At 49.0% G+C, this 286,960-nt stretch overlaps 8 protein-coding genes and 1 long non-coding RNA gene across 9 annotated transcripts; 4 read left to right on the top strand and 5 right to left on the bottom strand.

Annotated features, from left to right (window-relative positions):
- Positions 1-124,589: 124,589 nt before the first annotated feature.
- LOC137847083 (uncharacterized) lies at positions 124,590-215,160 on the bottom strand. The gene is made up of 4 exons (XR_011090785.1): positions 214,831-215,160; positions 139,087-139,128; positions 131,111-131,174; positions 124,590-124,897 (listed from the first exon to the last, which is right to left on the bottom strand). It is a non-coding gene; the product is annotated as an uncharacterized lncRNA (long non-coding RNA).
- Positions 151,225-152,283, bottom strand: LOC137847394 (olfactory receptor 14A16-like). Its single transcript, XM_068665672.1, has one exon. It carries the CDS (start codon positions 152,215-152,217, stop codon positions 151,225-151,227), a length of 993 nt encoding a protein of 330 aa, XP_068521773.1. The 5' UTR covers positions 152,218-152,283.
- Positions 163,665-164,606, top strand: LOC137847393 (olfactory receptor 14A16-like). Its single transcript, XM_068665671.1, has one exon. The coding sequence runs from the start codon at positions 163,665-163,667 to the stop codon at positions 164,604-164,606; it is 942 nt and encodes a 313-aa protein (XP_068521772.1).
- Positions 177,994-178,692, top strand: LOC137847392 (olfactory receptor 14J1-like). Its single transcript, XM_068665670.1, has one exon. It carries the CDS (start codon positions 177,994-177,996, stop codon positions 178,690-178,692), a length of 699 nt encoding a protein of 232 aa, XP_068521771.1.
- On the bottom strand, positions 187,549-188,490 carry LOC137847391 (olfactory receptor 14J1-like). Its single transcript, XM_068665669.1, has one exon. It carries the CDS (start codon positions 188,479-188,481, stop codon positions 187,549-187,551), a length of 933 nt encoding a protein of 310 aa, XP_068521770.1. The 5' UTR covers positions 188,482-188,490.
- Positions 215,161-226,150: 10,990 nt separating the features above from the next.
- Positions 226,151-227,086, bottom strand: LOC137846900 (olfactory receptor 14C36-like). The gene has a single exon (XM_068665006.1). It carries the CDS (start codon positions 227,084-227,086, stop codon positions 226,151-226,153), a length of 936 nt encoding a protein of 311 aa, XP_068521107.1.
- A 3,273-nt stretch (positions 227,087-230,359) lies between these two features.
- Positions 230,360-231,295, top strand: LOC137846899 (olfactory receptor 14A16-like). The gene has a single exon (XM_068665005.1). The coding sequence runs from the start codon at positions 230,360-230,362 to the stop codon at positions 231,293-231,295; it is 936 nt and encodes a 311-aa protein (XP_068521106.1).
- Positions 231,296-238,163: 6,868 nt separating this feature from the next.
- LOC137846898 (olfactory receptor 14J1-like) lies at positions 238,164-239,090 on the top strand. Its single transcript, XM_068665004.1, has one exon. The coding sequence runs from the start codon at positions 238,164-238,166 to the stop codon at positions 239,088-239,090; it is 927 nt and encodes a 308-aa protein (XP_068521105.1).
- Positions 239,091-246,364: 7,274 nt separating this feature from the next.
- LOC137846897 (olfactory receptor 14C36-like) lies at positions 246,365-263,263 on the bottom strand. Its single transcript, XM_068665003.1, has 3 exons — positions 262,350-263,263; positions 246,890-247,322; positions 246,365-246,646 (listed from the first exon to the last, which is right to left on the bottom strand). Exons 1-3 carry the CDS (start codon positions 263,261-263,263, stop codon positions 246,365-246,367), a joined length of 1,629 nt encoding a protein of 542 aa, XP_068521104.1.
- Positions 263,264-286,960: the final 23,697 nt, after the last annotated feature.

Below are 286,960 nucleotides of genomic sequence, written 5' to 3'. Positions count from 1 at the left end.
TATTGCTGAGGTCACAATGCTGAGGTCACAAAGCTGAGGTCCTCTTGCTGAGGTCCTAATGCTGAGGTCACAATGCTGAGGTCACAATGCTGAGGTCCTATTGCTGAGGTCCTATTGCTGAGGTCACAATGCTGAGGTCACAATGCTGAGGTCCTATTGCTGAGGTCCTATTTCTGAGGTCACAATGCTGAAGTCCTATTGCTGAGGTCCGATTGCTGAGGTCACAATGATGAGGCCACAATGCTGAGGTCACAATGCTGAGGTCCTCTTGCTGAGGTCCTAATGCTGAGGTCACAATGCTGAGGTCACAATGCTGAGGTCCTATTGCTGAGGTCCTATTGCTGAGGTCCTATTGCTGAGGTCACAATGCTGAGGTCCTATTGCTGAGGTCCTATTTCTGAGGTCACAATGCTGAAGTCCTATTGCTGAGGTCCGATTGCTGAGGTCACAATGCTGAGGTCCTATTGCTGAGGTCACAATGCTGAGGTCACAATGCTGAGGTCCTATTTCTGAGGTCCTATTGCTGAGGTCCTATTGCTGAGGTCACAATGCTAAGGTCACAATGCTGAGGTCACAATGCTGAGGTCCTATTGCTGAGGTCCTATTGCTGAGGTCCTATTGCTGAGGTCAAAATGCTGAGGTCACAATGCTGAAGTCCTATTGCTGAGGTCCTATTGCTGAGGTCCTATTGCTGAGGTCCTATTGCTGATGTCACAATGCTGAGGTCCTCTTGCTGAGGTCCTATTGCTGAGGTCACAATGCTGAGGTCTCTGTGCTGAGGTCACAATGCTGAGGTCACAATGCTGAGGTAACAATGCTGAGGTCCTATTGCTGAGGTCATAATGCTGAGGTCCTATTGCTGAGGTTCTATTGATGAGGTCACAATGCTGAGGTCGTATTTCAGAGGTCCTATTACTTAGATCCTATTTCTCAGGTCCTATTGCTGAGGTCCTATTGCTGGGGTCACAATGCTGAGGTCCTAGGGCTGAGGTCACAATGCTGAGGTCCTATTGCTGAGGTCCTATTGCTGAGGTCCTATTGCTGAGGTCACAATGCTGAGGTCACAATGCTGAGGTCCTATCGCTGAGGTCCCAATGCTGAGGTCACAATGCTGAGGTCACAATGCTGAGGTCCTATTGCTGAGGTCCTATTGCTGAAGTCACAATGCTGAGGTCACAATGCTGATGTCCTATTGCTGAGGTACTATTGCTGAGGTCACAATGCTGAGATCACAATGCTGAGGTGCTATTGCTGAGGTCCTATTGTTGAGATCACAATGCTGAGGTCCTATTGCTGAGGTGCTATTGCTGAGGTCACAATGCTGAGGTCACAGTGCTGAGGTCCTATTGCTGTGGTCACAATGCTTTGGTCCTGTTGCTGAGGTCCTATTGCTGAGGTCACAATGCTGAGGTCCTATTGCTGAGGTCACAATGCTGAGGTCACAATGCTGAGGTCACAATGCTGAGGTCCTAATGCTGAGGTCACAATGCTGAGGTCCTATTGCTGAGGTCACAATGTTGAGGTCCTATTGCTGAGGTCCTATTGCTGAGATCTCAATACTGAGGTCACAATGCTGCGGTTCTATTGCTGAGGTCACAATGTTGAGGGCATATTGCAGAGGTCCTATTTCTGAGGTCCTATTTCTGAGGTCCTATTGCTGAGGTCCTATTGCTGAGGTCCTATTGCTGAGGTCACAATGCTGAGGTCACAATGCTGAGGTCCTATTGCTGAGGTCACAATGCTGAGGTCACAAAGCTGAGGTCAAAATACTGAGGTCCTATTGCTGAGGTCCTATTGCTGATGTCACAATGCTGAGGTCACAATGTTGAGGTCACAATGCTGAGGTCCTCTTTCTGAGGTCCTATTGCTGAGGTCACAATGTTGAGGTCCTATTGCTGAGGTCCTGTTGCCGAGGTCCTATTGTTGAGGTCCTATTGCTGAGGTAACAATGCTGAGGTCACAATGCTGAGGTCCTATTGCTGAGGTCCTATTGTTGAGGTCACAATGCTGAGGTCCTATTGCTGAGGTCCTATTGCTGAGGTCACAATGCTGAGGTCACAATGCTGAGTTCACAATGCTGAGGTCCTCTTGCTGAGGTCACAATGCTGAGGACCTATTTCTTAGGTCCTATTGCTGAGGTCCGATTTCTGAGATCCTATTTCTGAGGTCCTATTGCTGTGGTCACAATGCTGAGGTCACAATGCTGAGGTCCTATTGCTGAGGTCCTGTTGCTGAGGTCACAATGCTGAGGTAGTATTGCTGAGGTCCTATTGCTGAGGTCCTATTGCTGAGGTCACAGTGCTGCGGTCACAGTGCTGAGGTCCTATTGCTGAGGTCCTATTGCTGAGGTCACAATGCTGAGGTCACAAAGCTGTGGTCATAATTCTGAGGTCTTATTGCTGAGGTCACAAGGCTGAGGTCCTATTGCTGAGGTCACAATTCTGAGGTCCTATTGCTGAGGTCACAATGCTGAGGTCACTATGCTGAGGTCCTATTGCTGAGGTCACAATGCTGAGGTCACAATGCTGAGGTCTTATTGCTGAGGTCCTATTGCTGAGGTCACAATGCTGAGGTCAAGATGTTGATGTCACAAAGCTAAGATCCTATTGCTGAGGTCCTATTGCTGAGGTCCTATTTCCGAGGTCCTATTGCAGAGGTCCTACTGCTGAGGTCACAATGATGAGGTCACAAGGCTGAGGTCACAATGCTGAGGTCCTATTGCTGAGGTCACAATGCTGAGGTCCTACTGCTGAGGTCACAATGCTGAGGTCGTATAGCTGAGGTCCTATTGCTGAGGTCCTATTGCTGAGGTCCTATTGCTGAGGTCACAATGCTGAGGTCACAAAACTGAGGTCACAATTCTGAGGTCTTATTGCTGAGGGAACAATGCTGAGGTCCTATTGCTAGGGTCCTATTGCTGAGGTCACAATGCTGAGGTCCTTTTGCTGAGGTCCTATTGCTGAGGTCCTATTGCTGAGGTCACAATGCTGAGGTCCTATTGCTGAGGTCTTATTGCTGAGGTCCTATTGCTGAGGTCACAATGCTGAGGTCACAATGTTGAAGTCCTATTGCTGAGGTCCTATTGCTGATGTCACAATGCTGAGGTCCTATTGAAGAGGTCACAATGCTGAGGTCACAATGCTGAGGTCACAATGCTGAGATCCTACTGCTGAGGTCCTATTGCTGAGGTCACAATGCTCAGGTCTTATTGCTGAGGTCACAATGCTGAGGTCACAATGCTGAGGTCACAATGCTGAGGTCCTTTTGCTGAGGTCCTATTGCTAAGGTCCTATTGCTGAGGTCACAATGCTGAGGTTACAATGTTGAGGTCCTTTTGCTGAGGTCCTATTGCTGAGGTCCTATTGCTGAGGTCCTATTGCTGAGGTCACAATGCTGAGGTCACCATGCTGAGGTCCTATTCCTGAGGTCACATTGCTGAGGTCCTATTGCTGAGGTCACAATGCTGAGGTCACAACGCTGAGGTCCTATTGCTGAGGTAACAATGCTGAGGTCACAATGCTGAGGTCCTATTGCTGACGTCACAATGCTGAGGTCACAATGCTGAGGTCCTATTGCTGAGGTCCTATTGCTGAGGTCACAATGCTGAGGTTCTATTGCTGAGGTACTATTGTTGAGGTCCTATTGCTGAGGTCCGATTTCTGAGATCCTATTTCTGAGGTCCTATTGCTGAGGTCACAATGCTGAGGTCACAATGCTGAGGTCCTATTGCAGAGGTCACAATGTTGAGGTCCTATTCCTGAGGTCCTATTGCTGAGGTCCTATTGCTGCGGTCACAATGCTGAGGTCCTATTGCTGAGGTCACAATGCTGAGGTCACAATGCTGAGGTCCTTTTGCAGAGGTCACAATGTTGAGGTCCTATTGCTGAGGTCCTATTGCTGAGGTCCTATTGCTGAGGTCCTATTCCTGAGGTCACAATGCTGAGGTCACTATGCTGAAGTCCTATTGCTGAGGTCACAATGCTGAGGTCACAATGCTGAAGCCACAACGCTGAGTTCACAATGCTGAGGTCCTATTGCTTAGGTCCTATTGCTGAGGTCACAATGCTGAGGTCACAATGTTGAGGTCCTATAGCTGAGGTCCTATTGCTGAGGTCTCAATACTGATTTCACAATGCTGAGGTTCTATTGCTGAAGTCACAATGCTGAGGTCGTATTGCAGAGGTCCTATTGCTGAGATCCTATTTCTCAGGTCCTATTGCTGAGGTCCTATTGCTGGGGTCACAATGCTGAGGTCCTATTTCTGAGGTCACAATGCAGAGGTCCTATTGCTGAGGTCACAATGCTGAAGTCACAATGCTGAGGTCACTGTGCTGAGGTCACCATGCTGAGGTCACAATGCTGAGGTCCTATTCTGAGGTCCTATTGCTGAGGTCCTATTGCTGAGGTCACAATGCTGAGGTCCTATTGCTGAGGTCCTATTTCTGAGGTCACAATGCTGAAGTCCTATTGCTGAGGTCCGATTGCTGAGGTCACAATGATGAGGCCACAATGCTGAGGTCACAATGCTGAGGTCCTCTTGCTGAGGTCCTAATGCTGAGGTCACAATGCTGCGGTCACAATGCTGAGGTCCTCTTGCTGAGGTCACAATGCTGAGGTCACAATGCTGAGGTCCTATTTCTGAGGTCCTATTGCTGAGGTCCTATTGCTGAGGTCACAATGCTGAGGTCACAATGCTGAGGTCCTATTGCTGAGGTCCTATTTCTGAGGTCACAATGCTGAAGTCCTATTGCTGAGGTCCGATTGCTGAGGTCACAATGATGAGGCCACAATGCTGAGGTCACAATGCTGAGGTCTTCTTGCTGAGGTCCTAATGCTGAGGTCACAATGCTGAGGTAGTATTGCTGAGGTCCTATTGCTGAGGTCCTATTGCTGAGGTCACAGTGCTGCGGTCACAGTGCTGAGGTCCTATTGCTCAGGTCACAATGCTGAGGTCACAATGTTGAGGTCCTATTGCTGAGGTCACAATGCTGAGGTCACAATGCTGAGGTCTTATTGCTGAGGTCCTATTGCTGAGGTCACAATGCTGAGGTCAAGATGTTGATGTCACAAAGCTAAGATCCTATTGCTGAGGTCCTATTGCTGAGGTCCTATTTCCGAGGTCCTATTGCAGAGGTCCTACTGCTGAGGTCACAATGATGAGGTCACAAGGCTGAGGTCACAATGCTGAGGTCCTACTGCTGAGGTCACAATGCTGAGGTCCTATAGCTGAGGTCCTATTGCTGAGGTCCTATTGCTGAGGTCCTCTTGCTGAGGTCACAATGCTGAGGTCACAAAACTGAGGTCACAATTCTGAGGTCTTATTGCTGAGGGAACAATGCTGAGGTCCTATTGCTAGGGTCCTATTGCTGAGGTCACAATGCTGAGGTCCTTTTGCTGAGGTCCTATTGCTGAGGTCACAATGCTGAGGTCCTATTGCTGAGGTCTTATTGCTGAGGTCCTATTGCTGAGGTCACAATGCTGAGGTCCTATTGAAGAGGTCACAATGCTGAGGTCACAATGCTGAGGTCACAATGCTGAGATCCGACTGCTGAGGTCCTATTGCTGAGGTCACAATGCTCAGGTCTTATTGCTGAGGTCACAATGCTGAGGTCACAATGCTGAGGTCACAATGCTGAGGTCCTTTTGCTGAGGTCCTATTGCTAAGGTCCTATTGCTGAGGTCACAATGCTGAGGTTACAATGTTGAGGTCCTTTTGCTGAGGTCCTATTGCTGAGGTCCTATGGCTGAGGTCCTATTGCTGAGGTCACAATGCTGAGGTCACCATGCGTAGGTCCTATTCCTGAGGTCACATTGCTGAGGTCCTATTGCTGAGGTCACAATGCTGAGGTCACAACGCTGAGGTCCTATTGCTGAGGTAACAATGCTGAGGTCACAATGCTGAGGTCCTGTTGCTGACGTCACAATGCTGAGGTCACAATGCTGAGGTCCTATTGCTGAGGTCCTATTGCTGAGGTCACAATGCTGAGGTTCTATTGCTGAGGTACTATTGTTGAGGTCCTATTGCTGAGGTCCGATTTCTGAGATCCTATTTCTGAGGTCCTATTGCTGCGGTCACAATGCTGAGGTCCTATTGCTGAGGTCACAATGCTGAGGTCACAATGCTGAGGTCCTTTTGCAGAGGTCACAATGTTGAGGTCCTATTGCTGAGGTCCTATTGCTGAGGTCCTATTGCTGAGGTCACAATGCTGAGGTCACAATGCTGAGGTCACTATGCTGAAGTCCTATTGCTGAGGTCACAATGCTGAGGTCACAATGCTGAAGCCACAACGCTGAGTTCACAATGCTGAGGTCCTATTGCTTAGGTCCTATTGCTGAGGTCACAATGCTGAGGTCACAATGTTGAGGTCCTATAGCTGAGGTCCTATTGCTGAGGTCTCAATACTGATTTCACAATGCTGAGGTTCTATTGCTGAAGTCACAATGCTGAGGTCGTATTGCAGAGGTCCTATTGCTGAGATCCTATTTCTCAGGTCCTATTGCTGAGGTCCTATTGCTGGGGTCACAATGCTGAGGTCCTATTTCTGAGGTCACAATGCAGAGGTCCTATTGCTGAGGTCACAATGCTGAAGTCACAATGCTGAGGTCACTGTGCTGAGGTCACCATGCTGAGGTCACAATGCTGAGGTCCTATTCTGAGGTCCTGTTGCTGAGGTCACAATGCTGAGGTCACAATGCTGAGGTCCTCTTGCTGAGGTCCTAATGCTGAGGTCACAATGCTGAGGTCACAATGCTGAGGTCACAATGCTGAGGTCCTATTGCTGAGGTCCTATTGCTGAGGTCACAATGCTGAGGTCCTATTGCTGAGGTCCTATTTCTGAGGTCACAATGCTGAAGTCCTATTGCTGAGGTCCGATTGCTGAGGTCACAATGATGAGGCCACAATGCTGAGGTCACAATGCTGAGGTCCTCTTGCTGAGGTCCTAATGCTGAGGTCACAATGCTGAGGTCACAATGCTGAGGTCCTATTGCTGAGGTCCTATTGCTGAGGTCACAATGCTGAGGTCACAATGCTGAGGTCCTATTTCTGAGGTCCTATTGCTGAGGTCCTATTGCTGAGGTCACAATGCTGAGGTCCTATTGCTGAGGTCCTATTGCTGAGGTCACAATGCTAACGTCACAATGCTGAGGTCACAATGCTGAGGTCCTATTGCTGAGGTCCTATTGCTGAGGTCCTATTGCTGAGGTCACAATGCTGAGGTCACAATGCTGAGGTCACAATGCTGAGGTCCTATTGCTGAGGTCCTATTGCTGAGGTCCTATTGCTGTGGTCACAATGCTGAGGTCACAATGCTGAGGTCCTGTTTCTGAGGTCCTATTGCTGAGGTCACAATGTTGAGGTCCTATTGCTGACGTCCTATTGTTCAGATCCTATTGCTGAGGTCCTATTGCTGAGGTCACAATGCTGAGGTCCTATTGCTGAGGTCCTATTGCTGAGGTCACAATGCTGAGGTCACAATGCTGAGGTCACAATGCTGAGGTCACAATGCTGCGGTCCTATTGCTGAGGTCACAATGCTGAGGTCTCTGTGCTGAGGTCACAATGCTGAGGTCACAATGCTGAGGTCACAATGCTGAGGTCCTATTGCTGAGGTCATAATGCTGAGGTCCTATTGCTGAGGTCCTATTGATGAGGTCACAATGCTGAGGTCCTATTGCTGAGGTCATAATGCTGAGGTCCTATTGCTAAGGTCCTATTGCTGAGGTCACAATGCTGAGGTCACAATGTTGAGGTCCTATTGCTGAGGTCCTATTGCTGAGGTCCTATTGCTGAGGTCCTATTGCTGAGGTCACAATGCTGAGGTCACCATGCTGAGGTCCTATTCCTGAGGTCACATTGCTGAGGTCCTATTGCTGAGGTACTATTGTTGAGGTCCTATTGCTGAGGTCACAATGCTGAGGTCACAATGCTGAGGTCCTATTGCTGAGGTCACAATGCTGAGGTCAAAATGCTGAGGTCCTATTGCTGAGGTCCTATTGCTGAGGTCACAATGCTGAGGTCACAATGCTGAAGCCACAACGCTGAGTTCACAATGCTGAGGTCCTATTGCTGAGGTCCTATTGCTGAGGTCACAAAGCTGAGGTCACAAAGATGAGGTCCTATTCCTGAGGTCCTATTGCTGAGGTGCTATTGCTGAGGTCCTATTGCTGAGGTCACAATGCTGAGGTCCTATTTCTGAGGTCCTATTGCTGAGGTCACAATGCTGAGGTCACTGTGCTGAGTTCACAATGCTGAGGTCACAATGCTGAGGTCCTACTTCTTAGGTCCTATTGTTGAGGTCCTATTTCTGAGGTCACAATGATGAGGACAAAATGCTGAGGTCACAATGCTGAGGTCCTATAGCTGCGGTCACAATGCTGAGGTCCTATTGCTGAGGTCACAATGCTGAGGTCACAATGCTGAGGTCACAATGCTGAGGTCACAATGTTGAGGTCCTATTGCTGAGGTCCTATTGCTGAGGTCCTATTGCTGAGGTCACAATGCTGAGATCACAATGCTGAGGTCCTATTGCTGAGGTCCTATTGCTGAGGTCACAATGCTGAGGTCCTATTGCTGAGGTCCTATTGCTGAGGTCACAATGCTGAGGTCACAATGCTGAAGCCACAACGCTGAGTTCACAATGCTGAGGTCCTATTGCTGAGGTCCTATTGCTGAGGTCACAATGCTGAGGTCACAATGCTGAGGTCCTATTGCAGAGGTCACAATGTTGAGATCCTATTTCTCAGGTCCTATTGCTGAGGTCCTATTGCTGGGGTCACAATGCTGAGGTCCTATTTCTGAGGTCACAATGCAGAGGTCCTATTGCTGAGGTCACAATGCTGAAGTCACAATGCTGAGGTCACTGTGCTGAGGTCACCATGCTGAGGTCAAAATGCTGAGGTCCTATTCTGAGGTCCTATTGCTGAGGTCACAATGCTGAGGTCACAATGCTGAGGTCCTCTTGCTGAGGTCCTAATGCTGAGGTCACAATGCTGAGGTCACAATGCTGAGGTCCTATTGCTGAGGTCCTATTGCTGAGGTCACAATGCTGAGGTCACAATGATGAGGTCCTATTGCTGAGGTCCTATTTCTGAGGTCACAAAGATGAAGTCCTATTGCTGAGGTCACAATGATGAGGCCACAATGCTGAGGTCACAATGCCGAGGTCACAGTTCTGAGGTCACAATGCTGAGGTCACAATGCTGAGGTCCTATTGCTGAGGTCCTATTGCTGAGGTCACAATGCTTTGGTCCTATTGCTGAGGTCCTATTCCTGAGGTCCTATTGCTGAGGTCACAATGCTGAGGTCCTATTGCTGAGGTCACAATGCTAAGGTCACAATGCTGAGGTCACAATGCTGAGGTCCTATTGCTGAGGTCCTATTGCTGAGGTCCTATTGCTGAGGTCAAAATGCTGAGGTCACAATGCTGAGGTCCTATTGCTGAGGTCCTATTGCTGAGGTCACAATGCTGAGGTCAAAATGCTGACGTCACAATGCTGAGGTCCTATTGCTGAGGTCCTATTGCTGAGGTCACAATGCTGAGGTAACAATGCTGAGGTCCTGTTTCTGAGGTCCTATTGCTGAGGTCACAATGTTGAGGTCCTATTGCTGACGTCCTATTGTTCAGATCCTATTGCTGAGGTCACAATGCTGAGGTCCTATTGCTGAGGTCCTATTGCTGAGGTCCTATGGCTTATGTCACAATGCTGAGGACACAATGCTGAGGTCCTCTTTCTGAGGTCCTATTGCTGAGGTCACAATGCTGAGGTCCTATTGCTGAGGTCGTACTCCTGAGGTCACTATGCTTAGGTCCTATTGCTGAGGTCCTATTGCTGGGGTCACAATGCTTTGGTCCTATTGCTGAGGTCCTATTGCTGAGGTCATAATGCTGAGGTCCTATTGCTGAGGTCCTATTGATGAGGTCACAATGCTGAGGTCGTATTTCAGAGGTCCTATTACTTAGATCCTATTTCTCAGGTCCTATTGCTGAGGTCCTATTGCTGGGGTCACAATGCTGAGGTCCTATTGCTGAGGTCCTATTGCTGAGGTCACAATGCTGAGGTCACAATGCTGAGGTCACAATGCTGAGGTCCTATTAATGAGGTCACAATGCTGAGGTCCTATTGCTGAGTTCACAGTGCTAAGGTCCTATTGCTGAGGTCCTATTTCTGAGGTCCTATTTCTGAGGTCCTATTGCTGAGGTCCTATTGCTGAGGTCAGAATGCTGAGGTCACAATGCTGAGGTCCTATTGCTGAGGTCCTATTGCTGAGGTCACAATGCTGAGGTCACAATGCTGATGTCCTATTGCTGAGGTCCTATTGCTGAGGTCACAATGCTGAGGTCACAGTGCTGAGGTCCTATTCATGAGGTCCTATGGCTGAGGTCCTATTGCTGAGGTCACAATGCTGAGGTCTTATTGCTGAGGTCACAATGTTGAGGTCCTATTGCTGAGGTCCTATTGCTGAGGTCCTATTGCTGAGGTCACAATGCTGAGGTCACAATGCTGAGGTTCTATTGCTGAGTTCACAATGTTGAGGTCATATTGCAGAGGTCCTATTGCTGAGATCCTATTTCTCAGGTCCTATTGCTGAGGTCCTATTGCTGGGGTCACAATACTGAGGTCCTATTTCTGAGGTCACAATGCTGAGGTCTTATTGCTGAGGTCCTATTGCTGAGGTCACAGTGCTGCGGTCACAGTGCTGAGGTCCTATTGCTGAGGTCCTATTGCTGAGGTCACAATGCTGAGGTGACTGTGCTGAGGTCCTATTGCTGAAGTCCTATTTCTGAGGTCCTATTTCTGAGGTCCTATTGCTGAGGTCCTATTGCTGAGGTCACAATGCTGAGGTCACAATGCTGAGGTCCTATTGCTGAAGTCACAATGCTGAGGTCACAAAGCTGAGGTCAAAATACTGAGGTCCTCTTGCTGAGGTCACAATGCTGAGGTGACTGTGCTGAAGTCCTATTTCTGAGGTCCTATTTCTGAGGTCCTATTTCTGAGGTCCTATTGCTGAGGTCACAATGCTGAGGTCCTATTGCTGAGGTCCTATTGCTGAGGTCACAATGCTGAGGTGACTGTGCTGAGGTCCTATTGCTGAAGTCCTATTTCTGAGGTCCTATTGCTGAGGTCTTATTGCTGAGGTCCTATTGCTGAGGTCACAATGCTGAGGTCACAATGCTGAGGTCCTATTGCAGAGGTCACAATGTTGAGGTCCTATTGCTGAGGTCCTATTGAAGAGGTCACAATGCTGAGGTCACAATGCTGAGGTCACAATGCTGAGATCCTACTGCTGAGGTCCTATTGCTGAGGTCACAATGCTCAGGTCTTATTGCTGAGGTCACAATGCTGAGGTCACAATGCTGAGGTCCTATTCCTGAGGTCACATTGCTGAGGTCCTATTGCTGAGGTCTTATTGCTGAGGTCACAATGCTGAGGTCACCATGCTGAGGTCCTATTCCTGAGGTCACATTGCTGAGGTCCTATTGCTGAGGTCACAATGCTGAGGTCACCATGCTGAGGTCCTATTCCTGAGGTCACATTGCTGAGGTCCTATCGCTGAGGTCACAATGCTGAGGTCACAATGCTGAGGTCCTATTGCTGAGGTAACAATGCTGAGGTCCTATTGCTGAGGTCCTACTTCTTAGGTCCTATTGTTGAGGTCACAATGCTGAGGTCACAATGCTGAGGTCACAATGCTGATGTCCTATTGCTGAGGTCCTATTGCTGAGGTCACAATGCTGAGGTTCTATTGCTGAGGTGCTATTGCTGAGGTGCTATTGCTGAGGTCACAATGCTGAGGTCCTATTTCTGAGGTCCTATTGCTGAGGTCACAATGCTGAGGTCACAATGCTGAGGTCACTGTGCTGAGTTCACAATGCTGAGGTCACAATGCTGAGGTCCTACTTCTTAGGTCCTATTGTTGAGGTCCTATTCCTGAGGTCACAATGATGAGGACAAAATGCTTAGGTCAGAATGCTGAGGTCCTATTGCTGAGGTCACAATGCTGAGGTCACAATGCTGAGGTCCTATTGCTGAGGTCCCTTAGCTGAGGTCACAATTCTGAGGTCACAATGCTGAGATCACAATGCTGAGATCCTATTGCTGAGGTCACAATGCTGAGGTCACAATGCTGAGGTCACAATGCTGAGGTGCTATTGCTGAGGTCACAATGCTGAGGTCCTATTGCTGAGGTCCTATTGTTGAGGTACTATTGCTGAGGTCACAATGCTGAGGTCATATTGATGAGGTCACAATGCTGAGGTCACAATGCTGAGGTCACAATGCTGATGTCACAATGCTGAGGTCCTATTGCTGAGGTCACAATGCTGAGGTCACAATGCTGAGGTCACAGTGCTGAGCTCACAATGCTGAGGTCACAATGCTGAGGTCCTATTGCTGAGGTCACAATGCTGAGGTCCTACTTCTTAGGTCCTATGGTTGAGGTCCTATTCCTGAGGTCACAATGATGAGGACAAAATGCTGAGGTCACAATGCTGAGGTCCTATTGCTGAGGTCACAAAGCTGAGGTCACAATTCTGAGGTCCTATTGCTGAGGTCCTATTGCTGATGTCACAATGCTGAGGTCCTATTTCTGAGGTCACAATGCTGAGGTCCTATTGCTGAGGTCCTATTGCTGAGGTCCTATTGCTGAGGTCACAATGGTGATGTCACAATGCTGAGGTCACAATGCTGAGGTCACAATGCTGAGGTGACAATGCTGAGGTCCTATTGCTGAGGTCACAATGCTGAGGTCACTATGCTGTGGTCCTATTGCTGAGGTCCTATTGCCGAGGTCCTATTGCTGAGGTCACAATGCTGAGGTCACAATTCTGAGGTACTATTGCTGAGGTCACAATGCTGAGGTCCTACTTCTTAGGTCCTATTGTTGAGGTCCTATTCCTGAGGTCACAATGATGAGGACAAAATGCTGAGGTCACAATGCTGAGGTCCTATTGCTGAGGTCACAATGCTGAGGTGCTATTTCTGAGGTCACAATGCTGAGGTCACAATGCTGAGGTGCTATTTCTGAGGTCCTATTGTTGAGGTCACAATGCTTAGGTCCTATTGCTGAGGTCACAATGCTGAGGTCAAAATGCTGAGGTCCTATTGCTGAGGTCCCTTTGCTGAGGTCACAATTCTGAGGTCACAATGCTGATTTCACAATGCTGAGGTCCTATTGCAGAGGTCCTAATGCTGAGGTCACAATGCTGTGGTCCTATTGCTGAGGTCCTATTGCTGAGGTCTTATTGCTGAGGTCACAATGCTGAGGTCACAATGTTGATGTCACAATGCTGAGGTCCTATTTCTGAGGTCCTATTGCTGAGGTCACAATGTTGAGGTCACAAAGCTGAGGTCACAATGCTGAGGTCCTATTGCTTAGGTCCTATTGCTGAGGTCCGATTTCTGAGGTCCTATTGCTGAGGTCTTATTGCTGAGGTCCTATTCTTGAGGTCACAATGCTGATGTCACAATGCTGAGGTCCTATTGCTGAGGTCACAATGCTGAGGTCACAGTGCTGAGGTCCTATTGCTGAGGTCACAATGCTTTGGTCCGATTGCTGAGGTCACAATGCTGAGGTCACAATGCTGATGTCACAGTGCTGAGGTCACAATGCTGAGGTCCTATTGCTGAGGTCACAATGCTGAGGTCCTATTGCTGAGGTCCTATTGCTGAGGTCCTCTTGCTGAGGTCACAATGCTGAGGTCCTATTGCTGAGGTCCTATTGCTGAGGTCCTATTGCTGAGGTCCTATTTCTGAGGTCCTATTGCTGAGGTCACAATGCTTTGGTCCGATTGCTGATGTCACAATGCTGAGGTCACAATGCTGATGTCACAGTGCTGAGGTCACAATGCTGAGGTCCTATTGCTGAGGTCACAATGCTGAGGTCCTATTGCTGAGGTCCTATTGCTGAGGTCCTATTGCTGAGGTCCTATTTCTGAGGTCCTATTGCTGAGGTCACAACGCTGAGGTCACAATGCTGAGGTCCTATTGCTGAAGTCACAATGCTGTGGTCACAATGCGGAGGTCCTATTTTTGAGGTCCTATTGCTGAGGTCCTATTGCTGAGGTCACAATGCTCAGGTCACAATGCTCAGGTCATATTGCTGAGGTCCTATTGCTGAGGTCCTATTGTTGAGGTCACAATGCTGAGGTCCTATTGCTTAGGTCCTATTGCTGAGGTCCTCTTGCTGAGGTCACAATGCTGAGGTACTATTGCTGAGGTCACAATGCTGAGGTCACAATGTTGAGGTCGTATTGCAGAGGTCCTATTGCTGAGGTCACAATGCTGAGGTCCTATTGCTGAGGTCACAGTGCTGCGGTCACAGTGCTGAGGTCCTATTGCTGAGGTCCGATTTCTGAGGTCCTATTGCTGAGGTCTTATTGCTGAGGTCCTATTCTTGAGGTCACAATGCTGAGGTCACAATACTGAGGTCCTATTCTTGAGGTCACAATGCTGAGGTCACAATGCTGAGGTCCTATTGCTGAGGTCCTATTGCTGAGGTCACAATGCTGAGGTCCTATTGCTGTGGTCCTATTGCTGAGGTGCTGTTGCTCAGGTCCTATTGCTGAGGTCAAAATGCTGAGGTCGTAATGCTGAGGTCACAATGCTGAGGTTACAATGCTGAGGTCACAATGCTGAGATCCTATTGCTGAGATCCTATTACTGAGGTCAGATAGCTGAGGTCCTATTGTTGAGGTCACAATGCTGAGGTCACAATGCTGTGGTCCTATTGCTGAGGTCCTATTGCTGAGGTCACAATGCTGAGGTCACAGTGCTGATGTCCTATTGCTGAGGTCCTATTGCTGAGGTCACAATGCTAAGGTCACAATGCTGAGGTCAATATGCAGAGATCCTATTGCTGAGGTCCTATTACTGAGGTCACAATGCTGACGTCACAATGCTGAGATCCTATTGCTGAGGTCCTATTGCTGAGGTCAAAATGCTGAGGTCACAATGCTCAGGTCCTATTGCTGAGGTCACAATGCTGAGGTCTCAATGCTGAGGTCACAGTGCTGATGTCCTATTGCTGAGGTCACAATGCTGAGGTCACAATCCTGAGATCTTATTTTGAGGTCCTATTGCTGAGGTCACAATGCTGAGGTCACAATGCTGAGGTCACAATGCTGAGGTCCTATTGCTGAGGTCACAATGCTGAGGTCCTATTGCTGAGGTCCTTTTGCTGAGGCGACAATGCTGAGGTCACAAGGCTGAGGTCATAATGCTGAGGTCGCAATGCTGAGACCCTATTGCTGAGGTCCTATTCCTGAGGACAAAATGCTGAGGTCCTATTGCTGAGGTCACAATGCTGAGGTGACAATTCTGAGGTCTTATTGCTGAGGTCCTATTGCTGAGGTCACAATGCTGAGGTCCTATTGCTGAGGTCCTATTGCTGAGGTCCTATTCTTGAGGTCACAATGCTGAGGTCACAATGCTGAGGTCCTATTGCTGAGGTCCTTTTGCTGAGGTCCTTTTACTGATGTCACAATGCTGAGGTCCTATTGCTGAGGTCCTATTGCTGAGGTCCTATTGCTGAGGTCACAATGCTGAGGTCACAATGCTGAGGTCCTATTGCTTAGGTCCTATTGCTGAGGTCCTATTGCTGAGGTCACAATGCTGAGGTCACAATGCTGAGGTCACATTGCTGAGGGCCTATTGCTGAAATCCTATTGCCGAGGTCCTATTGCTGAGGTCACAATGCTGAGGTCACAATGCTGAGGTCCTATTGTTGAGGTCCTATTGCTGAGGTCACAATGCTGAGGTCCTATTGCTGAGGTCACAATTCTGAGGTCACAATGTTGAGGTCACAATGCTGAGGTCCTATTGCTGAGGTCCTATTGCTGAGGTCACAATGCTGAGGTCACAGTGCTGAGGTCCTATTGCTGAGGTAACAATGCTGAGGTCACAATGCTGAGGTCACAATGCTGAGGTCACAGTGCTGAGGTCACAATGCTGACGTCCTATAGCTTAGGTCCTATTGCTGAGGTCCCAATGCTGAGGTCACAATGCTGACGTCACAATTCTGAGGTCTTATTGCTGAGGTCAAAATGCTGAGGTCCTATTGCTGAGGTCCTATTGCTGAGGTCACAATGCTCGGGTCACAATGCTGAGGTCCTATTGCTGATGTCGTATTGCCGAGGTCCTGTTGCTGAGGTCCTATTGCTGAGGTCACAATGCTGAGGTCACAATGCTGAGGTCCTATTGCTGAGGTCCTATTGCCGAGGTCCTATTGCTGAGGTCTTATTGCTGAGGTCAAAATGCTGAGGTCGTAATGCTGAGGTCACAATGCTGAGGTTACAATGCTGAGGTCACAATGCTGAGGTCCTATTGCTGAGGTCACAATGCTGAGGTCCTATTGCTGAGGTCCTATTGCTGAGGTCCTATTGCTGAGGTCACAATGCTGAGGTCACAATGCTGAGGTCCTATTGCTGAGGTCCTATTGCCGAGGTCCTATTGCTGAGGTCTTATTGCTGAGGTCAAAATGCTGAGGTCGTAATGCTGAGGTCACAATGCTGAGGTTACAATGCTGAGGTCACAATGCTGAGATCCTATTGCTGAGGTCCTATTACTGAGGTCAGATAGCTGAGGTCCTATTGCTGAGGTCACAATGCTGTGGTCCTATTGCTGAGGTCCTATTGCTGAGGTCACAATGCTGAGGTCACAATGCTGAGGTCAATATGCAGAGATCCTATTGCTGAGGTCCTATTACTGAGGTCACAATGCTGACGTCACAATGCTGAGATCCTATTGCTGAGGTCCTATTGCTGAGGTCACAATGCTGAGGTCACAATGCTCAGGTCCTATTGCTGAGGTCACAATGCTGAGGTCACAATGCTGAGGTCCTATTGCTGAGGTCACAATGCTGAGGTCCTATTGCTGAGGTCACAATGCTGAGGTCACAATGCTGAGGTCCTATTGCTTAGGTCACAATGCTGAGGTCACAATCCTGAGGTCACAATGCTGAGGTCCTATTGCTGAGGTCACAATGCTGAGGTCACAATGCAAAGGTCCTGTTGCTGAGGTTCTATTGCTGAGGCGACAATGCTGAGGTCACAAGGCTGAGGTCATAATGCTGAGGTCACAATGCTGAGACCCTATTGCTGAGGTCCTATTCCTGAGGACAAAATGCTGAGGTCCTATTGCTGAGGTCCTATTGCTGAGGTCCTATTGCTGAGGTCCTATTGCTGAGGTGACAATGCTGAGGTCCTATTTCTGAGGTCCTATTGCTGAGGTCCTATTGCTGAGGTCACAATGCTGAGGTCCTATTGCTGAGGTCCTATTGCTGAGGTCCTCTTGCTGAGGTCCTCTTGCTGAGGTCCTATTGCTGAGGTCACAATGCTGAGGTCACAATGCTGAGGTCCTATTGCTGAGGTCCTATTGCTGAGGTCCTATTCCTGAGGTCACAATGCTGAGGTCACAATGCTTAGTTCCTCTTGCTGAGGTCCCCTTGCTGAGGTCCTATTGCTGAGGTCCCATTGCTGAAGTCACAATGCTGAGGTCACAATGCTGAGGGCCTATTGCTTAAATCCTATTGCCGAGGTCCTATTGCTGAGGTCACAATGCTGAGGTCCTATTGCTGAGGTCCTATTGCTGAGGTCACAATGCTGAGGTCCTATTGCTGAGGTCCTATTGTTGAGGTCCTGTTGCTGAGGTCACAATGCTGAGGTCACAATGCTGAGGTCCTATTGCTGAGGTCACAATTCTGAGGTCACAATGCTGAGGTCACAATGCTGAGGTCATATTGCTGAGGTCCTATTGCTGAGGTCACAATGCTGAGGTACTATTGCTGAGGTCCTATTGCTGAGGTCCTATTGCTGAGGTCACAATGCTGAGGTCACAATCCTGAGGTCACAATGCTGAGGTCCTATTGCTGAGGTCACAATGCTGAGGTTACAATGCAAAGGTCCTGTTGCTGAGGTCCTATTGCTGAGGCGACAATGCTGAGGTCACAAGGCTGAGGTCATAATGCTGAGGTCACAATGCTGAGGTCCTATTGCTGAGGTCCTATTGCTGAGGTCACAATGCTGAGGTCACAATCCTGAGGTCACAATGCTGAGGTCCTATTGGTGAGGTCACAATGCTGAGGTCCTATTGCTGAGGTCCTATTGCTGAGGTCCTATTGCTGAGGTGACAATGCTGAGGTCCTACTGCTGAGGTCCTATTGCTGAGGTCCTCTTGCTGAGGTCCTATTGCTGAGGTCCTATTGCTGAGGTCACAATGCTGAGGTCACAATGCTGAGGTCCTATTGCTGAGGTCCTATTGCTGAGGTCCTATTCCTGAGGTCACAATGCTGAGGTCACAATGCTGAGGTCCTATTGCTGAGGTCCTATTGCTGAGGTCCTATTGCTGAGGTCCTATTGCTGAGGTCACAATGCTGAGGTCCTATTGCTGAGGTCCTATTGCTGAGGTCCTATTGCTGAGGTCAAAATGCTGAGGTCACAATGCTGAGGTCCTATTGCTGAGGTCCTATTGCTGAGGTCACAATGCTGAGGTCACAATGCTGAGGTCCTATTGCTGAGGTCCTATTGCTGAGGTCACAATGCTGAGGTCTCTGTGCTGAGGTCACAATGCTGAGGTCACAATGCTGAGGTCACAATGCTGAGGTCCTATTGCTGAGGTCATAATGCTGAGGTCCTATTGCTGAGGTCCTATTGATGAGGTCACAATGCTGAGGTCCTATTGCTGAGGTCATAATGCTGAGGTCCTATTGCTAAGGTCCTATTGCTGAGGTCACAATGCTGAGGTCACAATGTTGAGGTCCTATTGCTGACGTCCTATTGTTCAGATCCTATTGCTGAGGTCCTATTGCTGAGGTCACAATGCTGAGGTCCTATTGCTGAGGTCCTATTGCTGATGTCACAATGCTGAGGTCCTCTTGCTGAGGTCCTATTGCTGAGGTCACAATGCTGAGGTCACAATGCTGAGGTCACAATGCTGAGGTCACAATGCTGCGGTCCTATTGCTGAGGTCACAATGCTGAGGTCTCTGTGCTGAGGTCACAATGCTGAGGTCACAATGCTGAGGTCACAATGCTGAGGTCCTATTGCTGAGGTCATAATGCTGAGGTCCTATTGCTGAGGTCCTATTGATGAGGTCACAATGCTGAGGTCCTATTGCTGAGGTCATAATGCTGAGGTCCTATTGCTAAGGTCCTATTGCTGAGGTCACAATGCTGAGGTCACAATGTTGAGGTCCTATTGCTGAGGTCCTATTGCTGAGGTCCTATTGCTGAGGTCCTATTGCTGAGGTCACAATGCTGAGGTCACCATGCTGAGGTCCTATTCCTGAGGTCACATTGCTGAGGTCCTATTGCTGAGGTCACAATGCTGAGGTCACAATGCTGAGGTCCTATTGCTGAGGTAACAATGCTGAGGTCACAATGCTGAGGTCCTATTGCTGAGGTCACAATGCTGAGGTCCTATTGCTGAGGTCCTATTGCTGAGGTCACAATGCTGAGGTTCTATTGCTGAGGTACTATTGTTGAGGTCCTATTGCTGAGGTCACAATGCTGAGGTCACAATGCTGAGGTCCTATTGCTGAAGTCACAATGCTGTGGTCACAATGCTGAGGTCCTATTGCTGAGGTCACAATGCTGAGGTCACAATGCTGAGGTCCTTTTGCAGAGGTCACAATGTTGAGGTCCTATTGCTGAGGTCCTATTGCTGAGGTCCTATTGCTGAGGTCACAATGCTGAGGTCACAATGCTGAGGTCCTATTGCTGAGGTCACAATGCTGAGGTCACAATGTTGAGGTCCTATAGCTGAGGTCCTATTGCTGAGGTCTCAATACTGATTTCACAATGCTGAGGTTCTATTGCTGAAGTCACAATGCTGAGGTCGTATTGCAGAGGTCCTATTGCTGAGATCCTATTTCTCAGGTCCTATTGCTGAGGTCCTATTGCTGGGGTCACAATGCTGAGGTCCTATTTCTGAGGTCACAATACAGAGGTCCTATTGTTGAGGTCACAATGCTGAAGTCACAATGCTGAGGTCACTGTGCTGAGGTCACCATGCTGAGGTCACAATGCTGAGGTCCTATTCTGAGGTCCTATTGCTGATGTCACAATGCTGAGGTCACAATGCTGAGGTCCTCTTGCTGAGGTCCTAATGCTGAGGTCACAATGCTGAGGTCACAATGCTGAGGTCCTATTGCTGAGGTCCTATTGCTGAGGTCACAATGCTGAGGTCACAATGCTGAGGTCCTATTGCTGAGGTCCTATTTCTGAGGTCACAATGCTGAAGTCCTATTGCTGAGGTCCGATTGCTGACGTCACAATGATGAGGCCACAATGCTGAGGTCACAATGCTGAGGTCCTCTTGCTGAGGTCCTAATGCTGAGGTCACAATGCTGAGGTCACAATGCTGAGGTCCTATTTCTGAGGTCCTATTGCTGAGGTCCTATTGCTGAGGTCACAATGCTGAGGTCCTATTGCTGAGGTCCTATTGCTGAGGTCACAATGCTAACGTCACAATGCTGAGGTCACAATGCTGAGGTCCTATTGCTGAGGTCCTATTGCTGAGGTCCTATTGCTGAGGTCAAAATGCTGAGGTCACAATGCTGAGGTCCTATTGCTGAGGTCCTATTGCTGAGGTCACAATGCTGAGGTCACAATGCTGAGGTCACAATGCTGAGGTCCTATTGCTGAGGTCCTATTGCTGAGGTCCTATTGCTGTGGTCACAATGCTGAGGTCACAATGCTGAGGTCCTGTTTCTGAGGTCCTATTGCTGAGGTCACAATGTTGAGGTCCTATTGCTGACGTCCTATTGTTCAGATCCTATTGCTGAGGTCCTATTGCTGAGGTCACAATGCTGAGGTCCTATTGCTGAGGTCCTATTGCTGAGGTCACAATGCTGAGGTCACAATGCTGAGGTCACAATGCTGAGGTCACAATGCTGCGGTCCTATTGCTGAGGTCACAATGCTGAGGTCTCTGTGCTGAGGTCACAATGCTGAGGTCACAATGCTGAGGTCACAATGCTGAGGTCCTATTGCTGAGGTCATAATGCTGAGGTCCTTTTGCTGAGGTCCTATTGATGAGGTCACAATGCTGAGGTCCTATTGCTGAGGTCATAATGCTGAGGTCCTATTGCTAAGGTCCTATTGCTGAGGTCACAATGCTGAGGTCACAGTGTTGAGGTCCTATTGCTGAGGTCCTATTGCTGAGGTCCTATTGCTGAGGTCCTATTGCTGAGGTCACAATGCTGAGGTCACCATGCTGAGGTCCTATTCCTGAGGTCACATTGCTGAGGTCCTATTGCTGAGGTCACAATGCTGAGGTCCTATTGCTGAGGTAACAATGCTGAGGTCACAATGCTGAGGTCCTATTGCTGAGGTCACAATGCTGAGGTCACAATGCTGAGGTTACAATGCTGAGGTCACAATGCTGAAGCCACAACGCTGAGTTCACAATGCTGAGGTCCTATTGCTGAGGTCCTATTGCTGAGGTCACAAAGCTGAGGTCACAAAGATGAGGTCCTATTCCTGAGGTCCTATTGCTGAGGTGCTATTGCTGAGGTCCTATTGCTGAGGTCACAATGCTGAGGTCCTATTTCTGAGGTCCTATTGCTGAGGTCACAATGCTGAGGTCACTGTGCTGAGTTCACAATGCTGAGGTCACAATGCTGAGGTCCTACTTCTTAGGTCCTATTGTTGAGGTCCTATTTCTGAGGTCACAATGATGAGGACACAATGCTGAGGTCACAATGCTGAGGTCCTATAGCTGCGGTCACAATGCTGAGGTCCTATTGCTGAGGTCACAATGCTGAGGTCACAATGCTGAGGTCCTATTGCAGAGGTCACAATGTTGAGGTCCTATTGCTGAGGTCCTATTGCTGAGGTCCTATTGCTGAGGTCACAATGCTGAGATCACAATGCTGAGGTCCTATTGCTGAGGTCCTATTGCTGAGGTCACAATGCTGAGGTCCTATTGCTGAGGTCCTATTGCTGAGGTCACAATGCTGAGGTCACAATGCTGAAGCCACAACGCTGAGTTCACAATGCTGAGGTCCTATTGCTGAGGTCCTATTGCTGAGGTCACAATGCTGAGGTCACAATGCTGAGGTCACAATGCTGAGGTCACAATGCTGAGGTCCTATTGCAGAGGTCACAATGTTGAGATCCTATTTCTCAGGTCCTATTGCTGAGGTCCTATTGCTGGGGTCACAATGCTGAGGTCCTATTTCTGAGGTCACAATGCAGAGGTCCTATTGCTGAGGTCACAATGCTGAAGTCACAATGCTGAGGTCACTGTGCTGAGGTCACCATGCTGAGGTCACAATGCTGAGGTCCTATTCTGAGGTCCTATTGCTGAGGTCACAATGCTGAGGTCACAATGCTGAGGTCCTCTTGCTGAGGTCCTAATGCTGAGGTCACAATGCTGAGGTCACAATGCTGAGGTCCTATTGCTGAGGTCCTATTGCTGAGGTCACAATGCTGAGGTCACAATGCTGAGGTCCTATTGCTGAGGTCCTATTTCTGAGGTCACAAAGATGAAGTCCTATTGCTGAGGTCACAATGATGAGGCCACAATGCTGAGGTCACAATGCTGAGGTCCTCTTGCTGAGGTCCTAATGCTGAGGTCACAATGCTGAGGTCACAATGCTGAGGTCCTATTGCTGAGGTCCTATTGCTGAGGTCACAATGCTGAGGTCACAATGCTGAGGTCCTATTGCTGAGGTCCTATTGCTGAGGTCACAATGCTGAGGTCACAATGCCGAGGTCACAGTTCTGAGGTCACAATGCTGAGGTCACAATGCTGAGGTCCTATTGCTGAGGTCCTATTGCTGAGGTCACAATGCTTTGGTCCTATTGCTGAGGTCCTATTCCTGAGGTCCTATAGCTGAGGTCACAATGCTGAGGTCCTATTGCTGAGGTCACAATGCTAAGGTCACAATGCTGAGGTCACAATGCTGAGGTCCTATTGCTGAGGTCCTATTGCTGAGGTCCTATTGCTGAGGTCAAAATGCTGAGGTCACAATGCTGAGGTCCTATTGCTGAGGTCCTATTGCTGAGGTCACAATGCTGAGGTCACAATGCTGACGTCACAATGCTGAGGTCCTATTGCTGAGGTCCTATTGCTGAGGTCACAATGCTGAGGTCACAATGCTGAGGTCCTGTTTCTGAGGTCCTATTGCTGAGGTCACAATGTTGAGGTCCTATTGCTGACGTCCTATTGTTCAGATCCTATTGCTGAGGTCACAATGCTGAGGTCCTATTGCTGAGGTCCTATTGCTGAGGTCCTATGGCTTATGTCACAATGCTGAGGTCACAATGCTGAGGTCCTCTTGCTGAGGTCCTATTGCTGAGGTCACAATGCTGAGGTCCTATTGCTGAGGTCGTACTCCTGAGGTCACTATGCTTAGGTCCTATTGCTGAGGTCCTATTGCTGTGGTCACAATGCTTTGGTCCTATTGCTGAGGTCCTATTGCTGAGGTCATAATGCTGAGGTCCTATTGCTGAGGTCCTATTGATGAGGTCACAATGCTGAGGTCGTATTTCAGAGGTCCTATTACTTAGATCCTATTTCTCAGGTCCTATTGCTGAGGTCCTATTGCTGGGGTCACAATGCTGAGGTCCTATTGCTGAGGTCCTATTGCTGAGGTCACAATGCTGAGGTCACAATGCTGAGGTCACAATGCTGAGGTCCTATTAATGAGGTGACAATGCTGAGGTCCTATTGCTGAGGTCCTATTTCTGAGGTCCTATTTCTGATGTCCTATTGCTGAGGTCCTATTGCTGAGATAAGAATTCTGAGGTTACAATGCTGAGGTCACAATGCTGAGGTCCTATTGCTGAGGTCCTATTGCTGAGGTCAGAATGCTGAGGTCACAATGCTGAGGTCCTATTGCTGAGGTCCTATTGCTGAGGTCACAATGCTGAGGTCACAATGCTGATGTCCTATTGCTGAGGTCCTATTGCTGAGGTCACAATGCTGAGGTCACAATGCTGAGGTCCTATTCATGAGGTCCTATGGCTGAGGTCCTATTGCTGAGGTCACAATGCTGAGGTCTTATTGCTGAGGTCACAATGTTGAGGTCCTATTGCTGAGGTCCTATTGCTGAGGTCCTATTGCTGAGGTCACAATGCTGAGGTTCTATTGCTGAGGTCACAATGTTGAGGTCATATTGCAGAGGTCCTATTGCTGAGATCCTATTTCTCAGGTCCTATTGCTGAGGTCCTATTGCTGGGGTCACAATACTGAGGTCCTATTTCTGAGGTCACAATGCTGAGGTCTTATTGCTGAGGTCCTATTGCTGAGGTCACAGTGCTGCGGTCACAGTGCTGAGGTCCTATTGCTGAAGTCCTATTTCTGAGGTCCTATTTCTGAGGTCCTATTGCTGAGGTCCTATTGCTGGGGTCACAATACTGAGGTCCTATTTCTGAGGTCACAATGCTGAGGTCTTATTGCTGAGGTCCTATTGCTGAGGTCACAATGCTGAGGTGACTGTGCTGAGGTCCTATTGCTGAAGTCCTATTTCTGAGGTCCTATTTCTGAGGTCCTATTGCTGAGGTCCTATTGCTGAGGTCACAATGCTGAGGTCACAATGCTGAGGTCCTATTGCTGAAGTCACAATGCTGAGGTCACAAAGCTGAGGTCAAAATACTGAGGTCCTATTGCTGAGGTCCTATTGCTGAGGTCACAATGCTGAGGTCACAATGCTGAGGTCACAATGTTGAGGTCACAATGCTGAGGTCCTCTTTCTGAGGTCCTGTTGCTGAGGTCACAATGTTGAGGTCCTATTGCTGAGGTCCTGTTGCTGAGGTCCTATTGTTGAGGTCCTATTGCTGAGGTCACAATGCTGAGGTCCTATTGCTGAGGTCCTATTGTTGAGGTCACAATGCTGAGGTCCTATTGCTGAGGTCCTATTGCTGAGGTCACAATGCTGAGGTCACAAAGCTGAGGTCACAATTCTGAGGTCCTATTGCTGAGGTCACAATGCTGAGGTCCTATTTCTGAGGTCCTATAGCTGAGGTCACAATGCTGAGGTCACAAAGCTGAGGTCACAATTCTGAGGTCTTATTGCTGAGGTCACAATGCTGAGGTCCTATTGCTGAGGTCCTATTGCTCAGGTCACAATGGTGAGGTCCTATTGCTGAGGTCACAATGCTGAGGTCACAATGCTGAGGTCCTATTGCCGAGGTACTGTTGCTGAGGTCCTATTGCTGAGGTCACAATGCTGAGGTCACAATGCTGAGGTCAAAATGTTGAGGTCACAAAGCTAAGATCCTATTGCTGAGGTCCTATTGCTGAGGTCCTATTTCCGAGGTCCTATTGCAGAGGTCCTACTGCTGAGGTCACAATGATGAGGTCACAAGGCTGAGGTCACAATGCTGAGGTCCTATGCTGAGGTCCTATTGCTGAGGTCCTATTGCTGAGGTCCTATTGCTGAGGTCACAATGCTGAGGTCACAAAACTGAGGTCACAATTCTGAGGTCTTATTGCTGAGGTCACAATGCTGAGGTCCTTTTGCTGATGTCCTATTGCTGAGGTCCTATTGCTGAGGTCACAATGCTGAGGTCCTATTGCTGAGGTCTTATTGCTGAGGTCCTATTGCTGAGGTCACAATGCTGAGGTCACAATGCTGAGGTCCTATTGCAGAGGTCACAATGTTGAGGTCCTATTGCTGAGGTCCTATTGAAGAGGTCACAATGCTGAGGTCACAATGCTGAGGTCACAATGCTGAGATCCTACTGCTGAGGTCCTATTGCTGAGGTCACAATGCTCAGGTCTTATTGCTGAGGTCACAATGCTGAGGTCACAATGCTGAGGTCCTATTCCTGAGGTCACATTGCTGAGGTCCTATTGCTGAGGTCTTATTGCTGAGGTCACAATGCTGAGGTCACCATGCTGAGGTCCTATTCCTGAGGTCACATTGCTGAGGTCCTATTGCTGAGGTCACAATGCTGAGGTCACCATGCTGAGGTCCTATTCCTGAGGTCACATTGCTGAGGTCCTATCGCTGAGGTCACAATGCTGAGGTCACAATGCTGAGGTCCTATTGCTGAGGTCCTACTTCTTAGGTCCTATTGTTGAGGTCACAATGCTGAGGTCACAATGCTGAGGTCCTATTGCTGAGGTCCTATTGCTGAGGTCACAATGCTGAGGTCACAATGCTGAGGTCACAATGCTGAGGTCCTATTGCTGAGGTCCTATTGCTGAGGTCACAATGCTGAGGTTCTATTGCTGAGGTGCTATTGCTGAGGTGCTATTGCTGAGGTCACAATGCTGAGGTCCTATTTCTGAGGTCCTATTGCTGAGGTCACAATGCTGAGGTCACAATGCTGAGGTCACTGTGCTGAGTTCACAATGCTGAGGTCACAATGCTGAGGTCCTACTTCTTAGGTCCTATTGTTGAGGTCCTATTCCTGAGGTCACAATGATGAGGACAAAATGCTGAGGTCAGAATGCTGAGGTCCTATTGCTGAGGTCACAATGCTGAGGTCACAATGCTGAGGTCCTATTGCTGAGGTCCCTTAGCTGAGGTCACAATTCTGAGGTCACAATGCTGAGATCACAATGCTGAGATCCTATTGCTGAGGTCACAATGCTGAGGTCACAATGCTGAGGTCACAATGCTGAGGTGCTATTGCTGAGGTCACAATGCTGAGGTCCTATTGCTGAGGTCCTATTGTTGAGGTACTATTGCTGAGGTCACAATGCTGAGGTCATATTGCTGAGGTCACAATGCTGAGGTCACAATGCTGAGGTCACAATGCTGAGGTCATATTGGTGAGGTCCCTTTGCTGAGGTCAAAATTCTGAGGTCACAATGCTGATGTCACAATGCTGAGGTCCTATTGCTGAGGTCACAATGATGAGGTCACAATGCTGAGGTCACAATGCTGAGGTCACAGTGCTGAGCTCACAATGCTGAGGTCACAATGCTGAGGTCCTATTGCTGAGGTCACAGTGCTGAGGTCCTACTTCTTAGGTCCTATTGTTGAGGTCCTATTCCTGAGGTCACAATGATGAGGACAAAATGCTGAGGTCACAATGCTGAGGTCCTATTGCTGAGGTCACAAAGCTGAGGTCACAATTCTGAGGTCCTATTGCTGAGGTCCTATTGCTGATGTCACAATGCTGAGGTCCTATTTCTGAGGTCACAATGCTGAGGTCACAACGCTGAGGTCCTATTGCTGAGGTCACAATGCTGAGGTCCTATTGCTGAGGTCCTATTGCTGAGGTCCTATTGCTGAGGTCACAATGGTGATGTCACAATGCTGAGGTCACAATGCTGAGGTCACAATGCTGAGGTGACAATGCTGAGGTCCTATTGCTGAGGTCACAATGCTGAGGTCACTATGCTGTGGTCCTATTGCTGAGGTCCTATTGCCGAGGTCCTATTGCTGAGGTCACAATGCTGAGGTCACAATGCTGAGGTCCTATTTCTGAGGTCCTATTGCTGAGTTCACAATGCTGAGGTCACAATTCTGAGGTACTATTGCTGAGGTCACAATGCTGAGGTCCTACTTCTTAGGTCCTATTGTTGAGGTCCTATTCCTGAGGTCACAATGATGAGGACAAAATGCTGAGGTCACAATGCTGAGGTGCTATTGCTGAGGTCACAATGCTGAGGTCACAATGCTGAGGTGCTATTGCTGAGGTCCCTTTGCTGAGGTCACAATTCTGAGGTCACAATGCTGATTTCACAATGCTGAGGTCCTATTGCTGAGGTCACAATGCTGAGGTCACAATGCTGAGGTCACAATGCTGAGGTCACAGTGCTGAGCTTACAATGATGAGGTCACAATGCTGAGGTCCTATTGCTGAGGTCCTATTGCTGAGGACATAATTCTGATGTCACAATGCTGAGGTCCTATTGCTTAGGTCCTACTGCTGAGGTCACAATGCTGAGGTCACAAAGCTGAGGTCACAATTCTGAGGTCCTATTGCTGAGGTCCTATTGCTGATGTCACAATGCTGAGGTCCTATTTCTGAGGTCACAATGCTGAGGTCACAATGCTGAGGTCCTATTGCTGAGGTCCTATTGCTGAGGTCCTATTGCTGAGGTCACAATGCTGAGGTCCTATTGCTGAGGTCCTATTGCTGAGGTCCTATTGCTGACGTCACAATGGTGATGTCACAATGCTGATGTCACAATGCTGAGGTCACAATGCTGAGGTCCTATTGCTGAGGTCACAATGCTGAGGTCACAATGCTGAGGTCCTATTGCTGAGGTCCTATTGTTGAGGACGTATTGCTGAGGTCACCATGCAGAGGTTCTATTGCTGAGGTCACAATTCTGATGTCACAGTGCTGAGGTCACAATGCTGAGGTCCTATTGCTGAGGTCCTATTGCTGAGGTCACAATGCTGAGGTAACAAAGCTGAGGTCCTACTGCTGAGGTCCTATTGCCGATGTCCTATTGCTGAGGTCACAATGCTGAGGTTCTATTGCTGAGGTACTATTGTTGAGGTCCTATTGCTGAGGTCACAATGCTGAGGTCACAATGCTGAGGTCCTATTGCTGAGGTCACAATGCTGAGGTCACAATGCTTAGGTCCTATTGCTGAGGTCCTATTGCTGAGGTCCTATTGCTGAGGTCAAAATGCTGAGGTCACAATGCTGAAGCCAAAACGCTGAGTTCACAATGCTGAGGTCCTATTGCTGAGGTCAAAATGCTGAGGTCACAATGCTGATGTCACAATGCTGAGGTGCTATTGCTGAGGTCACAATGCTGAGGTCACAATGCTGAGGTGCTATTGCTGAGGTCCTATTGCTGAGGTCACAATGCTGAGGTCCTATTGCTGAGGTCACAATGCTGAGGTCACAATGCTGAGGTCCTATTGCTGAGGTCACAATGCTGAGGTCACAATGCTGAGGTCCTCTTGCTGAGGTACTCTTGCTGAGGTCCTATTGCTGAGGTCCTATTGCTGAGGTCACAATGCTGAGGTCACAATGCTGAGGTCCTATTGCTGAGGTCACAATGCTGAGGTCACAATTCTGAGGTCCTATTGCTGAGGTCACAATGCTGATGTCACAATGCTGAGGTCGTCTTGCTGAGGTCCTCTTGCTGAGGTCCTCTTGCTGAGGTCCTATTGCAGAGGTCCTAATGCTGAGGTCACAATGCTGTGGTCCTATTGCTGAGGTCCTATTGCTGAGGTCCTATTGCTGAGGTCACAATGCTGAGGTCACAATGCTGAGGTCACAATGCTGAAGCCAAAACGCTGAGTTCACAATGCTGAGGTCCTATTGCTGAGGTCAAAATGCTGAGGTCACAATGCTGATGTCACAATGCTGAGGTGCTATTGCTGAGGTCACAATGCTGAGGTCACAATGCTGAGGTGCTATTGCTGAGGTCCTATTGCTGAGGTCACAATGCTGAGGTCCTATTCTTGAGGTCACAATGCTGAGGTCACAATTCTGAGGTCCTATTGCTGAGGTCACAATGCTGAGGTCACAATGCTGAGGTCCTCTTGCTGAGGTCCTCTTGCTGAGGTCCTATTGCTGAGGTCCTATTGCTGAGGTCACAATGCTGAGGTCACAATGCTGAGGTCCTAATGCTGAGGTCACAATGCTGAGGTCACAATTCTGAGGTCCTATTGCTGAGGTCACAATGCTGATGTCACAATGCTGAGGTCGTCTTGCTGAGGTCCTCTTGCTGAGATCCTCTTGCTGAGGTCCTATTGCAGAGGTCCTAATGCTGAGGTCACAATGCTGTGGTCCTATTGCTGAGGTCCTATTGCTGAGGTCTTATTGCTGAGGTCACAATGCTGAGGTCACAAAGCTGAGGTCACAATGCTGAGGTCCTATTGCTTAGGTCCTATTGCTGAGGTCCGATTTCTGAGGTCCTATTGCTGAGGTCTTATTGCTGAGGTCCTATTCTTGAGGTCACAATGCTGATGTCACAATGCTGAGGTCCTATTGCTGAGGTCACAATGCTGAGGTCACAGTGCTGAGGTCCTATTGCTGAGGTCACAATGCTTTGGTCCGATTGCTGAGGTCACAATGCTGAGGTCACAATGCTGATGTCACAGTGCTGAGGTCACAATGCTGAGGTCCTATTGCTGAGGTCACAATGCTGAGGTCCTATTGCTGAGGTCCTATTGCTGAGGTCCTATTGCTGAGGTCCTCTTGCTGAGGTCACAATGCTGAGGTCCTATTGCTGAGGTCCTATTGCTGAGGTCCTATTGCTGAGGTCCTATTTCTGAGGTCCTATTGCTGAGGTCCTACTGCTGAGGTCACAATGATGAGGTCACAATGCTGAGGTCACAATGCTGAGGTCACAAAGCTGAGGTCACAATGCTGAGGTCCTATTTCTGAGGTCTTATTGCTGAGGTCACAATGCTGAGGTCCTTTTGCTGAGGTCCTATTGCTGAGGTCACAACGCTGAGGTCACAATGCTGAGGTCCTATTGCTGAAGTCACAATGCTGTGGTCACAATGCGGAGGTCCTATTTTTGAGGTCCTATTGCTGAGGTCCTATTGCTGAGGTCACAATGCTGAGGTCACAATGCTCAGGTCATATTGCTGAGGTCCTATTGCTGAGGTCCTATTGTTGAGGTCACAATGCTGAGGTCCTATTGCTTAGGTCCTATTGCTGAGGTCCTCTTGCTGAGGTCACAATGCTGAGGTCCTATTGCAGAGGTCCAATTGCTGAGGTCACAATGTTGAGGTCGTATTGCAGAGGTCCTATTGCTGAGGTCACAATGCTGTGGTCCTATTTCTGAGGTCACAATGCTGAGGTCCTATTGCTGAGGTCACAGTGCTGCGGTCACAGTGCTGAGGTCCTATTGCTGAGGTCCGATTTCTGAGGTCCTATTGCTGAGGTCTTATTGCTGAGGTCCTATTCTTGAGGTCACAATGCTGAGGTCACAATACTGAGGTCCTATTCTTGAGGTCACAATGCTGAGGTCACAATGCTGAGGTCCTATTGCTGAGGTCCTATTGCTGAGGTCACAATGCTGAGGTCCTATTGCTGTGGTCCTATTGCTGAGGTGCTGTTGCTCAGGTCCTATTGCTGAGGTCAAAATGCTGAGGTCGTAATGCTGAGGTCACAATGCTGAGGTTACAATGCTGAGGTCACAATGCTGAGATCCTATTGCTGAGGTCCTATTACTGAGGTCACAATGCTGAGGTCACAATGCTGTGGTCCTATTGCTGAGGTCCTATTGCTGAGGTCACAATGCTGAGGTCACAGTGCTGATGTCCTATTGCTGAGGTCCTATTGCTGAGGTCACAATGCTAAGGTCACAATGCTGAGGTCAATATGCAGAGATCCTATTGCTGAGGTCCTATTACTGAGGTCACAATGCTGACGTCACAATGCTGAGATCCTATTGCTGAGGTCCTATTGCTGAGGTCACAATGCTGAGGTCACAATGCTGAGGTCCTATTGCTGAGGTCACAATGCTGAGGTCACAATCCTGAGATCTTATTTCTGAGGTCCTATTGCTGAGGTCACAATGCTGAGGTCACAATGCTGAGGTCACAATGCTGAGGTCCTATTGCTGAGGTCACAATGGTGATGTCACAATGCTGAGGTCACAATGCTGAGGTCACAATGCTGAGGTGACAATGCTGAGGTCATAATGCTGAGGTCACAATGCTGAGACCCTATTGCTGAGGTCCTATTCCTGAGGACAAAATGCTGAGGTCCTATTGCTGAGGTCACAATGCTGAGGTGACAATTCTGAGGTCTTATTGCTGAGGTCCTATTGCTGAGGTCACAATGCTGAGGTCCTATTGCTGAGGTCCTATTGCTGAGGTCCTATTCTTGAGGTCACAATGCTGAGGTCACAATGCTGAGGTCCTATTGCTGAGGTCCTTTTGCTGAGGTCCTTTTACTGATGTCACAATGCTGAGGTCCTATTGCTGAGGTCCTATTGCTGAGGTCCTATTGCTGAGGTCACAATGCTGAGGTCACAATGCTGAGGTCCTATTGCTTAGGTCCTATTGCTGAGGTCCTATTGCTGAGGTCACAATGCTGAGGTCACAATGCTGAGGGCCTATTGCTGAAATCCTATTGCCGAGGTCCTATTGCTGAGGTCACAATGCTGAGGTCACAATGCTGAGGTCCTATTGCTGAGGTCCTATTGCTGAGGTCACAATGCTGAGGTCCTATTGCTGAGGTCCTATTGCTGAGGTCACAATGCTGAGGTCCTATTGCTGAGGTCCTATTGTTGAGGTCCTATTGCTGAGGTCACAATTCTGAGGTCACAATGTTGAGGTCACAATGCTGAGGTCCTATTGCTGAGGTCCTATTGCTGAGGTCACAATGCTGAGGTCACAGTGCTGAGGTCACAATGCTGAGGTCACAGTGCTGAGGTCACAATGCTGACGTCCTATTGCTTAGGTCCTATTGCTGAGGTCCCAATGCCTAGGTCACAATGCTGACGTCACAATTCTGAGGTCTTATTGCTGAGGTCACAATGCTGAGGTCCTATTGCTGAGGTCCTATTGCTGAGGTCACAATGCTCGGGTCACAATGCTGAGGTCCTATTGCTGATGTCGTATTGCCGAGGTCCTGTTGCTGAGGTCCTATTGGTGAGGTCACAATGCTGAGGTCACAATGCTCAAGTCCTTTTACTGAGGACTTATTGCTGAGGTCCTATTGCTGAGGTCACAATGCTGAGGTCACAATGCTGAGGTCCTATTGCTGAGGTCCTATTGCCGAGGTCCTATTGCTGAGGTCTTATTGCTGAAGTCCTATTGCTCTGGTCACAGTGCTGATGTCCTATTGCTGAGGTCACAATGCTGAGGTCCTATTGCTGTGGTCCTATTGCTGAGGTGCTGTTGCTCAGGTCCTATTGCTGAGGTCCTATTACTGAGGTCAGATAGCTGAGGTCCTATTGCTGAGGTCACAATGCTGTGGTCCTATTGCTGAGGTCCTATTGCTGAGGTCACAATGCTGAGGTCACAATGCTGAGGTCAATATGCAGAGATCCTATTGCTGAGGTCCTATTACTGAGGTCACAATGCTGACGTCACAATGCTGAGATCCTATTGCTGAGGTCCTATTGCTGAGGTCACAATGCTGAGGTCACAATGCTCAGGTCCTATTGCTGAGGTCACAATGCTGAGGTCACAATGCTGAGGTCCTATTGCTGAGGTCACAATGCTAAGGTCACAATCCTGAGATCTTATTGCTGAGGTCCTATTGCTTAGGTCACAATGCTGAGGTCACAATCCTGAGGTCACAATGCTGAGGTCCTATTGCTGAGGTCACAATGCTGAGGTCACAATGCAAAGGTCCTGTTGCTGAGGTTCTATTGCTGAGGCGACAATGCTGAGGTCACAAGGCTGAGGTCATAATGCTGAGGTCACAATGCTGAGACCCTATTGCTGAGGTCCTATTCCTGTGGACAAAATGCTGAGGTCCTATTGCTGAGGTCCTATTGCTGAGGTCCTATTGCTGAGGTGACAATGCTGAGGTCCTATTGCTGAGGTCCTATTGCTGAGGTCCTATTGCTGAGGTCACAATGCTGAGGTCCTATTGCTGAGGTCCTATTGCTGAGGTCCTCTTGCTGAGGTCCTCTTGCTGAGGTCCTATTGCTGAGGTCCTATTGCTGAGGTCACAATGCTGAGGTCACAATGCTGAGGTCCTATTGCTGAGGTCCTATTGCTGAGGTCCTATTCCTGAGGTCAAATGCTGAGGTCACAATGCTTAGTTCCTCTTGCTGAGGTCCCCTTGCTGAGGTCCTATTGCTGAGGTCCCATTGCTGAAGTCACAATGCTGAGGTCACAATGCTGAGGGCCTATTGCTTAAATCCTATTGCCGAGGTCCTATTGCTGAGGTCACAATGCTGAGGTCCTATTGCTGAGGTCCTATTGCTGAGGTCCTATTGCTGAGGTCACAATGCTGAGGTCCTATTGCTGAGGTCCTATTGTTGAGGTCCTGTTGCTGAGGTCACAATGCTGAGGTCACAATGCTGAGGTCCTATTGCTGAGGTCACAATTCTGAGGTCACAATGCTGAGGTCACAATGCTGAGGTCATATTGCTGAGGTCCTATTGCTGAGGTCACAATGCTGAGGTCGCAGTGCTGAGGTCCTATTCCTGAGGTCACAATGCTGAGGTCCGATTGCTGAGGTCACAATGCTGAGGTCACAATGCTGAGGTCACAATGCTGAGGTCACAGTGCTGAGGTCACTATGCTGAGGTCCTATTGCTTAGGTCCTATTGCTGAGGTCACCATGCTGAGGTCACAAAGCTGAGGTCAATTTTCTGAGGTCTTATTGCTGAGGTCACAATGCTGAGGTCCTATTGCTGAGGTCCTATTGCTGAGGTCACAATGCTGAGGTACTATTGCTGAGGTCCTATTGCTGAGGTCCTATTGCTGAGGTCACAATGCTGAGGTCACAATCCTGAGGTCACAATGCTGAGGTCCTATTGCTGAGGTCACAATGCTGAGGTTACAATGCAAAGGTCCTGTTGCTGAGGTCCTATTGCTGAGGCGACAATGCTGAGGTCACAAGGCTGAGGTCATAATGCTGAGGTCACAATGCTGAGGTCCTATTGCTGAGGTCCTATTGCTGAGGTCACAATGCTGAGGTCACAATCCTGAGGTCGCAATGCTGAGGTCCTATTGGTGAGGTCACAATGCTGAGGTCCTATTGCTGAGGTCCTATTGCTGAGGTCCTATTGCTGAGGTGACAATGCTGAGGTCCTACTGCTGATGTCCTAATGCTGAGGTCCTATTGGTGAGGTCCTATTGCTGAGGTCCTATTGCTGAGGTCACAATGCTGAGGTCACAATGCTGAGGTCCTATTGCTGAGGTCCTATTGCTGAGGTCCTATTCCTGAGGTCACAATGCTGAGGTCACAATGCTTAGGTCCTCTTGCTGAGGTCCCTTTGCTGAGGTCCTATTGCTGAGGTCCTATTGCTGAAGTGACAATGCTGAGGTCACAATGCTGAGGGCCTATTGTTTAAATCCTATTGCCGAGGTCTTATTGCTGAGGTCACAATGCTGAGGTCCTATTGCTGAGGTCCTATTGCTGAGGTCCTATTGCTGAGGTCACAATGCTGAGGTCCTATTGCTGAGGTCCTATTGTTGAGGTCCTGTTGCTGAGGTCACAATGATGAGGTCACAATGCTGAGGTCCTATTGCTGAGGTCACAATGCTGAGGTCACAATGCTGAGGTCACAATGCTGAGGTCCTATTGCTGAGGTCCTATTGCTGAGGTCACAATGCTGAGGTCACAGTGCTGAGGTCCTATTCCTGAGGTCACAATGCTGAGGTCCGATTGCTGAGGTCACAATGCTGAGGTCACAATGCTGAGGTCACAGTGCTGAGGTCACAATACTGAGGTCCTCTTGCTGAGGTCACAATGCTGAGGTCCTATTGCTGATGTCCTGTTGCTGAGGTCCCATTACTGAGGTCCAATTGCTGAGGTCACAATGCTGAGGTCCTACGCTGAGGTCCTATTGCTGAGGTCACAATGCTGAGGTCACAATGCTGAGGTCACAATGATGAGGTCCTATTGCTGAGGTCCTATTGCTGAGGTTACAATGCTGAGGTCACAATGCTGAGGTCTTATTGCGAGGTCCCAATGCTGAGGTCACAATGCTGAGGTACTACTGCTGAGGTCACATTCCTGAGGTCACATTCCTGAGGTCACAATGCTGAGGTCACAATGCTGAGGTCCTATTGCTGAGGTCACAATGCTGAGGTCACAATGCTGAGGTCCTATTGCTGAGGTCACATTCCTGAGGTCACATTCCTGAGGTCACAATGCTGAGGTCACAATGCTGAGGTCCTATTGCTGAGGTCCTAATGCTGAGGTCACAATGCTGAGGTACTACTGCTGAGGTCACAATGCTGAGGTCCTCTTGCTGAGGTCACAATGCTGAGGTCACAATGCTGAGGTCCTATTGCTGAGGTCACATTCCTGAGGTCACACTCCTGAGGTCACAATGCTGAGGTCACAATGCTGAGGTCCTATTGCTGAGGTCCTAATGCTGAGGTCACAATGCTGAGGTACTACTGCTGAGGTCACAATGCTGAGGTCCTCTTGCTGAGGTCATAATGCTGAGGTCCTATTGCTGATGTCCTGTTGCTGAGGTCCCATTACTGAGGTCCAATTGCTGAGGTCACAATGCTGAGGTCCTACGCTGAGGTCCTATTGCTGAGGTCACAATGCTGAGGTCACAATGCTGAGGTCACAATGATGAGGTCCTATTGCTGAGGTCCTATTGCTGAGGTTACAATGCTGAGGTCACAATGCTGAGGTCCTATTGCTGAGGTCCTATTGCTGAGGTCACAATGCTGAGGTCACAATGCTGAGGTCCTATTGTTGAGGTCACAATGCTGAGGTCACAATGCTGAGGTCCTATTGCTGAGGTCACAATGCTGAGGTCACAATGCTGAGGTCCTATTGATGAGGTCCTATTGCTGAGATTCTATTGCTGATGTAACAATGCTGAGGTCACAATGCTGAGGTCCTATTGCTGAGGTCACAATGCTGAGGTCCTATTTCTGAGGTCACAATGCTGAGGTCACAATGCTGAGGTCACAATGCAGAGGTCCTATTGCTGAGGTCATAATGCTGAGGTCACAATGCTGAGATAACAATGCTGAGGTCACAATGCTGAGGTCCTATTGCTGAGGTCCTATTGCTGAGGTCACAATGCTGAGGTCACAATGCTGAGGTCCTATTGCTGAGCTCCTATTGCTGAGGTCACAATTCTGAGGTCTTATTGCTAGGTCCTATTGCTGAGGTCACAATGCTGAGGTCACTATGCTGAGGTCCTGTTGCTGAGGTACTATTGCTGACGTCACAATGCTGAGGTCACAATGCTGAGGTCACAATGCTGAGGTCCTATTGCTGAGGTCACAATGCTGAGGTCCTCTTTCTGAGGTCACAATGCTGAAATAGTATTGCTGAGGTCCTCTTGCTGAGGTCACAATGCTGAAGTCCTATTGCTGAGGTCCTATTGCTGAGGTCACAATGCTGAGATCAAAATGCTGAGGTCACAATGCTGATGTCCTATTGCTGAGGTCACAATGTTGAGGTCACAATGCTGAGGTCACAATGCTGAGGTCCTGTTGCTGAGGTCCTATTGCTGAGGTCACAATGCTGAGGTCACAATGTTGAGGTCCTATTGCTGAGGTCCTATTGCTGAGGTCACAATGCTGAGGTCCTATTGCTGAGGTCCTATTGCTGAGGTCACAATGCTGAGGTCACAATGCTGAGGTCACAATGCTGAGGTCCTATTGCTGAGGTCCTATTCCTGAGGTCACAATGCTGAGGTCACAATGCTGAGGTCACAACGCTGAGGTCCTATTGCTGAGGTCCTATTCAGGAGGTCACAAAGCTGAGGTCACAATGCTGAGATACTATTGCTGAGGTCACAATGCTGAGGTCCTATTGCTGAGGTCATAATGCTGAGGTCACAATGCTGAGATCACAATGCTGAGGTCCTATTGCTGAGGTCACAATGCTGAGGTCACAATGCTGAGGTCACAATGCAGAGGTCCTATTGCTGAGGTCATAATGCTGAGGTCACAATGCTGAGGTCACAATGCTGAGGTCCTATTTCTGAGGTCACAATGCTGAGGTCACAATGCTGAGGTCCTATTGCTGAGGTCACAATGCTGAGGTCACAATGCTGAGGTCGTATTGCTGAGGTCCTATTGTTGAGGTCACAATGCTGAGGTCACAATGCTGAGGTCACAATGCTGAGGTCCTATTGCTGAGGTCACAATGCTGAGGTCATAATGCTGAGGTCCTATTGCTGAGGTCCTATTGCTGAGGTCCTATTGCTGTGGTCACAGTGCTGAGGTCGTAATTCTGAGGTCACAGTGCTGAGGTCACAATGCTGAGGTCTTATTGCTGAGGTCCTATTGCTGACGTCACAATGCTGAGGTTCTATTTTTGAGGTCTCAATGCTGAGGTCACAATGCTGAGGTCGCAATGCTGAGGTCGCAATGCTGAGTACGCAATGCTGAGGTCCTATTGCTGAGGTCACAATGCTGAGGTCACAATGCTGAGGTCGCAATGCTGAGGTCCTATTGCTGAGGTCACAATGCTGAGGTCAGAATGCTGAGGTCCTATTGCTGAGGTCTTATTGCTGAGGTCCTATTGCTGAGGTCCTATTGCTGAGGTCCTATTCCTGAGGTCCTATTGCTGAGATCACAATGCTGAGGTCACAATGCTGAGGTCCTATTGCTGAGGTCCTATTGCTGAGGTCACAATGCTGAGGTCACAATGCTGAGGTCCTATTGCTGAGGTCCTATTGCTGAGGTTACAATGCTGAGGTCACAATGCTGAGGTCCTATTGCTGAGGTCACAATGCTGAAGTCACAATGCTGAGGTCACAATGCTGAGGTCCTATTGCTGAGGTCACAATGCTGAGGTCACAATGCTGAGGTCCTATTGCTGAGGTCCTATTGCTGAGGTCACAATGCTGAGGTCCTATTGCTGAGGTCCTATTGCTGAGGTTACAATGCTGAGGTCACAATGCTGAGGTCCTATTGCTGATGTCCTGTTGCTGAGGTCCCATTACTGAGGTCCTATTGCTGAGGTCACAATGCTGAGGTCCTACGCTGAGGTCCTATTGCTGAGGTCACAATGCTGAGGTCACAATGCTGAGGTCACAATGATGAGGTCCTATTGCTGAGGCCACAATGCTGAGGTTACAATGCTGAGGTCACAATGCTGAGGTCCTATTGCTGAGGTCCTATTGCTGAGGTCACAATGCTGAGGTCACAATGCTGAGGTCCTATTGTTGAGGACACAATGCTGAGGTCACAATGCTGAGGTCACAATGCTGAGGTCCTATTGCTGAGGTCACAATGCTGAGGTCACAATGCTGAGGTCACAATGCTGAGGTCCTATTGATGAGGTCCTATTGCTGAGATTCTATTGCTGATGTCACAATGCTGAGGTCACAATGCTGAGGTCCTATTGCTGAGGTCACAATGCTGAGGTCACAATGCTGAGGTCACAATGCAGAGGTCCTATTGCTGAGGTCACAATGCTGAGGTCACAATGCTGAGGTCACAATGCTGAGGTCCTATTGCTGAGGTCCTATTGCTGAGGTCACAATGCGGTGGTCAAAATGCTGAGGTCCTATTGCTGAGCTCCTATTGCTGAGGTCACAATTCTGAGGTCTTATTGCTGAGGTCCTATTGCTGCGGTCCTATTGCTGAGGTCACAATGCTGAGGTCACAATGCTGAGGTCCTGTTGCTGAGGTCCTATTGCTGAGGTCACAATTCTGAGGTCACAATGCAAAGGTCCTATTGCTGAGGTCACAATGCTGAGGTCATAATGCTGAGGTCCTATTCCTGAGGTCCTATTGCTGAGGTCACAGTGCTGAGGTCACAATGCTGAGGTCACAATGCTGAGGTCCTATTTCTGACGTCACAATAATGAGGTCCTATTTTTGAGGTGTCAATGCTGAGGTCAAAATGCTGAGGTCAAAATGTTGAGGTCACAATGCTGAGGTCGTATTGCTGAGGTCACAATGCTGAGGTCCTCTTTCTGAGGTCACAATGCTGAAGTATTATTGCTGAGGTCCTCTTACTGAGGTCACAATGCTGAAGTCCTATTGCTGAGGTCCTATTGCTGAGGTCAAAATGCTGAGGTCACAATGTTGAGGTCCTATTGCTGAGGTCACAATGCTGAGGTCACAATGCTGAGGTCCGATTGCTGAGGTCACAATGCTGAGGTCACAATGTTGAGGTCACAATGCTGAGGTCCTATTGCTGAGGTCCTATTGCTGAGGTCACAATGCTGAGGTTACAATGCTGAGGTCACAATGCTGAGGTCCTATTGCTGAGGTCCTATTGCTGAGATCACAATGCTGAGGTCACAATGCTGAGGTCACAATGCTGAGGTCCTATTGCTGAGGTCCTATTCGGGAGGTCACAAAGCTGAGGTCACAATGCTGAGATACTATTGCTGAGGTCACAATGCTGAGGTCACAATGCAGAGGTCCTATTGCTGACGTCACAATGCTGAGGTCCTATTTCTGAGGTCACAATGCTGAGGTCACAATGCTGAGGTCCTCTTGCTGAGGTCATAATGCTGAGGTCCCAATGCTGAGATCACAATGCTGAGGTCCTATTGCTCAGGTCACAATGCTGAGGTCCTATTTCTGAGGTCACAATGCTGAGGTCAAAATGCTGAGGTCACAATGCTGAGGTCCTATTGCTGAGGTCACAATGCTGAGGTCACAATGCTGAGGTCAAAATGCTGAGGTCCTATTGCTGAGGTCACAATGCTGAGGTCATAATGCCGAGGTCCTATTGCTGAGGTCACAATGCTGAGGTCGTATTTCTGAGGTCACAGTGCTGAGGTCACAATGCTGAGGTCCTACTGCTGAGGTCCTATTGCTGACGTCACAATGCTGAGGTCCTATTTTTGAGGTCTCAATGCTGAGGTCACAATACTGAGGTCACAATGCTGAGGTCCTGTTGCTGAGGTCCTATTGCTGAGGTCCTGATGTTGAGGTCACAATGCTGAGGTCACAATGCTGAGGTCCTATTTCTGAGATCACAATGCTGAGGTCACAATGCTGAGGTCCTGTTGCTGAGGTCCTATTGCTGAGGTCCTATTGTTGTGGTCACAGTGCTGAGGTCGTATTTCTGAGGTCACAGTGCTGAGGTCACAATGCTGAGGTCCTACTGCTGAGGTCCTATTGCTGACGTCACAATGCTGAGGTCCTATTTTTGAGGTCTCAATGCTGAGGTCACAATACTGAGGTCACAATGCTGAGGTCCTGTTGCTGAGGTCCTATTGCTGAGGTCCTGATGTTGAGGTCACAATGCTGAGGTCACAATGCTGAGGTCCTATTTCTGAGATCACAATGCTGAGGTCACAATGTTGAGGTCCTGTTGCTGAGGTCCTATTGCTGACGTCCTATTGCTGAGGTAATAATGCTGAGGTCACCATACAGAGGTCCTATTGCTGAGGTCACAATGCTGAGGTCACAATGCTGAGGTCACAACGCTGAGGTCCTATTGCTGAGGTCCTATTCAGGAGGTCACAAAGCTGAGGTCACAATGCTGAGATACTATTGCTGAGATCACAATGCTGAGGTCCTATTGCTGAGGTCACAATGCTGAGGTTACAATGCTGAGGTCACAATGCAGAGGTCCTATTGCTGAGGTCATAATGCTGAGGTCACAATGCTGAGGTCACAATGCTGAGGTCCTATTTCTGAGGTCACAATGCTTAGGTCACAATGCTGAGGTCCTATTGCTGAGGTCACAATGCTGAGGTCACAATGCTGAGGTCGTATTGCTGAGGTCCTATTGTTGAGGTCACAATGCTGAGGTCACAATGCTGAGGTCACAGTGCTGAGGTCCTATTGCTGAGGTCACAATGCTGAGGTCATAATGCTGAGGTCCTATTGCTGAGGTCCAATTGCTGAGGTCCTATTGCTGTGGTCACAGTGCTGAGGTCGTAATTCTGAGGTCACAGTGCTGAGGTCACAATGCTGAGGTCCTATTGCTGAGGTCCTATTGCTGACATCACAATGCTGAGGTCCTATTTTTGAGGTCTCAATGCTGAGGTCACAATGCTGAGGTCGCAATGCTGAGGTCGCAATGCTGAGTTCGCAATGCTGAGGTCCTATTGCTGAGGTCACAATTCTGAGGTCACAATGCTGAGGTCGCAATGCTGAGGTCCTATTGCTGAGGTCACAATGCTGAGGTCAGAATGCTAAGGTCCTATTGCTGAGGTCTTATTGCTGAGGTCCTATTGCTGAGGTCCTATTCCTGAGGTCCTATTGCTGAGATCACAATGCTGAGGTTACAATGCTGAGGTCACAATGCTGAGGTCCTATTGCTGAGGTCCTATTGCTGAGGTCACAATGCTGAGGTCACAATGCTGAGGTCCTATTGCTGAGGTCCTATTGCTGAGGTTACAATGCTGAGGTCACAATGCTGAGGTCCTATTGCTGAGGTCACAATGCTGAAGTCACAATGCTGAGGTCACAATGCTGAGGTCCTATTGCTGAGGTCACAATGCTGAGGTCACAATGCTGAGGTCACAATGCTGAGGTCCTATTGCTGAGGTCCTATTGCTGAGGTCCTATTGCTGAGGTGGTATTGCTGAGGTCACAATGCTGAGGTCCTATTGCTGAGGTCCTATTGCTGAGGTCACAATGCTGAGGTCACTATGCTGAGGTCACAATGCTGAGGTCCTATTGCTGAGGTCACAATGCTGAGGTCACAATGCTGAGGTACTACTGCTGAGGTCACAATGCTGAGGTCCTTTTGCTGAGGTCACAATGCTGAGGTCCTATTGCTGATGTCCTGTTGCTGAGGTCCCATTACTGAGGTCCTATTGCTGAGGTCACAATGCTGAGGTCCTACGCTGAGGTCCTATTGCTGAGGTCACAATGCTGAGGTCACAATGCTGAGGTCACAATGATGAGGTCCTATTGCTGAGGCCACAATGCTGAGGTTACCATGCTGAGGTCACAATGCTGAGGTCCTATTGCTGAGGTCCTATTGCTGAGGTAACAATGCTGAGGTCACCATGCTGAGGTCCTATTGTTGAGGACACAATGCTGAGGTCACAATGCTGAGGTCACAATGCTGAGGTCCTATTGCTGAGGTCACAATGCTGAGGTCACAATGCTGAGGTCACAATGCTGAGGTCACAATGCTGAGGTCCTATTGATGAGGTCCTATTGCTGAGATTCTATTGCTGATGTCACAATGCTGAGGTCACAATGCTGAGGTCCTATTGCTGAGGTCACAATGCTGAGGTCCTATTGCTGAGGTCACAATGCTGAGGTCACAATGCTGAGGTCACAATGCTGAGGTCCTATTGCTGAGGTCATAATGCTGAGGTCACAATGCTGAGATAACAATGCTGAGGTCACAATGCAGAGGTCCTATTGCTGAGGTCCTATTGCTGAGGTCACAATGCGGTGGTCAAAATGCTGAGGTCCTATTGCTGAGCTCCTATTGCTGAGGTCACAATTCTGAGGTCTTATTGCTGAGGTCCTATTGCTGCGGTCCTATTGCTGAGGTCACAATGCTGAGGTCACTATGCTGAGGTCCTGTTGCTGAGGTCCTATTGCTGAGGTCACAATGCTGAGGTCATAATGCTGAGGTCCTATTCCTGAGGTCCTATTGCTGAGGTCACAGTGCTGAGGTCACAATGCTGAGGTCACAATGCTGAGGTCCTATTTCTGACGTCACAATAATGAGGTCCTATTTTTGAGGTGTCAATGCTGAGGTCAAAATGCTGAGGTCAAAATGTTGAGGTCACAATGCTGAGGTGGTATTGCTGAGGTCACAATGCTGAGGTCCTCTTTCTGAGGTCACAATGCTGAAGTATTATTGCTGAGGTCCTCTTACTGAGGTCACAATGCTGAAGTCCTATTGCTGAGGTCCTATTGCTGAGGTCACAATGCTGAGGTCACAATGTTGACGTCCTATTGCTGAGGTCACAATGCTGAGGTCACAATGCTGAGGTCCGATTGCTGAGGTCACAATGCTGAGGTCCTATTGTTGAGGTCACAATGCTGAGGTCACAAAGCTGAGGTCACAATGCTGAGGTCCTATTGCTGAGGTCCTATTGATGAGGTCACAATGCTGAGGTTACAATGCTGAGGTCACAATGCTGAGGTCCTATTGCTGAGGTCCTATTGCTGAGATCACAATGCTGAGGTCACAATGCTGAGGTCACAATGCTGAGGTCCTATTGCTGAGGTCCTATTCGGGAGGTCACAAAGCTGAGGTCACAATGCTGAGATACTATTGCTGAGGTCACAATGCTGAGGTCACAATGCAGAGGTCCTATTGCTGACGTCACAATGCTGAGGTCGTATTGCTGAGGTCACAATGCTGAGGTCACAATGCTGAGGTCCTCTTGCTGAGGTCATAATGCTGAGGTCCCAATGCTGAGATCACAATGCTGAGGTCCTATTGCTCAGGTCACAATGCTGAGGTCCTATTTCTGAGGTCACAATGCTGACGTCACAATGCTGAGGTCACAATGCTGAGGTCACAATGCTGAGGTCCTATTTCTGAGGTCACAATGCTGAGGTCAAAATGCTGAGGTCACAATGCTGAGGTCCTATTGCTGAGGTCACAATGCTGAGGTCACAATGCTGAGGTTACAATGCTGAGGTCCTATTGCTGAGGTCACAATGCTGAGGTCATAATGCCGAGGTCCTATTGCTGAGGTCACAATGCTGAGGTCCTATTGCTGAGGTCCTATTGCTGAGGTCCTATTGCTGTGGTCAGAGTGCTGAGGTCGTATTTCTGAGGTCACAGTGCTGAGGTCACAATGCTGAGGTCCTACTGCTGAGGTCCTATTGCTGACGTCACAATGCTGAGGTCCTATTTTTGAGGTCTCAATGCTGAGGTCACAATACTGAGGTCACAATGCTGAGGTCCTGTTGCTGAGGTCCTATTGCTGAGGTCCTGATGTTGAGGTCACAATGCTGAGGTCACAATGCTGAGGTCCTATTTCTGAGATCACAATGCTGAGGTCACAATGCTGAGGTCCTGTTGCTGAGGTCCTATTGCTGAGGTCCTATTGCTGAGGTAACAATGCTGAGGTAACCATACAGAGGTCCTATTGCTGAGGTTACAATGCTGAGGTCCTATTGCTGACGTCACAATGCTGAGGTCCTATTTTTGAGGTCTCAATGCTGAGGTCACAATGCTGAGGTCCTATTTCTGAGGTCACAATGCTGAGGTCAAAATGCTGAGGTCACAATGCTGAGGTCCTATTGCTGAGGTCACAATGCTGAGGTCACAATGCTGAGGTTACAATGCTGAGGTCCTATTGCTGAGGTCACAATGCTGAGGTCATAATGCCGAGGTCCTATTGCTGAGGTCACAATGCTGAGGTCCTATTGCTGAGGTCCTATTGCTGAGGTCCTATTGCTGTGGTCAGAGTGCTGAGGTCGTATTTCTGAGGTCACAGTGCTGAGGTCACAATGCTGAGGTCCTACTGCTGAGGTCCTATTGCTGACGTCACAATGCTGAGGTCCTATTTTTGAGGTCTCAATGCTGAGGTCACAATACTGAGGTCACAATGCTGAGGTCCTGTTGCTGAGGTCCTATTGCTGAGGTCCTGATGTTGAGGTCACAATGCTGAGGTCACAATGCTGAGGTCCTATTTCTGAGATCACAATGCTGAGGTCACAATGCTGAGGTCCTGTTGCTGAGGTCCTATTGCTGAGGTCCTATTGCTGAGGTAACAATGCTGAGGTAACCATACAGAGGTCCTATTGCTGAGGTCACAATGCTGAGGTCCTATTGCTGACGTCACAATGCTGAGGTCCTATTTTTGAGGACTCAATGCTGAGGTCACAATGCTGAGGTCACAATGATGAGGTTCTGTTGCTGAGGTCCTATTGCTGAGGTCACAATGCTGAGGTCACAATGCTGAGGTCCTATTGCTGACGTCCCAATGCTGAGGTCACAATGCTGAGGTCCTATTGCTGAGGTCACAATGCTGAGGTCCTATTTTTGAGGTCTCAATGCTGAGGTCACAATGCTGAGGTCCTATTGCTGAGGTCACAATGCTGAGGTCACAATGCTGAGGTCCTGTTGCTGAGGTTCTATTGCTGAGGTCCTATTCCTGATGTCACAATGCTGAGGTCACAATGCTGAGGTCCTATTGCTGAGGTCACAAAGCTGAGGTCACAATGCTGAGGTCCTATTGCTGATGTCCTATTTCTGAGGTCACAATGCTGATGTCCTATTGCTGAGGTCCTATTGCTGAGGTCACAATGCTGAGGTCACAATGCTGAGGTCACAATGCTGAGGTCCTATTGCTGAGGTCACAATGCTGAGGTCACAATTCTGAGGTCCTCTTGCTGAGGTCACAATGCTGAGGTCATATTGCTGAGGTGAAAATGCTGAGGTCCTGTTGCTGAGGTCCTATTGCTGAGGTCACAATTCTGAGGTCACAATGCTGAGGTCACAGTGCTGAGGTCCTATTGCTGAGGTCCTATTGCTGAGGTCACAATGCTGAGGTCCTATTGCTGAGGTCCTATTGCTGAGGTCACAATGCTGAGGTCCTATTGCTGACGTCCCAATGCTGAGGTCACAATGCTGAGGTCCTATTACTGACGTCCCAATGCTGAGGTCACAATGCTGAGGTCCTATTGCTGAGGTCCTGATGGTGAGGTCACAATGCTGAGGTCACAATGCTGAGGTCCTATTGCTGAGGTCACAAAGCTGAGGTCACAATGCTGAGGTCCTATTGCTGAGGTCCTATTGCTGAGGTCACAATGCTGAGGTCACCATACTGAGGTCCTATTGCTGAGGTCCTATTGATGAGGTCACAATGCTGACGTCACAATGCTGAGGTCCTATTGCTGAGGTCCTATTGCTGAGGTCACAATGCTGAGGTCACAATGCTGAGGTCCTATTGCTGACGTCCCAATGCTGAGGTCACAATGCTGAGGTCCTATTGCTGAGGTCACAATGCTGAGGTCCTATTTTTGAGGTCTCAATGCTGAGGTCACAATGCTGAGGTCCTATTGCTGAGGTCACAATGCTGAGGTCACAATGCTGAGGTCCTGTTGCTGAGGTTCTATTGCTGAGGTCCTGATGCTGAGGTCACAATGCTGAGGTCACAATGCTGAGGTCCTATTGCTGAGGTCCTAATGCTGAGGTCCTATTACTGAGGTCCTATTACTGAGGTCCTATTGCTGAGGTCACAGTTCTGAGGTCACAATGCTGAGGTCCTATTGCTGAGGTCCTATTGCTGAGGTCACAATGCTGAGGTCCTATTGCTGAGGACGTATTGCTGAGGTCCCAATGCTGAGGTCCTATTGCTGAGGTCACAATGCTGAGGTCCTATTGCTGAGGTCACAATGCTGAGGTCACAATGCTGAGGTCCTATTGCTGAGGACGTATTGCTGAAATCCTATTGCTGAGGTCACAGTGCTGAGGTCACAGTGCTGAGGTCCTATTGCTGAGGTCACAAAGCTGAGGTCACAATGCTGAGGTCACAATGGTGAGGTCCTTTTGCTGAGGTCACAATGCTGAGGTCCTATTTTTGAGGTCTCAATGCTGAGGTCCTATAGCTGAGATCCTATTGCTGAGGTCCTATTGCTGAGGTCACAATGCTGAGGTCCTATTGCTGAGGTCACAATGCTGAGGTCACAATGCTGAGGTCGTATTGCTGAGGTCCTATTGCTGAGTTCACAATGCTGAGGTCACAATGATGAGGTCCTATTGCTGAGGTCCTGTTACTGAGGTCCTATTTTTGAGGTCTCAATGCTGAGGTCACAATGCTGATGTCACAATGCTGAGGTCCTATTGCTGAGGTCACAATGCTGAGGTCCTATTTCTGAGGTCCTATTGCTGAGGTCCTATTCCTTATGTCACAATGCTGAGGTCACAATGCTGAGGTCACAATGCTGAGGACCTATTGCTGAGGTCACAATGCTGAGGTCACAATGCTGAGGTCACAATGCTGAGGTCCTATTGCTGAGGTCCTAATGCTGAGGTCCTATTAGTGAGGTCCTATTGCTGAGGTCACAATGCTGAGGTCCTATTGCTGAGGTCCTATTGCTGAGGTCACAATGCTGAGGTCCTATTGCTGAGGTCCTATTGCTGAAGTCCTATTGCTGAGGTCACAATGCTGAGGTCACAGTGCTGAGGTCCTATTGCTGAGATTCTATTTCTGAGGTCACAATGCTGATGTCACAATGCTGAGGTCCTATTGCTGAGTTCACAATGCTGAGGTCATAATGCTGAGGTCCTATTGCTGAGGTCCTATTCCTGATGTCACAATGCTGAGGTCACAATGCTGAGGACCTATTGCTGAGGTCACAATGCTGAGGTCACAATGCTGAGGTCACAATGCTGAGGTCCTATTGCTGAGGTCCTAATGCTGAGGTCCTATTAGTGAGGTCCTATTGCTGAGGTCACAATGCTGAGGTCACAATGCTGAGGTCCTATTTTTGAGGTCACAATGCTGAGGTCACTATGCTGATGTCACAATGCTGAGGTCACAATGCTGAGGTCCTATTTTTGAGGTCTCAATGCTGAGGTCACAATGCTGAGGTCACAATGCTGAGGTCACCATGCTGAGGTCACAATGCTGAGGTCAGAATGCTGAGGTCCTATTGCTGAGGTCCTATTGCTGAGGTCACAATGCTGAGGTCACAATGCTGAGGTAACACTGCTGAGGTCCTATTGCTGAGGTCCTATTCCTGAGGTCACAATGCTGAGGTCACAATGCTGAGGTCACAATGCTGAGGTCACAATGCTGAGGTCCTATTGCTGAGGTCCTAATGCTGAGGTCCTATTGGTGAGGTCCTATTGCTGAGGTCACAATGCTGAGGTCACAATTCTGAGGTCCTATTGCTGAGGTCCTATCACTGAGGTCCTATTGCTGAGGTCACAATGCTGAGGTCACAATGCTGAGGTCACAATGCTGAGGTCCTATTGCTGAGGTCCTATTGCTGAAGTCCTATTGCTGAGGTCACAATGCTGAGGTCACAGTGCTGAGGTCCTATTGCTGAAGTCCTATTGCTGTGGTCACAATGCTGAGGTCACAGTGCTGAGGTCCTATTGCTGAGATTCTATTTCTGAGGTCACAATGCTGAGGTCACAATGCTGAGGTCCTATTGCTGAGGTCACAATGCTGAGGTCCTATTTTTGAGGTCTCAATGCTGAGGTCCTATTGCTGAGATCCTATTGCTGAGGTCCTATTGCTGAGGTCACAATGCTGACGTCACAATGCTGAGGTCACAATGCTGAGGTCCTATTGCTGAGGTCCTAATGCTGAGGTCTTATTACTGAGGTCCTATTGCTGAGGTCACAATGCTGAGGTCACAATGCTGAGGTCCTATTGCTGAGGTCCTATTGCTGAGGTCCTATTGCTGAGGTCACAATGCTGAGGTCCTATTGCTGAGGTCGTATTGCTGAGGTCCCAATGCTGAGGTCACAATGCTGAGGTCACAATGCTGAGGTCCTCTTTTTGAGGTCTCAATGCTGAGGTCACAATGCTGAGGTCACAATGCTGAGGTCACCATGCTGAGGTCACCATGCTGAGGTCAGAATGCTGAGGTCACAATGGTGAGGTCCTTTTGCTGAGGTCACAATGCTGAGGTCCTATTTTTGAGGTCTCAATGCTGAGGTCCTATAGCTGAGATCCTATTGCTGAGGTCCTATTGCTGAGGTCACAATGCTGAGGTCCTATTGCTGAGGTCACAATGCTGAGGTCACAATGCTGAGGTCGTATTGCTGAGGTCCTATTGCTGAGTTCACAATGCTGAGGTCACAATGATGAGGTCCTATTGCTGAGGTCCTGTTACTGAGGTCCTATTTTTGAGGTCTCAATGCTGAGGTCACAATGCTGATGTCACAATGCTGAGGTCCTATTGCTGAGGTCACAATGCTGAGGTCCTATTTCTGAGGTCCTATTGCTGAGGTCCTATTCCTTATGTCACAATGCTGAGGTCACAATGCTGAGGTCACAATGCTGAGGACCTATTGCTGAGGTCACAATGCTGAGGTCACAATGCTGAGGTCACAATGCTGAGGTCCTATTGCTGAGGTCCTAATGCTGAGGTCCTATTAGTGAGGTCCTATTGCTGAGGTCACAATGCTGAGGTCCTATTGCTGAGGTCCTATTGCTGAGGTCACAATGCTGAGGTCCTATTGCTGAGGTCCTATTGCTGAAGTCCTATTGCTGAGGTCACAATGCTGAGGTCACAGTGCTGAGGTCCTATTGCTGAGATTCTATTTCTGAGGTCACAATGCTGATGTCACAATGCTGAGGTCCTATTGCTGAGTTCACAATGCTGAGGTCATAATGCTGAGGTCCTATTGCTGAGGTCCTATTCCTGATGTCACAATGCTGAGGTCACAATGCTGAGGACCTATTGCTGAGGTCACAATGCTGAGGTCACAATGCTGAGGTCACAATGCTGAGGTCCTATTGCTGAGGTCCTAATGCTGAGGTCCTATTAGTGAGGTCCTATTGCTGAGGTCACAATGCTGAGGTCACAATGCTGAGGTCCTATTGCTGAGGTCCTATTGCTGAGGTCCTATTGCTGAGGTCACAATGCTGAGGTCCTATTGCTGAGGTCCTATTGCTGAGGTCACAATGCTGAGGTCACAATGCTGAGGTCCTATTGCTGAGGTCACAATGCTGAGGTCCTTTTTTGAGGTCACAATGCTGAGGTCACTATGCTGATGTCACAATGCTGAGGTCACAATGCTGAGGTCCTATTTTTGAGGTCTCAATGCTGAGGTCACAATGCTGAGGTCACAATGCTGAGGTCACCATGCTGAGGTCACAATGCTGAGGTCAGAATGCTGAGGTCCTATTGCTGAGGTCCTATTGCTGAGGTCACAATGCTGAGGTCACAATGCTGAGGTAACACTGCTGAGGTCCTATTGCTGAGGTCCTATTCCTGAGGTCACAATGCTGAGGTCACAATGCTGAGGTCACAATGCTGAGGTCACAATGCTGAGGTCCTATTGCTGAGGTCCTAATGCTGAGGTCCTATTGGTGAGGTCCTATTGCTGAGGTCACAATGCTGAGGTCACAATTCTGAGGTCCTATTGCTGAGGTCCTATCACTGAGGTCCTATTGCTGAGGTCACAATGCTGAGGTCACAATGCTGAGGTCACAATGCTGAGGTCCTATTGCTGAGGTCCTATTGCTGAAGTCCTATTGCTGAGGTCACAATGCTGAGGTCACAGTGCTGAGGTCCTATTGCTGAAGTCCTATTGCTGTGGTCACAATGCTGAGGTCACAGTGCTGAGGTCCTATTGCTGAGATTCTATTTCTGAGGTCACAATGCTGAGGTCACAATGCTGAGGTCCTATTGCTGAGGTCACAATGCTGAGGTCCTATTTTTGAGGTCTCAATGCTGAGGTCCTATTGCTGAGATCCTATTGCTGAGGTCCTATTGCTGAGGTCACAATGCTGACGTCACAATGCTGAGGTCACAATGCTGAGGTCCTATTGCTGAGGTCCTAATGCTGAGGTCTTATTACTGAGGTCCTATTGCTGAGGTCACAATGCTGAGGTCACAATGCTGAGGTCCTATTGCTGAGGTCCTATTGCTGAGGTCCTATTGCTGAGGTCACAATGCTGAGGTCCTATTGCTGAGGTCGTATTGCTGAGGTCCCAATGCTGAGGTCACAATGCTGAGGTCACAATGCTGAGGTCCTCTTTTTGAGGTCTCAATGCTGAGGTCACAATGCTGAGGTCACAATGCTGAGGTCACCATGCTGAGGTCACAATGCTGAGGTCAGAATGCTGAGGTCCTATTGCTGAGGTCCTATTGCTGAGGTCACAATGCTGAGGTCACAATGCTGAGGTCACACTGCTGAGGTCCTATTGCTGAGGTCCTATTCCTGAGGTCACAATGCTGAGGTCACAATGCTGAGGTAACAATGCTGAGGTCCTATTGCTGAGGTCACAATGCTGAGGTCACAATGCTGAGGTCACAATGCTGAGGTCCTATTGCTGAGGTCCTAAAGCTGAGGTCCTACTAGTGAGGACCAATTGCTGAGGTCACCATGCTGAGGTCACAATGCTGAGGACCAATTGCTGAGGTCACAATGCTGAGGTCCTATTGCTGAAGTCCTATTGCTGAGGTCACAATGCTGAGGTTACAGTGCTGAGGTCCTATTGCTGAGATTCTATTTCTGAGGTCACAATGCTGAGGTCACCATGCTGAGGTCCTGTTGCTGAGGTCACAATGCTGAGGTCCTATTGCTGAGATCCTATTGCTGAGGTCCTATTGCTGTGGTCACAATGCTGAGGTCACAATGCTGAGGTCCTATTGCTGAGGTCCCAATGCTGAGGTCATAATGCTGAGGTCACAATGCTGAGGTCCTATTGCTGAGGTCCTATTGCTGAAGTCCTATTGCTGAGGTCACAGTGCTGAGGTCACAGTGCTGAGGTCCTATTGCTGAGGTCACAAAGCTGAGGTCACAATGCTGAGGTCACAATGGTGAGGTCCTTTTGCTGAGGTCACAATGCTGAGGTCCTATTTTTGAGGTCTCAATGCTGAGGTCCTATAGCTGAGATCCTATTGCTGATGTCCTATTGCTGAGGTCACAATGCTGAGGTCACAATGCTGAGGTCCTATTGCAGAGGTCACAATGCTGAGGTCACAATGCTGAGGTCGTATTGCTGAGGTCCTATTGCTGAGTTCACAAAGCTGAGGTCACAATGCTGAGGTCACAATGCTTAGGTCACAATTCTGACGTCCTTTTGCTGATGTCACAATGCTGAGGTCACAATGCTGATGTCACAATGCTGAGGTCCTATTGCTGAGGTCACAATGCTGAGGTCCTATTTCTGAGGTCCTATTGCTGAGGTCCTATTAGTGAGGTCCTATTGCTGAGGTCACAATGCTGAGGTCACAATGCTGAGGTCCTATTGCTGAGGTCCTATTGCTGAGGTCACAGTGCTGAGGTCCTATTGCTGAGATTCTATTTCTGAGGTCACAATGCTGAGGTCACAATGCTGAGGTCCTATTGCTGACGTCACAATGCTGAGGTCCTATTTTTGAGGTCTCAATGCTGAGGTCCTTTTGCTGAGATCCTATTGCTGAGGTCCTATTGCTGAGGTCACAATGCTGAGGTCACAATGCTGAGGTCCTATTGCTGAGGTCACAATGCTGAGGTCACAATGCTGAGGTCACAATGCTGAGGTCCTATTGCTGAGGTCCTATTTTTGAGGACCTGTTGCTGAGGTCCTATTGTTGAGGTCACAATGCTGAGGTCTCAATGCTGAGGTCACAATGCTGAGGTCCTATTGCTGAGGTCACAATGCTGAGGTCCTGTTGCTGAGGTCCTATTGCTGAGGTCCTATTGCTGAGGTCACAAAGCTGAGGTCCTATTGCTGAGGTCCTGTTTCTGAGGTCCTATTGCTGAGGTCACAATGCTGAGGTCACAATGCTGATGTCCTATTGCTGAGGTCACAATGCTGAGGTCACAATGCTGAGGTCACAATGCTGAGGTCCTATTGCTGAGGTCCTATTGCTGAGGTCACAATGCTGAGGTCACAATGTTGAGGTCCTATTGCTGAGGTCCTATTTCTGAGGTCCTATTGCTGAGGTCACAATGCTGAGGTCACAATGCTGAGGTCCTATTACTGAGGTCACAATGCTGAGGTCACAATGCTGAGGTCACAATGCTGAGGTCCTATTGCTGAGGTCCTATTGCTGAGGTCACAATGCTGAGGTCACAATGCTGAGGTCCTATTGCTGAGGTCCTATTGCTGAGGTCACAATGCTGAGGTCCTATTGCTGAGGTCACAATGCTGAGGTCCTATTGCTGAGGTCCTATTCCTGAGGTCACAATGCTGAGGTCACAATGCTGAGGTCACAATGCTGAGGTCCTATTGCTGAGGTCACAATGCTGAGGTAAAAATGCTGAGGTCCTATTGCTGAGGTCCTATTGCTGAAGTCCTATTGCTGAGGTCACAATGCTGAGGTCACAGTGCTGAGGTCCTATTGCTGAGGTCACAAAGCTGAGCTCACAATGCTGAGGTCACAATGCTGAGGTCATATTTTTGAGGTCTCAATGCTGAGGTCCTATTGCTGAGATCCTATTGCTGAGGTCCTATTGCTGAGGTCACAATGCTGATGTCACAATGCTGAGGTCCTATTGCTGAGGTCACAATGCTGAGGTCACAATGCTGAGGTCGTATTGCTGAGGTCCTATTGCTGAGGTCACAATGCTGAGGTCACAATGCTGAGGTCCTATTGCTGAGGTCCTATTGCTGAGGTCCTGTTTTTGAGGTCTCAATGCTGAGGTCACAATGCTGATGTCACAATGCTGAGGTCACAATGCTGAGGTCCTATTGCTGAGGTCCTATCACTGAGGTCCTATTGCTGAGGTCACAATGCTGAGGTCACAATGCTGAGGTCACAATGCTGAGGTCCTATTGCTGAGGTCCTATTGCTGAAGTCCTATTGCTGAGGTCACAATGCTGAGGTCACAGTGCTGAGGTCCTATTGCTGAAGTCCTATTGCTGTGGTCACAATGCTGAGGTCACAGTGCTGAGGTCCTATTGCTGAGATTCTATTTCTGAGGTCACAATGCTGAGGTCACAATGCTGAGGTCCTATTGCTGAGGTCACAATGCTGAGGTCCTATTTTTGAGGTCTCAATGCTGAGGTCCTATTGCTGAGATCCTATTGCTGAGGTCCTATTGCTGAGGTCACAATGCTGACGTCACAATGCTGAGGTCACAATGCTGAGGTCCTATTGCTGAGGTCCTAATGCTGAGGTCCTATTACTGAGGTCCTATTGCTGAGGTCACAATGCTGAGTTCACAATGCTGAGGTCCTATTGCTGAGGTCCTATTGCTGAGGTCACAATGCTGAGGTCCTATTGCTGAGGTCGTATTGCTGAGGTCCCAATGCTGAGGTCACAATGCTGAGGTCACAATGCTGAGGTCCTCTTTTTGAGGTCTCAATGCTGAGGTCACAATGCTGAGGTCACAATGCTGAGGTCACCATGCTGAGGTCACCATGCTGAGGTCACAATGCTGAGGTCAGAATGCTGAGGTCCTATTGCTGAGGTCCTATTGCTGAGGTCACAATGCTGAGGTCACAATGCTGAGGTCACACTGCTGAGGTCCTATTGCTGAGGTCCTATTCCTGAGGTCACAATGCTGAGGTCACAATGCTGAGGTAACAATGCTGAGGTCCTATTGCTGAGGTCACAATGCTGAGGTCACAATGCTGAGGTCACAATGCTGAGGTCCTATTGCTGAGGTCCTAAAGCTGAGGTCCTACTAGTGAGGACCAATTGCTGAGGTCACCATGCTGAGGTCACAATGCTGAGGACCAATTGCTGAGGTCACAATGCTGAGGTCCTATTGCTGAAGTCCTATTGCTGAGGTCACAATGCTGAGGTTACAGTGCTGAGGTCCTATTGCTGAGATTCTATTTCTGAGGTCACAATGCTGAGGTCACCATGCTGAGGTCCTGTTGCTGAGGTCACAATGCTGAGGTCCTATTGCTGAGATCCTATTGCTGAGGTCCTATTGCTGTGGTCACAATGCTGAGGTCACAATGCTGAGGTCCTATTGCTGAGGTCCTAATGCTGAGGTCCTATTACTGAGGTCCTATTACTGAGGTCCTATTGCTGACGTCACAATGCTGAGGTCACAATGCTGAGGTCCTATTGCTGAGGTCCTATTGCTGAGGTCCCAATGCTGAGGTCATAATGCTGAGGTCACAATGCTGAGGTCCTATTGCTGAGGTCCTATTGCTGAAGTCCTATTGCTGAGGTCACAGTGCTGAGGTCACAGTGCTGAGGTCCTATTGCTGAGGTCACAAAGCTGAGGTCACAATGCTGAGGTCACAATGGTGAGGTCCTTTTGCTGAGGTCACAATGCTGAGGTCCTATTTTTGAGGTCTCAATGCTGAGGTCCTATAGCTGAGATCCTATTGCTGAGGTCCTATTGCTGAGGTCACAATGCTGAGGTCACAATGCTGAGGTCCTATTGCAGAGGTCACAATGCTGAGGTCACAATGCTGAGGTCGTATTGCTGAGGTCCTATTGCTGAGTTCACAAAGCTGAGGTCACAATGCTGAGGTCACAATGCTTAGGTCACAATTCTGACGTCCTTTTGCTGATGTCACAATGCTGAGGTCACAATGCTGATGTCACAATGCTGAGGTCCTATTGCTGAGGTCACAATGCTGAGGTCCTATTTCTGAGGTCCTATTGCTGAGGTCCTATTAGTGAGGTCCTATTGCTGAGGTCACAATGCTGAGGTCACAATGCTGAGGTCCTATTGCTGAGGTCCTATTGCTGAGGTCACAGTGCTGAGGTCCTATTGCTGAGATTCTATTTCTGAGGTCACAATGCTGAGGTCACAATTCTGAGGTCCTATTGCTGACGTCACAATGCTGAGGTCCTATTTTTGAGGTCTCAATGCTGAGGTCCTTTTGCTGAGATCCTATTGCTGAGGTCCTATTGCTGAGGTCACAATGCTGAGGTCACAATGCTGAGGTCCTATTGCTGAGGTCACAATGCTGAGGTCACAATGCTGAGGTCACAATGCTGAGGTCCTATTGCTGAGGTCCTATTTTTGAGGACCTGTTGCTGAGGTCCTATTGCTGAGGTCACAATGCTGAGGTCTCAATGCTGAGGTCACAATGCTGAGGTCCTATTGCTGAGGTCACAATGCTGAGGTCCTTTTGCTGAGGTCCTATTGCTGAGGTCCTATTGCTGAGGTCACAAAGCTGAGGTCCTATTGCTGAGGTCCTGTTTCTGAGGTCCTATTGCTGAGGTCACAATGCTGAGGTCACAATGCTGATGTCCTATTGCTGAGGTCACAATGCTGAGGTCACAATGCTGAGGTCACAATGCTGAGGTCCTATTGCTGAGGTCCTATTGCTGAGGTCACAATGCTGAGGTCACAATGTTGAGGTCCTATTGCTGAGGTCCTATTTCTGAGGTCCTATTGCTGAGGTCACAATGCTGAGGTCACAATGCTGAGGTCCTATTGCTGAGGTCACAATGCTGAGGTCACAATGCTGAGGTCACAATGCTGAGGTCCTATTGCTGAGGTCCTATTGCTGAGGTCACAATGCTGAGGTCACAATGCTGAGGTCCTATTGCTGAGGTCCTATTGCTGAGGTCACAATGCTGAGGTCCTATTGCTGAGGTCACAATGCTGAGGTCCTATTGCTGAGGTCCTATTCCTGAGGTCACAATGCTGAGGTCACAATGCTGAGGTCACAATGCTGAGGTCCTATTGCTGAGGTCCTATTCCTGAGGTCACAATGCTGAGGTCCCATTACTGCGGTCCTATTGCTGAGGTCACAATGCTGAGGTAAAAATGCTGAGGTCCTATTGCTGAGGTCCTATTGCTGAAGTCCTATTGCTGAGGTCACAATGCTGAGGTCACAGTGCTGAGGTCCTATTGCTGAGGTCACAAAGCTGAGCTCACAATGCTGAGGTCACAATGCTGAGGTCATATTTTTGAGGTCTCAATGCTGAGGTCCTATTGCTGAGATCCTATTGCTGAGGTCCTATTGCTGAGGTCACAATGCTGATGTCACAATGCTGAGGTCCTATTGCTGAGGTCACTATGCTGAGGTCACAATGCTGAGGTCGTTTTGCTGAGGTCCTATTGCTGAGGTCACAATGCTGAGGTCACAATGCTGAGGTCCTATTGCTGAGGTCCTATTGCTGAGGTCCTGTTTTTGAGGTCTCAATGCTGAGGTCACAATGCTGATGTCACAATGCTGAGGTCACAATGCTGAGGTCCTATTTTTGAGGTCTCAATGCTGAGGTCACAATGCTGATATCACAATGCTGAGGTCCTATTGCTGAGGTCACAATGCTGAGGTCCTATTTCTGAGGTCCTATTGCTGAGGTCCTATTCCTGATGTCACAATGCTGAGGTCACAATGCTGAGGTCACAATGCTGAGGACCTATTGCTTAGGTCACAATACTGACGTCACAATGCTGAGGTCACAATGCTGAGGTCCTATTGCTGAGGTCCTAATGCTGAGGTCCTATTAGTGAGGTCCTATTGCTGAGGTCACAATGCTGAGGTCACAATGCTGAGGTCCTATTGCTGAGGTCCTATTGCTGAGGTCCTATTGCTGAGGTCACAATGCTGAGGTCCTATTGCTGAGGTCCTATTGCTGAGGTCCCAATGCTGAGGTCACAATGCTGAGGTCACAATGCTGAGGTCCTATTGCTGAGGTCACAATGCTGAGGTCACAGTGCTGAGGTCCTATTGCTGAGATTCTATTTCTGAGGTCACAATTCTGAAGTCACAATGCTGAGGTCCTATTGCTGACGTCACAATGCTGAGGTCCTATTTTTGAGGTCTCAATGCTGAGGTCCTATTGCTGAGATCCTATTGCTGAGGTCCTATTGCTGAGGTCACAATGCTGATGTCACAATGCTGAGGTCCTATTGCTGAGGTCACAATGCTGAGGTCACAATGCTGAGGTCGTATTGCTGAGGTCCTATTGCTGAGGTCACAATGCTGAGGTCACAATGCTGAGGTCCTATTGCTGAGGTCCTATTGCTGAGGTCCTGTTTTTGAGGTCTCAATGCTGAGGTCACAATGCTGATGTCACAATGCTGAAGTCACAATGCTGAGGTCCTATTTTTGAGGTCTCAATGCTGAGGTCACAATGCTGATGTCACAATGCTGAGGTCCTATAGCTGAGGTCACAATGCTGAGGTCCTATTTCTGAGGTCCTATTGCTGAGGTCCTATTCCTGATGTCACAATGCTGAGGTCACAATGCTGAGGTCACAATGCTGAGGACCTATTGCTGAGGTCACAATACTGACGTCACAATGCTGAGGTCACAATGCTGAGGTCCTATTGCTGAGGTCCTAATGCTGAGGTCCTATTAGTGAGGTCCTATTGCTGAGGTCACAATGCTGAGGTCACAATGCTGAGGTCCTATTGCTGAGGTCCTATTGCTGAGGTCCTATTGCTGAGGTCACAATGCTGAGGTCCTATTGCTGAGGTCCTATTGCTGAGGTCACAATGCTGAGGTCACAATGCTGAGGTCACAATGCTGATGTCCTATTGCTGAGGTCACAATGCTGAGGTCACAGTGCTGAGGTCCTATTGCTGAGATTCTATTTCTGAGGTCACAATGCTGAAGTCACAATGCTGAGGTCCTATTGCTGACGTCACAATGCTGAGGTCCTATTTTTGAGGTCTCAATGCTGAGGTCCTATTGCTGAGATCCTATTGCTGAGGTCCTATTGCTGAGGTCACAATGCTGAGGTCACAATGCTGAGGTCCTGTTGCTGAGGTCCTATTGCTGAGGTCCTATTGCTGAGGTCACAATGCTGAGGTCCTATTGCTGAGGTCCTATTGCTGAGGTCACAATTCTGAGGTCCTATTGCTGAGGTCCTATTGCTGAGGTCCTATTGCTGAGGTCACAATGCTGAGGTCACAATGCTGAGGTCCTATTGCTGAGGTCACAATGCTGAGGTCACAATGCTGAGGTCCTATTGCTGAGGTCCTATTGCTGATGTCACAATGTTGAGGTCCTATTGCTGAGCTCACAATGCTGAGGTCCTATTGCTGATGTCACAATGCTGAGGTCCTATTGCTGAGGTCCTATTGCTGAGGTCACAATGCTGAGGTCACAATGCTGAGGTCCTATTGCTGAGGTCCTATTGCTGAGGTCACAATGCTGAGGTCACAATGCTGAGGTCCTATTGCTGAGGTCACAATTCTGAGGTCCTATTGCTGAGGTCCTATTGCTGAGGTCCTATTGCTGAGGTCACAATGCTGAGGTCCCATTGCTGAGGTCAAAATGATGAGGTCACAATGCTGAGGTCACAATGCTGAGGTCCTATTGCTGAGGTCACAATGCTGAGGTCACAATGCTGAGGTCCTATTGCTGAGGTGAAAATGCTGAGGTCCTCTTTCTGAGGTCACAATGCTGAGGGCCTATTGCTGAAGTCCTCTTGCTGAGGTCACAATGCTGAGGTCACAATGCTGAGGTCCTGTTGCTGAGGTCCTATTGCTGAGGTCACAATGCTGAGGTCACAATGCTGAGGTCCTGTTGCTGAGGTCCTATTGCTGAGGTCACAATGCTGAGGTCACAATGCTGAGGTCACCATGCTGAGGACGTATTGCTGAGGTCCTATTGCTGAGGTCACAATGCTGACGTCACAATGCTGAGGTCACAATGCAGAGGTCCTATTGCTGACGTCTCATTGCTGAGGTCCTATTTTTGAGGTCTCAGTGCTGAGGTCACAATGCTGAGGTCCTATTGCTGAGGTCACAATGCTGAGGTCACAATGCTGATGTCCTGTTGCTGAGGTCCTATTGCTGAGTTCACAATGCTGAGGACACAATTCTGAGGTCACAATGCTGAGGTCCTATTGCTGAGGTCCTATTGCTCAGGTCACAATGCTGAGGTCACAATGCTTACGTCCTATTGCTGAGGTCACAATGCTGAGGTCACAATGCTGAGGTCCTATTGCTGAGGTCCTATTGCTGACGTCACAATGCTGAGGTCCAAATTTTGAGGTCTCAGTGCTGAGGTCACAATGCTGAGGTCCTATTGCTGAGGTCACAATGCTGAGATCACAATGCTGAGGTCAAAATGCTGAGGTCACAATACTGAGGTCCTATTGCTGAGGTCACAATGCTGAGGTCACTATGCTGAGGTCCTGTTGATGAGGTCCTGTTGCTGAGGTCACAATGCTGAGGTCACAATGCTGAGGTCCTATTGCTGAGGTCCTATTGCTGAGGTCAAAATGCTGAGGTCACAATGCTGAGGTCCTATTGCTGAGGTCCTATTGCTGAGGTCCTATTCCTGAGCTCACAATGCTGAGGTCAATAAGCTGAGGTCCTATTGGTGAGGTCCTATTGCTGAGGTCACAATGCTGAGGTCCTATTGCTGAGGTCCTATTGCTGATGTCGCAATGCTGAGGTCACAATGCTGAGGTCACAATGCTGAGGTCCTAATGCTGAGGTCCCATTTCTGAGGTCACAATGCTGAGGTCACAATGCTGAGGTCCTATTGCTGAGGTCACAATGCTGAGGTCACAATGCTGAGTTCCTATTGCTGTGGTCACAATGCTGAGGTCACAATGCTGAGGTCCTATTGCTGAGGTCACAATGCTGAGGTCACACTGCTGAGGTCACAATACTGAAGTCCTATTGCTGAGGTCACAATGCTGAGGTCATTATGCTGAGGTCCTGTTGCTGAGGTCTCAATGCTGAGGTCACAATGCTGAGGTCCTATTGCTGAGGTCCCAATGCTGAGGTCACAATGCTGAGGTCCTGTTTCTGAGGTCCTGTTCCTGAGGTCACCATGCTGAGGTCACAATGCTGAGGTCCTATTGCTGAGGTCCTATTGCTGAGGTCACAATGCTGAGGTCACAATGCTGAGGTCCTATTGCTGACGTCACAATGCTGAGGTCCTACTTTTGAGGTCTCAATGCTGAGGTCACAATGCTGAGGTCCTATTGCTGAGGTCACAATGCTGAGGTCCTGTTGCTGAGGTTCTATTGCTGAGGTCACAATGCTGAGGTCCTATTGCTGAGGTCACAAAGCTGAGGTAACAAGGCTGAGGTCCTATTTCTGAGGTCATAAAGCTGAGGTCACAATGCTGAGGTCCTATTGCTGAGGTCACAATGCTGAGGTCACTATGCTGAGGTCCTGTTGCTGAGGTCCTATTGCTGAGGTCACAATGCTGAGGTCACAATGCTGAGGTCCTATTGCTGAGGTCATAATGCTGAGGTCACAATGCTGAGGTCCTATTGCTGAGGTCCTATTGCTGAAGTCCTATTGCTGAGGTCACAGTGCTGAGGTCACAGTGCTGAGGTCCTATTGCTGAGGTCACAAAGCTGAGGTCACAATGCTGAGGTCACAATGGTGAGGTCCTTTTGCTGAGGTCACAATGCTGAGGTCCTCTTTTTGAGGTCTCATTGCTGAGGTCCTATAGCTGAGATCCTATTGCTGAGGTCCTATTGCTGAGGTCACAATGCTGAGGTCACAATGCTGAGGTCCTATTGCTGAGGTCACAATGCTGAGGTCACAATGCTGAGGTCCTATTGCTGAGGTCCTATTGCTGAGGTCCTGTTTTTGAGGTCTCAATGCTGAGGTCACAATGCTGATGTCACAATGCTGAAGTCACAATGCTGAGGTCCTATTTTTGAGGTCTCAATGCTGAGGTCACAATGCTGATGTCACAATGCTGAGGTCCTATAGCTGAGGTCACAATGCTGAGGTCCTATTTCTGAGGTCCTATTGCTGAGGTCCTATTCCTGATGTCACAATGCTGAGGTCACAATGCTGAGGTCACAATGCTGAGGACCTATTGCTGAGGTCACAATACTGACGTCACAATGCTGAGGTCACAATGCTGAGGTCCTATTGCTGAGGTCCTAATGCTGAGGTCCTATTAGTGAGGTCCTATTGCTGAGGTCACAATGCTGAGGTCACAATGCTGAGGTCCTATTGCTGAGGTCCTATTGCTGAGGTCCTATTGCTGAGGTCACAATGCTGAGGTCCTATTGCTGAGGTCCTATTGCTGAGGTCACAATGCTGAGGTCACAATGCTGAGGTCACAATGCTGATGTCCTATTGCTGAGGTCACAATGCTGAGGTCACAGTGCTGAGGTCCTATTGCTGAGATTCTATTTCTGAGGTCACAATGCTGAAGTCACAATGCTGAGGTCCTATTGCTGACGTCACAATGCTGAGGTCCTATTTTTGAGGTCTCAATGCTGAGGTCCTATTGCTGAGATCCTATTGCTGAGGTCCTATTGCTGAGGTCACAATGCTGAGGTCACAATGCTGAGGTCCTGTTGCTGAGGTCCTATTGCTGAGGTCCTATTGCTGAGGTCACAATGCTGAGGTCCTATTGCTGAGGTCCTATTGCTGAGGTCACAATTCTGAGGTCCTATTGCTGAGGTCCTATTGCTGAGGTCCTATTGCTGAGGTCACAATGCTGAGGTCACAATGCTGAGGTCCTATTGCTGAGGTCACAATGCTGAGGTCACAATGCTGAGGTCCTATTGCTGAGGTCCTATTGCTGATGTCACAATGTTGAGGTCCTATTGCTGAGCTCACAATGCTGAGGTCCTATTGCTGATGTCACAATGCTGAGGTCCTATTGCTGAGGTCCTATTGCTGAGGTCACAATGCTGAGGTCACAATGCTGAGGTCCTATTGCTGAGGTCCTATTGCTGAGGTCACAATGCTGAGGTCACAATGCTGAGGTCCTATTGCTGAGGTCACAATTCTGAGGTCCTATTGCTGAGGTCCTATTGCTGAGGTCCTATTGCTGAGGTCACAATGCTGAGGTCCCATTGCTGAGGTCAAAATGATGAGGTCACAATGCTGAGGTCACAATGCTGAGGTCCTATTGCTGAGGTCACAATGCTGAGGTCACAATGCTGAGGTCCTATTGCTGAGGTGAAAATGCTGAGGTCCTCTTTCTGAGGTCACAATGCTGAGGGCCTATTGCTGAAGTCCTCTTGCTGAGGTCACAATGCTGAGGTCACAATGCTGAGGTCCTGTTGCTGAGGTCCTATTGCTGAGGTCACAATGCTGAGGTCACAATGCTGAGGTCCTGTTGCTGAGGTCCTATTGCTGAGGTCACAATGCTGAGGTCACAATGCTGAGGTCACCATGCTGAGGACGTATTGCTGAGGTCCTATTGCTGAGGTCACAATGCTGACGTCACAATGCTGAGGTCACAATGCAGAGGTCCTATTGCTGACGTCTCATTGCTGAGGTCCTATTTTTGAGGTCTCAGTGCTGAGGTCACAATGCTGAGGTCCTATTGCTGAGGTCACAATGCTGAGGTCACAATGCTGATGTCCTGTTGCTGAGGTCCTATTGCTGAGTTCACAATGCTGAGGACACAATTCTGAGGTCACAATGCTGAGGTCCTATTGCTGAGGTCCTATTGCTCAGGTCACAATGCTGAGGTCACAATGCTTACGTCCTATTGCTGAGGTCACAATGCTGAGGTCACAATGCTGAGGTCCTATTGCTGAGGTCCTATTGCTGACGTCACAATGCTGAGGTCCAAATTTTGAGGTCTCAGTGCTGAGGTCACAATGCTGAGGTCCTATTGCTGAGGTCACAATGCTGAGATCACAATGCTGAGGTCAAAATGCTGAGGTCACAATACTGAGGTCCTATTGCTGAGGTCACAATGCTGAGGTCACTATGCTGAGGTCCTGTTGATGAGGTCCTGTTGCTGAGGTCACAATGCTGAGGTCACAATGCTGAGGTCCTATTGCTGAGGTCCTATTGCTGAGGTCAAAATGCTGAGGTCACAATGCTGAGGTCCTATTGCTGAGGTCCTATTGCTGAGGTCCTATTCCTGAGCTCACAATGCTGAGGTCAATAAGCTGAGGTCCTATTGGTGAGGTCCTATTGCTGAGGTCACAATGCTGAGGTCCTATTGCTGAGGTCCTATTGCTGATGTCGCAATGCTGAGGTCACAATGCTGAGGTCACAATGCTGAGGTCCTAATGCTGAGGTCCCATTTCTGAGGTCACAATGCTGAGGTCACAATGCTGAGGTCCTATTGCTGAGGTCACAATGCTGAGGTCACAATGCTGAGTTCCTATTGCTGTGGTCACAATGCTGAGGTCACAATGCTGAGGTCCTATTGCTGAGGTCACAATGCTGAGGTCACACTGCTGAGGTCACAATACTGAAGTCCTATTGCTGAGGTCACAATGCTGAGGTCATTATGCTGAGGTCCTGTTGCTGAGGTCTCAATGCTGAGGTCACAATGCTGAGGTCCTATTGCTGAGGTCCCAATGCTGAGGTCACAATGCTGAGGTCCTGTTTCTGAGGTCCTGTTCCTGAGGTCACCATGCTGAGGTCACAATGCTGAGGTCCTATTGCTGAGGTCCTATTGCTGAGGTCACAATGCTGAGGTCACAATGCTGAGGTCCTATTGCTGACGTCACAATGCTGAGGTCCTACTTTTGAGGTCTCAATGCTGAGGTCACAATGCTGAGGTCCTATTGCTGAGGTCACAATGCTGAGGTCCTGTTGCTGAGGTTCTATTGCTGAGGTCACAATGCTGAGGTCCTATTGCTGAGGTCACAAAGCTGAGGTAACAAGGCTGAGGTCCTATTTCTGAGGTCATAAAGCTGAGGTCACAATGCTGAGGTCCTATTGCTGAGGTCACAATGCTGAGGTCACTATGCTGAGGTCCTGTTGCTGAGGTCCTATTGCTGAGGTCACAATGCTGAGGTCACAATGCTGAGGTCCTATTGCTGAGGTCATAATGCTGAGGTCACAATGCTGAGGTCCTATTGCTGAGGTCCTATTGCTGAAGTCCTATTGCTGAGGTCACAGTGCTGAGGTCACAGTGCTGAGGTCCTATTGCTGAGGTCACAAAGCTGAGGTCACAATGCTGAGGTCACAATGGTGAGGTCCTATTGCTGAGGTCACAATGCTGAGGTCACAGTGCTGAGGTCCTATTGCTGAGGTCACAATGCTGAGGTCCTCTTTTTGAGGTCTCATTGCTGAGGTCCTATAGCTGAGATCCTATTGCTGAGGTCCTATTGCTGAGGTCACAATGCTGAGGTCACAATGCTGAGGTCCTATTGCTGAGGTCACAATGCTGAGGTCACAATGCTGAGGTCGTATTGCTGAGGTCCTATTGCTGAGTTCACAATGCTGAGGTCACAATGATGAGGTCCTATTGCTGAGGTCCTATTGCTGAGGTCCTATTTTTGAGGTCTCAATGCTGAGGTCACAATGCTGATGTCACAATGCTGAGGTCCTATTGCTGAGGTCACAATGCTGAGGTCCTATTTCTGAGGTCCTATTGCTGAGGTCCTATTCCTTATGTCACAATGCTGAGGTCACAATGCTGAGGTCACAATGCTGAGGACCTATTGCTGAGGTCACAATGCTGAGGTCACAATGCTGAGGTCACAATGCTGAGGTCCTATTGCTGAGGTCCTAATGCTGAGGTCCTATTAGTGAGGTCCTATTGCTGAGGTCACAATGCTGAGGTCCTATTGCTGAGGTCCTATTGCTGAGGTCACAATGCTGAGGTCCTATTGCTGAGGTCCTATTGCTGAAGTCCTATTGCTGAGGTCACAATGCTGAGGTCACAGTGCTGAGGTCCTATTGCTGAGATTCTATTTCTGAGGTCACAATGCTGATGTCACAATGCTGAGGTCCTATTGCTGAGTTCACAATGCTGAGGTCATAATGCTGAGGTCCTATTGCTGAGGTCCTATTCCTGATGTCACAATGCTGAGGTCACAATGCTGAGGACCTATTGCTGAGGTCACAATGCTGAGGTCACAATGCTGAGGTCCTATTGCTGAGGTCCTATTGCTGAGGTCCTATTACTGAGGTCACAATGCTGAGGTCACAATGCTGATGTCACAATGCTGAGGTCCTATTGCTGAGGTCACAATGCTGAGGTCCTATTTCTGAGGTCCTATTGCTGAGGTCCTATTCCTTATGTCACAATGCTGAGGTCACAATGCTGAGGTCACAACGCTGAGGACCTATTGCTGAGGTCACAATGCTGAGGTCACAATGCTGAGGTCACAATGCTGAGGTCCTATTGCTGAGGTCCTAATGCTGAGGTCCTATTAGTGAGGTCCTATTGCTGAGGTCACAATGCTGAGGTCCTATTGCTGAGGTCCTATTGCTGAGGTCACAATGCTGAGGTCCTATTGCTGAGGTCCTATTGCTGAAGTCCTATTGCTGAGGTCACAATGCTGAGGTCACAGTGCTGAGGTCCTATTGCTGAGATTCTATTTCTGAGGTCACAATGCTGATGTCACAATGCTGAGGTCCTATTGCTGAGTTCACAATGCTGAGGTCATAATGCTGAGGTCCTATTGCTGAGGTCCTATTCCTGATGTCACAATGCTGAGGTCACAATGCTGAGGACCTATTGCTGAGGTCACAATGCTGAGGTCACAATGCTGAGGTCGTATTGCTGAGGTCCTATTGCTGAGGTCCTATTACTGAGGTCACAATGCTGAGGTCCTATTGCTGAGGTCCTATTGCTGAGGTCACAATGCTGAGGTCACAATGCTGAGGTCCTATTGCTGAGGTCACAATGCTGAGGTCCTATTTTTGAGGTCACAATGCTGAGGTCACTATGCTGATGTCACAATGCTGAGGTCGTATTGCTGAGGTCACAATGCTGAGGTCCTATTTTTGAGGTCTCAATGCTGAGGTCACAATGCTGAGGTCACAATGCTGAGGTCACCATGCTGAGGTCACAATGCTGAGGTCAGAATGCTGAGGTCCTATTGCTGAGGTCCTATTGCTGAGGTCACAATGCTGAGGTCACAATGCTGAGGTAACACTGCTGAGGTCCTATTGCTGAGGTCCTATTCCTGAGGTCACAATGCTGAGGTCACAATGCTGAGGTCACAATGCTGAGGTCACAATGCTGAGGTCCTATTGCTGAGGTCCTAATGCTGAGGTCCTATTGGTGAGGTCCTATTGCTGAGGTCACAATGCTGAGGTCACAATTCTGAGGTCCTATTGCTGAGGTCCTATCACTGAGGTCCTATTGCTGAGGTCACAATGCTGAGGTCACAATGCTGAGGTCACAATGCTGAGGTCCTATTGCTGAGGTCCTATTGCTGAAGTCCTATTGCTGAGGTCACAATGCTGAGGTCACAGTGCTGAGGTCCTATTGCTGAAGTCCTATTGCTGTGGTCACAATGCTGAGGTCACAGTGCTGAGGTCCTATTGCTGAGATTCTATTTCTGAGGTCACAATGCTGAGGTCACAATGCTGAGGTCCTATTGCTGACGTCACAATGCTGAGGTCCTATTTTTGAGGTCTCAATGCTGAGGTCCTATTGCTGAGATCCTATTGCTGAGGTCCTATTGCTGAGGTCACAATGCTGAGGTCACAATGCTGAGGTCCTATTGCTGAGGTCCTAATGCTGAGATCCTATTATTTAGGTCCTATTGCTGAGGTCACAATGCTGAGGTCACAATGCTGAGGTCCTATTGCTGAGGTCGTATTGCTGAGGTCCCAATGCTGAGGTCACAATGCTGAGGTCACAATGCTGAGGTCCTCTTTTTGAGGTCTCAATGCTGAGGTCACAATGCTGAGGTCACAATGCTGAGGTCACCATGCTGAGGTCACAATGCTGAGGTCAGAATGCTGAGGTCCTATTGCTGAGGTCCTATTGCTGAGGTCACAATGCTGAGGTCACAATGCTGAGGTCACAATGCTGAGGTCACACTGCTGAGGTCCTATTGCTGAGGTCCTATTCCTGAGGTCACAATGCTGAGGTCACAATGCTGAGGTAACAATGCTGAGGTCCTATTGCTGAGGTCACAATGCTGAGGTCACAATGCTGAGGTCACAATGCTGAGGTCCTATTGCTGAGGTCCTAAAGCTGAGGTCGTACTAGTGAGGACCAATTGCTGAGGTCACAATGCTGAGGTCACAATGCTGAGGACCAATTGCTGAGGTCACAATGCTGAGGTCCTATTGCTGAAGTCCTATTGCTGAGGTCACAATGCTGAGGTTACAGTGCTGAGGTCCTATTGCTGAGATTCTATTTCTGAGGTCACAATGCTGAGGTCACCATGCTGAGGTCCTGTTGCTGAGGTCACAATGCTGAGGTCCTATTGCTGAGATCCTATTGCTGACGTCACAATGCTGAGGTCACAATGCTGAGGTCCTATTGCTGAGGTCCTATTGCTGAGGTCCCAATGCTGAGGTCATAATGCTGAGGTCACAATGCTGAGGTCCTATTGCTGAGGTCCTATTGCTGAAGTCCTATTGCTGAGGTCACAGTGCTGAGGTCACAGTGCTGAGGTCCTATTGCTGAGGTCACAAAGCTGAGGTCACAATGCTGAGGTCACAATGGTGAGGTCCTTTTGCTGAGGTCACAATGCTGAGGTCCTATTTTTGAGGTCTCAATGCTGAGGTCCTATAGCTGAGATCCTATTGCTGAGGTCCTATTGCTGAGGTCACAATGCTGAGGTCACAATGCTGAGGTCCTATTGCAGAGGTCACAATGCTGAGGTCACAATGCTGAGGTCGTATTGCTGAGGTCCTATTGCTGAGTTCACAAAGCTGAGGTCACAATGCTGAGGTCACAATTCTTAGGTCACAATTCTGACGTCCTTTTGCTGATGTCACAATGCTGAGGTCACAATGCTGATGTCACAATGCTGAGGTCCTATTGCTGAGGTCACAATGCTGAGGTCCTATTTCTGAGGTCCTATTGCTGAGGTCCTATTAGTGAGGTCCTATTGCTGAGGTCACAATGCTGAGGTCACAATGCTGAGGTCCTATTGCTGAGGTCCTATTGCTGAGGTCACAGTGCTGAGGTCCTATTGCTGAGATTCTATTTCTGAGGTCACAATGCTGAGGTCACAATGCTGAGGTCCTATTGCTGACGTCACAATGCTGAGGTCCTATTTTTGAGGTCTCAATGCTGAGGTCCTTTTGCTGAGATCCTATTGCTGAGGTCCTATTGCTGAGGTCACAATGCTGAGGTCACAATGCTGAGGTCCTATTGCTGAGGTCACAATTCTGAGGTCACAATGCTGAGGTCACAATGCTGAGGTCCTATTGCTGAGGTCCTATTTTTGAGGTCCTATTGCTGAGGTCCTATTGCTGAGGTCACAATGCTGAGGTCACAATGCTGAGGTCACAATGCTGAGGTCCTATTGCTGAGGTCACAATGCTGAGGTCACAATGCTGAGGTCCTATTGCTGAGGTCCTATTGCTGAGGTCACAGTGCTGAGGTCCTATTGCTGAGATTCTATTTCTGAGGTCACAATGCTGAGGTCACAATGCTGAGGTCCTATTGCTGACGTCACAATGCTGAGGTCCTATTTTTGAGGTCTCAATGCTGAGGTCCTTTTGCTGAGATCCTATTGCTGAGGTCCTATTGCTGAGGTCACAATGCTGAGGTCACAATGCTGAGGTCCTATTGCTGAGGTCACAATGCTGAGGTCACAATGCTGAGGTCACAATGCTGAGGTCCTATTGCTGAGGTCCTATTTTTGAGGTCCTATTGCTGAGGTCCTATTGCTGAGGTCACAATGCTGAGGTCACAATGCTGAGGTCACAATGCTGAGGTCCTATTGCTGAGGTCCTGTTTCTGAGGTCCTATTGCTGAGGTCACAATGCTGAGGTCACAATGCTGATGTCCTATTGCTGAGGTCACAATGCTGAGGTCACAATGCTGAGGTCACAATGCTGAGGTCCTATTGCTGAGGTCCTATTGCTGAGGTCACAATGCTGAGGTCACAATGTTGAGGTCCTATTGCTGAGGTCCTATTTCTGAGGTCCTATTGCTGAGGTCACAATGCTGAGGTCACAATGCTGAGGTCCTATTGCTGAGGTCACAATGCTGAGGTCACAATGCTGAGGTCACAATGCTGAAGTCCTATTGCTGAGGTCCTATTGCTGAGGTCACAATGCTGAGGTCACAATGCTGAGGTCCTATTGCTGAGGTCCTATTGCTGAGGTCACAATGCTGAGGTTACAATACTGAGGTCACAATGCTAAGGTCCTATTGCTGAGGTCCTATTCCTGAGGTCACAATTCTGAGGTCACAATGCTGAGGTCACAATGCTGAGGTCCTATTGCTGAGGTCCTAATCCTGAGGTCACAATGCTGAGGTCACAATGCTGAGGTCCTATTGCTGAGGTCACAATGCTGAGGTCACAATGCTGAGGTCACAATGCTGAGGTCCTATTGCTGAGGTCCTATTTTTGAGGTCCTATTGCTGAGGTCCTATTGCTGAGGTCACAATGCTGAGGTCACAATGCTGAGGTCACAATGCTGAGGTCCTATTGCTGAGGTCACAATGCTGAGGTCCTGTTGCTGAGGTCCTATTGCTGAGGTCCTATTGCTGAGGTCACAAAGCTGAGGTCCTATTGCTGAGGTCCTGTTTCTGAGGTCCTATTGCTGAGGTCACAATGCTGAGGTCACAATGCTGATGTCCTATTGCTGAGGTCACAATGCTGAGGTCACAATGCGGAGGTCACAATGCTGAGGTCCTATTGCTGAGGTCCTATTGCTGAGGTCACAATGCTGAGGTCACAATGTTGAGGTCCTATTGCTGAGGTCCTATTTCTGAGGTCCTATTGCTGAGGTCACAATGCTGAGGTCACAATGCTGAGGTCCTATTGCTGAGGTCACAATGCTGAGGTCACAATGCTGAGGTCACAATGCTGAAGTCCTATTGCTGAGGTCCTATTGCTGAGGTCACAATGCTGAGGTCACAATGCTGAGGTCCTATTGCTGAGGTCCTATTGCTGAGGTCACAATGCTGAGGTTACAATACTGAGGTCACAATGCTAAGGTCCTATTGCTGAGGTCCTATTCCTGAGGTCACAATTCTGAGGTCACAATGCTGAGGTCACAATGCTGAGGTCCTATTGCTGAGGTCCTATTCCTGAGGTCACAATGCTGAGGTCCCATTACTGAGGTCCTATTGCTGAGGTCACAATGCTGAGGTAAAAATGCTGAGGTCCTATTGCTGAGGTCCTATTGCTGAAGTCCTATTGCTGAGGTCACAATGCTGAGGTCACAGTGCTGAGGTCCTATTGCTGAGGTCACAAAGCTGAGCTCACAATGCTGAGGTCACAATGCTGAGGTCATATTTTTGAGGTCTCAATGCTGAGGTCCTATTGCTGAGATCCTATTGCTGAGGTCCTATTGCTGAGGTCACAATGCTGATGTCACAATGCTGAGGTCCTATTGCTGAGGTCACAATGCTGAGGTCACAATGCTGAGGTCGTATTGCTGAGGTCCTATTGCTGAGGTCACAATGCTGAGGTCACAATGCTGAGGTCCTATTGCTGAGGTCCTATTGCTGAGGTCCTGTTTTTGAGGTCTCAATGCTGAGGTCACAATGCTGATGTCACAATGCTGAGGTCACAATGCTGAGGTCCTATTTTTGAGGTCTCAATGCTGAGGTCACAATGCTGATGTCACAATGCTGAGGTCCTATTGCTGAGGTCCTATTCCTGATGTCACAATGCTGAGGTCACAATGCTGAGGTCACAATGCTGAGGACCTATTGCTGAGGTCCTATTGCTGAGGTCACAATGCTGAGGTCACAATGCTGAGGTCCTATTGCTGAGGTCCTAATGCTGAGGTCCTATTAGTGAGGTCCTATTGCTGAGGTCACAATGCTGAGGTCACAATGCTGAGGTCACAATGCTGAGGTCCTATTGCTGAGGTCCTATTGCTGAGGTCACAATGCTGAGGTCCTATTGCTGAGGTCCTATTGCTGAGGTCCCAATGCTGAGGTCACAATGCTGAGGTCCTATTGCTGAGGTCCTATTGCTGAGGTCCCAATGCTGAGGTCACAATGCTGAGGTCACAATGCTGATGTCCTATTGCTGAGGTCACAATGCTGAGGTCACAGTGCTGAGGTCTAATTGCTGAGATTCTATTTCTGAGGTCACAATGCTGAAGTCACAATGCTGAGGTCCTATTGCTGATGTCACAATGCTGAGGTCCTATTTTTGAGGTCTCAATGCTGAGGTCCTATTGCTGAGATCCTATTGCTGAGGTCCTATTGCTGAGGTCACAATGCTGAGGTCACAATGCTGAGGTCCTGTTGCTGAGGTCCTATTGCTGAGGTCCTATTGCTGAGGTCACAATGCTGAGGTCCTATTGCTGAGGTCCTATTGCTGAGGTCACAATTCGTAGGTCCTATTGCTGAGGTCCTATTGCTGAGGTCCTATTGCTGAGGTCACAATTCTGAGGTCACAATGCTGAGGTCCTATTGCTGAGGTCACAATGCTGAGGTCACAATGCTGAGGTCCTATTGCTGAGGTCCTATTGCTGATGTCACAATGCTGAGGTCCTATTGCTGAGCTCACAATGCTGAGGTCCTATTGCTGATGTCACAATGCTGAGGTCCTATTGCTGAGGTCCTATTGCTGAGGTCACAATGCTGAGGTCACAATGCTGAGGTCCTATTGCTGAGGTCCTATTGCTGAGGTCACAATGCTGAGGTCCTATTGCTGAGGTCACAATGCTGAGGTCACAATGCTGAGGTCCTATTGCTGAGGTCACAATTCTGAGGTCCTATTGCTGAGGTCCTATTGCTGAGGTCCTATTGCTGAGGTCACAATGCTGAGGTCCCATTGCTGAGGTCAAAATGATGAGGTCACAATGCTGAGGTCACAATGCTGAGGTCCTATTGCTGAGGTCACAATGCTGAGGTTACAATGCTGAGGTCCTATTGCTGAGGTGAAAATGCTGAGGTCCTCTTTCTGAGGTCACAATGCTGAGGGCCTATTGCTGAAGTCCTCTTGCTGAGGTCACAATGCTGAGGTCCTATTGCTGAGGTCACAATGCTGAGGTCACAATGCTGAGGTCCTGTTGCTGAGGTCCTATTGCTGAGGTCACAATGCTGAGGTCACAATGCTGAGGTCACCATGCTGAGGACGTATTGCTGAGGTCCTATTGCTGAGGTCACAATGCTGAGGTCACAATGCAGAGGTCCTATTGCTGACGTCTCATTGCTGAGGTCCTATTTTTGAGGTCTCAGTGCTGAGGTCACAATGCTGAGGTCCTATTGCTGAGGTCACAATGCTGAGGTCACAATGCTGAGGTCCTATTGCTGAGGTCCTATTGCTGAGTTCACAATGCTGAGGACACAATTCTGAGGTCACAATGCTGAGGTCCTATTGCTGAGGTCCTATTGCTCAGGTCACAATGCTGAGGTCACAATGCTTACGTCCTATTGCTGAGGTCACAATGCTGAGGTCACAATGCTGAGGTCCTATTGCTGACGTCACAATGCTGAGGTCCAAATTTTGAGGTCTCAATGCTGAGGTCACAATGCTGAGGTCCTATTGCTGAGGTCACAAAGCTGAGATCACAATGCTGAGGTCAAAATGCTGAGGTCACAATACTGAGGTCCTATTGCTGAGGTCACAATGCTGAGGTCACTATGCTGAGGTCCTGTTGATGAGGTCCTGTTGCTGAGGTCACAATGCTGAGGTCACAATGCTGAGGTCCTATTGCTGAGGTCCTATTGCTGAGGTCACAATGCTGAGGTCACAATGCTGAGGTCCTATTGCTGAGGTCCTATTGCTGAGGTCCTATTGCTGAGGTCCTATTCCTGAGCTCACAATGCTGACGTCACTATGCTGAGGTCCTATTGCTGAGGTCCTATTGCTGATGTCGCAATGCTGAGGTCACAATGCTAAGGTCACAATGCTGAGGTCCTAATGCTGAGGTCCCATTTCTGAGGTCACAATGCTGAGGTCACAATGCTGAGGTCCTATTGCTGAGGTCACAATGCTGAGGTCACAATGCTGAGTTCCTACTGCTGTGGTCACAATGCTGAGGTCACAATGCTGAGGTCCTATTGCTGAGGTCACAATGCTGAGGTCACACTGCTGAGGTCACAATACTGAAGTCCTATTGCTGAGGTCACAATGCTGAGGTCATTATGCTGAGGTCCTATTGCTGAGGTCCCAATGCTGAGGTCACAATGCTGAGGTCCTGTTTCTGAGGTCCTGTTGCTGAGGTCACCATGCTGAGGTCACAATGCTGAGGTCCTATTGCTGAGGTCCTATTGCTGAGGTCACAATGCTGAGGTCACAATGCTGAGGTCCTATTGCTGACGTCACAATGCTGAGGTCCTACTTTTGAGGTCTCAATGCTGAGGTCACAATGCTGAGGTCCTATTGCTGAGGTCACAATGCTGAGGTCCTGTTGCTGAGGTCCTATTGCTGACGTCACAATGCTGAGGTCCTATTGCTGAGGTCACAAAGCTGAGGTAACAAGGCTGAGGTCCTATTTCTGAGGTCATAAAGCTGAGGTCACAATGCTGAGGTCCTATTGCTGAGGTCACAATGCTGAGGTCACTATGCTGAGGTCCTGTTGCTGAGGTCCTATTGCTGAGGTCACAATGCTGATGTCACAATGCTGAGGTCCTATTGCTGAGTTCACAAAGCTGAGGTCACAATACTGAGGTCCTATTGCTGAGGTCACAATGCTGAGGTCCTCTTCCTGAGGTCCTATTGCTGAGGTCACAATGCTGAGGTCCTATTGCTGAGGTCCTATTGCTGAGGTCACAATGCTGAGGTCACAATGTTGAGGTCCTATTGCTGAAGTCCTATTTCTGAGGTCCTATTGCTGAGGTCACAATGCTGAGGTCACAATGCTGAGGTCCTATTGCTGAGGTCACAATGCTGAGGTCTCAATGCTGAGCTCACAATGCTGAGGTCCCCTTGCTGAGGTCCTATTGCTGAGGTCTCAATGCTGAGGTCACAATGCTGAGGTCCTCTTGCTGAGGTCCTATTGCTGAGGTCACAATGCTGAGGTTACAATTCTGAGGTCACAATGCTGAGGTCCTATTGCTGACGTCACAATGCTGAGGTCCTACTTTTGAGGTCTCAATGCTGAGGTCACAATGCTGAGGTCCTATTGCAGAGGTCACAATGCTGAGGTCCTGTTGCTGAGGTCCTATTGCTGAGGTCACAATGCTGAGGTCCTATTGCTGAGGTCACAAAGCTGAGGTAACAAGGCTGAGGTCCTATTTCTGAGGTCATAAAGCTGAGGTCACAATGCTGAGGTCACAAAGCTGAGGTAACAAGGCTGAGTTCCTATTTCTGAGGTCATAAAGCTGAGGTCACAATGCTGAGGTCCTGTTGCTGAGGTCCTATTGCTGAGGTCACAATGCTGAGGTCACAATGCTGAGGTCCTATTGCTGAGTTCACAAAGCTGAGGTCACAATACTGAGGTCCTATTGCGGAGGTCACAATGCTGAGGTCACAATGCTGAGGTCACAATGCTGAGGTCACAGTGCTGAGGTCCTATTGCTGAGGTCCTATTGCTGAGGTCACAATGCTGAGGTCCTATTGCTGATGTCCTATTGCTGAAGTCCTATTGCTGAGGTCACAATGCTGAGGTCACAGTGCTGAGGTCCTATTGCTGAGATTCTATTTCTGAGGTCACAATGCTGAGGTCACAATGCTGAGGTCCTATTGCTGACGTCACAATGCTGAGGTCCTATTTTTGAGGTCTCAATGCTGAGGTCCTTTTGCTGAGATTCTATTGCTGAGGTCCTATTGCTGAGGTCACAATGCTGAGGTCACAATGCTGAGGTCCTATTGCTGAGGTCACAATGCTGAGGTCACAATGCTGAGGTCACAATGCTGAGGTCCTATTGCTGAGGTCCTATTTTTGAGGACCTGTTGCTGAGGTCCTATTACTGAGGTCCTATTGCTGAGGTCACAATGCTGAGGTCCTGTTGCTGAGGTCCTATTCCTGAGGTCCTATTGCTGAGGTCACAATGCTGAGGTCCTATTGCTGAGGTCCTATTTCTGAGGTCCTATTGCTGAGGTCACAATGCTGAGGTCGCAATGCTGAGGTCCTATTGCTGAGGTCACAATGCTGAGGTCCTATTGCTGAGGTCACAATGCTGAGGTCACAATGCTGAGGTCACAATGCTGAGGTCCTATTGCTGAGGTCCTATTGCTGAGGTCACAATGCTGAGGTCACAATGTTGAGGTCCTATTGCTGAGGTCCTATTTCTGAGGTCCTATTGCTGAGGTCACAATGCTGAGGTCACAATGCTGAGGTCCTATTGCTGAGGTCACAATGCTGAGGTCTCAATGCTGAGGTCACAATGCTGAGGTCCTCTTGCTGAGGTCCTATTGCTGAGGTCCTATTGCTGAGGTCACAATGCTGAGGTCCTATTGCTGAGGTCCTATTGCTGAGGTCACAATTCTGAGGTCACAATGCTGAGGTCCTATTGCTGAGGTCCTATTCCTGAGGTCACAATGCTGAGGTCACAATGCTGAGGTCACAATGCTGAGGTCAGAATGCTGAGGTCCTATTCCTGAGGTCACAATGCTGAGGTCCCATTACTGAGGTCCTATTGCTGAGGTCACAATGCTGAGGTAAAAATGCTGAGGTCCTATTGCTGAGGTCCTATTGCTGAAGTCCTATTGCTGAGGTCACAATGCTGAGGTCACAGTGCTGAGGTCCTATTGCTGAGGTCACAAAGCTGAGCTCACAATGCTGAGGTCACAATGTTGAGGTCCTATTTTTGAGGTCTCAATGCTGAGGTCCTGTTGCTGAGATCCTATTGCTGAGGTCCTATTGCTGAGGTCACAATGCTGATGTCACAATGCTGAGGTCCTATTGCTGAGGTCACAATGCTGAGGTCACAATGCTGAGGTCCTATTGCTGAGGTCCTATTGCTGAGGTCCTGTTTTTGAGGTCTCAATGCTGAGGTCACAATGCTGATGTCACAATGCTGAGGTCACAATGCTGAGGTCCTATTTTTGAGGTCTCAATGCTGAGGTCACAATGCTGATGTCACAATGCTGAGGTCCTATTGCTGAGGTCACAATGCTGAGGTCCTATTTCTGAGGTCCTATTGCTGAGGTCCTATTCCTGATGTCACAATGCTGAGGTCACAATGCTGAGGTCACAATGCTGAGGACCTATTGCTGAGGTCACAATACTGAGGTCACAATGCTGAAGTCACAATGCTGAGGTCCTATTGCTGAGGTCACAATGCTGAGGTCACAATGCTGAGGTCCTATTGCTGAGGTCCTATTGCTGAGGTCCTATTGCTGAGGTCACAATGCTGAGGTCCTATTGCTGAGGTCCTATTGCTGAGGTCCCAATGCTGAGGTCACAATGCTGAGGTCACAATGCTGATGTCCTATTGCTGAGGTCACAATGCTGAGGTCACAGTGCTGAGGTCCTATTGCTGAGATTCTATTTCTGAGGTCACAATGCTGAAGTCACAATGCTGAGGTCCTATTGCTGACGTCACAATGCTGAGGTCCTATTTTTGAGGTCTCAATGCTGAGGTCACAATGCTGAGGTCACAATGCTGAGGTCACAGTGCTGAGGTCCTATTGCTGAGGTCCTATTGCTGAGGTCACAATGCTGAGGTCCTATTGCTGATGTCCTATTGCTGAAGTCCTATTGCTGAGGTCACAATGCTGAGGTCACAGTGCTGAGGTCCTATTGCTGAGATTCTATTTCTGAGGTCACAATGCTGAGGTCACAATGCTGAGGTCCTATTGCTGACGTCACAATGCTGAGGTCCTATTTTTGAGGTCTCAATGCTGAGGTCCTTTTGCTGAGATTCTATTGCTGAGGTCCTATTGCTGAGGTCACAATGCTGAGGTCACAATGCTGAGGTCCTATTGCTGAGGTCACAATGCTGAGGTCACAATGCTGAGGTCACAATGCTGAGGTCCTATTGCTGAGGTCCTATTTTTGAGGACCTGTTGCTGAGGTCCTATTGCTGAGGTCACAATGCTGAGGTCACAATGCTGAGGTCACAATGCTGAGGTCCTATTGATGAGGTCACAATGCTGAGGTCCTGTTGCTGAGGTCCTATTCCTGAGGTCCTATTGCTGAGGTCACAATGCTGAGGTCCTATTGCTGAGGTCCTATTTCTGAGGTCCTATTGCTGAGGTCACAATGCTGAGGTCGCAATGCTGAGGTCCTATTGCTGAGGTCACAATGCTGAGGTCCTATTGCTGAGGTCACAATGCTGAGGTCACAATGCTGAGGTCACAATGCTGAGGTCCTATTGCTGAGGTCCTATTTCTGAGGTCCTATTGCTGAGGTCACAATGCTGAGGTCACAATGCTGAGGTCCTATTGCTGAGGTCACAATGCTGAGGTCTCAATGCTGAGGTCACAATGCTGAGGTCCTCTTGCTGAGGTCCTATTGCTGAGGTCCTATTGCTGAGGTCACAATGCTGAGGTCCTATTGCTGAGGTCCTATTGCTGAGGTCACAATGCTGAGGTTACAATTCTGAGGTCACAATGCTGAGGTCCTATTGCTGAGGTCCTATTCCTGAGGTCACAATGCTGAGGTCACAATGCTGAGGTCAGAATGCTGAGGTCCTATTCCTGAGGTCACAATGCTGAGGTCCCATTACTGAGGTCCTATTGCTGAGGTCACAATGCTGAGGTAAAAATGCTGAGGTCCTATTGCTGAGGTCCTATTGCTGAAGTCCTATTGCTGAGGTCACAATGCTGAGGTCACAGTGCTGAGGTCCTATTGCTGAGGTCACAAAGCTGAGCTCACAATGCTGAGGTCACAATGTTGAGGTCCTATTTTTGAGGTCTCAATGCTGAGGTCCTATTGCTGAGATCCTATTGCTGAGGTCCTATTGCTGAGGTCACAATGCTGATGTCACAATGCTGAGGTCCTATTGCTGAGGTCACAATGCTGAGGTCACAATGCTGAGGTCCTGTTGCTGAGGTCCTATTGCTGAGGTCCTGTTTTTGAGGTCTCAATGCTGAGGTCACAATGCTGATGTCACAATGCTGAGGTCACAATGCTGAGGTCCTATTTTTGAGGTCTCAATGCTGAGGTCACAATGCTGATGTCACAATGCTGAGGTCCTATTGCTGAGGTCACAATGCTGAGGTCCTATTTCTGAGGTCCTATTGCTGAGGTCCTATTCCTGATGTCACAATGCTGAGGTCACAATGCTGAGGACCTATTGCTGAGGTCACAATACTGAGGTCACAATGCTGAAGTCACAATGCTGAGGTCCTATTGCTGAGGTCCTAATGCTGAGGTCCTATTAGTGAGGTCCTATTGCTGAGGTCACAATGCTGAGGTCACAATGCTGAGGTCCTATTGCTGAGGTCCTATTGCTGAGGTCCTATTGCTGAGGTCACAATGCTGAGGTCCTATTGCTGAGGTCCTATTGCTGAGGTCCCAATGCTGAGGTCACAATGCTGAGGTAACAATGCTGATGTCCTATTGCTGAGGTCACAATGCTGAGGTCACAGTGCTGAGGTCCTATTGCTGAGATTCTATTTCTGAGGTCACAATGCTGAAGTCACAATGCTGAGGTCCTATTGCTGACGTCACAATGCTGAGGTCCTATTTTTGAGGTCTCAATGCTGAGGTCCTATTGCTGAGGTCCTATTGCTGAGGTCCTATTTTTGAGGTCCTATTAGTGAGGTCGTATTGCTGAGGTCACAATGCTGAGGTCACAATGCTGAGGTCACAATGCTGAGGTCCTATTGCTGAGGTCCTATTGCTGAGGTCACAATGCTGAGGTCCTATTGCTGAGGTCCTATTGCTGAGGTCACAATTCTGAGGTCCTATTGCTGAGGTCCTATTGCTGAGGTCCTATTGCTGAGGTCACAATGCTGAGGTCACAATGCTGAGGTCCTATTGCTGAGGTCACAATGCTGAGGTCACAATGCTGAGGTCACAATGCTGAGGTCCTATTGCTGAGGTCCTATTGCTGATGTCACAATGCTGAGGTCCTATTGCTGAGGTCCTATTGCTGAGGTAACAATGCTGAGGTCACAGTGCTGAGGTCCTATTGCTGATGTCACAATGCTGAGGTCCTATTGCTGAGGTCTCAAAGCTGAGGTCACAATGCTGAGGTCACAATGCTGAGGTCCTATTGCTGAGGTCCTATTGCTGAGGTCACAATGCTGAGGTCCTATTGCTGAGGTCACAATGCTGAGGTCACAATGCTGAGGTCCTATTGCTGAGGTGAAAATGCTGAGGTCCTCTTTCTGAGGTCACAATGCTGAGGGCCTATTGCTGAGGTCACAATGCTGAGGTCACAATGCTGAGGTCCTGTTGCTGAGGTCCTATTGCTGAGGTCAGAATGCTGAGGTCAAAATGCTGAGGTCACCATGCTGAGGACGTATTGCTGAGGTCCTATTGCTGAGGTCACAATGCTGAGGTCACAATGCAGAGGTCCTATTGCTGACGTCTCATTGCTGAGGTCCTATTTTTGAGGTCTCAATGCTGAGGTCACAATGCTGAGGTCCTATTGCTGAGGTCACAATGCTGAGGTCACAATGCTTATGTCCTGTTGCTGAGGTCCTATTGCTGAGTTCACAATGCTGAGGACACAATTCTGAGGTCACAATGCTGAGGTCCTATTGCTGAGGTCCTATTGCTCAGGTCACAATTCTGAGGTCACAATGCTTACGTCCTATTGCTGAGGTCACAATGCTTAGGTCACAATGCTGAGGTCCTATTGCTGACGTCACAATGCTGAGGTCCAATTTTTGAGGTCTCAATGCTGAGGTCACAATGCTGAGGTCACAATGCTGAGGTCCTATTGCTGAGGTCACAAAGCTGAGATCACAATGCTGAGGTCACAATGCTGAGGTCACAATACTGAGGTCCTATTGCTGAGGTCACAATGCTGAGGTCACTATGCTGAGGTCCTGTTGATGAGGTCCTATTGCTGAGGTCACAATGCTGAGGTCACAATGCTGAGGTCCTATTGCTGAGGTCCTATTGCTGAGGTCACAATGCTGAGGTCACAATGCTGAGGTCCTATTGCTGAGGTCCTATTGGTGAGGTCCTATTGCTGAGGTTACAATGCTGAGGTCACAATGCTGAGGTCACAATGCTGAGGTCCTAATGCTGAGGTCCCATTTCTGAGGTCCTATTGCTGAGGTCACAGTGCTGAGGTCCTACGCTGAGGTCCTATTTCTGAGGTCACAATGCTGAGGTCACAATGCTGAGGTCCTATTGCTGAGGTCACAATGCTGAGGTCACAATGCTGAGTTCCTATTGCTGTGGTCACGATGCTGAGGTCACAATGCTGAGGTCACAATGCTGAAGTCCTATTGCTGAGGTCACAATGCTGAGGTCATTATGCTGAGGTCCTGTTGCTGAGGTCACAATGCTGAGGTCACAATGCTGAGGTCCTATTGCTGAGGTCCCAATGCTGAGGTCACAATGCTGAGGTCCTGTTTCTGAGGTCCTGTTGCTGAGGTCACCATGCTGAGGTCACAATGCTGAGGTCCTATTGCTGACGTCACAATGCTGAGGTCCTACTTTTGAGGTCTCAATGCTGAGGTCACAATGCTGAGGTCCTATTGCTGAGGTCACAATGCTGAGGTCCTGTTGCTGAGGTCCTATTGCTGAGGTCACAATGCTGAGGTCACAATGCTGAGGTCCTATTGCTGAGGTCACAAAGCTGAGGTCACAATGCTGAGGTCCTATTGCTGAGGTCACAATGCTGAGGTCACAATGCTGAGGTCCTATTGCTGAGTTCACAAAGCTGAGGTCACAATACTGAGGTCCTATTGCTGAGGTCACAATGCTGAGGTCACAATGCTGAGGTCCTATTGCTGAGGTCACAATGCTGAGGTCCTATTGCTGAGGTCCTATTGCTGAGGTCCTATTGCTGAGGTCACAATGCTGAGGTCCTCTTGCTGAGGTCACAATGCTGAGGTTACAATGCTGAGGTCCTATTGCTGAGGTCCTATTGCTGAGGTCACAATGCTGAGGTCACAATGCTGAGGTCACAATGCTGAGGTCCTATTGCTGACGTCCCAATGCTGAGGTCACAATGCTGACGTCCTATTGCTGAGGTCCTCATGCTGAGGTCACAATGCTGAGGTCACAATGCTGAGGTCACAATGCTGAGGTCCTTTTGCTGAGGTCACAATGCTGAGGTCCTGTTGCTGAGGTCCCATTTCTGAGGTCCTATTGCTGAGGTCACAATGCTGAGGTCCTATGCTGAGGTCCTATTGCTGAGGTCACAATGCTGAGGTCCTACGCTCAGGTCCTCTTGCTGAGGTCACAATGCTGAGGTCCTATTGCTGAGGTCACAATGCTGAGGTCCTATTGCTGAGGTCCTATTGCTGATGTCACAATGCTGAGGTCACAATGCTGAGGTCCTATTGCTGAGGTCACAATGCTGAGGTCACAATGCTGAGGTCCTGTTGCTGAGGTCACAATGCTGAGGTCACAATGCCGAGGTCCTATTGCTGAGGTCACAATGCTGAGGTCACAATGCTGAGGTCACAATGCTGAGGTACTACGCTGATGTCACAATGCTGAGGTACTACGCTGAGGTCCTCTTGCTGAGGTCACAATGCTGAGGTCCTATTGCTGAAGTCACAATGCTGAGGTCACAATGCTGAGGTCCTATTGCTGAGGTCCTATTTCTGAGGTCCTATTGCTGAGGTCACAATGCTGAGGTCCTTTTGCTGAGGTCCTATTGTTGAGGTCCCAATGCTGAGGTCACAATGCTGAGGTCACAATGCTGAGGTCCTATTGCTGAGGTCCTATTGCTGAAGTCCTATTGCTGAGGTCACAATGCTGAGGTCACAGTGCTGAGGTCCTATTGCTGAGATTCTATTTCAGAGGTCACAATGCTGAGGTCACAATGCTGAGGTCCTATTGCTGACGTCACAATGCTGAGGTCCTATTTTTGAGGTCTCAATGCTGAGGTCACAATGCTGAGGTCGCAATGCTTAGGTCGCAATGCTGAGTTCGCAATGCTGAGGTCTTATTGCTGAGGTCACAATTCTGAGGTCACAATGCTGAGGTCGCAATGCTGAGGTCCTATTACTGAGGTCACAATGCTGAGGTCACAATGCTGAGGTCACAATGCTGAGGTCCTATTGCAGAGGTCACAATGCTGAGGTCACCATGCTGAGGTCCTATTACTGAGGTCACAATGCTGAGGTCACAATGCTGAGGTCCTATTGCTGAGGTCACAATGCTGAGGTCCTATTGCTGAGGTCCTATTGCTGAGGTCACAATGCTGAGGTCACAATGCTGAGGTCCTATTTTTGAGGTCACAATTCTGAGGTCACAATGCTGAGGTCACAATGCTGAGGTCCTATTGCTGAGGTCACAATGCTGAGGTCATAATGCTGAGGTCCTATTGCTGAGGTCCTATTGCTGAGGTCCTATTGCTGTGGTCACAGTGCTGAGGTCCTATTTCTGAGGTCACAGTGCTGAGGTCACAATGCTGAGGTCACAATGCTGAGGTCCTATTGCTGACGTCACAATGCTGAGGTCCTATTTTTGAGGTCTCAATGCTGAGGTCAGAATGCTGAGGTCGCAATGCTGAGGTCGCAGTGCTGAGTTCGCAATGCTGAGGTCCTATTTCTGAGGTCACAATGCTGAGGTCACAATGCTGAGGTCGCAATGCTGAGGTCCTATTGCTGAGGTCACAATGCTGAGGTCACAATGCTGAGGTCACAATGCTGAGGTCCTATTGCAGAGGTCACAATGCTAAGGTCACCATGCTGAGGTCCTATTGCTGAGGTCACAATGCTGAGGTCACAATGCTGAGGTCCTATTGCTGAGGTCACAATGCTGAGGTCCTATTGCTGAGGTCCTATTGCTGAGGTCACAATGCTGAGGTCCTATGCTGAGGTCACAATGCTGTGGTCCTTTTTCTGAGGTCACAATGCTGAGGTCCTATTGGTGAGGTCCTATTGCTGAGGTAACAATGCTGAGGTCACAATGCTAAGGTCCTTTTGCTGAGGTCACAATGCTGAGGTCCTTTTGCTGAGGTCCTATTGCTGAGGTCACAATGCTGAGGTCCTTTTGCTGAGGTCCTATTGCTGAGGTCACAATGCTGAGGTTACAATGCTGAGGTAAAAATGCTGACGTCACAATGCTGAGGTCACAATGCTGAGGTCACAATGCTGAGGTCCTTTTGCTGAGGTCCTATTGCTGAGGTCACAATGCTGAGGTCCTATTGCTGAGGTCCTATTGCTGAGGTCACAATGCTGAGGTCACAATGCTGAGGTCCTACTGCTGAGGTCACAAAGCTGAGATCACAATGCTGAGGTCCTATTGCTGAGGTCACAATGCTGAGGTCACAATGCTGAGGTCACAATGCTGAGATCACAATGCTGAGGTCCTATTGCTGAGGTCACAATGCTGAGGTCCTATTGCTGAGGTCCTATTGCTGAGGTCACAATGCTGAGGTCACAATGCTGAGGTCACAATGCTGAGGTCCTATTGCTGAGGTCACAATGCTGAGGTCACTATGCTGAGGTCCTGTTTCTGAGGTCCTATTGCTGAGGTCCTGATGCTGAGGTCACAATGCTGAGGTCACAATGCTGAGGTCCTATTGCTGAGGTCACAAAGCTGAGGTCACAATGCTGAGGTCCTATTGCTGATGTCACAATGCTGAGGTCACAATCCTGAGGTCACAATACTGAGGTCCTATTGCTGAGGTCACAATGCTGAGGTCACTATGCTGAGGTCCTGTTGCTGAGGTCCTATTGCTGAGGTCACAATGCTGAGGACACAATGCTGAGGTCCTATTGCTGAGGTCCTATTGCTGAGGTCACAATGTTGAGGTCACAATGCTGAGGTCCTACTGCTGAGGTCACAAAGCTGAGATCACAATGCTGAGGTCCTATTGCTGAGGTCACAATGCTGAGGTCACAATGCTGAGGTCCTATTGCTGAGGTCCTATTGCTGAGGTCCTATTGCTGAGGTCACAATGCTGAGGTCACAATGCTGAGGTCACAATTCTGAGGTCACAATGCTGAGGTCCTATTGCTGAGGTCACAATGCTGAGGTCACAATGCTGAGGTCAAAATGCTGAGGTCACAATGCTGAGGTCCTATTGCTGTGGTCACAATGCTGAGGTCACAATGCTGAGGTCCTATTGCTGAGGTCACAATGCTGAGGTCCTATTCCTGAGGTCCTATTGCTGAGGTCACAATGCTGAGGTCACAATGCTGAGGTCCTATTGCTGACGTCACAATGCTGAGGTCCTATTTTGAGGTCTCAATGCTGAGGTCACAATGCTGAGGTCACAATGCTGAGGTCCTATTGCTGAGGTCACAATGCTGAGGTGCTGTTGCTGAGGTCCTATTGCTGAGGTCCACTTGCTGAGGTCACAATGCTGAGGTCACAATGCTGAGGTCCTATTGCTGAGGTCACAATGCTGAGGTCACAATGCTGAGGTCACAATACTGAGGTCCTATTGCTGAGGTCACAATGCTGAGGTCACAATGCTGAGGTCACAATTCTGAGGTCACAATGCTGAGGTTCTATTGCTGAGGTCACAAAGCTGAGGTCACAATGCTGAGGTCCTATTGCTGAGGTCACAATGCTGAGGTCACAATGCTGAGGTCACAATGCTGAGGTCCTATTGCTGAGGTCACAATGCTGAGGTCACTATGCTTAGGTCCTGTTGCTGAGGTCACAATGCTGACATCCTATTGCTGAGGTCACAGTGCTGAAGTCCTATTGCTGAGGTCCCAATGCTGAGGTCAAAATGCTGAGGTCACAATGCTGAGGTCCTATTGCAGAGGTCACAATGCTGATGTCACAATGCTGAGGTCACAGTGCTGAGGTCACAATTCTGAGGTCCTATTCCTGAGGTCCTATTGCTGAGGTCACAATGCTGAGGTCACAATGCTGAGGTCCTATTGCTGACGTCACAATGCTGAGGTCCTACTTTTGAGGTCTCAATGCTGAGGTCACAATGCTGAGGTCCTATTGCTGAGGTCACAATGCTGAGGTCACCATGCTGAGGTCCTATTCCTGAGGTCCTATTGCTGAGGTCACAATGCTGAGGTCACAATGCTGAGGTCCTATTGCTGACGTCACAATGCTGAGGTCCTACTTTTGAGGTCTCAATGCTGAGGTCACAATGCTGAGGTCCTATTGCTGAGGTCACAATGCTGAGGTCCTGTTGCTGAGGTCCTATTGCTGAGGTTCCAAAGCTGAGGTCACAATGGTGAGGTCCTATTGCTGAGGTCACAATGCTGAGGTCACAATGCTGAGGTCACAATGCTGAGGTCCTATTGCTGAGGTCACAATGCTGAGGTCACTATGCTGAGGTCCTGTTGCTGAGGTCCTATTGCTGAGGTCACAATTCTGAGGTCACAATGCTGAGGTCCTATTGATGAGGTCACAAAGCTGAGGTCACAATGCTGAGGTCCTATTGCTGAGGTCACAATGCTGAGGTCACAATGCTGAGGTCACAATGCTGAGGACCTATTGCTGAGGTCCTATTGCTGAAGTCCTATTGCTGAGGTCACAATGCTGAGGTCACAGTGCTGAGGTCCTATTCCTGAGATTCTATTTCTCAGGTCACAATGCTGAGGTCACAATGCTGAGGTCCTATTGCTGAGGTCCTATTGCTGAGGTCCTATTGCTGAGGTCACAATGCTGAGGTCACAATGCTGAGGTCCTATTGCTGAGGTCCTATTGCTGAGGTCCTATTGCTGAGGTCACAATCCTGAGGTCTTATTGCTGAGGTCCTATTGCTGAGGTCCTATTGCTGAGGTCACAATGCTGAGGTCACAGTGCTGAGGTCCTATTGCTGACGTCACAATGCTGAGGTCCTATTTTTGAGGTCTCAATGCTGAGGTCACAATGCTGAGGTCGCAATGCTGAGGTCGCAATGCTGAGTTCGCAATGCTGAGGTCTTATTGCTGAGGTCACAATGCTGAGGTCACAGTGCTGAGGTCGCAATGCTGAGGTCCTATTGCTGAGGTCACAATGCTGAGGTCACAATGCTGAGGTCACAATGCTGAGGTCCTATTGCTGAGGTCACAATGGTGAGGTCCTATTGCTGAGGTCACAATGCTGAGGTCACAATGCTGAGGTCACAATGCTGAGGTCCTATTGCTGAGGTCACAATGCTGAGGTCACTATGCTGAGGTCCTGTTGCTGAGGTCCTATTGCTGAGGTCACAATTCTGAGGTCACAATGCTGAGGTCCTATTGCTGAGGTCACAAAGATGAGGTCACAATGCTGAGGTCCTATTGCTGAGGTCACAATGCTGAGGTCACAATGCTGAGATCCTATTGCTGAGGTCCTATTGCTGAGGTCCTATTGCTGAGGTCACAATGCTGAGGTCCTATTGCTGAGGTCCTATTGCTGAGGTCCCAATGCTGAGGTCACAATGCTGAGGTCACAATGCTGAGGTCCTATTGCTGAGGTCCTATTGCTGAAGTCCTATTGCTGAGGTCACAATGCTGAGGTCACAATGCTGAGGTCCTATTGCTGACGTCACAATGCTGAGGTCCTATTTTTGAGGTCTCAATGCTGAGGTCACAATGCTGAGGTCGCAAATCTGAGGTCGCAATGCTGAGTTCGCAATGCTGAGGTCTTATTGCTGAGGTCACAATGCTGAGGTCACTATGCTGAGGTCGCAATGCTGAGGTCCTATTGCTGAGGTCACAATGCTGAGGTCACAATGCTGAGGTCACAATGCTGAGGTCCTATTGCAGAGGTCACAATGCTGAGGTCACCATGCTGAGGTCCTATTGCTGAGGTCACAATGCTGAGGTCACTATGCTTAGGTCCTGTTGCTGAGGTCACAATGCTGAGGTCCTATTGCTGAGGTCACAGTGCTGAGGTCCTATTGCTGAGGTCCCAATGCTGAGGTCAAAATGCTGAGGTCACAATGCTGAGGTCAGAATGCTGAGGTCACAATGCTGATGTCACAATGCTGAGGTCACAGTGCTGAGGTCAGAATGCTGAGGTCCTATTCCTGAGGTCCTATTGCTGAGGTCACAATGCTGAGGTCACAATGCTGAGGTCCTATTGCTGACGTCACAATGCTGAGGTCCTACTTTTGAGGTCTCAATGCTGAGGTCACAATGCTGAGGTCCTATTGCTGAGGTCACAATGCTGAGGTCCTGTTGCTGAGGTCCTATTGCTGAGGTTCCAAAGCTGAGGTCACAATGGTGAGGTCCTATTGCTGAGGTCACAATGCTGAGGTCACAATGCTGAGGTCCTATTGCTGAGGTCACAATGCTGAGGTCACTATGCTGAGGTCCTGTTGCTGAGGTCCTATTGCTGAGGTCACAATTCTGAGGTCACAATGCTGAGGTCCTATTGCTGAGGTCACAAAGCTGAGGTCACAATGCTGAGGTCCTATTGCTGAGGTCACAATGCTGAGGTCCTATTTTGAGGTCTCAATGCTGAGGTCACAATGCTGAGGTCACAATGCTGAGGTCCTATTGCTGAGGTCACAATGCTGAGGTGCTGTTGCTGAGGTCCTATTGCTGAGGTCCACTTGCTGAGGTCACAATGCTGAGGTCACAATGCTGAGGTCCTATTGCTGAGGTCACAATGCTGAGGTCACAATGCTGAGGTCACAATACTGAGGTCCTATTGCTGAGGTCACAATGCTGAGGTCACAATGCTGAGGTCACAATTCTGAGGTCACAATGCTGAGGTTCTATTGCTGAGGTCACAAAGCTGAGGTCACAATGCTGAGGTCCTATTGCTGAGGTCACAATGCTGAGGTCACAATGCTGAGGTCACAATGCTGAGGTCCTATTGCTGAGGTCACAATGCTGAGGTCACTATGCTTAGGTCCTGTTGCTGAGGTCACAATGCTGACATCCTATTGCTGAGGTCACAGTGCTGAAGTCCTATTGCTGAGGTCCCAATGCTGAGGTCAAAATGCTGAGGTCACAATGCTGAGGTCCTATTGCAGAGGTCACAATGCTGATGTCACAATGCTGAGGTCACAGTGCTGAGGTCACAATTCTGAGGTCCTATTCCTGAGGTCCTATTGCTGAGGTCACAATGCTGAGGTCACAATGCTGAGGTCCTATTGCTGACGTCACAATGCTGAGGTCCTACTTTTGAGGTCTCAATGCTGAGGTCACAATGCTGAGGTCCTATTGCTGAGGTCACAATGCTGAGGTCACCATGCTGAGGTCCTATTCCTGAGGTCCTATTGCTGAGGTCACAATGCTGAGGTCACAATGCTGAGGTCCTATTGCTGACGTCACAATGCTGAGGTCCTACTTTTGAGGTCTCAATGCTGAGGTCACAATGCTGAGGTCCTATTGCTGAGGTCACAATGCTGAGGTCCTGTTGCTGAGGTCCTATTGCTGAGGTTCCAAAGCTGAGGTCACAATGGTGAGGTCCTATTGCTGAGGTCACAATGCTGAGGTCACAATGCTGAGGTCACAATGCTGAGGTCCTATTGCTGAGGTCACAATGCTGAGGTCACTATGCTGAGGTCCTGTTGCTGAGGTCCTATTGCTGAGGTCACAATTCTGAGGTCACAATGCTGAGGTCCTATTGCTGAGGTCACAAAGCTGAGGTCACAATGCTGAGGTCCTATTGCTGAGGTCACAATGCTGAGGTCACAATGCTGAGGTCACAATGCTGAGGACCTATTGCTGAGGTCCTATTGCTGAAGTCCTATTGCTGAGGTCACAATGCTGAGGTCACAGTGCTGAGGTCCTATTCCTGAGATTCTATTTCTCAGGTCACAATGCTGAGGTCACAATGCTGAGGTCCTATTGCTGAGGTCCTATTGCTGAGGTCCTATTGCTGAGGTCACAATGCTGAGGTCACAATGCTGAGGTCCTATTGCTGAGGTCCTATTGCTGAGGTCCTATTGCTGAGGTCACAATCCTGAGGTCTTATTGCTGAGGTCCTATTGCTGAGGTCCTATTGCTGAGGTCACAATGCTGAGGTCACAGTGCTGAGGTCCTATTGCTGACGTCACAATGCTGAGGTCCTATTTTTGAGGTCTCAATGCTGAGGTCACAATGCTGAGGTCGCAATGCTGAGGTCGCAATGCTGAGTTCGCAATGCTGAGGTCTTATTGCTGAGGTCACAATGCTGAGGTCACAGTGCTGAGGTCTCAATGCTGAGGTCCTATTGCTGAGGTCACAATGCTGAGGTCACAATGCTGAGGTCACAATGCTGAGGTCCTATTGCTGAGGTCACAATGGTGAGGTCCTATTGCTGAGGTCACAATGCTGAGGTCACAATGCTGAGGTCACAATGCTGAGGTCCTATTGCTGAGGTCACAATGCTGAGGTCACTATGCTGAGGTCCTGTTGCTGAGGTCCTATTGCTGAGGTCACAATTCTGAGGTCACAATGCTGAGGTCCTATTGCTGAGGTCACAAAGATGAGGTCACAATGCTGAGGTCCTATTGCTGAGGTCACAATGCTGAGGTCACAATGCTGAGATCCTATTGCTGAGGTCCTATTGCTGAGGTCCTATTGCTGAGGTCACAATGCTGAGGTCCTATTGCTGAGGTCCTATTGCTGAGGTCCCAATGCTGAGGTCACAATGCTGAGGTCACAATGCTGAGGTCCTATTGCTGAGGTCCTATTGCTGAAGTCCTATTGCTGAGGTCACAATGCTGAGGTCACAATGCTGAGGTCCTATTGCTGACGTCACAATGCTGAGGTCCTATTTTTGAGGTCTCAATGCTGAGGTCACAATGCTGAGGTCGCAAATCTGAGGTCGCAATGCTGAGTTCGCAATGCTGAGGTCTTATTGCTGAGGTCACAATGCTGAGGTCACTATGCTGAGGTCGCAATGCTGAGGTCCTATTGCTGAGGTCACAATGCTGAGGTCACAATGCTGAGGTCACAATGCTGAGGTCCTATTGCAGAGGTCACAATGCTGAGGTCACCATGCTGAGGTCCTATTGCTGAGGTCACAATGCTGAGGTCACTATGCTTAGGTCCTGTTGCTGAGGTCACAATGCTGAGGTCCTATTGCTGAGGTCACAGTGCTGAGGTCCTATTGCTGAGGTCCCAATGCTGAGGTCAAAATGCTGAGGTCACAATGCTGAGGTCAGAATGCTGAGGTCACAATGCTGATGTCACAATGCTGAGGTCACAGTGCTGAGGTCAGAATGCTGAGGTCCTATTCCTGAGGTCCTATTGCTGAGGTCACAATGCTGAGGTCACAATGCTGAGGTCCTATTGCTGACGTCACAATGCTGAGGTCCTACTTTTGAGGTCTCAATGCTGAGGTCACAATGCTGAGGTCCTATTGCTGAGGTCACAATGCTGAGGTCCTGTTGCTGAGGTCCTATTGCTGAGGTTCCAAAGCTGAGGTCACAATGGTGAGGTCCTATTGCTGAGGTCACAATGCTGAGGTCACAATGCTGAGGTCCTATTGCTGAGGTCACAATGCTGAGGTCACTATGCTGAGGTCCTGTTGCTGAGGTCCTATTGCTGAGGTCACAATTCTGAGGTCACAATGCTGAGGTCCTATTGCTGAGGTCACAAAGCTGAGGTCACAATGCTGAGGTCCTATTGCTGAGGTCACAATGCTGAGGTCACAATGCTGAGGTCACAATGCTGAGGTCCTATTGCTGAGGTCACAATGCTGAGGTCACAATGCTGAGGTCCTATTGCTGAGTTCACAAAGCTGAGGTCACAATACTGAGGTCCTATTGCTGAGGTCACAATGCTGAGGTCACAATGCTGAGGTCCTATTGCTGAGGTCACAATGCTGAGGTCCTATTGCTGAGGTCCTATTGCTGAGGTCCTATTGCTGAGGTCACAATGCTGAGGTCCTCTTGCTGAGGTCACAATGCTGAGGTTACAATGCTGAGGTCCTATTGCTGAGGTCCTATTGCTGAGGTCACAATGCTGAGGTCACAATGCTGAGGTCACAATGCTGAGGTCCTATTGCTGACGTCCCAATGCTGAGGTCACAATGCTGACGTCCTATTGCTGAGGTCCTCATGCTGAGGTCACAATGCTGAGGTCACAATGCTGAGGTCACAATGCTGAGGTCCTTTTGCTGAGGTCACAATGCTGAGGTCCTGTTGCTGAGGTCCCATTTCTGAGGTCCTATTGCTGAGGTCACAATGCTGAGGTCCTATGCTGAGGTCCTATTGCTGAGGTCACAATGCTGAGGTCCTACGCTCAGGTCCTCTTGCTGAGGTCACAATGCTGAGGTCCTATTGCTGAGGTCACAATGCTGAGGTCCTATTGCTGAGGTCCTATTGCTGATGTCACAATGCTGAGGTCACAATGCTGAGGTCCTATTGCTGAGGTCACAATGCTGAGGTCACAATGCTGAGGTCCTGTTGCTGAGGTCACAATGCTGAGGTCACAATGCCGAGGTCCTATTGCTGAGGTCACAATGCTGAGGTCACAATGCTGAGGTCACAATGCTGAGGTACTACGCTGATGTCACAATGCTGAGGTACTACGCTGAGGTCCTCTTGCTGAGGTCACAATGCTGAGGTCCTATTGCTGAAGTCACAATGCTGAGGTCACAATGCTGAGGTCCTATTGCTGAGGTCCTATTTCTGAGGTCCTATTGCTGAGGTCACAATGCTGAGGTCCTTTTGCTGAGGTCCTATTGTTGAGGTCCCAATGCTGAGGTCACAATGCTGAGGTCACAATGCTGAGGTCCTATTGCTGAGGTCCTATTGCTGAAGTCCTATTGCTGAGGTCACAATGCTGAGGTCACAGTGCTGAGGTCCTATTGCTGAGATTCTATTTCAGAGGTCACAATGCTGAGGTCACAATGCTGAGGTCCTATTGCTGACGTCACAATGCTGAGGTCCTATTTTTGAGGTCTCAATGCTGAGGTCACAATGCTGAGGTCGCAATGCTTAGGTCGCAATGCTGAGTTCGCAATGCTGAGGTCTTATTGCTGAGGTCACAATTCTGAGGTCACAATGCTGAGGTCGCAATGCTGAGGTCCTATTACTGAGGTCACAATGCTGAGGTCACAATGCTGAGGTCACAATGCTGAGGTCCTATTGCAGAGGTCACAATGCTGAGGTCACCATGCTGAGGTCCTATTACTGAGGTCACAATGCTGAGGTCACAATGCTGAGGTCCTATTGCTGAGGTCACAATGCTGAGGTCCTATTGCTGAGGTCCTATTGCTGAGGTCACAATGCTGAGGTCACAATGCTGAGGTCCTATTTTTGAGGTCACAATTCTGAGGTCACAATGCTGAGGTCACAATGCTGAGGTCCTATTGCTGAGGTCACAATGCTGAGGTCATAATGCTGAGGTCCTATTGCTGAGGTCCTATTGCTGAGGTCCTATTGCTGTGGTCACAGTGCTGAGGTCCTATTTCTGAGGTCACAGTGCTGAGGTCACAATGCTGAGGTCACAATGCTGAGGTCCTATTGCTGACGTCACAATGCTGAGGTCCTATTTTTGAGGTCTCAATGCTGAGGTCAGAATGCTGAGGTCGCAATGCTGAGGTCGCAGTGCTGAGTTCGCAATGCTGAGGTCCTATTTCTGAGGTCACAATGCTGAGGTCACAATGCTGAGGTCGCAATGCTGAGGTCCTATTGCTGAGGTCACAATGCTGAGGTCACAATGCTGAGGTCACAATGCTGAGGTCCTATTGCAGAGGTCACAATGCTAAGGTCACCATGCTGAGGTCCTATTGCTGAGGTCACAATGCTGAGGTCACAATGCTGAGGTCCTATTGCTGAGGTCACAATGCTGAGGTCCTATTGCTGAGGTCCTATTGCTGAGGTCACAATGCTGAGGTCCTATGCTGAGGTCACAATGCTGTGGTCCTTTTTCTGAGGTCACAATGCTGAGGTCCTATTGGTGAGGTCCTATTGCTGAGGTAACAATGCTGAGGTCACAATGCTAAGGTCCTTTTGCTGAGGTCACAATGCTGAGGTCCTTTTGCTGAGGTCCTATTGCTGAGGTCACAATGCTGAGGTCCTTTTGCTGAGGTCCTATTGCTGAGGTCACAATGCTGAGGTTACAATGCTGAGGTAAAAATGCTGACGTCACAGTGCTGAGGTCACAATGCTGAGGTCACAATGCTGAGGTCCTTTTGCTGAGGTCCTATTGCTGAGGTCACAATGCTGAGGTCCTATTGCTGAGGTCCTATTGCTGAGGTCACAATGCTGAGGTCACAATGCTGAGGTCCTACTGCTGAGGTCACAAAGCTGAGATCACAATGCTGAGGTCCTATTGCTGAGGTCACAATGCTGAGGTCACAATGCTGAGGTCACAATGCTGAGATCACAATGCTGAGGTCCTATTGCTGAGGTCACAATGCTGAGGTCCTATTGCTGAGGTCCTATTGCTGAGGTCACAATGCTGAGGTCACAATGCTGAGGTCACAATGCTGAGGTCCTATTGCTGAGGTCACAATGCTGAGGTCACTATGCTGAGGTCCTGTTTCTGAGGTCCTATTGCTGAGGTCCTGATGCTGAGGTCACAATGCTGAGGTCACAATGCTGAGGTCCTATTGCTGAGGTCACAAAGCTGAGGTCACAATGCTGAGGTCCTATTGCTGATGTCACAATGCTGAGGTCACAATCCTGAGGTCACAATACTGAGGTCCTATTGCTGAGGTCACAATGCTGAGGTCACTATGCTGAGGTCCTGTTGCTGAGGTCCTATTGCTGAGGTCACAATGCTGAGGACACAATGCTGAGGTCCTATTGCTGAGGTCCTATTGCTGAGGTCACAATGTTGAGGTCACAATGCTGAGGTCCTACTGCTGAGGTCACAAAGCTGAGATCACAATGCTGAGGTCCTATTGCTGAGGTCACAATGCTGAGGTCACAATGCTGAGGTCCTATTGCTGAGGTCCTATTGCTGAGGTCCTATTGCTGAGGTCACAATGCTGAGGTCACAATGCTGAGGTCACAATTCTGAGGTCACAATGCTGAGGTCCTATTGCTGAGGTCACAATGCTGAGGTCACAATGCTGAGGTCAAAATGCTGAGGTCACAATGCTGAGGTCCTATTGCTGTGGTCACAATGCTGAGGTCACAATGCTGAGGTCCTATTGCTGAGGTCACAATGCTGAGGTCCTATTCCTGAGGTCCTATTGCTGAGGTCACAATGCTGAGGTCACAATGCTGAGGTCCTATTGCTGACGTCACAATGCTGAGGTCCTATTTTGAGGTCTCAATGCTGAGGTCACAATGCTGAGGTCACAATGCTGAGGTCCTATTGCTGAGGTCACAATGCTGAGGTGCTGTTGCTGAGGTCCTATTGCTGAGGTCCACTTGCTGAGGTCACAATGCTGAGGTCACAATGCTGAGGTCCTATTGCTGAGGTCACAATGCTGAGGTCACAATGCTGAGGTCACAATACTGAGGTCCTATTGCTGAGGTCACAATGCTGAGGTCACAATGCTGAGGTCACAATTCTGAGGTCACAATGCTGAGGTTCTATTGCTGAGGTCACAAAGCTGAGGTCACAATGCTGAGGTCCTATTGCTGAGGTCACAATGCTGAGGTCACAATGCTGAGGTCACAATGCTGAGGTCCTATTGCTGAGGTCACAATGCTGAGGTCACTATGCTTAGGTCCTGTTGCTGAGGTCACAATGCTGACATCCTATTGCTGAGGTCCCAATGCTGAGGTCAAAATGCTGAGGTCACAATGCTGAGGTCCTATTGCAGAGGTCACAATGCTGATGTCACAATGCTGAGGTCACAGTGCTGAGGTCACAATTCTGAGGTCCTATTCCTGAGGTCCTATTGCTGAGGTCACAATGCTGAGGTCACAATGCTGAGGTCCTATTGCTGACGTCACAATGCTGAGGTCCTACTTTTGAGGTCTCAATGCTGAGGTCACAATGCTGAGGTCCTATTGCTGAGGTCACAATGCTGAGGTCACCATGCTGAGGTCCTATTCCTGAGGTCCTATTGCTGAGGTCACAATGCTGAGGTCACAATGCTGAGGTCCTATTGCTGACGTCACAATGCTGAGGTCCTACTTTTGAGGTCTCAATGCTGAGGTCACAATGCTGAGGTCCTATTGCTGAGGTCACAATGCTGAGGTCCTGTTGCTGAGGTCCTATTGCTGAGGTTCCAAAGCTGAGGTCACAATGGTGAGGTCCTATTGCTGAGGTCACAATGCTGAGGTCACAATGCTGAGGTCACAATGCTGAGGTCCTATTGCTGAGGTCACAATGCTGAGGTCACTATGCTGAGGTCCTGTTGCTGAGGTCCTATTGCTGAGGTCACAATTCTGAGGTCACAATGCTGAGGTCCTATTGCTGAGGTCACAAAGCTGAGGTCACAATGCTGAGGTCCTATTGCTGAGGTCACAATGCTGAGGTCACAATGCTGAGGTCACAATGCTGAGGACCTATTGCTGAGGTCCTATTGCTGAAGTCCTATTGCTGAGGTCACAATGCTGAGGTCACAGTGCTGAGGTCCTATTCCTGAGATTCTATTTCTCAGGTCACAATGCTGAGGTCACAATGCTGAGGTCCTATTGCTGAGGTCCTATTGCTGAGGTCCTATTGCTGAGGTCACAATGCTGAGGTCACAATGCTGAGGTCCTATTGCTGAGGTCCTATTGCTGAGGTCCTATTGCTGAGGTCACAATCCTGAGGTCTTATTGCTGAGGTCCTATTGCTGAGGTCCTATTGCTGAGGTCACAATGCTGAGGTCACAGTGCTGAGGTCCTATTGCTGACGTCACAATGCTGAGGTCCTATTTTTGAGGTCTCAATGCTGAGGTCACAATGCTGAGGTCGCAATGCTGAGGTCGCAATGCTGAGTTCGCAATGCTGAGGTCTTATTGCTGAGGTCACAATGCTGAGGTCACAGTGCTGAGGTCGCAATGCTGAGGTCCTATTGCTGAGGTCACAATGCTGAGGTCACAATGCTGAGGTCACAATGCTGAGGTCCTATTGCTGAGGTCACAATGGTGAGGTCCTATTGCTGAGGTCACAATGCTGAGGTCACAATGCTGAGGTCACAATGCTGAGGTCCTATTGCTGAGGTCACAATGCTGAGGTCACTATGCTGAGGTCCTGTTGCTGAGGTCCTATTGCTGAGGTCACAATTCTGAGGTCACAATGCTGAGGTCCTATTGCTGAGGTCACAAAGATGAGGTCACAATGCTGAGGTCCTATTGCTGAGGTCACAATGCTGAGGTCACAATGCTGAGATCCTATTGCTGAGGTCCTATTGCTGAGGTCCTATTGCTGAGGTCACAATGCTGAGGTCCTATTGCTGAGGTACTATTGCTGAGGTCCCAATGCTGAGGTCACAATGCTGAGGTCACAATGCTGAGGTCCTATTGCTGAGGTCCTATTGCTGAAGTCCTATTGCTGAGGTCACAATGCTGAGGTCACAATGCTGAGGTCCTATTGCTGACGTCACAATGCTGAGGTCCTATTTTTGAGGTCTCAATGCTGAGGTCACAATGCTGAGGTCGCAAATCTGAGGTCGCAATGCTGAGTTCGCAATGCTGAGGTCTTATTGCTGAGGTCACAATGCTGAGGTCACTATGCTGAGGTCGCAATGCTGAGGTCCTATTGCTGAGGTCACAATGCTGAGGTCACAATGCTGAGGTCACAATGCTGAGGTCCTATTGCAGAGGTCACAATGCTGAGGTCACCATGCTGAGGTCCTATTGCTGAGGTCACAATGCTGAGGTCACTATGCTTAGGTCCTGTTGCTGAGGTCACAATGCTGAGGTCCTATTGCTGAGGTCACAGTGCTGAGGTCCTATTGCTGAGGTCCCAATGCTGAGGTCAAAATGCTGAGGTCACAATGCTGAGGTCAGAATGCTGAGGTCACAATGCTGATGTCACAATGCTGAGGTCACAGTGCTGAGGTCAGAATGCTGAGGTCCTATTCCTGAGGTCCTATTGCTGAGGTCACAATGCTGAGGTCACAATGCTGAGGTCCTATTGCTGACGTCACAATGCTGAGGTCCTACTTTTGAGGTCTCAATGCTGAGGTCACAATGCTGAGGTCCTATTGCTGAGGTCACAATGCTGAGGTCCTGTTGCTGAGGTCCTATTGCTGAGGTTCCAAAGCTGAGGTCACAATGGTGAGGTCCTATTGCTGAGGTCACAATGCTGAGGTCACAATGCTGAGGTCCTATTGCTGAGGTCACAATGCTGAGGTCACTATGCTGAGGTCCTGTTGCTGAGGTCCTATTGCTGAGGTCACAATTCTGAGGTCACAATGCTGAGGTCCTATTGCTGAGGTCACAAAGCTGAGGTCACAATGCTGAGGTCCTATTGCTGAGGTCACAATGCTGAGGTCACAATGCTGAGGTCACAATGCTAAGGTCCTATTGCTGAGGTCCTATTGCTGAAGTCCTATTGCTGAGGTCACAATGCTGAGGTCACAGTGCTGAGGTCCTATTCCTGAGATTCTATTTCTCAGGTCACAATGCTGAGGTCACAATGCTGAGGTCCTATTGCTGAGGTCCTATTGCTGAGGTCACAATGCTGAGGTCACAATGCTGAGGTCCTATTGCTGAGGTCCTATTGCTGAGGTCCTATTGCTGAGGTCACAATCCTGAGGTCTTATTGCTGAGGTCCTATTGCTGAGGTCACAATGCTGAGGTCACAGTGCTGAGGTCCTATTGCTGACGTCACAATGCTGAGGTCCTATTTTTGAGGTCTCAATGCTGAGGTCACAATGCTGAGGTCGCAATGCTGAGGTCGCAATGCTGAGTTCGCAATGCTGAGGTCTTATTGCTGAGGTCACAATGCTGAGGTCACAGTGCTGAGGTCGCAATGCTGAGGTCCTATTGCTGAGGTCACAATGCTGAGGTCACAATGCTGAGGTCACTATGCTGAGGTCCTGTTGCTGAGGTCACAATGCTGAGGTCACAATGCTGAGGTCTTATTGCTGAGGTCACAATGCTGAGGTCGCAATGCTGAGGTCCTATTGCTGAGGTCACAATTCTGAGGTCACAATGCTGAGGTCCTATTGCTGAGGTCACAAAGCTGAGGTCCTATTGCTGAGGTCCTATTGCTGAGGTCACAATGCTGAGGTCACAATGCTGAGATCCTATTGCTGAGGTCCTATTGCTGAGGTCCTATTGCTGAGGTCACAATGCTGAGGTCCTATTGCTGAGGTCCTATTGCTGAGGTCACAATGCTGAGGTCCTATTGCTGAGGTCCTATTGCTGAGGTCCCAATGCTGAGGTCACAATGCTGAGGTCACAATGCTGAGGTCCTATTGCTGAGGTCCTATTGCTGAAGTCCTATTGCTGAGGTCACAATGCTGAGGTCACAATGCTGAGGTCCTATTGCTGACGTCACAATGCTGAGGTCCTATTTTTGAGGTCTCAATGCTGAGGTCACAATGCTGAGGTCGCAAATCTGAGGTCGCAATGCTGAGTTCGCAATGCTGAGGTCTTATTGCTGAGGTCACAATGCTGAGGTCACTATGCTGAGGTCGCAATGCTGAGGTCCTATTGCTGAGGTCACAATGCTGAGGTCACAATGCTGAGGTCACAATGCTGAGGTCCTATTGCAGAGGTCACAATGCTGAGGTCACCATGCTGAGGTCCTATTACTGAGGTCCCAATGCTGAGGTCACAATGCTGAGGTCCTATTGCTGAGGTCACAATGCTGAGGTCCTGTTGCTGAGGTCACAATGCTGAGGTCACAATGCTGAGGTCCTATTGCTGACGTCACAATGCTGAGGTCCTATTTTTGAGGTCTCAATGCTGAGGTCTCAATGCTGAGGTCGCAATGCTGAGGTCCTATTGCTGAGGTCACAATGCTGAGGTCACAATGCTGAGGTCGCAATCCTGAGGTCCTATTGCTGAGGTCACAATGCTGAGGTCCTATTTTTGAGGTCTCAATTCTGAGGTCACAATGCTGAGGTCGCAATGCTGAGGTCCTATTGCTGAGGTCACAATGCTGAGGTCACAATGCTGAGGTCACAATGCTGAGGTCCTATTGCTGAGGTCACAATGCTGAGGTCACAATGCTGAGGTCCTATTGCTGAGGTCCTATTGCTGAGGTCACAATGCTGAGGTCCTATTGCAGAGGTCACAATGCTGAGGTCACAAAGCTGAGGTCACAATGCTGAGGTCCTATTGCTGAGGTCACAATGCTGAGGTCACAATGTTGAGGTTATATTGCTGAGGTCACAATGCTGAGGTCCTTTTGCTGAGGTCCTATTACTGAGGTCCTATTGCTGAGGTCACAATGCTGAGGTTACAATGCTGAGGTAAAAATGCTGAGGTCACAATGCTGAGGTCCTATTGCTGAGTTCACAATGCTGAGGTCACCATGCTGAGGTCCTATTGCTGAGGTCCTCATGCTGAGGTCACAATGCTGAGGTTACAATGCTGAGGTAAAAATGCTGACGTCACAATGCTGAGGTCCTATTGCTGATGTCAAAATGCTGAGGTCACAAAGCTGAGGTCACAATACTGCGGTCCTATTGCTGAGGTCATAATGCTGAGGTCACTATGCTGAGGTCCTTTTGCTGAGGTCCTATTGCTTAGGTCACAATGCTGAGGTCCTATTGCTGAGGTCCTATTGCTGAGGTCACAATGCTGAGGTCACAATGCTGAGGTCACAATGCTGAGGTCACAAAGCTGAGATCACAATGCTGAGGTCCTATTGCTGAGGTCACAATGCTGAGGTCACAATGCTGAGGTCACAATGCTGAGATCACAATGCTGAGGTCCTATTGCTGAGGTCACAATGCTGAGGTCCTATTGCTGAGGTACTATTGCTGAGGTCACAATGCTGAGGTCACAATGCTGAGGTCACAATGCTGAGGTCCTATTGCTGAGGTCACAATGCTGAGGTCACTATGCTGAGGTCCTATTGCTGAGGTCCTATTGCTGAGGTCCTGATGCTGAGGTCACAATGCTGAGGTCACAATGCTGAGGTCCTATTGCTGAGGTCACAAAGCTGAGGTCACAATGCTGAGGTCCTATTGCTGATGTCACAATGCTGAGGTCACAATGCTGAGGTCACAATACTGAGGTCCTATTGCTGAGGTCACAATGCTGAGGTCACTATGCTGAGGTCCTGTTGCTGAGGTCCTATTGCTGAGGTCACAATGATGAGGTCACAATGCTGAGGTCCTATTGCTGAGGTCCTATTGCTGAGGTCACAATGCTGAGGTCACAATGCTGAGGTCCTATTGCTGAGGTCCTATTGCTGAGGTCCTATTGCTGAGATCACAATGCTGAGGTCACAATGCTGAGGTCACAATTCTGAGGTCACAATGCTGAGGTTCTATTGCTGAGGTCACAAAGCTGAGGTCACAATGCTGAGGTCCTATTGCTGAGGTCACAATGCTGAGGTCAAAATGCTGACGTCACAATGCTGAGGTCCTACTTTTGAGGTCTCAATGCTGAGGTCACAATGCTGAGGTCCTATTGCTGAGGTCACAATGCTGAGGTCACCATGCTGAGGTCCTATTCCTGAGGTCCTATTGCTGAGGTCACAATGCTGAGGTCACAATGCTGAGGTCCTATTGCTGACGTCACAATGCTGAGGTCCTAATTTTGAGGTCTCAATGCTGAGGTCACAATGCTGAGGTCTTATTGCTGAGGTCACAATGCTGAGGTCACTATGCTGAGGTCGCAATGCTGAGGTCCTATTGCTGAGGTCACAATGCTGAGGTCACAATGCTGAGGTCACAATGCTGAGGTCCTATTGCAGAGGTCACAATGCTGAGGTCACCATGCTGAGGTCCTATTGCTGAGGTCACAATGCTGAGGTCACTATGCTTAGGTCCTGTTGCTGAGGTCACAATGCTGAGGTCCTATTGCTGAGGTCACAGTGCTGAGGTCCTATTGCTGAGGTCCCAATGCTGAGGTCAAAATGCTGAGGTCACAATGCTGAGGTCAGAATGCTGAGGTCACAATGCTGATGTCACAATGCTGAGGTCACAGTGCTGAGGTCAGAATGCTGAGGTCCTATTCCTGAGGTCCTATTGCTGAGGTCACAATGCTGAGGTCACAATGCTGAGGTCCTATTGCTGACGTCACAATGCTGAGGTCCTACTTTTGAGGTCTCAATGCTGAGGTCACAATGCTGAGGTCCTATTGCTGAGGTCACAATGCTGAGGTCCTGTTGCTGAGGTCCTATTGCTGAGGTTCCAAAGCTGAGGTCACAATGGTGAGGTCCTATTGCTGAGGTCACAATGCTGAGGTCCTATTGCTGAGGTCACAATGCTGAGGTCACTATGCTGAGGTCCTGTTGCTGAGGTCCTATTGCTGAGGTCACAATTCTGAGGTCACAATGCTGAGGTCCTATTGCTGAGGTCACAAAGCTGAGGTCACAATGCTGAGGTCCTATTGCTGAGGTCACAATGCTGAGGTCACAATGCTGAGGTCACAATGCTAAGGTCCTATTGCTGAGGTCCTATTGCTGAAGTCCTATTGCTGAGGTCACAATGCTGAGGTCACAGTGCTGAGGTCCTATTCCTGAGATTCTATTTCTCAGGTCACAATGCTGAGGTCACAATGCTGAGGTCCTATTGCTGAGGTCCTATTGCTGAGGTCACAATGCTGAGGTCACAATGCTGAGGTCCTATTGCTGAGGTCCTATTGCTGAGGTCCTATTGCTGAGGTCACAATCCTGAGGTCTTATTGCTGAGGTCCTATTGCTGAGGTCCTATTGCTGAGGTCACAATGCTGAGGTCACAGTGCTGAGGTCCTATTGCTGACGTCACAATGCTGAGGTCCTATTTTTGAGGTCTCAATGCTGAGGTCACAATGCTGAGGTCGCAATGCTGAGGTCGCAATGCTGAGTTCGCAATGCTGAGGTCTTATTGCTGAGGTCACAATGCTGAGGTCACAGTGCTGAGGTCGCAATGCTGAGGTCCTATTGCTGAGGTCACAATGCTGAGGTCACAATGCTGAGGTCACTATGCTGAGGTCCTGTTGCTGAGGTCACAATGCTGAGGTCACAATGCTGAGGTCTTATTGCTGAGGTCACAATGCTGAGGTCGCAATGCTGAGGTCCTATTGCTGAGGTCACAATTCTGAGGTCACAATGCTGAGGTCCTATTGCTGAGGTCACAAAGCTGAGGTCCTATTGCTGAGGTCCTATTGCTGAGGTCACAATGCTGAGGTCACAATGCTGAGATCCTATTGCTGAGGTCCTATTGCTGAGGTCCTATTGCTGAGGTCACAATGCTGAGGTCCTATTGCTGAGGTCCTATTGCTGAGGTCACAATACTGAGGTCCTATTGCTGAGGTCCTATTGCTGAGGTCCCAATGCTGAGGTCACAATGCTGAGGTCACAATGCTGAGGTCCTATTGCTGAGGTCCTATTGCTGAAGTCCTATTGCTGAGGTCACAATGCTGAGGTCACAATGCTGAGGTCCTATTGCTGACGTCACAATGCTGAGGTCCTATTTTTGAGGTCTCAATGCTGAGGTCACAATGCTGAGGTCGCAAATCTGAGGTCGCAATGCTGAGTTCGCAATGCTGAGGTCTTATTGCTGAGGTCACAATGCTGAGGTCACTATGCTGAGGTCGCAATGCTGAGGTCCTATTGCTGAGGTCACAATGCTGAGGTCACAATGCTGAGGTCACAATGCTGAGGTCCTATTGCAGAGGTCACAATGCTGAGGTCACCATGCTGAGGTCCTATTACTGAGGTCCCAATGCTGAGGTCACAATGCTGAGGTCCTATTGCTGAGGTCACAATGCTGAGGTCACAATGCTGAGGTCACAATGCTGAGGTCACAATGCTGAGGTCCTATTGCTGACGTCACAATGCTGAGGTCCTATTTTTGAGGTCTCAATGCTGAGGTCTCAATGCTGAGGTCGCAATGCTGAGGTCCTATTGCTGAGGTCACAATGCTGAGGTCACAATGCTGAGGTCGCAATCCTGAGGTCCTATTGCTGAGGTCACAATGCTGAGGTCCTATTTTTGAGGTCTCAATTCTGAGGTCACAATGCTGAGGTCGCAATGCTGAGGTCCTATTGCTGAGGTCACAATGCTGAGGTCACAATGCTGAGGTCACAATGCTGAGGTCCTATTGCTGAGGTCACAATGCTGAGGTCACAATGCTGAGGTCCTATTGCTGAGGTCCTATTGCTGAGGTCACAATGCTGAGGTCCTATTGCAGAGGTCACAATGCTGAGGTCACAAAGCTGAGGTCACAATGCTGAGGTCCTATTGCTGAGGTCACAATGCTGAGGTCACAATGTTGAGGTTATATTGCTGAGGTCACAATGCTGAGGTCCTTTTGCTGAGGTCCTATTACTGAGGTCCTATTGCTGAGGTCACAATGCTGAGGTTACAATGCTGAGGTAAAAATGCTGAGGTCACAATGCTGAGGTCCTATTGCTGAGTTCACAATGCTGAGGTCACCATGCTGAGGTCCTATTGCTGAGGTCCTCATGCTGAGGTCACAATGCTGAGGTTACAATGCTGAGGTAAAAATGCTGACGTCACAATGCTGAGGTCCTATTGCTGATGTCAAAATGCTGAGGTCACAAAGCTGAGGTCACAATACTGCGGTCCTATTGCTGAGGTCATAATGCTGAGGTCACTATGCTGAGGTCCTTTTGCTGAGGTCCTATTGCTTAGGTCACAATGCTGAGGTCCTATTGCTGAGGTCCTATTGCTGAGGTCACAATGCTGAGGTCACAATGCTGAGGTCACAATGCTGAGGTCACAAAGCTGAGATCACAATGCTGAGGTCCTATTGCTGAGGTCACAATGCTGAGGTCACAATGCTGAGGTCACAATGCTGAGATCACAATGCTGAGGTCCTATTGCTGAGGTCACAATGCTGAGGTCCTATTGCTGAGGTCCTATTGCTGAGGTCACAATGCTGAGGTCACAATGCTGAGGTCACAATGCTGAGGTCCTATTGCTGAGGTCACAATGCTGAGGTCACTATGCTGAGGTCCTATTGCTGAGGTCCTATTGCTGAGGTCCTGATGCTGAGGTCACAATGCTGAGGTCACAATGCTGAGGTCCTATTGCTGAGGTCACAAAGCTGAGGTCACAATGCTGAGGTCCTATTGCTGATGTCACAATGCTGAGGTCACAATGCTGAGGTCACAGTACTGAGGTCCTATTGCTGAGGTCACAATGCTGAGGTCACTATGCTGAGGTCCTGTTGCTGAGGTCCTATTGCTGAGGTCACAATGATGAGGTCACAATGCTGAGGTCCTATTGCTGAGGTCCTATTGCTGAGGTCACAATGCTGAGGTCCTACTGCTGAGGTCACAAAGCTGAGATCACAATGCTGAGGTCCTATTGCTGAGGTCACAATGCTGAGGTCACAATGCTGAGGTCCTATTGCTGAGGTCCTATTGCTGAGGTCCTATTGCTGAGATCACAATGCTGAGGTCACAATGCTGAGGTCACAATTCTGAGGTCACAATGCTGAGGTTCTATTGCTGAGGTCACAAAGCTGAGGTCACAATGCTGAGGTCCTATTGCTGAGGTCACAATGCTGAGGTCAAAATGCTGACGTCACAATGCTGAGGTCCTACTTTTGAGGTCTCAATGCTGAGGTCACAATGCTGAGGTCCTATTGCTGAGGTCACAATGCTGAGGTCACCATGCTGAGGTCCTATTCCTGAGGTCCTATTGCTGAGGTCACAATGCTGAGGTCACAATGCTGAGGTCCTATTGCTGACGTCACAATGCTGAGGTCCTAATTTTGAGGTCTCAATGCTGAGGTCACAATGCTGAGGTCCTATTGCTGAGGTCACAATGCTGAGGTCCTGTTGCTGAGGTCACAATGCTGAGGTCACAATGCTGAGGTCACAATGCTGAGGTCACAATGCTGAGGTCCTATTGCTGACGTCACAATGCTGAGGTCCTATTTTTGAGGTCTCAATGCTGAGGTCTCAATGCTGAGGTCGCAATGCTGAGGTCCTATTGCTGAGGTCACAATGCTGAGGTCACAATGCTGAGGTCGCAATGCTGAGGTCCTATTGCTGAGGTCACAATGCTGAGGTCCTATTTTTGAGGTCTCAATGCTGAGGTCACAATGCTGAGGTCGCAATGCTGAGGTCCTATTGCTGAGGTCACAATGCTGAGGTCACAATGCTGAGGTCACAATGCTGAGGTCCTATTGCTGAGGTCACAATGCTGAGGTCACAATGCTGAGGTCCTATTGCTGAGGTCACAATGCTGAGGTCCTATGCTGAGGTCACAATGCTGAGGTCACAATGCTGTGGTCCTTTTTCTGAGGTCACAATGCTGAGGTCCTATTGGTGAGGTCCTATTGCTGAGGTCACAATGCTGAGGTCCTATTGCAGAGGTCACAATGCTGAGGTCACAAAGCTGAGGTCACAATGCTGAGGTCCTATTGCTGAGGTCACAATGCTGAGGTCACAATGTTGAGGTTATATTGCTGAGGTCACAATGCTGAGGTCCTTTTGCTGAGGTCCTATTGCTGAGGTCCTATTGCTGAGGTCACAATGCTGAGGTTACAATGCTGAGGTCCTATTGCTGAGTTCACAATGCTGAGGTCACCATGCTGAGGTCCTATAGCTGAGGTCCTCATGCTGAGGTCACAATGCTGAGGTTACAATGCTGAGGTAAAAATGCTGACGTCACAATGCTGAGGTCCTATTGCTGATGTCACAATGCTGAGGTCACAATGCTGAGGTCACAATACTGCGGTCCTATTGCTGAGGTCATAATGCTGAGGTCACTATGCTGAGGTCCTTTTGCTGAGGTCCTATTGTTGAGGTCACAATGCTGAGGTCCTATTGCTGAGGTCCTATTGCTGAGGTCACAATGCTGAGGTCACAATGCTGAGGTCCTACTGCTGAGGTCACAAAGCTGAGATCACAATGCTGAGGTCACATTGCTGAGGTCACAATGCTGAGGTCACAATGCTGAGGTCACAATGCTGAGATCACAATGCTGAGGTCCTATTGCTGAGGTCACAATGCTGAGGTCCTATTGCTGAGGTCCTATTGCTGAGGTCCTATTGCTGAGGTCACAATGCTGAGGTCACAATGCTGAGGTCCTATTGCTTAGGTCACAATGCTGAGGTCATTATGCTGAGGTCCTGTTTCTGAGGTCCTATTGCTGAGGTCCTGATGCTGAGGTCACAATGCTGAGGTCACAATGCTGAGGTCCTATTGCTGAGGTCACAAAGCTGAGGTCACAATGCTGAGGTCCTATTGCTGATGTCACAATGCTGAGGTCACAATGCTGAGGTCACAATACTGAGGTCCTATTGCTGAGGTCACAATGCTGAGGTCACTATGCTGAGGTCCTGTTGCTGAGGTCCTATTGCTGAGGTCACAATGATGAGGTCACAATGCTGAGGTCCTATTGCTGAGGTCCTATTGCTGAGGTCACAATGCTGAGGTCCTACTGCTGAGGTCACAAAGCTGAGATCACGATGCTGAGGTCCTATTGCTGAGGTCACAATGCTGAGGTCACAATGCTGAGGTCCTATTGCTGAGGTTCTATTGCTGAGGTCCTATTGCTGAGATCACAATGCTGAGGTCACAATGCTGAGGTCACAATTCTGAGGTCACAATGCTGAGGTTCTATTGCTGAGGTCACAATGCTGAGGTCACAATGCTGAGGTCACAATGCTGAGGTCCTATTGCTGAGGTCACAATGCTGAGGTCACTATGCTGAGGTCCTGTTTCTGAGGTCCTATTGCTGAGGTCCTGATGCTGAGGTCACAATGCTGAGGTCACAATGCTGAGGTCCTATTGCTGAGGTCACAAAGCTGAGGTCACAATGCTGAGGTCCTATTGCTGATGTCACAATGCTGAGGTCACAATGCTGAGGTCACAATACTGAGGTCCTATTGCTGAGGTCACAATGCTGAGGTCACTATGCTGAGGTCACAATGCTGAGGTCCTATTGCTGAGGTCACAATGCTGAGGTCACAATGCTGAGGTCCTATTGCTGAGGTCCTATTGCTGAGGTCACAATGCTGAGGTCCTACTGCTGAGGTCACAAAGCTGAGATCACAATGCTGAGGTCCTATTGCTGAGGTCACAATGCTGAGGTCACAATGCTGAGGTCCTATTGCTGAGGTCCTATTGCTGAGGTCCTATTGCTGAGGTCACAATGCTGAGGTCACAATGCTGAGGTCACAATTCTGAGGTCACAATGCTGAGGTTCTATTGCTGAGGTCACAAAGCTGAGGTCACAATGCTGAGGTCCTATTGCTGAGGTCACAATGCTGAGGTCAAAATGCTGACGTCACAATGCTGAGGTCCTACTTTTGAGGTCTCAATGCTGAGGTCACAATGCTGAGGTCCTATTGCTGAGGTCACAATGCTGAGGTCACCATGCTGAGGTCCTATTCCTGAGGTCCTATTGCTGAGGTCACAATGCTGAGGTCACAATGCTGAGGTCCTATTGCTGACGTCACAATGCTGAGGTCCTACTTTTGAGGTCTCAATGCTGAGGTCACAATGCTGAGGTCCTATTGCTGAGGTCACAATGCTGAGGTCCTGTTGCTGAGGTCCTATTGCTGAGGTTCCAAAGCTGAGGTCACAATGGTGAGGTCCTATTGCTGAGGTCCCAATGCTGAGGTCACAATGCTGAGGTCACAATGCTGAGGTCCTATTGCTGAGGTCACAATGCTGAGGTCACTATGCTGAGGTCCTGTTGCTGAGGTCCTATTGCTGAGGTCACAATTCTGAGGTCACAATGCTGAGGTCCTATTGCTGAGGTCACAAAGCTGAGGTCACAATGCTGAGGTCCTATTGCTGAGGTCACAATGCTGAGGTCACAATGCTGAGGTCCTATTGCTGAGGTCCTATTGCTGAAGTCCTATTGCTGAGGTCACAATGCTGAGGTCACTGTGCTGAGGTCCTATTCCTGAGATTCTATTTCTCAGGTCACAATGCTGAGGTCACAATGCTGAGGTCCTATTGCTGAGGTCGTATTGCTGAGGTCACAATGCTGAGGTCACAATGCTGAGGTCCTATTTCTGAGGTCACAAAGCTGAGGTCACAATGCTGAGGTCCTATTGCTGAGGTCACAATGCTGAGGTCACAATGCTGAGGTCCTATTGCTGAGGTCCTATTGCTGAGGTCCTATTGCTGAGGTCACAATGCTGAGGTCCTATTGCTGAGGTCCTATTGCTGAGGTCCTATTGCTGAGGTCCTATTGCTGAGGTCACAATGCTGAGGTCACAATGCTGAGGTCCTATTGCTGACGTCACAATGCTGAGGTCCTATTTTTGAGGTCTCAATGCTGAGGTCACAATGCTGAGGTCGCAAATCTGAGGTCGCAATGCTGAGTTCGCAATGCTGAGGTCTTATTGCTGAGGTCACAATGCTGAGGTCACAATGCTGAGGTCGCAATGCTGAGGTCCTATTGCTGACGTCACAATACTGAGGTCACCATGCTGAGGTCCTATTACTGAGGTCCCAATGCTGAGGTCACAATGCTGAGGTCCTATTGCTGAGGTCACAATGCTGAGGTCACAATGCTGAGGTCACAATGCTGAGGTCCTATTGCTGAGGTCACAATGCTGAGGTCATAATGCTGAGGTCCTATTGCTGAGGTCCTATTGCTGAGGTCCTATTTTTGTGGTCACAGTGCTGAGGTCCTATTGCTGAGGTCACAGTGCTGAGGTCACAATGCTGAGGTCACAATGCTGAGGTCCTATTGCTGACGTCACAATGCTGAGGTCCTATTTTTGAGGTCTCAATGCTGAGGTCACAATGCTGTGGTCGCAATGCTGAGGTCCTATTGCTGAGGTCACAATGCTGAGGTCACAATGCTGAGGTCGCAATGCTGAGGTCCTATTGCTGAGGTCACAATGCTGAGGTCCTATTTTTGAGGTCTCAATGCTGAGGTCACAATGCTGATGTCGCAATGCTGAGGTCCTATTGCTGAGGTCACAATGCTGAGGTCACAATGCTGAGGTCACAATGCTGAGGTCCTATTGCAGAGGTCACAATGCTGAGGTCACCATGCTAAGGTCCTATTGCTGAGGTCACAATGCGGAGGTCACAATGCTGAGGTCCTATTGCTGAGGTCACAATGCTGAGGTCCTATTGCTGAGGTCCTATTGCTGAGGTCACAATGCTGAGGTCCTATGCTGAGGTCACAATGCTGAGGTCACAATGCTGTGGTCCTTTTTCTGAGGTCACAATGCTGAGGTCCTCTTGGTGAGGTCCTATTGCTGAGGTCACAATGCTGAGGTCCTATTGCAGAGGTCACAATGCTGAGGTCACAAAGCTGAGGTCACAATGCTGAGGTCCTATTGCTGAGGTCACAATGCTGAGGTCACAATGCTGAGGTTATATTGTTGAGGTCACAATGCTGAGGTCCTTTTGCTGAGGTCCTATTGCTGAGGTCCTATTGCTGAGGTCACAATGCTGAGGTTACAATGCTGAGGTAAAAATGCTGAGGTCACAATGCTGAGGTCCTATTGGTGAGGTCCTATTGCTGAGGTCACAATGCTGAGGTCACAAAGCTGAGGTCACAATGCTGAGGTCACAATGCTGAGGTTATATTGCTGAGGTCACAATGCTGAGGTCCTTTTGCTGAGGTCCTATTGCTGAGGTCCTATTGCTGAGGTCCTATTGCTGAGGTCACAATGCTGAGGTCCTATTGCTGAGGTCCTATTGCTGAGGTCCCAATGCTGAGGTCACAATGCTGAGGTCGCAATGCTGAGGTCCTATTGCTGAGGTCACAATGCTGAGGTCCTATTTTTGAGGTCTCAATGCTGAGGTCACAATGCTGATGTCGCAATGCTGAGGTCCTATTGCTGAGGTCACAATGCTGAGGTCACAATGCTGAGGTCACAATGCTGAGGTCCTATTGCAGAGGTCACAATGCTGAGGTCACCATGCTAAGGTCCTATTGCTGAGGTCACAATGCGGAGGTCACAATGCTGAGGTCCTATTGCTGAGGTCACAATGCTGAGGTCCTATTGCTGAGGTCCTATTGCTGAGGTCACAATGCTGAGGTCCTATGCTGAGGTCACAATGCTGAGGTCACAATGCTGTGGTCCTTTTTCTGAGGTCACAATGCTGAGGTCCTCTTGGTGAGGTCCTATTGCTGAGGTCACAATGCTGAGGTCCTATTGCAGAGGTCACAATGCTGAGGTCTCAAAGCTGAGGTCACAATGCTGAGGTCCTATTGCTGAGGTCACAATGCTGAGGTCACAATGCTGAGGTTATATTGTTGAGGTCACAATGCTGAGGTCCATTTGCTGAGGTCCTATTGCTGAGGTCCTATTGCTGAGGTCACAATGCTGAGGTTACAATGCTGAGGTAAAAATGCTGAGGTCACAATGCTGAGGTCCTATTGGTGAGGTCCTATTGCTGAGGTCACAATGCTGAGGTCACAAAGCTGAGGTCACAATGCTGAGGTCCTATTGCTGAGGTCACAATGCTGAGGTCACAATGCTGAGGTTATATTGCTGAGGTCACAATGCTGAGGTCCTTTTGCTGAGGTCCTATTGCTGAGGTCCTATTGCTGAGGTCCTATTGCTGAGGTCACAATGCTGAGGTCCTATTGCTTAGGTCCTATTGCTGAGGTCACAATGCTGAGGTCCTATTGCTGAGGTCCTATTGCTGAGGTCCCAATGCTGAGGTCACAATGCTGAGGTCACAATGCTGAGGTCCTATTGCTGAGGTCCTATTGCTGAAGTCCTATTGCTGAGGTCACAATGCTGAGGTCACAATGCTGAGGTCCTATTGCTGACGTCACAATGCTGAGGTCACAATGCTGAGGTCACAATGCTGAGGTCCTATTCCAGAGGTCACAATGCTGAGGTCACAATGCTGAGGTCACCATGCTGAGGTCCTATTACTGAGGTCACAATGCTGAGGTCACAATGCTGAGGTCCTATTGCTGAGGTCCTATTGCTGAGTTCACAATGCTGAGGTCATAATGCTGAGGTCCTATTGCTGAGGTCACAATGCTGAGGTCATAATGCTGAGGTCCTATTGCTGAGGTCCTATTGCTGAGGTCCTATTTTTGTGGTCACAGTGCTGAGGTCCTATTGCTGAGGTCACAGTGCTGAGGTCACAATGCTGAGGTCACAATGCTGAGGTCCTATTGCTGACGTCACAATGCTGAGGTCCTATTTTTGAGGTCTCAATGCTGAGGTCACAATGCTGAGGTCGCAATGCTGAGGTCCTATTGCTGAGGTCACAATGCTGAGGTCACAATGCTGAGGTCGCAATGCTGAGGTCCTATTGCTGAGGTCACAATGCTGAGGTCCTATTTTTGAGGTCTCAATGCTGAGGTCACAATGCTGAGGTCGCAATGCTGAGGTCCTATTGCTGAGGTCACAATGCTGAGGTCACAATGCTGAGGTCACAATGCTGAGGTCCTATTGAAGAGGTCACAATGCTGAGGTCACCATGCTAAGGTCCTATTGCTGAGGTCACAATGCTGAGGTCACAATGCTGAGGTCCTATTGCTGAGGTCACAATGCTGAGGTCCTATTGCTGAGGTCCTATTGCTGAGGTCAAAATGCTGAGGTCCTATGCTGAGGTCACAATGTTGAGGTCACAATGCTGTGGTCCTTTTTCTGAGGTCACAATGCTGAGGTCCTATTGGTGAGGTCCTATTGCTGAGGTCACAATGCTGAGGTCCTATTGCAGAGGTCACAATGCTGAGGTCACAAAGCTGAGGTCACAATGCTGAGGTCCTATTGCTGAGGTCACAATGCTGAGGTCACAATGCTGAGGTTATATTGCTGAGGTCACAATGCTGAGGTCCTTTTGCTGAGGTCCTATTGCTGAGGTCCTATTGCTGAGGTCACAATGCTGAGGTCACAGTGCTGAGGTCCTATTGCTGACGTCACAATGCTGAGGTCCTATTTTTGAGGTCTCAATGCTGAGGTCACAATGCTGAGGTCGCAATGCTGAGGTCGCAATGCTGAGTTCGCAATGCTGAGGTCTTATTGCTGAGGTCACAATGCTGAAGTCACAGTGCTGAGGTCGCAATGCTGAGGTCCTATTGCTGAGGTCACAATGCTGAGGTCACAATGCTGAGGTCACAATGCTGAGGTCCTATTGCTGAGGTCACAATGCTGAGGTCACCATGCTGAGGTCCTATTACTGAGGTCCCAATGCTGAGGTCACAATGGTGAGGTCCTATTGCTGAGGTCACAATGCTGAGGTCACAATGCTGAGGTCCTATTGCTGAGGTCACAATGCTGAGGTCACTATGCTGAGGTCCTGTTGCTGAGGTCCTATTGCTGAGGTCACAATTCTGAGGTCACAATGCTGAGGTCCTATTGCTGAGGTCACAAAGCTGAGGTCACAATGCTGAGGTCCTATTGCTGAGGTCACAATGCTGAGGTCACAATGCTGAGGTCCTATTCCTGAGGTCCTATTGCTGAGGTCCTATTGCTGAGGTCACAATGCTGAGGTCACAATGCTGAGGTCCTATTGCTGAGGTCCTATTTCTGAGGTCACAATGCTGAGGTCCTATTGCTGAGGTCCTATTGCTGAGGTCCCAATGCTGAGGTCCCAATGCTGAGGTCACAATGCTGAGGTCCTATTGCTGAGGTCCTATTGCTGAAGTCCTATTGCTGAGGTCACAATGCTGAGGTCACAATGCTGAGGTCCTATTGCTGAGGTCACAATGCTGAGGTCCTATTTTTGAGGTCTCAATGCAGAGGTCACAATGCTGAGGTCGCAAATCTGAGGTCGCAATGCTGAGTTCGCAATGCTGAGGTCTTATTGCTGAGGTCACAATGCTGAGGTCACAATGCTGAGGTCGCAATGCTGAGGTCCTATTGCTGAGGTCAAAATGCTGAGGTCACAATGCTGAGGTCACAATGCTGAGGTCCTATTGCAGAGGTCACAATGCTGAGGTCACCATGCTGAGGTCCTATTACTGAGGTCCCAATGCTGAGGTCACAATGCTGAGGTGCTATTGCTGAGGTCACAATGCTGAGGTCACAATGCTGAGGTCACAATGCTGAGGTCCTATTGCTGAGGTCACAATGCTGAGGTCATAATGCTGAGGTCCTATTGCTGAGGTCCTATTGCTGAGGTCCTATTTTTGTGGTCACAGTGCTGAGGTCCTATTTCTGAGGTCACAGTGCTGAGGTCACAATGCTGAGGTCACAATGCTGAGGTCCTATTGCTGACGTCACAATGCTGAGGTCCTATTTTTGAGGTCTCAATGCTGAGGTCACAATGCTGAGGTCGCAATGCTGAGGTCCTATTGCTGAGGTCACAATGCTGAGGTCACAATGCTGAGGTCACAATGCTGAGGTCCTATTGCAGAGGTCACAATGCTGATGTCACCATGCTAAGGTCCTATTGCTGAGGTCACAATGCTGAGGTCCTATTGCTGAGGTCACAATGCTGAGGTCCTATTGCTGAGGTCCTATTGCTGAGGTCACAATGCTGAGGTCCTATTGGTGAGGTCCTATTGCTGAGGTCACAATGCTGAGGTCCTATTGCTGAGATCACAATGCTGAGGTCACAAAGCTGAGGTCACAATGCTGAGGTCCTATTGCTGAGGTCCTATTGCTGAGGTCACAATGCTGAGGTCACAATGCTGAGGTTCTATTGCTGAGGTCACAAAGCTGAGGTCACAATGCTGAGGTCCTATTGCTGAGGTCCTCATGCTGAGGTGACAATGCTGAGGTTACAATGCTGAGGTAAAAATGCTGAGGTCACAATGCTGAGGTCACCATGCTGAGGTCCTATTGCTGATGTCACAATGCTGAGGTCACAATGCTGAGGTCACAATACTGCGGTCCTATTGCTGAGGTCATAATGCTGAGGTCACTATGCTGAGGTCCTTTTGCTGAGGTCCTACTGCTGAGGTCACAATGCTGAGGTCACAATGCTGAGGTCCTACTGCTGAGGTCACAAAACTGAGATCACAATGCTGAGGTCCTATTGCTGAGGTCACAATGCTGAGGTCACAATGCTGAGGTCACAATGCTGAGATCACAATGCTGAGGTCCTATTGCTGAGGTCACAATGCTGAGGTCCTATTGCTGAGGTCCTATTGCTGAGGTCACAATGCTGAGGTCACAATGCTGAGGTCACAATGCTGAGGTCCTATTTCTGAGGTCACAATGCTGAGGTCACTATGCTGAGGTCCTGTTTCTGAGGTCACAATGCTGAGGTCCTGATGCTGAGGTCACAATGCTGAGGTCACAATGCTGAGGTCCTATTGCTGAGGTCACAAAGCTGAGGTCACAATGCTGAGGTCCTATTGCTGATGTCACAATGCTGAGGTCACAATGCTGAGGTCACAATACTGAGGTCCTATTGCTGAGTTCACAATGCTGAGGTCACTATGCTGAGGTCCTGTTGCTGAGGTCCTATTGCTGAGGTCACAATGCTGAGGTCACAATGCTGAGGTCCTATTGCTGAGGTCCTATTGCTTAGGTCACAATGCTGAGGTCACAATGCTGAGGTCACAAAGCTGAGATCACAATGCTGAGGTCCTATTGCTGAGGTCACAATGCTGATGTCACAATGCTGAGGTCCTATTGCTGAGGTCCTATTGCTGATGTCCTATTGCTGAGGTCACAATGCTGAGGTCACAATGCTGAGGTCACAATTCTGAGGTCACAATGCTGAGGTTCTATTGCTGAGGTCACAAAGCTGAGGTCACAATGCTGAGGTCCTATTGCTGAGGTCACAATGCTGAGGTCAAAATGCTGAGGTCACAATGCTGAGGTCCTATTGCTGAGGTCACAATGCTGAGGTCACTATGCTGAGGTCCTATTGCTGAGGTCACAATGCTGAGGTCACAATGCTGAGGTCACTGTGCTGAGGTCACAATGCTGAGGTCCTATTCCTGAGGTCCTATTGCTGAGGTCACAATGCTGAGGTCACAATGCTGAGGTCCTATTGCTGACGTCACAATGCTGAGGTCCTATTTTGAGGTCTCAATGCTGAGGTCACAATGCTGAGGTCCTATTGCTGAGGTCACAATGCCGAGGTGCTGTTGCTGAGGTCCTATTGCTGAGGTCCTCTTGCTGAGGTCACAATGCTGAGGTCACAATGCTGAGGTCCTATTGCTGAGGTCACAATGCTGAGGTCACAATGCTGAGGTCACAATACTGAGGTCCTATTGCTGAGGTCACAATGCTGAGGTCACAATGCTGAGGTCACAATTCTGAGGTCACAATGCTGAGGTTCTATTGCTGAGGTCACAAAGCTGAGGTCACAATGCTGAGGTCCTATTGCTGAGGTCACAATGCTGAGGTCACAATGCTGAGGTCACAGTGCTGAGGTCCTATTGCTGAGGTCAAAATGCTGAGGTGCTGTTGCTGAGGTCCTATTGCTGAGGTCCTCTTGCTGAGGTCACAATGCTGAGGTCACAATGCTGAGGTCACAATGCTGAGGTCCTATTGCTGAGGTTACAATGCTGAGGTCACAATGCTGAGGTCACAATTCTGAGGTCACAATGCTGAGGTTCTATTGCTGAGGTCACAAAGCTGAGGTCACAATGCTGAGGTCCTATTGCTGAGGTCACAATGCTGAGGTCACAATGCTGAGGTCACAATGCTGAGGTCCTATTGCTGAGGTCACAATGCTCAGGTCACTATGCTTAGGTCCTGTTGCTGAGGTCACAATGCTGACATCCTATTGCTGAGGTCACAATGCTGAGGTCACAGTGCTGAGGTCACAATGCTGAGGTCCTATTCCTGAGGTCCTATTGCTGAGGTCATAATGCTGAGGTCACAATGCTGAGGTCCTATTGCTGAGGTCACAATGCTGAGGTCCTATTGCTGAGGTCCTATTGCTGAGGTCCTATTTTTGTGGTCACAGTGCTGAGGTCCTATTTCTGAGGTCACAGTGCTGAGGTCACAATGCTGAGGTCACAATGCTGAGGTCCTATTGCTGACGTCACAATGCTGAGGTCCTATTTTTGAGGTCTCAATGCTGAGGTCACAATGCTGAGGTCGCAATGCTGAGGTCCTATTGCTGAGGTCCTATTGCTGAGGTCACAATGCTGAGGTCACAATGCTGAGGTCCTATTGCTGAGGTCACAATGCTGAGGTCGCAATGCTGAGGTCCTATTGCTGAGGTCACAATGCTGAGGTCACAATGCTGAGGTCACAATGCTGAGGTCCTATTGCAGAGGTCACAATGCTGAGGTCACCATGCTAAGGTCCTATTGCTGAGGTCACAATGCTGAGGTCACAATGCTGAGGTCCTATTGCTGAGGTCACAATGCTGAGGTCCTATTGCTGAGGTCCTATTGCTGAGGTCACAATGCTGAGGTCCTATAGGTGAGGTCCTATTGCTGAGGTCACAATGCTGAGGTCCTATTGCTGAGGTCACAATGCTGAGGTCACAAAGCTGAGGTCACAATGCTGAGGTCCTATTGCTGAGGTCACAATGCTGAGGTCACAATGCTGAGGTTATATTGCTGAGGTCACAATGCTGAGGTCCTTTTGCTGAGGTCCTATTGCTGAGGTCACAATGCTGAGGTCACAATGCTGAGGTAAAAATGCTGAGGTCACAATGCTGAGGTCCTATTGCTGAGTTCACAATGCTGAGGTCACAATGCTGAGGTCCTATTGCTGAGGTCCTCATGCTGAGGTCACTATGCTGAGGTCCTTTTGCTGAGGTCCTATTGCTGTGGTCACAATGCTGAGGTCCTATTGCTGAGGTCCTACTGCTGAGGTCACAATGCTGAGGTCACAATGCTGAGGTCCTACTGCTGAGGTCACAAAGCTGAGATCACAATGCTGAGGTCCTATTGCTGAGGTCACAATGCTGAGGTCACAATGCTGAGGTCACAATGCTGAGATCACAATGCTGAGGTCCTATTGCTGAGGTCCTATTGCTGAGGTCACAATGCTGAGGTCACTATGCTGAGGTCCTGTTTCTGAGGTCCTATTGCTGAGGTCCTGATGCTGAGGTCACAATGCTGAGGTCACAATGCTGAGGTCCTATTGCTGAGGTCACAAAGCTGAGGTCACAATGCTGAGGTCCTATTGCTGATGTCACAATGCTGAGGTCACAATGCTGAGGTCACTATACTGAGGTCCTATTGCTGAGGTCACAATGCTGAGGTCACTGTGCTGAGGTCCTGTTGCTGAGGTCCTATTGCTGAGGTCACAATGCTGAGGTCACAATGCTGAGGTCCTATTGCTGAGGTCCTATTGCTTAGGTCACAATGCTGAGGTCACAATGCTGAGGTCACAAAGCTGAGATCACAATGCTGAGGTCCTATTGCTGAGGTCACAATGCTGATGTCACAATGCTGAGGTCCTATTGCTGAGGTCCTATTGCTGAGGTCCTATTGCTGAGGTCACAATGGTGAGGTCACAATGCTGAGGTCACAATTCTGAGGTCACAATGCTGAGGTTCTATTGCTGAGGTCACAAAGCTGAGGTCACAATGCTGAGGTCCTATTGCTGAGGTCACAATGCTGAGGTCAAAATGCTGAGGTCACAATGCTGAGGTCCTATTGCTGAGGTCACAATGCTGAGGTCACTATGCTGAGGTCCTATTGCTGAGGTCACAATGCTGAGGTCACAATGCTGAGGTCACTGTGCTGAGGTCACAATGCTGAGGTCCTATTCCTGAGGTCCTATTCCTGAGGTCCTATTGCTGAGGTCACAATGCTGAGGTCCTATTGCTGACGTCACAATGCTGAGGTCCTATTTTGAGGTCTCAATGCTGAGGTCACAATGCTGAGGTCCTATTGCTGAGGTCACAATGCTGAGGTGCTGTTGCTGAGGTCCTATTGCTGAGGTCCTCTTGCTGAGGTCACAATGCTGAGGTCACAATGCTGAGGTCCTATTGCTGAGGTCACAATGCTGAGGTCACAATGCTGAGGTCACAATTCTGAGGTCACAATGCTGAGGTTCTATTGCTGAGGTCACAAAGCTGAGGTCACAATGCTGAGGTCCTATTGCTGAGGTCACAATGCTGAGGTCACAATGCTGAGGTCACAATGCTGAGGTCCTATTGCTGAGGTCACAATGCTGAGGTCACTATGCTTAGGTCCTGTTGCTGAGGTCACAATGCTGACATCCTATTGCTGAGGTCACAGTGCTGAGGTCCTATTGCTGAGGTCACAATGCTGAGGTCACAATGCTTAGGTCCTATTGCTGAGGTCCCAATGCTGAGGTCACAATGCTGAGGTCCTGTTTCTGAGGTCTTATTGCTGAGGTCACAATGCTGATGTCACAATGCTGAGGTCACAGTGCTGAGGTCACAATGCTGAGGTCCTATTCCTGAGGTCCTATTGCTGAGGTCACAATGCTGAGGTCACAATGCTGAGGTCCTATTGCTGACGTCACAATGCTGAGGTCCTACTTTTGAGGTCTCAATGCTGAGGTCACAATGCTGAGGTCCTATTGCTGAGGTCACAATGCTGAGGTCCTGTTGCTGAGGTCCTATTGCTGAGGTTCCAAAGCTGAGGTCACAATGGTGAGGTCCTATTGCTGAGGTCCCAATGCTGAGGTCACAATGCTGAGGTCACAATGCTGAGGTCCTATTGCTGAGGTCACAATGCTGAGGTCACAATGCTGAGGTCCTATTGCTGAGGTCACAATGCTGAGGTCACTATGCTGAGGTCCTGTTGCTGAGGTCCTATTGCTGAGGTCACAATGCTGAGGTCACAATGCTGAGGTCGCAATGCTGAGGTCACAATGCTGAGGTCCTATTGCTGAGGTCACAATGCTGAGGTCACCATGCTAAGGTCCTATTGCTGAGGTCACAATGCTGAGGTCCTATTGCTGAGGTCCTATTGCTGAGGTCACAATGCTGAGGTCACAATGCTGTGGTCCTTTTTCTGAGGTCACAATGCTGAGGTCCTATTGCTGAGGTCCTATTGCTGAGGTCACAATGCTGAGGTTATATTGCTGAGGTCACAATGATGAGGTCCTTTTGCTGAGGTCCTATTGCTGAGGTCCTATTGCTGAGGTCACAATGCTGAGGTTACAATGCTGAGGTAAAAATGCTGAGGTCACAATGCTGAGGTCCTATTGCTGAGTTCACAATGCTGAGGTCACCATGCTGAGGTCCTATTGCTGAGGTCCTCATGCTGAGGTCACAATGCTGAGTTCCTATTGCTGAGGTCACAAAGCTGAGGTCACCATGCTGAGGTCCTATTGCTGAGGTCCTATTGCTGAGGTCCTATTGCTGAGGTCCTATTGCTGAGGTCACAATGCTGAGGTCACTATGCTGAGGTCCTATTGCTGAGGTCACAATGCTGAGGTCACAATGCTGAGGTCACTGTGCTGAGGTCACAATGCTGAGGTCCTATTCCTGAGGTCCTATTGCTGAGGTCACAATGCTGAGGTCACAATGCTGAGGTCCTATTGCTGACGTCACAATGCTGAGGTCCTATTTTGAGGTCTCAATGCTGAGGTCACAATGCTGAGGTCCTATTGCTGAGGTCACAATGCCGAGGTGCTGTTGCTGAGGTCCTATTGCTGAGGTCCTATTGCTGAGGTCACAATGCTGAGGTCACAATGCTGAGGTCACAATGCTGAGGTCCTATTGCTGAGGTCACAATGCTGAGGTGCTGTTGCTGAGGTCCTATTGCTGAGGTCCTCTTGCTGAGGTCACAATGCTGAGGTCACAATGCTGAGGTCACAATGCTGAGGTCCTATTGCTGAGGTCACAATGCTGAGGTCACAATGCTGAGGTCACAATTCTGAGGTCACAATGCTGAGGTTCTATTGCTGAGGTCACAAAGCTGAGGTCACAATGCTGAGGTCCTATTGCTGAGGTCACAATGCTGAGGTCACAATGCTGAGGTCACAATGCTGAGGTCCTATTGCTGAGGTCACAATGCTCAGGTCACTATGCTTAGGTCCTGTTGCTGAGGTCACAATGCTGACATCCTATTGCTGAGGTCACAGTGCTGAGGTCCTATTGCTGAGGTCACAATGCTGAGGTCACAATGCTTAGGTCCTATTGCTGAGGTCCCAATGCTGAGGTCACAATGCTGAGGTCCTGTTTCTGAGGTCTTATTGCTGAGGTCACAATGCTGATGTCACAATGCTGAGGTCACAGTGCTGAGGTCACAATGCTGAGGTCCTATTCCTGAGGTCCTATTGCTGAGGTCACAATGCTGAGGTCACAATGCTGAGGTCCTATTGCTGAGGTCACAATGCTGAGGTCACAATGCTGAGGTCCTATTGCTGAGGTCCTATTGCTGAGGTCCTATTTTTGTGGTCACAGTGCTGAGGTCCTATTTCTGAGGTCACAGTGCTGAGGTCACAATGCTGAGGTCACAATGCTGAGGTCCTATTGCTGACGTCACAATGCTGAGGTCCTATTTTTGAGGTCTCAATGCTGAGGTCACAATGCTGAGGTCGCAATGCTGAGGTCCTATTGCTGAGGTCCTATTGCTGAGGTCACAATGCTGAGGTCACAATGCTGAGGTCCTATTGCTGAGGTCACAATGCTGAGGTCCTATTTTTGAGGTCTCAATGCTGAGGTCACAATGCTGAGGTCGCAATGCTGAGGTCCTATTGCTGAGGTCACAATGCTGAGGTCACAATGCTGAGGTCACAATGCTGAGGTCCTATTGCAGAGGTCACAATGCTGAGGTCACCATGCTAAGGTCCTATTGCTGAGGTCACAATGCTGAGGTCACAATGCTGAGGTCCTATTGCTGAGGTCACAATGCTGAGGTCCTATTGCTGAGGTCCTATTGCTGAGGTCACAATGCTGAGGTCCTATAGGTGAGGTCCTATTGCTGAGGTCACAATGCTGAGGTCCTATTGCTGAGGTCACAATGCTGAGGTCACAAAGCTGAGGTCACAATGCTGAGGTCCTATTGCTGAGGTCACAATGCTGAGGTCACAATGCTGAGGTTATATTGCTGAGGTCACAATGCTGAGGTCCTTTTGCTGAGGTCCTATTGCTGAGGTCACAATGCTGAGGTCACAATGCTGAGGTAAAAATGCTGAGGTCACAATGCTGAGGTCCTATTGCTGAGTTCACAATGCTGAGGTCACAATGCTGAGGTCCTATTGCTGAGGTCCTCATGCTGAGGTCACTATGCTGAGGTCCTTTTGCTGAGGTCCTATTGCTGAGGTCACAATGCTGAGGTCCTATTGCTGAGGTCCTACTGCTGAGGTCACAATGCTGAGGTCACAATGCTGAGGTCCTACTGCTGAGGTCACAAAGCTGAGATCACAATGCTGAGGTCCTATTGCTGAGGTCACAATGCTGAGGTCACAATGCTGAGGTCACAATGCTGAGATCACAATGCTGAGGTCCTATTGCTGAGGTCACAATGCTGAGGTCCTATTGCTGAGGTCCTATTGCTGAGGTCACAATGCTGAGGTCACAATGCTGAGGTCCTATTGCTGATGTCACAATGCTGAGGTCACAATGCTGAGGTCACTATACTGAGGTCCTATTGCTGAGGTCACAATGCTGAGGTCACTGTGCTGAGGTCCTGTTGCTGAGGTCCTATTGCTGAGGTCACAATGCTGAGGTCACAATGCTGAGGTCCTATTGCTGAGGTCACAAAGCTGAGGTCACAATGCTGAGGTCCTATTGCTGATGTCACAATGCTGAGGTCACAATGCTGAGGTCACTATACTGAGGTCCTATTGCTGAGGTCACAATGCTGAGGTCACTGTGCTGAGGTCCTGTTGCTGAGGTCCTATTGCTGAGGTCACAATGCTGAGGTCACAATGCTGAGGTCCTATTGCTGAGGTCCTATTGCTTAGGTCACAATGCTGAGGTCACAATGCTGAGGTCACAAAGCTGAGATCACAATGCTGAGGTCCTATTGCTGAGGTCACAATGCTGATGTCACAATGCTGAGGTCCTATTGCTGAGGTCCTATTGCTGAGGTCCTATTGCTGAGGTCACAATGGTGAGGTCACAATGCTGAGGTCACAATTCTGAGGTCACAATGCTGAGGTTCTATTGCTGAGGTCACAAAGCTGAGGTCACAATGCTGAGGTCCTATTGCTGAGGTCACAATGCTGAGGTCAAAATGCTGAGGTCACAATGCTGAGGTCCTATTGCTGAGGTCACAATGCTGAGGTCACTATGCTGAGGTCCTATTGCTGAGGTCACAATGCTGAGGTCACAATGCTGAGGTCACTGTGCTGAGGTCACAATGCTGAGGTCCTATTCCTGAGGTCCTATTCCTGAGGTCCTATTGCTGAGGTCACAATGCTGAGGTCCTATTGCTGACGTCACAATGCTGAGGTCCTATTTTGAGGTCTCAATGCTGAGGTCACAATGCTGAGGTCCTATTGCTGAGGTCACAATGCTGAGGTGCTGTTGCTGAGGTCCTATTGCTGAGGTCCTCTTGCTGAGGTCACAATGCTGAGGTCACAATGCTGAGGTCCTATTGCTGAGGTCCTATTGCTGAGGTCACAATGCTGAGGTCACTATGCTGAGGTCCTGTTGCTGAGGTCCTATTGCTGAGGTCACAATTCTGAGGTCACAATGCTGAGGTCCTATTGCTGAGGTCACAATGCTGAGGTCACAATGCTGAGGTCACAATGCTGAGGTCCTATTGCTGAGGTCACAATGCTGAGGTCACTATGCTTAGGTCCTGTTGCTGAGGTCACAATGCTGACATCCTATTGCTGAGGTCACAGTGCTGAGGTCCTATTGCTGAGGTCACAATGCTGAGGTCACAATGCTTAGGTCCTATTGCTGAGGTCCCAATGCTGAGGTCACAATGCTGAGGTCCTGTTTCTGAGGTCTTATTGCTGAGGTCACAATGCTGATGTCACAATGCTGAGGTCACAGTGCTGAGGTCACAATGCTGAGGTCCTATTCCTGAGGTCCTATTGCTGAGGTCACAATGCTGAGGTCACAATGCTGAGGTCCTATTGCTGAGGTCACAATGCTGAGGTCACCATGCTGAGGTCCTATTCCTGAGGTCCTATTGCTGAGGTCACAATGCTGAGGTCACAATGCTGAGGTCCTATTGCTGACGTCACAATGCTGAGGTCCTACTTTTGAGGTCTCAATGCTGAGGTCACAATGCTGAGGTCCTATTGCTGAGGTCACAATGCTGAGGTCCTGTTGCTGAGGTCCTATTGCTGAGGTTCCAAAGCTGAGGTCACAATGGTGAGGTCCTATTGCTGAGGTCCCAATGCTGAGGTCACAATGCTGAGGTCACAATGCTGAGGTCCTATTGCTGAGGTCACAATGCTGAGGTCACAATGCTGAGGTCCTATTGCTGAGGTCCTATTGCTGAGGTCACAATTCTGAGGTCCTATTGCTGAGGTCCTATTGCTGAGGTCACAATGCTGAGGTCACAATGCTGAGGTCGCAATGCTGAGGTCACAATGCTGAGGTCCTATTGCAGAGGTCACAATGCTGAGGTCACCATGCTAAGGTCCTATTGCTGAGGTCACAATGCTGAGGTCCTATTGCTGAGGTCCTATTGCTGAGGTCACAATGCTGAGGTCACAATGCTGTGGTCCTTTTTCTGAGGTCACAATGCTGAGGTCCTATTGCTGAGGTCCTATTGCTGAGGTCACAATGCTGAGGTTATATTGCTGAGGTCACAATGATGAGGTCCTTTTGCTGAGGTCCTATTGCTGAGGTCCTATTGCTGAGGTCACAATGCTGAGGTTACAATGCTGAGGTAAAAATGCTGAGGTCACAATGCTGAGGTCCTATTGCTGAGTTCACAATGCTGAGGTCACCATGCTGAGGTCCTATTGCTGAGGTCCTCATGCTGAGGTCACAATGCTGAGTTCCTATTGCTGAGGTCACAAAGCTGAGGTCACAATGCTGAGTTCCTATTGCTGAGGTCACAAAGCTGAGGTCACCATGCTGAGGTCCTATTGCTGAGGTCCTATTGCTGAGGTCCTATTGCTGAGGTCCTATTGCTGAGGTCACAATGCTGAGGTCACAATGCTGAGGTCCTGTTTCTGAGGTCCTATTGCTGAGGTCACCATGCTGAGGTCACAATGCTGAGGTCCTATTCCTGAGGTCCTATTGCTGAGGTCACAATGCTGAGGTCCTATTGCTGACGTCACAATGCTGAGGTCCTACTTTTGAGGTCTCAATGCTGAGGTCACAATGCTGAAGTCCTATTGCTGAGGTCACAATGCTGAGGTCCTGTTGCTGAGGTCCTATTGCTGAGGTCACAATGCTGAGTGTTATAAATGGCTCAGGATTCAAATTAGGATTAAATAAAAAAATAGGATTTATTAAAAGAATATAATGGAATTGAGGTAAGCAAACAGCGCTGGGTGCACCGGGAGTCTCTGCTCCACCAGGACGCACACCAGTTACATCAAGCAGCTGATTTTTATGCACCTAGACTAATACATATTCATTACTACTTCTAAAAAAGTAGATTATTATAATTAGCTTCCGGGGTCCAGTTCCTCCTACTGGAGCATGCGCATCAGTCTCCTCTGGGGGTCTCTAGGGGTCTTTCATGCTGAAGGCTCGTAGTCTTCCTCTCACCCTTTGTACTTACTTGGCACTATTCCAAGTTTATGGAACACTCTCTGTACACTCTCTGCAGGTCTTGTCTCCCAACCGTCCTTCAGCTTCTTTTTTCTTCCTTTTAATCTCTTGGCCCCCCCTGGCCAGATACCAAGGATCTCATAACAGTCACCAGCAGTCACCGGTTATTATCAGTTGTTCTGAAACTCCCAAACAGGTTGGCGACTCACGAGCAATTAAAACATTCTTTCCCAGCTATTCACAGTCATCTACATAACATCTATAGCAGTGTTAAATCAATCTCGAAGAAGACAGAAAAGAAAAACTGTAACTGTTAGAACTAGAAGTCAGGAATAACAAAAGCAAACAGGTTCATAAATTTAAGGAGTGTTTTCTGAAGACATGATAAACTGACTGGAATGATGGGGAGACTGGGACACACTGCACCTGTGGTTCAAGAACTAAATTGCCAGTGCAGGGCCCAGAGGCAGACAGGATTCAAACAGAGGCAGACAGGATTCAAACAGAATTATTCTTTATGCACACGAATTTATGGACACGAATTTATGGACACGAATTGGAATTGTTAAAACATTCCTCACAATCCCTTTTCTTCTTTTTAATATCCCCAATTCGTGTCTCTTCTGTTAATAATAATTGGATTTCATCAGTTTGTTCTTGAAGGGTCCAATTCTTAAGCATCATAATTGACATATTCCCTTTTTTTTTTTTTTAATGAAGTTATTACCAATGTACTATTTATCACCTGGTGTACTAATAATGTAAGACAAGGTATCATACAAATAATAACGTCATTACACCACATAACAATAAAAATAACACTCTTTTAACCCATGGTCCACCAGGCAGCCATGAAAATAAAAATAAATGAAAATAAATGAAAATAAATCCCATTCCATATCCTTTCAGGTTTGTGTTTGCTCGCTCACCTCCCCCCTCTCCTTCTCTGGGATGGGAGAGAGAAATGGGAAAGTGAAGCCTGTGAGTTGAGATAAAAACAAGAAGATAATAACAATAATAATAATAACAATAATGATTATAATAGTACTACTAGTAATAATGTGTACGAAACAAGTGATGCACAATGCAATTGCTCACCACCTGCTGTCCGATGCCCAACCTAACCCCGAGCAGTCCGGCCCTCCTCCCAGCCTGCCTGCTAGCAGGACAGTGAGAAGCTGAATTTGGCTTGGTCCTTGGCTTGATGTAAGCACTGCTCTGTAACAATTAAAAACAATTAAAACATCAGCATATTATTAACATTCTTCTCATCCTAAACCAGAACATAACATTCTATTAGCTACTAGGAAGAGTATTAGCTACTACCCTTTTTATCAATCTTTAAACAGCAATTACTAAAGCTAAATTTTCCACAGACTTCTCCTTCTTGTGCTAGTAAATAATCCAAAGCTAGGCAATTTTGATACAAAGCAGTTCTCATCTTTATAACTATTTCTATTACAGCTAATAACCTAATTATTCTATTAAGTATATATACTGGGGTCCTATAGTCCCACGATCTGTCTTCTGGATCTGTCTATCTGGATCATAATAGGCAAACACCTTCAGGGTTGATTCAGGCTTGTGTTACCGTTCGGCCTGTCAGGGTGATCCAGCTCCTGGAAAACGAATCACAATTTTATATAGGTTAAAAAAAAGGTTCTTATGGTATTTTCTCAGGACAACCTGACCTTAGTGTGGGAGAAGTCCAGTCGAGGCCCTCTCACTCGGCAGCCAATACCCAGAGGGGTTGCCTCCCTCGGTAGACCATACACACCGCAGTGGAGGGTCCTGCCCTGGTCTTGCCTTCTCCCTTTCCTCCCTTCAGGCTTGTCCCCTTTATTTGGCATCCTTAATTCATGCAGAGCCTCGTTGCCAGAATATTAGTTCTTCCTTAGCATGAGTTTCAGTTTCCCAGGAGTGGACTCAACCCTCCAAGTTTCAGTAGTTACTGGTCCTTTTATTCTGGATGCATGGGTCCCTTTCTGCGGTTCTCACAGCTGTTTCAGTAGTCAGTAAAACAAGGTACAGTCCCTCACACCCATGCCCTTGAGCCAAAAGCAAAAAGTCAATAGCAGCTTGATCCTGTAAGAGCGCATGTCGCAGACTATTTTGATCTGGTAACATCTCCTCAAGTATCTCTGTCATGGCATAGGCTTGCTTCTTGGCCCAGCATACCAATTTTTCTAAGTTGTTACGTGCAGCCGCAGATGCCACTCCAAGCACTAAAATTGCCAATGCTGCTCTAGCTGCAACCCCACACAATTCAACATTATCATTGCTATCCGGTGCAAGCAATGCCCATTTATGTCTGGTGATCTCACGCAACTGTAACAAGCTAGGAGCAAATACCATGAGTTTATCTAAGTAACATGGACATCTGATAGCATTTGCAGGGATACCATGCCAGGCCCCATCCCCACAAATCAGAAGCACATCAGGAGGCAAGGCCAAAGCTGTACAATTGTTCCAAACACTGTAGTTGTTACCCCTTGTCTCCATGCTATAAACTCCTAAACCCTGCTTAGCAGCGTCATTGTAATCACAGGTGTTATTTGTGTTTTTGTACCGGTATGGCCCTTTCCCAGTTCCTGTAGCAGGATTCATCTGATAGCCACGGCTACGTTCACATTTGTAGCCACCTTTCAGATTGATACAGATTTGACTACAGATACCAGGGTTTTGACATTCATCAATTCCACAGTTTCTCTTTTCTACAAAGTCAAACCCAGCTGGACAGTCACATTCATTTATGTTGCATTCCTTCAGGGGCTCATCACCCCAGTCCTTGCAGTCTCTCTGCTGGTTACACACTTTATTGATATCTATGCGCACAAAGTCAGATTCAGTACACATCTTCTTCACACAAGCACTCTCATCACTGCCATCTGAGCAGTCTTCACATTTTACTCTAGCACCGTTGGCAGCAGTGCACAGTCAGGCGAAGGCGAGCAGCAGGCAGAGCACCCTGCACCGTCACCTGTGTCACTTATACTACTCCTATTACCCATGCTGTTAGTGTCAGTGGCATCCTCCTTGTACCGTTTCTGTCTTTGTCTCCCCCTTTTCTTTTTGTCACTGGCCATTCAACACAAATGGATAAGACACATGATTACTAGTTAGGAAAGAGAGTGTAACGTCTGCTATACGGCTGCAGGCAGTGCCGGCTGCAACCTTAGGTTTGTGAACGAGCCTGCCGGTGGTCGTTTGGCAGTGTGATCTGCGTCTCTGCACTCCTGCCCTGCAATAGAGCTAAGTCATCATTAGTAATAGTTATAACACCGATCTGGGGACTAATAGTCTTTTTTACATTGCAAGATAAACCTTTTATAAAAAGAATGCTAGAGTGAAGCAGCACAGCCGCTGCTGCCACTGCCTCCATGGTTATGTCAGACAGGCTGCAGGGTCCTGATGTCCACCCCTCTGCTATGTGCGGACTCGCCACATGCTGAGGGTCAGCTACTGGTGTCCACTGACGCCTCTGGTCTCCCGTAGCAGCTCGATCTCGGATGTTCTGCAATTACTTCAATTTCCCCGCATTTTGCAGCTTCTGTCAGGTCTATTCTGTGTCTCTCAGAGCCGTCCGTGGCTCTGCAGCATCTCTCAGGGCTCTCTCCGTCCAGCGGTAGTCCCTCCGTAGTGTCTCGGGCCTCCCAGCGCCGCTCCGGTCTCTCGGCCTGTTCAGGTCTCAGTGAGTCTGGGTCTCAGTGAGTCCAGGTCTCGGCCTGTGCGGGCCTCATATGTTGCAGGAAGCATGTCATATCATGCTCCTGCCTTTTTCTTGTCACAGTCAAAACATTTAAGAGCAAAAATAGGATACACAAGATACACAAGATACACCGGGCCCATATATTAGGCACCACCACTCAAAACTTGGATAAAACAGCACTTCTTTTCAGTCTGTCAAGCACTTCGTTCGTCTCTGCCCACTCCCTTGCAGAGAGTACGGAACCAGGGATCGGAACTCTGCACTCGCTTTGCAGCAACGCTGCGTCTCACTCACACAGCACACTCGCACACGGAGGCCTCCAGCACATCTCATTCATACCACAGGAATATAATTTAGAATGATAACCAACCAAATAAGTATTGTGTCTGACTGTGTTCTTCGTGAAGTGACTTGTAACACTTTGTTTCAAACCCTTACATTTACACAAATACTTTCAACACAAAATACATGCATAAAAACACACACAATTATTAACACTCCAGTTAGTATCCCTCCAGCAGCCGAAAACATACCATTTGTCTGCAGTTTCAGGAGATCTCTGCTCCTGCGGTGAGCAGCCGAGAGTGGAGTCCCCTCCGAGCAAAACGCTCAGGGTGCACCTAGGGGCATCCACGCTGCAGCCGATCCCGCAGCCGAGCAGAGTGTCTCCTGCCTGGCTCACCAAAATGACTCACAGAAAGCTGACTCCACAATCAGTAAGATTGTAAAGTAGGTATGTTTACTCAGTTCCGTGCAGCACGGGGCGGGTAGTCCCCCCAAAGTCGTGCAGGCCTAACGTGACAAATTGCTTTAGTAAAGAGTTACATATACATGAACATTCCTATACATATGCATAGCCTGTCCCTTTGTGAACACTCCTCCTTATTTTAGACCCCTTGGTTAAAGTCTGAACCATGAGGTTGTTTTTGATCTGGTTCTCTGGGCCCAAGAGGCTCCTGTTATCTGGTGGTATAAGTGCAGCACAGGCACAAATGTAGCACATATTCATTCTTAATCAATTGCTCTCTAATTTCGAATTCAAATGTTTCAGCTTGCTCTTTTCTGGATCCACGGGTATTCTACTATTAATGTTCAAAGCCTGACAGACCCCGTCCTCCGTGGATCAAAATAAAGGGGGTCTTAAGGGTTCCTTTGGTCATTCTATCATAAAATACTGGATCATTTTTAATTTACTCTTTAAAATTTTCTGGGGCCCCTATTGTTCCAATTTCTAATCATTATTCATAATGGACTTTTTGGTCATATATCTGGTAATTTGCTCCCTTTCTGGTCCTTGGTCTTTGATTTTATCTGACCCATCCGGGAATTTTACTAGTGGCAATTCCCACAGCCCTTGGCTGCCCAGTGAGAGTGTCTTGCAGGGGGTTTAGGACCTATCACCCACCCACGTATCCCTCTTCTCACCAGTCTAGCCCCCCCGACAGGAGATTAGAACCAGTGAGAAAACAAAAAGACCTCCACGCTGACTTTAGACGTCTCAGTTACACTCTCACACACAAAAACTGGCAACCGTACCCTTACCCAACCGGACGGTATCTTACGAATCAGTCGTCTTCGTCCAGACTCCAATCGGACGGTATCCACCAGCGTCTCTGCTGTCTTCGTCTGGGATCGAACCAGACGGTATCCAAACGACTGTCGTCTTCATCCGGTTTGATCCCGGACACCGGAATCCAACCGAACGGTATCCAAACGACTCTGTCGTCTTCGTCCGGATCTTCGCGCGCAGAATTACGGGCAAAAAACAGCCGGCAACAAGGGAGCTCAAAAAAAATCAAATTCTTTGCTTACCTTTATTCAGGTTCAGGATGGCATTAGTCCCGATCTGACTCAAACAGGAGCCACCAAATGGTGGGGCGCCTCTCCTAGATTAAATCAGAATTCAGGAACTATAGCCATCCCGGACGAGCCCCCAGATTGTTATAAATGGCTCAGGATTCAAATTAGGATTAAATGAAAAATAGGATTTATTAAAAGAATATAAAGGAATAGAGGTAAGCAAACAGCGCTGGGTGCACCGGGAGTCTCTGCTCCACCAGGACGCACACCAGTTACATCAAGCAGCTGATTTTTATGCTCCTAGACTAATATATATTCATTACTACTTCAAAAAAAAAAAGATAATTATAATTATAATTATAATTAATTATAATTAATTATAATTTCTTCACAGAGAGGGTGGTTGCACACTGGAACAAGCTCCCAAGGGAAGTGGTCACTGCACCGAGCCTGTCTGAATTTAAGAAGAGATTGGACTGTGCACTTAGTCACATGGTCTGAACTTTTGGGTAGACCTGTGCGGTGTCAAGAGTTGGACTTGATGATCCTTAAGGGTCCCTTCCAACTCAGGATATTCTATGATTCTATGATTCTATAATTAGCTTCCGGGGTCCAGTCCCTCCTACTGGAGCATGCGCATCAGTCTCCTCTGGGGGTCTCTAGGGGTCTTTCATGCTGAAGGCTCGTAGTCTTCCTCTCACCTTTGTACTCACTCGGCACTATTCCAAGTTTATGGAACACTCTCTGTACACTCTCTGCAGGTCTTGTCTCCCAGCCGTCCTTCAGCTTCTTTTTCCTTCCTCTTAATCTCTCGGCCTCCTAGCCAGATACCAAAGATCCACATAGTATCCCATAACAGTCACTAGTTGTTATCAGTTGGTCTGAAACTCCCAGACATCAAACAGCTTTCTTATTTGACACTTCACGAGTAATTAAAACATTCTTCCCCAGCCATTCACAGACACATTTATAGCAGTGTTAAGTTAATCTCAAAGAAGACAGGAAAAAAGGCTGTAACTGTTAGAAATAGAAGTCCGGAATAACAAAAGCAAACAGGTTCATAAATTTAGGGAGTGTTTTCTGAAGACGTGATGAGGGGAAGACTGGGACACACTGCATCTGCGGTTCAAGAATTAAATTGCCAGTGCAGGGCCCAGAGGCAGACAGGACTGTTCTTTATGGACACGAATTGTTAACACATTCCTCACAAACCCCAAACATAAGGAATATCTAGTAACTTATCAATACCCACAAGCAGACCGCTTGAGGTCCTATTGCTGAGGTCACAATGCTGAGGTCACAGTGCTGAGGTCCTATTGCTGAGATTCTATTTCTGAGGTCACAATGCTGAGGTCACAATGCTGAGGTCCTATTGCTGACGTCACAATGCTGAGGCCCTATTTTTGAGGTCTCAATGCTGAGGTCACAATGCTGAGGTCGCAATGCTGAGGTCACAATGCTGAGTTCGCAATGCTGAGGTCTTATTGCTGAGGTCACAATGCTGAGGTCACAATGCTGAGGTCACAATGCTGAGGTCCTATTGCAGAGGTCACAATGCTGAGGTCACCATGCTGAGGTCCTATTACTGAGGTCACAATGCTGAGGTCACAATGCTGAGGTCCTATTGCTGAGGTCCTATTGCTGAGGTCACAATGCTGAGGTCACAATGCTGAGGTCCTATTGCTGAGGTCACAATGCTGAGGTCATATTGCTGAGTTGAAAATGCTGAGGTCCTATTGCTGAGGTCACAATGCTGAGGGCCTATTGCTGAAGTCCTCTTGCTGAGGTCACAATGCTGAGGTCCTATTGCTGAGGTCACAATGCTGAGGTCACAATGCTGAGGTCCTGTTGCTGAGGTCCTATTGCTGAGGTCACAATGCTGAGGTCACAATGCTGAGGTCACAATGCTGAGGTCACAGTGCTGAGGTCGTATTGCTGAGGTCACAATGCTGAGGTCCTATTGCTGAGGTCCTATTGCTGAGGTCACAATGCTGAGGTAATAATGCTGAGGTCACAATGCTTTTGTCCTATTGCTGAGCTCACAATGCTGAGGTCCTATTGCTGAGGTCCTATTGCTGAGGTCACAATGCTGAGGTCACAATGCTGAGGTCCTAATGCTGAGTTCACAATGCTGAGGTCACAATGCTGAGGTCACAATGGTAGGTCCTTTTGCTGAGGTCACAATGCTGAGGTCACAATGCTGATGTCCTGTTGCTGAGGTCCTATTGCTGAGGTCCTGATGCTGAGGTCACAATGCTGAGGTCACAATGCTGAGGTCCTATTGCTGAGGGCACAAAGCTGAGGTCACAATGCTGAGGTCCTATTGCTGATGTCACAATGCTGAGGTCACAATGCTGAGGTCACAATACTGAGGTCCTATTGCTGAGGTCACAATGCTGAGGTCACTATGCTGAGGTCCTGTTGCTGAGGTCCTATTGCTGAGGTCACAATGCTGAGGTCCTATTGCTGAGGTCCTATTGCTGAGGTCACAATGCTGGGGTCACAATGCTGAGGTCCTACTGCTGAGGTCACAAAGCTGAGATCACAATGCTGAGGTCCTATTGCTGAGGTCACAATGCTGAGGTCACAATGCTGAGGTCCTATTGCTGAGGTCCTATTGCTGAGGTCCTATTGCTGAGGTCACAATGCTGAGGTCACAATGCTGAGGTCGCAATGCTGAGGTCGCAATGCTGAGTTCGCAATGCTGAGGTCTTATTGCTGAGGTCACAATGCTGAGGTCACAATGCTGAGGTCGCAATGCTGAGGTCCTATTACTGAGGTCACAATGCTGAGGTCACAATGCTGAGGTCCTATTGCAGAGGTCACAATGCTGAGGTCACCATGCTGAGGTCCTATTACTGAGGTCACAATGCTGAGGTCACAATGCTGAGGTCCTATTGCTGAGGTCCTATTGCTGAGGTCACAATGCTGAGGTCACAATGCTGAGGTCCTATTTTTGAGGTCACAATTCTAAGGTCACAATGCTGAGGTCACAATGCTGAGGTCCTATTGCTGAGGTCACAATGCTGAGGTCATAATGCTGAGGTCCTATTGCTGAGGTCACAATGCTGAGGTCACAATGCTGAGGTCCTATTTCTGAGGTCCTATTGCTGAGGTCCTATTGCTGTGGTCACAGTGCTGAGGTCCTATTTCTGAGGTCACAGTGCTGAGGTCACAATGCTGAGGTCACAATGCTGAGGTCCTATTGCTGACGTCACAATGCTGAGGTCCTATTTTTGAGGTCTCAATGCTGAGGTCACAATGCTGAGGTCGCAATGCTGAGGTCGCAGTGCTGAGTTCGCAATGCTGAGGTCCTATTGCTGAGGTCACAATGCTGAGGTCACAATGCTGAGGTCACAATGCTGAGGTCCTATTGCAGAGGTCACAATGCTGAGGTCACAATGCTGAGGTCCTATTGCTGAGGTCCTATTGCTGAGGTCACAATGCTGAGGTCCTATGCTGAGGTCACAATGCTGAGGTCACAATGCTGTGGTCCTTTTTCTGAGGTCACAATGCTGAGGTCCTATTGGTGAGGTCCTATTGCTGAGGTCACAATGCTGAGGTCACAATGCTAAGGTCCTTTTGCTGAGGTCACAATGCCGAGGTCCTATTGCTGAGGTCACAATGCTGAGGTCACAATGTTGAGGTCCTATTGCTGAGGTCCTATTGCTGAGGTCCTATTGCTGAGGTCACAATGCTGAGGTCCTTTTGCTGAGGTCCTATTGCTGAGGTCACAATGCTGAGGTTACAATGCTGAGGTAAAAATGCTGACGTCACAATGCTGAGGTCACAATGCTGAGGTCACAATGCTGAGGTCCTTTTGCTGAGGTCCTATTGCTGAGGTCACAATGCTGAGGTCCTATTGCTGAGGTCCTATTGCTGAGGTCACAATGCTGAGGTCACAATGCTGAGGTCCTACTGCTGGGGTCACAAAGCTGAGATCACAATGCTGAGGTCCTATTGCTGAGGTCACAATGCTGAGGTCACAATGCTGAGGTCACAATGCTGAGATCACAATGCTGAGGTCCTATTGCTGAGGTCACAATGCTGAGGTCCTATTGCTGAGGTCCTATTGCTGAGGTCACAATGCTGAGGTCACAATGCTGAGGTCACAATGCTGAGGTCCTATTTCTGAGGTCACAATGCTGAGGTCACTATGCTGAGGTCCTGTTTCTGAGGTCCTATTGCTGAGGTCCTGATGCTGAGGTCACAATGCTGAGGTCACAATGCTGAGGTCACAATACTGAGGTCCTATTGCTGATGTTACAATGCTGAGGTCACAATGCTGAGGCCACAATACTGAGGTCCTATTGCTGAGGTCACAATGCTGAGGTCACTATGCTGAGGTCCTGTTGCTGAGGTCCTATTGCTGAGGTCACAATGCTGAGGTCACAATGCTGAGGTCTTATTGCTGAGGTCCTATTGCTGAGGTCACAATGCTGAGGTCACAATGCTGAGGTCCTATTGCTGAGGTCACAAAGCTGAGATCACAATGCTGAGGTCCTATTGCTGAGGTCACAATGCTGAGGTCACAATGCTGAGGTCCTATTGCTGAGGTCCTATTGCTGAGGTCACAATGCTGAGGTCACAATGCTGAGGTCCTATTGCTGAGGTCACAAAGCTGAGATCACAATGCTGAGGTCCTATTGCTGAGGTCACAATGCTGAGGTCACAATGCTGAGGTCCTATTGCTGAGGTCCTATTGCTGAGGTCCTATTGCTGAGGTCACAATGCTGAGGTCACAATGCTGAGGTCACAATTCTGAGGTCACAATGCTGAGGTTCTATTGCTGAGGTCACAAAGCTGAGGTCACAATGCTGAGGTCCCATTGCTGAGGTCACAATGCTGAGGTCAAAATGCTGAGGTCACAATGCTGAGGTCCTATTGCTGAGGTCACAATGCTGAGGTCACTATGCTGAGGTCCTATTGCTGAGGTCACAATGCTGAGGTCACAATGCTGAGGTCACAGTGCTGAGGTCACAATGCTGAGGTCCTATTCCTGAGGTCCTATTGCTGAGGTCACAATGCTGAGGTCACAATGCTGAGGTCCTATTGCTGACGTCACAATGCTGAGGTCCTATTTTGAGGTCTCAATGCTGAGGTCACAATGCTGAGGACCTATTGCTGAGGTCACAATGCTGAGGTGCTGTTGCTGAGGTCCTATTGCTGAGGTCCACTTGCTGAGGTCACAATGCTGAGGTCACAATGCTGAGGTCCTATTGCTGAGGTCACAATGCTGAGGTCACAATGCTGAGGTCACAATTCTGAGGTCACAATGCTGAGGTTCTATTGCTGAGGTCACAAAGCTGAGGTCACAATGCTGAGGTCCTATTGCTGAGGTCACAATGCTGAGGTCACAATTCTGAGGTCACAATGCTGAGGTCCTATTGCTGAGGTCACAATGCTGAGGTCACTATGCTTAGGTCCTGTTGCTGAGGTCACAATGCTGAGGTCACAATGCTGAGGTCCTATTGCTGAGGTCCCAATGCTGAGGTCACAATGCTGAGGTCCTGTTTCTGAGGTCTTATTGCTGAGGTCACAATGCTGATGTCACAATGCTGAGGTCACAGTGCTGAGGTCACAATGCTGAGGTCCTATTCCTGAGGTCCTATTGCTGAGGTCACAATGCTGAAATCACAATGCTGAGGTCCTATTGCTGAGGTCACAATGCTGAGGTCACAGTGCTGAGGTCCTATTCCTGAGATTCTATTTCTGAGGTCACAATGGTGAGGTCACAATGCTGAGGTCCTATTGCTGACGTCACAATGCTGAGGTCCTATTTTTGAGGTCTCAATGCTGAGGTCGCAATGCTGAGGTCGCAATGCTGAGTTCGCAATGCTGAGGTCTTATTGCTGAGGTCACAATGCTGAGGTCACAGTGCTGAGGTCGCAATGCTGAGGTCCTATTGCTGAGGTCACAATGCTGAGGTCACAATGCTGAGGTCACAATGCTGAGGTCACAATGCTGAGGTCCTATTGCTGAGGTCACAATGCTGAGGTCACAATGCTGAGGTCCTATTGCTGAGGTCACAATGCTGAGGTCACAATGCTGAGGTCCTATTACTGAGGTCCCAATGCTGAGGTCACAATGGTGAGGTCCTATTGCTGAGGTCACAATGCTGAGGTCACAATGCTGAGGTCACAATGCTGAGGTCCTATTGCTGAGGTCACAATGCTGAGGTCACTATGCTGAGGTCCTGTTGCTGAGGTCCTATTGCTGAGGTCACAATTCTGAGGTCACAATGCTGAGGTCCTATTTCTGAGGTCACAAAGCTGAGGTCACAATGCTGAGGTCCTATTGCTGAGGTCACAATGCTGAGGTCACAATGCTGAGGTCCTATTGCTGAGGTCCTATTGCTGAGGTCCTATTGCTGAGGTCACAATTCTGAGGTCCTATTGCTGAGGTCCTATTGCTGAGGTCACAATGCTGAGGTCCTATTGCTGAGGTCCTATTGCTGAGGTACCAATGCTGAGGTCACAATGCTGAGGTCACAATGCTGAGGTCCTATTGCTGAGGTCGTATTGCTGAAGTCCTATTGCTGAGGTCACAATGCTGAGGTCACAGTGCTGAGGTCCTATTCCTGAGATTCTATTTCTCAGGTCACAATGGTGAGGTCACAATGCTGAGGTCCTATTGCTGACGTCACAATGCTGAGGTCCTATTTTTGAGGTCTCAATGCTGAGGTCACAATGCTGAGGTCGCAAATCTGAGGTCGCAATGCTGAGTTCGCAATGCTGAGGTCTTATTGCTGAGGTCACAATGCTGAGGTCACAATGCTGAGGTCACAATGCTGAGGTCCTATTGCAGAGGTCACAATGCTGAGGTCACCATGCTGAGGTCCTATTACTGAGGTCCCAATGCTGAGGTCACAATGCTGAGGTCCTATTGCTGAGGTCACAATGCTGAGGTCACAATGCTGAGGTCACAATGCTGAGGTCCTATTGCTGAGGTCACAATGCTGAGGTCATAATGCTGAGGTCCTATTGCTGAGGTCCTATTGCTGAGGTCCTATTTTTGTGGTCACAGTGCTGAGGTCCTATTTCTGAGGTCACAGTGCTGAGGTCACAATGCTGAGGTCACAATGCTGAGGTCCTCTTGCTGACGTCACAATGCTGAGGTCCTATTTTTGAGGTCTCAATGCTGAGGTCACAATGCTGAGGTCGCAATGCTGAGGTCCTATTGCTGAGGTCACAATGCTGAGGTCACAATGCTGAGGTCGCAATGCTGAGGTCCTATTGCTGAGGTCACAATGCTGAGGTCCTATTTTTGAGGTCTCAATGCTGAGGTCACAATGCTGAGGTCGCAATGCTGAGGTCACAATGCTGAGGTCACAATGCTGAGGTCCTATTTTTGAGGTCACAATGCTGAGGTCACAATGCTGAGGTCGCAATGCTGAGGTCCTATTGCTGAGGTCACAATGCTGAGGTCACAATGCTGAGGTCGCAATGCTGAGGTCCTATTGCAGAGGTCACAATGCTGAGGTCACCATGCTAAGGTCCTATTGCTGAGGTCACAATGCTGAGGTCCTATTGCTGAGGTCCTATTGCTGAGGTCACAATGCTGAGGTCCTATGCTGAGGTCACAATGCTGAGGTCACAATGCTGAGGTCCTATTGCTGAGGTCACAATGCTGAGGTCCTATTGCTGAGGTCCTATTGCTGAGGTCACAATGCTGAGGTCACAAAGCTGAGGTCACAATGCTGAGGTCCTATTGCTGAGGTCACAATGCTGAGGTCACAATGCTGAGGTTATATTGCTGAGGTCACAATGCTGAGGTCCTTTTGCTGAGGTCCTATTGCTGAGGTCCTATTGCTGAGGTCACAATGCTGAGGTTACAATGCTGAGGTAAAAATGCTGAGGTCACAATGCTGAGGTCTTATTGCTGAGTTCACAATGCTGAGGTCACCATGCTGAGGTCCTATTGCTGAGGTCCTCATGCTGAGGTCACAATGCTGAGTTCCTATTGCTGAGGTCACAAAGCTGAGGTCACAATGCTGAGGTCCTATTGCTGACGTCACAATGCTGAGGTCCTATTGCTGAGGTTCTATTGCTGAGGTCCTATTGCTGAGGTCCTATTGCTGAGGTCACAATGCTGAGGTCACAATGCTGAGGTCCTGTTTCTGAGGTCCTATTGCTGAGGTCACCATGCTGAGGTCACAATGCTGAGGTCCTATTCCTGAGGTCCTATTGCTGAGGTCACAATGCTGAGGTCACAATGCTGAGGTCCTATTGCTGACGTCACAATGCTGAGGTCCTACTTTTGAGGTCTCAATGCTGAGGTCACAATGCTGAAGTCCTATTGCTGAGGTCACAATGCTGAGGTCCTGTTGCTGAGGTCCTATTGCTGAGGTCACAATGCTGAGGTCACAATGCTGAGGTCCTATTGCTGAGGTCACAATGCTGAGTGTTATAAATGGCTCAGGATTCAAATTAGGATTAAATAAAAAAATGGGATTTATTAAAAGGATATAAAGGAATAGAGGTAAGCAAACAGCGCTGGGTGCACCGGGAGTCTCTGCTCCACCAGGACGCACACCAGTTACATCAAGCAGCTGATTTTTATGCACCTAGACTAATACATATTCATTACTACTTCTAAAAAAGTAGATTATTATAATTAGCTTCCGGGGTCCAGTTCCTCCTACTGGAGCATGCGCATCAGTCTCCTCTGGGGGTCTCTAGGGGTCTTTCATGCTGAAGGCTCGTAGTCTTCCTCTCACCCTTTGTACTTACTTGGCACTATTCCAAGTTTATGGAACACTCTCTGTACACTCTCTGCAGGTCTTGTCTCCCAACCGTCCTTCAGCTTCTTTTTTCTTCCTTTTAATCTCTTGGCCCCCCCTGGCCAGATACCAAGGATCCCATAACAGTCACCAGCAGTCACCGGTTATTATCAGTTGTTCTGAAACTCCCAAACAGCTTGAGGACTCACGAGCAATTAAAACATTCTTTCCCAGCTATTCACAGTCATCTATATAACATCTATAGCAGTGTTAAATCAACCTCGAAGAAGACAGAAAAAAACTGTAACTGTTAGAACTAGAAGTCCGGAATAGCAAAAGCAAACAGGTTCATAAATTTAAGGAGTGTTTTCTGAAGACGTGATAAATCGACTAGAATGAGGGGGAGACTGGGACACACTGCATCTGTGGTTCAAGAATCAAATTGCCAGTGCAGGGCCCAGAGGCAGACAGGATTCAAACAGAATTGTTCTTTATGGACACGAATTTATGGACACGAATTGGAATTGTTAAAACATTCCTCACAATCCCTTATCTTCTTTTTAATACCCCCAATTCGTGTCTCTTCTGTTATTAATAATTGGATTTCATCAGTTTGTTCTTGGAGGGTCCAATTCTTAAGCATCATAATTGACATATTCCCTTCCTTTTTTAACGAAGTTATTACCAATGTACTATTTATCACCCGGTGTATTAATAATGTAAGACAAGGTATCATACAAGGTATAGACAATAACATCTTTACACCACATAACAATAAAAATAACACTCTTTTAACCCATGGTCCACCAGGCAGCCATGAAAATAAAAATAAATGAAAATAAATGAAAATAAATCCCATTCCATATCCTTCCAGTTTTGTGTTTGCTCGCTCACCTCCCCCCTCTCCTTCTCTGGGATGGGAGAGAGAAATGGGAAAGTGAAGCCTGTGAGTTGAGATAAAAATAAGTAGATAATAACAATAATAATAATAACAATAATGATTATAATAGTACTACTAGTAATAATGTGTATGAAACAAGTGATGTACAATGCAATTGCTCACCACCTGCTGTCCGATGCCCAACCTAACCCCGAGCAGTCCGGCCCTCCTCCCAGCCTGCCTGCTGGCAGGACAGTGAGAAGCTGAATTTGGCTTGGTCCTTGGCTTGATGTAAGCACTGCTCTGTAACAATTAAAAACAATTAAAACATCAGCATATTATTAACATTCTTCTCATCCTAAACCAGAACATAACATTCTATTAGCTACTAGGAAGAGTATTAGCTACTACCCTTTTTATCAATCTTTAAACAGCAATTACTAAAGCTAAATTTTCCACAGACTTCTCCTTCTTGTGCTAGTAAATAATCCAAAGCTAGGCAATTTTGATACAAAGCAGTTCTCATCATTTATAACTATTTCTATTACAGCTAATAACCTAATTATTCTATTAAGTATATATACTGGGGTCCTATAGTCCCAGGATCTGTCTTCTGCCCACGTATCTGGATCATAATAGGCAAACACCTTCAGGGTTGATTCAGGCTTGTGTTACCGTTCGGCCTGTCAGGGTGATCCAGCTCCTGGAAAACGAATCACAATTTTATATAGGTTAAAAAAAAGGGTCTTATGTTATTTTCTCAGGACAACCTGACCTTAGTGTGGGAGAAGTCCAGTCGAGGCCCTCTCACTCGGCAGTCAATACCCATAGGGGTTGCTTCCCTCGGTAGACCATACACACCGCAGTGGAGGGTCCTGCCCTGGTCTTGCCTTCTCCCTTTCCTCCCTTCAGGCTTGTCCCCTTTATTTGGCATCCTTAATTCATGCAGAGCCTGCAGAGCCTCGTTGCCAGAATATTAGTTCTTCCTTAGCTTGAGTTTCAGTTTCCCAGGAGTGGACTCAACCCTCCAAGTTTCAGTAGTTACTGGTCCTTTTATTCTGGATGCATGGGTCCCTTTCTGCGGTTCTCACAGCTGTTTCAGTAGTCAGTAAAACAAGGTACAGTCCCTCACACCGAGGGTTCAGTGATTCTTCCCTCCCGTGGCTGCTTGTTGAAACACTTTCTTTTTTATCTTCTGACAAGTTAAATAACAGTTATCTAATTTGCTTTGCCGTATGGCCCTTTTCAGGTTCCCGTAGCAGGATTCATCTGATAGCCTTTCAGGTTGATACAGATTTGACTACAGATACCAGGGTTTTGGCATTCATCACTATCTCCACAGTTTCCCAGCTGGACAGTCACATTCATTTATGTTGCATTCCTTCAGGGGCTCATCACCCCAGTCCTTGCAGTCTCTCTGCTGGTTACACACTTTATTGATATCTATGCACACAAAGTCAGATTCAGTACACATCTTCTTCACACAAGCACTCTCATCACTGCCATCTGAGCAGTCTTCACATTTTACTCTAGCACCGTTGGCAGCAGTGCACAGTCAGGCGAAGGCGAGCAGCAGGCAGAGCACCCCGCACCGTCACCTGTGTCACTTATACTACTCCTATTACCCATGCTGTTAGTGTCAGTGGCACCCTCCTTGTACCGTTTCTGTCTTTGTCTCCCCCCTTTTCTTTTTGTCACTGGCCATTCACCACAAATGGATGAGACATATGATTACTAGTTAGGAAAGAGAGTGTAACGTCTGCTATACGGCTGCAGGCAGTGCCAGCTGCAACCTTAGGTTTGTGAAAGAGCCTGCCGGTGGTCATTTGGCAGTGTGATCTGCGTCTCTTCACTCCTGCCCTGCGATAGAGCTAAGTCGTCATTAGTAATAGTTATAACACCGATCTGGGGACAAATAGTCTTTTTTGTATTGCAAGATAAACCTTTTATAAAAAGAATGCCAGAGTGAAGCAGCACAGCCGCTGCTGCCGCTGCCTCCATGGTTATGTCAGACAGGCTGCAGGGTCCTGATGTCCGTCCCTCTGCTCTGTGCCAACTCGCCTCACGGTGAGGGTCAGCTACCGGTGTCCACTGACGCCTCTGGTCTCCCGTAGCAACTCGATCTCGGATGTTCTGCAATTACTTCAATTTCCCCGCGTTTTGCAGCTTCTGTCAGGTCTATTCTGTGTCTCTCAGAGCCGTCCGTGGCTCTGCAGCATCTCTCAGGGCTCTCTCCGTCCAGCGGTAGTCCCTCCGTAGTGTCTCGGGCCTCCCAGCGCCGCTCCGGTCTCTCGGCGCCGCTCAGGTCTCTGCGAGTCTGGGTCTCAGTGAGTCCAGGTCTCGGCCTGTGCGGGCCTCATATGTTGCAGGAAGCATGTCATATCATGCTCCTGCCTTTTTCTTGTCACAGTCAAAACATTTAAGAGCAAAAATAGGATACACAAGATACACAAGATACACCGGGCCCATATATTAGGCACCACCACTCAAAACTTGGATAAAACAGCATTTCTTTTCAGTCCATCAAGCACTTCATTTGTCTCTGCCCACTCCCCTTGCGGAGAGTACGGAACAACGGATCGGAACTCTACACTCGCTTTGCAGCAACGCTGCGTCTCACTCACACAGCACACTCGCACACGGAGGCCTCCAGCACATCTCATTCATACCACAGGAATATAATTTAGAATGATAACCAACCAAATAAGTATTGTCTCTGACTGTGTTCTTTGTGAAGTGACTTGTAACACTTTGTTTCAAACCCTTACATTTACACAAATACTTTCAACACAAAATACATACATAAAAACACATACAATTATTAACACTCCAGTTAGTATCCCTCCAGCAGCCGAAAACATACCGTTTGTCTGCAGTTTCAGGAGATCTTTGTTCCTGCGGTGAGCAGCTGAGAGTGGAGTCCCCTCCGAGCAAAACGCTCAGGGTGCACCTAGGGGCGTCCACGCTGCAGCCGATCCCGCAGCCGAGCAGAGTGTCTCCTGCCTGGCTCACCAAAATGACTCACAGAAAGCTGACTCCACAATCAGTAGGATTGTAAAGTAGGTATGTTTACTCAGTTCCATGCAGCACGGGGCGGGTAGTCCCCCCAAAGTTGTGCAGGCCTAACGTGACAAATTGCTTTAGTAAAAAGTTACATATACATAAACATTCCTATACATATACATAACCTGTCCCTTTATGAACAGTCCTCCTTATTTTAGACCCCTTGATTAAAGTCTGAACCATGAGGTTGTTTTTGATCTGATTCTCAGGACCCGAGAGGCTCCTGTTATCTGGAGGTATAAGCGCAGCACAGCACAGTAGCACATATTCATTCTTAATCAATTGCTCTCTAATTTCTAATTCCAATGTTTCAGCTTGCTCTTTTCTGGATCCATGGGTATTCTACTATTAATGTTCAAAGCCTGACAGACCCCGTCCTCCGTGGATCAAAATACATGGGGTCTTAAGGGTTCCTTTGGTCATTCTATCATATAATACTGGATCATTTTCAATTTACTCTTTAATTTTCTGGGGCCCCTATTGTTCCAATTTCTAATCATTATTCATAATGGACTTTTGGGTCATATATCTGGTAATTTGCTCCCTTTCTGGTCCTTGGTCTTCGATTTTATCTGACCCATCCAGGAATTTTACTAGTGGCAATTCCCACAGCCCTTGGTTGCCCAGTGAGAGTGTCTTGCAGGGGGTTTAGGACCTATCACCCACCCACGTATCCCTCTTCTCACCAGTCCAGCCCCCCCGACAGGAGATTAGAACCAGTGAGAAAACAAAAAGACCTCCACGCTGACTTTAGAAGTCTCAGTTACACTCTCACACACAAAAACTGGCAACCGTACCCTTACCCAACCGGACGGTATCTTACGAATCAGTCGTCTTCGTCCAGACTCCAATCGGACGGTATCCACCAGCGTCTCTGCTGTCTTCGTCTGGGATCGAACCAGACGGTATCCAAACGACTGTCGTCTTCATCCGATTTGATCCCGGACACCGGAATCCAACCGAACGGTATCCAAACGACTCTGTCGTCTTCGTCCGGATCTTCGCGCGCAGAATTACGGGCAAAAAACAGCCGGCAACAAGGGAGCTCAAAAAAATCAAATTCTTTGCTTACCTTTATTCAGGTTCAGGATGGCATTAGTCCCGATCTGACTCAAACAGGAGCCACCAAATGGTGGGGCACCTCTCCTAGATTAAGTCAGAATTCAGGAACTATAGCCATCCCGGACGAGCCCCCAAATTGTTATAAATGGCTCAGGATTCAAATTAGGATTAAATAAAAAAAATAGGATTTATTAAAAGAATATAAAGGAATAGAGGTAAGCAAACAGCGCTGGGTGCACCGGGAGTCTCCGCTCCACCAGGACGCACACCAGTTACATCAAGCAGCTGATTTTTATGCACCTAGACTAATACATATTCATTACTACTTCTAAAAAAATAGATTATTATAATTAGCTTCCGGGGTCCAGTCCCTCCTACTGGAGCATGCGCGTCAGTCTCCTCTGGGGGTCTCTAGGGGTCTTTCATGCTGAAGGCTCGTAGTCTTCCTCTCACCCTTTGTACTTACTCGGCACTATTCCAAGTTTATGGAACACTCTCTGTACACTCTCCACAGGTCTTGTCTCCCAACCGTCCTTCAGCTTCTTTTTTCTTCCTCTTAATCTCTTGGCCCCCCTGGCCAGATACCAAGGATCCACATAGTATCTCATAACAGTCACTAGTTGTTATCAGTTGTTCTAAAACTCCCAGACATCAAACACAAACAGCTTTCTTATTGACGCTTCACGAGTAATTAAAACATTCTTCCCCAGCCATTCACAGACACATCTATAGCAGTGTTAAGTTAATCTCGAAGAAGACAGGAAAAAAGGCTGTAACTGTTAGAAATAGAAGTCCGGAATAACAAAAGCAAACAGGTTCATAAATTTAAGGAGTGTTTTCTGAAGACGTGATAAATTGACTAGAATGAGGGGGAGACTGGGACACACTGCATCTGTGGTTCAAGAACTAAATTGCCAGTGCAGGGCCCAGAGGCAGACAGGATTCAAACAGAGTTATTCTTTATGCACACGAATTTATGGACACGAATTTATGGACACGAATTGGAATTGTTAAAACATTCCTCACACCCCAGTCAGCATGCCAAGCAGGTGCCTTCTGCTGGCCTAGCAGGGCCACTACCAGATGTCAGCCCAAAAGTGCAGATCCCAGGAAGAAGGCAAGGGTGACCTGCCAGCTACACACAGAAGTGACCTCCCAGTCCCTTTCTGTGACACGTTCCTGCTGCTGCCCTATCAAGTGCAGAGACAGAAGTGACCTCACAGTCCCTGCCACAGTCACATTGCTCCTGCTGGGGCAAGAGATCCTGAGGTAGAGCTGACCTCTCTCTACTCTCCTAGGGACTAGATTTGACCTTCCTGGGTTAGAGATTAAGCAAAGTTTTAGATGGAGCGTTTGGTGTTCTGCTTGTGGTGTCAGGTCTCTGTTTAGGGTATGGGCACACATTATGCTTAAGGGTTTTGTTTACATCTGTCAAGAAGTCTAAGATGAAATAGAGCCATTTAATGTTAGTGTTAGGGGCAGTGATTTGGGTGAGCAAGAGAGTAAATGTAAGGGAAAGGGGCTATGGGTTGAGTTTTTCTTCAGGTGATACTTTGATTTCTGCATTACAGTACTGGAGTCCTGTCAGGGTGTTTGTGTAATGTTTAGGTTGAGGGATTATTGTTACTGTTGAAAACAGTTTATAGGCCCTACAAGACTGTTTGAAGTCAGTGTCACAGCAGCCTCAACATTACATGAACCCTCGTACCTCTGCAAAGGTAAGCTTCTGAGCTCCTCCTCCCTTCTCTTCCCTCCCCCAAATCTCACATCTGTCCTGGCCAGGTTACTCCTGACCTCCCCATATCAGTCATCTAAGTGGAATCAGCTTTCTGATGGCTTTCATTATATCAAAGTACCTGTCTCACCTCTGCTGGCTACTCTGTTCCGTAGTATTAGACTGCTCTATACAGAATCACAGAATCACAGAATGACAGAATTTCTAGGTTGGAAGAGACCTCAAGATCATCGAGTCCAACCTCTAACCTAACACTAACAGTCCCCACTAAACCATATCCCGAAGCTCTACATCTAAACGTCTTTTGAAGACTTCCAGGGATGGTGACTCCACCACCTCCCTGGGCAGCCTGTTCCAGTGCCTAACAACCCTTTCAGTAAAGAAGTTCTTCCTAACATCTAACCTAAAACTCCCCTGGCGCAACTTTAGCCCATTCCCCCTCGTCCTGTCACCAGGCGCGTGGGAGAACAGGCCAACCCCCACCTTGCTACAGCCTCCTTTAAGGTATCTGTAGAGAGCGATAAGGTCGCCCCTGAGCCTCCTCTTCTCCAGGCTGAACAAGCCCAGCTCCTTCAGCCGCTCCTCAGAGGAGCGGCTCTACATCTACTCTACACTCTGTTGGCCATTCTAATCTGTTTCTATGAAAGCCTCGCATGGGAACCGTTACGGCAGATAACTAGAGGCCGTGATTACAGACAGGCAAAGGCACTGTGCTGAGAAAAGTCTTGGTTTGTTTTGCTGAAGCAGAAGGCCAAGGCCTGACCCCAGCCACTGGGAGGGGAGATCCTGCACCCTCAGCACCTCCATGTCTCACTCAGGGCACTTCCTGGAGTCTGTGGGGTAGGACGATGCCCATAATATCATGTGAAGGACAGCATTATGATACCATCCAGCATTTTCACATAGTTGAAAGGAGAATACATTGTCCCAATGCCACGAGTATGTGAAATATGTTCATCTGATTCGTGTCAATATGGAACAATGTTAGGGCTGCATGGTATGATGAATGTGACCTTCTGGCTTACATACCGTTGGATAACCACACGTCTAAGTGAAACAGAGTGGTTAATGTATATAGTTGTTGTATCTTGCAAAAGAATTGTCTAGCAGTTCGTGTCAATAGAGCGTTTGAAGGGTAAACCCTGAGACTCGGGTCTAGGGGATAAGAGAACAAAAGAATTTCCAAAAACTGCTGACTTTTGCATGGGACAAGTCTCTGATATCTGGGATAAGAGAACAAAGGGGTTTCAAAATAACTGCTAACTACTGCATGTGGCGCTGCACGGGTCTCTGATATCCAGCTAAGATATGACCAAATAAGAAGAAGGGGGGAAGATGAAGAACAATTGAAGGACAAAGCCTTGAAGGAAGACTATGAGCCTTCAGTATGAGCGACCCCCCAGAGGGACCACCGGAGACTGATACGCATGCGTCCATGGGATGGTTCGGATGCCGGGAAACTAATTATAATAACCCTGACTTCTCAAAAAAGTGGTGTAGAATATGTATTAGCCTAGGAGCATAAAAAACAGCCACCTGATGTAATAGGTGTGCATCTTGGTGGAGCGGAGACTCCTGGCGCACCCAGTGCCGTTTGCTTGCCTCTATTCCTTTAAGAAATTGTAAACTTTAATTGCAATCCTATTTGGGACTCATTTATTGCAAGTATAAGATGTCTCCTCATAAGCAATGGCCAAGGGGACTGTGGGTAGTGGTGCCGAAACCCGGGAAAACTCCTGGATTCGGGTGAACGGCGGCCGGAGTGGCGGGACCAGCCCAGCAGGGAGGACGCTCCCAGACCAACAAGGAAGATGGAAACCCTTGTGAAGGTCGTATCAAAATTATGGAAGCTATGGGGTGGCTCAGCTGAGGAAGCCAGGGCTGCCAGTGGGGAACCATAGCCTGAGGAAATCTGGGAGAGACCACCGCCATGTGTGCCCCAATACGGCGCTGAACTAGAAGACGAAGAGTCGGGTGAAGAAGCCTCCGGAGGGAACGGGGATGAAGTGCTAGGTTTTACTAACATGTGCAAATGGGAGAAAGAGAACAGCTGTGGGGGCGACTGGGGAGGAGGTAGAAGTGGGAGAGAGGGGCAGAAAGCCAATCGGAACGTCCATCCAAAAATACGCTCTTGTGGGGCAAACACCTCACCGAGAAGGCGGCGGGGCGAGCCATGATGGAGAGAGCGGCCCCCCCACAGGGGTGGTGGGCGGGGCCAGAACTTGATGGGAGGGTACCGGAACTCGGAGGTGAGCAGTCAGTCGAGCTCCGACTGCGGATCAGATACCGATTCAAATTCAGAGGAGGAGGAGGAAATGGGGACAGATAGCAAAAATATCCCCATCTGAAATAAAGCTGCACCGTGAGGGGGAGAAATTCCTCTCACAGATTGGAGGAAAATTAAGATTGCGTGTGCTGTCTGGACTCTATCGGCCACGCTAGCGTTCCCGGTCTGGGTGACAGACAGGGGGCAGAGGGTTCACTCACCAATAAACCCTGAGGACGTACAAGGGATCGTTAAAGCCATTGCAGATAAAGGGCTTCATTCTGCAATGGTCTCCACCCTCATAGATGGTGTTTTCAGGGGAGACGACATGCTCCCGTTTGATATAAAACGAACTTGTAGACTGATCTTTGACGGGGGGGGGATGATCATTTTTAAACGAGAATGGGGGGACAACTGTATGAGACAACTGGCCCAAGTAACGGGCGGATCACCCACTGTATGGCTCTAGTCTGCAGTGGCTAATGGGTACGGACCCAACAGTGATCACCCCCCAGGCGCAAGTCCAGGGCCTGAGGGCCCATGAAGTTATGGCAACTCATGCGGCCAGAGAAGCTCCAAACAGCCGACGCCCCAACTTCCAGTGGAAAATGCTGCCTCAAGGAAAGATCAACTTGCCTACTATCTGCCAGATCATGGTGGATCGGGCACTGGCACCGGTTTGGCACAGTGACTGGACCGCGACTCAGAATAAAACTAATGAAAACTGAGTTTCTGTTCACAGGAACGGATCATCAGACACCCCCGTAATCTGTATACCCCGGTGACAAGAGAAGACAATAAGTCAGCAAACATCCTGTCTAAGTCTGAGGGTTCCACACTGGCAGAATCCAGACAACAGCGAAGCGGCCTCCGTGGGTGGGGGGCTGCAATGCGTTTGTGTGATCTTATCTTTGGACCTTGTATACTAAATATGCTTGTGTTGTTTGTTAAAAGTTGGTTAGAGAAAGTTAACATTATGTTGGTAGAACACCAACAACTACTTTAAGAGTGTATTTACTCAGGGTTACCAGTTACCTCTTAGTTTTCTCCAGGTTATGGTGCCTTATGTTTTTTAGTTAAGTTATGATGTTTACATCTTAAGATTGTTATATTTTAGCTAATTTGGTTGTGCATAGGGAGGGGGGAAATGTGGGTAGTTAGGGTCTGGCGGCCGGAAGATGTCGCGATGTACGGAAAGGTGGAGCCCCTCCCTTGATGGACAGTAGTGTGTGGTCTGTGATGTAAGCAAGCGGAAGTGACGCTATGGGCCTCGGGTATATAAGCCCATGTGACTCGACAATAAACGCCATTTGCCATCCACCACATTGGTGTCTGTGAGCCGATGGACCGAGCGGCCTGGGGTTGGTCGCCGTGCCGTTCCTGAACCAGGTCGCCACTGCCCCCTGAAGGCAACAGTTTTCCAATGGACATTTCAAATCTAGGTCAGTCCAAGGAACCCACTGAAGAAGAGGTTTGTCTTTGAAGGTGTGTTCCTGTGCTGGGCTGGGCTGCAGTTGCAGGGACAAAGAGCACTGCTGGCAGTGGAGGTGCCCTGGGAACTCCATCTGGTTCCATCTGATTTTCCCAAAGGGCTCTGGCATCCTGCAGGTCTTTAATGACATCTGCCAGTCCAGGGAAGTGCCTGAAACACAATGAGGCCACTGGAGGTTTTCCTTGGTTGCTTATGGTCAGACAGGTGAATGTCCCCTTTCCAGCTGCCTGTCTGGACCTATGCACTTCCCATCATTCTCCTGGTTTGCCCTCCTCTTACCGTTTAATCATTCAGACCACTCTCAGTGACCCAGTTGCTACTTTGAGTTTCAGTGTGTTCAAGCTCGTCCATCTCTCAGCAGTCTGTCTAACGGTGTCCTTAGTAAGACCCTCATCATTTATCATTGAATTAGTATGATATGGATTAATATTAACACAATTATCTGAAATTTCCTATTACTCACTGAAAAATAAATCATGTACCGTCATCCTTTTGGGAAGGTAACCATCACTGGAGGCAACAAAAGAAGGAATTTGAACTTTTTTTTTTTTTTTTTTTAAACTGCAGCATAATTTCCTGTTGTTTGTTTTGAAATAGGAAAACCCCTGTTCTTTCCATCTAAGCAGGAGGTGTCTCTGAGGACACAAAGGTGTCTCTGAGGACACAAAGGACAGGCAAGTGTTGCACTAGACCTTGCCCACGGCACTTCAAAATGCTTATCCTTAATTACTGTGCAGTCTTATGGGCCTTTACCTGATGACTCTTCACCACCTCTTCTGGCATTGCAGAGCCCTCCTTTAGCCCATTGTCTCCTCAGATTCACCTGTTCCTTTACCAAAACCTTTTTTGGATGACCACTCATTTTATGAGGTTCTAATCACTGCCCAGTGAGCACCTTGTTCCTGCAGCTCTTCTGACTTCTCCTGGCAGCTCCAGATTCCTCTGGCATTGGCCATCAGCCCCTCTGCAGGGGGCGTAGTCCCATAGAGACGAATCCAGTTGCCTACTTTGTCAAGTGCCACCATAAAGAGAGCTCTTGGTGCAGCCCATGATCCCTCACAGACCACCTTGGGATTTTCAGATTCCCCCACCTCCAGAGGGGATGGGAAGAGATGGCAGCTCAGAACAATGAATTTCTTCTGGATTCTGTATTGTGTTTATCTACAGAGGAAGCCTGGGTCTATAGGTAAATCTTTAACAAGTAGGAGGCTAAGATTAATATTATTTATATCTGAAACAATGGTTAGTGAAAATAACAACACAGACAAATATAAACACAAAAAAAAGTATCTTAAAGTTTTTTGAAAAATAGGTGTTTCTGATTATAAGCTTATTGTTATAGACAAAGAAGCTGAAGAATATGTATTCAAGCATTGTCCTCACTGCAACGCTTAGTTCCAGGTTCCTCATGTTTTAGATGAGTGGGTTCACTGCTGGAGGCACTGGCAATGGGAAGAGACTGCAGTAGAGACTAATGAAATTGTCCCAGTTTCTTTATTGTCTTTATTTAAACAAGAATATTGATTGTAAATATATTTGAAATGATCGACTTCATAATAATAATAATAAAATAATAATTAGGAGGCTTAGAATAACATTAAATCAAAGTCACAAGTTATAGGAAATAATAATAAAGAAAATTACTTTCAAGAATTTGGACTAAGAGTGTTTGTTTGCAGAAATCCTATTAGTATTTTATGCATATTATTAGTGCTGAAGGAAGAGGTATAAAATAGTTTCCTCACTGCATGTTTGAGCTCCTGATTCCTCATGCTGTAAATGAGGGGATTCACTGCTGGAGGCAACACTGAGTATAGAACAGCCACCATCAGGTCCAGGGATGGGGAAGAGATGGAGGGGGGCTTCAGGTAGGCAAATATGCCAGTGCTAAGAAACAGGGAGACCACGGCCAGGTGAGGGAGGCACGTGGAAAAGGCTTTGTGCCTGCCCTGCTCAGAGGGCATCCTCAGCACTACACTGAAGATCTGCACATAGGAGAAAACAATGAAAACAAAACAACAAAAGGCCAAAAAAACACTAAATGCAAGTGTCCTGACTTCCCTGAGGTAAGCATCTGAGCAGGAGAGCTTGAGGATGTGGGTGATTTCACAGAAGAACTGGTCCACAGCATTGCCTTGGCAGAGGGGCAGGGAAAACGTGTTGGCCGTGTGCAGGACAGCATTGAGAAAGCCACTGCCCCAGGCAGCTGCTGCCATCTGGGCACAAGCTCTGCTGCCCAGGAGGCTCCCGTAGTGCAGGGGCTTGCAGATGGCAACGTAGCGGTCATAGGCCATGATGGTGAGAAGAGAATACTCTGCTCCAATGAAGAATACGAAAAAGAGGACCTGAGCAGCACAGCCTTGATAAGAGATGGCCCTGGTGTCCCAGAGGGCATTGGCCATGGCTTTGGGCAGAGTGGTGGAGATGCAGCCCAGGTCGAGGAGGGCGAGGTTGAGGAGGAAGAAGTACATGGGGGTGTGGAGGCGGTGGTGGCAGGCTACGGCGCTGAGGATGAGGCCGTTGCCCAGGAGGGCAGCCAGGTAGATGCCCAGGAAGAGCGCGAAGTGCAGCAGCTGCAGCTCGCGCGTGTCTGTGAATGGCAGCAGCAGGAACTCAGTGATGGTGCTTTTGTTGGACATCTGTTATTTCTGGTCATGAGGTCCTGTACAAGGAAGACAAAGGCAGTGATAATGTACCACAGACATATCTGAGGAAAACCCTTTCCATTTTCTCATTTAAAATCACCAAAAGATTGCCCATTTCCAGGCAGATATTTTGAAGCTCTCTTTCATTGATTCTGCCTGAGAGTGCCTCTGGGAGCAGGGGACTCCTCTGTGGGCAATAGAAGAATCAGTCCTGCACTACTGCCAGAAGAAGCAGCATGGTAGCATCATGGTAGTAACATGGTAGGAACATGGGGTAGTCCCAGGTTAAGCTTACTGCTGATATCAAAGAGATATCCCCAGTTTTACTCCTAGTTCACCCAGCTGCAGAGCAGAGGTGTGGAGGTTTAGATATGCAATTATTTGTTTTGTGGATTTGGTTCTAGCTGTCCCACCACACCAGAGAACCGTTTCTAAGGCATAAATCCTGCGCGTTCTGCACTCCAAGTAAAACCTTGTGGATCCTCAGAGGCAAAGAGACTGTACCTTCAGTGCAGAGTGGGCTCCCTGGGCAGGCTGAGTGCTGAGCGTGGCAAGCAGCAGAGGCCCTGCCCTGGCACACAGCCCCTGGGGCACAGCAGGGACCCTGCTCTGCACCACAGCCCTGGACACCCCTGCCTGCACCAACAGCTTCTCCATCGCCCAGCAATTGCAGCTGCATTGCCCTCCAGCCAGAGACTTACCGGGTTCAGGGCTGGGAAGTGTTCTCCCCCAGTGAGCTCTGTGCATCCTGCCACTTCTGCCTGCCTTTAAGCACTCTGTCTCTGCAGGCAGAGCCCCCAGCCCTGCTGCGCTGTGCAGAGGAGCTGCTCCTGGGCACAGCTGTCTCTCTGCACCAGGGCCCTCTTGCCACGAGCTCTCTCTGTCCCACGAGCCCGGCCCAGCTCAGCAGCACAGCACCAGCCCAAGGCACTGCAATCACCCTTCTGGGGGCTTGGCTGATGAGCCCACGAACCTCAGGCCCTCAGAGACAATTGAAGACATCTCTCCAGAAGTGCAAGTCAGAGGCAAGTTTCCTGCAGAGTCCCCCTGAGGGCCAGCACTGACACAGCCTCCCTTGGAGGTCGTTAGAGCAGAACCCTGGAGGCAGTGTGGACAAGGAGACAAAGGCAATGTGAAGGTGACACTGATGTGTAGGAAGACTGGATGTGTGTCACCAAGCACAAGGGTCAAGCCTTGATTTCCTACTCAAGGAAGGGAGATCTTTACCAGTCACACCTTGCTCAGGGCTCTTTGTGGGGCAGTAGGAGATGGGGATGTGCATGGCCAAGTGCAGGAGAATGGTACGACCCCTGCCTGCTTCATGGGTGCAGGTGAGGAGGCAATGAGGCCCTGGTGCTTTAACAAGAAGCTGTCTCTTCATAGGCCTCAGTAGCAGAGATAACAGCCATACCTGTGGACACAAAGACCTGGGTCCTGTTGGGACTTTCAGCCAATCCACAGCCCTCTATCCTGTGTAAACCTGTCTCTTAAAAGGACTCCCATACCTGTACATCATTCACTGCTGGCTGCAGACATTGTCTGTGTGGTGTCACAGCAGATCTGAGCTGAGTGTGATAACTCAGATCTTCTTGGTGGCCATGCTCCTCGTAAGACAGCTCTGTAGGAAGCTGGCCTGGTTCCTCGTGAGCAGGCACCACTGCTCGTATGGCATCCCTCGTGGTGCCCAGGCTGTCCTCCGGCTGGACATTACTCACTCAGCAGGGTCCCAGTCTGACCTGATGTGTGGGGTTTCTCTCCCTCTGGTCCAGGACTGGGCTCTTCTCCATGTTAAAGTCAAAAGTTTTCTTAAGTCAGAATCCCGCAGATTCTCAAGGTTCACCCACAGTGATGCTCCCTTCTATCAGCTGTTAATGTCAGCAGGCAGACAGTTCAACCTTTGTGCAATTGTGCTATATCTGACCAGACAGCAGCAGCAGCAAGGGTTCCAGGGAAATTTGGATAATTCAGGACTAACCATCTGAATGGAATTGCAGCAGTCACAGAAGGTAGGGGATGGAAGGCTGTCAGGTTCCACATTTGCTGTGCTTTTTTCTCATGCATGCTGTCAGTTTGTCTGGAACTGTTTCCTGCATGTTATGGGGCTGTGCAGGTCAAAATTAGAAGGGGCCAAGCCCATCTGGAGCTCAATCCATCTATTACTGTCAAAGAAAATTAAAAATATAAAATAAAATGAAATAAAATAAAATAAAATAAGATAAAAATGATATAAATAATTTAAATGAAGGAGGATTAGGGAGAATCATAATGCTTTATTGAATTTTGGGGGAAAACCCAGTGACAAGGGATGAGGTAAAGGCTGAGACAATTAACGCCTTCTTTGCCTCTGTTACTATCAGCAAGACCAGTTGTTCCCCTGGATATTTCTTCCTCCTCATGGCCAGTGCCAACCTTCCAATGCAAGCTTTGTGTCAGTTTTTTTCTCTCCTGCTCTTTCCTACTACCAAAGGAAGCTCCATCAACGTGGAAACCACTCCTGAAGTAGGCATCCCAACCCAGCAGGCTCCTTGCGGCCTCGCAGCCAACCACACACAAGTCACCTCAGCAGAAGCTTCCAAGCCATGGGCCTGCTTCTGGCCTTGCAGCTTCTTGGCTACACACAGCCAAGCCTTGTGCCTGCTGCTGCCCACTCATGGACTCAAGCAGAAGGGACAGGACAACCCATCTGGGGGCCTTCTTTCTGCCTGGATCCTCCTGGCTCTGGAGGCAGAGGGGATCCCCCAGTCAGCATGCCAAGCAGGTGCCTTCTGCTGGCCTAGCAGGGCCACTGCCAGATGTCAGCCCAAAAGTGCAGCTCCCAGGGAGAAGGCAAGGGTGACCTGCCCCCTCCAGACACAAGTGACCTCCCAGTCCCTCTGTGTGACACGTTCCTGCTGCTGCCCTATCAAGTGCAGAGACAGGAGTGACCTCACAGTCACTGCCACAGTCACATTCCTGCTGCTGGGGCAGGAGATCCTGAGGCAGAGCTGAGCTTTCTCTAGCCCCCTCGGTATCTCTTTTTACTTTCTGGGTTAGAGATTAAGCAAAGATTTAGTGGGAGTGTTTGGTGTTCTGCTTGTGCTGTCAGCTCTGTGGTTAAGGTATGGACAAGCTCTGCGGTTTACGGGTGTTTTTTGTCTATCAATGAATCTAGGGTTAAATAAGACATTTTAATGTATGTGTTAAGTGAAACGATTACCATTATCAAGAGAGAAAATTGATTTCTTTCAGTTTGTTGTAGTAGCATTTAGGTTTATTTAGCGTTAAAATTACTAGCTCAAGTAAAGTAAGGGCCATATATGGCTGTTTTAAGTCAGTCTTACTGCACTACCGGCATTGCATGAATGCTCTTACCTCTATGAAATCATTAATTTCTGCTGGCCATGCTCCTCTTACCACCCCAAAATCTCATATGTCTCTTGTTCAAGCTGCTCCTGACCTCCCCATATCTTACTGGGATCAGCTTTCTGATGGCATTTACCATCTCAGTGTATCTGTCTCACCTCTATTGGCTCCTCCATTCCAGAGAAGGAAGTGGCATTGTAGCCAGGAGGGAAAAGGACACAAAGATCTTTTGGTGCTTCCTGTACAATGTGCCCAACAGCTCTGCACCTCCACAAAATCACGCTTCCGACCTACAAGTTTTGTTTCCCAAATGGCTTCTCTGGATCCGGGGCTGCTTTTCCCAGGCCCTCTCACAAGTTTCAGTTTCAGATGTGGAGGGATGGGATAAGGAAAGCCAAGGCATAGATGGAACTGAGCTTAGCAGAGGATGAAAAGCATAACAGGAAGAGATTCTATAGGTACTTTGCTCAGAAAAGAAAGGCCAAGGAGAGTGTTCCCCCTCTGATGGATAAGAAGGGTGAACTGGTAATGACAGACATGGAGAAGCCTGAGGGACTCAACAACATCTTTGCCTCAGTCTTCCCTGCCAGTCAGGCTTCCCAAGTCTTTCACTTCCCTGAACCCATCGATGCAGGCTGGGGGGCAAAGTCCCTCCTGCTCTAAGTAAAGAGGAGGTCTGAGTTCACCTGAAGAAACTGAGCACATGCAAGTCTATGGGGCTTGGTGACATGCATCCCAGGGTCCTGAGGTCCTCAGCAGGTGAAATCCCTGCTGACTGGAAAAAGGAAACATCACTCCCATTTTTAAAAAGGGTAGAAATGAGAACCCTTGTAACTATTGAATGGTGAGCCTCACCTCTGTGCCTGGCAAGATCATGGAAAAGATCCTCCTGGAATCAATGTCAAGGCACATGCAAGACAAAGAGGTGATCTCAGACAGCCAGCATGGCTTCACCAAAGGGTAAATCTTGCCTGACCAATGTGATGGCTTTCTACAATCGAGTGATCACATCAGACAACAAGAGAAGACTAGCCTATGTCATCTACTTGGACTTCTGTAAGATCGTTGCCATGGTCCCACATGACATCCTTGTCTCCAAATTGGAGAGAGACGCATTTGATGGGTGAACCATTCAGTGGATAAGGAGTTGGCCTGAAGGTCACATCCAGAGAGTGGTGCTCAGTCGCTCTACGTCCAAGTGGAGGCTGGTGACAAGTGTTGTACCTCAGGATCTGTCCTGGGACTGGTGCTGTTTAATATCTTTATCTATGACAGACAATGAGATCAACAGTAAGACAGTGAGACAGTACATTCTGCGCTTGTAGCCCAGAAGGCCAACTGCATCCTGGGCTTCATAAGCAGAGGAGTGGCCAGCAGGTAGAGGGAAGTTAATTCTGCTTCTACTCCTTGTACTCTGTCTGCCCTTGTGAGGCCCCACTTGGAGTGATGCATCCAGGACTGGGCCCCCAGCACAAGGTTGTGAATCTGTTAGAATAGGTCCAGAGGAGGGCCAAAAAGATGATCAAGGAGCTGGAGCATGTCTCCTGTGAAGAAAGACTAAGAGAGCTGAGGCTGTTCAGCCTGGAGAAAAGAAGGCTCCGGGGTGACCTCTTTGTGGCCTTTCAATACTTCAAGGGGGAGTATAAAAAGATGGAGAGTGACTCTTTGCTCAATCAGATAATGACAGGACAAGGGAGAATAGTTCTAAGCTAAATGAGGGCAGATTCAGATTAGAAGTTAGGAGGAAATTCTTCATTCAGGGGGAAGTGAGGCACTGGAACAGGTTGCCCAGAGAAGCTGCAGGTTGTTTTGATGTTCTTCAGTAGCCCGATTCTTGGGCACATGAGCATCTACGTGGCGTACTTTTACAGCCTGGTTCTCTACCTGAGTAGCAATATCTTGCCACAACGCAGCAGCCCAGATGGGTTTGCCCCTGCGCTGCCAGTTGCTTTGCTTCCATTGCTGTAACCATCCCCACAGGGCATTTGCTACCATCCATGAATCAGTGTAGAGATAGAGAACTGGCCATTTTTCTTGTTCAGCAATGTCTAAAGCCAGCTGAATGGCCTTCACTTCTGCAAACTGACTCGATTCACCTTCTCCCTCAGCAGCTTCTGCAACTTGTCATGTAGGACTCCATACAGCAGCCTTCCATCTCCGATGCTTCCCCACAATACGACAGGACCCATCAGTGAACAGGGCATATTTCTTTTCATTCTCTGGTAACTGGTTGTACAGTGGGGCTTCTTCAGCACGACCCACCTCCTCCTCTGATGATATCCCAAAGTATTTGCCTTCTGGCCAGTCCATAATCACTTCCAAGATTCCTGGGCGACTGGGGTTTCCTATTCGAGCCCTCTGAGTAATCAGTGCAACCCACTTGCTCCATGTAGCATCAGTTGCATGACGTGTAGAGGAGACCCTTCCTTTGAAAAACCAACCTAGTTCCGGCAATCGGGGTGCTAGGAGGAGCTGTGCTTCAGTACCGACCACCTCCGAAGCAGATCGAACTCCTTCATATGCTGCCAATATCTCCTTTTCAGTTGGAGTATAGCGGGCCTCGGATCCTCTGTATCCCTGACTCTAAAACCCCAGGGGCCGACGTCGAGTCTCCCCAGGTTCTTTCTGCCAGAGGCTCCAGGTGGGGCCGTTCTCCCCGGCTGCAGTGTAGAGCACATTCTTTACATCTGGTCCTGTTCGAACTGGCCCAAGGGCTACTGCATGGACTATTTCCTGCTTGATTTGTTCAAAGGCTTGTCGTTGCTCAGGGCCCCATTCAAACTCATTCTTCTTACGGGTTACTTGGTAGAGCGGGTTTACAATCAGACTGTAATTTGGGATGTGCATTCTCCAAAACCCCACAACACCTAGGAAAGTCTGTGTTTCTTTTTTGTTAGTTGGTGGAGACATAGCTGTTATTTTGTTGATCACATCCATTGGGATTTGACGACGTCCATCTTGCCATTTTATTCCTAAAAACTGGATCTCTCGTGCAGGTCCTTTGACTTTATTTTGTTTTATGGCAAAACCGGCTTTCAGAAGGATTTGGACTATTTTCTTCCCTTTCTCGAAAACTTCCTCTGCTGTGCCACCCCACACAATAATGTCATCGATGTACTGCAGGTGTTCAGGAGCTTCCCCCTGCTCTAGCGCAGACTGGATCAGCCCATGGCAAATGGTAGGGCTGTGTTTCCACCCCTGGGGCAGCCGATTCCAAGTATATTGGACTCCCCTCCAAGTGAAGGCAAATTGTGGCCTGCACTCTGCTGCTAGAGGGATGGAGAAAAATGTATTAGCGACATCAATTGTGGCATACCACTTGGCTGCCTTCGATTCCAGTTCGTACTGAAGTTCCAGCATGTCCGGCACTGCAGCACTCAGTGGTGGCGTGACTTCGTTCAGGCCGCGATAGTCCACTGTTAGTCTCCACTCGCCATTAGACTTTCGCACTGGCCATATGGGACTATTGAAAGGTGAATGGGTCTTGCTGATCACTCCTTGGCTCTCCAATTGACGAATTAGCTTATGGATGGGGATCAGGGAGTCTCGGTTAGTGCGATATTGCCGCCGGTGCACAGTTGTGGTAGCGATTGGCACTTGCTGTTCTTCGACCCTCGGCAACCCCACAAAACAAGGGTCCTCTGAGAGACCAGGAAAGGTAGATAATTGTTTAATGCCCTCTGTCTCTAAGGCAGCTATACCAAAAGCCCACCGGAACCCTTTTGGGTCCTTGCAATATCATCTTCTAAGATAGTCTATGCCAAGGATACATGGAGCATCCGGACCAGTCACAATGCGGTGCTTTTCCCACTCATTCCCGGTCAGACTCACTTCAGCCTCCAATACAGTCAACTGCTGAGATCCCCCTGTCACTCCACAAATACAGATGGGCTCTGGTCCTTTATAGCTCGATGGCATTATAGTACATTGTGCACCAGTGTCTACTAAAGCCTTATACTTCTGTGCGTCTGACGTGCCAGGCCATCGAATCCATTCAGTCCAATAAACTCGATTGTCCCTTCCCTCCCTCTGGCTGGAGGCAGGGCCCCTCTAATCCTGGTCAGAATCTTCTTCGTTTCTGTGTTTGAAGGACTGTCTGCTGGAAGTTGGAGCAGCAAACTTTTCAGAGAATCCCTTTTTCCTGATTGTTTTCTTTTGCAACTCACGTATCCGTGCCTCTAGGGTCACGGTAGATCTTCCATCCCATTTTCTCATGTCCTCTCCATGGTCTCGTAAGTAAAACCACAGGGTGGCACGGGGTGAGTACCCACCATAGCGTCTTCCTTGTGTGGATGAACGCCTACCCCTGATAGCTGAGACACTGCTCTGTACAGGTACGGAGGAGAATAATCTCTCTTCAAGTTGGTGAACCTTTTCAGAAAGTTTCTCCCAGGTGTTCTCTTTCGGTCGTTGGACACTGGTTGGTTCAGGTTGGGGGGAAGATAGATTCTCTTTAAGTTGGTAGAACTCTTCAGAAAGTTTCTCCACAGCTGAGACACAGGCCTGTAAGGAAGAGCAGAGACTTTCTTCGTACTGCCGGAGTTGTTTAGCCACTTCATCCACTGTGGGTTCCTCATCCTCTTTCCAGGCCATTATTGCCAATGAGCTGGCATATGATGATGGGGCACTCCGTACAAACTTCCGCCACATGGGTCGTGTACACCTGACTTCATCTGGATCTTTGGATGTTTGTCTGAGGTCTGGATCCTCATAAATCACTTCCCGTACGGCTAATTCCCTCAGGTACTGGATTCCCTTCTCCATAGTGGTCCACTTGCCTGGTAGACATACAAGTTCTTCCTTGAAGGGATACCTTTCCCTCACAGCTGAGAGGAGACGCCTCCAGAGGCTGTGAGATTGTGCTCCATCTGCAATTGCTTTGTCAATGCCTGCGTCTCTAGCAAGGGATCCCAGTCGTCTGGCTTCCTTCCCCTTTAATTCCACACAATTGGCTGTGGTGTCCCAAGCTGCTTGTCCCAAGGTGACAAGCTGCTCACCTATACAACAACCAAAATCTTTTCGCACATCTCGTAGCTCACGCTCGTTCAGGCTTCGGGTAGTTACTGTTGATTTTTTGGCATCCTCATCTTCCTCCTCCTGAATCCCTGATGGCCCAGCATTGTCGTCTCTATACCTAGATTTGGCAGAAGACTCTCTGCGTTCTAAACGACCTGAATCTCTATACCATTTTTTCACCTTCTCTACAGGGGCAACTTGCACTGCTACAGCTCGTTTCTCTGACTCAGCCACAGGAGCCGGAGCAGCTGCAGGGGCTGGAAATGGAGTGGCTGCAGGGTCCACCATAGGGATTGGAGTGGCCGTTGGGTCTGTCACAGGACTTGGAGTGGCTGCAGGGTCTGTCACTAAGTTGATACTAGTATGAATTGCAGCTCAATAGACATGAGCCAGGACCCAGCATGTTACAATGATTTGTGTTACTTTGGAACTACCAGAGTCATGACACCTTATTTTCAAGCATTCTACCATTTTTTTAGGATTTTGCAGTTGTTCAGGGGAAAATTTCCAAAACACTGGAGGTTCCCACTGCTCTAGATGCCTGCCCATATCCACCCATACTCCCTGCCACCCACAACTATCCTGCCTCCGGGCAGATCTCTGGATAAGATTCTTAAGTAGTTGTTTATCTTTAAGCAAAACCTGAAGCATATTCAGGAGGCATAACAACAAGACCATGCTGGTCTGAGTATCCCAAGGATATTCAATATCTTGGAGAGCTATTGTAATAAGCTCAGAGGATAAGAGGGTGGTAAAGGAGAAAGGGAGAGTGATCGAGGAGGATAAGGGAGTGGTGAAGGAGAAAGAGAGAGTGAATGAGTAAGAAAAAATATCTTCCCCTTTCCCCTCCACAGATTGACTCCCTAATGAAAAGAGGCAACAGGTATAATTGCTAATAGTTTCCGAGATACGGTTTCCAAAGTATAGAGTCGACGACGTTACTGAGTACAAATACCAAGTTAGAGTCATGACCAGATATTTCATCGTCTCATAAGCCACTGTTACAACACACAGTACCATAATGATCTTAAACCATGGCCCGGAGAGGATAAGGGCAACATGACAGAGAGCAAATACGGAAAATATTGTGCTATAATACTCAATTTGGAAAACAGGCGCAGCAGAGTTGAGATTAAAGCAATCAGCATTATGGCAAGTAACTATTAAGCAGGTCTAATACTTATACCAATTTTATTTTAACACACTCTGGTCAGATCTGCCATTATCTCAAACTTTTGGGCCCCAAGTTAGGCACCAAAAAGACTGTCGTGGTTGAACCTGGCCGGCAGCTAAACTCCACACAGCCGTTCGCTCACCCTCCCCCCTCCCTCTCTGGGATGGGGGAGAGAAACAGGAAAGTGAAGCCTGTGAATTGAGATAAAGACAGTTTAATAAGACAGGAAAATAATAATAACAACAATAATAATAATAATAACAATAATAATAATAATAACTATGATTATAATATTACTACTACTAATAATGTGTACAAACAAGTGATGTACAATGCAAGTGCTCGCCACCTGCTGACCGATGCCCAGCATAACCCTGAGCAGTGCTGGCCCCCCACCCCAGCTAGCCACCCCTAAATATTGTTTAGCACGATATCAGAAGGTATGGAATACCCCTTTGGCCAGTTTGGGTCAGTTGTCCTGGGTCTGTCCCCTCCCAGCTCCTGTTGCACTCCCAGCCTGCCCGTTGGCAGGACAGAGTGAGAAGCTGAAACGTCCTTGGCTTGGTGTAAGCACTGTTCTGCAACAATTAAAACATCAGCGTGTTATCAGCACTTTTCCCATCCTAAGTGAAAACATAGCACCCTAGCAGCTACTAGGAAGAAAATTAGCTCTGTTCTAACTGAAACCAGGACATGGGCGAACATCGAGAAACTGTGGGATTTTGTCGAGACAAACCGCTTGACATTTACAAGAGAGAAGAGCTCAGTCCTTCAGCAGAGGAAGAGGAACCCCACACATTGGAGGGACCCTGCTGAGGAGTAGTGTCCAGGAAGAGGAGGGCCTGGACACCACGAGGGATGCCATATGAGCAGTGGTGCCTGCTCACCAGGAACCAGGCCAGCTTTCTACAGAGCTGTCTTATGAGATATATGTGTCCATGGCTACGGCTGTTGTCTCTGCCACTGAGCCCTATGAGGACAAAGCTAATCACTAAAGCAATGGAGCCTAATTAACTCCTCGCCAACCCATGAAGCAGGCAGGGGTCGTACCATTCCCCTACACTTGGCCATGCACATCCCCATCTCCTACTGCCCCACAAAGAGCCCTGAGTATTCTGTGAAGGGAAAGATCTCCCTTCCTTGAGTTGGGAGAGAAGGCCTGACCTTTGTGTTTGGTGACACACATCCAGTCTTCCTACACATCAGTGTCACCTTCACATTGCCTTTGTCTCCTTGTCCTCACTGCCTCCAGGGTTCTGCTCTAACGAGCTCCAAGGGAGGCTGTGTCAGTGCTGGCCCTCAGGGGGACACTGCAGGAAACTTGCCTCTGACTTGCACTTCTGGAGAGATGTCTTCAATTGTCTCTGAGTGCCTGAGGTTTGTGGGCTCATCAGCAAAGCCCCCAGAGGGGTGATTGCAGTGCCTTGGGCTGGTGCTGTGCTGCTGAGCTGGGCCAGGCTCGTGGGACAGAGAGAGCTCGTGGCAAGAGGGCTCTGGTGCAGAGAGACAGCTGTGCCCAGGAGCAGCTCCTCTGCACAGCGCAGCAGGAAAGAGACACAGAGGCACAGACACAGAGAGAAGAAAACGAGAGAGTGGTTGAAGGCAGTTGGCAGTGGGAGGATGCTGAGAGCTGCCTGCTGGAGAAACATGCACAGCCCTTGACAAGGTAAGTGCCTGGCTGCAGGGCCATGCAGCTGCAGGTCCTGGAAGGGTCTCCTGCTGGGTCTTCTTTCTTGGGGGGGCAGTGGGAAATGCAGTAGGCTTTGAGAGCCTTTGAGGTTCTGCTGCAAAAAGAGGGGCTTGGGCTGGGGGTGTTCTTAGGCTTGTAATAGGTTTTAGTTTAAATACTCTGTTCTAACTCTGCTCTGCCTTCTCCTCTTCAACAGACAGCCATTTTCGAGGTCAAAGAATGATGAACATCAGCTCAGTGAGCGAGTTCCTCCTGCTGGCATTTGCAGACACACGTGAGCTGCAGCTCCTGCACTTCGCGCTCTTCCTGGCCATCTACCTGGCTGCCCTCCTGGGCAATGGCCTCATCCTCAGCGCCGTAGCCTGCCACCACCGCCTCCACACCCCCATGTACTTCTTCCTCCTCAACCTCGCCCTCCTCGACCTGGGCTGCATCTCCACCACTCTGCCCAAAGCCATGGCCAATGCCCTCTGGGACACCAGGGCCATCTCCTATCAAGGATGTGTTGCACAGGTCTTTCTCTTTGTCTTGTTGATGTCATCGGAGTATTTCCTTCTCACCATCATGGCCTACGACCGCTACGTTGCCATCTGCAAGCCCCTGCACTATGGGAGCCTCCTGGGCAGCAGAGCTTGTGCCCAGATGGCAGCAGCTGCCTGGGGCAGTGGCCTTCTCATTGCTGTCCTGCACACGGCTAGCACATTTTCCCTGCCCCTCTGCCAAGGCAATGCTGTGGACCAGTTCTTCTGTGAGATCCCCCACATCCTCAAGCTCTCCTGCTCACATGCCTATTTCAGAGAAGTTTGGGCAGTTCTGTTTAGTCTTTCTTTAGCATTTAGTTGTTTTGTTTTCATTGTGGTGTCCTATGTGGAGATCTTCAGGGCTGTGCTGAGGATGCCCTCTGAGGAGAGCAAGCACAAAGCCTTTTCCACATGCCTCCCTCACCTGGCCGTGGTCTCCCTGATGGTCAGCACTGGCATTTTTGTCTACCTGAAGCCCGCTTCCATCTCATCTCCATCTCTAGACTTGGTGGTGTCACTTCTCTACTCGGTGGTACCTCCAGCAGTGAACCCCCTCATCTACAGCATGAGGAACCAGGAGCTCAAGGTTGCAGTGAGGAAACTGTTTCTATATGTGCTTCTTAAGCATCAGTGTTGTTAACATTATTGTGATTTGTATCATGTCATTTTTATACTTACTATTATTATCATATTGTAATAATAATAATAATCTTCTAAACACTACCGTTCTATTTGAGAAACTGACATGAGAGATTTTCATTTCATTTTTCATTTTTATTATTTTCATAACTTTTGATATGGGTTTAATTTATTAAGTAATTATTTACTTTGACTACATCTTCTATTCAACCTATTGAACTAGGCTTCCTCTGTAGGTATAGACAATCAAGAAGACAGCATAAGTTCAATGGTCTCAGGATCCCTCTCTTCCCATCTCCTCTGGAGCTGGGGGAGCAGCCCCAGCACACAGGAGGGGCTCAGGGCCAAGAGCCCAGCTGCCACATGCAGGAGCAGCCCCGGTGACCCCCGGGGCTGCCCCTCACTGCCCGCTTGGCTCTGCCTCTCTGCTGCCTTTGGGTCGGGGCTGCTGCTTCCCTGGAGCCATGGCCACGGCCAGCAGCAGGACGTGCCCTTGTCACTGCTGCTCTCTTTTGGCTTCCACATTGTGCTTCTTTTTTTTCTGGGTACGCCCTGATATCTCGTGTACCTTGGTGACAGTCCTGTTGTCTCTACAGTGACATCCCTGTAGCTGCAGGCAGCAGCAGGCACTGTGCAGCCCTGGGTCACTGTGCAGCCCTGCCTCCCTGCTAGCACCACAGTAACAAATGGGGTTTTAGTTGGGGCTTCCTGGAATGAAGAACATAGACTTAAATTCCAAAGACAGTCTGTGAGGGACCAAGGGATTGACCAAGAGCTTTATGGCAACACCTGACAGCAACTGGTCTTGGACTCATCTGCATGGCACTGCCCCCCTGCAGTGGGGCTCATGGCCACTGTCAGCCTGGAGAGGAATCTGGAGCTGCAAGGAGATGTCAGGGGATCTGCAGGGAGAACATGCAACGCTGAGTTGGTAGGGATTATAACCTCATTAAATTAATGGCCATCCAAAGAAGAGTTCGGTAAACAAAAAGGGGAATCTGATGAGTCCATGGGGTAAGGACAGCTCTGCCATGGCAGGAGTGGTACTGAAGAGCCAGCAGACAAAGACCCCTAAGAGTGTAGAGTAATTGAGGATAACCTTCTTGAAGCCTCATGGACCAGGTCTGGTGCAGCACTCGCCTGCCCTTTGTGCCCTCAGACACACCCCATGGCCCTGCCCAGCACTGCCCTGTGCTGCTGAGCCATCAGGGCAGATGGAAAGGGGCTCAGCAGAAGAGATCCCCAAGGAGTTGAGTCTACTGTCCACCCTGAGCAGCACGGGCAGGGTGAAGACCCGCGGGGTCCCGGGTCACAACAGCCCCTGGCTCTCACAGCAGCACCGCCAGCTTGGGGCCCTGCACGGAGCACGGGGAGGGAAGCAGCAATGGCCAGCCAGGCCAGCATGGACACATTACCCTGGGCCTTCTCTAAGAGCAGGGATGGCCCTGGGGAAGAGCAGGGCAGCATTGCTGGGCCTGCACTGATGGGGAAAGGGGAAAGGGAAAGCTCTTTGTGCAGGCCCCTGCTCGGGGCAGGCTGCTCTGTGGCTGGGCCAGGCCTCTTGTGCTGGCCTGGGGAGTGGGGCTGGCCCTGCGGGGCACAGGCACTGTGTGCTGGGGATCTGCCAGGCAAGAGAGCAGGGCTCCTGCAGCTTCACGGACCTCCATCTCCTGGCACCATAGCCAGCCTCCTCCTTGCTCACCCCAACCAGACAGTACACCTGTATGAGCTGCCTGCTTCCTCCTCCTGCAGAGGGCAGAGGGAACAGTATAAGTAAGTGAAACTCACAAGTTAAGAGAAAGACACATAAGGATAGGAAAGGAAAAGAAAAAAGAAAGAAACAAAAATCAAAAGCCAAACATGATGAACATTTTGTAACTCTTCAGTTCCCACTAGCAGACCATTGTGCACGCAGTCTCTGAGAGAGTGCCACCTTGCCTTGGAAAGATGATGTATTGCTGAGCACTGTGTTATGTGCCATGGAACATCCATTTGGTCAGGCTGGGTCAGCTGTCACAGCGGGTTCCCTTCCTAGACTTTTCCCCACCCTCAACCACCTTGCTGGTCGGGCAGAGTGAGAAGCAGAGAAGGCCTTGATGTTGTGCAAGCAATGCTCAGGAACAGGGACCAGATCCATGGGTGACCAACACTGCTCTAGAAACATCAAAAACACAGAACCACAGGAGATGATCTGCATAGAGTAACGCCATCCCAGCCACAGCCAGTGCAGGGCCCTGTGCTGGACTAGAAGGCTCCCTCTGAGCTCTGGAAGGAGCCAAGGAGGTGTTAATAAGCACCAGGACATTTGAGGAAGCCCAAAGGCCCTTCTGAAGGGTCACTGAGTGCCACCTGAGAGGCAGTGCAGGGCAGTGGGGAGGGCCAGGAGAAAGACTTGTGAGAAGGCTGTGAGAAACAGAGACACTCAGAGCTTTAGCAGCTGTCTGTGCATGGAGTAGGAGGACGAGGTCACTCCTGTTACTAGGACAGCGCTGAAGCTGTCCTAGTGAAGGACACCACCATTCCTGCGTGAAGCTGGAATGATGGAGAAGTGTCCACCTTGCATGTGTGCCTCAGCCTGGGAGCAGGGGCCTGCCCGCGGTGCAGGATGGCTGGGCTGTGCTCAGCCATGCCCCAGGAGATGACCTTGCTCTCTTCCTCCCCACCACTCCCCACACGGGGCAGGCCCTCAGGAAACACCCCTGAGCCTGGAGATGCACCAACCTGCTGCAGTGAGGTGCCACTAATGTAGGGGAAGAAGGAAGGCTTGGAGAGACACGTGGGGCCTGCGGACAAGAGTGGTGTGGCCTGGGGAAGTGAGTGCCTGGGAAAAGTTACCCTGGAGCCATAGGAGCCATTCTGGAAAGAAAACTTGTAGGCAGGAATCGCACTTTTGTGGCACTGCAGAACTGCTGGGCACATTGTGCAGGGTGCTCTGATGGACTTGTGTGTCCTTTTCCATCGTGTCTTAAGTGACGCTTTTCTCAGAAATAGAGTAGCCAACAGAGCACTGACAGATAGTCTAAGATCATGAAAGGCATCATAAACATGCCCCTAAAAAGATAACTGATATGGGGAAATCAGGAGAAGCCTGGCCAGGAGAAATGTGAGACTGAGAGGAGGGAATAGGGGCTTGGCCAGCTGAAATTAAGCATTTTGTAGAAGTAAGAGGGTTCAGGTTCTGCTGATGCTGCTGTAACTGTGACTTTAAATAGTCATACAAGGCTATTCCCCAGCTTCAACCTGTAAACTTATTTCCTAAACCTAAATGCTACTCAGCACCCTGACAGGAATCCACTACTCTAATGACTGACCTCAAAGTATCCCTAAAAGACAAAACTCAGCCCATAGCCGCTTCCCCTAGCTCTTACTCTCTTAATCACTCTCATCTCTGCCCTTAATAGTGGCATTAAAATGGTCTATTTAACACTAGAAAACTGCTTAAGAGACCTAAACAAAACCCTTACCACAAATGAATGTGAGGGGCCATGGATCTGATCAGCTTGTGGGCCACGAGGAGGAGATGTGTGGGAATGCTCTGAGGAGCTCAGCTCTGCCTCAGCATCTCCTGTTCCAGCATGAGGAATATGACTGTGGCAGTGACTGTGAGGTCACTTCTGTCTCTGCACTTGATATGGCAGCAGCAGAAACGTGTCACACAAAGGGACTGTGAGGTCACTTGTGTCTGGAGGTGACAGGTCACCCTTGACTTCTCCCTGGGATCCACACTTTTGGGCTGACATCTGCCAGTGGCCCTGCTAGGCCAGCAGAAGGCACCTGCTTGGCATGCTGACTGGGGGATCCCCTCTGCCTCCAGACCCAGGAGGATCCAGACACAAAGAAGGCCCCCAGATGGGTTGTCCTGTCCCTTCTGCTTGAGTCCATGACTGCACAGCAGCAGCAGGCACAAGACTTGGCTGTGTCTAGCCAAGAAGCTGCAAGGCCAGCAGCAGGCCCCTGGCTTGGAAGCTTCTGCTGAGGTGACTTGTGTCTGCTTGGCTGACAGGCTGCAAGGAGCCTGCTGGGTTGGGATGCCTACTTCAGGAGTGGTGTTCACTCTGATGGAGCTTTCTGTGGTAGTAGGAAAGATCAGGAGAGAAACTTGCCACAAAGTGTGCCGTGGAGGTTGGTGCTGGCCTTGAGGAGGAAGAAATGTCTCTCAAACGGTCATGCTGTAGTGCCACAGGTCACCCTCTGATCAGACCATGGCTTTGTGTTTCAAGGAACAGCTGGTGAGGGTTGACAAGATACGGGAGAAAGCAAGGGATGAGAACAAAGTGGTGAACGGAGATGGGTGTATGAAGACTTCAAGGAAATAGGACAAATTGTGGGACAGCGTAGGAAAAGCTAAAAGAGGAGAAGGCAGAGTGTGCTGGCAAGAATGGAAGGTCCCAACAGCCCTGAAGGTTTTTTCGCCTTGGCTAGAGCTTATGAGGAGAGATGTTATACTCGTTGCAATGGGGACACATTGATTCCTTTCAACCCTGTGCAGCACCTCAGAGGTGTCATACCAGTGTTCTTCTCATGGCATCACACTGCCCACCACAGCCCACAGACGCCAGCAAGAGCCTTGAGCCAGACATAGGGGTGCAGGATCTCCCCTCCCAGTGTCTCGGGCCAACACTTGGCTCTTCTGCATCACCAAAACAAACCAAGACTCCTCTCAGCACAGTGCTTTGCCTGTCTGTAACCATGGCCTCCAATTATCTGCCCTAACAAGTCCCTGGGGAGGCTTTGTTAGTAACAGCCCTCAGTGGGGCCCATTAATACTCCAAGTCACTTCAGCTTTTCCTTCTGACTTTACTTTCTCTAGCAGTTGCATCATTCACCTCTCAGTACCTGAACTTCACAGACTCAGCACGAAAATCCACCATGGAACTCATTAAAATGCAGAAACTCCTAACATCTCTTCCATAGTTTTCTTCAAGCCTTCACGCCTTGTGCAGCTAATTGCAGAGCTTGCAAGATGTAGTTAAGGAAGAAGATTTCAAAGAGCAACCACTAAAAATATTTTCTTGTTTCAAAGGCTGAATTTTGCTGCATTTCAGTTTTGAACCTCATTCTCCTATTGCTATTGATCCAGGGTGACTTCTTTGGAGACCTTCATTGGGAGGAAGAGCAGAGTGTGCTGGTTTGACACCTCCACTGCCAGCAGTGGTCTTTGTCCCTGTAACTGCAGCCCAGCATAGCACATAAAACCCTTTCTAAGACTTGTCAGGGGTTCCTTAAGAAAAAAAAAAAATAAATATATATAAATAAAAATAAAATATAAAATACATAAAATAAAATAAAATAAAATAAAATAAAATAAAATAAAATAAAATAAAATAAAATAAAATAAAATAATAAAATAAAATAAAATAAAATAAAATAAAATAACATAAAATAAAATAAAATAAAATAAAATAAAATAAAATAAAATAAAATAAAATAAAATAAAATAAAATAAAATAAAATAAAATAAAATAAAATAAAATAAAATAAAATAAAATAAAATAAAATTTGAAATGACCATTGGGATCTGAGAAATTCTAAATGAATCTTAGTAGACAAGTGGACATCCATGGTCTCTCTTGGGTCTTCCATGGAAAACTGAGGAAGAAAATTAAAGGAAATATATGTTCATTGGCTGTAGCTGTACCCATGAGCTTGGCCTCTTTTGGGAAATTGTCCCTTTCCAGCCATGGAAAACTCAATTGATTGATGTGAAAAGAGCTGCCCAGTCAATAGAGCAGGGCAAAGTCCTACTTCCTGTGCTATAGATGCAGAAGGCAAAAAGAATTGCATTGTGCCTGACACTACTCTGGGACATGTCACCCAGGTCAGGCAACTTTACCTTAGTGCTGACAAGTCCATCACTAAAGCACGCTGCCAAGCTCTACATCTACCCCTTGGCTCTCCAGTCGATGACCCAGCTCATGGATGGCAATCAGGGAGTCTCTGTAAGTGTGACGCTGCCTCAGGTGCACCACCATGGTAGCCATTGGCACCTGCTGTTCTTCAACTCTCAGCAAACCCTCAACAGAAGGAGTCTGTGGAAGGCCAAGCAAGGTAGACAGCTGTTTCATGTCCTTTGTCTCCAAGGCTGCTAAGAAAATGCCCCACCGGTGGTGCCCTCTTGAAACTCTGAAGTACCCTCTCCTGAAGCAGTCTATGCTGAGGATGCACATAGGCTCTGGGCCAGTCCCAGTTGCGTGTGTGATATATGGAATAATAATTCATGTCAAGAAGATGGTTGATTTAAAGAAGGGGTAGATATGAGAGTGTGGCCATGGGGGTCGGCAAGCTCCATGGTTGATGATACCATTAGACTCTTAAGGATGAGGCCATCAGGAATGTAAAAGAGTTCAGTGGGAACAAAGAAGTGTGAAATGTGTTCATCTGATTCATGTCAAATGGAACAATGTTTGGGCAGCATGGTATGAGGAATGTGACCTTCTGTTTTGCATACCCTTGTAAAACCACAAGTCTAAGAAAAATGGAGTGGTTAATGTATATAGTTGTTGTATCTTGCAAAGGAATATTTTAGCAATTCATGTCAAAAGAGATCTTGAAGGTGTTACATATGGAGTGGTAATTCTTGTTGAGAAGATGGTTAATATTAATAAAGAAGGGGGAGATTTGGGAATGTGGCCATGGGGGTTGGAAAGCCCCATGGTTGAGATAACATTAGACCCTTAACGACGAGGCCATCAGGAATATAAAAGAGTTTAGAGGGAATAAAGAAGGGTGATTCAGGAGACTCCATGCAGTCCCTGGTTTCTTGTTCTCCAGATGGTTCTCTTGTTCTCCAGCCGTTAAAGCATGGATGCTTCTGGGTGTTTGCTCTTGTTGTTACATTCAAAGTTGTTTGACCAATGAAAAGTTGTTTTGAAAAGAACTGCTGTGGGGTGAAGGCTATAAGAGGGGAGCCTGCCCTCAAGAAAGAGGAAGAAAAAGAAAAAAAGAAAAAAAGGCAACACGATGAAGTTACATCAATAAAGAAGCAGGAAAAAGAAGTGAAGAGGAACAGGCTGGCAGAATGGAGACCAGGACGGGAACAGGCACATTGATTGCCTCATGAAGATAGGTTCGGCCAAACTCAGCAAACCACTCAGAGAAGCTCGTACAGAAAGTCACTGGAAATGGGCGATCCAGAGCTGGAGAGAAGCTCGAGCAGAGAGAAGCGGAGCCGTGCACACAACTGCCTCTCGCTGGTAAGCAGTTGCGCATTATGGGGAATCATACGTCCTTAGGAACAAAGACTGTCCTGGTAACCTTACAGCTCATTCTCCTTCTTAACAATCGGACAGTTTATGAGCCTGAAACATGGGACCAAGCTGAGGTCAAGGTGTGGGACTCTGCAACTAAAAATGGCAAGGTTGCAGTGGGATTGCTCGGCACCTGGTGAGCAATCTCTGAGGCCTTAAAGAGCCCTGTGGGACCACAGTCAGAAACGTGTGGTACAGCCATCGAAGGCTTTTGCTGTTCCGCCCCCTGTTGACCTAAACGTGTCTTTTGACCCAGGCCTATTGGCCTTGAAAAGGAGATGGATATGTTTTTCTTTGATCTGGGAAGAACGGGATACATAAGGCCCAAAGACCAAGTTGCTTGACAACATGAAGCGAGACATATTGTTTAAAAGGAATGGAAAATGGACACTGTAAAGTCATGGAACTTAAAGGATTGCTTGTTACCTTTTCTGAATGTGCATATGTATAAGTGTACTCGATTTTTGTAAGTTATAGAACTTAAAGGATTGTTTGTTACCTTTCCTGATTATACGTATGTATAGGCATACTTGGGTTATGTATGTAAAAGCCATGTTCTATATGTTTAGAATGTTTGATGTTCGTGTGTGCGTGTTGGTGGAGCATAGACTCCCCTCACATCCAGCGCTGTTTACTTGCCTTTTATACCTTTTAGAAATAATTGTTTTATAAATATTACAAAATACAGATTGATTTGAGACTTCATTTCTAACACTCATGAGCCCACGAACCTCAGGCACTCAGAGACAATTGAAGACATGTCTCCAGAAGTCCAAGTCAGAGGCAAGTTTCCTGCAGTGTCCCCCTGAGAGCCAGCACTGACACAGCCTCCCTTGGAGCTCGTTAGAGCAGAACCCTGGAGGCAGTGAGGACAAGGAGACAAAGGCAATGTGAAGGTGACACTGATGTGTAGGAAAACTGGATGTGTGTCACCAAGCACATGGGTCAGGCCTTGACTCCCTACTCAAGGAAGGGAGATCCTTTCCCTCCACACCTTGCTTAGGGCTCTTCCTGGGACACTGGAAGTTGGGGATGTGCATTGCAAAGTGCAGGACAATGGTATGACCCCTGCTTGCTTCATGGGTGGGCGAGGAGTTAATTAGGCTCTGTTGCTTTAGTGATTAGCTTTCTCCTCAAGGGCTTTAGTGGCAGAGACAACAGCCATAGCCATGGACACAAATATCTCATAAGGCAGCTCTGTAGGAAGCTGGCCTGGTTCCTGGTGAGCAGGCACCACTGCTCGTATGGCATCCCTCGTGGTGCCCAGGCCCTCCTCCTCCTGGGCACTGCTCACTCAGCAGGGTCCCAGTCTGCCCTGATGTGTGGGGTTGCTCTTCCTCTGGTGCAGTACTGGGTTCTTTTCCTTTTAAATGTCAAGAGGTTTCTGTAGGCAAAATCCTGCAGCTTCTTGAGGTTCGCCCACACTGAAGCTCAATTCTGTCAGCTCTTCGTGTCTGCAAGCAGACAGTTCAATGTTCGTGTGATTGTGCTATCTCTGAGAAGACAGCAGCATGTTGGGGCCTTTTTTCTGTCTGGGTCCTCCTGGCTCTGGAGGCAGAGGGGATCCCCCAGTCAGCAGGCCAAGCAGGTGCCTTCTGCTGGCCTAGCAGGGCCACTGCCAGATTTCAGCCCAAAAGTGCAGCTCCCAGGGAGAAAGCAAGGCTGACCTGCCACCTCCAGACACAAGTGACCTCCCAGTCCCTTTAAGTGACACGTTGCTGCTGCTGGCCTATCAAGTGCAGAGACAGAAGTGACCTCACAGTCCCTGCCACAGTCACATTGCTCCTGCTGAGGTAGGAGATGCTGAGGCAGAGGTGAGCTCCTCAGAGCATTCCCACCCATCTCCTCCTTGTGGCCCACAAGCTGATCAGATCAGAGCAAAAGAGTAAAGGTAAGGGAAAGGGGCTATGGGCTGAGTTTTGGCTTGAAGGGATACTTTGAGGTCAGGCGTAAGAAGAGTGGATTTCTGTCAGGGTGTGGAGTAGCATTTAGTTTTACATCTTAATGTCACTGGTTAACATAGGGGAAGGGCTTTACATGACTATTTTTAGTCTCAGTTAGAGCAGAATCAACATTGCCTGAACATTCTAACCTCACAGAAATCATTAATTTCTGCTGGCCAAGCTCCTCTTTCTTCCCCCAAATCTCACATCTCTCCTGTCCAGGCTTCTCCCCATATCAATCATCTTTGTAGGGGCAGCTTTCTGATGGCTTTCATGATCTCAGAGTACATGCACAGCAAGTGCCTTCTGCTGCCCTGTCATGGACACCGGCAGATGTGAGCCTAAAGGCACAGATCCCAGCCAGGAGTCAAGGGTGACCTGTCAGCTACTTCAGAAAGAGCTCAACTCACAGGCCATTTAACAGCCAGTCCCTTCCTGATGGACTTAGTGTTTCTGAGGCACCACTGAGCTTGTAATACCACACCTACAAAACACCCCTTATTTGGGCCAGGACCTGCCCAGGTAGAAATGATCTGGTTGTGATCCTCCAAGCTCATGGCACACCTGCTGGGCTCCCAGCCTCTCTGACACTCAGGAGCCAGTTCCATGCCAGTCTTGGGTGGTGCTAGGGCAGAAGGAATCTTGCAGGCAATGTTCCAGCCCCATGCCTGTTGGCAGTCTGTCAGATCCTTGTGCACAGTGAAGATCATGCTCACATCCAGAAGCCTGAAGCTGGCCTAGATGACACTCAGGGGAAGCGCCCTCCCAGCCCCAGCCCCAGCCCGAACCCCAGCTGGCGGTGCTGCTCTGCAGAGGGAGGGGGCTGTGGTGCCCTGGTCATGGGGACACTCTGCACGGCCGTGCTGGGCAGGCTGTGAGGCAGACCCAGCTCATGGGGTCACTGCCATTGCCCCAGGGCTGCAAGGAATCACTCCGCAGGCTCCTCTGCTGGGGCTGCTGTGTGCCCTGGGGCTGCAGAGCTCTCCTCCACCTGCTCACACCAGACCGAGCACTTGAGCTCTGCTCAGTCCACCTCGGAGGAGATCCCCCCTTGGAGGGAAGTGCTGCAGTGGAGGCCAGCTGTGCCACTGCTGTGCCCACTGCCTGTCCCTGCCATCACCATCACCATCACCACCCACCTTGCATAGGTTTACTCCCCAAGGAGAAAAGGCAAAGAGTTTAAAAGAGTGTAATTCTTAATAATTTCTAAGAGATGAAGAGATGGTTCCTGAGGTATGGAGACAGAAATTATTTTATCTCGTCTTAAGTCAGCGTTATCCAATACAGCAAAACAGTAACCTTAAACCAGCCCCCAGAACTGATAAAGAGCACATCATGGATGACAATTAGTAATGTTCTGTACAACACAACTCTGAAAACAAGCACAACAGACCCCAGACCAAAAATATCAATGCTGTGATCTGCAACTGTTAAACTGATCTGATGCTTATAACAATTTACTTTTAAAATGCTGTGGTCAGATCTGTCATCTCAACCTTTGTGCTCCACGCTAGGCACCAAAAAGCCTTGCTGTGGTTTGACCCGGGAGGCATGCTCAGCACTACAAAGCTATTCATCCAATGTGATGGAATAGAGAACTGGGAGGAAAAAAAAATGTAAACGTTCATGGGTTGAGATAAAGGCAGATTTATAGGACACAAAAGGAATTATTATTATTATTATTATTATTATTATTATTATTATTATTATTATTATTATTATTATTATTATTATTATTATTATTATTATTATTATTATTATTATTTGTCAGTCACCAGTTGACTGGTACCTCCCCGATAGCCAAGACTGCTGATAAATGATGAAAAGCAGCTTGGGAAGTGATTCTGCCAGCTCCCACAGGGTCCATGAGCAGTGGCCAGGAGGAGGAGGGCCTGGGCACCACAAGGGGTGCCATACAGCAGTGGTGCCTGCTCACTAAGAAACTGGCTAGCTTCACAGAGAGCAGTCTTTTGAGGTCTTTGTGTCCATGGCTATGGCTGTAGTCTCTGCCACGGAGTCATAGGAGAAAGCTGATTGTTAAAGCACCAGAACCTCATCGCATCCTCTCCCGCACCCATGAAACAGGCAGGGGTCGTACCATTCTCCTGCAATTGGCAATGCACATCCCCATCTCCTACTGCCCCACAAAGAACCCTGAGCAAGGTGTGAAGGGAAAGGATCTCCCTTCCCAGGGTATGGGGCAAGTCCTGGCCCTTGTGCTTGCTGACACACATCCAGTTTGTCTACACATCAGTGTCACCTTCACATTGCCTTTGTCTCCTTGTCCTCACTGCCTCCAGGGTTCTGCTCTAACGAGCTCCAAGGGAGGCTGTGTCAGTGCTGCCACTCAGGGGGACACTGCAGGAAACTTGCCTCTGACTTGCACTTCTGGAGAGATGTCTTCAATTGTCTCTGAGTGCCTGAGGCTCGTGTGTGGGCTCATCAGCAAAGCCCCCAGAGGAGTGATTGCAGTGCCTTGGGCTGGTGCTGTGCTGCTGATCTGGGCTGGGCTCCTGGGACAGAGAAAGCTTGTGGCAAGAGGGCCCTGGTTCAGAGAGACAGCTGTGCCCAGGAGCAGCTCCTCTGCACAGCGCAACAGGAAAGAGACACGGAGGCAGACACAGAGAGAAGAAAAGGAGAGAGGGGCTGAAGACAGCTGGCAGTGGGAGGATGCTGAGAGCTGCCTGCAGGAGAAATGTGCACAGCCCTTGACAAGGTAAGTGTCTGGCTGCAGGGCCATGCAGCTGCAGGTCCTGGAAGAGTCTCCTGCTGGGTCTTGTTTCTGGGAGGGCAGTGGGCAATGCAGTAGGCTTTGAGAGTCCTGCTGGATTGCACTGAGAGGTGAGGAAGTCTGGCAGAAGCCCCTTGGAGTGCCCTAAGGCAGGTGCCCCCGGTCAGCCCAGAACACCCTGCCCTGGCTGGCCATGCCGGGCTCTCTGTCAGCTGCCCCGTAGCTCCTGCAGCCATGGAGGTGCCCCTTGGCAGGGCCCTGTTGGTGCCAGGGTGCTGCAGGGCAGCGCTGAGCACAGCCGCGTGGGATGGGGTCTGTGGGCATGGGCAGGGGGAAAGAAGAGGTGGGCGCAGAGCAGCAGCTCCCGGCAGGAACAGCTGCAGGCAGCACAGAGGGGCAGGCAGCCAGAAGGAGCTGTTGGCAGAAACGCCGTGGCAGGGGGGATTCGGGCACTTCGCAGCCATGCCCTGCAGTGCAGACGCCTTCCCCTGGAGCAGCCCCTCCCTGGCCTCCTCTCCCCCTGCAGCCCATGGGCTGTGGGGTAGGCATGGCCAGCACCACAGGAAGAGCCCAGATGAGGAGAAGCTCTCAAACCACATCTGGCTTGATTTGGCCCTCCTCGATTAGCAGCCATCTACATTTTTTCTCAGGGAAACACCTGAGAGCGATTGTCCTGCAGCTCAGAGGGGTGACAATTGACTGCTGAGAACTGGTCTGATCGACAGAGCTGCTCTGCTCAGTCTTCACCAAGGGACAGCCCCTTTGCCTCCTGGCACCCACAGGGTTTCTCTGGGAGAGCACAGGAAATGCCAGGGAGCTCAACCATCCAATACCTCTCCTAAGTGTTATCAGGATAACAGGAACAAAACAAAGGAAACAAAATCCCTGCAGCTGTGCCTCTGTATTAAGATGAGTTTTTTGCAACAACACTGCAGATCTCATGGATCTGACCAGTGGACGGCATGTAATTTTCCCCCATGTTTCTGCCTCCCTCCAGCTGCACAGCAGGAAAGACTCCTATGGAGCCACAGCAGCCCCTGCTCCCAGTGTCCCTCTCAGCCAGCACCAGCCACAGCTCAAACAAGAGAGATGCAGAAAGGTTCTCCTACAAAGAAAGAGACTCTGTTTGGGGGTGCTCTACAATACACAATAGGTTTTCCTCAGAAAAATGTGTTTTAACATTTTTCTGCATTTTCCTCTTTAACAGAAAACTGTGTTCAATGTCAGAAAATGCCCAACAGCAGCTCTGTGAGTGAGTTCCTGCTGCTGGCGTTCGCAGACACGCGCGAGCTGCAGCTCCTGCACTTCGCGCTCTTCCTGGGCATCTACCTGGCTGCCCTCCTGGGCAACAGCCTCATCCTCAGCGCCGTAGCCTGCCACCACCGCCTCCACACCCCCATGTACTTCTTCCTCCTCAACCTCACCCTCCTTGACCTGGGCTGCATCTCCACCACTCTGCCCAAAGCCATGGCCAATGCTCTCTGGGACACCAGGGCCATCTCCTATCAAGGGTGTATTGCTCAGGTCTTCTTTTTATTCTTCTTGTTTGGTTCTGAATACTATCTCCTCACTGTCATGGCCTATGACCGCTACGTTGCCATCTGCAAGCCCCTGCACTACGGGAGCCTCCTGGGCAGCAGAGCTTGTGCCCAGATGGCAGCAGCTGCCTGGGGCAGTGGCTTTCTCAACGCTGTCCTGCACACAGCCACCACAGTTTCCCTGCCACTCTGCCAAGGCAATGCTGTGGACCAGTTCTTCTGTGAAGTCCCCCAGATCCTCAAGCTCTCCTGCTCAGATGCCTACCTCAGGGAAGTTGGGGCTCTTGTGTTTAGTGTTTCTTTATGCTTTGGTTGTTTTGTTTTCATTGTGGTGTCCTATGTGCAGATCTTCAGGGCAGTGCTGAGGATGCCCTCTTGTCAGGGCCAGCACAAAGCCTTTTCCACGTGCCTCCCTCACCTGGCTGTGGTCTCCCTGTTTGTCAGTACTGCCATATTTGCCTACCTGAAGCCTCCCTCCATTTCCTCTCCATCCCTGGACCTGGTCTTTGCACTTCTGTACTCGGTGGTGCCTCCAGCTCTGAACCCCCTCATCTACAGCATGAGGAACCAGGAGCTCAAGAATGCAGTGAGGAAACTGTTTCCATACATTCTTCTTAAGCATCCATGATGTGTTCAGAAGATGTATTCTTCATAATATGCAAATATTTTGATTCACATTATAACATATAATTTTTATCGTTACTATTATCCTAACATTGTCATTAATAAGAATCCCAAGAGAAATTAAAGGGTATTTGGGAAAATGACACAACATTTTTAAATTATTTTTCTCTTTTAGTATTTTAACAATATTTCATTTTGTTTTTAATAATCTAATTCTTACCATTCTGAATGTTACACCTTTAGTAAGGTTTAACCACATCATCTACTGTACATACAGAACCGGGCTTCCTTGATAGATAAAAAAAAAATAAAGAACTCAGTATAAATTCATTGGTCTCAGTTTCCTTCTCTTCCCATCTTCTGTTGAGCTGCGGGAGCAGCCCCAACATCTAGGAGGGGCTGAGGGCCAAGTGCCCAGCTGCCACGGTTAGGAGCAGTGTATTTGGATTAGACCTTGTGGATCTAGGTGACAGTCCTGTTGTCTCTATAGCAAGGCTGGCAAAAAGCCTTTTCCACGTGCCTCCCTCACCTGGCCATGGTGTCCGTCTCCCTCAGGCCTGTCATGGTTGCCTGCCTGAAGCCCCCCTCAGTCTCCTCCCCATCCCTGGACCAGTTGGTGGCAGTTTTGTTCTCGGTGGTGCCTCCAGCAAAGCACGTGCCTCTCCTGATGAGCGCTGCTGGTGGGGTCAGGCCTGGCTGCTCCTGGAGCTTGGTGCCAGTGCTGTTGTGGGGCTGTGCTGGGACTGCAGGCAGGGACAGGCAGTGGGCATGGCAGTGGCACAGCTGGCCTCCACTGCAGCACTTCCCTCCTAAGGGGGGATCTCCTCCAAGGTGGACTGACCAGAGCTCAAGTGCTCAGTCTGGTGTGAGAAGGCAGAGGAGAGTTCTGCAGCCCCAGGGCACACAGCAGCCCCAGCAAAGGAGCCTGGCGAGTGATTGGGGGTGCTCTACAATACACAATAGGTTATTGCAGCCCTGGGGCAATGGCAGTGACCTCATGAGCTGGGTCTGCCTCCCAGCCTGCCCAGCACGGCCCTGCAGAGTGCCTCCTTGCCCCTGGCACCACAGCCCCCTCGCTCTGCAGAGCAGCACCGCCAGCTGGGGCTGGGGCTGGGGCTAGAGTTGGGGCTGGGAGGGTGCTTCCCCTGAATGTCTGCTAGGCCAGCTTCAGGATCATGGCTTCTGGATACAAACATGATCTTCAGTGTGCACAAGGAGCTGAGAGACCGCCAACAGGCACAGGGCTGGAATATTGCCTGCAAGGTCCCTCCTGCCCTAGCACCTCACAGGACTGGCACGGAACTGGCTCCTGTGTGTCAGAGAGGCTGGGAGCCCAGCAGGCTTGAAGGACAAAAAACAGATCACTTCTAGCTGGGCAGGTCCTAGCCCAAAAAGGTTTTTTTTTTTTGTAGGTCCGGTATTATGATGGCAGAGATGCTTCAAAAGCTGTAAGCCCAGTCATAAGCTAATGGCTGTTAAGTGGCTGGGAGTTGACTTCTTTCTGAAGTAGCCGACAGCTCAACCCTTGACTTCTGGCTGGGGTCTGTGCCTTTAGGCTCACATCTGCTGGTCTCCATGACAGGACAGCAGATGCACCTGCTCTGCACACAGTTTGTGAGATCCCCTCTTTCTAAGTACCTGGTAGGCCCCATAGAGGAAGAGGTCTTGTACAGGTGTTGTCATATCAGAGGTATCAGCTTTTGCCTAAACTCATCCTTCAGGCCTGCTTCTGTGGTGATGCAGAACTGCTGGGCACATTGTGCACAGTGCTCCTACAGACGTTTCTCTCCTTCTCCATGCTGGTTCTCTAAAATTCCCCTAAGAAGATGACTGATATGGGGAAGTCAGGAGAAGCCTGGCCAACAGAGATGTGAGATTTGTGGGAGGGCAAAGGAGCATGGACAGCAGAAGCTAATGATTTTGCAGAGGTAAGAATGTTCATGTAATGTTGAACCTACCATAAAGCAGACTTAAAGCAGTCATGTGAGGCCATTGCCCTATTTTAACCTGTAACGTTAATCCATAAAGTTAAATGCTACTCCACACCCTGACAGGAATCCTCTGCTCTAATATTTGACCACAAGACCCCTTGAAGCCAAAACTACTCCATAGCATCATTACATCACCCTTACTCTCTTGCTCACCCTGATCCCTGCCCTAAACACTACCATTAACATGCTCTATTTAGCCCTAGATTTCTTGCAGACCTAAACAAAACCAAAGAACTTGCACGTACCCTAACCACAGACCTGACACCACAAGCCAAACACCAAACCCTTCCACTACACATTTGATTAATCTCTATCACAGAAAGCTGAGCCTTAGTCCCTAACCCCATACATGAATGGCTAAGACCCAAAGCCCTGATTCCTTTGCATTCACTTCTTCACATTCAGCCCTTTTCCTAACCCTTATCTTAAGCACTTAAGGTGCTTGGCCTTTATCCCAAGCACTTAAGGTGCTAGGCCCATGGGGCAGGGTAGGAACCATGAGGTTGCTCTGCAGTCACGTGGCATACAAAGCTGAATGTGAGGGGCCATGGACCTGATGAGCTTGTGGGCCACAAAGAGGAGATGGATGGGAGTGCTCTGAAGATCTCAGCTCTGCCTCAGGATCTCCTGCCCCAGCAGGAGGAACATAACTGTAGCAGTGACTGTGAGGCCACTTCTGTCTCTGCACTTGATAGGGCAGCAGCAGGAACGTGTCACGGAAAGGAACTGGGAGGTCACTTGTGTCTGGAGGTGACAGTTCACCCTTGCCTTCTCCCTGGGATCTGCACTTTTGGGCTGACATCTGGCAGTGGCCCTGCTAGGCCAGCAGAAGGCACCTGCTTGGCATGCTGACTGGGGGATCCCCTCTGCCTCCAGAGCCAGGAGGACCCAGGCAGAAAGAAGGCCCCAACATGGGTTCTCCTGTCCCTTCTGCTTGAGTCCATGACTGGGCAGCAGCAGGCACAAGGCTTGGCTGTGTCTCCACAAGAAGCTGGAAGGCCAGCAGCAGGCCCCTGGCTTGGAAGCTGCTGCTGAGGTGACTTGTGTCTGGTTGGCTGAGAGGACGCAAGGAGCCTGCTGGGTTGGGATGCCTACTTCAGGAGAGGTTTCCACCCTGATGGAGCTTCCTTTGGTAGTAGGAAAGAGCAGGAGAAAAAAAAAAAAAAAAACTGCCACAAAATGTTCCATGGAAGGCTGGCACTGGTCACAAAGAGGAAGAAATGTCCCTCAAGGCGTCATGCAATGGTTCTATACATCACCTTCTGATAAGACCCTGGCTTAGTGTTTCAAGGAACAGCTGCTCAGGGCTGACCAGATATCGGTGAAAGCAAGGCATGAAAGCAAGATGGTGAACTGAGATGGGTGTCTGCAGACTTTAAGAAAATAGGGTGATGTGTTGGACAGTATAGGAAATCCTGCCAAGGAGAAGGCAGAGGGTGCTGGCAAGAATGGCAGGCCCCAACAGCCCTGAATTTTTTGTCCCCTTGGCTACAGCTTATGAGGAGATGTTATATTTATTGTGATGGGGCCTCATGGATTCCTTTCAACCCTGTGCAGCACCTCAGAGGTGTCATACCACTGTTCTTCTCATGGCATCACACTGCCCATCACAGCCCACAGACCCCAGCAAGAGCCTTGAGCCAGACATAGGGGTGCAGGATCTCCCCTTCCAGTGGCTCCGGTCAGGCCTTGGCTCTTCTGTTTCACCAAAACCAACCAAGATTTTTCTCAGTGCAGTGCTTTGCCTGTCTGCAATCATGGAGTCCAATTATCCACCCTAACGAGTCCCTGGGGAGGCTTTGTTAGTAACAGCCCTCAGTGGGGCCCATTAATACTCCAAGTCACTTCAGCTTTTCCTTCTGACTTTACTTACTCTAGCAGTTGCATCATTCACCTCTCAGTACCTGAGCTTCATAGACTGAGCACCACAATACACCATGGAACTCATTAAAATGCAGAAACTCCTAACATCTCTTCCATAGTTTTCTTCAAGGCTTCATGCCTTGTGTAGCTAATTACAGAGCTTGCATGATGTAGTCAAAGAAGATTTCAAAAAGCACCTAATAAAAAATCTTTTGTACTTTTAAAGGTTGAATTTTGCTGCATTTCAGTTTTGAGCATCATTGTCCTCTTGCTATTGATCCAGGGTGACTTCTTTGGAGACCTCCATAGGGAGGAATAGCAGAGTCTGGAGGTCTGACACCTCCACTGCCAGCAGTGGTCTTTGTCCCTGTAACTTCAGCCCAGCCCTGCACATGAAAGCCTTTCTAAGACAAGTCATGTTTTATTTTTTTTGATAAAATAAAATAAAATAAAATAAAATAAAATAAAATAAAATAAAATAAAATAAAATAAAATAAAATAAAATAAAATTGTAATGACCATTGGTCATCCATGGTTTCTCTTGGGTCTTTGGAAAACTCAGGGTGAAAAGTAAAGACATCTACTTTTTTTACCCTACTGTATTGTCCAGTCACAGGAAAGTGTTGTAGATGCAGAAGGCAAAAAGAATTGCATTGTGCCTGACACTACCCAAGTACGTGTAACCCAGGACAAATCTTACAAGGAGCAGCTGAGGGAGCTGGGATTGTTCAGCCTGGAGAAGAGGAGGATCAGGGGTGACCTTTTTGCTCTCTACAGCTACCTCAAAGAAGGCTGTAGAGACGTGGGGGTTGGTCTGTTCTCCCACGTGCCCAGTGACTGGACGAGGAGGAATGGGCTAAAGTTGCACCAGGGGAGGTTTAGGTTGGATATTAGGAAAAACTTTACTGAAAGGGTTGTTAGGCATTGGAATGGGCTGTCCAAGGAAGTGGTTGAGTCACCATCCCTGGAGGTCTGTAAAAGACATTTAGATGTTGAACTTAGTGATATGGTTTAGTGGAGGACTGCTTAGTGTTAGGTCAGAGGTTGGACTAGGTGATCTTGAAGGTCTCTTCCAACCTAGATGATCCTGTGATTCTGTGATCGTCTAGTCAAACCTTCTTCTATGGACAGGGACAATTTCCATTAGATTAGTTTGCCCAAAGTCACCTGCCAACTGGCCTTGAACTAGGGCTCACCTTTCTTGGTGAGAGATTAAGCAAAGATTTGTTTTGAGCATTTGGTGTTCTGCATAAGGTGTCAGGTCTGTGGCTGGGGTATGGACAAGCTTCGTGGTTTATGGTTTTCTTTAGGTCTGCCAAGAAATCATCTAGGGTTAAATAAAGTGTTTTGATGATAGTGTTAAGGAAGAGATTAAGGTGAGCAAGAGACTAAAGGTAAGGGAAAGGGGCTATGGGCTGAGTTCTGCTTGAAGGGATACTCTGAGGTCAGGTATTACAGCAGTGGATTTCTGTCAAGGTGTTGGAGCAACATTCAGGTTTTGGGATTAGGGTTACTGGTCAAAATAGGGTAAGGGTTTTACATGACTGTTTTAAGCCAGTTTTAAAGCACCATCAATATTACATGAAACCTCTTACCTCTACCAAATTGTTAATTTCTGCTTCCCAAGCTCCTCTTCCCTCACCCAAATCTCACTTCTCTTCTGGTCAGGCTTCTCCTGTCATCCTCATATTGGTTTTCTTATTGGGATCAGCTTTCTGATGGCTTTCATGGTCTCAGAGGATCTGTCTTACTCTGCTGGTTACTCTGTTCCTCAGACAGAAGTGGTGTTGTAGTCGGTAGGGAAAAGGGCACAAAGTTCTGTAGGAGCATCCTGCACCTGCCCATCAGCTCTGCGCCTCCACAAAAGTGTACATCCTATAAACAAGTGTTGGTTCCAGAATGATTCCTATGGATCCAGGCTAACATTTTGCAGGCCTTCATGCAGGATGTACCTCCCTTCAAGAATCTGAAAGGCAGTAGCTTCCCCTATGGAGAAAACTAAAACCAGCTATGAGTTTAGTCAAAAGCTGAGATCTCTGACATGGCAACCAGAGGTGCTGCTCTGCAGAGCGAGGGGGCTGTGGTGCCTGGGGCATGGGGGCACTCTGCCGGGCAGTGCTGGGCAGGCTGGGAGGCAGACCCAGCTCAGGGGGTCACTGCCATTGCCCCAGGGCTGCAAGGAATCACTCGCCAGGCTCCTTTGCTGGGGCTGCTGCGTGCCCTGGGGCTGCAGAGCTCTCCTCTGCCTGCTCACAGCAGACTGAGCACTTGAGCTCTGCTCAGTCCACCTTGGACAGGCTTTTGGTCTGTGGGCTCCATTCACTGCTGTCTCCTGGGCTCACGCTGCTGCCCCTGCATATATCTCCAAATGCTTTGCACACACCACACTTGCCTACAGGTCCCATGTGTCTCTCCAACCTTCCCCTCTTCTCCTGCAGTAGTTGCATCTCACTGGAGGAGGTTTGTGCATCCCCCTTAGCACATGGTCCCCTCAGATTTGAGGGCATTGCAGAGCCCTCCTTTAGCCCATGGACTCCTCAGATTCGCCTTTTCCTTTACCAGAACTTTCACTGGACGGTCACTCATTTTATGAAGTTTTCTATTCACTGTGCACTGAGCTCGTTTTCCCTGGGTTTCCCTGACATCTTCTGGCAGCTCCAGATTCTTCTCCAGGATGGCATCAGCTACCCACACTGCGGGGGGCACAGTCCAGTGCTGATGAGTCCAAGATCAGTTGCTGTCTGCTTGGAGAAGTGCCACTACAAATTGAGCTCTGGGTCCATCACTTTGTTCGTTCACAGACCCCCTGGGACTTTCAGCCTGTGTCTATCACTCCATGAAGAAGCCCAGAAAACAGAAGAGCAAGGAGTAACCCCTTGTCTATATTCCTGACAGCAGCTTTGGAAAAGGCATCCAGGCTTCTGGGTTTGCCTTGAGCAGCCCCTTTTGTTACTGTGGTGTTAGGAGGGAGGCCAGCTGTGACCCAGGGCTGCACAGTGCCTGCTGCTGCCTGCAGCCACAGGGATGCCACTGCAAAGACAACAGGACTGTCACCAAGGTACATGAGATCTGACAGCTTATCCAAATATAAGAGCACAGTAGAAAAATGTGGAGACCAAAAGAGAGCAGCAGTGAAAAGGCCACGTCCTGCTGCTGGCCATGGCCATGGCTCCAGGGAAGCAGCAGTCCCAACCCGAAGGCAGCAGAGAGGCAGAGCCCAGCGGGCAGGGGGGGGCAGCCCCGAGGGCCACCGGAGCTGCTCCTGCATGTGGCAGCTGGGCTCTTGGCCCTTAAGAGGAGATGGGAAGAGACGGCAGCTGACACCCACAAAGTTCACAGCTTCTTTATTCTATTTATCCTCAGAGAACCCAGTTCTGTAGGTATATTAGATGATTGGGTGACAGATAATAAATAATTAGTAGGCAGGAAGACATGAGTAGAATTCAGTCAAAATCACAAGTTTAAGAAATAATTTAAAAATAATAGAAGAATTGCAAGCTGTTATATGAAGAGGTTTTTTAGAAAACCTGTCTGTCCTGTTCGTTTTATAGGCACATTATTGATGCCAAAGAAGCATGTTTCCACAAGGCTTTCTTGAGCTCCTGGTTCCTCATGCTGCAGATGAGGGGGTTCGGTGCTATAGGCACCACCATGTACAGAACTGCCATGGAATATTCTCTACAGGGGCTACTTGCAGTGCTACAGCTCATTTCTCTGACCCAGCCACAGGAGCCGGAGCAGCTGCAGGAGCAGGAGCTGGAGCGGCTGCAGGGTCCATCGTAGGGGTCACAGTGGCCATTGGGTCTGTCACAGGACTTGGAGTGGCTGCAGGGTCTGTCACTAAGTTGGTAGTAGTATCAGCTGCAGCTCGATAGGCATGGGCCAGACCCCAGCACACTCCAGTGATTTGTGTCACTTTGGAACTGCCAGAGTCATGACACCCTTTTTTCAAGCATTCTACCCATTTTTTAGGATTTTGCAGTTGTTCAGGGGAGAATTTCCAAAACACTGGAGGTGCCCACTGCTCTAGAAACCTGCCCATATCCTCCCACACTCCCTGGCACTCACAAGTGTCCCGCCTCAGGACAGATCTCTGGATAAAATTCCTAAGTGGTTGTTTAACCTTAAACAAAACCTGAAGCACATTCAGGAGACATAACAACACGAACATGCTAGTCTGGGTGTCCCAAGGATATTAAACATCTTGGAGAACTATCGTACCAAGCTCGGAGGATAAGAGGGAGGTGAAGGAGAAAGGAAGGTTGAAAGAGTAAGAAAAAATGTCTCCTTCTTTCCCCTCCACAGATTGGATCCTTGACCAAAAAACAAAACAAAACAAAACAAAACAAAAAAAACAATAGGTGTAATTGCTAATAGTTTCTGAGATATGGTTTCCAAAGTATAGAGTTTACGACAGTGCTGAGTACAAATACCAGGTTAGGGTCATGACCAGAAATTTCATCATATCATAAGCCACTGTTATACCGCACAGTACCATAACAATTTTAAACCGGGGCCCAGAAAGTATAAACAGCATGACAGGGAGCACATACAGAAAGTAACGTGTTATAAAACTCACGTTTGGAAAACAGGTGCAGCAGACTTGATATTAAAGCAATCAGCATTGTGACTAGCAACTATTAAGGAGGTCTAATAGTTATACTTATTTTAGTTTAACACATTCTGGTCAGATCTGTCGTTATCTCAACGCTTTGAGCCCCACATTGGGTGCTAAAAAGGATTGTTGTGGTTTAACCCGGCTGGCAGCTAAATACCACACAACCATTAGCTCTAATTAGCTGTAAGCACTGCTCTGCAACAAGTAAAACATCAGCATTTCATCAGCACTCTTCTCATCCTAAGCCAAAATATAACACCCTACCAGCTACTAGGAGGAAAATTAACACTCTCCGAGCTGAAACAAGGACAAATGCTATACCTAGAGGTCATATATTGCCTGATATTAACTTGAGGTAAACTAGAAAAGTGAGATAGCCAATTTATTGCTAAGTAAATATTACCACTAGAATCAGTTTCTTCAGTGTGGCTTTCAGCTCCTGGTTCCTCATGCTATAGATGAGCGGGTTCACTGCTGGAGGCAGCACTGAGTACAGAAATGAAACCATCAGGTCCAAGTAAGAAGAGGAGATTGAGGGGGGCTTCAAGTAGGCAAGTATGGCAGTGCTGACAAAGAGGGAGACCATGGCCAGGTGAGGGAGGCACGTGGAAAAGGCTTTGTGCCGGCCCTGCTCAGAAGGCATCCTCAGCACTGCCCTGAGGATCTGCACATAGGAAAGCACAATGAAAACAAAACAAACTAATGCTAAACATGCACTAACCACCAGAAGTCCAACTTCCTTTAGGTAGTCTGAACCTGAACAAGAGAGCTTGAGGATGTGGGGGATCTCACAGAAGAACTGGTCCACAGCATTGCCGTGGCAGAGGGGCAGGGAAAATGTATTAGTAGTCTGCAGAAGAGCATCAAGAAAGCCACTGCCCCAGGCAGCTGCTGCCATCTGGGCACAAGCTCTGCTGCCCAGGAGGCTCCCGTAGTGCAGGGGCTTGCAGATGGCAACATAGCGGTCGTAGGCCATGGCAGTGAGAATAAAATATTCTGCTGATATAAAGAACAGAAAGAAAAAGACCTGTGCAGCACAGCCTTGATAGGAGATGGCCCTGGTATTCCAGAGGAAATTGGCCATGGCTTTGGGCAGAATGGTGGAGATGCAGCCCAGGTCAAGGAGGGCGAGGTTGAGGAGGAAGAAGTACATGGGGGTGTGGAGGCGGTGGTCGCAGGCTACAGCGCTGAGGATGAGGCCATTGCCCAGAAGGGCAGCCAGGTAGATGCCCAGGAAGAGCACGAAGTGCAGGAGCTGCAGCTCCCGTGTGTCTGCGAATGCCAGCAGGAGGAACTCACTCACAGAGCTGCTGTTGGGCATCTGTTATTTCTGTGAAGTGGTCCTGCACAAAGAGAAAGAATAGTAATAATGTACAGCAGACATATCAGAGGAAAATTCAATTGTTTAAAACCATCAAACAGATTTTCCACTTGCAGGCAGTTATTTTGAAGTTCCCTTTAATGACTTCCCGCTGATACTGAGTCTCTCTGGGAGAAGAGTGTTCTTCTGTGGGCAATGGAAGAATCAGTCCTGCACTACAGCTCAAGGTAGCAACATGGTAGGAACATGGGGCAGTCTCAGATTCACTTCAGTTCATATCAGATTTCCCCAGTTTTGCTCAAAGTTCATCACAGAGCAGACACATGGAGATTTATGTCTTTATTTGTTTATTTATTTGTTTGATTTGTACTCTTTGTTCAGCTGCTCCACCACATCTGAGGAGTCCTAAGGCATAAATCCTGGGCATTCAGCTGCACTCCAAGTGAAACCTTGTAGATCTTCAGAGTTACAGATACTGCATTTTAGAGCAGAGTGCCCTTCAGAGAGGAGAGCCAGTGAATCCATCAGTTCTGGTCTCAGTTGCCCTGTGTTGGCCAATCTTTGAGCTACAGGACAATTCTCCTCCTGTGTTCCTGGAGTCATAGAATCATAGAACATGCTGACATGGAAGGGTTGCACAAGGATCATCAGATCCCACCCCTGAATCTGTACATGACCACCCAAAAATCAGTCCATATGCCTGAGGGGGTTGCCCAAATGTTTGAATTCTGACCTCCTCAGTGCTGTGACCACTTCCCTGTGGTACTTGTTCCAGTGCCTACAGAATCTGGACACTGCTGAGTTTTTCTAAAACAGAAATCCTGGGCATTCCCCCTGCACTTGAAGGGAAACTTTGTGTCTGCTCAGAGAAAAAGGGACTGTCCCTACAGTGCAGAGTGTCCTTTAGTGAGGACAGACAATCTGTCCATCAGTGCTGGTCTCAGCCACCGTGTGAGTGTTGCAGGAAAGTTGGATTCAGACATTGATCTGAGAAGAACCTGGACACTGCTGAGAGCAGAGGAATCCAGGCACAAACTGCACATCTCCACACCCCTCACCCTGTCCCCATACTCCACGTCCCACAAGCACACCGAAGGCTCACTCCATGGGCATGTGAAACCCCCATCCCCAGCCAGCCTGCGAACAAGACCAGCAGCAGCATGGTCAGCTGGAGAAGCCAGGAGGAATGCCAGCGTGCTGCTGCCAGGGGAGGCAAGGCCAGGGAGGGACAGACGGACACTCAGCAGACCCTCCTGTGCTGCAGCTCTGCCTGCAGACGAGGCAGCTCCTGCTTGTTGCAAATGATCTCTGATCATCTCAAACTGTCAGAGACCTCCCAAAGAAAGAGCACTGGTCATTGGAGGGTTTGCAGCTTCTAATGATCAGCTAGGATAAAACCTGAGAGGACCACAATGATGATGTTGGTGGAGTCTGTGGGCTGAGGTGTGGGAAGGGACTTCATGAAGTTCATTGATGAAATATCGATCCCTCACTTCAATACTCTAGCAGTCTCAGTCTGCAGTACAAACCTGACCACCTATTACCATGAAACCAGCCTCCACTCTACCACAGGTATCTGCAAGCACAAGCTACAGTAAAAGTCTTCCCTTTCAGGTAGCCCCTGCCTTGGTCTTCCTTTTGAAAAATCCAGTCATATATACCATTCTTTAAAATATCTTCTACTCCTACCTGGAGAAACAGAGAGACCCACCCTGACAGATGCTACCAGCTGTCGGATGTGCCATCTGCGGAAGACCCCTCTGGCAACCCCACCTGCAGTGCCCTGCTGCCAGAGCCTCACGGTGTCAAGAGCCTGCAGATGTGTCCTGCCACACGCTGCCCTCTCTTGTTGTGCTCCTCAGTGCCTCCAAGCCCTCTCTCCTTCTCTCCTCTCTGCGTGCCAGCTGCAGTCAGAGTCCCCAGCCCTGCTGCGCTGTGCAGAGGAGCTGCTCCTGGGCACAGCTGTCTCTCTGCAGCGCTTGCCAGGAACTCCCCTTGGGCCCAGGAGCCCGGCCCAGCTCAGCAGCACAGCACCCGACCATGGCATCGCTTGCTCTGTGCCCTTGGTCTCCCTGGAGGTGTCCCCAAGGCCTCAGGGCTGACAGCTCCCCAAGGCAGCAGGATCTCTGCTGGGGTGTGGTGGTTGAAGCAGCCTGAAGTCATCACTGACTGCTTCTCCCTGTAGATGTCAGAGACTGATTTTTAAAAGTGTGATTTGTGCTGTTGGACTGTGGTTGTCAAACATGAGAACCAATGATTCCTTAACCCCTATTTTGTTCCTTTTGTATTGCAGGATACCTTGGCCATGACAGGCAGGGATAATTTCAGCTCTGAAATTTCTTCACTGTTCCATTTAGGAACTGGGGAAGAAACTGCTTGGAAATTTTTATCTCAACAAGACAGAGGGGACCAGAATGCTCTAAAAGGGTTTCCATGAGGAAAGGGGAATGGTGCAATAAGACATCATTGGTTGAGTTTCCACTACTGTGAATATGGAAGTTCCTCAACCCTTACAAACATCTCTCCCACCTCTCTTACATGACCAGCACAGTGACTGGGATGTGGAACACCCTCATCACTGGGCTGGTGCTGGCCACCAAACACCTGCAGATGCCCGTGGCCTTCTTCCTGAGGGAGATTTCTCCTCCTTGCAAACCTTGTGCAGCTCTAGCACCCTGCGCCAGATGCTGGCCAGCTTCCTGGCTGGGGACAGCACCCCCTTTGCTCACAGAGGTGGCAGCACTCTCAGCTGCACCTTCTGCATGACCGCAGTGCTTCCTGCTGGGGTCATGTCCTACGGTCAGCCCTGGGCTGTATGCCATCCCTGTTCTCTGCAAGGTTCGGGAAGTGGAAGGTCTGACTCCAGAAGGCAGCTGTACCTGAACCGGGTGAATTTCTCTCATGTACACTAATTCTTTCTCCTCCTCCCAGCTACAGTTCTGTGGCCCCAGTGTCATAGACACCTTCTGTGGTTTTGCCCCATTGCTGGAGCTCTCCTGCAGTGCCATGGTAATACTCATGGTCTTTCTTTTCATAATCTACATTTTGGATCCAATCTTCCTCTTCCCTCTCATACAGTTTTAATGTGTGCGCATCCTGTGTTGGCAGGCCCAAGGTCTTATCCACCTGCTCTTTAGCCCTCACGAGTGTCACTGTTTTCTGTGACACCACCCTCACTGTCTGTGTGAAGCCCATAAAGGCTGTGCTCAGAGGTTTTAACCAAGCCCTTTCCCAAACCTTCATCATCCCCCTGCTCAATCCTCAGGTTGCTTAGCAGTTGAGTGGGAAGGGTGAGAGACATGCTGGTGGAACTGCTGCAGACGTTGTCATAAGATCTATCTGAGAGGCCTTGGAAAGGACAGGTTGACCAAAGAGGTTCCTCAGGACTTGGAAAAGGCAGATGTCAAACACATCTTGTACTTGAAGGTCAAGCAGAATGATGATTAAGCCTAATCATGAATTAGAATGCCAGCATTAGCCCTAGCCCTCACCCAAGAACTAAACAAAACTCTAACCCACAAAGCTTGCCCTTATCCTACACCTTGAGCAGGCTTCTTGAGCAGAACACCAATCCCTCCCTCAAAGCCCTTCCATTACATTAGCCCTAGAAATTGACCTGTAATCCCTAAATGTTAAATTGACCACCTAACCCTCCACCACACACACAAAACATCTCATCTTCAAACCCACTCCTATCCCTAACTTCAGCTGTTTGTCCCCTTGGGGCAGGGAAGGGACTGTGATGTCCTTGAGCAAAGAGTCACACTCCATTTTTTTTATAAGCCCCCTTTAAGTACTGAAAGGCTGCGATGAGGTCACCCGGGAACCTTTTCTTCTCCAGGCTGAAGAGCCCCAGTGTTCTCAGCCTTTCTTCATAGGAGAGGTGTTCCAGCCCCTTGATCATCTTCGTGGCCCTCCTCTAGACCCATTCTCACAGACCCACACCCTTCTTGTGCTGACGGCCCCAGTCCTGGATGCAGGACTCCAAGATGAGCTTCACAAGGGCAGAGTAGAAGGGGTGAATCACCTGCCTCCACCTGCTGGCCACTCCTCCACTGATGCAGCCCAGGATGCAGTTGGCCTTCTGGGCTACAAGCACACACCGCTGGCTCAGGTCGAGCTTTTCGTTCAGCAGAACTCCCAAGTCCTTCTCTGACGAGCTACTGTCAATCAGTTCTTCTCCCAGCCTATCCTCCTATATGGGATATCCCCGTCCCAGGTGCAGCACTTTGCACTTGGACTTCTTGAACCTGCTTAGGTTCACATGGGGCCAAATTTCAAGCTTTCCCAGACCCATTTGGATGGCATCCCTTCCTCTGTTGCATCAACTACACCACTCACCTTGGCGTGTCATCTGCACACTTGCTGAGGGTCCACTTGACCCCACTGTCTATGTCATTGATAAAAATATTAAACAATACCTGTCCCAGGACTGACCCCTGGGGTACACCATTCATCACCAGCCTCTACTTGGACATAGATCCACTAACCACGTCTCTCTCAGTGTGACCTTCAGGCCAACTCCTTATCCACTGAATGGTGCAGCCATCAAAAGCGTATCTCTCCAATTTGGAGATCAGGATGTCATGTGGGATAGTGTCAAAGGTCTTACAGAAATCCAAGTAGGTGGTCTGTCTTCCATTGTTGTCTGATGTAGTCACTCCATTGTAGAAAGCTACCAGATTTACTCCCTGGAGAAGCCATGCTGGCTGTCTCGGATCACCTCTTTGTCTTGCATGGGCCTTGACATCGATTCCAGGAGGATCTTTTCCATGATCTTTTCAGGCACAGAGGTGAGGCTCACCATTCGGTAGTTCCATGGGTTCTCATTTCTACCCTTTTTAAAAATGGGAGTGATGTTTCCTTTTTCCAGTCACCAGAGACTTTACCTGACTGACAGGACTGTTCAAATATGATGGAGAAAGGCTTGGAAACTACATCAGCCAGTTCCCTCCGGACCCTGGGATGCATGTCATCAGGCCCAATAGACTTGTATTTGTTGAGTTTCTTCAGGTGGTCTCAAACCTACTCTTCACTTACAGTAGGCGGGACATTGCACCCCCAGCCTCCATCTATGAGTTCAGGGAATGAAAGACTTGGGAAGCCTGACTGGCAGGGAAGACTGAAGAAAAGATGTTGTTGAGTCCCTCAGCCTTCTGCATGTCTGTCATTACCAGTTTACCCTTCTCATCCATCAGAAGAGGGTACACTCTCCTTGGCCTTTCTTTTCTGAGCGATGTATCTACCGAATCTCGTCCTGTTATTGTTTTCATCCCCTGCTAAGCTCAGTTCCATCCGTGCCTTGGTTTTCCTTATTCTATCCTTCCATATCTGAAACTGAAACTTGTGAGAGGGCCTGGGAAAAGTAGTCCTCGATCCACAGAAGCCATTTGGGAAACAAAACTTGTAGGTTGGAAGCGTGATTTTGTGGAGGTGCAGAGCTGATGGGCACATTGCCTAAAGATCTTTGTGTCCTTTTCCCTCCTGACTACAATGCCACTTCATTCTCAGGAATGGAGGACCCAACAGAGGCGAGACAGATACACTGAGATGGTAAATGTCATCAGAAAGCTGATCCCAGTAAGCTATGGGGAGGTCAGGAGCAGCCTGAACAAGAGACATGTGAGAATTTGGGGTGGGAAGAGGAGCATGGCCAGCACAAATTAATGATTTCATAGAGGTAAGAACATTCATGCAATGCCAATGCTGTAGTAAGACTAACTTAAAACAGTAATGTATGTCCCTTACCTTACTGGGAACAGTGATTTTAATCCCTAAACCTAAATGCTACTACAACACTCTGAAAGGAATCAATTTTCTCTCTTGATAACCGTAATGCCTTCACCTAACACTAACATTAAAATGCTCTATTTAACCCTAAACTACTTGGCAGACGTAAAACACCCGTAAACCACAGAACTTGTCCATACCTCAACCACAGACGTGACAGCACAAGCAGAACACCAAACACTCCCACTAAAACTTTGCTTAATGTCTAGACCAGAAAGTAAAAAGAGATACCGAGGGGGCTATAGAAAGCTCAGCTCTGCCTCAGGATCTACTGCCCCAGCAGGAGGAATGTGACTGTGGCAGGGACTGTGAGGTCACTTCTGTCTCTGCACTTGATAGGGCAGCAGCAGGAAAACGTGTCACGGAAAGGGACTGGGAGGTCACTTGTGTCTGGAGGTGGCAGGTCAGCCTGGACTTCTCCCTGGGATCTGCACTTTTGGGCTGACATCTGGCAGTGGCCCTGCTAGGCCAGCAGAAGGCACCTGCTTGGCATGCTGACTGGGGGATCCCCTCTGCCTCCAGAGCCAGGAGGACCCAAACAGAAAGAAGGCCCCAACATGGGTTGTCCTGTCCCTTCTGCTTAAGTCCAGGACTGCACAGCAGCAGCAGGCACAAGGCTTGGCTGTGTCTAGCCAAGAAGCTGCAAGGCCAGCAGCAGGCCCCTGGCTTGGAAGCTGCTGCTGAGGTGACTTGTGTCTGCTTGGCTGAGAGGCCGCAAGGAGCCTGCTGGGTTGGGCTGCCTACTTCAGGAGTGGTTTCCACCCTGATGGAGCTTCCTTTGGTAGTAGGAAACAGCAGAAGAAAAAACCGCCACAAAGTTTGCATTGGAAGTTTGGTACTGGCCATGAGGAAGAAGAAATGTCCAGGGGAACAACTGGTCTTGCTGATAGTAACAGAGGCAAAGAAGGCATTAAGTCTCTCAGCCACTTAAGTCTCCACCCTGATGGAGCTTTCTTTGGTAGTAGGAAAGAGCAGGAGAGAAAAAAATCTGCCACAAAGTGTTCCATGGAAGTTTGGCACTGGTCAGAAGGAGGGAGAAATGTCCCTCAAAGGGTCATGCTGTGGTGCCAGAGGTCACCCTCTGATCAGACCGTGGCTTTGTGTTTCAAGGAACAGCTGGTGAGGGCTGACGAGACATCAGTGAAAGCAAGGGATGAGAGCAAGATTGTGAACAGAGATGGGTGCCTGCAGCCTTCAATAAAATAGTGCAATGTGTGGGACAGCATTGGAAAGCCTGCAGAGGAGAAGGCAGAGTGTGCTAGTAAAAAGGGAGGGCCCCAACATGCGTGAACTTTTTGTCCCCTTGGCTAGAGCTTAGGAGGAGATATGTTATATTCATTGTGATGGGGATTTATAGATTCCTTACAACTGTGTGCAGCAGCTCAAAGGTTTCACACCACTGTTCTTCTCATGGCATCACACTGCCCACCACATCCCACAGACCCCAAGAAGAACCTTGAGCTAGACGTGGGGGTGCAGGATCTCCCTGTCCCGTGGCTGGGGTCAGGTCTTGGCTCTTCTGCATCACCAAAACCAACCAAGACTTCTCTCAGCACAGTGTTTTGCCTGTCTGTAACCATGGCCTACAAGGGAAAGGATATCCCTTCCTAAGTGCTTGAGGTCAAGGTCTGGCCCCTGTGCTTGTGACACACATATAGTTTGTCTACACCTCAGTGTCACCTTCACACAGCCTTTGTCTCCTTGTCCTCACTGCCTCCAGTTTTCAGCTCTAACGAGCTCCAAGGGATGCTGTGTCAGTGCTGGCCCTCAGGGGGACACTGCAGGAAACTTGCCTCTGACTTGGCCTTCTGGAGAGATGTCTTCAATTGTCTCTGAGTGCCTGAGGTTTGTGGGCTCATCAGCAAAGCCCCCAGAGGGGTGATTGCAGTGACTTGGGCTGGTGCTGTGCTGCTGAGCTGGGCCGGACTTGTGGGCCAGAGAGAGCTCGTGGCAAGAGGGCCCTGGTGCAGAGAGACAGCTGTGCCCAGGAGCAGCTCCTCTGCACAGCGCAGCAGGGCTGGGGACTCTGACCGCAGCTGGCACACAGAGAGGAGAGAAGGAGAGAGGGCTTGGAGGCACTGAGGAGCACAACAACAGAGGGCAGCGTGTGGCAGGACACATCTACAGGCTCCTGACACCGTGAGGCTCTGGCAGCAGGGCACTGCAGGTGGGGTTGCCAGAGGGGTCTTGTACAGATGGCACATTTGATGGCTGGTAGCATCTGTCAGGGTGGGTCTCTCTTTTTCTCCAGAAATGAGTAGAAAACACTTCAGAGAATGGCATGTATGATTGGATTTTTCAAAAGGAAGACCAAGGCAGGGGCTACCTGAAAGGCAAGATATTTTCTGTAGCCTGTACTTGCAGATTCCTGCAGTGGAGGGGAGGCTGGTTTCATGGTAATAGGTGGTCAGGTTTGTACTGGAGACTGAGACTCCAAGACAACTGCAGTGAGAGATCAGTTTGTCAGCAATTAAGTTTATAAAGTTCCTTCACACACCTCAGCCCAGAAACTGCACCAACATCATTTTGTGGTCCTCTCAGGTTTTATCCAAGCTGATCTTTAAGAGCTGCAAAGCCCCCAGTGTCCAGTGCTGAGAGACATCCCTGTCTTTGGGAGGTCTCTGCCGTCTTGAAGTGGGCACAGATCATTTGCAATGAGGAGGAGCTGCCTCGTCTGCAGGCAGAGCTGCAGCACAGGAGGGTCTGCTGAGTGTCTGTCTGTCCCTCCCTGGCCTTGCCTCCCCTGGCAGCAGCACGCTGGCATTCCTCCTGGCTTCTCCAGCTGGCCGTGCTGCTGCTGGTCTTGTTTCCAGGCTGGCTGGGGATGGGGGTTTCAGAAGCATTGTTGTGCCGTCAGGGTTTTTGGGGAAAGGGGAGTACGGGGACAGGTTTAGGGTTGTGGAGATGGGCGCTTTGAGCCTGGATTCCTCTGCTTTCAGCAGTGTTCAGGTTCTTTTCAGATGAACAACTGAGTACAACTTCCCTGCAGCTCTCACAGGGCAGCTGAGACCAGCACTGATGGAAAGACTGGCTGTCCTCTCTGAGGGACACACCGCACTGAAAGGACAGTCTCTTTGCCTCTGAGGATCCACAAGGTTTTACTTGGAGTGCAGCAGAACGCGCAGGATTTATGCCTTAGAAACAGTTCTCTGGTGTGGTGGGGCAGCTAGAACCAAAACCACAAAACAAATAATTACATATCTAAACCTCCACACCTCTGCTCTGCAGTTGGGTAAACTAGGAGTAAAACTGGGGATATCTCTTTGATATCAGCAGTAAAGTTAATCTGAGACTACCCCATGTTCCTACCATGTTACTACCATGTTGCTACCATGCTGCTTCCTCTGGCAGTAGTGCAGGACTGATTCTTCTATTGCCCACAGAGGAGTCCCCTGCTCCCAGAGGCACTCTCAGGCAGAATCAATGAAAGAGAGCTTCAAAATAACTGCCTAGAAATGGGCAATCTTTTGGTGATTTTAAATGAGAAAATGGAAAAGGTTTTCCTCAGTTATGTCTGTGGTACATTATCACTGCATTTGTCTTCCTTCTACAGGACCTCATGACCAGAAATAACAGATGTCCAATGTCAGCTCTGTGAGCGAGTTCCTCCTGCTGGCATTCGCAGACACACGCGAGCTGCAGCTCCTGCACTTCGCGCTCTTCCTGGGCATCTACCTGGCTGCCCTCCTGGGCAACGGCCTCATCCTAAGCGCCGTAGCCTGCCACCACCGCCTCCACACCCCCATGTACTTCTTCCTCCTCAACCTCGCCCTCCTCGACCTGGGCTGCATCTCCACCACTCTGCCCAAAGCCATGGCCAATGCCCTCTGGGACACCAGGGCCATCTCCTATCAAGGATGTGCTGCACAGGTCTTTTTTTTATTCTTCTTGGTTGGAGCAGAATATTTCCTCCTCACCGTGATGGCCTACGACCGCTACGTTGCCATCTGCAAGCCCCTGCACTACGGGAGCCTCGTGGGCAGCAGAGCTTGTGCCCAGATGGCAGCAGCTGCCTGGGGCAGTGGCTTTCTCAATGCTGTCCTGCACACAGCCACTACATTTTCCCTGCCCCTCTGTCAAGGCAATGCTGTGGACCAGTTCTTCTGTGAAATCCCCCGGATCCTGAAGCTCTCCTGCTCAGATGCCTACCTCAGGGAAGTCAGGTTTCTTCTGGTTAGTGCCTTTTTAGGTGCTGTTTTTTTTTGTTTTCATTTTGGTGTCCTATGTGGAGATCTTCAGGGCTGTGCTGAGGATGCCCTCTGAGCACGGACGGCACAAAGCCTTTTCCACGTGCCTTCCTCACCTGGCCGTGGTCTCCCTGTATCTCAGCACTGCCACGTTTGCCTACCTGAAGCCCCCCTCCACCTCTTCCTCATCCCTGGACCTGGTGGTGTCATTTCTCTACTCGGTGGTGCCTCCAGCAGTGAACCCCCTCATCTATAGCATGAGGAATAAAGAGCTCAAGGAGGCACTGAGGATCTTATTGCAATATTCAGTATTTCAGAGAGGAACCCATCTTTTGCATCTGATTCCCTGAAATGTATGTGGACAAGGCAGAAACATCTTTGTTCATATATTTCAAAAATTGTTCATTCTTTTCAATATTATTCCAATATGCTAAATAATTTTTTATCTCTTTATTTTATAAATTTAAGATATTTCTATTCCTCGTCTACCTTTTCTTCTAACCCAAAATCCTCATGTAGAGGTGCTTCTAAGCTCTTTCTAGCTAACTAAATAAAGGAACCAGCAGGTAGGCAGTTTCTGTGGATCTCATTTCTCATAAATTCTTCTCAGGTACAGCAGTGGTTGTGGGATGAAGATCCCTGTTCCAACGTGGTGGAAAGCCCTGGTGTCATTTTTGGCTGCCCTTTCTGCCCTGGCAGGCACTCCCTCCCTGTAGCCTTTGGAGGGGACCTCCAAAGCCCATCTAGCCACCCCCACTAGCCACGCATGGACACCTACACCAGGCAGCCCAGGCCCATTTCCACTTGGGTTTGGGGTATCTCCAGTTGAGGAGGACTCCCTCATTTTGGGGAAACCTGATCAAGTGCTTGGTATTGGAAACATGATCCAGTTCTTGATATTGCTCACAGTAAAAGTGTTTTCCTGTGTGCAATTCCCATGTCTTGTCCAATCACCGGGCATTGCTGAGACTGTCAGAGGAAAAGATCTGATAGCAAATCCATGTCTCACAGACAGCTCATAGCAGCAGACAGAGACGAAGTAGACATGTTTTCTTGGTATTAGTCAGAACCAAAATGGTCACCGAGGCCTCTGTATTCAGTAAAAAGTGTTCAAGGATGAGAAGGGCATGTATTGATAGGAAGACCATGAAAAGCCACCAGGACAAGGGCCATTTTCTGCCCCTGCAGGAGACTGACCCTGGGCAAGGCCCAGCTTGGGAAGCAGCTGCGTTGGACGTTCATGGTGGGCAGTGAGCTGGGCAGGAGGCAGCCATGTGCCCTGGGAGCACAGGAGGGAAGGCTGAGGGACACCTCACCGCAGCCTGCCAGGAGCTGCAGGGATGTCAGGAAGAGCCCCTGGGGGGCCAGGCTGTGCCCTGTGATGTGCAGGGAGCCCTCCTCTTGCCACTCTGCATGCGCTGGCTGCAGTAGAGGGGACCCCCAGACAGCCCCTGCATGGGGCATGGGGCTGTGCCACCCGCCTTGCCCCGGGTTTGACTCCTTGTCTCTGCCGGGCCCCACCTTCCACACCCAAATGTGTCCCTTGGTTGTCGGCTCCCTTTCCACTGCCCTGTGGGAATACCAAACAGGGGCGGACAGGTTACCATTAGGTGTGCTGGTGTTTGTGTAATTCACATTGGTGATGGCACAAATGACGGTTCCTTCACCAGTGATGCACATCCTTCTTCATGTTAGGCCAAACTCAACGTCCTTCTCTCTGCTTTTCCTCATGGATGAACTGGATTAGGTCTCCTTGATTATTCTGAGGCACAATGCAATGCTTTTTGCCTTCTGCTACTCCAGCACAATATGTGTGACTTTCCCTTACTCTGCACATTGACCTGCAGGGTCATTCCATATTGGATGCTTTCAAAATGTTATTTGGACGGGGGTCATTTACAAAGTGGGGCAAGCTGATGGGTTCTGCCTCAGCCATTTCGAGCATGCTATACTTGAGTTTTTCAGCCTGAGTTTGCTAAAGATGACCCAGGAAGGTAAACGGATGTTCACGTGTCTAGTAGGAATAAGGGAGAGTATCTCAGGTTTCCAATGGTCATTTCAAATCTAGGTCAATCTCAGGAACCCACTGAAGAAGAGGTTTGTCTTTGAAGGGGTGTTCCTATGCTGGACTGGGCTGCAGTTACAGGGACAAAGATCACTGCTGGCAGTGGAGGTCCCCTGGGAACTCCACCTGGCTCCATCTGAGTTTCCCAAAGGGCTCCAGCCTCCTGCAGGTCTTTTCTGACACCTGCCAGTGCAGGGGAGCGCCTCAAACACAATGGGGCCACTGGAGGTTTTCCCTGATTATGCTTATGGTCAGACAGCAACACTCGGCCTGAACACCCAGTTATTTCTTTAGTACTCAAATGATAATGCGACTACTCATCAGCTCAAATGATTCAATCCCTTCTGTGAAACCTCTCACATGAAGTGTAATTTCTTTCATGAAGAAATGCTAATTTCCATGCTCTATATTAATGGCAGGAGAAGAAATTGTGATGTTCACCTGTGCTTGCATTCTCATCACTTTGTGTATCATGGTGTGCTCCCTCATCTTCCAGGCACAAAACCCATCTTGATTACACAGAACATGCTGAATGTCCCCTTTCAACCTGCCTGTCTGGACCTGGACTTCCCACTGCTCTCAGTGACCCAGTTGCTGCTTTGAGTTTCAGTGAGTTCAAACTTGCCCATCTCTCAGCAGTCTGCCTAATGGTTTCCTTAGTAAGACCCTCGTCATTTATCATTGAATTAGTATGATATGGATTAATATTAACAAAATTATTTAAAATTTCCTATTAATCACTGTAAAATACATCATGTACAGTCATCCTTTTGGGAAGGTAAACATCATTGGAGGCAACAAAATAAGGAACTTTTTTTTTTTTTTTTAAATTGCAGCATGTTTTCCTGTTGCTTGTTTTGAAACAGGAAAACCCCTGTTCTTCCCACCTATGCAGAGCTTCAGAGGAGAAACCCTAGACCAATACCTACAGGAGAATGATGCTCTCAACTGAAACACAACAAAATTCAGCCTTTAAAATGAAGAAAGATTTTTATTAGATGCTCTTTGAAATCTTCCCCCTTAATTAGAACATGAAAGCTCTACAATTAGCTGAACAAGTGTTGAAGACTTGAAGAAAATGGTGGGAGAGATATGGCTGCTCAGGAGTTTGTGTGTTTTAATGAGTTCCATGGAGTATTTTGGTGCTGAGTCAATGAAACTTGGGTACTGAGCGGAGAATGATGCAACTGTGCGAAAAAGCAAATGCAAAAGGAAAAGCTGAAGTGACTTGGAGTCTTAATGGGCCCCACTGAGGGCTGTTACTAACAAAGCTTCCCCAGGGCTTTGTTAGGGCAGATAATTGGAGGCCATGATTACAGACAAACAAAGCACTGTGCTGAGAAAAGTCTTGGTTGGTTTTGGTGATGCAGAAGGGCCAAGGCCTGACCACAGCCACTGCGAGGAGAGATCTTGCATCCCCCTGTCTGCCTCAGGACTTTTCTTGGGGGTCTGAGGAATGCGATGGGCAGTGTGATGCCATGAGAAGAACACTAGTATGACACCACCCTGCCTCTGCACAGGGTTGCAGGGAAGCAAAGAGGCTGCACTGCAATGACTATATGTCATCTTCTCATAAGCTCTAGCCAAAGGGACAGGGCTGTTGGGGCCTTCCATTCTTGCCAGCACTCTGCCTTCTCCTCTGCATGATTTAAAATGCTGTCCCACACCTTTTCCTACTTCCTGGAAGTCTGCAGACAGCCATCTCTGTTCACCACCTTGCTCTCATCCCAACATTTACATCATTTCACCAAAGTCTCATCAACCCTCACCAGCTGTTCCTTGAAAAAAGAAGCTGGGTCCGATCATAGACACTCAGCAGCATCTCCCAAGCCATGGGTCTGCTGCTGGCCTTGCAGCTTCTTGGCTAGACACAGCCAAGCCTTGTGCCTCCTGCTCTCCAGTCATGGACTCAAGCAGAAGGGACAGGACAACCCATATGCGGGCCTTCTTTCTGTCTGGGTCCTTTTGGCTCTGGAGGCAGAGGGAATCCCCCAGTCAGCATGCCAAGCAGGTGCCTTCTGCTGGCCTAGCAAGGCCACTGCCAGATGTCAGCCCAAAAGTGCAGATCCCAGGGAGAAGTCAAGGCTGACCTGTCAGCTACAGACAGAAGTGACCTCACAGTCCCTTTCTGTGACACGTTCCTGCTGCTGCCCTATCAAGTGCAGAGACAGAAGTGACCTCACAGTCCCTGCCACAGTCACATTCCTGCTGCTGGGGCAGGAGATCCTGAGGCAGAGCTGAGCTCATCAGAGCATTCCCACCCATCTCCTCCTTGTGGCCCACAAGCTCATCACATCCATGGCCCCTCACATCCATCTTTGAATGCCATGTGACTGCAGAGAAGTCTCACAATTCATGCCTCACGAGCAGCCCCCAGATGGGGCCAGCCACAGTTCAGGAGATGGAGGTCCGTGAAGCTGCAGGAGCCCTCTTCTCTTGCCTGGGAGATCCCCAGCACAGTGCCTGTGCCCCGCAGGGCCAGCCCTGCTCCCCAGGCCAGCACAAGAGGCCTGGCCCAGCCACAGAGCAGCTTCAGAGTCCTCTCCACGATGCCATTTGCCATCAGACCCAGCAACTGCAGGAAATGCCCAGGCCAGTCAAGCCCAGTTATTATTGTTTGCTGGGCCTTGTGCTTCCAAGAAGTCAGATCCCAGTCCAGCCCTTTGTCCTTCAGTGATCACTATGGGACTCTGATCCATCCTGAAGCCCAGAAAAACAAGAGGGCTGTCCAGGGAGAATCTCCTTGGGTGTATTTCTGACACCAGCTTTAGAAGAGGCGTACAGAGATGTGGCGGGGATGCCACTGTAGGTACATAAGGAAAGTCATGAAGGTGCATGAGATCTCATGGCTAACTGTAGTGGGTCTGGCTGGAATGTTAACTTTCCCGGCAGCAGCCCATACAGTGCCGTACTCTGTACTTGCCACCGGGGCTGCTCCTCCATGTGGCAGCTGGGCTCTTGGCCCTGAGCCCCTCCTGCATGCTGGGGCTGCTCCCCCAGCTCCGGAGGAGATGGGAAAAGAAGGATGCTGAGACCAATGAAGTTCTTAGGGCTTCTTTATTATCCGTATCTATACAAGAGGCCTGATCATATGTCCATAAAATGGACTTTCGTTACTTTGGCTCAAAGCAAATAAAAACGTAACAGGTAGGGGTCTAAGAATAAGACTATTTAAATCAAAAAAAAATAAAAATGAAGTAAATAGCAATAAGAGATAAGAAGGGAATAATAGAGAAACCAATAGATTTTTGTCTCAGTTTCTGAAATAAAGTTGGAACTTTAAGGTACATCACTGATTCTGAAAAAGCATGTATTCAAAGAATTTACAGATTGCATCCTTGAGCACCCTGTTCCTCATGCTGTAGATGAGGGGGTTCACTGCTGGAGGCACCACTGAGTACATAAAAGACATCATAAGATTTAGAGTTTGGGAGGAGAGTGAAAGAGGTTTGAGGTAGGCAAACATGATGGTACTGAGAAAGAGGGAGAACACGGTCAGGTGAGGGAGGCACGTGGAAAAGGCTTTGTGCCGGCCCTGACAAGAGGGCATCCTCAGCACTGCCCTGAAGATCTGCACATAGGACAACACAATAAAAACAAAACAACCAACACCTAAACAAAAGCTAAATGCAATAAATCCATCTTCCCTGAGGTAGGCATCTGAGCAGGAGAGCTTGAGGATGTGGGGGATCTCACAGAAGAACTGGTCCACAGCATTGCCTCGACAGAGGGGCAGGGAAAATGTGTTGGCCGTGTGCAGGACAGCATTGAGAAAGCCACTGCCCCAGGCAGCTGCTGCCATCTGGGCACAAGCTCTGCTGCCCAGGAGGCTCCCGTAGTGCAGAGGCTTGCAGATGGCAACGTAGTGGTCATAGGCCATGATGGTGAGAAGGGAATACTCTGCACCAAAAAAGAGTAAGTAAAAGGAGAGTTGTGCAGCACAGCCTTGATAGGAGATGGCCCTGGTGTCCCAGAGGGCATTGTCCATGGCTTTGGGCAGAGTGGTGGAGATGCAGCCCAGGTCAAGGAGGGCAAGATTGAAGAGAAAGAAGTACATGGGAGTGTGCAGGCTGTGGTGGCAGGCTACGGCGCTGAGGATGAGGCCGTTGCCCAGGAGGGCAGCCAGGTAGATGCCCAGGAAGAGCGCAAAGTGCAGGAGCTGCAGCTCGCGCGTCTCTGCGAATGCCAGCAGGAGGAACTCACTCACAGAGCTGCTGTTCAGCATTTTCTGACATTAAACACAGCTGCCTGTTGAAGAGGAGAATGCAGAACAAAACTAGAACAGACTTCAATGAGGAAAACCTATTCCATGTCTTAGAACATCCCCCAGACAATCATCTCTCATTGCAGGAGAACCTGTATGAATCTCATTGCTTCTCTTCTGAGCTCTCTGTGCAATGCTCTGGGATTCTCAGTCTCCTGTACAATCCTGACAACACATTACCGTCAAGCTTGCCTCCCCTGCAATGCAGGAATGGGAAAACACAGAACCAAAAAAGTCTTCTCCTTCAGATAAACCAAGCCTCGATCTTCTTCTGGAAATGACACCTTATAAATGCCATTCCCTACAACATATTCAACTTCTCACTGGAGAAACATATTGAACCATCCTGACAGATATGTGATGTGCCAGCTATAGAAGACCCCTCTGGCAACCCCACCTGCAGTGCCCTGCTGCCAGAGCCTCACGGTGTCAGGAGCCTGCAGACGTGTCCTGCCACACGCTGCCCTCTGTTGTTGTGCTCCTCAGTGCCTCCAAGCCCTCTCTCCTTCTCTCTTCTCTGTGTGCCAGCTGCGGTCAGAGTCCCCAGCCCTGCTGCGCTGTGCAGAGGAGCTGCTCCTGGGCACAGCTGTCTCTCTGCACCAGGGCCCTCTTGCCACGAGCTCTCTCTGTCCCATGAGCCCGGCCTAGCTCAGCAGCGCAGCACCCAACCATGGCATCTCTTGCTCTGTGCCCTTGGGCTCCCTTGAGGTGTCCCCAAGGCCTCAGGGCTGACAGCTCCCCAAGGCAGCAGGCTCTCTGCTGGGGTGTGGTGTCTGAAGCAGCCTGAAGTCATCACTGACTGCTTCTCTCTGTAGATGTCAGAGACTGATTTTTAAGTGTGATTTCTACTGTTGGACTGTGGTTGTCAAATATGAGTACAAATGTTTCCCTCCCTTAACCCCTATTCTGTTCCCAGTGTATTGCAGGACACCTCAGCCATGACTGCCAGGGATCATTTCACCCCTCTGAACATGTTCTAACAAAAGAGGGGGGACCAGAATGCTCTAAAAGGGTTTCCATGAAGGAAATGGGACACTAAGACACCATTCATTGAGTTTCCCTAGCTGTCCATCTGGAAGATCCTCTACCCATACACAAATCTCTTCTTCCTCTCTTGCATGACCAGCACAGTGACTGGGATGTGGAACACCCTCATCACTGTTCCTGTGCCTAACACCAAACACCTGCAGATGCCCATGGCCTTCTTCCTGGGGGAGAGTTGTCCTTGCACAGCTCCAGCACCCTGCGCCAGATGCTGGCCAGCTTCCTGGTTGGGGACAGCACCCCCTTTGCTCACAGAGGTGGCAGCACTCTCAGCTGCACCTTCTGCATGACCGCAGTGCTTCCTGCTGGGGACCATGCCCTATGGTCAGCCCTGGGCTGTATGCCATCCCTGTTCTCTGCAAGGCTCGAGAACTGGAAGGCCTGACTCCAGAAGGCAGCTGTACCTGAACCAGGGGAATTTCTCTCATGTACAGGAATTATTTCTCTTCCTCCCAGCTCCAGCTCTGTGGCCCCAGTGTCGTAGACACCCCTTGTGTGATTTTGCCACATTTCTGGAGCTGTCCTGCAGTGCCAAGGTGATACTCATGGTCTTTGATTTCATAATCTACATTTTGGATCCAATCTTCCTCTTTCCTCTCATGCAGTTTTCAGGTGTGTGTGTGTCCTGTATTGGCAGGCCAAGGCCTTATCCACCTGCTCTTCTGTCCTCACGAGTGTCACTGTTTTCTATGATACTGCTGTTATAAATGGCTCAGGATTCAAATTAGGATTAAATAAAAAAATAGGATTTATTAAAAGAATATAAAGGAATAGAGGTAAGCAAACAGCGCTGGGTGCACCGGGAGTCTCTGCTCCACCAGGACGCACACCAGTTACATCAAGCAGCTGATTTTTATGCACCTAGACTAATACATATTCATTACTACTTCTAAAAAAATAGATTATTATAATTAGCTTCCGGGGTCCAGTCCCTCCTACTGGAGCATGCGCATCAGTCTCCTCTGGGGGTCTCTAGGGGTCTTTCATGCTGAAGGCTCGTAGTCTTCCTCTCACCCTTTGTACTTACTCGGCACTATTCCAAGTTTATGGAACACTCTCTGTACACTCTCCACAGGTCTTGTCTCCCAACCGTCCTTCAGCTTCTTTTTTCTTCCTCTTAATCTCTTGCCCCCCCCGGCCAGATACCAAGGATCCACATAGTATCTCATAACAGTCACCAGCAGTCACCGGTTATTATCAGTTGTTCTGAAACTCCCAAACAGCTTGAGGACTCACGAGCAATTAAAACATTCTTTCCCAGCTATTCACAGTCATCTATATAACATCTATAGCAGTGTTAAATCAACCTCGAAGAAGACAGAAAAAAACTGTAACTGTTAGAACTAGAAGTCAGGAATAACAAAAGCAAACAGGTTCATAAATTTAAGGAGTATTTTCTGAAGACTTGATAAATCGACTAGAATGAGGGGGAGACTGGGACACACTGCATCTGTGGTTCAAGAATCAAATTGCCAGTGCAGGGCCCAGAGGCAGACAGGATTCAAACAGAATTGTTCTTTATGGACACGAATTTATGGACACGAATTGGAATTGTTAAAACATTCCTCACAATCCCTTATCTTCTTTTTAATATCCCCAATTCGTGTCTCTTCTGTTATTAATAATTGGATTTCATCAGTTTGTTCTTGGAGGGTCCAATTCTTAAGCATCATAATTGACATATTTCCTTCCTTTTTTAACGAAGTTATTACCAATGTACTATTTATCACCCGGTGTATTAATAATGTAAGACAAGGTATCATACAAGGTATAGACAATAACATCTTTACACCACATAACAATAAAAATAACACTCTTTTAACCCATGGTCCACCAGGCAGCCATGAAAATAAAAATAAATGAAAATAAATGAAAATAAATCCCATTCCATATCCTTCCAGGTTTGTGTTTGCTCGCTCACCTCCCCCCTCTCCTTCTCTGGGATGGGAGAGTGAAATGGGAAAGTGAAGCCTGTGAGTTGAGATAAAAACAAGAAGATAATAACAATAATAATAATAACAATAATGATTATAATAGTACTACTAGTAATAATGTGTACGGAACAAGTGATGCACAATGCAATTGCTCACCACCTGCTGTCCGATGCCCAACCTAACCCCGAGCAGTCCGGCCCTCCTCCCAGCCTGCCTGCTGGCAGGACAGTGAGAAGCTGAATTTGGCTTGGTCCTTGGCTTGGTGTAAGCACTGCTCTGTAACAATTAAAAACAATTAAAACATCAGCATATTATTAACATTCTTCTCATCCTAAACCAGAACATAACATTCTATCAGCTACTAGGAAGAAACACCCTTTTTATCAATCTTTAAACAGCAATTACTAAAGCTAAATTTTCCACAGACTTCTCCTTCTTGTGCTAGTAAATAATCCAAAGCTAGACAATTTTGATACAAAGCAGTTCTCATCATTTATAACTATTTCTATTACAGCTAATAACCTAATTATTCTATTAAGTATATATACTGGGGTCCTATAGTCCCACGATCTGTCTTCTGCCCACGTAGCTGGATCATAATAGGCAAACACCTTCAGGGTTGATTCAGGCTTGTGTTACCGTTCGGCCTGTCAGGGTGATCCAGCTCCTGGAAAACGAATCACAATTTTATATAGGTTAAAAAAAAGGGTCTTATGTTATTTTCTCAGGACAACCTGACCTTAGTGTGGGAGAAGTCCAGTCGAGGCCCTCTCACTTGGCAGTCAATACCCATAGGGGTTGCTTCCCTCGGTAGACCATACACACCGCAGTGGAGGGTCCTGCCCTGGTCTTGCCTTCTCCCTTTCCTCCCTTCAGGCTTGTCCCCTTTATTTGGCATCCTTAATTCATGCAGAGCCTCGTTGCCAGAATATTAGTTCTTCCTTAGCTTGAGTTTCAGTTTCCCAGGAGTGGACTCAACCCTCCAAGTTTCAGTAGTTACTGGTCCTTTTATTCTTTTTATTCTGGATGCATGGGTCCCTTTCTGCGGTTCTCACAGCTGTTTCAGTAGTCAGTAAAACAAGGTACAGTCCCTCACACCCATGCCCTTGAGCCAAAAGCAAAAAGTCAATAGCAGCTTGATCCTGTAAGAGCGCATGTCGCAGACTATTTTGATCTGGTAACATCTCCTCAAGTATCTCTGTCATGGCATAGGCTTGCTTCTTGGCCCAGCATACCAATTTTTCTAAGTTGTTACGTGCGGCCGCAGATGCCACTCCAAGCACTAAAATTGCCAATGCTGCTCTAGCTGCAACCCCACACAATTCAACATTATCATTGCTATCCGGTGCAAGCAATGCCCATTTATGTCTGGTGATCTCACGCAACTGTAACAAGCTAGGAGCAAATACAATGAGTTTATCTAAGTAACATGGACATCTGATAGCATTTGCAGCGATACCTTGCCAGGCCCTATCCCCACAAATCAGAAAAACATCAGGAGGTAAGGCCAAAGCTGTACAATTGTTCCAAACACTGTAGTTGTTACCCCTTGTCTCCGTGTTATGAACCCCTAAACCCTGCTTAGCAGTGTCATTATAATCACGGATGTTATTTGTATTTCTGTACCCGTATGGCCCTTTCCAGGTTCCTGTAGCAGGATTCATCTGATAGCCACGGCTACATTCACATTTGTAGCCACCTTTCAGGTTGATACAGATTTGACTACAGATACCAGGGTTTTGACATTCATCAATATCTCCACAGTTTCTCTTGTCTACAAACTCAAACCCAGCTGGACAGTCACATTCATTTTTGTTGCATTCCTTCAGGGGCTCATCACCCCAGTCCTTGCAGTCTCTCTGCTGGTTACACACTTTATTGATATCTATGCATACAAAGTCAGATTCAGTACACATCTTCTTCACACAAGCACTCTCATCACTGCCATCTGAGCAGTCTTCACATTTTACTCTAGCACCGTTGGCAGCAGTGCACAGTCAGGCGAAGGCGAGCAGCAGGCAGAGCACCCCGCACCGTCACCTGTGTCACTTATACTACTCCTATTACCCATGCTGTTAGTGTCAGTGGCATCCTCCTTGTACCGTTTCTGTCTTTGTCTCCCCCCTTTTCTTTTTGCCACTGACCATTCACCACAAATGGATAAGACACATGATTACTAGTTAGGAAAGAGAGTGTAACGTCTGCTATATGGCTGCAGGCAGTGCCAGCTGCAATCCTAGAAGCTGTTTGTGAACGAGCCTGCCGGTGGTCATTTGGCAGTGTAATCTGCGTCTCTGCACTCCTGCCCTGCAATAGAGCTAAATTGTCACTAGTAATCCATAGAATGTGGCAACCCCACGGAATGTTATCCAGAAACATAGTTATAACACCGATCTGGGGACGAATAGTCTTTTTTGCATTGCAAGATAAACCTCTTATAAAAAGAATGCCAAAGAGAAGCAGCACAGCCGCGGCTGCCTCCATGGTTACATCAGACAGGCTGCAGGGTCCTGATGTCCGCCCCTCTGCTCTGTGCCGACTCGCCACACGCTGAGGGTCGGCTGCCGTTGTCCACTGATGCCTCTGGTCTCCCGTAGCAGCTCGATCTCGGATGTTCCGCAATTACTTCAATTTCCCCGCGTTTTGCAGCTTCTGTCAGGTCTATTCTGTGTCTCTCAGAGCCGTCCGTGGCTCTGCAGCATCTCTCAGGGCTCTCTCCGTCCAGCGGTAGTCCCTCCGTAGTGTCTCAGGCCTCCCAGCGCCGCTCCGGTCTCTCGGCGCCGCTCAGGTCTCTCGGCCTGTTCAGGTCTCAGCGAGTCCAGGTCTCGGCCTGTGCGGGCCTCATATGTTGCAGGAAGCATGCTCCTGCCTTTTTCTTGTCACAGTCAAAACATTTAAGAGCAAAAATAGGATACACAAGATACACCGGGCCCATATATTAGGCACCACCACTCAAAACTTGGATAAAACAGCACTTCTTTTCAGTCTGTCAAGCACTTCGTTCGTCTCTGCCCACTCCCCTTGCGGAGAGTACGGAACCAGGGATCGGAACTCTGCACTCGCTTTGCAGCAACGCTGCGTCTCACTCACACAGCACACTCGCACACGGAGGCCTCCAGCACATCTCATTCATACCACAGGAATATAATTTAAAATGATAACCAACCAAATAAGTATTGTCTCTGACTGTGTTCTTCGTGAAGTGACTTGTAACACTTTGTTTCAAACCCTTACATTTACACAAATACTTTCAACACAAAATACATACATAAAAACACATACAATTATTAACACTCCAGTTAGTATCCCTCCAGCAGCTGAAAACATACCGTTTGTCTGCAGTTTCAGGAGATCTTTGCTCCTGCGGTGAGCAGCTGAGAGTGGAGTCCCCTCCGAGCAAAAACACTCAGGGTGCACCTAGGGGCGTCCACACTGCAGCCGATCCCGCAGCCGAGCAGAGTGTCTCCTGCCTGGCTCACCAAAATGACTCTCAGAAAGCTGACTCCACAATCAGTAGGATTGTAAAGGAGGTATGTTTACTCAGTTCCGTGCAGCACGGGGCGGGTAGTCCCACCAAAGTCGTGCAGGCCTAACGTTGCTTTAGTAAAAAGTTACATATACATAAACATTCCTATACATATACATAACCTGTCCCTTTGTGAACACTCCTCCTTATCTTAGACCCCTTGGTTAAAGTCTGAACCATGAGGTTGTTTTTGATCTGGTTCTCGGGGCCCGAGAGGCTCCTGTTATCTGGAGGTATAAGTGCAGCACAGGTACAAATGTAGCACATATTCATTCTTAATCAATTGCTTTCTAATTTCTAATTCCAATGTTTCAGCTTGCTCTTTTCTGGATCCACGGGTATTCTACTATTAATGTTCAAAGCCTGACAGACCCCATCCTCTGTGGATCAAAATACATGGGGTCTTAAGGGTTCTTTTGGTCATTCTATCATAAAATACTGGATCATTTTTAATTTACTCTTTAATTTTCTGGGGCCCCTATTGTTCCAATTACTAATCATTATTCATAATGGACTTTTTGCTCCCTTCTTCCTGGTCCTTGGTCTTCGATTTTATCTGACCCATCTGGGAATTTTACTTGTGGCAATTCCCACAGCCCTTGGTTGCCCCCAGTGAGAGTGTCTTGCAGGGGGTTTAGGACCTATCACCCACCCATGTATCACTCTCTTCACCGGCCAAACCCCAACACAGGAGATTAGAACCAGTGAGAAAACAAAAATACCTCCACGCTGACTTTAGAAGTCTCAGTTACACTCTCACACACACAAACACTTTACCCAACCGGATGGTATCCACTTACGACTCCGTCGTCTTCGTCCAGAATCCAATCGGACGGTATCCACAAGTGTCTCTGCTGTCTTCGTCTGGGATCGAACCAGACGGTATCCAAACGACTGTCGTCTTCGTCCGGTTTGATCCCGGACACCGGAATCCAACCGAACGGTATCCAAATGACCCTGTCGTCTTTGTCTGGATCTTTGCGCGCAGAATTACGGGCAAAAAAAAAAAACAGCTGGCAAGGGAGCTCAAAAAAAATCAAATTCTTTGCTTACCTTTATTCAGGTTCAGGATGGCATTAGTCCCGATCCGACTCAAACAGGAGCCACTAAATGGTGGGGCACCTCTCCTAGATCAAATCAGACTTCAGGAACCATAGCCATCCCGGACAAGCCCCCAAATTGTTAGAAATGGCTCATTCTTCAAAATAGGATCAAATAAAAAAATAGGATTTATTAAAAGAATAGAGGTAAGCAAACAGCTCTGGGTGCACCGGGAGTCTCTGCTCCACCAGGACGCACCCCAGTTACATCAAGTAGCTGATTTTTATGTTCCTAGACTAATACATATTCATTACTACTTCTAAAAAAAACAGGTTATTATAATTAGCTTCCGGGGTCCAGTCCCTCCTACTTGAGCATGCACATCAGTCTCCTCTGGGGGTCTCTAGGGGTCTTTCATGCTGAAGGCTCGTAGTCTTCCTCTCCAAGTCCTTTCCCTTTGTACTCCTTTGGCACCGTACCAAGTTTATAGAATATTTTCTGCAGGTCTTGTCTCCCAGCTGTCCTTCAGCTTCTTTTTTTCTTCTTCTTAATCTCTTGGCCACCTGGCCAGATATCAGAGGCTTGCATAGTATCAGAGGCTTGCATAGTATCAGTATCATTATCAGTGACAGGTAACAGTCACTAGCTGTTATCAGTTGTTCTGAAACCCCCAGACATCAAAGACTTCATACAAACACAAATAACTTTCTTATTGACACTTCACCAGTAATTAAAACATTCTTCACCAGCCATTCACAGGGACAGTCACACCTATAGCACGGTTAAGTTAATCTCGAAGAAGACAAAAAAAGGCTGTAACTGTTAGAAATAGAAGTTCGGAATAACAAAAGCAAACAGGTTCATAAATTTGAGGAGTATTTTCTGAAGACTTGATAAATTGACTAGAATGAGGGGGAGACTGGGACACACTGCATCTGTGGTTCAAGAATTAAATTGCCAGTGCAGGGCCCAGAGGCAGACAGGAGTGTTCTTTATGGACACAAATTGTTAAAACATTCCTCACAATGGCCTACAGGGGGGTTTCCTGAGCCAGCTGGTTCCTTTAGGACTGGTTGTCACTGGATCAGGTTGCCCGGAGAAGTTGTGGTTGACCCATCCCTTGGCCCTTCATGGCCAGAAGCCTCCCTTGCCAGACCAAGATGAAGACCCCTCCCCCCACCCCTGCAAAGTTGCTGTTTAACCTCATCTTTTCTGCTTGGGGCCTCCTCTGCACCACAGAACCCAATCTCTCAGCTCCCACTTTTCCACAGGCACTCTGCATGGGCTCTGCAGGGCCTAACTCTACCATGTCCTGCCCTGGCTCTGCCATCCCACTGGGCAGGGGAGACAGTGGTGACAGCAAAGGGTGTGGAACGTGGGGCCCAGCAGAGACAAGGAGTCAAGGGAGAGGACAGGGTGAGGCAGAAAAGGCAGCACGAGCAGTGGTATTGGTGCAGGGCCACATTTGTACCAGGAGCCTGAGCGGGCAGGGGCTGACAAGAGGCGAGGTAGATACTGTAAAAGCCAACCAAAGTAACCTTCTAAAACTTACTTTGGAGTTTTAGAAAGCAGACGTTCTATTATTGAATGTCGTGTTTGAGCTCTGGCTGGTGCTGACTGAGAGTGGCACTGGGAACAGGGGCTGCTCACCATCATGGCCTACGACCACTACATTGCCATCTGCAAGCCCCTGCACCACGGGAGCCTCCTGGGCAGCAGAGCTTGTGCCCAGATGGCAGCAGCTGCCTGGGGCAGTGGCTTTCTCAATGCTGTCCTGCACACAGTCAACACATTTTCCCTGCCCCTCTGCCAAGGCAATGCTGTGGACCAGTTCTTCTGTGAAATCCCACACATCCTCAAGCTCTCCTGCTCAAAGTCATTCCTCAGGGAAGTTGGGCTTATTGTAGTTAGTGTTTCTTTAGTGCTTGGTTGTTTTGTTTTCATTGTGGTGTCCTATGTGCAGATCTTCAGGGCAGTGCTGAGGATGCCCTCTGAACAGGGCCAGCGCAAAGCCTTTTCCACGTGCCTCCCTCACCTGGCTGTGCTCTCCCTGTTTGTCAGCACTGGCATGTTTTCCTACCTGAAGCCCCCCTCCATCTCCTCCTTGTCCGTGGGTCTGGCTATGGCTGTTGTTATAAATGGCTCAGGATTCAAATTAGGATTAAATAAAAAAATAGGATTTATTAAAAGAATATAAAGGAATAGAGGTAAGCAAACAGCGCTGGGTGCACCGGGAGTCTCCGCTCCACCAGGACGCACACCAGTTACATCAAGCAGCTGATTTTTATGCACCTAGACTAATACATATTCATTACTACTTCTAAAAAAAATAGATTATTATAATTAGCTTCCGGGGTCCGGTTCCTCCTACTGGAGCATGCGCATCAGTCTCCTCTGGGGGTCTCTAGGGGTCTTTCATGCTGAAGGCTCGTAGTCTTCCTCTCACCCTTTGTACTTACTCGGCACTATTCCAAGTTTATGGAACACTCTCTGTACACTCTCCGCAGGTCTTGTCTCCCAACCGTCCTTCAGCTTCTTTTCTCTTCCTCTTAATCTCTTGGCCCCCCTGGCCAGATACCAAGGATCCCATAACAGTCACCAGCAGTCACCGGTTATTATCAGTTGTTCTGAAACTCCCAAACAGGTTGGCGATTCACGAGCAATTAAAACATTCTTTCCCAGCTATTCACAGTCATCTACATAACATCTATAGCAGTGTTAAATCAATCTCGAAGAAGACAGAAAAGAAAAACTGTAACTGTTAGAACTAGAAGTCAGGAATAACAAAAGCAAACAGGTTCATAAATTTAAGGAGTGTTTTCTGAAGACTTGATAAATTGACTAGAATGAGGGGGAGACTGGGACACACTGCATCTGTGGTTCAAGAACTAAGTGCAGGGCCCAGAGGCAGACAGGATTCAAACAGAATTATTCTTTATGCACACGAATTTATGGACACGAATTTATGGACACGAATTTATGGACACGAATTGGAATTGTTAAAACATTCCTCACAATCCCTTATCTTCTTTTTAATATCCCCAATTCGTGTCTCTTCTGTTATTAATAATTGGATTTCATCAGTTTGTTCTTGGAGGGTCCAATCCTTAAGCATCATAATTGACATATTCCCTTCCTTTTTTAATGAAGTTATTACCAATGTACTATTTATCACCCGGCGTATTGATAATGTAAAACAAGGTATCATACAAGGTATAAACAATAACATCTTTACACCACATCACAATAAAAATAACACTCTTTTAACCCATGGTCCACCAGGCAGCCATGAAAATAAATGAGAGAAATGGGAAAGTGAAGCCTGTGAGTTGAGATAAAAACAAGAAGATAATAACAATAATAATAATAACAATAATGATTATAATAGTACTACTAGTAATAATGTGTACGAAACAAGTGATGCACAATGCAATTGCTCACCACCTGCTGTCCGATGCCCAACCTAACCCCGAGCAGTCCGGCCCTCCTCCCAGCCTGCCTGCTGGCAGGACAGTGAGAAGCTGAATTTGGCTTGGTCCTTGGCTTGATGTAAGCACTGCTCTGTAACAATTAAAAACAATTAAAACATCAGCATATTATTAACATTCTTCTCATCCTAAACCAGAACATAACATTCTATCAGCTACTAGGAAGAAACACCCTTTTTATCAATCTTTAAACAGCAATTACTAAAGCTAAATTTTCCACAGACTTCTCCTTCTTATGCTAGTAAATAATCCAAAGCTAGGCAATTTTAATACAAAGCAGTTCTCATCATTTATAACTATTTCTATTACAGCTAATAAGCTAATTATTCTATTAAGTATATATACTGGGGTCCTATAGTCCCAGGATCTGTCTTCTGCCCACGTATCTGGATCATAATAGGCAAACACCTTCAGGGTTGATTCAGGCTTGTGTTACTGTTCGGCCTGTCAGGGTGATCCAGCTCCTGTAAAACGAATCACAATTTTATATAGGTTTAAAAAAGGTTCTTATGTTATTTTCTCGGGACAACCTGGCCAACCTGATCTTAGTGTGGGAGAAGTCCGGTCGAGGCCCTCTCACTCGGCAGTCAATACCCATAGGGGTTGCCTCCCTCGGTAGACCATACACACCGCAGTGGAGGGTCCTTCCCCCGGTCTTGCCTTCTCCCTTTCCTCCCTTCAGGCTTGTCCCCTTTATTTGGCATCCTTAATTCATGCAGAGCCTCATTGCCAGAATATTAGTTCTTCCTTAGCATGAGTTTCAGTTTCCCAGGAGCAGACTCAACCCTCCAAGTTTCAGTAGTTACTGGTCCTTTTATTCTGGATGCATGAGTCCCTTTCTGCGGTTCTCACAGCTGTTTCAGTAGTCAGTAAAACAAGGTACAGTCCCTCACACCCATGCCCTTGAGCCAAAAGCAAAAAGTCAATAGCAGCTTGATCCTGTAAGAGCGCATGTCGCAGACTATTTTGATCTGGTAACATCTCCTCAAGTATCTCTGTCATGGCATAGGCTTGCTTCTTGGCCCAGCATACCAATTTTTCTAAGTTGTTACGTGCGGCCGCAGATGCCACTCCAAGCACTAAAAGTGCTCTAGCTGCAACCCCACACAATTCAACATTATCATTGCTATCCGGTGCAAGCAATGCCCATTTATGTCTGGTGATCTCACGCAACTGTAACAAGCTAGGAGCAAATACAATGAGTTTATCTAAGTAACATGGACATCTGATAGCATTTGCAGCGATACCTTGCCAGGCCCTATCCCCACAAATCAGAAAAACATCAGGAGGTAAGGCCAAAGCTGTACAATTGTTCCAAACACTGTAGTTGTTACCCCTTGTCTCCGTGCCATAAACCCCTAAACCCTGCTTAGCAGCGTCATTGTAATCACAGGTGTTATTTGTATTTTTGTACCGGTATGGCCCTTTCCAGGTTTCCGTAGCAGGATTCATCTGATATCCAGGGCTACATTCACATTTGTAGCCACCTTTCAGGTTGATACATATTTGACTACAGATACCAGGGTTTTGACATTCATCAATTCCACAGTTTCTCTTTTCTACAAAGTCAAACCCAGCTGGACAGTCACATTCATTTATGTTGCATTCCTTCAGGGGCTCATCACCCCAGTCCTTGCAGTCTCTCTGCTGGTTACACACTTAATTGATCTGCACTTGAATTTGCCAGGTCCAGAGCAATGAATAACATTGTTACAGTTTGCTTCATCAGTGCCATCCAGACAGTCTCTCACACCACTGCACTGCCTACTCCTATGGACCCCACCTTCACATCTGAACTGGTCCAGGAAGGGCAGTTAATTTCATCACTTCCATCCTTGCAATAAGGATCTCTGTCACATCACCACTTCTTGTGGATACATTCACCTGAGCCGCACTGCACCTCACTCACAGAACACTTCACCAGAGGTGCAGGCTGGCAGCCACACTGCTCCAAAGATTCATCCGAGTGGTCGGAGCAGTCACCTTGACCACCTTGACCAATGCAGACAAAGCTTTTGGAAATACATTGTCCACTACTGCATGTGAACTCTGCTGCACTACAAGTCACATTGCCACAATTCTCTTCATCTTCTCCACTGTCACAGTCTCTTTCACCATCACATTTCCACGACACCAGGATACACTGGGTTGACTGAGGACCACAGCTGATTTCATTTACCTGGCATGTTCTCATATAACACAGATCAGCAATCTCATCAGACCCATTTTCACAGTCCGGATCCCCATCACACTGCCATCTGTTTGGCACACACTGACCACTGTTGCACACAAAGTCAGATTCAGCACACGTCTTCTTCACACAAGCACTCTCATCACTGCCGTCTGAGCAGTCTTCACATTTTGCTCTAGCACTGTCGGCAGCAGTGCACAGGCAGGTGAGAGCGAGCAGCAGGCAGAATGCCCCACAGCGCGGCAGTGCCTGCCGCCGCCCTGCACCTATGTCACTTATACTACTCCTATTACCCGTGCTGTTAGTGTCAGTGGCATCCTCCTGGTACCGTTTGTGTCTTTGCCGCCCCCCTTTTCTTTTTGTTACTGGCCATTCACCACAAATGGATAAGACACATGATTACTAGTTAGGAAAGAGAGTGTAACGTCTGCTATAGGGCTGCAGGCAGTGCCAGCTGCAACCTTAGGTTTGTGAAAGAGCCTGCCGGTGGTCATTCGGCAGTGTAATCTGCGTCTCTGCACTCCTGCCCTGCAATAGAGCTAAATCGTCATTAGTAATATTTATAACACCGATCTGGGGACTAATAGTCTTTTTTTGCATTGCAAGATAAACCTTTTATAAAAAGAATGCTAGAGTGAAGCAGCACAGCCGCTGCTGCCGCTGCCTCCATGGTTATGTCAGACAGGCTGCAGGGTCCTGATGTCCACCCCTCTGCTATGTGCGGACTCGCCACACACTGAGGGTCAGCTACCGGTGTCCACTGACGCCTCTGGTCTCCCGTAGCAACTCGATCTCGGATGTTCTGCAATTACTTCAATTTCCCCGCGTTTTGCAGCTTCTGTCAGGTCTATTCTGTGTCTCTCAGAGCTGTCCGTGGCTCTGCAGCATCTCTCAGGGCTCTCTCCGTCCAGCGGTAGTCCCTCCGTAGTGTCTCGGGCCTCCCAGCGCCGCTCCGGTCTCTCGGCGCCGCTCCGGTCTCTCGGCCTGTTCAGGTCTCAGCGAGTCTGGGTCTCAGTGAGTCCAGGTCTCGGCCTGTGCGGGCCTCATATGTTGCAGGAAGCATGTCATATCATGCTCCTGCCTTTTTCTTGTCACAGTCAAAACATTTAAGAGCAAAAATAGGATACACAAGATACACAAGATACACCGGGCCCATATATTAGGCACCACCACTCAAAACTTGGATAAAACAGCACTTCTTTTCAGTCTGTCAAGCACTCCGTTCGTCTCTGCCCACTCCCCTTGCGGAGAGTACGGAACCAGGGATCAGAACTCTGCACTCGCTTTGCAGCAACGCTGCGTCTCACTCACACAGCACACTCGCACACGGAGGCCTCCAGCACATCTCATTCATACCACAGGAATATAATTTAGAATGATAACCAACCAAATAAGTATTGTCTCTGACTGTGTTCTTCGTGAAGTGACTTGTAACACTTTGTTTCAAACCCTTACATTTACACAAATACTTTCAACACAAAATACATACATAAAAACACATGCAATTATTAACACTCCAGTTAGTATCCCTCCAGCAGCTGAAAACATACCGTTTGTCTGCAGTTTCAGGAGATCTTTGCCCCTGCGGTGAGCAGCTGAGAGTGGAGTCCCCTCCGAGCAAAAACGCTCAGGGTGCACCTAGGGGTGTCCACGCTGCAGCCGATCCCGCAGCCGAGCAGAGTGTCTCCTGCCTGGCTCACCAAAATGACTCTCAGAAAGCTGACTCCACAATCAGTAGGATTGTAAAGGAGGTATGTTTACTCAGTTCCGTGCAGCATGGGGCGGGTAGTTCCCCCAAAGTCGTGCAGGCCTAACGTGACAAATTGCTTTAGTAAAAAGTTACATATACATAAACATTCCTATACATATACATAACCTGTCCCTTTATGAACACTCCTCCTTATCTTAGACCCCTTGGTTAAACTCTGAACCATGAGGTTTTTAATCTGGTTCTCGGGGCCCGAGAGGCTCCTGTTATCTGGTGGTATAAGTGCAGCACAGGCACAAATGTAGCACATATTCATTCTTAATCAATTGCTCTCTAATTTCTAATTCCAATGTTTCAGCTTGCTCTTTTCCGGATCCACGGGTATTCTGCTATTAATGTTCAAAGCCTGACAGACCCCGTCCTCCGTGGATCAAAATACAGGGGGTCTTAAGGGTTCTTTTGGTCATTCTATCATATAATACAGGATCATTTTCAATTTACTCTTTAATTTTCTGGGGCCCCTATTGTTCCAATTTCTAATCATTATTCATAATGGACTTTTTGGTCATATATCTGGTAATTTGCTCCCTTTCTGGTCCTTGGTCTTCGATTTTATCTGACCCATCCGGGAATTTTACTAGTGGCAATTCCCACAGCCCTTGGCTGCCCAGTGAGAGTGTCTTGCAGGGGGTTTAGGACCTATCACCCACCCACGTATCCCTCTTCTCACCAGCCCAGCCCCCCCGACAGGAGATTAGAACCAGTGAGAAAACAAAAAGACCTCCACGCTGACTTTAGAAGTCTCAGTTACACTCACACACACAAAAAATGGCAACCGTACCCTTACCCAACCGGACGGTATCTTACGAATCAGTCGTCTTCGTCCAGACTCCAATCGGACGGTATCCACCAGCGTCTCTGCTGTCTTCGTCTGGGATCGAACCAGACGGTATCCAAACGACTGTCGTCTTCATCCGATTTGATCCCGGACACCGGAATCCAACCGAACGGTATCCAAACGACTCTGTCGTCTTCGTCCGGATCTTCGCGCGCAGAATTACGGGCAAAAAACAGCCGGCAACAAGGGAGCTCAAAAAAATCAAATTCTTTGCTTACCTTTATTCAGGTTCAGGATGGCATTAGTCCCGATCTGACTCAAACAGGAGCCACCAAATGGTGGGGCGCCTCTCCTAGATTAAATCAGAATTCAGGAACTATAGCCATCCCGGACGAGCCCCCAAATTGTTATAAATGGCTCAGGATTCAAATTAGGATTAAATAAAAAAATAGGATTTATTAAAAGAATATAAAGGAATAGAGGTAAGCAAACAGCGCTGGGTGCACCGGGAGTCTCCGCTCCACCAGGACGCACACCAGTTACATCAAGCAGCTGATTTTTATGCACCTAGACTAATACATATTCATTACTACTTCTAAAAAAAAGAGATTATTAAAATTAGCTTCCGGGGTCCGGTTCCTCCTACTGGAGCATGCGCATCAGTCTCCTCTGGGGGTCTCTAGGGGTCTTTCATGCTGAAGGCTCGTAGTCTTCCTCTCACCCTTTGTACTTACTCGGCACTATTCCAAGTTTATGGAACACTCTCTGTACACTCTCCGCAGGTCTTGTCTCCCAACCGTCCTTCAGCTTCTTTTCTCTTCCTCTTAATCTCTTGGCCCCCCTGGCCAGATACCAAGGATCCCATAACAGTCACCAGCAGTCACCGGTTATTATCAGTTGTTCTGAAACTCCCAAACAGGTTGGTGATTCACGAGCAATTAAAACATTCTTTCCCAGCTATTCACAGTCATCTACATAACATCTATAGCAGTGTTAAATCAATCTCGAAGAAGACAGAAAAGAAAAACTGTAACTGTTAGAACTAGAAGTCAGGAATAACAAAAGCAAACAGGTTCATAAATTTAAGGAGTGTTTTCTGAAGACTTGATAAATTGACTAGAATGAGGGGGAGACTGGGACACACTGCATCTGTGGTTCAAGAACTAAGTGCAGGGCCCAGAGGCAGACAGGATTCAAACAGAATTATTCTTTATGCACACGAATTTATGGACACGAATTTATGGACACGAATTTATGGACACGAATTGGAATTGTTAAAACATTCCTCACAGCTGTTGTGTACTCAGTCTTTCCTGCAACTCTGAACCCCCGCATCTACAGCATGGGGAACCAGCAGCTCAAGGATGCCTTGTAGAAACTCTTTGGATACATGCTTCTTCATCAGTAATATTGAAGCCCCCACAGGAAAAACGGTGAGTCCCACACGGCCAACACATTTTCCCTGCCCCTCTGCCACGGCAATGCTGTGGAACAGTTCTTCTGTGAAATCCCCCACATCCTCAAGCTCTCCTGCTCAGATGCCTACCTCAGGGAAGTTGGGGCACTTGTGTTTAGTGTTGCTTTAATGTTTGGATGTTTTGTTTTCATTGTGCTGTCCTATGTTCAGATCTTCAGGGCAGTGCTGAGGATTCCCTCTGAGCAGGGCCGGCACAAAGCCTTTTCCATGTACCTCCCTCACCTGGCCATTGTCTTTCTGATTATCAGTACTTCCATATTTGCCTACCTGAATCCTCCCTCCATCTCTTCCCCATACCTGGACGTGGTGGTGGCATTTTTATACTCGGTGGTGCCTCCAGTATTGAATCCTCTCATCTACAGTATGAGGAACCAGGAGCTCAAGGAAGCCCTGTGGAGATTGGTGACTTAATGTGTTTCAGGAAAAAAAGTGCTCAGTCTGCTTCTGCAGATGAGTCTCAAAGTCACTTATTATAGGAACAGCCTATATTCTGTTTCTTTTTGTTTGTGTGTGTGCATTTTATTAATCGATTTCCTTAGTTTTAGTTCAGTTAATGTTACCCACTAAAATGATATTGGTCATCCCAACTCCACTTCAGTATGTATTTTTCAAGTCTAGCTCAGCAACTGTACACAAAGAGGCCGTCTGTCTGTGTACTTCAGGAAGGAGCTTGCATTGCCTGGTCTGACGTGCTTCCTCTGAGACCTGGTCTGGCTCTGCAGGGGCAGTGCCCATGTGCAGGGGTGCAGAGGAAAAGAGTCCCATCCCAGCAGCACGGCCAGGGAGCACCAGCGCTTGGGGCATGCAGAGCTACTCTTCTGACCATCCCACTTTCTCCTGCTGAGCCCTGCTGGTGGGGTCAGGCCCGGTTGCTCCTCTCACTTGGTGCCAGTGCTGCTGTGGGGCTGTGCTGGGACTGCAGGCAAGGACAGGCAGTGGGCACGGCAGTGGCACAGCTGGCCTCCACTGCAGCACTTCCCTCCTAAGGGGGGATCTCCTCCGAGGTGGACTGAGCAGAGCTCAAGTGCTCAATCTGGTGTGAGCAGGCAGAGGAGAGCTCTGCAGCCCCAGGGCACACAGCAGCCCCAGCAGAGGAGCCTGGCGAGTGATTCCTTGCAGCCCTGGGGCAATGGCAGTGACCCCATGAGCTGGGTCTGCCTCCCAGCCTGCTCAGCACGGCCCTGCAGAGTAGTCCCCATGACCAGGGCACCACAGCCCCCTCCCTCTGCAGAGCAACACCACCAGCTGGGGTTCGGGCTGGGGCTGGGGCTGGGAGGGCGCTTCCCCTGAGTGTCATCTAGGCCAGCTTCAGGCTTCTGGATGTGAGCGTGATCTTCACTGTGCACAAGGATCTGACAGACTGCCAACAGGCACGGGGCTGGAACATTGCCTGCAGGGTTCCTCCTGCCCTAGCACCACCCAAGACTGGCACGGAACTGGCTCCTGAGTGTCAGAGAGGCTGGGAGCCCAGCAGGTGTGCCATGAGCTTGGAGGATCACAACCAGATCACTTCTACCTGGGCAGGTCCTGGCCCAAAAAGGGGGTGTTTTCTAGGTATGGTATTATAAGCTCAGTGGTGCGTCAGAAACACTAAGTCCAGCAGGAAGCGAATGGCTGTTAAATGGCTCTTTCTGAAGTAGCCGACAGGTCACCCTTGACTCCTGGCTGGGATCTGTGCCTTTAGGCTCACATCTGCCAGTGTCCATGGTAGGGCAGCAGAAGGCACTTGCTGTGCATGTAGTTTCTGAGATCAGCTCTTTCTAAGTACCTGGTAGGCTGCATAGAGGAAGAGCTCTTGGATAGGGGTTGTCGTGTCAGAGGTGTCAGCTTTTGCCTGAAGTCATCCTTTAGGACTGCTTTCAGTTTTCTACACAGAGGGGGCCACTGCCTCCAAGACGCTTGGGGCAAACTGAACCATGCATGAGGGTTTGGAAGAAGATAGGCTGGGTGCACAGAAGCTATTCCATATCCAAAAGTTGGAGGCAGGAAACAAAATTTTGGGGTGGTAAAAGAACTGCTGGGCACATTGTGCAGGGTTCACCTACAGCCTTTGTGTTCTTTTCCATCCTGACTTAGGGGCCATGTCAGTCTCAAAAAAGGAGTAACCAACAGATATGAGGCAGATACTCTGAGATCATGAAAGCCATCAGAAAGCTGCCCCTAGGAAGATGACTGATATGGGGAAGTCAGGAGAAGCCTGGCCAGGAGAGATGTGATATTTGGGGGGGGGAAAGGAATTTGGCCAGCAGAAATTAATGATTTCTGTGAGTTTAGAACATTCAGGCAATGTTGATTCTGCTGTAACGCTGGCTTAAAACAGTCATGTAAAGCCCTTCCCCTATTTTAACCAGTGACATTAATCTCCAAACCTCAATGCTACTCCACACCCTGACAGGAATCCACTATTCTTATGCCTGACCTCAAAGTATCCCTTCAAGCCAAAACTCAGCCCATAGCCCCTTTCCCTTACCGTTACTCTCTTGCTCACCCTGATCTAATCAGCCTGTGGGCCACAAGAAAGAGATTGGTGGGAATGCTGTGATGAGCTCAGCTCTGCCTCAGGATCTCCTGCCCCAGCAGCAGAAATGTGACTGTGGCAGTGACTGTGAGGTCACTTCTGTCTCTGCACTTGATAGGGCAGCAGCAGGAATGTGTCACGCAAAGGGACTGTGAGGTCACTTGTGTCTTAAGTAGGTGTCAGGTCAGCCTTGACTTCTCCCTGGGAGCTGCACTTTTGGGCTGACATCTGGCAGTGGCCCTGCTAGGTCAGCAGAAGGCACCTGCTTGGCACGCTGACTGTTGGCATTGCTTCCTTGCAGCACTGTGCAGGGCTGTGGAGGTGTCATAATGAAGTTCTTCTAGTAGCATCACAGTACCCACCACATCCCACAGACCCCAAGACTAGCCCTGAGCCAGACAGGGGGGTGCAGGGTCTCCTCTCACAGTTCTAGGGGTCAGGCCTTGGCCCTTCAGCTTCACTAAAACCAACCAAGATTTTTCTCAACACAGTGCTTTGTCTGTCTGTAACCATGGCCTCCAATTTTCTGCCCTAACAAGGCCCTGGGGAAGCTTTGTTAGTAACAGCCCTCATTGGGCCCATTAATACTCCAAGTCACTTCAACTTTTCCTTCTGATTTTAGCTTCTCAAGTGATTACATCACTCTCCTCTCAGCACCTGAGCTGAGTACAGGGGGACAATCACCTCCCTAGCCCTGCTGGTCACACTGCTTCTGATACAAGCCAGGATGCTATTGGTCTTCTTGGCCACCTGGGCACACTGCTGGCTCACATTCAGCTGACTATCAACCATCATTCCCAGGTCCTTCTCTTCCTGGCAGCTCTCCAACCACTCATCTCCCAGCCTGTAGCTCTGCTTGGGGTTGTTGAGCCCCAGGTGAAGAACCCGGCACTAGAACCCCAGAAAACAGAAGAGCAGGGAGCAACCCCTTGGCTGTATTCCTGGCAGCAGCTTTGGGGAGGCGTTCAGGCTTCTGGGATTGCCCTGAGCAAGACCCTCCTGTTACTGTGGTGCTAGCAGGGAGGCAGCTGTGACCCAAGGCTGCACAGTGCCTGCTGCTGCCTGCAGCCACAGGGATGCCACTGCAGAGACAACAAGACTGTCACCAAGGCATATGAGATCTGACGGCTTATCCGAATAAAAGAGCACAGGAGAACACACTGAAAGTCAAAAGAGAGCAGCAGTGACAAGACCACGTCCTGCTGCTGGCCATGGCCATGGCTCCAGAGAAGCAGCAGTCCCGACCCAAACTCCTCTTGACCCAGAGCCCCTCCTGTGTGCTGGGGCTGCTCCCCCAGCTCCAGAGGGGATGGGAATATATAGCAGCAGATAACAATGTAGCTCAGATGGTTTTTTGTTTTGTTTTGTTTTGTTTTTCTTTTTTTTATTTATTCTGTTTCCCTGCATAACCTGCTTCTTTCAACAATTGGATGACTGGGTCACTCTAAATGAAAAAATATAAATAGTAAAATCAGGTAGCAGGTTAAGGATAACAAAATTTAAATCAAAAGAAAAAAATTGTAGAAAATACTTATAGAGAAATATAGTAACAAAAACTTTCCTCACATTTCCTGAAATAATCAGGGAAATCACAAACATTATTGATTGCAAAGAAGCATGTATCCAAAGAGTTTCCTTACTGCATCCTTGAACTCCTGGTTCCTCATGCTGTAGATGAGGGGGTTCACTGATGAAGGAACAACTGAGTAGAGAACTGACACAATAAGATCCATGGATGGGGAAGAGATGGAGGGGGGCTTAAGGTAGGCAAACATGGCAGTGCTGATAAAGAGGGAGACCACAGCCAGGTGAGGGAGGCACGTGGAAAAGGCTTTGTGCCTGCCGTGCTCAGAGGGCATCCTCAGCACTGCCCTGAAGATCTGCACATAGGACACCACAATGAAAACAAAGCAAAGAAAGGCTAAAGAAACACTAAGCATAAGTGCCCCAACTTCCCTGAGGTAGGCATCCGAGCAGGAGAGCTTGAGGATGTGGGGGATTTCACAGAAGAACTGGTCCACAGCATTGCCGTGGCAGAAGGGCAGGGAAAATGTGTTGGCCGTGTGCAGGACAGCATTGAGAAAGCCACTGCCCCAGGCAGCTGCTGCCATCTGGGCACAAGCTCTGCTGCCCAGGAGGCTCCCGTAGTGCAGGGGCTTGCAGATGGCAACGTAGCGGTCATAGGCCATGACGGTGAGAAGGGAATACTCTGCTCCAACCAAGAAAGCAAAGAGAAAGAGTTGGGCAGTACATCCTTGATAGGAGATGGCCCTGGTGTCCCAGAGGGCATTGGCCATGGCTTTGGGGACAGTGGTGGAGATGCAGCCCAGGTCGAGGAGGGCGAGGTTGAGGAGGAAGAAGTACATGGGGGTGTGGAGGCGGTGGTCGCAGGCTACAGCGCTGAGGATGAGGCCGTTGCCCAGGAGGGCAGCCAGGTAGATGCCCAGGAAGAGCGCAAAGTGCAGGAGCTGCAGCTCGCGCGTGTCTGCGAATGCCAGCAGGAGGAACTCAGTGATGGTGCTTCTGTTGGACATCTGCTTTTCTGGGTATGTGATCCTGAACAAAGAAGAGGATGAGTGTAATAAAGTACAAGAAACATATCAGAGGAAAATGAATTCCATTTCTCATTTAAAATCATCACGTGTATTGTGCACTTTCTGGCAGAGTTTTGGCAGATCCCTTTCATGCATACTGATTCATTCTGCCTGTGGGTGTCTGTTGGAACAGGAGGCTCTACTGTGGGCAATGCAGGAATCAGTCCTGTCCTACAGCAAGAGTTGAAGAGGAACATGGGGGAATGTCAGTTTCACTTCCCTCCTAATCTCAAAGAATTTTGCCCCAGCATTACTCCCAGTTCAACAAACTGCAGAGCAGAGCTGTGGAGACTTTATTATTATTATTATTTCAAATTGTTGTTTTTGATTTTTTGTTTCAGCTGTTCCACCACTCCTGAGGAGTGTTTCCAAGTCACAAACCCTGGTTACTTCTGCTGGACTCAAAGTGAATCCTTGCAGATCATCATCATCACAGAAAAAGGGACTGTCACTTTAGCGCACAGTGTTCTTCAGGGAGGACAGCCAGTCTGTCCATCAAGTGCGGTCTCAGATGCCCTGTGAGAGCTGCAGGGAAGATCTACACATGTTTAACTGAAAAGAACAAAGAGGCTGCTGAGAGCAGAGACATCCAGGCTCAAAGTGCCCATCTCCACACCCCTCACCCTGTCCCCGTACTCCCCTTCCCCCAAGCACACTGAGGGCTCACCCCATGGGCATGTGAAACCCCCATCCGCAGCCAGCCTGGGAACAAGACCAGCAGCAGCACGGCCAGCTGGAGAAGCCAGGAGGAATGCCAGCGTGCTGCTGCCAGGGGAGGCAAGGCCAGGGAGAGACAGACGGACACTCAGCAGACCCTCCTGTGCTGCAGCTCTGGCTGCAGAGGAGGCAGCTCCTGCTGGGGACACCGGGGGCTTGAGGGCAGAGGCTGTGCTGGTGGGAGAGGAGAGCAGGGGGTGTCCCAGGGAAGGCGCCTGCCCTGCAGGGGATGGCAGTAAGGTGCCTGAGCCCTCCCTTGCACAGCATTTCTGACAGCAGCTCCCTCTCACCACCTGCCCTGCCCACATCTCTACTTCCTTCCTATATTCGTGTTGGAAGCAAAATCTCTATCCCCACGTATCTTCCATGTCCTTGCTCACAGTCCCCATCCAAGAAGCTGTGCGCTTCCTGAGTACAGGGCACCACAGGGGTTGCAGCTCCTGAAGATCTAATAAGTCCTGAGGAGACAAACATTGTTTTTTCAGTCTTTAGGCTGAGGTGCCTGAAGAGACTTTATCAGGTTAATTGCTGCCACATTTATCTCTACCTGCAATACTCTTGGAGTCTAAGTCTCCTGTAAAATCCAGACAATTCATTGTCATGAAATCTGCCTCCCCTCCACACCAAGAATCCAAAATCACAGAATCCAAGAAAGTCTTCCATTTCAGATAAACCAAGCCTCGCTCTTCCTGTTAAAATGCCCCCTCAGAAATACCATTCTCTAAAACATTTTCTGTGCCACATTACAGATAGAATAAGACCCACCCTGACAGATGCTATCAACCATCGGATGTGCCAGCTGTACAAGACCCCTCTGGCAACCCCACCTGCATGGCCCTGCTGCCAGAGCCTCACGGTGTCAAGAGCCTGCAGATGTGTCCTGCCACACGCTGCCCTCTGTTGTTGTGCTCCTCAGTGCCTCCAAGCCCTCTCTCCTTCTCTCCTCTCTGTGTGCCAGCTGCGGTCAGAGCCCCCAGCCCTGCTGTGCTGTGCAGAGGAGCTGCTCCTGGGCACAGCTGTCTCTCTGCACCAGGGCCCTCTTGCCACGAGCTCTCTCTCTTCCAGGAACCAGGCCCAGCTCAGCAGCACAGCAACAGCCCAAGGCACTGCAATCACCCCTCTGGGGGCTTGGCTGATGAGCCCACGAACCTCAGGCACTCAGAGACAATTGAAGACATCTCTCCTGAAGTCCAAGTCAGAGGCAAGTTTCCTGCAGTGTCCCCCTGAGGGCCAGCACTGACACAGCCTCCCTTGGAGCTCGTTAGAGCAGAACCCTGGAGGCAGTGAGGACAAGGAGACAAAGGCAATGTGAAGGTGACACGACCAGTTGTTCCCCTGGATATTTCTTCTTCCTTGTAGCCAGTGCCAACCTTCCATGGTGCACTTTGTGGCAAGTTTTTCTCTCCTGCTCTTTCCTACTACCACAGAAAGCTCCATCACAGTAGAAACCACTCCTGAAGTAGGCATCCCAACCCATTGGGCTCTTTGCGGCCTCTCAGCCAAGCAGACACAAGTCACCTCAGCAGCATCTTCCAAGCCAGGGGCCTGCTGCTGGCCTTGCAGCTTCTTGACTAGACACAGCCAAGTCTTCCAAGCCTTGTGGCTGCTGCTGTGCAGTCATGGACTCAAGCAGAAGGGACAGGACAATCCATGTTGGGGCCTTCTTTCTGTCTGGGTCCTCCTGGATGTGTAGGCAGAGGGGATCCCCCAGTCAGCATGCCAAGCAGGTGCCTTCTGCTGGCCTAGCAGGGCCACTGCCAGATGTCAGCCCAAAAGTGCAGATCCCTGGGAGAAGGCAAGCATGACCTGCCACCTCCAGACACAAGTGACCTCCCAGTCCCTTTCTGTGACACGTTCTTGCTGCTGCCCTATCAAGTGCAGAGACAGAAGTGACCTCGCAGTCCCTGCCACAGTCACATTGCTCCTGCTGGGGTAGGAGATCATGATGCAGAGCTGAGCTCCTCAGAGCATTCCTGCACAAGCTGACTGAGCTTCCGATTCCATTGAACTGAGATACAAACAAGTTAGTGATGAACCTGAGAATATCCCTTCTACTCTCTCTGCTTATAGACTGCACCAGGGCTTTTCTGAGCTGTTCTTTAGGATGTGCAGGCAGGGAATGTGGTTTTTCAGCACAACCTCTGTGTTCATCCATCCCCCAGCTGAGTGCTACAAGCTGCAAGCAGCTGGGAACGAGGGGATGGACAGAGCAGCCCTCCTGGATGTGACCTCTGGTTAAGATGTGCCTCCACAGCGACATTAACCACTGCAGTGCAGCAGAGGTGTCCCACTGGGGGCTGAACGGCAGAGGTGGCAGCTGTGTACAGGACACTCAGCAAGCACGAAGCAGGGCTTCAGACAAGGAGATAGACAAAGGTCCTCTTGGAAACGGGGAATGTAAGGCTTTAACTGGGAATTTTAGTCAGACTTTACTCATAACAGTCTATACGTGTATATTTTCTTTCATTTTGCAGGTTCCAGGTCCAAAGTCAGCAAATGTCCAACATCAGCTCTGTGAGCGAGTTCCTCCTGCTGGCATTCGCAGACACGCGCGAGCTGCAGCTCCTGCACTTCGCGCTCTTCCTGGGCATCTACCTGGCTGCCCTCCTGGGTAACGGCCTCATCCTCAGCGCCGTAGCCTGCAACCACCATCTCCACACCCCCATGTACTTCTTCCTCCTCAACCTCGCCATCCTTGATCTGGGATCCATCTCTACCACTCTCCCCAAAGCCATGGCCAATGCCCTCTGGGACACCAAGACCATCTCCTATCAAGGATGTACTGCCCAACTCTTTCTCTTTGCTTTCTTGGTTGGAGCAGAGTATTCCCTTCTCACCGTCATGGCCTATGACCGCTACGTTGCCATCTGCAAGCCCCTGCACTACGGGAGCCTCCTGGGCAGCAGAGCTTGTGCCCAGATGGCAGCAGCTGCCTGGGGCAGTGGCTTTCTCAATGCTGTTCTGCACACAGACAACACATTTTCCCTGCCCCTCTGTCGAGCCAATGCTGTGGACCAGTTCTTCTGTGAAATCCCCCACATCCTCAAGCTCTCCTGCTCAGATGCCTACCTCAGGGAAGTTGGGGCACTTATGCTTAGTGTTTCTTTAGCCTTTCTTTGCTTTGTTTTCATCATTTTATCCTATGTGCAAATCTTCAGGACCGTGCTGAGGATGCCTTCTGAGCAGGGCTGGCACAAAGCCTTTTCCACGTGCCTCCCTCACCTGGCTGTGGTCTCCCTCTTTATCAGCACTGGCATGTTTGCCTACCTGAAGCCCCCCTCCATGTCTTCCACATCCATGGATCTTATTGTGTCAGTTCTCTACTCAGTTGTTCCTTCATCAGTGAACCCCCTCATCTACAGCATGAGGAACCAGGAGTTCAAGGATGCAGTAAGGAAACTCTTTGGATGCATGCTTCTTTGCAATCAATAATGTTTGTGAGTTCCCTGATTATTTCAGGAACTGTGAGGAAAATTTTTGTTACTATATTTCTCTATACGTATTTTCTACAAATTTTTTCTTTTGATTTAAATTATGTTATCCTTAACCTGCTACCTGATTTTCTTATTTCTATTTTTTCATCTACAGTGACACATTCATATAATTATTGAAAGAAGTAGGTTATGTAGAGAAACATAATAAATAAAATGAAAAACAAAACAACAACAACAAAAAAAACCACCACCAGAACTACATTATTATCTGCTGCAATCTTTTCCCATCCCCTCTGGAGCCAGGGGAGCAGCCCCAGCACACAGGAGGGGCTCTGGGCCAAGAGCCCAGCTGCTACATGGAGTTTGGGTGGGGGCTGCTGCTTCCCTGGAGCCATGGCCATGGCCAGCAGGAGGACGTGGCCTTGTCACTGCTGTTCTTTTTTGACTTTCAGTGTGTTCTCCTGTGCTCTTTTATTCAGATAAGCCGTCAGATCTCACAGGCCTTGGTGACAGTCCTGTTCTCTTTGTAGTGGCATCCCTGTGGCTGCAGGCAGCAGCAGGCACTGTGCAGCCTTGGGTCACAGCTGCCTCCCTCCTAGCACCACAGTAACAGGAGGGTCTTGCTCAGGGCAAACCCAGAAGCCTGGACGCCTCCCCAGAGCTGCTGCCAGGAATACAGCCAAGGGGTTGCTCCCTGCTCTTCAGTTTTCTGGGGTTCTTTGTGCAGGGTTCCTCACCTGGGGCGCAACAACCCCAAGCAGAGCTACAGGCTGGGAGAGGAGTGGTTGGAGATCTGCCTGATAGAGAAAGACCTGGGAGTGATGGTTGATAGTCGGCTGAATATGAGCCAGCAGTGTGCCCAGGTGGCCAAGAAGGCCAATAGCATACTGGCTTGCATAAGAAGCAGTGTGGCCAGCAGGGCTAGGGAGGTGATTGTCCCCCTGTACTCGGCTCTGGTGCTGAGAGGAGAGTGATGTAACCACTTGAGAAGTTAAAGTCAGAAGGAAAACTTGAAGTGACTTGGAGTATTAATGGGCCCCACTGAGGGCTGTTACTAACAAAGCCTCCCCAGGGCCTTGTTAGAGCAGATAATTGGAGGCCATGGTTACAGACAGGCAAAGCACTGTGCTGAGAAAAATCTTGGTTGGTTTTAGTGAAGCTGAAGGGCCAAGGCCTGACCCCTAGAACTGTGAGAGGAGACTCTGCACCCCCCTGTCTGGCTCAGGGCTAGTCTTGGGGTCTGCGGGATGTGGTGGGTACTGTAATGCTACTAGAAGAACTTCATTATGACACCTCCACAGCCCTGCACAGTGCTGCAAGGAAGCAATGCCAACAGTCAGCGTGCCAAGCAGGTGCCTTCTGCTGGCCTAGCAGGGCCACTGCCAGATGTCAGCCCAAAAGTGCAGATCCCAGGGAGAAGTCAAGTCTGACCTGTCACAAAACAGCATACAAAAACACATAAAAAAGCAAATAGGCTCAAGGATTTGAGGAATATTTCTGAAGATTTGATAATTTGACTATGATGAGGGGGAGAGGGAAGGAAAGGAAAGGGAAGAAACCACATCCGTGGAAGAATTAAATTGCCAGTGCAGGATCCAGAGACAGACAGAACTGCTCTCTAGTGACACAAATTCCTTTGCAAGGTACAAGAACTATATACATGAACCATTCTGTTTTTCTTAGACTTGTGGTTATACAAGGGTATGTAAGACAGAAGGTCACATTCATCATACCATGCGGCCCTAACACTGTTCCATACTGACACAAATCAGATGAATGAATAAAGGGGATGTCGTTGTGGGAGTCTATTACAGACCGCCTGGCCAGGACGATAGCGCCGATAAATTATTCTTTACAGAACTAAGAGAGGCCTCGAGATTAACTCCCCTTGTCCTTATGGGGGACTTCAACTTGCCAGACGTTAACTGGGAGTGCCACACGGCTGACACGAGCAAGTCCAGGAGGTTCATGAAGAACCTAGATGATAACTTCTTGGTGCAGGTGCTAACGGAGCCAACTAGGAAAGGTGCCCTCCTAGACCTGTTGCTAGAAAACAGAGAGGGTCTGGTGGGAGATGTGGTGATTGGTGGCCGCCTCGGTCATAGCGACCATGAAGTGGTTGAGTTCAAAATTTACAGTGGCAGAAGGAAAAGTGCCACCAAAACCTCATCCCTAGATATGGGGAAGGCGGACTTCAGGCTGCTCAGGGAACTAGTCAGCAAGGTCCCCTGGGAAACTGCTCTTGAAGGCCTTGATGTCCACCAGTGCTGGTCATTCTTTAAGCGATGCCTCCTAGAAGCACAAGATCAGGCAATTCCTAAATATCGCAAGTCAGGCAGGCGTGGCAGGAGGCCGGCATGGCTGACCAGGAACATTCTAATGGAGATTAGGCCGAAACAGAGAGTGTTTTGCTACTGGAAGGAGGGCCAGGTGTCATGGAAAGAATACAGGGATGCTGTTCGTGTTTGTAGGGAGAAAATTCGTGTGGCCAAAGCACACCTAGAGTTGAAGCTGGCTGTGTCTGTGAGAGAAAATAAAAAGTTTTTTTTTTAGATATGTGAATGGAAAAAGGAGAACTAAAGAATACATAGGGCCGCTCCTTGATAAGGAAGGTCTCCTCACAGACAATGACATAGGCAAAGCAGAGACGCTTAACGCCTTCTTTGCCTCTGTCTTCAATGCCGATGATGGGCTTCGGGACCCAGGGTGCCCTGAGCTGGAGGACCGGGACGGTGGGGATGACAAACTCCCAACCGACCCTGAACGTGTGCGGGATTTGCTACTCCACTTGGATCCCTACAAGTCCATGGGTCCGGATGGGATTCATCCCCGGGTGCTGAAAGAGCTGGCGGACATCATCGCGGAACCTCTCTCAATTATTTTTCAACAATCCTGGGAGTCTGGAGAGGTCCCAGTAGACTGGAAGCTGGCAAATGTTGTGCCGATTTTCAAGAAGGGTCAGAAAGAAGAGCCTAGCAATTACAGGCCTGTCAGTCTCACATCAGTGCCTGGTAAAATCATGGAGAAGATGGTTCTCGAACTTCTTGAGGCGCACCTGGGGGACAAAGCAGTCATTGCTCCCAGCCAGCATGGGGTTGTGAAGGGTAGGTCCTGCCTAACTAACCTGATTTCCTTTTAGGATAAGATCACCCGTATGGTGGACCAAGGGAAACCAGCTGATGTGATTTTTTTGGACTTCAGCAAGGCTTTTGACACGGTTTCCCATAGGATCCTACTGGACAAAATGTCCACCATACAGCTAAATAAAAACATCATACGATGGGTGAGCAATTGGCTAACGGGCAGGGCCCAAAGGGTTATGGTGAACGGGGCTGCGTCAGGCTGGCGGGCGGTCACCAGTGGGGTCCCTCAAGGCTCCATTTTAGGGCCGGTATTTTCAATATTTTTATAAACGATCTGGATGTAGGAATAGAAGATATTTTGAGCAAGTTTGCTGATGACACCAAACTTGGAGGAGTTGTGGACTCTGTTGAGGGAGGAAAGGCCTTGCAGAGGGATCTGGATAGGTTGGAGAGCTGGGCGATCGCCAACCGCATGAAGTTCAATAAGAGCAAGTGCCGGGTCCTGCACCTGGGACGGGGAAACCCTGGCTGCACGTACAGACTGGGCGATGAGACGCTGGAGAGCAGCCTAGAAGAGAGGGATCTGGGGGTTGTGGTAGACAGCAAGTTGAATATGAGCCAGCAGTGTGCCCTGGCAGCCAGGAGGGCCAACCGTGTCCTGGGGTGCATCAAGCACGGCATCGCTAGTAGGTCAACGGAGGTGATTGTCCCGCTCTACTCTGCGCTGGTGCGGCCTCACCTCGAGTACTGTGTGCAGTTCTGGGCACCACAGTATAAAAAGGACATGAAACTGTTGGAGAGTTTCCAGAGGAGGGCTACAAAGATGGTGAAAGGCCTGGAGGGGAAGACGTACGAGGAACGGCTGAGGGCACTGGGCCTGTTCAGCCTGGAGAAGAGGAGGCTGAGGGGAGACCTCATTGCAGTCTACAACTTCCTCGTAAGGGGGTGTCGAGAGGCAGGAGACCTTTTCTCCATTAACACCAGCGACAGGACCCGCAGGAACGGGGTTAAGCTGAGGCAGGGGAAATTTAGGCTTGACATCAGGAGGGGGTTCTTCACAGAGAGAGTGGTTGCACACTGCAACAGGCTCCCCAGGGAAGTGGTCACTGCACCGAGCCTGACTGAATTTAAGAAGAGATTGGACTGTGCACTTAGTCACATGGTCTGAACTTTTGGGTAGACCTGTGCGGTGTCAAGAGTTGGACTTGATGATCCTTAAGGGTCCCTTCCAACTCAGGATATTCTATGATTCAATGATTCTATGATCACGCTCAGCTCAGATCTGCTGTGACACCACAGAGATAAGGGTCTGCAGACAAAAAGGAAAGATGTGGAGGTCTGGGAGTCCCTAGGAAAGCCATGTATAGACAGGGTAGAGGACTGTGACAAGTCTGAAAGTCCTAACAGGACCCAGGTCATTGTGTCCATGGCTATCCCTGTTGTCTCTGCCACTGACGCCCATGAGGAGACAGCTTCTCATTGAAGAACCAGGGCTTCACAGCCCCCTTGCCCCCACCCATGAAGCAGGCAGGGGTCGTACCATTCTCCTGTACTTGGCCATGCACATCCCCATCTCCTACTGCCCCATAAAGAGCCCTGAGCAACCTGTCAAGGAAAGGATCTCCCTTCGCAGGCACTAAGGGTCAAGGCCTGGCCCTTGTGCTTGCTGACACACATCCACTTTTCCTCCACATCAGTGTCACCTTCACATTGCCTTTGTCTCCTTGTCCTCACTGCCTCCAGGGTTCTGCTCTAACGAGCTCCAAGAGAGGCTGTGTCAGTGCTGGTCCTCAGGGGGACACTGCAGGAAACTTGCTTCTGACTTGGACTTCTGGAGAGATGTCTTCAATTGTCTCCGAGTGCCTGAGGTTCATGGCTCATCAGCAAAGCCCCCAGAGGGGTGATTGCAGTGCCTTGGGCTGGTGCTGTGCTGCTGAGCTGGGCTGGGCTCGTGGGACAGGGAAAACACTTTTCAAATAGTCCCATGAAGCAGAGAGCCAGCTGTGCCTAGGTGCAGCTCCTCTGCACAGCGCAGCAGGGCTGGGGGCTCTGACCGCAGCTGGCACACAGAGAGGAGAGAAGGAGAGAGGGCTTGGAGGCACTGAGGAGAGCAACAACAGAGGGCAGCGTGTGGCAGGACACATCTGCAGGCTCTTGACACCGTGAGGCTCTGGCAGCAGGGCCATGCAGGTGGGGTTGCCAGAGGGGTCTTCTTCTGGCACATACGATGGCCTATAGTATCTCTCAGGATGGGTCTTATTCTACCTGTAATATGGCATAGAAAATGTTTTAGAGAATGGTATTTTTGAGGGGGCATTTTAACAGGAAGACTGAGGATTGGTTTATCTGAAATGGAAGACTTACTTGGATTCTGTACTTTCAGAGTCTTGGTATGGAGGAGAGGCAGGTTTCATGACAATGAATTTTCTCGATTGTAGAGGATATGGAGACTCCAAGATTATTCCAGTGAGAGATCAATATGGCAGCAATTAAACTGCAGGCACCTCAGCCTAAAGACTGAAACAACAACGTTTGTTGTCTCCTCAGGACTTATCAGGTCTTTAGGAGCTGCAACCCCTGTGATGCCCTATACTCAGGAAGCACACAGCTTGTGGGATGGGGTCTGTGAGCAAGGACGTGGAAGATACGTGGGGACAGAGATCCTGTTTCCAGCAGGGACATAGGAAGGCAGTAGAGATATGAGCAGGGCAGGCGGTGAGAGGGAGCTGCTGCAAGAAATGTTGTGCGAGGGAGGGCTCAGGCACCTCCCTGCCAGACTCTGTAGGGCAGGTGCCTTCCCTGGGACACCCCCTGCTCTCCTCTCCCACCAGCACAGCCTCTGCCCTCAAGCCACCGGTTTCCCCAGCAGGAGCTGCCTCCTCTGCAGGCAGAGCTGCAGCACAAGAGGGTCTGCTGAGTGTCCGTCTGTCCCTCCCTGGCCTTGCCTCCCCTGGCAGCAGCACGCTGGCATTCCTCCTGGCTTCTCCAGCTGGCCGTGCTGCTGCTGGTCTTGTTCCCAGGCTGGCTGCGGATGGGGGTTTTACATGCCCATGGAGTGAGTCCTTGGTGTGCCTTGGGGAAAGGGAGTAGGGGGACAGGGTGAGGCGTCTGGAGATGGGCACTTTGAGCCTGGATTCCCCTGCTCTCAGCAGGGTCTTTGCTCTTTTCAATCAAACATGTGAGTAGAACTTTACTATAGCTCTCACAGGGCATCTGAGACCGTACTGGATGGACAGACTGGCTGTCATCCCTAAAGAACACTGAGCACTAAAGTGACAGTCCCTTTTTCTCTGATAATGATCTACAAGGATTCCCTTTGAGTCCAGCAGAAATAGCCAGGATCTGTGGCTTGGAAACATTCCTCAGGAGTGGTGGGACAGCAGAAACAAAAAACTAAAAAAAAACAAAAATTTAAAATAAAATTTAAAAAAGCCTCCACAACTCTGCTCTGCAGTTTGGTGAACTGGGAGCAATGCTGGGGAAAAAATCTCTGAGATCAGGAGGGAAGAGAAACTGACATTTCCCCATGTTCCTCTTCAACTCTTGCTGTAGAACAGGACTGATTCCTGCATTGCCCACAGTAGAGCCTCCTGTTCCAACAGACACCCACAGGCAGAATGAATCAGGATGCATGAAAGGGATCTGCCAAAACTCTGCCAGAAAGTGCACAATATAAGTGATGATTTTAAATGAGAAATGGAATTCATTTTCCTCTGATATGTTTCTTGTACTTTATTACACTCATCCACTTCTTTGTTCAGGATTACACCCTGAAAAATGCAGATGTCCAACATCAGCTCTGTGAGTGAGTTCCTCCTGCTGGCATTCGCAGACACGCGCGAGCTGCAGCTCCTGCACTTTGCGCTCTTCCTGGCCATCTACCTGACTGCCCTCCTGGGCAACGGCCTCATCCTCAGCGCCGTAGCCTGTGACCACCACCTCCACACCCCCATGTACTTCTTCCTCCTCAACCTCGCCCTCCTCGACCTGGGCTGCATCTCCACCACTCTGCCCAAAGCCATGGCCAATGCCCTCTGGGACACCAGGGCCATCTCCTACCAAGGATGTGCTGCACAGGTCTTCTTTTTTGTCTTCTTGTTTGGATCAGAGTATTACCTTCTCACCATAATGTCCTATGACCGCTACGTTGCCATCTGCAAGCCCCTGCACTACGGGAGCCTCCTGGGCAGCAGAGCTTGTGCCCAGATGGCAGCAGCTGCCTGGGGCAGTGGCTTTCTCAATGCTGTCCTGCACACAGCCAGCACATTTTCCCTGCCCCTCTGCCAAGGCAATGCTGTGGACCAGTTCTTCTGTGAAATCCCACAGGTCCTCAAACTCTCCTGTTCAGATGGCTACCTCAGGGAAGCTGGGACGCTTCTCTTTAGTTTTTCTTCAACATTTGGTTGTTTTGTTTTCATTGTGGTGTCCTATGTGGAGATCTTCAGGGCAGTGCTGAGGATGCCCTCTTCTCAGGGCCGGCACAAAGCCTTTTCCACGTGCCTCCCTCACCTGGCCGTGGTCTCCCTGTTTGTCAGCACAGCCACAGTTGCCTACCTGAAGCCCCCTTCTATCTCCTCTCCATCCCTGGACCTGGTGGTGTCAGTTCTGTACTCGGTGGTGCCACCAGCAATGAACCCTCTCATCTATAGCATTAGGAACCAGGAGCTCAAGAATGCTTTGATTAAAATTGTTTTCATACATGCTTCTTAACATCAGTGATCTAGTATTGTCATAATTTATGTTAAATAAAAACATTAGTTGGACTGAGAAACTATTTGGGAAACTGAAGGGGCAATTTTTATTATTATTCTGTAACATTTTATTAAAAACGATTTTTATTTGAATAATGCAATTTTTAACCTTCAGCATGTTTATTTACTTTAACCCAATCATCTCATATACCTCTAGAGCCAGGCTTCCTCTGTGAATAAAGACAAGAAGGAAGGCTTCAGACTTACATTGAGAATTTCTCTGGTCAGAGGTCCTGAGTCCACTGGATCTGGGGGAGCAGCCCCAGCATGCAGGAGGGGCTCAGGGCCAAGAGCCCAGCTGACACATGCAGGAGCAGCCCCGGTGGCCCTCGGGGCTGCCCCTCACTGTTCTCTGGGCTCTGCCTCTCTGCTGCCTTCGGGCTGGGGCTGCTGCTTCCCTGGAGCCACGGCTATGGACAGCAGCAGGACGTGGCCTTTTCACTGCTGCTCTCTTTTGGCTTCCACGTTTTGCTTCTTTTTTTCTGGGTAAGCCCTGATATCTCATTTAGCTTGGTGACAGTCCTGTTGTCTCTACAGTGACATCCCTGTGGCTGCAGGCAGCAGCAGGCACTGTGCAGCCCTGGGTCACAGGTGGCTTCCCTGCTAGCACCACAGTAACAAATGGGGTTTTATTTGGGACTTCCTGTAGTGCAGAATATAGACTTGAATTCCAAGGGAAGCCTGTGAGGGACCAAGGGCCAGACCAAGAGCTTTATGGCAGCACCTGACAGCAACTGGTCTTGGACTCATCTGCATGGCACTGCCCCCCTGCAGTGGGGCTCATGGCCACTGTCAGCCTGGAGAGGAATCTGGAGCTGCCAGGAGATGTCAGGGGATCTGCAGGGAGAACATGCAACACTGAGTTGGTAGGAATAAGAACCTCATAAAATTAATGGCCATCCAAGGAGGAGTTTGGTAAAGAAAAAGGGGAATATGAAGAGTCCATGGGCTAAGGACAGCTCTGCCATGGCAGGAGTGGTGCTGAAGAGCCAGCAGACAAAGACTTCTAAGAGTGTAGAGTAGTTGAGGATAACCTTCTTGAGGCCTCATGGACCAGGTCTGGTGCAGCACTCACCTGCCCTTTGTGCCCTCAGAGACACCCCATGGCCCTGCCCAGCACTGCCCTGTGCTGCTGAGCCATCAGGGCAGATGGAAAGGGGCTCAGCAGCAGAGATCCCCATGGAGTTGGGTCTGCTGCCCACCCTTAGCAGCACGGGCAGGGCGAAGACGCGTGGGGTCCGGGGTCACCACAGCCCCTGGCTCTCACAGCAGCACCACCAGGTCGGGGCCCTGCGGGAAGCACAGGGAGGGAAGCAGCAATGGCCAGCCAGGCCAGCATGGACATACTGCCCTGGGCCCTCTCTGGGAGCAGGGATGGCCCTGGGGAAGAGCAGAACCACGTTGTTGGGCCTGCACTGATGGGGAAAGGGCAAAGGGAAAGCTCTTTGTGCAGGCCCCTGCTCGGGGCAGGCTGCTCTGTGGCTGGGCCAGGCCTCTTGTGCTGGCCTGGGGAGCGGGGCTGGCCCTGCGGGGCACAGGCACTGTGTGCTGGGGATCTGCCAGGCAAGAGAGCAGGGCTCCTGCAGCTTCACGGACCTCCATTTCCTGGCACCATAGCCAGCCTCCTCCTTGCTCACCCCAACCAGACACTACACATGTATGAGCTGCCTGCTTCCTCCTCCTCTAGAGGTAGAGGAGGGAATACCTGCTTCCTCCTCCTCTAGAGGGAGATGGGGAAAACAAAATAAAACAAACCAAAACAAACAAACAAACAAACAAAACAAAACACATAAAAACTCAGAGAGATAGAAACATAAGTAAAGAAAAGGAAAAGAAAAATGAAAGAAAAAGAAATTCTAACCCCAAACATGAGGAATATTCAGTAACTCTTTAATTCCCATAAGCAGACCACTGTGCTGCCAGTCTCTGAGAAACTGGTACCTTAGCTTGGAAAGATGACCCCAATATTTACCGCTGAGCACCATGTTGTGTCCCATGTGGACTGAGCAGAGCTCAAGTGCTCAGTCTGGTGTGAGCAGACAGAGGAGAACTCTGCAGCCCCAGGGCACGCAGCAGCCCCAACAAAGGAGCCTGGTGAGTGATTCCTTGTAGCCCTGGGGCAATGGCAGTGACCCCATGAGCTGGGTCTGCCTCCCAGCCTGCCCAGCATGGCTCTGCAGAGTGCCTCCTTGCCCCTGGGCACCACAGCCCCCTCGCTCTGCAGAGCAGCACTGCCAGCTGTGGCTGGGGCTGAGGCTGGGGCTGGGAGGGTTCTTCCCCTGAGTGTCTTCTAGGCCAGCTTCAGGCTTCTGGACTTGAGTGTGATCTTCACTGTGCACAAGGATCTGAGAGACCACCAACAGGCATGGGGCTGGAACATTGCCTGCAAGGTCCCTCCTGCCCTAGCACCTCCCAGGACTGGCACGGAACTGGCTCCTGAGTGTCAGAGAGGCTGCAAGCCCAGCAGGTGTGCCATGAGCTTGGAGGATCACAACCAGATCACTTCTACCTGGGCAGGTCCTGACCCAAAAAGGGGGTGTTTTCTAGGTATGGTATTATATGCTCAGTAGTGCGTCAGAAACACTAAGTCCAGCAGGAAGTGAATGACTGTTAAATGGCCTTTGAGTTGAGCTCTTTCTGAAGTAGCTGACAGGTCACCCTTGACTCCTGGCTGGGATCTGTGCCTTTAGGCTCACATCTGCCAGTGTCCATGGTAGGGCAGCAGAAGGCACTTGCTGTGCATGTAGTTTCTGAGATCGGCTCTTTCTAAGTACCTGGTAGGCCCCATAGAGGAAGAGGTCTTGGATAGGGGTTGTCATATCAGAGGTGTCAGCTTTTGCCTGAAGTCATCCTTTAGGACTGCTTTCAGTTTTCTACACAGAGGGAGCCACTGCCTCCAAGACGCTTGGGGCAAACTGAACTGTGGGTTTGGAAAAAGGTACCCTGGGTGCAAAGAAGGCATTCCGTATCCAAAACTTGGAGGCAGAAAACAAAATTTTGGGGTGGTAGAAGAGCTGCAGGGTACATTGTGCAGGGTTCACCTACAGCCTTTGTTTTCTTCACCATCCTGACTTATGTGCCACGTCAGTCTCAAAAATGGAGTAGCCAACAGATGTTAGGCAGATACTTTGAGATCCTGAAAGCCATCAGAAAGCTGCCCCTAGGAAGATGACTGATACGGGGAAGTCAGGAGAAGCCTGGCCAGGAGAGATGTGAGATTTGGAGGAGGGCAAAAGAGTTTGGCCAGCATAAAAAAATGATTTCTGTGAGGTTAGAACATTCAGGCAATTTTGATTCTGCTGTAACACTGACTTAAAATAGTCATGTAAAGCCCTTGCACTATTTTAATCAGTGACATTAATCCCCAAACCTAAATGCTATTCCACACCCTGACAGGAATCCACTATTCTTATGTGTGACCTCAAAGTATCCCTTGAAGCCAAAACTCTGCCCATAGCCCCTTTCCCTTTCCTTTACTCTCTTGCTCACCCTGAGCTGATCAGCCTGTGGGCCTCAAGGAGGAGATGGGTGGGAATGCTGTGATGAGCTCAGATCTGCCTCAGGATCTCCTGCCCCAGCAGGAGCAATGTGACTGTGGCAGGGACTGTGAGGTCACTTCTGTCTCTGCACTTGATAGGCCATCAGCAGGAACGTGTCACAGAAAGGGACTGTGAGGTCACTTGTGTCTGGAGGTGGCAGGTCACCCTTGACATAGACCTGGGAGCTGCACTTTTAGGCTGACATTTGGCAGTGGCCCTGCTAGCCCAGCAGAAGGCACCTGTTTGGCATGCTGAGTGTTGGCATTGCTTCCTTGCAACACTGTGCAGGGCTGTGGAGGTGTCTTAATGAAGTTCTTCTAGTAGCATCACACTACCCACCACATCCCACAGACCTCAAGAAGAGCCTTGAGCCAGACATGGGGGTGCAGTATCTCCCCTTCCATTGTCTGGGGTCAGGCCTTGGCTCTTCTGCATCACGAAAACCGATCAAGACTTTTCTCAGCACAGTGCTTTGCCTGTCTGTAATAATGGCCTCCAATTTTCTGCCCTAATATGGCCCTGGGGCGGCTTTGTTAGTAACAGCCCTCAGTGGGGCCCATTAATTTTCCAAGTCACATCAACTTTTCCTTCTGACTTTACTTTCTCTAGCAGTTGCATTATTCTCCTCTCAGTACCTGAGCTTCATAGACTCAGCTCCACAATACACCATGGAACTCATTAAAATGCAGAAATTCCTAACATCTCTTCCATAGTATTCTTCAAGCCTTTGTGCCTTGTGTAGCTAATTGCAGAGCTTGCATGATGTACTCAAAGAAGATTTCAAAAAGCAGCTAATAAAAAATATTTTCTTGTTTTAAAGGCTGATTTTTGCTGCATTTCAGTTTTGAGCATCATTCTCCTCTTGCTATTTATCCAGGTTGACTTCTTTGGAGACCTCCATAGGGAGGAAAAGCAGAGTCTGGAGGTCTGACACCTCTACTGCCAGCAGTGGTCTTTGTCCCTGTAACTGCAGCCCAGCCCAGCACGTGATATCCTTTCTAAGATAAGTCAGAGAAAAAGTGAATAAAATAAAATAATAAAATAAAATAAAATAAAATAAAATAAAATAAAATAAAATAAAATAAAATAAAATAAAATAAAATAAAATAAAATAAAATAAAATAAAATAAAATAAATATAAATAAAAATAAATAAAGTTGAAATGACCGTTGGATCCTGAGATATTCTAAATGAATTGTAGTAGACAACTGGACATCCATTGTCTCTCTTGGGTCTTGTGAGTGAGTGGAAAACTGAGGATGAAAAGTAAAAAAAAAAATCTTCAAGTGGCAGTACCTGTACCCATGAGCTCGGCCTCTTTTGGGAAATTGTCCCCCTCCAGCCACACAAACGTAAACTGAGTAATGTAAAAAGATCTGCCCAGTCAATAAAGCAGGGCAAAGTCCTACTTCCTGTGCTATAGATGCACAAGGCAAAAAGAATTGCATTGTGCCTGACACTACTCTGGGACGTGTAACCCAGGTCAGGCAACTTTACCTTAGTGCTGACAAGGCCATCACTAACGCACGCTCCCAAGCTCTACATCTACACCTTGGCTCTCCAGTTGATGACCCAGCTCATGGATGGCAATCAGGGAGTCCCGGTTAGCACGATGCTGCCTCAGGTGCGCCACCATGGTAGCCATTGGCACCTGCTGTTCTTCAGCCCTCAGCAAACCCATAACAGAAGGGTCTTGTGGAAGGCCAAGCAAAGTAGACAACTGCTTCACGTCCTTCGTCTCCAAGGCAGCTCTGCCAAAGCCCCACCAGCGGTGCCCTCTTGGAACTTTGAAGTTCCGTCTCCTGAAGCAGTCTATGCTGAGAATGCACATAGCCTCTGGGTCAGTCCCAATGGGGTGCCTTTGCTATTCCTTCCCAATAAGACTCACTTCTGCCTTCCCCTGGCTGGAAGCAGGACCCCTCTAGTCCTGCTCATAGCATTCATTACTGTTTCTGGTAGACGGCCCACTGGAAAGCACGTCCTGATACGGAATTCTCATCCCACAGGGAAGGGGAGAAGGCACTGACAGATAAGGGATGTGTTTTGGTGTGGAAGGTGGGGCCCAGCAGAGACAAGGAGTCAAGGCAGTGGGTTTGGGGAGGCCAGCAGAAGCAGCCCAAGGGGTGGTGCTGCTGGTGAGGACAAATTTGTGGCAGCAGCCTGAGTGGGCAGCAGCTGTGCACAGGCGAGGGGAGGCCAGGAAGCGCATGCCAAGAGCGCTGCTGCCAGCAGAGCCAAGGCCGGGGCCGAGCCCAAGGGCAGAGGCAGGCCCAGGGCAGGGGGCTGCAAGGGCCATGCTGAGCTCCCTGCCCCTGCAGCAGCCACCCTGGCCCTCAGCAGATGTGCTGGCCAGCATGCACGGGGAGGTGCTGACATGCATCAGAGAGCAGCAAGGAGGGCGCTGGAAAGGGTTGGGGCCAGGCAGGTGACAGAGCCCCATGCAGGGGCTGGTTCGGGGTCCCCTCTGCTGCAGCCACTGCACGAAGTATGGCAGGAGGAGGGCACAAAGGCCCTCCTGTTGACCTGGTACCTCGCAGTGAAAGGCTGTGTCTCACACTGTTGTGGTTTAACCCAGCTGCCAGCTAAACACCACACAGCCATTCAGTCACCCTCCCCGCTTCCTCTCTGGGGTGGGGGAGAGAAACAGGAAAATGAAGCCTGTTGGTTGAGATAGAAACAGTTATTAGGACAGAAAAAAATTATAATAGTACTACTACTAATAATGTGTACGAAACATGATGCACAATGCAATTGCTCACCACTCGCTGACCGATGCCCAGCCTAACCCCGAGCAGTCCAGCCCCCTCCCCCCGGCTAGCCACCCCTATCTATTGTTTAGCATGATGTCAGATGGTATGGAATACCCCTTTGGGCAGTTTGGGTCAGCTGTCCTGGGTCTGTCCCCTCCCAGCTCCTTCTGCACCCCCAGCCTGCCCACTAGCAGGACAGAGTGAGAAGCTGAAAAGTCCTTGGCTTGGTGTAAGCACTGCTCTGCAACAATTAAAACATCAGTGTGTTATCCACATTATTCTAATCTTAAATCCCAAACACACCACCCTCCCAGTTGCTAGGAGGAAAATTAACTCTATCCTAGCTGAAACCAGGACAAGTGAGCAGCTCCTTGGGTGTATTCCTGACACCAGCTTTGCAAGAAGCAGAGATGTGGCAGAGATGCCACTGCAGAGACAACTTTCACCAAGGTACACGAGACCTAAGGGCTTAGTGAAGTACAAGAGCTCAAGAGAACAACATAGAAGCCAAAAGAGAACAACAGTGAAAAGGCCACATCCTGCTGCTGGCCATGGCTCTAGGGAAGCAGCAGCCCCGACCCGAAGGCAGCAGAGAGGCAGAGCCCAGCGGGCAGTGAGGAGCAGTCTCAAGGTCCACTGGGGCTGCTCCTCTGTGTGGCAGAAGCTCCAGAGGAGATGGGAAGAGATAGCATCTGAGACCAATGAAGTTCTCATGGATTCTTTATTCTCCTTTTCCACACAGGAAGCCAAGTTCTGCAGGTATATAGGATGATTGGGTGAAAGCAAATAAATTAAAAAAAATATAATAGACAGAATGCCATGAACAGAATTCAACCAAAATCAGAATTTTAAGAGATAATATTAATAATAATAAAAGAATTGCAAGTTATTGTACAAAGAGATTGTTCAGATAACCTGTGCATCCATTTAATATTATAGGCACACTATTGATGCAAAAGAAGCATGTATCCAATGAGTTTCCACAAGGCGTCCTTGAGCTCCTGGTTCCTCATGCTGTAGATGAGGGGGTTCACTGCTGGAGGCACCACCGAGTACAGAAATGACACCACCATGTCCAGGGATGGGGAAGAGATGGAGGGGGGCTTCAGGTAGGCAACCAAGGCAGTGCTGAGAGTTAGAGAGACCACAGCTAGGTGAGGGAGGCACGTGGAAAAGGCTTTGCGCCGGTCCTGCTCAGAGGGCATCCTCAGCACAGCCCTGAAGATCTGCACATAAGAAAATGAAATGAAAACAAAACACGCAAATGCTAAACAGAAACTAACTACAAGAAGCGCAGCCTCCCTGAGGTAGGCATCTGAGCAGGAGAGCTTGAGGATGTGGGGGATTTCACAGAAGAACTGGTCCAAAACATTGCCTCGGCAGAGGGGCAGGGAAAATGTATTGGCCGTGTGCAGGACACTGTACAGAAAGCCACTGCCCCAGGCAGCTGCTGCCATCTGGGCACAAGCTCTGCTGCCCAGGAGGCTCCCGTAGTGCAGGGGCTTGCAGATGGCAACGTAGCGGTCGTAGGCCATGATTGTGAGGATAGAATACTCTGCTCCAACCAAGAAAACAAAAAATAAGACCTGTGCAGCACACCCTTGATAGGAGATGGTCCTGGTGTCCCAGAGGGCATTGGCCATGGCTTTGGGGACAGTGGTGGAGATGCAGGCCTGATCGAGGAGAGCAAGGTTGAGGAGGAAGAAGTACATGGGGGTGTGGAGGCGGTGGTCGCAGGATACGGCGCTGAGGATGAGGCCGTTGCCCAGGAGGGCAGCCAGGTAGATGCCCAGGAAGAGCGCGAAGTGCAGGAGCTGCAGCTCGCGTGTGTCTGTGAATGTCAGCAGGAGGAACTCACTCACAGAGCTGCTGTTGGACATTTGCTGGTTCTGGACATGGACACTGCCAAATGAGAAAAAAAAAAATAAATAGAGAGTGTTACGAGTAATGTCTCTGAGCAAAATTGAGAAAATTCCCAATTAAAGCCTTACATTCCCTGTTTCCAAGAAGACCTTTGCCTATATCCCTGTCTGGAGCCCTGCTGTGTGCTTGCTGAGTGTCCTGTACACTGCAGCCTCCTCTGCCCAGCAGCTCCCAGTGAGCCTTCTCTGCTCCATTCAAGGTTCCAAAATGGAAGGTTCCTGGGCAGTGGCTCCCTCTGCTGAGAGAGGGATGTTTGGCTGTGTGACTCTGTGTGTTTTCTGTGTTCAATACCCAGCAGACAAAATCAGCAGATGGATCGTGCATGTCTGGCCAGAGAGAACAGGGAGCATGCCCTCCTGCTTCACCCGCCATGCACAGCACTCCCTGTCAGAATCAGGCACCACCAGCTGCCACGCTGGGCAAGGGAGAGAAGCAGGCATGGGCAGGCAGGGCGGACCCAACCCAGTGCAGAGGCTGCGGTGTTGGTAAGGTAAAGCCTGTCCTCACAGCCCTGTGCCATCTGCCCTGCACAGACAGCAGAGGGACAAGAGTTCTGGAGTGGAAGAAGCATTTGGAATATGCTCCTGGTCATATGGTAGGAATTTGGGAGTAAGACCTCTGTGGAGCCAGGAGCTGGACTCGATGATCCTTGTGGGTCCCTTCCAACTCGGGATACTCTATGATTCTGTGATTCTGTGACTTCTTCCATGGAGGAAGGTGGAGGGGGCCTGCAGCAAATGTGACTAACTACACAGAGATTTAGGGTTCAGACACCCCATATTCTCAGCCCCCCGTATTATACAAGCCGTGACTGAAGCCCTGAGGGGAAGAGAGGAGACCAGGGGCTGCTGCAAGGAAGGTGCCTGCACTGCAGGGGAAGGAAGGGAGGGAGCAGCTCCCTCTCACTGCCTGCCCATGTCCCTGCTGCCTGCAGTTGTCCCTGCCAGCAGCTCTTTCTCTGTCCCCACGGCTCCTCCCGTCAATGCTCACAGACCCCATTCCACCCGCTGTGTGCCAAGCTCAGCCCTGCAGACAGCTGCCGGGGATGAGAACAACTCTGGGGAGATCTCCCTGTCTGCAGGTCCTTAATGAAAATCTCAGCAAAGCCCTGGTGCAGTGTGTAAGCAGAGAGAACTGAAGGGATACTCTCGGGTTCATCACTAACCTGTTTATGTCTTATTCAAATGCAACAGGAAGCTCCATCACCTGGGCAAACCCAGCCACTCTGTTAATGCACAGTCTGCCCTGCAATCATAGCAGGATGAGGCAGGCAGAGAGTGCAAAGTGCCTTCTCTTTGCAGGCAGACCCTGACCTGCTCATCTTCTGTCCAAGGCTGCCCTGCAGCATCTTCTCCTCCACACCACACAAGCCACGAGAGGCATCCTGGCAGCTCCTGGCCAGGCAGAGACATTCCGCATACAGAAGCCCCTTCCAGGAGCCTGTCCTGCACTGTCGTGCAGCCAGAGACTTACCGTGGGCAGAGCTGTGAAGGTTTCTCCTGCTCTGAACTCTCCTTTGCCCACAGCGTCCAGGCTGCCTGGAATCCCTTTCTGCCCGGGTGCCTGCGGTCAGAGCCCCCAGCCCTGCTGCGCTGTGCAGAGGAGCTGCTCCTGGGCACAGCTCTCTCTCTGCACCACGGCCCTCTTGCCACGAGCTCTCTCTGTCCCACGAGCCTGGCCCAGCTCAGCAGCACAGCACCAGCCCAAGGCACTGCAATCACCCCTCTGGGGGCTTGGCTGATGAGCCCACGAACCTCAGGCACTCAGAGACAATTGAAGACATCTCTCCAGAAGTGCAAGTCAGAGGCAAGTTTCCTGCAGTGTCCCCCTGAGGGCCAGCACTCACACAGCCTCCCTTGGAGCTCGTTAGAGCAGAACCCTGGAGGCAGTGAGGACAAGGAGACAAAGGCAATGTGAAGGTGACACTGATGTGTAGGAAAACTGCATGTGTGTCACCAAGCACAAGGGCCAGGCCTTGACCCTGAACCTGTGGGAAGGGAGATCCTTAGCATTCACACCTTGCTCAGGGCTCTTTGTGGGGCAGTAGGAGATGGGGATGTGCATGGCCAAGTGCAGGAGAATGGTACGACCCCTGCCTGGTTCATGGTTGGGGGTGAGGAGGCAATGAGGCCCTGGTTCTTCAGCGATAAGCTGTCTCCTCATGGGCGTCAGTGGCAGAGATAACAGTCATAGATATGAACACAAAGACCCGGTCCTGTTGGGACTTTCAGCCTTGTCACAGCCCTCTACCCTGTCTATACATGGCTTTCCTAGGGACTCCCAGACCTCCACATCTTTCCTTTTTGGCTGCATACCATTATCTCTGTGGTGTCACAGCAGATCTGAGCTGAGTCTGATAACTTAGATCTTCTTGGTGGCCATGCTCCTCAGAAGGCAGCTCTGTAGGAAGCTGGCCTGGTTCCTCGTGAGTAGGCACCTCTGCTCGTATGGCATCCCTCGTGGTGCCCAGGCCCTCTCCTTCTGGCCACTACTCACTCGGCAGGGTCCCAGTCTGACTTGATGTGTGGGGTTTCTCTCCCTCTGGTACAGGACTGGGCTCTTCTCCATGTGAAAGTCAAGAGCTTTCTGACGTCAAAATCCTGTAGATTCTCAAGGTTCACCCACAGTGATGCTCCATTCTATCAGCTGTTAATGTCTGAAGGAGACAGTTCAACCTTTGTGTAATTGTTTTATCTCTGACTAGACAGCAGTAGCAGCAAGAGTTGCAGGGAAATTTGGATAATTCAGGAGTAACCAGCTAAATGGCATTGCAGCACAGTCACTCAAGGGCAAGGGATGGAAGGCTGCCAGGTTCCACATTTGCTGCGCTTTCTTCTCATGCATGCTGTCAGTTTCTCTGTAGTCTTGTCCTGAATGTTATGTGGCTGTGCAGGTCAAAACTGGACGGGCCAAAGCCCAGCTGGAGCTCAATCCATCTATTATCGTCAAAGACAATAAAATAAAAATAAAAATAAAAATAAAAATACTTTAAATGATGGAAGATTAGGGAGAATCATCATGCTTTATTGGATTTTGGGGGGAAAACCTGGTGACAAGGAATGAGGCAAAGGCTGAGACACTTAATGTCGTCTTTGCTTCTCTTACTAGCAACAAAACCAATTGTTCCCATGGATATTTCTTCCTCCTCATGGCCAGTACCAACCTTCCAATGCACATTTTGTAGTACTTTTTTCTCTCCTGCTCTTTCCTACTACCAAAAAAGGAGAACATTCTGTTGTGGGAATCTATTACAGACCAGCCTGCCAGGACGATAGCGCCGATAAATTATTCTTTACAGAACTAAGAGAGGCCTCGAGATTAACTCCCCTTGTCCTTATGGGGGACTTCAACCTGCAAGACGTTAAGTGGGAGTGCCACACGGCTGACACGAGCAAGTCCAGGAGGTTCATGAAGCACCTAGATGATAACTTCTTGGTGCAGGTGCTAACGGAGCCAACTAGGAAAGGTGCCCTCCTAGACCTGTTGCTAGAAAACAGAGAGGGTCTGGTGGGAGATGTGGTGATTGGTGGCCGCCTTGGTCATAGCGACCATGAAGTGGTTGAGTTCAAAATTTACGGTGACAGAAGGAAAAGTGCCACCAAAACCTCATCCCTAGATATGGGGAAAGCGGACTTCAGGCTGCTCAGGGAACTAGTCAGCAAGGTCCCCTGGGAACTGCTCTTGAAGGCCTCGATGTCCACCAGTGCTGGTCATTCTTTAAGCGATGCCTCCTAGAAGCACAAGATCAGGCAATTCCTAAATATCACAAGTCAGGCAGGCGGGGCAGGAGGCCGGCGTGGCTGACCAGGAACATTCTAATGGAGATTAGGCCGAAAGAGAGAGAGTGTTTCGCTACTGGAAGGAGGGCCAGGTGTCATGGAAAGAATACAGGGATGCTGTTCGTGTTTGTAGGGAGAAAATTCGTGTGGCTAAAGCACACCTAGAGTTGAAGCTGGCTGTGTCCGTGAGAGAAAATAAAAAGGGTTTTTTTAGATATGTGAATGGAAAAAGGAGAACTAAAGAATACATAGGGCCGCTCCTTGATAGGGAAGGTCTCCTCACAGACAATGACATGGGCAAAACAGAGACGCTTAACGCCTTCTTTGCCTCTGTCTTCAATGCCGATGATGGGCTTTGGGACCCAGGGTGCCCTGAGCTGAAGGACCGGGACGGTGGGGATGACAAACTCCCAACCGACCCTGAACGTGTGCGGGATTTGCTACTCCACCTGGATCCCTACAAGTCCATGGGTCTGGATTTGATTCATCCCCGGGTGCTGAAAGAGCTGGCGGACGTCATCGTGGAACCTCTCTCAATTATTTTTCAACGATCCTGGGAGTCTGGAGAGGTCCCGGTAGACTGGAAGCTGGCAAATGTTGTGCCGATTTTCAAGAAGGGTCAGAAAGAAGACCCTAGCAATTACAGGCCTGTCAGTCTCACGTCAGTGCCTGGTAAAATCATGGAGAAGATGGTTCTCGAACGTATTGAGGCGCACCTGGGGGACAGAGCAGTCATTGGTCCCAGCCAGCATGGGTTTGTGAAGGGTAGGTCCTGCCTAACTAACCTGATTTCCTTTTAGGATAAGATCACCCATATGGTGGACCAAGGGAAACCAGCTGATGTGGTTTTTTTGGACTTCTGTTGCGAAGCACGACCGAAAGCACGACAGACACCAGCAGAGTCAGATCATGCTTCACCATTTTATTGCCCGAATAGCCCAACTTTTATAGTGAATTTTACAGGGGTGGACAGTGTTTCACACAAGATTATTGGTCAAAAGCACCCAGACAAACCGTTAAGAAAATAACACCACCTTTTGATTAGAAGTTAGGAAAACAACCCCCTTTGTGCTTAACGGTCACGTAGGCCTAGTCCTTGAGGCCAGCTGCTGATAACAATATTTTCTGAGTTCCTTAATTGGGTGATGTGGGAGTCATTGCCGTGGGAGCTTCTCACAATTACTCTGGCAGCTTGGTTTGCTCAGCTACAGCAGGCCCTGAGATTTCTAAGGCCTACCCCTGGTTGCTTAAAGCAAACTTAGATCGAACAATTATGCCAATTCCCAACAGATTTCAGCAAGGCTTTTGACACGGTTTCCCATAGGATCCTACTGGACAAAATGTCCACCATACAGCTAAATAAAAACATCATACGATGGGTGAGCAATTGGCTAACGGGCAGGGCCCAAAGGGTTATGGTGAATGGGGCTGCGTCAGGCTGGTGGGCGGTCACCTCAAGGGGACCACCCTTGGGGGTCCCTCAAGGCTCCATTTTAGGGCCGGTACTTTTCAATATTTTTATAAATGATCTGGATGTAGGAATAGAAGGTATTTTGAGCAAGTTTGCTGATGACACCAAACTTGGAGGAGTTGTGGACTCTGTTGAGGGTGGAAAGGCCTTGCAGAGGGATCTGGATAGGTTGAGGAGCTGGGCGATCGCCAACCGCATGAAGTTCAATAAGAGCAAGTGCCGGGTCCTGCACCTGGGACGGGGAAACCCTGGCTGCACGTACAGACTGGGCGATGAGACGCTGGAGAGCAGCCTAGAAGAGAGGGATCTGGGGGTGGTGGTAGACAGCAAGTTGAATATGAGCCAGCAGCGTGCCCTGGCAGCCAGGAGGGCCAACCGTGTCCTGGGGTGCATCAAGCACGGCATCGCTAGTAGGTCGAGGGAGGTGATTGTCCCGCTCTACTCTGCGCTGGTGCGGCCTCACCTCGAGTACTGTGTGCAGTTCTGGGCACCACAGTATAAAAAGGACATGAAACTGTTGGAGAGTGTCCAGAGGAGGGCTACGAAGATGGTGAAAGGCCTGGAGGGGAAGACGTACGAGGAACGGCTGAGGGCACTGGGCCTGTTCAGCCTGGAGAAGAGGAGGCTGAGGGGAGACCTCATTGCAGTCTACAACTTCTTCGTAAGGGGGTGTCGAGAGGCAGGGGACCTTTTCTCCATTAACACCAGTGACAGGACCCGCGGGAACGGGGTTAAGCTGAGGCAGGGGAAGTTTAGGCTTGACATCAGGAGGGGGTTCTTCACAGAGAGGAGGTTGCACACTGGAACAGGCTCCCCAAGGAAGTGGTCACTGCACCGAGCCTGTCTGAATTTAAGAAGAGATTGGACTGTGCACTTAGTCACATGGTCTGAACTTTTGGGTAGACCTGTGCGGTGTCAAGAGTTGGACTTGATGATCCTTAAGGGTCCCTTCCAACTCAGGATATTCTATGATTCTATGATTCTATGATCTCACAGAGCCTTGACACTTCTCTGTGTAGAACTCCAGTAATTACCCCCAGTGTTCCCATGAGACTTTTGTCTCCCTCCTTGCACAGGTTCATTGCAAATGCCTCTCTCATGCTACTCTGCCTTTTGGACTGGTGGTGACAGCAAACTGGTGGCTGTTTGTGACAGCCAACACGGCTTCACACAGGGCAGATTGTGCCTGACAAACCTGGTGGCCTTCTACGATGGGCTTACAGCACTGGTAGAGAGGGGAAGAGCACCTCACATCGTGAACTTTGACTTGTGCAAATCATTTGACACTGTCCCACACAATAGCCTTTTCCCTCAATTGGAGACACATGGATGTGGTGGATGGATCACCTGGTGGGTAGGGAATTGTCTGGATGGTCACCCTCAAGGAGCTGGAGTCTACAGCTCAATGTCCAAGTGGAGGTCAGTAGAGTGGTGTTCCTCAGAGGTAAGTATTGGGGCCAGCACTGTTTAACACTTTGTCAGTGACATGGACAGCATGACTGAGTGCAGTCTCAGTGAGTATGCTGATGACACCAAGCTGGGTGGTGCAGTCAATACGCTGAAGGGAAGGGATGATATGCAGATGGACCTGGACAGGCTTGAGAGATTTTCCTGTGGGAACCTCTTGAGGTTCACAAAGGCCAAGTGCAAGGTCCTGCAGCTGGACTAGGGCAATCCCAAGCACAAATACCGGCTGGGTGGAGAATGGGTAGAGAGCAGCTCTGAGGAGAAGGACCTGGGGTACTGGTGGATGAGAAGCACAACCTGTGCTGGCAACGTGAGTTTGCAGCCCAGAAAGCCAACTGCAGTTGGCCTAAAGGGGGCCTAAAAGAGGGTGCTTTAAAATTAGGTATAAGGAAGACATTCTCTCCTTTGGGGATAGTGGTCAATGGAACAGGTTGCCCAGAGAAGTTGTGTCAACCCATCCCTTGCTCCTTCGTGGCCAGAAGCCTCTCATGCCAAACCACGACAGAACTCCGCCCCCCCACCCCACCCCCACCCCACCCCCCGCAAGTTGCTTTTTAACCTCATCTTTTCTTCATGGGGCCTCCTCTGCACCACAGAACCCAGTCTCAGCTCCCACTTTGCCACAAGCGCTTTGCATGGGTGCTACAGGGCCTAACACTACCATGTCCTGCCCTGGCTCTGCCATCCCGCTGGGCAGACTTGAGGGTGACAACAGCAAAGGGATACATTTGGGTGTGGAACGTGGGGCCCGGCAGAGACAAGGAGTCGAGGGAGAGGACAGGGCGAGGCAGCAAAGGCAGCACGAGCAGTGGTGTTGGTGCGGGGCCACGTTTATACCAGGATCCTCAGTGGGCAGCAGCTGGCAGGAGACAAAGGTGATACTGTAAAAGCCAGTCAAAATAACTCTCTAACACTCAGTTTGGAGTTTTAGAAAACAGGCGTTCTTTTACGGAGATGCTGGTCACACAGGGGATCACTCCAGTGCTTCCAGAACTGTTTGAGCTATAGGGGTTATATACAAGCAAAACAAACATGTTAATCACATTTCCCCAAAACATATTCATACCACTTCCTGTAACTCATGAAAATCAGTAAGTGTCGCTGACACATGCACATTTGTTTCCACTGTCTCTCAGGGGTCTCTGGTGGTCATCAGTAGTCTTCCTCACTATGTTCGTTAGTTGAATCCAGTTCTTGTCCATGCTCAAGCCATCAAAATCTTTCTTCTCTTATTCTTTCATCTCAGGTGTGCATACAAAGCTTAGGTGGTTACACATCCAAGGATATATGCATAGCATGAGTTCCTCACCTAATCTTCTGACACATGCTCTAGGCCTGGGTCACCTTGCCCTCAGTCTGAGATACAAGTCTGTAGGCTCTTATAGATAAAGCTGACTAATCAGTGACTAAAGTAACATCAGGGGTGAATGTTTCTAAACTTTCTTCTCTCTAACAAAACCTAGTAAAGGTTTCACCTATCTCCTAATGAAGCTTTTCAAATTTGAAGCCATTGTTCTGTCAAGGAAGAGACCATTTTTCCTTTCAGCTCAGTATCAAGGGGAGGCCAGGAAGCCCCTCCCAAGGCTGCTCATGCCACCAGAGACAAGGCCGGGGATGAGGGGAGAGAGGGGAATGGAAGGGCCATGGTTAGGTCCCTGCTGCATTGCTGGTTGCCCTGCAGAAGACGTGCTGGCCAGCAGGCCTTGTGAGGTCACCCAGCACCTCACAGAGCACCCCAAGGCAGCAGGGATGGCACTGGAGAGGCGGGTGGCAGATCCCAGGGGCTGGCTGTGGGTCCTCTCTGCTGCAGCCGCCTGATGGCGCGTGGTAGGAGGAGGGCAGGCAGGGCTTGGGGCCACCATGCTCATGGTTCCCAGTTTCTTTTACATGGTTCCTAACCTGAGACTTGTCCATTGATGGTAAGTGTTCCCTGCAGACGACCTTGTGAAACACTGGGATTTGGTGAATAATTCTCATTCAGTTTTCCAAGGAGAAGAGAGCCTCTCTTTCCCATCTTGTGATGCTCTGCTCAGCATCAGGGGCAGAACAGCTCCATACATCACAGCAGGCTTAGACCAGACTGCAGGAGCTCCTGACAGATGGAAATCTGCTTTCAGAGATGATGGCACATTTTGGGTAGGGGTAAAGAGCATGAGAAAGGAAATCCACCATAATTTGGCTGTTTTGGAGGTCCAGAGTGGTGATGAGGAGAAAGAAATGCCACTCCAAGGGCAGTGCTGTGGTGACTCAGAGGGTGTCTGCTTCAGCCCATGGCTTGTGTTTCAAGTCAGAGGCAGTGAGCATAAGGAGTCCCTAGTATGGGTAGGGAGATGCTGTGGTGGGGAAGCAGGTTGGATGTCTCCAGGCCACAGGGAAAATGGTTCAGGCATGCAACAGGGTAGGACAACCTGTGGGGAGATGTCCAAGGGCACTGGCAGGGCTGGAAGGCCCTGACACAGCAGAGGTCTTTGTCCCCGTGGCTCTGGCTGTTGTCTCTGCCACTGGGGCCTATGAGACGACACATTGTGCTCCTGGCACTGGAACCACGTGGCCTCCTTGCAGCCCTGTGCGCTGATGTTGTACTGTTGTCCTTTAGTTGCCATCACACACCCCAGATCCCACTGCCCCTTGAAGAGCAGTGTGAGGGACAGAATCTGTCTTCCCAGAGCTGGGTGTCAGGCCTTGGTGATTGCTTTGATAAAACACATCAAGGTTTCCTCAGCATCAGGGCCACCTTTACTTTGCCTTTGCCTGCCTATCATCACTGCCTCCCGTTTCCTTTGCTAACAAGTCCATGGGGGAGCTGTGGTGGTAATGGCCCCCAGTGGGACCAATTAACACTCCCAGAACCTTCAGCATTTCTTCTAGCCTTAACCTCTTGAACAGCCTGCGCTATCTTCTCTCAGCATCAGAGGTGCATGGACTCAGCACCAAATACACCCTGGGGCTCGGCACAATGCAGAGAGCCCTCCTGTGCCCTCTTTCTTCCCAGCAGTTCATTCAAGTCTTCAAGGTTTTAACGTCTAATTGGGGAGATTTCAGAAAGCTAGTGAATGAAGCAGATTTCAATGAGCAGTTGATAATAAGGGAGCTTTCCCTTCAAGCTGGATTCTTTATTGATTTATTTCAAATCCCTGCCCTCTTCCTTTGCTATTGATCCAGAGGGTCTCCTAAGGAGGCCTGGTCAGCTTGGAAAGGCAGTCCCTTGAGGCCAGGCACTCCGTGGGCAACCTTGCTCCTCACCTCCCCAGCCCCATCATTTCTCTCAGGAGCCACCTGGGACTTGCAGCACTTCTCCTCCCATCAGACTTCTCCAGCCAGGGCTGCAGCTGCATGTTACAGCTCCTTTGCACCAACTACCAGCCTTTTTCCCCACAGAACTGCCTGCACGCAGGCACAGAAGGACTGCTCCCCATTGAAAACCAACCAAAGTTAAGTGTGGTGCAGTTCAGTAAACAGTAAAACACTCTCCTCAGCTCTGTGCCCAGTGCAAGCTGCAGCTAATGAGGTTCACCTTCCCCAAGGGATGGCCATACAAGGACTGTTCTAGGCAGAGTGTTTGAAGTGATGAACACGTGCTCTTTTATTTATTTATTTTTATTTTCTTTCCTATGTTGGAATAATTTGTTCACCTTTCCAGGCAGACCTTGCTAGGTTCAGGGGCCCCTCTGTACTGGAGGTGTTTTTCTGGGGCTGGCAGCTGTCAAGAGGACCTGTGGGAGACCAGAGGCCCTCAGGAGCTGCAGGTGGAGGCTGGGCAGTGTGTCGCAAAGGATTGATACCGGCCATTAATAAATATGAAAACAAAGGAAAACAAAGTCACAAAAATCATAAAAGTGGAAATGTGCATCCATAAATTGTCAGTGCTTTAGAAGTTTGCCTTTATTTCTGTTTAGTTTTGTTTTCTTTTTTTTTTTTTAAACGACATTTCAAAGCATTTCTAGTGTTGTTAGGCGAACACCATCAAGTAAGATCATTCCGCATCTTGTACAAAGCCCTGTGCCCCCCCCGAAGAATCTTATCATATCCATGACAATTCACAGTCTTTGCAAAAAAGTACATAACACTGAGATGTGGACCTTGCTGCACAGATGGAGGAAAGCAGGGACACGAACATGCATGAAATATTCACTTTTCCAGGTTACAGGTCCAGGAGATGTGGAAGTGTGGCAAAAGTAGTAAACATGCTCAGCTTTATGGCCAGGACAGAGCATGCATTTCCCTCCAGGTAGGAAAGAAAGTGAAAAATGAGACCGTCTCTGAGAGGAGCAGCGTGCAGAGGGAGAGAACTAACACCCCAGAAAAGCCCAGATCTCTTCCCACACCTCAGAGCACATCCAGGCAATGGACTTTCAGGTGCTTACAGCTGGAAGACAGGAGCTGGAGGTGTAACGCAGAGATGGCTGAGGCAGTGCCTCCCAGGCTACAGTAACAGCCAAGGGAGAAGAGGAGATGTTCACCTGCCTGGCTTTAGATGGTCCTCTACAGCACAGGAGGATTCAGGCCCCGCAGCATCTCCTCTGTCACTGCCAGAAACTGGGCCTGAGGTCAAAGGACCATAAGGCATGTTGGCAGTGACCTCAGGAGGCCTGCAGCCCAAGCTGTCACAAGCACCGCCAGAACAGGCTGTTCAGGGCTTGATCCTGCTGTATTCTGCAAAACCAGAAAAGACGGAGACTGCACAGCCTCTGGGTGACGCCTGACTGAGCTCAAGGTGAGAAGGCTTTTTACCTTCTCTCCAGCCTGAAGCTCTCCTCTTTCACCTTCACAGCTGTTGTCTTTTGTCCTCCCACCCTGAACCCAGCTGAAGATCCTGGCTCCGCATCCTCCACAAACCCCCCCCCAGAGATACAGCCAGAGGAGGTCCCCCTCGCCCTGCCCTTCCCCAGGCTGGACAAGCCCAGCACCCTCAGCCTCTCCTCACAGGCAGAGTTCTGCAGAGCATCTTGGGGAGCCTGTGCTAAACCCGCTGCAACTTGCTGACATCCCTCCTGTCCTGGAGACCTGAAAATCAGGAGCCGTCTTCTGGATCACGCCTTCCCTGCATCCCCTGGCCATTCCCAGCTCACACAGCCCAGTACACTGCTGACTGTCCTTGCTGGTTACAATTCCTTTGTTATTATCCTCCCTTCCTTTTCTGTCCTCTTCAACTGTTTTTACATTAACCGACAATTTCTTTCCATTTTCTGATTCTCTCCCATATCCCTGAGCACAGAGGAGAGGGAGATTTTTGGCAAAGAACAAGGAAAAAGAAGGCATGGAGTCCCTCAGCCCCATCTGTGCTCGTTGCTATGAAATGACTTGTTGGGTACTGAGGAGACACGAGGGGATGACTCCCATGGCCGGCATGTTGGAATGGAAGGACACAGGCTCTTTAGGAAGGACAGGCTGGGGACATGAGGAGGGGGCATCGCCCTCCCTGTCAAGGAGCAGCTGGAGTGCCTGCAGCTCTGCCTGGGGATGGGTGAGGAGCTGACAGGGATCTGATGGGTCAGGGTTATAGGAGGGCAGGGACAGGGGCATTGGAGTGGGGGTCTGCTACAGGCCACCTGATCAGGAGGAGCAAGCAAATGAGACCCTCTTGTTTGTTTGTTTCTCCAGAGAGTATTTTGGGTGATGCAGTGTGCTTGGGTACCCTTGTGAGATGCTTGGTTACTGCAGGAAGTGGCCGATAAGCTCCCATGAGAAGACTGGTGCTCCAGGTGTTGTTTTGGAGCCCTGAGGAGATGCCTGGGTTTTCCACTCAGATGTTGGAGTGCAGTGGGGAGATTCTTGGGGACTCCAACGAGGTTCTTGGGTGTTCCAGGGAGGAGCTTGGGTGACCGTGGGAGAACCTGGCATGACCAGGACAGAACCAGGTGCACCAGGGAGATGTTAGTATGCCCCAGGGCTATGCTTATGTGCCTTAGGGAGGTTCTTGGTTGCCCCTCTTACACCCCAGGGAGGTTCCTAGTGCTCCAGAGAAAGCCTTGGGTGCTCTATGGAGATGTGTTGTGTTTCCAGAGACATATCTCTGTACCCCAGGGAGGTGTTTGTGAACCATGGGGAGGGGCTGAAGGTGCCGATGGGGGATCTCGGCTGTCCCTTGAGGTGCTTGTGTGCCCTGGGGAGATGTTACAATGCTCAAAGGAGATGCCTGGGTGCCCGGGGGCACATGTGGGTGCTCCAGGGACATGCCTGGGTGACCCAGTGAGTGCTTTATTGCTCCAAATAGATGTTTGGGTATTCTCAGAATCTACTTGGGTGCCTCTGGGAGATGCTTGTGTGGGTGTCCAAAATAGTGCTTGTGTGCCCTGGGACATGTTTGTCATCAATGGCAGGAACCTGAGTGTCTCACAAAAGTGCATGGATACTCTGGGGTGATGCTTGGGTGCTCCAGAGAGATGCCTGTGTGCTTAAGGAAGGTTGCTTGGCTCAAGCGAGGAGATGTTAGCGTGCCCTGGAAAAATGCTTGGGGATTCCAGAGAGATCCTTGGGTCCTTCAGGAAGGTGCTTGTGTTCCCCAGAGAGATGCTTGTGTGGTGTCCCCAAGGAAGTACTTCATTGCTGTGTGCAGATGCTTGGGTCCTGCAAGGATTTTCTTGGGTGCCCCATGGAGATGCTTGGGTGCTCACGGCTGATGCTACTCTTCCACAGAGAGGTGCTTGGGTCTTCCAAGAAGGTATTAGATAGAAGTATGGAGATGCTTAGTTGCGTGAAGGATATTCTTATTTAGGGTAGATTCTTGAATGCTCTAGGTAGGGGTTTGATGTCTCCAAGGAGATGCGTTTGAGCATTGTCATGATGATTCAGGAGGAGCTTGGGTTCCCTGGCTTGAATCTTGCATGTCAAGTGATGTGCTTTGGAGCATGAGGGGATTGTTTGGATACCTAGGAAGGTTTGGGTGCACCACAAAGCTCCTGGTGTTCTCCAGGAGGATGCTTCTGTGCTGTTACAAAAGGGTTGTGTCATTGTGGTGGTTTTACTCAGGTGGGCTGCCGAGCTCCACCACAACTTCTCTCTTACTCCCCCTCCTCAAAGAGGAATGGGGAGAAAATACGATGAAAAGGGCTCAAGGGTTGAGATAAGGATGAGGAGATCGCACAGTAATTATCATGATGGGCAAAACAGACTCGGCATATGGAGATAGTACTTATTACTAACAAACTAGAGAAGTGAGAAACAAAGGAAAGAAACCAAAAGCACCTTTCTCCAACCAACCACTTCCACCTCATCCCCCTGAGTGGTGCAGGGGAATGGGGGAGCGGGGGTTATAGTCAGTCTATAGCGCTTCTTCTCTGTCGCTCCTTCTCAATCACTCTCATCCCCTGTGCCATGGGGTCCCTCCCATGGGATGCAGTCCTTGATGAACGGATCTGGCATGAGCTGCCCAGAGGCAGCAACTCTTCCAGAACTGCTCCAGATACGGGTCTGTACCACGGGGTCCATCCCTCAGGAGCAAACTGCTCCAACCTGGATCCCCCACAGGCAGCAGCTCCTGTCAGGTCACCTGCTCCTGCGTGGGCTCCTCTCCATGGGCTACAGGTCCGGTCCGGAATCTGCTCCAGCAGGAGTCTTCCACAGGCTGCAGCCTCCCTCAGTGCAGGTCCACCTGCTCGACTGTGGTCTCCTCCACGGGCTGCAGTGTGGAACCCTGCTCCACCGTGGTGTTCCATGGGCTGCAGGGGGACAGCCTGCTTCACCATGGTCCTCACCACAGGCCGCAGGGGACTTCTGCTCCGGAGCCTGGAGCACCTCTACGCCTCCTTCTTCAGTGACTTTGGTGCCTGCAAGACTGTTCATCACTCCTCTCACTCTCCCAGCTGCTATGTGGCACAGCATTTTTTTTTCCATGCCTTAAACATGCTCTCACAGAGGTGCAAAACAACATCACTTATTGGCTCAGCTCTGGTCAGCAATGGGGTCCTTACCTAACATGGGGCAGCTTCTAGGTCCTTCTCACAGAAGTCACCCCTCTGGCCCCCTGCTACCAAAACCTTGCCATATAAACCCACTACACCCAGCACTTCCTATGTCCCAGGGAGCCTTTGGGACTCTCTTTGAGCACGTTCTAATGTGACGGCAACTCTGAAAGCAGATGTGAGTATTTAGGCGTAGCTCTTTTAAGAGGGAAATAGAATAATGAACCAAAATGAAGAATGTTACTTCTAAGTGAACAAAATTACTCAGAATATTAGTGGAAACTAACAGCAACACAAGATCAAAGAATTGGCATGGCCTATCGTGAGTAACGTTTTCAGTTGTTTTCAGAAGAAGAGAGGCAAGAATGTTGTTGGTTATGAAAAACACCTGGCCATCAGTTTCCATATGGCATTCTTGAGCTCCTGGCTCCTTATGCTGTAGATGAGGGGGTTCACTGCTGGAGGCACAACTGCATACAGGACTGCGAGCACCAGGTCCAGGGATGGGGAAGAGATGGATGGGGGCTTCAGGTGGGCAAACATGATAGTGCTCATAAAGAGGGAGACCACAGCCAGGTGAGGGAGGCATGTGGAAAAGGCTTTGTGCCGTCCCTGCTGCGAGGGCATCCTCAGCACAGCCCTGAAGATCTGCACATAAGACAGAGCAATGCAAACAAAACAACCCCCAAATAGAAAAGCAGTAACCACAAGAACTTGAACTTCCCTTAGGTAGGAGTCTGAGCAGGAGAGCTTGAGGATCTGGGGGATTTCACAGAAGAACTGGTTGAGGGTATTGCCATTGCAGAGAGGCAGTGAAAATGTATTGGCAGTATGCAGCACAGCATGGAGAAAGCCACTGCCCCAGGCAGCTGCTGCCATCTGGGCACAGGCTCTGCTGCTCAGGAGGGTCCTGTAGTACAGGGGCTGACAGATGGCGATGTAACGGTCGTAAGCCATGACGGTGAGAAGAGATAGTTCTGATGAAATCAGAAAGACTAGCAAAAAGACCTGTGCAGCACATCCTGGGTAGGAAATGACCCTGGCATCCCAGAGGAAATTGGCCATGGCTTTGGGGACAGAAGTGGAGATGGAGCCCAGATCGAGGAGGGCGAGGTTGAGGAGGAAGAAGTACATGGGGGTGTGCAGGCGGTGGTCACAGGTTACAGCAGTGAGGATGAGTCCGTTGCCCAGGAGGGCAGCCAGGTAGATGCCCAGGAAGAGCGCGAAGTGCAGGAGCTGCAGCTCGCGCGTATCTGCAAATGCCAGCAGGAGGAACTCGCTCACAGAGCTGCTGTTGGGCATTTGCTCATTCTGAGCATGGGGTCCTGCGAATGACAGCGGGAGTAACTCGGTGATGGAGCTGCTGTTACACATTTATTGCCCCTGGGCAACGTAGTCTGTCCAGAAGAAGAAATGACATTGTAAAATTTAAGGACTTCTCTGACCAAAATACTTTGTACGTCTCATAGAACAGTCACACAGAACACATTCTTTCCCATTCCTTTCACAGGAAGAGCTTTCTGCAGCTGCTTGGCTTACCTCTGCTTGGTGCTCTGAGGGTGCCACAAGAAGCAGGGGGCTGTGCTGTGGGCTCTGCAGCAGTCAGTCCTGGTCTACAGCAACAGGTAAAAGGAAATCTGCAGTGATCTGAGAAGTGCACAGGCCAGGGACATGTCCCTGTTGGTGGGACGTGAGGAGAAGGTCAAATAATTCCCTAAGAAACAACACAGGTGATGCCGGTACTCTCTGTATGTGGAGGTGTGTGAGACTACAATTGTGAGGATGAGGCTATTGCCCAGGAGGGCAGCCAGGTAGATGCCCAGAAAGAGCCCAAATTGCAAGAGCTGTAGCTCACATGTGTCTATAAATGCCAGAAGGAGGAACTAAGTGATGGAGCTGCTGTAACATATTTATTGCCTCTGAGCAAGGGAGCCAAGATAGCCACATGCAAAAGACATCTCCCTGTCTGCAGGAATGGAAAAGGTCAAATAATTCCCTAAGAAACAACAAAGCTAATGCCAGTAATGTCTGTATGCTGAGGTGTGTGAGGTGCCTCAGAGCAGCAGCAGTGCTCAAGGAGACTTAGTCTCTACTACAGATGCTCCTACTCCATTACCATCCTTCTGCCTCAGCACATGGGCAGGAAAATGAAGCAGATTCTAAAAAGTGCACTGCCTTCAGGTAGCTCTTGCCGGGCAGTTCTGCAGTGCAGTGCCCTGGGGAGGTGTGGGGCTGTGAGCAGCCTGCCCCAGGCAGCAGGCTCTGGGCAGCAGCAGGACCCTGCCCTGTGGTACCAGGGGGGCTCCTTCCACCTGCAGCTTCTCCCCGCAGCCCCTGGGCAGCTCCCCAGGCAGGCTGAGTGCTGAACCTGGCAGGTAGCAGAGGCCCTGACTCGGCACACAGCCTCTGGGGCACAGCAGGGACCCTGCTCTGCACCACAGCCCTGGCCACCCCTGCCTGCACCCTCGGCTGCACAGCCTGCAGCTGGCCCCAAGAGGAGGGAGCCCTCGGGCCCTGCACGCTGACCTTGCAGCACACAAGCCCTGCATGCCCTTCAACTCCAACACCAAGCGTCCTCCTGACAGCTCCCATCAGCTGAGGGCTGGGCCAGCTCCAGGAGAGCCTGGCAGGTTCTGCACCAAGAGACTTACCGTGGAGAGGTGGCTGGGAAGATTTCTCCCTCTGCCAGTTCTCCTCTGCCTTCCCCCCACCCTATGCTGCCCTGAACCTCTCTCCCCCTTCTCTCCTCTCCCCATGCCAGCTGCACGCAGTGCCCCCAGCAATGCTGTGCCTGGCAGAGGAGCTTTATCTGGGTGGCTGAAGCAGCTTCTCAAGTAGTCCAAGTCTGGTGCAAACTCCAAAGCCTCTCGCAGTGCTAACGGTCCCACTGAGGGACATTACTGTCAAGGCCTCCCCATGGACTTGTTAGAGCAGAAAAGGGCAGGCAGTGATGACAGGGAGACCAAGGCCCAGGAAAGGTGGCCCTGATGCTGAGGAAACCTTGATGTGTCCCATGAAGTCCAACAGTCGGGCCCCGACCCCAGCCTCTGGGAAGGGAGATGCTGTCCCTCCAGCAAAGTTTAGGGCTCTTCCTGTGTCGGTGCACAGTAGGTAAGGGCAGTGCCAAGTACAAGGCTACAGGAGGACATCTCCCAGGCTCCTGGAGGGGGATGAGGAGGCATTGAGGCCCTACTGCTGTAAGGATGAGGTGTCTTCTCATAGGCATCACTGACGGAGACAAGAGCCAGAGCCCAGCAGACAAAGCTGTTGGCTCTGTCGGGGCTTTCATCTTGCAAAAGATCCTTGACAACAACCACCACACGCTGTCCTATGCTGTCACGTCTGCACCTGTTTCCCTGCAGGACTTAGATACCCACCTTGCTTCCCCACCTTGCTCTCACCTTGCTGCTTGCACCTCCCTGCCTTGACTGATGTCTCTCCATCTGCCCTCAGTAATCCATGAAACACAAAGCCAGGGGCTGATCCGGACATCCCTAGAGAGGGAGGGAGAAGGGTAAGTGAACCTCTACAACAATTTCGTAGAGGTAAGAGGCTTCAGGTAATATTGATGCTGCTTTAACACAGAATTAAAACATTGATGTAAGGCCGTTAGCCAATTTTAAAGAGTAACCAGTTTTAAAGGAAACCCACTTTTGAAGAGTTTTAAAGAGTAATTCCTAAACCTAAATGCCACTCCAACACCCTGACAAGAATCCCCTATTCTAATGCTTGAACTCAAAGTATTGAGTATCAGGCACTGCTAGCTGATCAAAGGAAGGGATTGTCCCACTCTGCTCTGTGGTGGTGCAGCCTCACCTCCAGCACTGTGTGTGTGGTTTTGGGTGCCACAGTATAAAGACATGAGGCTATTAGAGAGCGTCCAAAGCAGGGCTACAAAAATGGTGAAGGGTCTAAAGGGCAAGACATATGAGGAACAGCTGAGGTCCCTTGGTTTGTTCAGCCCAGAGCAGAGCAGGCTGAGGGGAGGCCTCATGGCGGCCTGCAGCTCCCTCATGAGGGGAGTGGAGGGGCAGGCGCTGAGCTCTGCTCTCTGGGGACAGCGACAGGACCCGAGGGAAAGGCATGGAGCTGGGACAGTGGAGGGTCAGGCTGGGTGTGAGGGAAAGGTTCTGCACCCAGAAGGTGGTCGGGCACTGGAACTGCTCCCTGGGGCAGTGATCATGGCACTGAGCTTGCTGTGGTTCAAGAAGCATTTGACAATGCTCTCAGACACGTGGTCTGATTTTGGGATGTTCCTGTGTGGATCCAGTAGTTGGACTTTATGATCCTTGTGGGTCCTTTCCAACTCAGGATACTCTATGATTCTATTCCATGAAGCAAAACTCAGCCCATAGTCCTTTGCCCTTGCCTTTACTCTTGGGCTCACCCTAATCCCTGCCTTCAATACTAGCATTAACATGCTCCATTAAACCTAGACTTCTAGGCAGATGTAAAACAAAAAACTGTTCCACAAAGCTTGCCCATAACCTAACCACAGACCTGACACCCTAAACAGAACAGCCCATCTGCTAAATCTCTAATCCAGAAAAGTGAACCTTTGTCTCTAAGGGACTAGAGAAGTCAGCTCTACCTCAGGATCTACTGCCGCAGCAGCAGGAATGTGGCTGTGGCAGGGACTGTGAGGTCACTTCTGCCTCTGCAGTGGATAGGGGAGCAGCAGGAACATGTCACAGAAAGGGACTGCGAGGTCACTTCTGTCTGTAGCTGGCAGGTCACCCTTGACATAGACCTGGGATCTGAACTTTTGGGCTGACATCTGGCAGTGGCCCTGCTAGGCTAGCAGAAGCCACCTGCTTGGCATGCTGACTGTGGGATCCCCTCTGCCTCCAGAGCCAGGAGAACCCAGACAGAAAGAAGGCCCGCATATGGGTCATCTTGTCCCTTCAGCTTGAGTCCATGACTGGAGAGCAGGAGGCACAAAGCTTGGCTGTGTCTTGCCAAGAAGCTGTAAGAGCAGCAGCCATCCCATTTCTTTAAAAATGCTCATGAGGTGACTTCTGTCTTGTTGATTGCTGCACCCATGGGCTGAGGCCAACTGCATGAAGTTGGCCAAGTGCTGGGTCCTGCACTTGGGGCACAACAACTCCATGCAATGCTGTGGGAAGGGTGGCTGGACAGCTGCCCAGTGGAAAGGGACCTGGGGATATTGGTGGATAGTCGGCCTAATATGAGCCATCAGTGTGCTAACTTGGCAAAGAAGGCCTGCCTTGTACCAAGGATACTGTGGTCAACAGATGTAGGGAAGTGACAGTCCTTCTGTACTTGGCCCTGGTGAGGCCACACCTCAAGGACTGCATTCAGCTCTGGGGCTCCCTGTGTAAGAAGGATATGGATCTATTAGATCTGTGCTCCATCCCGTGATGCATTCAAGGCCAGGTTGGATGGGGCTTTCAGCAACCTGGTCTAGTGGAAGGTGTCCCTGCCCATGGGAGGTGAGTTGGAATTATGTGATCTATAAGGTCTTTTCCTATCCGAACTATTCTGTGATTCTGTAAATTTGAAACACAGCTCCATACCAGCTACTAGGAAGAAAAAATAACTCTATCTCAGACAAAACTAAGACAATATCCAGCACTTATTTCATACAATCTATGTCATGCTCAGCTCTGTCAATTTCTGATTAATCACCACCACCTTTCCTGTCTTTTGATATGAACACAAAAATGTCATGACCTTAGTCGATTGGTGTCAATAATAATAGTAATAATAATAATTCCTTTTGCGTTCTATTAAATTACCTTTATCTCAACCCATGAACTTTTTTTTTTTTCCTCTCAGTTCTCTCCATTCCATTGGATGAATAGATTTGTAGTGCTGAGTTGCCTGCAGGATCAAACCACAGCAAGTCTTCTTGGTTCCTAGCGTGGAGCACAGAGGTTGAGATGCCAGATCTGACCACAGCGTTTTAAAAATAAATTGTTATAAGCATTAGATGAGTTTAACAGTTGCTGATCACAATATTGATCTTTTTGATCTGGGGTCTGTTGTGCTACTTTTCAGAACTGTGTTGTATAACACATTAGTAACTTCCATGTCATGCTCTTTATCAGTTCTGGGGGTTGGTTTAATGTTACTGCCTTGCTGTATTGGATAACACTGTGAGGAATGTTTTAACAATTCCAATTCGTGTCCATAAATTCGTGTCCATAAATTCGTGTCCATAAAGAATAATTCTGTTTGAATCCTGTCTGCCTCTGGGCCCTGCACTGGCAATTTAGTTCTTGAACCACAGATGCAGTGTGTCCCAGTCTCCCCCTCATTCTAGTCAATTTATCACGTCTTCAGAAAACACTCCTTAAATTTATGAACCTGTTTGCTTTTGTTATTCCGGACTTCTATTTCTAACAGTTACAGCCTTTTTTCCTGTCTTCTTCGAGATTAACTTAACACTGCTATAGATGTGTCTGTGAATGGCTGGGGAAGAATGTTTTAATTACTCGTGAAGCGTCAAATAAGAAAGCTGTTTGTGTTTGATGTCTGGGAGTTTCAGAACAACTGATAACAACTAGTGACTGGTATGAGATACTATGTGGATCCTTGGTATCTGGCCAGGGGGGCCAAGAGATTAAGAGGAAGAAAAAAGAAGCTGAAGGACGGTTGGGAGACAAGACCTGTGGAGAGTGTACAGAGAGTGTTCCATAAACTTGGAATAGTGCCGAGTAAGTACAAAGGGTGAGAGGAAGACTACGAGCCTTCAGCATGAAAGACCCCTAGAGACCCCCAGAGGAGACTGATGCGCATGCTCCAGTAGGAGGAACTGGACCCCGGAAGCTAATTATAATAATCTACTTTTTTAGAAGTAGTAATGAATATGTATTAGTCTAGGTGCATAAAAATCAGCTGCTTGATGTAACTGGTGTGCGTCCTGGTGGAGCAGAGACTCCCGGTGCACCCAGCGCTGTTTGCTTACCTCTATTCCTTTATATTCTTTTAATAAATCCTATTTTTTTATTTAATCCTAATTTGAATCCTGAGCCATTTATAACAATTTGGGGGCTCGTCCGGGATGGCTATAGTTCCTGAATTCTGATTTAATCTAGGAGAGGCGCCCCACCATTTGGTGGCTCCTGTTTGAGTCAGATCGGGACTAATGCCATCCTGAACCTGAATAAAGGTAAGCAAAGAATTTGATTTTTTTTTGAGCTCCCTTGTTGCCGGCTGTTTTTTGCCCGTAATTCTGCGCGCAAAGATCCGGACGAAGACGACAGAGTCGTTTGGATACCGTTCGGTTGGATTCCGATGTCCGGGATCAAATCGGATGAAGACGACAGTCGTTTGGATACCGTCTGGTTCGATCCCAGACGAAGACAGCAGAGACGCTGGTGGATACCGTCCGATTGGAGTCTGGATGAAGACGACTGATTCGTAAGATACCGTCCGGTTGGGTAAGGGTACGGTTGCCATTTTTTGTGTGTGTGAGTGTAACTGAGACTTCTAAAGTCAGCGTGGAGGTCTTTTTGTTTTCTCACTGGTTCTAATCTCCTGTCGGGGGGGCTAGACTGGTGAGAAGAGGGATACGTGGGTGGGTGATAGGTCCTAAACCCCCTGCAAGACACTCTCACTGGGCAGCCAAGGGCTGGGGGAATTGCCACTAGTAAAACTCCCGGATGGGTCAGATAAAATCGAAGACCAAGGACCAGAAAGGGAGCAAATTACCAGATATATGGCCAAAAAGTCCATTATGAATAATGATTAGAAATTGGAACAATAGGGGCCCCAGAAAATTAAAGAGTAAATTAAAAATGATGCAGTATTATATGATAGAATGACCAAAAGAACCCTTAAGACCCCCTGTATTTTGATCCACGGAGGACGGGGTCTGTCAGGCTTTGAACATTAATAGTAGAATACCCATGGATCCGGAAAAGAGCAAGCTGAAACATTGGAATTAGAAATTAGAGATCAGTTGATTAAGAATGAATATGTGCTACATTTGTGCCTGTGCTGCACTTATACCACCAGATAACAGGAGCCTCTCGGGCCCCGAGAACCAGATTAAAAACCTCATGGTTCAGAGTTTAACCAAGGTGTCTGAAATAAGGAGGAGTGTTCACAAAGGGACAGGTTATGCATATGTATAGGAATGTTTATGTATATGTAACTTTTTACTAAAGCAATTTGTCACGTTAGGCCTGCACGACTTTGGGGGGACTACCCGCCCCGTGCTGCACGGAACTGAGTAAACATACCTACTTTACAATCCTACTGATTGTGGAGTCAGCTTTCTGTGAGTCATTTTGGTGAGCCAGGCAGGAGACACTCTGCTCGGCTGCGGGATCGGCTGCAGCGTGGACGCCCCTAGGTGCACCCTGAGTGTTTTTGCTCGGAGGGGACTCCACTCTCAGCTGCTCACCGCAGGAGCAAAGATCTCCTGAAACTGCAGACAAATGGTATGTTTTCGGCTGCTGGAGGGATACTAACTGGAGTGTTAATAATTGTATGTGTTTTTATGTATGTATTTTGTGTTGAAAGTATTTGTGTAAATGTAAGGGTTTGAAACAAAGTGTTACAAGTCACTTCACGAAGAACACAGTCAGAGACAATACTTATTTGGTTGGTTATCATTGTAAATTATATTCCTGTGGTATGAATGAGATGTGCTGGAGGCCTCCGTGTGCGAGTGTGCTGTGTGAGTGAGACGCAGCGCTGCTGCAAAGCGAGTGCAGAGTTCTGATCCGTTGTTCCGTACTCTCCGCAAGGGGAGTGGGCAGAGACGAACGAAGTGCTTGACAGACTGAAAAGAAGTGCTGTTTTATCCAAGTTTTGAGTGGTGGTGCCTAATATATGGGCCCGGTGTATCTTGTGTATCTTGTGTATCCTATTTTTGCTCTTAAATGTTTTGACTGTGACAAGAAAAAGGCAGGAGCATGATATGACATGCTTCCTGCAACATATGAGGCCCGCACAGGCCGAGACCTGGACTCGCTGAGACCTGAACAGGCCGAGACCGGAGCGGCGCTGGGAGGCCCGAGACACTACGGAGGGACTACCGCTGGACGGAGAGAGCCCTGAGAGATGCTGCAGAGCCACGGACGGCTCTGAGAGATACAGAATAGACCTGACAGAAGCTGCAAAACGCAGGGAAATTGAAGTAATTGCGGGACATCCGAGATCGAGTTGCTACGGGAGACCAGAGGCGTCAGTGGACACCGGTAGCCGACCCTCACCGTGTGGCGAGTCCGCACATAGCAGAGGGACGGACATCAGGACCCTGCAGCCTGTCTGACGTGACCATGGAGGCAGCGGCAGCAGCGGCTGTGCTGCTTCACTCTAGCATTCTTTTTATAAAAGGTTTATCTTGCAATGTAAAAAAAGACTATTAGTCCCCAGATCGGTGTTATAACTATTACTAATGATGACTTAGCTCTATTGCAGGGCAGGAGTGCAGAGACGCTGATTACACTGCCGAATGACCACCGGCAGGCTCTTTCACAAACCTAAGGTTGCAGCTGGCACTGCCTGCAGCCGTATAGCAGACGTTACACTCTCTTTCCTAACTAGTAATCATGTGTCTCATCCATTTGTGTTGAATGGCCAGTGACAAAAAGAAAAGGGGGAGACAAAGACAGAAACGGTAAAAGGAGGATGCCACTGACACTAACAGCATGGGTAATAGGAGTAGTATAAGTGACACAGGTGACGGTGCAGGGCGCTCTGCCTGCTGCTCGCCTTCGCCTGACTGTGCACTGCTGCCAACGGTGCTAGAGTAAAATGTGAAGACTGCTCAGATGGCAGTGATGAGAGTGCTTGTGTGAAGAAGATGTGTACTGAATCTGACTTTGTGTGCATAGATATCAATAAAGTGTGTAACCAGCAGAAAGACTGCAAGGACTGGGGTGATGAGCCCCTGAAGGAATGCAACATAAATGAATGTGACTGTCCAGCTGGGTTTGACTTTGTAGAAAAGAGAAACTGTGGAATTGATGAATGTCAAAACCCTGGTATCTGTAGTCAAATCTGTATCAACCTGAAAGGTGGCTACAAATGTGAATGTAGCCATGGATATCAGATGATTCCTGCTACAGGAACCTGGAAAAGGCCATACCGGTACAAAAATACAAATAACACCTGTGATTACAATGACGCTGCTAAGCAGGGTTTAGGGGTTCATAGCATGGAGACAAGGGGGAACAACTACAGTGTTTGGAACAATTGTACAGCTTTGGCCTTACCTCCTGATGTTTTTCTGATTTGTGGGGATAGGGCCTGGCAAGGTATCATTGCAAATGCTATCAGAAGTCCATGTTACTTAGATAAACTCATTGTATTCGCTTGTTGCAATTGCATGAAATCACCAGACATAAATGGGCATTGCTTGCACCGGATAGCAATGATAATGTTGAATTGTGTGGGGTTGCAGCTAGAGCAGCATTGGCAATTTTAGTGCTTGGAGTGGCATCTGTGACTGCACGTAACAACTTAGAAAAATTGGTATGCTGGGCCAAGAAGCAAGCCTATGCCATGACAGAGATACTTGAGGAGATGTTACCAGATCAAAATAGTCTGCGACATGCGCTCTTACAGGATCAAGCTGCTATTGACTTTTTGCTTTTGGCTCAAGGGCATGGGTGTGAGGGACTGTACCTTGTTTTACTGACTACTGAAACAGCTGTGAGAACCGCAGAAAGGGACCCATGCATCCAGAATAAAAGGACCAGTAACTACTGAAACTTGGAGGGTTGAGTCCACTCCTGGGAAACTGAAACTCATGCTAAGGAAGAACTAATATTCTGGCAACGAGGCTCTGCATGAATTAAGGATGCCAAATAAAGGGGACAAGCCTGAAGGGAGGAAAGGGAGAAGGCAAGACCGGGGCAGGACCCTCCACTGCAGTGTGCATGGTCTACCGAGGGAAGCAACCCCTATGGGTATTGACTACCGAGTGAGAGGGCCTCGACTGGACTTCTCCCACACTAAGGTCAGGTTGTCCTGAGAAAATAACATAAGAACCTTTTTTTTAACCTATATAAAATTGTGATTCGTTTTCCAGGAGCTGGATCACCCTGACAGGCCGAACGGTAACACAAGCCTGAATCAACCCTGAAGGTGTTTGCCTATTATGATCCAGATACGTGAGCAGAAGACAGATCCTGGGACTATAGGACCCCAGTATATATACTTAATAGAATAATTAGGTTATTAGCTGTAATAGAAATAGTTATAAAGATGAGAACTGCTTTGTATCAAAATTGCCTAGCTTTGGATTATTTACTAGCACAAGAAGGAGAAGTCTGTGGAAAATTTAGCTTTAGTAATTGCTGTTTAAAGATTGATAAAAAGGGTAGTAGCTAATACTCTTCCTAGTAGCTAATAGAATGTTATGTTCTGGTTTAGGATGAGAAGAATGTTAATAATATGCTGATGTTTTAATTGTTTTTAATTGTTACAGAGCAGTGCTTACATCAAGCCAAGGACCAAGCCAAATTCAGCTTCTCACTGTCCTGCTAGCAGGCAGGCTGGGAGGAGGGCCGGACTGCTCGGGGTTAGGTTGGGCATCGGACAGCAGGTGGTGAGCAATTGCATTGTGCATCACTTGTTTCGTACACATTATTACTAGTAGTACTATTATAATCATTATTGTTATTATTATTATTGTTATTATCTACTTGTTTTTATCTCAACTCACAGGCTTCACTTTCCCATTTCTCTCTCCCATCCCAGAGAAGGAGAGGGGGGAGGTGAGCGAGCAAACACAAACCTGGAAGGATATGGAATGGGATTTATTTTCATGGTGGACCATGGGTTAGAAGAGTGTTATTTTTTTTGTTATGTGGTGTAAAGATGTTATTGTTTATACCTTGTATGATACCTTGTCTTACATTATTAATACACCGGGTAATAAATAGTACATTGGTAATAACTTCATTAAAAAAAGAAGGGAATATGTTAATTATGATGCTTAAGGATTGGACCCTCCAAGAACAAACTGATGAAATCCAATTATTAATAACAGAAGAGACACGAATTGGGGATATTAAAAAGAAGATAAGGGATTGTGAGGAATGTTTTAACAATTCCAATTCGTGTCCGTAAATTCGTGTCCATAAAAAAATAAGTCTGTAATAATGTAATAATTCTGTTTGAATCCTGTCTGCCTCTGGGCCCTGCACTGGCAATTTAATTCTTGAACCACAGATGCAGTGTGCCCCAGTCTCCCCCTCATTCCAGTCAGTTTATCACGTCTTCAGAAAACACTCCTTAAATTTATGAACCTGTTTGCTTTTGTTATTCCTGACTTCTAGTTCTAACAGTTACAGTTTTTCTTTTCTGTCTTCTTCGAGATTGATTTAACACTGCTATAGATGTTATGTAGATGACTGTGAATAGCTGGGAAAGAATGTTTTAATTGCTCGTGAGTCGCCAACCTGTTTGGGAGTTTCAGAACAACTGATAATAACCGGTGACTGCTGGTGACTGTTATGGGATCCTTGGTATCTGGCCAGGGGGGCCAAGAGATTAAGAGGAAGGAAAAAGAAGCTGAAGGACGGTTGGGAGACAAGACCTGCGGAGAGTGTACAGAGAGTGTTCCATAAACTTGGAATAGTGCCGAGTAAGTACAAAGGGTGAGAGGAAGACTACGAGCCTTCAGCATGAAAGACCCCTAGAGACCCCCAGAGGAGACTGATGCGCATGCTCCAGTAGGAGGAACTGGACCCCGGAAGCTAATTATAATAATCTACTTTTTTAGAAGTAGTAATGAATATGTATTAGTCTAGGTGCATAAAAATCAGCTGCTTGATGTAACTGGTGTGCGTCCTGGTGGAGCAGAGACTCCCGGTGCACCCAGCGCTGTTTGCTTACCTCTATTCCTTTATATTCTTTTAATAAATCCTATTTTTTTATTTAATCCTAATTTGAATCCTGAGCCATTTATAACACTCCTCAGACTAACCAAGCCTTAGTCTTCCTCCTGAAATGCCCATTCATAAACGCCATTCTCTCAAGTTTTTCCTAGTCAAAAATTAAAAGAAGAGTGAGACCCATTCCAAGAGATGCTATCAGCCATCGGATGTTCCAGCTGTAGAAAACCCCTCTGGCAACCCCACCTGCATGGCCCTGCTGCCAGAGCCACACAGTGTCAAGAAACTGCAGATGTGTCCTGCCACACGCTGCCCTCTGTTGTTGTGCTCCTCGGTGCCTCCAAGCCCTCTCTCCTTCTGTCCTCTCTGTGTGCCAGCTGCGGTCAGAGCCCCCAGCCCTGCTGCACTGTGCAGAGGAGCTGCTCCTGGGCACAGCTGGCTCTCTGCACCAGGGCACTCTTGCCACGAGCTCTCTCTGTCCCACGAGCCCGGCCCAGCTCAGCAGCACAGCACCAGCCCAAGGCACTGCAATCACCCCTCTGGGGGCTTTGCTGATGAGCCCACGAATCTCAGGTACTCAGAGACAATTGAAGACATCTCTCCAGAAGTGCAAGTCAGAGGCAAGTTTCCTGCAGTGTCCCCCTGAGGGCCAGCACTGACACAGACTCCCTTGGAGCTCCTTAGAGCAGAACCCTGGAGGCAGTGAGGACAAGGAGACAAAGGCAATGTGAAGGTGACACTGATGTGTGGACAAACTGGATGTGTGTCACCAAGCACAAGGGCCAAGCCTTGACCCTTCGCCTGTAGGAAGGGAGATCCTTTCCCTGCACACCTTGCTCAAGGCTCTTTGTGGGGCAGTAGGAGATGGGGATGTGCATGGCCAAGTGCAGGAGAATGGTACGACCCCTGCCTGGTTCATGGTTGGGGGCGAGGAGACAATCAGGCCCTGGTGCTTTAACGATCAGCTGTCTCCTCATAGGCCTCAGTGACAGTGACAACAGCCATAACCATGGACACAAAGACCTGGGTCCTGTTGGGACTTTGAGTCTTGCCATACTCATTGCTCCTCTCCACATGAGGATGTCCTAGTGACTCCCAGACCTGCACCTCTTTACTGGTTAGTTTTTGGCACTTGTTCGTGCAGTGTCTCAGGAGATCTGAGCTGAGTCTGATAACTCAGACCTTCTTGGTGGCCATGCTCCTCGTAAGGCAGCTCTGTAGGAAACTGGCCTGGTTCTTGGTGTTAGGAATGTTTTAACAATTCGTTTCAATAAAGAACAGTCCTGTCTGCCTCTGGGCCCTGCACCGGCAATTTAATTCTTGAACCACAGATGCAGTGTGTCCCAGTCTCCCCTTCATTCTAGGCAATTTATCAAGTCTTCAGAAAATACTCCCCAAACTTATGAACCTGTTTGCTTTTGTTATTCTGGACTTCTGTTTCTAACAGTTACAGCCTTTTTTTTTGTCTTCTTTGAGATTAACTTAACACTGCCATAGGTGTGACTGTCCCTGTGAATGGCTGGTGAGGAATGTTTTAATTACTCGTGAAGTGACAGTAAGAAAGCTATTTGTGTTTGCATGAAGTCTTTGATGTCTGGGGGTTTCAGAACAACTGATAACAACTAGTGACTGTCATGGGATACTATGCAGGCTTCTGATATCTGGCCAGGTGGCCAAGAGATTAAGAAGAAGAAAAAAAAGAAGCTGAAGGACAGCTAGAAGACAAGACCTGCAGGGGATATCGTGTAAACTTGACATGGTGCCACGGAAGTACAAAGGGGAAGGACGAGAAAAAAACTTGGAGAGGAAGACTACGAGCCTTTGGCATGAAAGACCCCCAGAGACCCCCAGAGGAGACTGATGCGCATGCTCAAGTAGGAGGGACTGGACCCCGGAAGCTAATTATAATAATGTATTTTTTTTTAGAAGTAGTAATGAATATGTATTAGTCTAGGAGCATAAAAATCAGCTACTTGATGTAACTGGTGTGCATCCTGGTGGAGCGAGGACTCCCAGTGCACCCAGCGCTGTTTGCTTACCTCTATTCTTTTAATAAATCCTATTATTTTTTTTTATTTAATCCTATTTTGAAGATTGAGCCATTTCTAACAATGGACCTCCATCTCCTGAGCCGGTTCTGGCCCCAGCGTGGGGGCTGCTGGGGAGGTCCAGAGCTGCCTTTGTGCCAGCAGCTGCGGTGCCTTGCGAGGGGCTGGGGCTGTGGTGGCCGTGCCCAGAGCCCTGCAGCAGCCTGCGGTGGGCACTGCCCTGGGGCCAGCACAGCCTGAGCTGCTGTGCTGGGGAGAGGGCAGGGAGCTGGGGAGAGGTGGGCAGGGCCTCGGCTGGGCTGGGCGGTGCCCGGCAGAGGGCAACAAGAGCGTCAGGGAGCGGTGGCAGCATGCAGGGGAGGGCTCCCAGCAGGGCTTGGTGCTGCAGAGCCAGGGCTGCTCCAAGGGAGCCCAGAGCTGCAGGGACAGGGGAGAGGAGGCCAAGGGCCAGGGTGGCTGCTGCAGGGGCAGGGAGCTCAGCATGGCCCTTGCAGCCCCCTGCCCTGGGCCTGCCTCTGCCCTTGGGCTCGGCCCCAACCTTGGCTCTGCTGGCAGGAGCACTCTTGACATGCGCTTCCTGGCCTCCCCTCGACTGTGCACAGCTGCTGCCCACTCAGGCTGCTGCCACAAACGTGTCCTCACTAGCAGCACCACCCCTTGGGCTGGTTCTCCTGGCCTCCCCCAGCCCACTGCCTTGACTCCTTGTCTGTGCTGGTCCCCACTGTCCACACCCAAATGCGTCCCTTGGCTGTCAGCTTCCTCACCGGTGCCCTGTGGGATGAGACTGCCTTGGGTGGGACACGTTACCCTTAGGTGTTGTAGTGTTTCTTTGTTTTTTTTGATGGCACAAAATGTCCCTTCAGCAGTGATGTACATCCTTCTTCATGTTAGGCCATGATTCAGTGGCCTTCACAATTCTTAAAGTGTTTGCTTTATTTCAGAGATGAACTGGATTACGTCTCCTTGATTAGTCTGAGTCCCAATGCAATGCCTTTTGCCTTCTGCCACTCCTGCACAATACCTATGACTTTCCATTACTCTGTGCATTGACTTGATGGGTCATCTCACATTTTCCACTGTAATTCCCATAGTTGGAAGGGGATGGATTCCCAAAGTGCAGCAAGCTGATGGGTTATATCCTTGCTATTTGAAATTTCCTGTTCTTGAATCTTGCAACATGAATTTGCTGCAGATGTCCCTGGACGTAAATGGATGCTCAGCTGTCTACTAGGAACAAAGGAGAGTATCTTGGGTTCCCAATGGCCATTTCAACTTCAGGTCACTCTCAGGAATCCACTGAAGAAGGGGTGTTGTCTTTGAAGAGGTTTTCTGTGCTGGGCTGGACTGTAGTTGCAGGGAGACCAATGCCAGTAGCAGAGGTACCCTGGGAACTCCACCTGGCTCCAACTGAATCCCCCAAAGGGCTCTGGTCTCTCCTGCACGCCCTTTCTGACGGCTGCAAATCCAGGGAACTACTTCAAATACAACTGAGTCTCTGGTTGTTTTCCCTGATTGCTTATGGTCAGACAGCAAAGCTCTGCTTCAATACCCAGTAATTTCATTAGTACTTAACTAATAGAGCAACTACTCATCACTTCAAAAGATTCAGTCTCATCCATGAAATGTCACACAGTGTAGTTTCTACCATGAAGAGATGTGAATTTTCAGGATGCATATTCATCACAGGAGAAGAAATACCGGTGTTCACTTGTACTGGTATTGTCATCGCTTTGTCCATCATGGTGTGGTCCCTCATCTTCCAGGGACATCCACAAGTTTTGATTACATATCATATGCTGAATCTCCCTTTTACAGCTGCTTGTCTGGACCCATGTACATCCCATGGTTCTCCTGGTTTGCCCTCCCCTTACTTTTTGATCATTCAGACTGCTCTCACTGACCCAGTGGCTGCTCTGAGTGTCAGGTAGAAGCAGCCCAGCTTGTCCATCTGTCAGCAGTCTGTCTAATTGTTTCCTTAGCAAGAACCTCATCATTTCTCATTGAATTCATATGATATGGATCAATACTTTCACTGTTATTTTTAATGTCCTATGTATCAGTATAAAATACTTGTACAGTCATCATTTTGGGAAGTTAAAGGTCACAGGAGGCATACAAGATGAAGAGTTTGCTTTGTTTTTTGGCAAGTTGTTGCATGTTTTCCTGTTGTTTGGTTGGAAATAGGAAAACCCTTCTGCAGCTATGTTCAGCCAGGTCTCTTAGGAAAGCAGGTGGGACCTGGTGCAAAGGGGCTGTAACATCCAGCTGCAGCCTTGAGAGAAGTCTGGTGTAAGGAAATGAGAAGCAAGCGCCAGATGGCCAATGAGAGAAATGTCAGGGCTGGGGTGGTGAGGAGCAAGGTTGTCCATGCACTGTCAGACCTCCAGAGTCTGCTTTTCTCCCCACGCACATCTCTGAGGGAGACACCCTGGATCAATATCAATTAGGGAATAATGCTCCCAACCAAAAGTCAACTCAATGCAACCTTTAAGATGAGACAAGATTTTTATTATGTGCTCTTCCTCCTTAACTAAACCATGAAAGCTCTACAATTAGCTCTACAAGTCTTGAAGCCGTGCACAAAACTATAGAGGGGATGTTAGGATTTTCTGCATTTTAATGAGTTCCACGGAGCATTTTGGTGCTGAGTCTATGAAGTTCAGCTACTGAGAGGAGAGTGATGCAACTGCTAGAGAAAGTAAAGTCAGGAGGACAAGTTGAAGTGACTTGGAGTATTAATGAGCCCCACTGAGGGCTTTTACTAACAAAGCCTCCCCAGGGACTTGTTAGGGCAGATAATTGGAGGCCATGATTGCAGACAGGCAAAGCACTGTCCTGAGAAAAGTTTTGGTTTGCTTTGATGAAGTAGAAGGGCCAAGGCCTGCCACCAGCTACTGGCGGGGAAATCCTGTACCCCATGCCTGTCTCTGGGCTTTTCCTGGGAATCTGTGGGGTGTGGTGGGCAGTGTGATGCCATGAGACAAACACTGGTAAGACACCTCCCAGCCTCTTCACAGGGTAGCAAGGAAGCAATGATGGACCATCGCAATGAGTATAATGTGTCTCCTCATAAGCTCTAGACAAAGAGACAAAAATGTCTGGGCTGTTGTGTCCTTCCATTCTTGCCACCACCCACCTCTTTTTCCTCTATGCTGTATCACACTTAATCCTATTTCCTTGAAGTCTACAGACACCTATCTCTTTTCACCACCCTGCTTTCATCCTGGCATTTCCATCATTTCACCAATGTCTCATCAACACTCACCAGCTGTTCCTTGAAACACAAAGCTAGGGTCTGAGAACAGACACTCTTTGGGTGACCTCGGGCACCACAGCACGGACCCTTTGAGGGATATTTCTTCCTCCTCGTAGCCAGTTCCAACCTTCCAGGGCACACTTTGTGGCAGTTTTTTCTCTCCTGCTCTTTCCTACTACCACAGAAAGCTCCATCAGGGTGGAAAGCACTCCTGAAGTAGGCATCCCAACTCATCAGGCTTCCTGCGACCTGTCAACCAAGCAGACAAAAGTCACCTCAGCAGCAGCTTCCAAGCCAGGGGCCTGCTGCTGGCCTTGAAGCTTCTTGGCTAGACACAGCTAAGCCTTGTGCCTGCTGCTGCCCAGTCATGGACTCAAGCAGAAGGGACAGGACAACCCATGTGGGGGCCTTCTTTCTGCCTGGGTCCTCCTGGCTCTGGAGGCAGAGGGGATCCCCCAGTCAGCATGCCAAGCAGGTGCCTTCTGCTGGCCTAGCAGGGCCACTGCCAGATGTCAGCCCAAAAGTGCAGCTCCCAGGGAGAAGTCAAGGCTGACCTGTCCCCTCCAGACACAAGTGACCTCCCAGTCCCTTTCTGTGATACGTTCCTGCTGCTGCCCTATCAAGTGCAAAGACAGAAGTGACCTCTGCCCTTTTGAGGCCCCACTTGTAGTGATGCATCCAGGACTTGGACACCCAGCAGAGGAAGGATGTGCATCTGTTAGAATGGGTCCAAATGGGGCCAAAAAAATGATCAAGGGGCTGGAGCACGTCTCATATGAAGAAAGGCTGAGAGAGCTGGGGCTGTTCAGCCTGGAGAAAAGAAGGCTCCAGGGTAACATCTTTGTGGCCTTTCAGTACTTAAAGGGGGTGTATAAAAAGACCAAGAGGCTGGGAGGAGAACCTGCAGTGACAGCTGACCCAGCCTGAGCAGTCTGAGTTGCCCATGCACTCCTCAGATTCACCTTGTTTGTTACCAGACACTACCTTGCACAGCCATTTCATGAGGTTCTAATCCCTACCCACTGAGCACCCTGTCCCTGGAGATCCCTTGACGTCTCCTGGAAGCTCCAGATTCCTCTCAAAGGTTGGCATTGGCCATCAACCCCACTGCAGGGTGCAGTCCCATGCAGATGAGTCCAAGACCAGTTCTCATCTCCTTAGGCAAGTGTTGCCAAAACAGGAGTACTTAGTCCTGCGCTTGGTCGCTCACAGACCACCCTGGGACTTTCATCCTGTGTCCTTCACTCCATGAAGACACCCAGAAAACAGGAGAGCAGGGAGCAACCCCCTGGCTCCATTCCTGATAGCGCATTTAGCAGAGGCGTTCAGGCTTCTGGGTTTGCACTGAGCAAGACCCTCCTGTGACTGTGGTGCTAGCAGGGAAGCCAGCTGTGACCCAGGGCTGCACAGTGCCTGATGCTGCCTGCAGCCACAGGGGTGTCACTGCTGAGAGAACAGGACTGTCGCCAAGGTACACAATATATCAGGGCTTACACGGATACAAAAACCACAATGCAGAAGCCAAAAGAGAGCAGCAGTGAAAAGGCCACTTCCTCCTGCTGGCCATGGCCATGGCTCCAGGGAAGCAGCAGCCCCGACTCAAAGGCAGCAGAGAGGCAGAGCCCAGCGGGCAGTAAGGGGCAGCCCCGAGGGCCACCAGGGCTTCTCCTGCATGTGGCAGCTGGGCTCTTGGCCCTGAGCCCCTCCTGCGTGCTGGGGCTGTTCCCCCAGCTCCAGAGGAGATGGGAAGAAATGGAAGCTCAGAACAATGAATTTCTGATGGCTTTCTTATCAGGTTTATCTACACAGGAAGTCATCTTCTACAGAAAAATAATAGACTTATAGGGGGCTTGGAATAATAGTTAATCAAATGTGAAATAATGAGAGAAAATAATAATACAGACATTTAAGAATAGAAGACATCATATTATTTTCTTTCTGAGAATAGCTGGGATTTCTAATATTAGGCATAGCATTATAGGTGAATTTGCTGAAGATGTGTGTCCTCAAGTAGAGTCCTGATGGAATCCCTTAGCTCCCGGTTCCTCAAGCTGTAGATGAGGGGGTTCACTACTGGAGGAACCACTGAGTACAGAAGAGTGACCACCAGGTCCAGAGATGGGGAGGAGATGGAGGGGGACTTCAGGTAGGCAAACATGGCAGTGCTGATCATCAGGGAGGTGACAACCAGGTGAGGGAGGCACGTGGAAAAGGCTATGTGCCGGCCCTGCTCAGAGGGAATCCTCAGCACTGCCCTGAAGATCTGCATGTAGGAGAAAACAATGAAAACAAAAAAACCAAATGCTAACAAAATGCTAAACAGAATTGCCCAAACTTCTCTGAGATAGCCATCTGAGCAGGAGACCTTGAGGATGTGGGGGATTTCACAGAAGAACTGGTCCAAAACATTGCCTCGGCAGAGGGGCAGGGAAAATGTAGTGGCTGTGTGCAGGACAGCATTGAGAAAGCCACTGCCCCAGGCAGCTGCTGCCATCTGGGCACAAGCTCTGCTGCCCAGGAGGCTCCCGTAGTGCAGGGGCTTGCAGATGGCAATGTAGCAGTCATAGGCCATGATAGTGAGAAGGGAATACTCTGCTCCAAACAAGAAAGCAACGAAAAAGAAGACTTGAGCAGCACATCCTTGATCGGAGATGGCCCTGGTGTCCCAGAGGGCATTGGCCACGGCTTTGGGCAGAGTGGTGAAGATGCAGCCCAGGTCAAGGAGGGCGAGGTTGAGGAGGAAGAAGTACATGGGGGTGTGGAGGCGGTGTCTGCGAATGCCAGCAAGAGGAACTCGCTCACAGAGCTGATGTTGGGCATTTGGTGGTTCTGGCCATCGGTTACTGCCAAGGATGAAAAAAGCTTTAATAAATAAGAAGACATACCTGAGATAAAGTTCTTACATTTCTCACATAACTGCCCTGAAAACCCTTTCAGTCGGGTATTTACCAGGTCCCTTTCATATGCTCTTCTTGATGCTGCCCGAGGGTGTCCCTGGGAGCGAGGGACCGTGCTCTGGGCAAGGAGTCAGTCCTGCCCCACAACCAGAGGTAAAGAGGAAGATGGGGTATTCTCAGATTCAATCAGCTGATAATAAAGAGCTTTTCAATTTTGTTGCTCCCAACTCACCCAGCTGTGGTGCAGAGCTGCGGGAATTTATTTTTGTATTTTCTGTCTAACTGTCTACCCGACCCTGTTTTCTAAGGCATAAATAAATCCTGGGCATTTCAAATGAAAATTTGTGTATCCTCAGACAAAAGAGTCCCTTCAGAGTTTCATTTAGAGACAATTTTGAGCCATGCTTAGGCTCATTTGGCCTGTGCTGGCATTTATTGAGCTACAGAAGTATTGCACTGGTAGGTTCATGGAGACATGGAGTCACAGATTATCCCAGGTTGGAAGGGGCCTACAAGGATATTCAAATCCAACCGATATAGAGTATTCTAATACTACGGAATAGAGTAGCCAACAGAGGTGAGACAGGTACTCTGATATAACGACAACCATCAGAAAGCTGATCCCAGTTAGATGACTGCTATGGAGAGGTCAGGAGTAGACTGGCCAGGAGAGATGTCAGATAGGGGTACAGGAAGAAGAAGTGAAGAGGAGCTTGGAACCTTACCTTTGTAGAGGTAAGATGGTTCATGCAATGTTAATGCTGCTGTAACACTGACTTCAGACATTCTTGTAGGGCCTGTAAACTATTTTCAAAAATAACAATAATCCTTAAACCTAAACATTAGTGCAACTGCCTGACAGGAATCCACTATTGTAAAACAGAACTCAAAATACCACCTGAAGAAAAACTCAGCCCATAGCCCCCTTTTCTTCCCTTTACTCTCTTGCTCACCCTAATCCCTGCCCTTATCACTAACATTAAAATGCTCTGTTTATCCCTAGTCTTCTCACCAGACTTAAACAGAACCCTAAACCTTAATGCTTGCCCATACTGTAACCAGAAACATGACACCACAAACAGAACACAAAATCTTCCAACATAAACTTTGCTTAATCTCTAACACAGAATGGTAAAATCTACTCCCTATGATACAAGAGAGAGGTGAGCTCTGCCTCAGGATCTCCTGCCGCAGCAGGAGGAATGCGACTGTGGCAGGGACTGTGAGGTCACTTCTGTCTCTACACTTGATAGGGCAACAGCAGGAATGTGTCACAGAAAGGGACTGGGAGGTCACTTCTGTCTGGAGGTGGCAGGTCAGCCTTGAATTCTCCCTGTCAGCCCTTCTTTTGGGCTGACATGTGGCAGTGGCCCTGCTAGGCCAGCAGAAGACACCTGCTTGGCATGCTGACTTGGGGATCCCCTCTGCCTCCAGACCCAGGAGGACCCAGACAGAAAGAAGGCCCCAACATGGGTTGTCCTGTCCCTTCTGCTTGAGTCCATGACTGCACAGCAGCAGGCACAAGGCTTGGCTGTGTCTAGCCAAGAAGCTGCAAGGGCAGCAGCAGGCCCCTGGCTTGGAAGATGCTGCTGAGGTGACTTGTGTCTGGTTGGCTGAGAGGCTGCAAGGAGCCTGCTGTGTTGGGATGCCTACTTCAGGAGTGGTTTCCACCACAAGGATGCCATACGAGCAGTTGTGCCTTATCACCAGGAACCAGGCCAGCTTCCTACAGAGCTGACTTATGAGATATTTGGGTCCATGGACACTCTTTGGGTGACCTCGGGCACCACAGCACGGACCCTTTGAGGGATATTTCTTCCTCCTCGTGGCCAGTTCCAACCTTCCAGGGCACACTTTGTGGCAGTTTTTTCTCTCCTGCTCTTTCCTACTACCACAGAAAGCTCCATCAGGGTGGAAAGCACTCCTGAAGTAGGCATCCCAACTCATCAGGCTTCCTGCAACCTGTCAACCAAGCAGACACAAGTCACCTCAGCAGCAGCTTCCAAGCCAGGGGCCTGCTGCTGGCCTTGCAGCTTCTTGGCTAGACACAGCCAAGCCTTGTGCCTGCTGCTGTGCAGTCATGGACTCAAGCAGAAGGGACAGGACAACCCATCTGGGGGCCTTCTTTCTGCCTGGGTCCTCCTGGCTCTGGAGGCAGAGGGGATCCCCCAGTCAGCATGCCAAGCAGGTGCCTTCTGCTGGCCTAGCAGGGCCACTGCCAGATATCAGCCCAAAAGTGCAAATCCCAGGTCTATGTCAAGGGTGACCTGCTGTCGTGGTTTAACCCGGCCGGCAGCTAAACACCACGCAGCCGTTCGCTCACCCTCCCCCCTCCCTCTCTGGGACGGGGGACAGAAATGGAAAGTGAAGCCCGTGAGTTGAGATAAAGACAGTTTAATAAGACAGGAAAATAATAATAATAAAAATAATAATAACAATAATAATAATAATGATACAATGGTGATAATAGGTAAGTAATAATAATATGTACAAACAAGTGATGCACAATGCAATTGCTCACCACTCGCTGACCGATGCCCAGCCTAACCCCGAGCAGTCTGGCCCCCTCCCCCGGCTAGCCACCCCTATTTATTGTTTAGCATGACGTCAGATGGTATGGAATACCCCTTTGGCTAGTTTGGGTCACCTGTCCTGGGTCTGTCCCCTCCCAGCTCTTACTGCACCCCCAGCCTGCCCGTTGGCAGGACAGAGCAAAAGGCTGAGATGTCCTTGGCTTGGTATAAGCACTGCTCTGCAACAATTAAAACATCGGGGTGTTATCAGCACTCTTCTCATCCTAAGCCAAAACACAGCATTCCACCAGCTACTAGGAAGAAAATTAATTCTGTTCTAACTGAAACCAAGACATCTATCCACCCCTTATTCCATACCATTTATGTCATGCTCAGGTTACACTCTTTTCCATACATTCTAATTAGTCACCTATAGTAATCATGGTAGTGATAACATACAGTATAATATACTATTTAACATGGTACAATTCAGTTCATGGGCTATTCTCACCCAGTATTAAATCTCCTTGAGGTACACACCGGACCTCTCCGTTCTTTTGCATCACCCACCAAGTGTATCCAGGTCCCTGAGCGAAAACAATTCCACGAATAGGTTTGCCTTTTCCTGAGGCAGGAGTAGCCCAGACTGTTTTACCCAGCATATTTTTTACATGCACTACAGGAACTTTATCCCCATCTACAGTACGTAACAGGTTTGATTGGGCAGGTCCAGCTCGGTTGGTAGATCCCCTAGTATTGACTAACCAGGTGGCCTTTGCTAAATGTGTATCCCAGTTTTTGAACGTCCCAGCGCCCATTGCTTTCAAGGTAGTCTTTAACAGGCCATTGTATCGTTCAACTTTCCCGGAGGCTGGTGCATGATAGGGGATGTGATACACCCACTCAATACCATGTTCTTTGGCCCAAGTGTCTATAAGGTTGTTTCGGAAGTGAGTCCCATTGTCTGATTCTATTCTTTCTGGGGTGCCATGTCGCCATAGGACTTGCTTTTCAAGGCCCAGGATGGTGTTCCGGGCGGTGGCATGAGGCACAGGATATGTTTCCAGCCATCCGGTGGTTGCTTCCACCATTGTAAGTACGTGGCGCTTGCCATTGCGAGTTTGAGGGAGTGTGATGTAATCAATCTGCCAGGCCTCTCCATATTTATATTTCAGCCATCGTCCTCCATACCAAAGAGGCTTTGACCGTTTGGCTTGCTTGATTGCAGCACATGTTTCACAGTCATGAATAACCTGTGCTATAGCGTCCATGGTCAAGTCCACCCCTCGATCACGAGCCCATCTGTATGTTGCGTCTCTACCTTGATGGCCTGAGGTGTCATGGGCCCATCGGGCTATAAATAATTCACCTTTATGCTGCCAATCCAAGTCCACCTGAGCTACTTCAATCTTAGCAGCCTGATCCACCTGCTGGTTGTTTTGATGTTCTTCAGTAGCCCGATTC

Source organism: Anas acuta, chromosome W, assembly GCF_963932015.1.
Source record: "Anas acuta chromosome W, bAnaAcu1.1, whole genome shotgun sequence".
NCBI lineage: Eukaryota > Metazoa > Chordata > Aves > Anseriformes > Anatidae > Anas > Anas acuta.
Note: the sequence above shows the minus strand (reverse complement) of the source record. Positions and strands in the feature narration are given on the sequence as shown.

Excerpts from the sequence above, each read along its gene's own strand:
- LOC137846900 (XM_068665006.1), bottom strand. The coding sequence starts at position 227,086 with ATGTCCAACAGAAGCACCATCACTGAGTTCCTCCTGCTGGCATTCGCA.
- LOC137847394 (XM_068665672.1), bottom strand. The coding sequence starts at position 152,217 with ATGTCCAACAAAAGCACCATCACTGAGTTCCTGCTGCTGCCATTCACA.
- LOC137847391 (XM_068665669.1), bottom strand. The coding sequence starts at position 188,481 with ATGCCCAACAGCAGCTCTGTGAGTGAGTTCCTCCTGCTGGCATTCGCA.
- LOC137846897 (XM_068665003.1), bottom strand. The coding sequence starts at position 263,263 with ATGCCCAACAGCAGCTCTGTGAGCGAGTTCCTCCTGCTGGCATTTGCA. Across the intron at positions 247,323-262,349 it reads ATATGGAAACTGATGGCCAG|TGTCCATGTCCAGAACCAGC; the intron begins GTGTTTTTCATA and ends CTCATTTGGCAG. Across the intron at positions 246,647-246,889 it reads GGAGCCTCCTGGGCAGCAGA|ATCTTCAGGGCTGTGCTGAG; the intron begins GCTTGTGCCCAG and ends TCTTATGTGCAG.
- LOC137847392 (XM_068665670.1), top strand. The coding sequence starts at position 177,994 with ATGGCCAATGCTCTCTGGGACACCAGGGCCATCTCCTATCAAGGGTGT.
- LOC137847393 (XM_068665671.1), top strand. The coding sequence starts at position 163,665 with ATGATGAACATCAGCTCAGTGAGCGAGTTCCTCCTGCTGGCATTTGCA.
- LOC137846899 (XM_068665005.1), top strand. The coding sequence starts at position 230,360 with ATGTCCAACATCAGCTCTGTGAGCGAGTTCCTCCTGCTGGCATTCGCA.
- LOC137846898 (XM_068665004.1), top strand. The coding sequence starts at position 238,164 with ATGTCCAACATCAGCTCTGTGAGTGAGTTCCTCCTGCTGGCATTCGCA.